The sequence below is a fragment of the Sorex fumeus genome, unplaced genomic scaffold (genome assembly GCF_029834395.1).
Source record: "Sorex fumeus unplaced genomic scaffold, SorFum_2.1 ptg000128l, whole genome shotgun sequence".
In the NCBI taxonomy this organism is placed as follows: domain Eukaryota; kingdom Metazoa; phylum Chordata; class Mammalia; order Eulipotyphla; family Soricidae; genus Sorex; species Sorex fumeus.
Genome location: NW_026606185.1, coordinates 4,802,785 through 5,091,142, shown reverse-complemented (window position 1 = coordinate 5,091,142; position 288,358 = coordinate 4,802,785). Strand labels below are relative to the sequence as shown.

General features: G+C 42.9%; 1 protein-coding gene across 2 annotated transcripts; it reads right to left on the bottom strand.

Annotated features, from left to right (window-relative positions):
• Positions 1 to 62,112: 62,112 nt before the first annotated feature.
• Positions 62,113 to 267,079, bottom strand: SYNDIG1 (synapse differentiation inducing 1). 2 transcript variants are annotated; one of them, XM_056138169.1, is made up of 5 exons: positions 266,976 to 267,079; positions 230,895 to 230,991; positions 174,777 to 175,334; positions 129,694 to 129,831; positions 62,113 to 62,510 (listed from the first exon to the last, which is right to left on the bottom strand). In XM_056138169.1, exons 3-5 carry the CDS (start codon positions 175,254 to 175,256, stop codon positions 62,352 to 62,354), a joined length of 777 nt encoding a protein of 258 aa, XP_055994144.1. In that variant the 5' UTR covers positions 175,257 to 175,334; positions 230,895 to 230,991; positions 266,976 to 267,079; the 3' UTR covers positions 62,113 to 62,351. The 2 variants fall into 2 exon arrangements, with proteins under 2 accessions (XP_055994144.1, XP_055994145.1); XM_056138170.1 differs by lacking the exon at positions 230,895 to 230,991.
• Between the last annotated feature and the right edge of the window lie 21,279 nt (positions 267,080 to 288,358).

The following is a 288,358-nucleotide window of genomic DNA, read 5'->3' as shown; positions in this document are numbered from 1 at the left end:
TGGCATTTTGTTTACAAAGAACTTCCACAAATTTTGTTTTGATTTAGCAAGTAAATCATTCTAAATGTGGTTTTTTTTCCTCATAATCTGAGAAAACTGAGACTTCAAGTAACATTAAGTAAGTAATTAACATTAAGTAAGTAACATTAAGTAACTAAGTAAGTAACATTAAGTAATTCAAACAACACAGTTGTTATCCGGGGAACAAATACAATAAACCAATATTTTTTCCAGAATAATATTTCTACTCATAAAGTATAAAGGCATACCTAAAACATCTGAATATATGGGTTTGTTAGAGATTTTCCAAATACCTGAAGCAATATTAAAATTGGTTAAATATCATTGTTACATCTTTCAACTATCACACAATGATTCAATAGAATTTAAAAAATAAAATATATAAATAAATAAATAAATAAAAAAGAAATCACACCCAGATGACAAAGCCTGGCAAGCTACCTGTGAAATATTCAATATGCCAAACACAGTAACAAGTCTCACAATGGAGATGTTACTGGGCCCGATTGAGCAAATCCATGAACAACGGGAGAACAATGCTACTTCTTCTTTCAAGGCCAGTGATTATACTTACATGATGAATAAAAAATATTAATCCAAATTTCTTTCATCAGAATAAGTAGCCAAATATTAGGACAAGGCATGAATAGTTTCTTGATTGTGGGTTTCTTTACAAAGAGTCAGTGCAAACCCCTTCTCCAGCTCATAGGGTAGGACACAGCAAGGAGGAACTCAACTCCCCAGAAACCTGCCAATACTTGTGGTTCCAGTCGATCCAGGAGTTTACAGCCTCTCCTAAAAGGAAATCTGCCACAACTCGGCGTGTTTTCATTGGTTCCAGAGAAGTCAGAATTAGGCTTCTCTCTGTAAGCAGATAAACTCATATCTATACCTGCCATTATGTCTCTACCTAGCTCTGCCCACCAGAAACTTGGCATCAGCTGTTTCCCTTAGGCCATGGGGGAGCTAAAGATGATAATGTTGTCTTAGTTTCACAACGGTTTGGCTCTACTACAACCAGCCAGTTTAGTACTAGTAGAGCTGTTTCTGGACTTGATTCCTTCAAATAGGCTGGGAGCAGAATTTGCCTTCATGATCCTGGAACACTGGATTGATTCTAATCATCCCAATGAGGAAATTTACCCGCAGGGAATTTTTCTTTTCCTCAGACCCTCTGGGGCTGCCCACTCTCCAATCTGGGTGGGTCAAAGAAGCAGCAAATCCATCAATGAACTGCATTGATTGTGTGTGACTCTGTGTGACTGTCTGTGCATGTATAGTCACTCTTGGGTTTATAGTTAATTTATCTGTGTGTGGGCTCTGAGATATTAAAAATAAGTTAAAATCAGAAGTAAAGATACTCAGGGATAGACCTAGTCTAGCCAGACAATAGGGAAAGCCACATTATTTGAAATGAGAACAGTATATAATGTCACTGTCACTGTCCTCCCATTGTTCATCGATTTGCTCGAGTGGGCCTAGTAACATTGTAAGACTTGTTACTGTGTTTGGCATATCGAATATGTCACAGGTAGCTTGCCAGGCTTTGCAGTGCGGACGGGATACTCTTGGTAACTTGCCGAGCTCTCTGAGAGGGCAGAGGAATCAAATTCCAGTCAGCCATGTAGGCCACTTGTAAGGCAAAAGCCCTACCCACTGTGCTATCGCTCCAGCCCAGTATATAATGTAGCAATCTTAAAATGTGAAATGCTTTATTCATTTACTGTGTCTTTATTGGATTACAAAATTAGACTGGAAGGTTTCTAAATCAATATATGGTTCTATAAGAATTGGATCTCATAACCTAAATTTCCAGTTAAAAGAACTAAATCAAAGTGATCTTTCTTTTATCTTAGTACCTGCATTCTCCTTGGGAGAATTTGCACTTGTAGAACTGCTCATGATATTGCTTGGGTCTCTGTTTTGGTCTGAGTTTATGTTTAGAATGTGGTTATGACTTTCTTTTGATCAGTTTGGGCATTTGTTTGAAAGTTAGTTTGAGTTATGTTTGGAATTTGGTTTTGCTATTTTTAGTTCACTGGCATTTCTTGGTATGTTGTCTTGCTGGAACTGCAAGAGCCAGGACTCCTGAAACTGGTAGTCAAGTGCCTATACTCTCTCTCTCTCAGCTGGAACTGTACCATCAAGATCTGGGAGACAGAGAAAAAGGCTTTAGGTTCAGGTTCATATGTGACTGCATAATAGGCTCTCCTCAGAGGGTTCCATGTCACAATAGTGGGGAGAAAGGGCATAAAGGGCCTCTCTCCTATCCTATATAGTAAAGCCTGAAAGATAAAACATAATGACAGAACTCTTATGGAAAGTCTGAATAAGTTTCTCCCTCTGCATAGATCCTTGTACCTCTTCTGCCAGCCTCTTTTTTATTTTTTTTTGCTTTTTGGGTCACACCCAGCAATGCACATGGATAACTCCTGGCTCTGCACTCAGGAATTACCACTGGCGGTGCTCAGGGGACAATATGGGATGCTGGGAATCGAACCCAGGTTGACCATGTGCAAGGTAAATGCCCTACCCACTGTGTATTGCTTCAGTCCCCTGCCAGCCACTTTAGCAGCCATCAGAACTACGTCTCTGTCCTTTTCACTGTCTGCTACTGAGACATCACAGCTAAATCCCATATGCCTCATATTTAAAAGATTCAAGAGATTTTTCCTCTTTAATCCATTACCTCCAGTAATGTAGTAGACCACATCTTATACACAAAACATTTGCTCTTCTCTCTACTTGATACCTTCTATACAATTTTTTACTTCAAAGCAATGTCTCTCTTGCATAAATACACAAATACAGATGTTTTGCCTCTGTGTCAATAGCAAAATGCTAGTGTTGCTGATAAATCTGTCACGGAATTCTAACCAAGAAGATAGCTCTCAAGGTGTATAAGAGACAAAGCATGTTTACCAGGCTTGCAGAACTCAACCAAGCTATGGCCAAAAGGGTCAAGGCATGACGCAGCTCCACAAAATTTTTATATGTTTCTCTTGGCAGGCAGCAGGGGGTGAGCGGGAGGAGGGGGCATTTTTTAATTAACACATTCCATGCCAGGGACATTCTGTTACAGATCTTAAATATTAATTTAACATTCTTGTGGCTACTCAACTCCTATTCTTATGACCTGGTTTGATCTATTCTGTTCCCATCATAATTTAATTCATTCATACCAGTTCACTTATTAGAATGATTTACTCAGGTGCTACATTCCAAATGTCTTCTTCATTCTCTACTCTTTATACTTTGCAAAAAGAAAAATCAGTTGAAATCTCAATTTTTATAACTTGGCCTGTAGTGGATGGTACTGATGACTAGGAGTCATAGCTGAATTTTCTGATGATGGGCAGTATAAACTTTTGTGCTGTTAATTATGCATAACTCTTCTACCAGGAATACTAACCCAATGCAGAGAGGTCCAAGAAGTGGGGGAAACCATCAAGACTATGACATAAACTAGCCCTGTAGGCCGGTTTGATTAGTCTCACACTTCTTAGTGTGTTCACAAGGTTTCCTCCAGTATGCCTGACTGATTGCATAGTGGCAACATTCCTTATTTAAGAAGATGTAGGCACCTTCCTGCTGTGCAGTTAATAGGCCCAAGACCCAGCAATCAGTTTGCTACTGAGGCTGTGGCCAAGGAGTCAGTTTTGTTCTGTATGAAGTTAATAGCATCCTGGATGTCTGTTAAGTCTTCATCTACCTGGAGGTTGGCTGGTTCAGAGAGACCCAACTGAGTCCTTGGGCAGCAGTCCACATTGGCACTCAGAGCTGTCAATAATAGTTTCTGTTTAGGGTTCCTTTGTGTTTTCCTGCAGCTTGGGTTTATGAGCACATTCTCATAATCCCAAGTCAGGATCAAAAGGTCAGAGATCAGGATTGTGTATGCTTGAAAAGGCAGATTGGCAATTGCAATTGTCAGAGGATCCTGGTATGACAGATTCAATGGACCTTCAGGCTCAGGTGATAGACCAACCTGGGCTGCTCAAGGAAATAATCAGCCCCAGTCAGCAGTCACATTAGTTCCCTGGCTGGGTTCCACTATACAGGCACGTTCTCAATCACATGGTGTTTTGTGAGGGCACTGTCTAACATAAAACAACTATTAACTCTTAACCAAGTATTCACTCGCTAATAAAGGTCAGCTAAGTTCCAACACCCAAACGTCCTGTTTTACTTCACTCCAAGTCTTGACAGTTTCCACCACAGCTCCACAGTTGGAATCTGCAATCCTCTGTGCAGTTGTGCAGGCTAAGTGAGCCACAGAGCAGGATTCAGAGACCCCTGAAGGTCTTTGTAGATCTTGCATCTAAATTTTTAGGTGCATTGACTAGTCAGTTTCCAGAACATGGCCAAAAAGGAGCTATCATCTTAGCCAGATGTGGAGCATCCTACATTGGGGCGGCCTACATTTTGCACTGGGGCTCCTGCCGCTTCTTAACAAGCACTTGGTGCATCCCAGAGCAGAGCATTAGACCTGCAATTTTAAGAATAGTGGGGATGACAAGAACCACAGGGCTAGGTTTCTTCTAGATGTGCTGGAGAACTTCTTTCTTCTACTCGTTAATCTAGATATGATCCCCGGGGTTGGAAAATCTGTATCGGTTGGAGACCATTCAGCACTTGTCTTTGGACTCTGCTCCTAGAATATATAAACTGTAGGATGGTACATTTCAGAGTTCCCTAGGACATTTCTATTTCCATGGTTAGGGGCTCCCTGAAGAAGGTGGGGAATTCTTGGACCCATGGGGTAAATAAGTCTATATTAATTGTGTTTTCCTGCCCATCTCTGCATCTTTCTACTCAAAAAAAAATGGGGGTCAGCTCACTGACACAACCTGTGGGCAGAAAACTGTATCTCTTGAAAGATAGAGAGAACAAGGTGGCACCGTGACAGGCTCAGTGAGGAACTTAGCCTCACCAGGTCTAAGTTTTGGTTCCCTAAACTTGCATTGCAGTTTTCTGAAATAAAGTGGTAAAGTCAGCAGAAAAACTAATCAGACATGACACCAGCTAGAACATCTAATCTTATCAGACCAGGAAAGACCCCACCATGCCCGCCATGTAACCTCAGCCCCCACCCAATCAGAAGTTACCAAGACATGGAAAGTCCCCTAGACAGTAGCCAACAGAAAGCCCCCACTGTGTAACTGCTGTGTAATGCTTCTATTAAAACCCCATATTTCTGTGAATGCGGCCCCTCCTAGAGGATGTCGCTGTGTTGTAGCCAGACAGCAACTCTAGTTTGGGCTAGCCGAGCTAGTCAATAAAGCTCCTTTTGTGCTTGCATCAGAGTCAGCTCTTTGGTGGTCTTTCAGGAAACTGAGTCTCAGGCTAACACTCTAAGGTACAGGTGAGTAAATCACTGGGCTGTAGAAGGAAGCAGAATGATGACAGTATAGGAATTGGGTCTTCCAGGACAAATAGTAATTATTTCCCAGCACAGCCCATTGCACAGGTCAATCGCTCCTAGTTTTTAATCAGGAACAATGGAGTGTTCCAAGTCGAGGGGCATTTCACCAACATTCCAGCCTCCCAGAACTTCTCTATATGTTTCTGGACTTCACAATGACACAATGAGTTGGATAGTGTCATTGCCTCACAGGGCTAGCTCCTGAGATCAATTACTAAAAAAGCATGGTTTCTTGCCATGCAGCGTTCTTTACCTCTACCCGAGCTTCAGGAAATTTGATCCTGAATTTCCTGGGTTTTTTTTTTCTTCACCCTTCTAGGCATGTTGGAGCAATAGCACAGCAAGTAGGGCGTTTGCCTTGCACACGGCCGACCTGGTTGACCCAGGTTCAATTCCTCTGCCCCTCTCTGAGAGCCTGGCAAGCTACCGAGAGTATCTAACCTGCATGGAAAAGCCTAGCAAGCTACCCATGATGTATTCAATATTCCAAACACAGTAACAAGTGTTACAATGGAGAAGTTACTGGGCCCGCTTGAGCAAATCTATGAACAGCAGGAGGACAGTGGCAGTGACAGTGACCCTCCTAAGCATCAAAGATCATGGGCACAGTGACAGCCATTATGAGGGAATCCCAGGGTCATTTCACATTAGGAGAGAACAGTGTGATTTTCATTAGTGTGGAAATTTATATGCACTGCAACTTATTCAGGAGCTCTCACCAAACGAAGTTACAGGGAAGTGAGCTCAGAGACATTTAGGCTCAGCCTAAAGCTACAGATGCAGGATTCTGTATATTTATTGTCATGTTTATATAAAATGACTGGCAACATGTAGTGGAAATAAACAGGTCCTGCAATTATTTAGTAAATAACCAGAACAGGTAAAAAAAACATGCTTCAGTAAAATGCCTTTTTATGGAATTCAGGTTCTGCTAGTCCTATCTTTTTCCATTAACAGATGAATCCTGAATTTTCCTTTTATGTTCTGAACTAATATCTTCAGTTAACTTACACAGATTAGTCTTTAGGTCTTCTAAGGACCATACTGACTGAAGAATTTTCTACAGAAATTACCAAGGATGCCACTAATTTTCTTCAAAATACCTGAGGACTTCAGATACACTGCAAAGTCAGGAAAACCTTCTTGAAGATGTTTTTCCTAAAATGTAAAATCTGCAGTTCTTTGCCATTTTAAACTTTTTTCTTTTATCAAGGATTAAGCGCCACTTGTGGTAAGTGGTATTCATTTTGTATCCTTGCCTCTGTGTGACCTCAGTGCCCAGGTCACTGTCCTGCCAGGCGTTTCCATCCGTTCCCAGGCAGTTCCCTGTGTGGCAGGGCCGACTCGAGTTATTCCCCAGGGCAAGCCCGCAGCACGGAGCCCCTAAACCGGACACTGGCGGGTCCATGTATCACGCGGCCGCCCGCAGGCCACGCCCCGAGCACACGGGTCAGCACACGCGGCCGGCCTGGACACTGCTTGGCCACGTCTCTGCTACCCAGACGGCTGGGCGGTGTGCTCTCTTCAATGAAAGTGCTGCTTAAGAAAGAAAGAAAAGAAAGAAAGAAAGAAAGAAAGAAAGAAAGAAAGAAAGAAAGAAAGAAAGAAAGAAAGAAAGAAAGAAAGAGAGAGAGAGAGAGAGAGAGAGAGAGAGGGAGGGAGGGAGAGAGGGAGGGAGAGAGGGAGGGAGAAAGAAAGAGAGAGAGAGAGAGAGGGAGAGAGGGAGGGAGAGAGGGAGGGAGAGAGGGAGGGAGAGAGAGAAAGAAAGAAAGAAAGAAAGAAAGAAAGAAAGAAAGAAAGAGAGAGAGAGGGAGAGAGGGAGGGAGAGAGGGAGGGAGAGAGGGAGGGAGAAAGAGAAAGAAAGAAAGAAAGAAAGAGAGAGAGAGAGAGAGGAAGGAAGGAAGGAAGGAAGGAAGGAAGGCAGGCAGGCAGGCAGGCAGGCGAGAGGGAGGGAGAAAGAGAAAGAAAGAGAGAGAGAAAGAAAGAAAGAGAGAGAAAGAGGGAGGGAAAGAGGGAGGGAGAAAGAGAGAGAAAAGAAAGAAAGAAAGAAAGAAAGAAGAAAGAAAGAGAGAGAGAGAAAGAGGGAGAGAAAGAGGGAGGGATAGAGGGAGGGGGGAGAAAGAGAAAGAGAGAGAGAAAGAAAGAAAGAGAGAGGACGAGAAACAGAGAAAGAGGGAAGGAGGGAAAGAGGGAAGGAGGAAGAAAGAGAAAGAAAGAAAGAGAGAGAGAGGGAGGGAGAGAGGGAGGGAGAAAGAGAAAGGAAGGAAGGAAGGAAAGAAAGAAAGAAAGAAAGAGGGAGGGAGAGAGGGAGGGAGAAAGAGAAAGAAAGAAAGAGAGAGAAAGAGAGAAAGAGGGAGGGAAAGAGGGAGGGAGAAAGAGAGGAAAGAAAGAAAGAAAGAAGAAAGAAAGAAAGAAAGAAAGAAAGAAAGAAAGAAAGAGAGAGAGAAAGAGGGAGAGAAAGAGGGAGGGATAGAGGGAGGGGGGAGAAAGAGAAAGAAAGAAAGAAAGAAAGAAAGAAAGAAAGAAAGAAAGAGAACGAGAAACAGAAAGAGGGAAGGAGGGAAAGAGGGAGGGAGGAAGAAAGAGAAAGAAAGAAAGAAAGAAAGAAAGAAGAAAGAAAGAGAGAGAGAAAGAGGGAGAGAAAGAGGGAGGGATAGAGGGAGGGGGGAGAAAGAGAAAGAAAGAGGGAGAAGAAAGAAAGAAAGAAAGAAAGAAAGAAAGAAAGAGAGAGAGAACGAGAAACAGAAAGAGGGAAGGAGGGAAAGAGGGAGGGAGGAAGAAAGAGAAAGAAAGAAAGAAAGAAAGAAAGAGGGAGGGTGAGAGGGAGGGAGAAAGAGAAAGAAAGAAAGAGAGAGAAAGAGAGAGAGAAAGAGGGAGAGAAAGAGGGAGGGATAGAGGGAGGGAGAAAGAAAGAAAGAAAGAGGGAGAAAGAAAAAAAAGAAAGAAAGAGAGAAAGAAACAGAGAAAGAGGGAAAGAGGGAAAGAGGGAGGGAGGAAGAAAGAGAAAGAAAGAAAAAGAAAGAAAGAAAGAAAGAAAGAAAGAAAGAAAGAAAGAGGGAGAGAGAGAGAAAGAAAGAAAGAAAGAAAGAAAGAAAGAAAGAAAGAAAGAAAGAAAGAAAGAAAGAAAGAAAGAAAGGACAAAAAACAAAAAAACACTCCAGCTCAACTTATGGGTAGTGGAGGTCGGGAGGCCAAGTAGGAGCTCGGCCTCCGGGATGGGAAGGGCCTCCCTGGGATGCCCAGGGACCTGCTGGGGTCGGCCCTCCCTTCCCTATAATAATCGCGGGGATGTTTCCGCGAGATGGGGATAGATGACTGGAGAAAAGACCCGTGCGGGGAAGAGGCCAGCGAGTCTCAGGCTGGCGCTGCTCGGGCGCCCCCTGGCGGCTGCTCTCCCAGCGCCCTGCCCTGCGTGCCCGCTGACGCCTGGACTTGGCGTCCAGGGCTGGGCTCGGGGCTACCCGGCACCTCTCCCTGACCAAGGGTCAGGCCTCGCGCCAGGGCTCTTCTGCGCTTAGTGTTTCACTGCAGGTAAGGCAGCTGCTGGCCAGCTGGACCGACCCTCTGGACTTGTCCAGCTCATTTGGTGGCCTGGGAGGTCAGGGCTCCGCGGGCGAGGCTCCTCCGTCTTACTCAGCGCCCCCATCTCGGGTCCATCCCCCCAGGGACTCGGCTCAACGCCAAGGGGGCTCGCGGCCCCACTTCCTTCTCCGTCCTAGGCGGGAGCTTCCTTCTGGTCACTGCGCCCTCCTGGTGGACAGGACTGGCTTACACTTGGAGGAGTCCCTGGGGCTGGTCTGCGCGCGGTTTGCCTGGTCGTCTGGGCTTTGCATCTCTGGCTGCGACAGCCTGACCCTGTGCTAGGCCAGTAGGATCCGACCCCGAGAGCCTCCAGTTTACATGGGGGTGGAGGGTGGTAGCGCCCAGTGCTGGGCAGCTGGAGAGGCTCTCCTGGGCCAGAAAATCCCGTGCCCCCAGGGTAGTAGCCTGGGCCCAGCCCACCCACTCAGACCAGTTGGCCGGAAATACTTTGGTCTTTGGGCTGTATCTTCTGTCTATATCGTGGTTCTTCTGCATCCAGAGGCTGGTGCTGGCCTCTCTCTGAATGACCCACTTTATTCCCTCCGCAGGTTGTTTTGGTTTGGTTGGTTTGGTTGTCTTTGGGCTCACCCCTTACCATCTCAAGGCTCTGAACTCAGGAATCAGTCCTGAGGGACCCAGGAGACCATATGCAGTGCCCAGGCTGAACCCAGGTTGGCCATGTGCTCTGCCCACTGTGCCATCTCTCTGGCCCCAAAGTTTTGCTTCGCTTTTAATTTTTTTTTATATCTTTGTGTCTGCTTTTATTTTTAAAAAATTAAATGTGGGGAGTTCCTTTTTTGTTTTCGTTTACATCTGGTTTTGGCTGGGGGACAAAAACAGGCAGCTTAATTAAAATTCCTTAAAACATTTAGGATTATTTAAGTTTTTCATCTACTTCATAGGAACATAATGGGGGTACAAGACGCTTTAAATTTTAAGTTTTTATTATTTTAATTCAATTATTTATTTACCCCTGAGTGACGAGGTACAGAACACCTGGCGGCAAGTAGTGCTGGGGGCGCTGCAGAGATGGGGGAGGCCTGGGGGGCAGGGAAGCTTGAGGGGTCCAAGGTCAGGTAATAAAGGAGAAGTGCTCAAACTTTTATTGCTAAAGAGTTCACTTATTGTGGTTTGTGTTTCTTTAAATCACACTCTGACTCCATCTGCCACCCCAGCCACCCACCGTACCAAAAAAAAAGAGAGACGCTCTTTTGTCTTTATTCATTTTTAGATTAGCTTTTATTGGTAAGTACCTAATTTGATTATTTATTTATGTAGCACTGTTCTCCCGTTGTTCATTAATTTGCTCAACCAGGCACCAGTAATGTCTCCATTGTGAGACTTGTTGTTACTGTGTTTGGCAGATCGAATATGCCACGGGGGGAGCTTGCCAGGCTTTGCCATGCCCCGGAATAGCCTCAGTAGCTTGCCTCGAGAGGAACCGAGGAATCGAACCTGGATCAGCCGCATGCAAGGCAAGCACCCTACCTGCTCGGCTACCGCTCCTGCCCTTACAATTAATAAAAAGCAGATTGTAGAATAGAACATGTTCTCGATATAAAAATAAGTAAAATATTGACTCCACAGGATGCAGTTAAGCATGACTGGGACACAGGCATGCGGGGGTGGGGGGGTGGGCGGAGCAGGGCAGGGATGGGGGCAGGCAGGCAGGCACACTGCAGCCTTAAGGCCTGTAGCTCTTCCAGAGTGAAATGCTTGTCTGGTTTGGCCATGATGGCTGTGAGGAGGCGGAGCAGTACTGTTCGAGTGCGGGCACTGCCGCTGGAAGCGGCCAACGTGAAGGCTCTCTATGGCAGGGCCCTAGCACATAAGGGCCTGCAGAGAGCCTAAACGACCTCCACCACATCCTGCAGCTGGATGCCAGCATCGCCAAAGCCCGGTCGGAGGTCATCGGACTCCTGCAGGTGGCAGCGGTGCCTGCTCCCCCTGGCAAGAACAAGGAGAGACAGAAAGAAGGAGATCCAGAAGGTGAACAAAGAGCCTGAAGAGGAATCCTGGGAGAGTCCTGGGTGGGGAGGGCGGTGGAGAAGAGCCCCAGGCCTTCCGGGACCTTGGAGCCACTCCTGGTCACCACTCCCAGCAACGCCTATGAATTTGGCCAGCTCATGAGTGTCATCGACGCCCGGGGTGACACGGTTGCCTGCACCTGCTTGCTGTCCACCACTGACCACGAGGACCTGCTGGCCCTGCTGAGTAACAAGCTGGAAGGGGACATGTTCCTCCTGCTTATCCATACGCTGCATAAAGACCTCCTTGGCCAAGACCTTTCCCTGATGTATTGACACCTTTTCTCTCTGAGCAAAGTGTAAAGGTTTAGGATGGTATTGATGCTCATCGACAAGGACCAGGAGGATCAAATTGAATGGCTGTTCGAGGTTCTCATGGCCAATTTATTTAGGAAGGATCCTTAAAGTATTGACTTCTTTTTTTAATTTTATTGAATCACCGTGAGATACTTACAGGCTTTAATGTTTAGGTTACAATCACAGAATGATCAAACACCCATCCCTCCACCAGTGCACATTCCCCACCACCAATATCCCTGGTCTACCCCCTCTTTCCCACCCTCCCCTTGCCTCCATGGCAGACAGTATTCCCCATGCTCTCTCTCTATTTTGGGGAATTTTGGTCTGCAATACAGACACTGAGAGGTGATCATGTTTGATCCTTTATCTACTTTCAACACACATCTCCCATCCCAACCTGTTCCTTCAGCCATCATTTTCTTAGTGAACCCTTCTCTATTCCCACACCCAGGGACCCAGTATTGACTTTCAGCACCGCCTGGTCCTAGGGTAAGCCTGCCCATAGGTGCCCGGAAAGGTGACTTCAGGGGTGTGCACTTCCCAGATGGTCCACAGCGGGTGGGAGAGCGGGAAAGCCAAAAAATCTAGAACCAAACCAGCGGGACAGGAAGAGCTGGAGCTTCACGAACCCGAACGGGGATCGGTCTTCGGCACCCCAGGTGTTTCCCTGAGCATCGACAGGTGTGATTCCTGAGCGCAGAGCCAGGACTAACCGCTGGACATTGCCGGCTGTGACCCAAAGGGAAAAGAAAAAAAAAAAAATAGAAAAGCGACAGGGCGGTCATGCAGTATCTCAGTGGACCGCGAGGTGGAGGCGGAGAGCACAGGCGGCCTCTGTGTGAGCGCAAAGCCCGTCCCCTGCTGCTGGGCCCTGGACCAGGATGAGAAGGATCCCGTTATATCCAAAGCGCTCACTCTCCCTCCACTTCCACCACGGTCATCGCACTGAGACAAGCACCCGGGCCCTCGCGTTTCTGCCCACCATCCCACACGCACAAACAGACGTTACAGAAAAGAAGGTTCCATATCCTCTGTGAAAACCCCGACCTCGCATCTTCCCCAGGCGCCCTGAGCATCCTCTCTGGGGACTCAGAACCTCAGTAGGCAATGCTGGGAAACTAGCCAGTCTCCTGCAGAAACAGGAGATAAAATCCTGCTAAATCCTCGCTCCCTTCACTCATAAAAAGTCACAGTATACTGCAGGCCCCAATAGAAGGAATGAATCCTGCCTGGCGGCCGTGTTTGCTGTGGAGGGGCCCCTGCTTTCATATGGCTTCATCTTGTTGGTCCTCCTTCCTTGAGTCATTGGTGTGGTGAGGACAGAGCTCACCACATCTCATCAGTGTGTGCGTGCGCTGGCTTGCCTGCGCTGCTGACATTTGTGCAGCCTGAGACCCCTTCCCATAGTCTCCCACTAAAGGCCTGCCAGACAGTCGACAGTTGAAAGCAGTTCACGGGGGCTTTTTCCTGGGACATCTGCTTTTCTTAGAATTTGAAGGGAACTGCATGGGCAGTTGCAATGGAAAGCTACAGACTGCTTTGGGGATAATCCCCTGGTTATTTTTAGCTATGAAAAACCAAGAGGTTGTAGGACAGTTTTAGGGTGTGGGAAGCAGAACTTGGCTTCTACCCTGTGTTTGTCACTCACCACTGGAGCCCTTCAGAAGACTGTTCAAACCCATGGAAGCATCTGGAGTTTACACAAGTGTTGTTGGCTGTTGGTTGCCACCACACCCGTAGACAGAAAACTATCTTGGGAACAGGGTGCCAGCCAGGCCTGCTGGCAGCAGGGGGTGGAGGGAGTCCAGAGAATTCTGCATTCCAGCCTGGTGCCAGTGCTCACAGGACCTGTCTCCCCAGGGAGCTAAGAACTCTGAAGAGCTCCTTGGTGTCTACTCTTTGATGACAGGCCCCGTTTAAAAGTGTGATGTCCACAGGGGTCAGTAAATGTTATCCCAGGTGCCCATGGGCAGAAAGATCTTTGGTTAGTACTGCCTAGAGGAGGAAGAGAAGTCCTGGCCCCGGAGCCCAGGAAGACACTCCATGAGGAGGAAGTCCTGCTAACAGGCCCTACATTGGCTCCTCCCCTCTGTGACACAGTCTGACACAAACTGGCACTTTACTCACAGGGCTCCATTGTCCTGACACAGCTCCTTACTTGGCTCACTAAGGGAATGCACAGAAGCAAACATGTTTTGCTGCTGGTCAAGAATTCAAGGTTGTGGTCATAAAACCCAAAAGGAGAGTAGAACTACGAAACTCAGAAACTGTGTGAGGACTCACTGCAGAACTCCCTGAAATTTTTCAGAAACACCAAAGAAAATTCAGGGTAGAAGGGCAGGCATAGGCCACATCACTGATGCACATGATGTGGACCCAACTCTGCCCCAATGTGTGCATGGTGCAGGCATGTACACGTATGAATGAGAGAGACAGTGTAAGTGTGTGTGAGAAGAGGTAGGATAGAGGGAAAGAGCGTGAATTGTGTGTGAGAGAGACAGCGTGTGTGTGAGAGAGAGAGGGAAAGGGAGAGAAGGGGGTGGAGAGAGTGAATTGTACATCTTAAAGAAGTGTGTGTGTTTGTGTGAGTGTTTATGGGCCCAAATGTGTGCAGTCTGGGGACAGCTGTCTCCAAGTAGCTGGATAAGTCATCAAACCTAAACTCAGAGGAAGGTAACTACTGGTTGGGGTGTACTGGGAGGTGCTCTATAGCTGAGACATGCAAACGTCAGCATCTCCTGCTCATCCCTGTGGGAAGCCTGAGCAGATGCTTTCTGATCAGGAGGGAGCCAAGGGCACAGAGAGGCTAACTCGGCGGGGGGTGGGGGGGGCAAGGGGCAGCGCTTCTGGAGCTGAGCCTTTGTGGTCCTTCCTCAGCAGAGCAGGCCATGGGAGACAGAAGCTGTTCTACGTATCCTCCTGGTCCAGTTCCTCTGAAGAAAGTCTGGAATCAGCCAGCACCAAGCAGAGCCAGACATCATCCAAGCAGGAGTTTTAGATTGGCCAAGGAGAGTCAACTCCCTGAAGGGCACCGCCTTTAATGTCTAGGTCCCTGTCATGGCCTGGGTGAAAACCCAGAGAGACAGACTCAGTCATCCCTTTGAAAAGGGGAGAGATGAGAACTGAAGAGTGTGGATCTGTACTTACGGATAGTGGATGGAGAGATGGCTCACCCCAAAATGACCAAGTGTGGTGTTGGAAGGGAGCAGGCCCAAGACCTAGTCTAGGAAGGTGTCCTCGGGAACTCGCCCGGCTGTGTGCCATGGTCTGCTCTCCTACAGGTTCCTGGATGTGGTCAGCTTTGGAAAAGCTCAGGGAAGTAGCCATCCGGGGGACCTTTGTTGGGGAACTGTTATCCCAAAGGCATAGGGCACGCTCATCAGGTCCAGGCAGGAGCACAGAGAAACCCCTTGGAGCAGGTGATCTCAGCTCATTTTATTGCCAAATCCACACTTTCTTTTTTTTTAAAGAAAACCTAGACTCCTTTTAATTACATTCTTTATCACTTAGTACTTTTTTAAAATTTTTTATAAAATGGTTCACAATATTTGATGACAGTTGTTATTCAAACACCAATCCCACCACCATTACATCTTCCCACCACCAAATTTGGGATGCTTCCATCCCAAGCCCCGATCCCTGTCCCAAACACAACAAAAATAAAAATACATTTTGTATTGTTTGTTATGGAAAACTGCTGAAAATGCTACAGAAAGGTATCCATAGAGGAGACAGTGTGAAGATTGTTCTAGTTTTGCAGGGGCCATTAAGACATTTTTTAGAATATAACTAACATGCTGATAAAGGTTGAGGGATGTGAGATTTCGCATATATATCTGAAATTATGTAAGTATGTATATGTATATTTCCCTCTATGATTTGTTGCCTACTATTTGAACCCCATCAAATGTGGTGTGGTACTTATGGGGAATGGGTAGGGGGTGCCTTATGATGTATCCGCGAAGGCCCAGGAATATGTTCACTTGTACATGAGGCTCGACCCCAGCAAATACACACATTCTTATAGAGGGTCTTGGCTTACAGGAGGCCCAATCACATAGAGCTTAACACTATCACCTGTTCTTCTCTGCTGTGCTCTCAGTCCAATCCCCTTCAGGCTGTATGTTGGGGTTAGGGTGACTTGCTCAAAGGTACCTGATGGTTTCTGCCTTTCAGGCATACATGACTAAGGGGCTGAGGAGGCTCAAGGCCAGACACAAGATGCAGGCACCCTGTTCTGCTACCTCTGCCCAGCTACTCCCCTTTGTGAGATTTCCCTTCAGGGCCATTTGCAAGGTCGGGTTTGTTCTGCTCTAGGCCCGCCGCCCTGCTGCACAGCCCTTCCTTCTCTTGGCTTCCCCAGTTCCTGCTCTAGAGGCAGACCAGGGCTCTCTGGACAGCCCAGTGGCATCTCTGGTACTGGCTGCCACGCCAGCAGGACTAGCAACATTGAGTAAGAACCCTGAGTCCCAGGAGACCTGCCAAGGGTGCTCCTGGCAAAGCGAGATCTCGCTCCCTGCCCAGAGCCTCTTCCGTGGGACAGGAGAGACAGGGCCTCCTCCCAGAGGCCATGTGGCCTGGCTTATCTGTGGTTTTCATTATCTTTGTTTCTTTCCTCAGTTATGTGGGTTTTGACTCGAAATAAATTTTAATTGTTTGACTTTATAAGTACAGTTTTATTTTGTTTCAGGTTTTGCTTCTAAACCTCACCAGTAGTTGCTGAAGGCTTATTTCTAACACTGTGCTCAGGGCACTCTTGGAAGAGCTAAAGAGACCACATAAGGTGCTGGTGTCAAACCTGGATGGTGCATGCAAGCACCCTGCCCACTAGACTCCCTCCCCTGCCCCAGAAAACTTTATTTTCTATGAATATAGTAGTCTTTTACCAGTGTTTTGCAGCGTTCCCTGAATCCATTTCTGGTGTATTACATGATCCATCTGTTATCCATTATTCTCGCCTATCCTCTGTCTCAAAGTCTTGCGATTCACAGTCTATGTTTTGTTACCAGTCTCTTTACTATTATTTCCTAGATCGGTGGCACACTATTTCATAGGTGTACTGATGAATTTTGGGTGGTTATTTCATGCGAAATACTCATAAAGGTAAACAACCAGGTGTATCCATGTGAGATATACAAGTGAAGCTCTTTGTAGAATGAAACCTGCCATGTTGGTTACAGACACTTGTTCTAACATGGCACCAGACCCAGACGAGGGAAACCCTTGACTAATCCGGAACTTAAATGAAATCTGGAGAAGTGCAGACAGTGGGAAGGGCGACCATGATGGGAGCCATTTCTTCGTCCACTGTCAGAGACTGGGTTTCCCTCCCTGTGTCCAGTCCCCTTGGAAGTTGAGATTGAAAAGGGAGTGCTCCCAGGAGGATTACTCCATAACTTAGAGGCCAGCCGGGTATCCTAGAGGAAAGGGCAGTTCTGATAGAGAAGGGAGCACCAAATAAAGGATGTTTGGAGGATCCTCCCAGGAGGGGAGATGCATGTCGAAAGTGGACTATGGACTGAACATGTTTGCCACTCAATGCCTCTTTTGCAGACCACAACACCCAAAAGGACAGAGAGAACACAGGGGATTGCCCTGCCACAGAGACAGGGGGGGATGGGGGGATGGGGGTGGGGGGATATTATCCATGGTGGTGGAAAATGGGCACTGGCAGAGGGATGGGTATCTGATCATTGTATAATCGAAACCCAAGCACAAAAAATTGTAAATCTACAACTGTACCTCATGGTGTTTCACTAATAAAAAAAAAAAAAGAAAAGGGAGTGCTCAGTGGTGGATCTGCCTTACAGGAGTGAAGTCGGGACTTGGACCCTGGAAGTGCCCCAGGGTGAGTGTGTCCAGGGGCCGTGGGTAGTCATGTTCCTAGCCCCCCCCCACACACACACACACATAGCATAATTGCTTGAACAGTGCCTGAGGGTTTGCCCACATCACCACATATCTGTGCTCATGTCTCTAAGTCACCAACTGAAATCTAATGGAAAACCAGATCAGGTGAGTGGCTCTCAGGGAGGTGGGCCAGAGACCTTCTGTGTGCTGGACGCCTCACTGCTTCCTCAGGAGAGCGGGCACATGGAGCGCCTGTGGAGAGCACCTCTGGAACGATGCCACAGCTGTGGGGGCAAGGAGGCACCACCTGTGGCTCTAAGAGCTGAGTGCAGTCTGCATGCAGGAGGCCAAGGTCCGGATGTGGTGCCACAGGGGTCCTGAGCCCCTGAGCAGAACCTGGAACCCTCCCCAGACCTCAGGTGTTGGAGACATACCAAATAAAGCCAAACGGGGGCGCTATCTGGGTGCTGACAAACATGAGAGTGGGTCTCACCCTGACTGCTGAACGCCCACATGGGTCAGGGGCGGTGCTGGAGGTCTGGAGGTCAGGCCTGGCTCTGAGTGTCCTGGTGGGGAGGTGTCTGTGGACACAGCAAGTCAAAGGAACAGGATTACACATTCAACCCTTGGTGCTAGCCCTGGCCTACAGGTGAGGAGGTGGAGGTATGGTTGAACCCACTGGGCCAGTCTCCACAGGGTCGCGGGCTGGCCACTGCCTGCCGTCCACTGGGGATTAGAGCAGAGCAGGGCCAAGCCCCGCGGAACTGGCCAGTGGGGTTCCCCAGGTGGCCGGAGGTCGACCGAGAGGGTGTCCCTGGCAGGCTGCGGCTCCTGCTGTAGTCCAGCCGTCAGCTGCCCAATGTCCGGTGGGGGCGGGGCTCATGAGCTTTCTCTGAGCCAGATCCCACTGGGCTCTTCCCTCCCCGGAGTCACGGTCAGTGTGACCCTGCGCACACCCCAGCTGCCCCTTGAGCCACGGCCACGATGGAGGCCACTGACCCGGGGCCCTTCTGTGAGAGCTGGCTGACAGCACGGGAGGTGTGGGCAGCGCCGGAATAGGACTGCTCCCGGGAGGGTCGCGGGGGCTCTGGAGCACCGAGTGTGGCCCATGGGCTGCGCTGGTGACTCGCAGTCCCCCCAGTGCCCGCCGCCACTGACCACCCAGGTGCTAGTGGGACTTGGTTGCCCTCAAGGCCACCCCTGGGCCCCTCTCGGACGCCCACACAGGTGCGGCTCCTCTGGACCACGACCCCGGGGGCTGCGAGGGGAACAGAGTGACCAAGTGGGTCCCTAGACTCCACCCCAGCATAGGGCAGTGTCCGGGGGTTCCGGTCAGCCAGATCCCCAGCCCCTTGCAGGTTGGTGCTGCCGTTGAAGGTTTCTAGCTCTCAGGGTTCCTTAGAAAGGGTCAGTGGGCTGAAGGCCGAGCCTCTCCTCCCTGCCCGGGCTGTCCCTTCCCCCTGCCCGGCGTGTCCCTGCCCCTGCCCTCTGTCCGGGCTGTCCCTCTCCCCTGCTGGGCTGTCCCTGTCCCCTGCCTGGGATGGCCCTGTCCCTGCCCCAGCGCCAGAACCGGGATCTTCTCTCAGTCCAGTCATTAGAGGCCCTGGGCCCTGGAGAGAGGGCCTGAGCTGTGCTGGTGGTCAGAGACCCACCCTGCCCCATGACTCACTTCCTGCTCTGCCTGACCTAGGCCCCCACAAGCTACCTGGGTCTCTGCCCGCTAGCAGGAGCGATTCCAGGGCGCTGGCCTCTGGGGGCAGTCTCCATCCAGACCCTGATGGTTTTAGAAAATATCATCATCGTCATCATCATTGTCGTCATCATCACCATCATCATCACTATCATCATCATCATCATCATAATTGTCATCGATCGTCATCATCACCATCACCATCATCATTATTATCACCATCACCATCACCGTCATCATCATCATCGTCATCATCATCATTATCTTCCTCCTCTCTGGAAATTGCTTTTATTTGTTTCTGATTTAAAAGGAACTTATGTTTTCTCCCAAGAAGTGATGGTGTACTAATTTGGGGGGGGGGGGGGGTTACATCTATTTATTTGTATATTTTGCCCTCGTGTCCACTCCATTCATGGCATAGCCTTAGTTACGTTAAGTAATTAAAATATTTTTTTACTTACAAAGTCTTTCATAGTTGAGTTTCAAGAATTGAATGGTGGGCACTAATCCAACCGCCAGCATCGGTCCCTCTACCCGTGTCCCAGGACCCTTCCCAGGACCCTTCCCCACACTGCCCGCCTCCACAGCAGGAACTCTACGTTTGTGTCCAGGGCTCTCCTGCTCTCAGTTTTCTGGTCGGGCGCTTGGGTCTTTAGATGCACCACCTCTGCACCAATGAGAGGCCCTGGGGACCCGCCCTGCCCTATGGCCCACTACCTCCTACTACCCCACCTGCTCCTGTCTATCTCCTTTCCCATACTCAAGGGAAGTACCCCTCCTTTAATCCCTTGCATTGTCCTGTTATTCTATTTACCACAGGGAAGTGAGCTCATCCTGTGTTTGTCATTCTGACTTACTTCACTTAACAGGAAATCTTCCTTTCCATCCAAGTTGCAGTGAATTGCATGGTTTCACTCTATAGTATTCCTTTATGTATATATGCTTCACACTTATTATTCACTCATCTTTTTTTGTGACACTTGGTTGATTCCAAAGCCTAGTTATTTTCATAAGTGTTGCAATGAGTAATGTGTGCCTATGACCTTTAAAATGAATATTTTTTGTGCCATGGTGGTATATATTCAGAAGTGGAATTGCTGATTTGTATGGAAGCTCAATTCTTACTTTTCTGAGAAATCTCCAAACTTTTCTACAGGAGTTGAACCAGGTAGCATTCCCACCAGCAGTAAATGTGAATTGCATTTTCACCACATACCTGCCAATACAGATTTCTGCCAGTGTTTTATTTATTTATTTATTTATTTATTGGTAAGTGACATTTCTACTGCTGTGCAGAAACTCTTTAATTTAATGTAGCCCTATTTGTTCATTTTTGATACTGTTGCCTTTCTCATTGGAATCATATCATTGAAGTCACCTCTGAGGCCCAAGTCTTACAGAGTTCTGTCCATATTTTTTTCTTGTATTTTATGGATTCTGGTCTGATCTGATATCAAGGTCTTTCTTGCACTTTGAATTTACCTTTGTGTAATGTGTGATATATAGATCTACTTTCATTTTTTTAAATCATGTGCTCATCCAGTTTTTCCAATACCATTTGTTGAAGAGGCTGTCTTTAATTCGACTCCTTTGTTAAAAATTAGTTGACCCTAGTCAACAATGATACCTATTGTTGGTCTCTCTGCTGAAACCTCTGGAGTACCCTCTGGAGGGTGGTAGGTAGAGTTTCCGCTCTGTTAAGGCCCTGGAGCTGCACTCAGATGCCCACAGCCACTGCCATGCCAATGGCCTGATTCTACTGGTTCCTGAGTGAGTTGTGCAGAGAGACCAAACTGACAAGTCTCATGTTAATCAGTCTCTAGGCTGAGAAACTCTGGGGTTTTCTTGGACTGGAGGCGAGATCCTCCCCCATTCCCATACCATATACGTGGGTATGGCCCTAGCAGCCACACCTATACCCCACAACTGCAGCCATATAAGCTCATAGTTCAGTTAAACACTGGAGTTGTGGAGAGCGACTGCATGATACCTCAAAACTTTACAATACGAGTAGGAGCACACTAAATTAGATGGGAAAGTAACGTAGAAGCCACCTAAGTTCAATAAGCAAAACCATTAACACACAAGGCTCAACTAACAACAAAAGCCTAGTAAACCCCTCCGACAGGTCTCAATATCCTGATGGTGAGATATAAAAATTTTCACAAATTTTCTTTTACTGAAGTGTTTTTGATAATTGCATCAGTCATTTAGTGGTAGCAAGCAAGATCAAATCATTTATTTTGTGCCTGCTATGCGGTGGTTGGTAAGTGGGGACAATGGTGGAGGTAAGATCACAATGATGATGGGATTGGTGTTGGAATACTGAATGTTTGTAAGAAGTGAACAACTTTGTAAAGCACTGCACTGCACTGTCCTCCCGTGGTTCATCGATTTGCTTGAGCGGGCCCAGTAACATCTCCATTGTGAGACTTGTTGTTACTGTGTTTGGCATATCAGTTATGCCACAGGTAGCTTGCCAGGCTTTGCCGTGCAGGCGAGATACTCTCAGTAGCTTGCCCGTCTCTCCAAGTGGGGCAAAGGAATCAGCCGGGCCGGCCACACGCAAGGCAAGCACCCTACCACTGTGCTATCGCATGGTGTTTAAATAATGGAGGCAGGGGAAGAAAGAGTTGACCATAGGTCGGTAATTTGTTTTTGGTTACTCAGTTCTTATCCACTAGTTAGAGTGTCTGTCCTTATTTCACTATCCTGCTGTTTTGATCGCAATAATTTTGTAGCATAGTCTCAACTAGGTAATGAAATACTTTCATTTGCTTATTTTCGGTATAGCTTTTACTATTTTGGGATGTTTTCTGACATATATTTTGACTATTCCAAATCCTTGGAGAATTTCATATGGATTTGGATGGGGATTGCGTTGTATCTCTATAATAATTTTAGGGAAGTTGGTCATTCATTCTTCCAGTCCATGGGCATGGCATAGTTTTTCATTTCCTAAGGTCTTCTAGCTTCTGCCTTAAGTGACAGAGTTTTCAACTCCTTGTTAAGTTGTTTCCTAGGTACTTGATGATTTGGACTCTGTTCTAAATGGGATAGACCTTTTGGTTCCTTTCTCACCTAGTTCATTATTTGCATATGGAAATTTTGTTTAAAAGAGTGGAATTTTATTTAATTTGCTTTTTGGGGGGGCACACCTGGTGCTGCTCAGAGTTATACTCCTGGCTCTATGCTCAGGGTTCACTCTTCAGGGACTTCAAGGACCATATTTGGTACCAGAGATTGAAACCAGTTAGTTGTGGTCAAGGTGGGCACCTTGTTCTGTAATATTTTCCCAGTGAAGGGCAAGGTGGAGAACAAACTGCTTTTAAATCATTTTAAACTTTTTAAAAAAGTATCTTATTATTTAAAATAAATAAATCTTTGCAGATCTCTTAGAAGAAAAAAGTTATTATTATCATCATCATGATCATGATCATGATGGTGATGATTTTGGTTTTGGGCCACACCCACCTGTGCTCCGGGTTTTATTTCTGGGTCTGCATTCAAGGGCCGGATGAGTGCTGGAAGCTGGATAGGCCCTGCCATTCTTATTTTCATTACTTTTTACAGCTTCCTTCAAGGAACAGTGGGGTAGACAGGCCTCTTTAAGTTTTTAAGTTATAATGAATGAATCACTAACGTCTTGTGTGGAAGAACACACCCAGAGGCTGGCACTGGCAATGCTGGACAAGAGGCGGGGGGGGGAGAATATTTGAAATGGGCTCGAGATGGATTTGCAAAAAAATTTTTTTCTTTAATTTTCTTTGAGTTTACCCTAATAATTACTGAATTAATTCAGTTACTGATTTCTTGTGTTTAAAAAAATATTCTAAGAGCCACCCGGTCCGGAGTGTCCTGTCGTCTTCCTGGAAGCTCCTTCACCGTCCTTGAATACCTGAGCATGGGGTATTCCACGGGTCTCAGGAAGGAAAAACACTTTTTCTCTCTGTAGTCTGGTCCCCTTGTGAAATCACAGGAAGGTAAGCTGTGGCAGGCAGTGCCTAGAAATGACCAGCAGGCGGCAGCAGAGGACAGTAAATCAGGAACCTGGGTCAGCAGAAACCAATTTCGCATTTATGTTCTCACTTCTGCGCTATTTCTCAAAATCGCCTTGTTTGCTCCACTAACACTTCAAACGTAGTTTTTTTTAATTTAACTTAAAAATGTGACATTTTATTTAAATATAAATGACATATAACATGGATCATGACAATTTCAATCCCACGCTTTGGCATTCTTTAGCCTTCATCATGTCACGTGCTTTGGCGGTAAGAACACTCAGGATCAATGTTTGAGCAACTTTTCAAACACCAGTCAGTCACTCTTGCTCCTTATCATCACAGTGCTGCAAATTAGATTTCAAAATGATTCACTTCTAAATAGAAAATGTATACCACATTCCCCCCACCTCCTGCTCCCTAAGATCCGTCATCCTAATGCATTTCTCTGAACTCAACTGCATAATATTCTTATATATGAATTGAATTATATGGTATTTGACTGATCTCACCTATTTCGCTGAGAATATACTTTCAATATCCATCTCTGGTATCACAAATGACAGGCTCTATTTCTTCCTTAGGGTTAACAGTATTACATTGTGTAGTGTTTATCTGCTCTTGCTCTATTTTCCCATGTGTGGGAGGTCTTGATTTTGCTGTTGTTCAGAAGAGCAGGGAAATTACAATGTGACTTCTTTAGCTAAAGAGTTAGGCCACCCAAATTCTTGAAGGCATCTCCATTATTGTGCATGAACCAACGTCCATACAGTCCTAAGTTAAAATGCACGAACTGCCTGTTGTGGAAGAAAATAGAATGAAAATACAATTCAAACTTTTAGCTTTTTAAAAATCACTTCGCATATTTCGCGACATAGAACCTTAGAGATGAGCCTTGATCAGGAACCTCCCCAAAGAGCAACTGTCACCCAGTGGAGGAGTTGAGCCTTAAGGTGTTTGAATCTATGTTAACAATGATAAAGGTTTTCCCCAGGCTACAGATGGGAATGAGGACGAAGAGAGGCAGGAATCCCCCCCCACCGCACCCCCCCCCCCAAATAGATAGGACAGCAGACCTCAGGGCAGGCTTGGAGGGCCCTAGACCGTGATCTGATGTGGGATGATCTGGGGACGGGGACTCAGAACATTGGTCAGACACCTGGGAATGAGTCTTGGGGATCCAGGGCTAGTATTGTGGGAATTCTCTGTGAGCCATAGAAAAACTGATGGCATGCTCTGAGAGGTGGAATGATACGGGTTTATTATTCAAGTGGACCCAACAGACACTGTGCTTGAAAGACTGTGCATTGGACAAAGTTGAGAGATACATTTTAGAGTGTCTCTGGTGTATTGTGTGTCGGGAGTGGGGGGGGGGGGAACATTTGCACGCAGATTCTGCAGATTACAGACGTAGAAATTATCAATCGCATTGATGATTTTCCAGGGAAAAGACAGGACTACCTCAGGATATCGGCACTTTCGGAGCACAGTCAGGATAACAGAGACACTGCCACTGTTAGGGACATCCAGAATGTATTCAGGATGACGTCATGTCATGCAGACTCTGCTTCCCTGCTGCTCCTGCCTCTAGTGGATGGCATTGGTCTGACTGAAGTCAGAGGAGGGGACAGCAGGAGCAGGGGGAGGGGAGGGGGGAAGGGGGCAAATGGCGGGAGCAGGGGACAGTGAGAGCAAGGGTCTATTTTCCAGAGTGGCCTCTGCTGAAAGCCAGAGCTCAGAAGGGGCTGAGGATAGGAGCTAGTAGGTATTATTTAGGGTCAAGAAAAGGGCAAAGACTATGTTCCACCCACATTTGCCCCATCCTGAGCTGAGTATTTTCACGAAACTGTTCCAGACCCAGGTCTTCAATACTCGAGGCTAAAGGTGCACCCCCAATACAAGTGTGGTGCATGTACAGGGTCCCACTGAGGCCTGGGGGGGCAGAGAGTTCAGCATTCACACCTGGTACCTCAGGGCACTAGAATTGGTCTCCCCAGGGACTCTAAGGGCTGAGCTCCATCATTGGTCCTATTTCAGTGGGATAACCATAGAGATCAGCAAATGTCATCCTGAGCAACTTGGGGCAGAATGGCTTTTCCTTGGAACTCACTGCATGGAGGAAACACAGACAGACAGACATACACACACACACACACACACACACCACACAGACAGACAGACAGACAGACATACACACACACACACCAAAACACACACACACACACACACACACACACACACACACACACACACACACACGGAGAAGTTTGAATTGCCAGAATTCCCAGTCACTGTCCTGCTCCGAAAGCACCTGCGATCCTCCAGCCCGCCCCATCCTCCCCTGGCACCTCTTGCACTCAGCAGGATCCCATCTTTGGAGCAAGACTGACACTGGTTTCCTGAAAGGGTGTGAATGCCTGGAAGCAGCCCCCAGACTCAAGGAGATTGCTTGGGAGACTCGGGGTACAGACAAGATCCTATCCATCTGTCAGTGACAAAGGGCTGTGATGTGGGGGCACTGGAGAGCTGTCCTTGCTGCCTATCTCTGTGACCTTGGGGACACTCAATCAAGGGCACTTGATAAAGCACTTCATTATTGTTAATTCTACTGCACAGTCTCTTCATAACTACTTAATCTTGGCATTTTGTTCCTCACATAGGCATTTTTAAAAAGGACCGAGGAAGGGAAACACTCATTTTTCCCAGCCTCCCATCCAGAAGAGGATGCTATATTTATTGGACATATTTTCTCCCTTTATTTTACTTTTTCATTCACCATGAGATTACATAGTTATTCATGATTGAGTTTCAGGCATACATTATTTCAACATCATACCCAGTTCCCTCCACCAGTTTCCCCAACTCCCCCATCTGCTGCCCACCCACCCGCCTGTCTCTCTGAGTGGCACTTAAAATCTCTGTCTTTGCATCATGGTTTGCAGCACCGTTGCCAGCAGGGTTCCTACAATAATATCTCACCATCTCTCTGCATTACCTCTCCTCCTGGTCCATCTTCCCTTCACAGTGGTCATTGCTGTCCTCCGGGTGGGTCCTGTATCCTGCCCCCACACGTGACATGCTTCCTGTTGACTGCCAGGTCTTTTGATCTCTGTTTCCAATGTCTTTGGGCATTCATATACCCATTTATGTTTTCTGATATCCTGCAGATAAGAGAGATCTTTGGTGTTGGTCTCTTTCCCTCTGACTAATTTCACTCAGCATGAGGTCCCTCCATGGAGCAGCAAATTGCTTGACTTTATCTTTCCTTATGGTCAAGTAATATTCTTTGATGTAGATGGACCGTAGTTTCTTTATTCATCATCTAACCTTGGACACTTGGGTTGTTTCCAGATCTTGGCTATCATGCATAATACTGCAAAGAATATAGAGATGCAAATGTCTTTTCTCCGTTTTGTGTTTGGACTCTTGAGGTAAATTTTGAGAAGTAGGGTTGCTGAGTCAAATGTAAGCTCAGTTTCTAGGTTTTGGGGGAAATGTCCATATTGTTTTCCAAAAAGACTGGGCCAGTCAGCATTCCCACCAGTGAATGAGAGTGCCCTTCTCCCCGCATCCATGCCAGCACTGGCTGCTCTTGTTCTTTTGGATGTGTGCCAGTTTTGATGGCTTGTGCTATTTCATTGTTATTTTGATTTTTCATCACCCTGATGATTAGCTATGCAGAGTATTTCTTCATGTGCCTTTTAGCCATTAGTATTTCTTCTTTGAAAACATTTTGGTTCATCTCTTCTTATCCTTTTTTGATGGGGTTGTATGTTTTCTTTTACAGTTCAACCAGTGGCCTATATATCCTGGATATCAACCCTTTCTTATATGAGTGTTGGTTAAATAGTTTCTCCCATTCTCTGGGGTGCCTTGGAATTCTGACTATCATTTCATTTGAGGCGGAGAAGCTTTTTAATTTAATGTAGTCCCATTTATCTTTGCTTCCACTTGCTTGATCAGTGGTGTTTCATGCTTGAAAATGACCAGCTTTCATTTCATGGAGAATTTTGCCTACATTTTTCTGTATGTGCCTTCTGGTTTGGAGTCTGATATCAAGGTCTTTCACTTTTTTGCAAGACATTGGAAAGAGGTCTGAGTTCAGTTCTTTGCAAGCAGCTGGCCAGTTTTCCCAGCACCACATGTTGAAGAGGTTTTCCTTGCTCCACTGTGTGATATGATGGGCACTGGGGTGCTGACCTTGCGTGCCTATTTCTACGGTTGATTAGGACACACAATCAAGGCCCAAGGACACTTGAGAAAATACTTCATTAATGTTAAGTCTACATGATAATTTCCTCATTAACCACACACACTCAGTATTATCTTCCTTGTACAAGTGCTTGAGGCACGACAAGTGTTTGAGACAGGACAGGAAAATCTCCCATCTCAGAAAGGACTGGCTTATTGATTCAACAATTTGCAATTTCTTTTGTACATCTACTTGTACACACACACACACACACACACACACACCTATGGCATTCCTAGGTAGAGATGCTAGAACCACATCAGTGACTGATGAATATTTCGGTATTTTTCAAGGCTCATCATTGGTAAGAAGATGGTCCAGGACTGAAGCCAACACTGCCCTTACACCAGGGGACCTGGCTTCACCCTGCTCTACCCAAGGGTGAGTTGGCTGTGCAGGTGTCAATGTGTGTGTGGGTAAGGAGTGAGCAGTCCCAGTTCAGTGGAGAGTTCTTTATGAGAAGCCCAGGTCTGAGGACCTGGAAGTGACCTCACGATACGATGGTGTCTGATTGAACTTGGAAACCTGGTCACCAGGCACCCACATCCTACAAACAGCAGTTCGCTTGGTTCACTTGATGGCAGAGACAAGCTACCAACCATGTTTTGCTGTTTCTCTCGCCTCCCTCCCCCGGCCAGGCTGTGGCCTAAGAAGCCATGAGGGGAGCAGGTGGCTAGAATGAGGATATGGGTGAGGACACAGTGCCAAGCCTCGTGGCACTTTGCACAGAGTGCACCAAAGGTGAGCCAAGGTGGCACAGGTAGGCCAGGCAGTCAGGGCTACAGCCCTGATGCCAGGGCACTTCACATCCCTTCCCCAAGCATGTGAATGTGTTCAGACGCCCATCTGAGCACACATGCGTCTGTGTTTGTATGTGAGTGTTTGTGTGGAAAGGCCTGACCCTGTGCAGGGGGGTGAGTTAAAGTCACAGCCCAGAGTAAGGCTGACTTCTCAGCCTGTGTTTGTCTAAATTCTAAGTGTATCGTGCTCAGCTCTGGAGGATCCCCGTATAGGTGTGCGGGATCTGGGGGGCGTCCAAGGGACCAAGCAGCAATGGTGATCGTGGACAGGGCCCGAGTGCTGAGCTGCTGCCATCTCCTCAGGGCTACACACACTTAGAAGGGAAGCTGGCTGCTGAGGACACCCAACCCCTCTCCAGCCCAAGCACGGGGTCCCCAGCACCAGGGACTCTCCAGAGAGATGTGGGACTGCTTTGACATGGAGAGATACCCCAAACAGGGATTGCATAGGGCCAGGCAGTTGTTTAACAATATACCAGCATGGCCAGTATACACATCATCAACCGAGGGGGAAGCCACGGAAGGGCAGCCAGCCTCAGTGGACCCAGAGGATGAAGCTGGGAAGGCAGGATGGACTGTCAGCATCTGGACAGGAGGGAGGGCCACCCAGAGGTGTCGGGAACTGGTGTTCTGACAGGTCCATCTTCGGTCTCCGCCTTCTGGGCAGTGTGGTGGGGACACATCCTGGGCTGGGCTGCAGGTTCCAGGTGGGCTCCAGCAGAGGGAAGCATGTGGAGAGGACTGACACGCTGTGAGCGTCACCACTCTTCTCCTTCACACCCAGCTTCCTCCCCAGAATCCCAAGGGGCTCCCGAGACCACTGCCCTGGCCGGAGAAGTCAGGAGCGCTCCTGGTCTGGCCTCGGGGGTCGCCTCTGACCAGGGAGAGGAGACTGAGGCAGCACTGCTGGCCAGCCCAGTCCCTCTCCCTCCCTCAGGGCCGCCCTGGAGTGGCTCAGGGGAGTGTTGCCAGCTTGGCCCATTCAGGGTATTCGCGTGGGTGAATGTTCTTTGGGAGTCCTTTAATGTTGTTTGCGTTTGGTTGTTTTTTTTTTATGATGCTTTTATGCTTTAATAAGCTTTCCTTAGTTTTGTTTTATTTGAAAGGTGCGCTCCCTGAGAGAAATGCAGAGCACTGGCAGTGCTTGGAAGCATTTGCCAAATCTACCTGCAGCCTGTCACGGGAATTCTGCTCTTAAGCCGTCCCCATCAGTGCATCCAACCCAGCCCTGCAGCTCCCAACCTTCCACTCCCTGTCGCACTCCCATTCTGAAAACCTCCTACAATTGGGATCATAAAATGTGACTCTGAGTGTCTCACACGTTCATAAGGTTGAACTGATGGATCTGGGGGTTTGGCTGAATTTGAAATAGGCCTTCAGGGAGAACCTGATGCAGCAGTTAGATGTCAGCGTGGAGCCCTTTTCATAATAAGCACATAGTGTTGACAGGACAACTGTGTGGACACAAGCCAGATGAGGGAATCCTGGCTCTCCTCAGGGAGGGTCCATGCAGTACTGACTGCCTGCCAGCAGATGGCAGCAGAGGACAGAGAATGCTGGAAGTCCGAAAGGGCCCATTCGGGATAAATAGACCCATTTCTTCCCCCATTAACCTTGAAAAAGTTATTTCATTCAACAAACAAACGTGATTTTTATTTAAATATAGACTGCATATAACATAATATAACAAGATGCTTCATTCTATAGCACTAGATAAAATCTCCAGGATGTCAAATTATTTACTGTATTTGATTTTTTTGTGTTTTTTGGGGGAGGGGGCAGGGAGTGTTAAAAAACATAAGACCTAGTTTTGGAGCAACTTTTGCATATTAATAAGTTCACTCTTCTGTTATCACAGCGTTATTTATTAGATTTCAAAATTATTCACCTTCAGAGAGAAAGTAACAGCTTCCATCAACTTCCAACAACTTTTTTTTTTCTTTTTGGGTCACACCCGGCGATGCTCAGGGGTTACTCCTGGCTCTGCACTCAGGAATGACTCCTGGCGGTGCCCGGGAGACCATATGGGATGCTGGGAATCGAACCTGGGTCAGCCGCGTGCAAGGCAAATGCCCCACCCGCTGTGCTATCACTCCAGCAGCCCCAACTTCCAACAACTTTTATATAACAAGTTCAGATTCCCTCTACCTCTTACTCCCCAGGATTCATGTTCTGATCCATTTCTCTGAAGTCAGCTTAATAAGATCTTACTTACACATCGAATTATATGGTATTTGGCTTTTTCTGCAGCTTTTTGCTGAGAATGGTGCCTTTCATATCCATCTTTGGTAACCTAGGTGGTAGAATGTGTTTCCTAGGCCTGAATATTATTCTGTTTCGAGTATATTTACATATACAGCTTCTACTTGCACATGCGATGGTAGCCATGGTTTTGTTCTTTTCCACAAAGCTTCTCTAGATACGTCACAATTAACTAACCGTGAGTTTTATCTGTGCCTGGGGATAACACACACATACGATTCATGTACTCTGAGTTGAAAGTTTAAAAATCTATGGATACCCTGATAGTTTGCACCTTTCCCTCTTCTGTATCCTTCTATCCCCCAACACCCTCTGGGACTCTAATTGAGCTGAGCTGGGTTATTTTATTAGCCTGCTTCTCAGAGTTTGGATTTCAGAGTATCTTAAAATTACGGATACTTTGATACTTGGTCATTTGGATCCTGGAGTCAGTGCTGTTCACTTGATCACTTGATCACTTGACATCCCATTACTCATTGATTTGCTCCAGCGGGTGCCAATAATGTCTCCATTCGTCCCTGTCACATGCAGTGTAGCCCAAGACGTCTGCTCGCTCCAGTTACATGAAGAGTCTCAAACTGATCGTTCAGGGTCTTGACAAAGAAGTCTGACCATCTTGTAGGTGGGCAGCCACGCGATCTTTTGACGTCCTATGGAATCCAGTCAGTAATGGCTCTACTCTAACGGCCCTCTCCAAATTGCATTATGTGTCCAGCCCATCTGATTTTCGATGCCTTGGCAAATGAGACAGCATCCCTGATTCTCCATTGTCGGCAGAGGTCAGAACACTGGATTCTTTCTTTCACCAGTGAAGTGTTATACTCCAAGCATAGCTCTTTCAATTTCTTTGGGAGACCTGAATAGTGTTCTCATCCTGTTTTCATACGGCCCAGGTCTCTGAGGCATATGTTAATGCAGGAAGAACAGTGGAATTGAAGAGATCTGCCCAGAGCTGTAGGTTCTTCGTCTTCTTAGCTATTTCTTCGACACTCTTGAAGGCGTTCCAAGCCGCTCTCTTCCTCCTGCGCAACTCAGGTGCCAGGTCATTCGTCATGTTGACTCCTCGACCTAGGTACACATAACTTTTGTATTCAGAGATGTTTGTTCCATTGAGAGCGAATGGAATGCCAGGAACGAGACTGTTTCTCGTAAACATTGTCTTTGTAAGATTCAGCTGGAGTCCGACCTTTCCACACTCATGGTCGAAGTTGGCCAGCATTTGTGCCACTTGGCTAACATTTGGTGTTAGTAGAACAATATCATCAGTGAAGCAGAGGTGGTGTAGTTTCTGACCGTCTATCTTCACTCCCATTCTTTCCCATTCCAGTCGTTGCATGGTGTTCTTGAGGGTGGCACTGAAGAGTTTCAGTGAAATGGTATCATCCTGCTAAATCCCTCTCTTGACTTGGATGATCACTTCCTTGTAGATTGGTGAAATCCTGATTGTGAATTCGTAATACAGCTCACGGAGGATCCTGATGTTTGAGTTTGAATGCCCTGTTTGGCTAGGGCCACTTCAGTCTCAAAGGCCTTCTTTAAATCAATGAACTTTAGATAGAGCGGCATCTTGAACTCCCAAGACACGTCAAGAGCTTGGTTATCGTGTGGATATGGTCGATAGTGCTGAATCCTTTTCAGAACCTGGCTTGCTCACATGGTTGTCCTTCATCTAGTGGTCTGCAAATCCTATTCAGGATGACTCAAGTGAATAGCTTTAGATGACAGACAATAGGAAGATTGGGTAATAGTTAGCAATGTTGTGGATGTCTCCCTTCTTGTACAGTCGTACAGTCCTGCTGGTTTTCCATTGGGATGGAACCTTGCATTCAGACAAGTAGCATGTGGACAGCAAACACAGATTCCCAATGTAGAGCAGCAGGCACTAGGGTCCTGCCCCATCTACTTTCCCCTCAAAACTGTGAAAGGACTTGACTTTGCAGACTTCTACTGTGAAGAGGAGGGGAGTCAAAGGTGCTGTGCTGGGGGGCGGTCCCACATGAGCAGGATCAGGCAGAGGGAGAAACAGGCAATTCAGAGCTCCTGGAATCCACTCCGGCAGGAGGCTGTACAAGGCTGTCCACAGCCGCATGGGCAAGGACCAGCTCCTCCGTCTACACCGTTGATTCCCAGGAGATGCTTAATCCCAGACAGTTCCCGCTTGTGAGCACCTGCCTCCCCGTCCAAGATCCCATCAGTGCTGTTGTCAAGGACAGAACCTGCCAAGGGACTCACAGGATTCCAGGAAGCCCTGTCACCTTCCAGGTCCCCAAAGGACAGCCAAGAACATGAAATTGAGAGCCACATGGAGAGAAGCCTTCTGAGGACCCCAAGGAGGACATATTCCATGTCTTGTTAAAAAATGAGGTGTATGAGCACGTGGGGGGTTCATGACCAGGAAGCTCCCCCCGGTCATCAGTTGGTGTCTGGATGGAGGCTCTGTCCCTGCACTCGGCCCTGAGCCTGGAGGTCACTGACCTAGGAGGCTTAGCTAGGATGTTGCTTCTAGGATGCTTTGCTGCCTTGGGCTGAAATGAGGCCCAGTGAGGACCACCAGGTCCTGAGAGATTAAACAGGATCAAAGCTCTAATGTTTGAGCAACTGTGAGCCTTAGGCTTCCTTTCACTACTGGCAGAAAAAAGCAGAAGAGACCAGGTGTCTGTGCTCCTAACTACCTTCCTGGGTCACTCCTGTGAGTCATGATGCCAAGATTTGCTTTAGGCTGAGTTCAGTGGCTCTCATGAGGTGATTGACGCATCTCGATGGGTCTGATATCAGTGATGAGTTCAACAGAGGGAAAGACCTCTGGGCCCTTTCAAACGCAGCTCATGAGGGCTCAGTTTCTTTCCTGCATCTTTGTGACTCCACACGTGGCCTTTGTGTTCTCTTTGAAGGACCTGATTGGGTGGGGGAGATGACACAGACCTAATGGAGGACTCAGAGACAGGAAGACACACGGACAGAAGGACACAGAGATAGGAGGACACAAACAGGAGGGCACAGACAGGACACCGAGACAGGAAACCGAGACAGGAGGACATTGAGACAGGGATCACCAATGTCCCTCGCCTACGGCCTGTACTGGGTGAGAACTCTATGAATGACAATATCTTTCTAGACAGTGCTTCATGACAGACCCTTAACTTGATGATGGTTTTCTCCTCCCCATCTGCCCCTGGCACTGGTCTACACTGCTGGAAGGGTTGAGCGGGGCCTGACTCCCCCAAGATGGATAGAATCTCTCTCCTGGAGGTGTTTCCAAGAAATGTCTCCATGGTGCAGGTGATTCTTTTCTTCTCCAATCAAGGTTCTCAGAAGGGCCCCATGATTGACAGCGGCCACCAAAGGGGTCCTGACCGGCCTGGCCAGGCAGGGACTGTGCTGTGGTGACCAGGACAGAGACTCCTCAGAAGTGACCAAAATTTGAATGTGCTGCTATTTTGTAGAACCACTGAGTTCAAAATATTGAGCATCAAACATCAAAATATTGAGATTCCAAGGTCTGATTAAAAATAGCCAGGTGTTTTATAATTTCATGACAATATTCAAATGAACAATTGAAATTCTGCCTCATAAAATCTTGTTTGAACCAGTCTCCCTTTCTACAGGTTTTGACAGGTTTTGAGGGGGCTCCTTTTCTGAGTTCCACATGTTTATGGGCCTCAGATAAACACAGATCATTCAGTTTCCATGGACCACGATGCTGTCACACCAGGTTTCATGCATGGCCCAGCGCCACAGTGTCCAGCAGAGAGTCCAGCCCTCTGCTGTCCCAAGGAGCAGTACCTTCCCCCAAGGCCATCCTCTAAGTTTCCTACTGAAGACGCCTGCTCAGCTCCGGTGCTGTTGGGCATTTGCTCTATCCCCACTATGAGATGTGCACACACAGAACGGGTATTTCCATATGGGAACCTGAATTTAGGATCTAAATTCAAGCCATAGGGTTGGATGGTGCAGTGAGGGAGCGCCTGAGTCTGATGATAAGAGTGTTTCTTATTGGGACAGCACCTGTTTCTCTATCACCACAAATGAAGCAAGAGCCAGGGAAGTGTCCACTGTTCTCAGAAGTCCATAGTGCATTTTTAAAGGCATGCATGCTTGCCACACCTGGGCAGATGCCGGCTCATAACTGGGAACCATCAAGAAGAGACCACTGGTGTGAGTTCATTCACTGCAGGCTGTTCTGACTCCATTTGGTGGGGCCCCAGGAGCGCAGCTGCTGCTGCTTGCGAATAACTCCTGGCACTCTGCTGGGGTTTATTTCCAGAGAAGCTCCGGGGATCACACGTGGGGCACTGGCCTGACTAGGCCGCGAAACAGGGTGGCAGTGACTTCCCCTCCTGTGCCAGCTCTCCACACTTCCAGTTAATTCTCCATAGTTTCCATCCTGGCTTTGGTTCCCCAGAAAACAGTCTGAAACATCTTTTATTAGGAGGGGATATGATTTCCAGCCAAAGAGAGGAGAGGGGTAAGGAGGGAATGGGGTGCAGCCACCAGCAGTGGATGGGTATGCCCGGGATCCCCAGAGACCTGCCCGATGCCTCTGTCCTGCCCACTTAGTAGGGTCAGGAGAGGAACACCACCAACCTCTTCTCATGCCTGGGCTCAACCCTTCTCTACCTCTACCCTCCATCCATTGTCATCATGTAGTCTCGAACTTCTAGGGGGTAATAGACATCAGACAACCTGGAGTGCTTCTTGCCAAGTGGCCCCAAGGGGGGTGAGCGTACCTGGGTGAACTAGGAGAGGTGCTGCCACCCCATCTGTACTCCCAGAAACAGGGGCCAGAGGACTAGTGCAGGGTATCTGGTGCTTGCCCTGTGTCAGGAGCCCAGGGTCTTCTCATGTGCTCCTTATGGTTCCCTGAGCACAGAGATAGGAGTAAGCCCCGAGGGAGGAGAAGGGCACTGGGCAGCCACGCCACCCTGGCCTTCTGCTCAGGTGCTGTCCATAGATGGATTTCAGAAGGGTCTAACATGGGACCATTATGCACAAGCCTTTATAAAGACAATGATGATGACCAGTTGGGAAGTACTCACAACACAGGATGAAGAAAAGGTGATTAAAAGATGATTTTTGGATGATATGGAGAAGACCAGCATGATAGAAATCCAGCTAACGTGACCGTGATGGGAATATGTCAGTCCCCGGACAGTAGCCCTGCTCTGGGGGAGTCTGCGGGCCCCCAGAGTGAGTCATGGTGGTTTCCAGCATGTCTAAGAGGTACACAGGGGTACGTGTCAACCCGTGCGCAGGAAAGTGGCAGTGGATCTGATTCCTGATTTGGTCAACTGAGGAGCCAGTGGCAACTCAGAAGCAGGAGGCCAGGAAAGAAGGGCCTGGACCAGCATCTCCTGGGCCCTGCCATCCTGAGGTGATGGGAAGCCCTTGTGGAGGTTCTCATTTTAACTTGGTTTCCAAAGCACAGCTGAGGTCCAGGCTTAGAATGAGTCTTCAATGAACTCACACCTCCAGTAACTGATTGATCACATTCGACCTGCAAGTTTCCTGCTGAGAAATTGGGCAGTCTACGTCTGACCACTTGAGAGGAAGCTGGTTGCATCGTATCCTTTAACCCCAGCTAATTAAGGATTCCCCCCTCCCCACAAAGAGTCATAGCACACTCACTCTTTTGTGGTCACGGGACAATCATCCCTGACCAGGAAGTTCAATGTTAACAACATGCCTGTTTAGCTTCCATCTTTCCTCTGAATGTCCCTTTTTCTCTTGGTAGGTTGATGTGACACAAAGTTCGAGGTAAATTCCTATATTCCACTTCAGTTTTGCATATGTGCTTGGGTGTGCCGCTTTTTTAAAGTGCCCTAAAGTCCTTGGGTTCACATCTACTCAGAGCTTGCTTCAGTGCAGGTTCATGTGGCCAAGTCACTTGTTTCTTCCATGGTGAAAGCTCTCTCTCTCATGTGCGGTGCTCTTAAGTAGTGCTCTGCAAGCTCAGGACCTCATTGATAGTTCTCAGCTCAGTGATTTAATTTTGTGCTGCTCATGAGGGATCACTTGGGTCTCTTGGTGGGCTTGGGCCCCCAGAGCTGCACCCTGAGATGCCTGCAGGACCCTGTGTCATGGCAGATCAAAGCATGTTTGGCTCATGCCAAGCAGTTGCCCTAACCACTGTAAATCTCCTGGTCTTGTATGAAAATGTTCTTAAGTCAAAATGCAATAAGCAGATGCCACTGATTCATAGGCAAGAAAAAAAAACAGACCATTCCTAGAGTCCCAGACCCCCACATAGTCTACCTTCCCAGAGTCCCAGACCCCCACATAGTCTACCAGGTTTTGCCAAACAGTGCACAACACTGAAAGCCACGGTGACAGGTGGACAGTCTGAGAGACAGCAGAGGAAGTGAGTCCTGGGAAGGGTTCATGATGCACTCTGGGTTCTCAGGCCACGTCCTTGAGACGCTATTCTAGCATCTTGCCTGCTAGTGTCAAAGCAGAAATCTTTTCTATCTTCCTGAGCAGGCAAATGGGCAGCATGAGACCCTTTCACATCCCAGGCTTTCGAAAACCTGTGGCTTAGCACCCTGACCCAGCCAGACCTGTGCGTTCCCCCGTTCTCTACTAAGATTCTCAGGGGTGGCACACAGCACGTGCAGTGGCATGGAGAGTTGGCTGTCTGGAGCAAGAGCCCGCAAGGTAGCCTGCACATCAACACTCTTCCTCTTTGGGACCTGGCAATGGGAAGCCCCAGGGGCATGTCCCCAGCCCGCTGCTGGGGGCTTGGTCAGGCTCCCCTGCCCAGCTGCATGGCCTGGAGTGCTGCTGAGGGTGATAGGCCCAGTTGGTACTGCCCAGGGCCCCCAGGCCCATCCAGCAGCCCAGAGGGAACAGCCAGTTCCTCAGCTGATAAAGTCTAAGACAGCACTCTTGAGCCAGAAACAGAAACCAAGCCAGGAGATGCTGCCTGATACCGTGGCCATCTGTGCCCTGCTGGCCCCAGAGCCTGTCCACCCGAGGTGGGCAGCACGAGTAGGCAACAGGGCCATTCTGTGCCTGTGCCTGTGCCTGTGTCTGTGACCCATGGTGTGTTTGCGCGGGCTTTCCTTAGCATCTCCTTCCCCACACCCCATGCCCCCATGCAGGAAGTTGTTGTAAGCCATGAATTTGGCTGCTCCAGTGACTAGATCGGAGTGACCCTCTTTTCTCTTGACTTGGGATCCATTCTGCATAAAACACTCTGAGCCCTCCCTCAGCCCTTCTCCTGCCACCCACGACTTGTACTTACCCAGCTGAGAGGCTGCTTCTTTGGACACAGTCGTTAAATAAATGATTGTTTTGTGGCGAAGCTGTTCTCACTTGAGCAGATCAGCAGCAACAAGTGGGCAGCAAAATCCTCGCTGCGTGTGGGACATGAGAGAGGGAGGTGGTGTGGACAGTCAGGGCATGGGGGGGTGGGCGGTGGCAGGACGGAGAGGCCAGGAGTCAGCTGCCTTTCTAGTGGTCCTCGTTAGGGAGAGTGGAATACATTTAAGAAGACTGGGTAAGCAGGCTTACTGTACGGCTGCTCTGCCTGGTTCCCTGTCTGCCCTCTCTGCCTCCCAGAGGAGTTAGCCAAGCTCCCAACCAGGTGTAACCTGAAACTATAGCACCTCGACTCGATTACATGGTATTCTTCAGTCCCTTCTGCATCTCCTCATCTGCACACTCTAGCACATTCATTGAACAGACATTCCCAAATCCAGAGTCTGCATGGGAAGCATAGAAGATCCCGGTACCTACTGGGCAGGGCTGGCATTTATGTCCCTGCCCTACCCCAACCCACCCCAGAGGGGGCAGAGCCCACGTCGAGGAGATTCTGATAATAATGAACTCGTTCAGACAACTAGCTCTCCTTATCCACTACAGACCTGGATGCACTGCCACAAATCACCAGCTTAGTTTTGATAACTCCTCCTTTAGCTCTGGGGTGACGCAAGAGAAAAGCCTCATTGCATCTGAGAAAGGTGAAGAGGGTCACAGAGAGAGGTGAGCACAGTCTCCCCATCTCTTCTCCTCTTCCTCTCTAGCCCTCACTGCCCTCCACTTGCTCCACTCTCTGATTCAGACCTCACTCGCCACCCAGAGCACCCACAGGCCTGGACCCCATGGGGGGCATCCTTGGAGTGCTTGGGTCGTCTTCACTTCAGGCCCCTCCCAGCAGCCTCCCCTCCTGAGGTGTGCTGAGCTGCTTGTCTGTGAGTTTGGGATCAGGCAGGAGGGGCTAACTGCTCCCTGCTTGGTGCACGGTGGCCACACCCACTGACCTGACAAGGTGGTCCAGGAGACACAGTCACGGGGAGAGGAAAGAAGCCAAGCAGGCAGAAGCTGGCCCAGCTGTGTGTGGAGGGAGATGTCTTTGGTGGAGTCCCCTTCAGAGGTTTGTTGCTCAGACCGTGTTTGACAGAGCTGACCTCTGTGGTGCTGACCAGAGGCATGGGGACCTTTGTCATTGGGCCAGGTGTGGGCTGGGGATAAACTGAGACACTGAAGCCATTAGCCACTAGGTGGGTGGGTCCCTTCCCGACACACCCTCACCCTCTGCCCACCCTCAGGCACTCGGTCCCTTCCCAGCATCTGAGTAGCTGTGGGGGCTGGCAGGGGACTGGCTAGATATTGTCCTCAGGAGCATCTTGGCTGCATGGATTCATCGGGACCCGGAGGCTACCCAATGGCTAGTGAGTCCAGTAGGGCCACCTCCCTGTCTGATTTATCTCTAGCCAAGGTCCTGTGTCTCACTCCATCTTGCCATGGTGTCCAATAAACAAAGGACCTCCCCCTGACCAAGGCTCTATAAAAGTCTGTCTGACTCCAGATCTGACTCACTGCCATCAGGAGCCCCACCATGCACTCAACCAGGACCTTCCTAGAGCTGGAATCCTTTGGGCTTCCAGGGAAGAGATGGAAGCTGCAGAGCAACCTGGATGCAACCTTAGGATCCCTGCAGCCTTTGGGGTCTTTCTAGGGCTTCCTGAGAAAAGGGTTACACCTGTGCTCCTCGAATCCAGCAACTCTGGTTCTACTCTCCACTGGGTCTTCCTCCTGACAGCCCCAGAGGCTGCCCCAGGCAGGGAACTCATGCCCCTGAGCACTGTATTTCCCAGCACCAAGGGACAGGCACAGCTGCACCCTTGGTTGTGTTCTCTGAATAGGCATGTGCAGGTGCCAGCTCCTCCTTGGCAGAGCAGTCACCCACCTACCTCGGGAGACAGTAGCAGGAGGAAGTTCTGGGCTGGCAGCACATGGTGGGAGGAATGTTGGGCTTGGGGGTGGGGTGCCGGAGGTGGGAACAGTGCTGGAGTCGGTTGGAGCAGACTGGCACAGTACTACATGCCCCGGTTGCCTCTTCTGAGCATCTTCTTGGAAAGGGAGGTGATGGTTGTCCTAACCCCGGGCAGAGCAACCTGCACATCCCTGAGAGCAGGTGCAGGAGGATCCTGAAGTGCTCTCAGAGGGGCCCAGCTGGAGGAGGCTCAAGGGAGCTCTCTTTACAGAACCCCCATCCCACTCCTCACAGTGGCCCGCCTGCTTGCTAGGCCGTCTGCTGTGCTGAAGCTGGGGCTACTCCCTCGGCCTGATCCTGGATCAGGGCTAACCATGGGGTGTCTGCAGCACCCCTGCTGGCGTGTTCTCGTCCTCCTCTGCCATGGTACCTCCTTCTGTACTTACCTTCTAGCTTTCCTTTTGTGTCCCAGGTCCTGATTATGTGAAAAACTGGGTATGTCTCTAGCTGCTTTCCAAGAAATGCCCAGACCCTGTGACATGCCTTCTAGGTCCCGAGTAGTTTCCACCAAGTCCCTGCAGAGGCCTGTGACCCCCTGGGCCACTTCTGCATGTCCCTGGGAGCAGAGAAGCCCATATCTTCACAGCACTTTATGGCTTTGGGTTGTGGTGATGTCAAAGGGAATGAGGTATGGGCAGGCGGCTCCACTGAGGTGCTGTGGGAGGGGAGGGCAGTGCTGGGGGCCAGACAGATGGCCAGGTTGCAGGAGGGACAGAAGGATGAGCTCCTTCCTACGAAGAGTTTCTGTGAGGTCCTGGGAAACCAGAGCAGAGGCAGAATCCTCTACTGCACAGCAACCTGGCATGCTGCTGAGCCCAAAAGGCTGACAAGAAATGGTGCAAATCACATCCTGCTTGAATGGTGGGACTCAATGAAATCAAATGCAACTTCATCATCTTCAGTGGAGCTCCCAGAGAGGGTCGCACAGCTGCGGGGCTGAGTGGAGAGCCTGTAAACTTCCAGTTACTCCGCACACATGTGGGCGTCAGGCTGTGTCCACAGCACTTCCTCAAGAGGAAGAACCTCTTTCTCAGGAGACAGAATCACGTGATGTTCCCCAGCTGGGAACCAGCCCCCGTGGGAAGTTGTGGTGCACACACTCCTGTGTGTGAGTGCATGTGTTATTGTGCATCCATCCATGTGTGATGTGTACCTGTGTGTATGCACTGCATGTGTATCTTTATCCCATTATGATGGTTCTCAGGGGTTTACTGGACCACACAGGCAGCGGTCAGCAGCGCATCTACCACCAAATAGGAAACTGGTTCCCAGAGGATCAGAGACTCCCACAACCCCGTATAGCTTGTCTAGCTTCCTGCATGGAAAGTATGTGGGGATTTTGGACTATCCCCCGGGGAAAGGTACTGAGTAGAGGCCTCGCTGGTCAAGGTCTCTATCTCCACCACATGATACAAATATCAGCCTCATCCCGGACATTCAAGGGAGGAGAGAGGCTCAGCAACCATGTGTCACCTGCCTGGACACAGAGAGAGACGGAAGCCAAGCTGGGGTCCTGGGGCTGTTCTGGCTTCTCCGCCTGTCCCTGTGTCCAGCCTTAAGAGAGGGAGGCAGAGGAAGGAGCTGCTATGCTGGGCTCACTGCAGCAATTGGTCATCGAACAGGGTCCAGAGTGGAGCTCAGTGTGGTGTCCAGATCTTTTTGAAAAGGTCCCCACTCAGGGGAATTCTGCCCCACAGTTGCTGCTGACTTACTTTTCAAAGGTTACTGAGGTCCATGGCTTTTTGGATGCTGGGATTTCCAGAGGTCAAGCCTCATGTAGGCTGGGTCCTGAGCCCACCTGCAGCTGTTGTCAGGGAAAGGGGTTGGGGCAGTGGGAGCGTGCCAGATGCTGCTAGGGGCACCCGTGACAGCTGGGCCAGGGCTCTGTAATTAATGACACAGTTCCCGCTGTTCTCGGTCTCTCCTAATGAGAGCGACACCTGGTCGGCTGTCTCCCTGTGGCCTTGTCAGGCGTATCTTCCACTAGACCAGGTGGGGCTGTTAGACCTCCTCATGCAGATAATGCTGGGTTCCAGATGGCCAGACATTATCCACAAGGCAAGCCTTCTCTTGATTCTGACCATTCTCCTCGCTTCCTGCCGGCTTAGCTGGGGACCCACAGTGGCCCTTATTTGTGGGAAATGCAGATGCCACGGAGTCACAATAGACCCCACTGCAGAGTGGCAGAGCATAGCTGCACACAGACCTGCTACATCCTCTTCCTGGAATGCCAGGGCCTGTGGCAGCTGGTACCTCCTGTCCGGAGGAAGAAGAAACGGGCTGAATATCATAAGCACTAGTCAAACCTCAGTCCCTCTGGAACCGTGAGTCTGAGCCCTCAGTGTTGAGGCTCCAGGTGGATCTGGAGCAGAGGGAGCATGCGGGCGAAGGTGCTTGCCTGCTCCTGACTGACAGTGTTGCTTCCCTGGCATCACAAACGGACATAGTGCCCCTCCCCCCTAAGCCCCAATGGCTTCTTTCTAGTGCCAAATAGCCCATATAGAGCAGCTCTGCCCAGGAGATGCCTGTGGGGAGGGGCCGCCTGCGAGCTGGAGATGCGGGTCTCCGAAGCCAGAAGCCTCTTATGCAGAGGGTCCTCATTTGTGAGTGATTGTGTTAGAAGGGACAGTGAGCAGAAATAGGACTGTGGCTGGGAGCTGGCAAGAGCTGATGGTCCTCAGTGTGCCTTCGTGACATTCCCATCACAGATGACACGTTAGGTTCAGAGACACGCCTGAAGCAGGCCTTAGCCTCTCACTGTCTTAAAACTTTCATCCAGGGTTGATTAGTGGCCTCATGTCATCATTGGAGCATTTTAGTGTCACTTCCCTGGATTGGCATCCCCAGCCATTCCTGCTTGAACCCTCAAGAGCCATTTTGTCACCTGCCTTTCTGGCCTCCTGACCTGCCTGCATCTCTCTGTTACTCTATCACCCACAAAGACCGGGCTCTCCTCTTGCCGTTCACCCACCTCAGAACTGAGCCCGGACTCCTGGGGCAGAGACACTGGTTCAGCAACTCTCCCTGTGAAGCCACCAATTGACTGGAAGGATGGCAGAAGGGGGAACCTGTTGGCAAATGCTCTGAGAGAGAAGAGGCAGGATCCCCTTGGGCTGGAGCAATGGCCAGAGGAGCGGGACCTTGAGGCTTGCAGGAGGTGGAGTGTGGGCCATTGTCCCCGAATGGGCACTTGTCTCCCGGCTCTCTCCCAGGCAACAGCTCCCATGTTGCTGTCAATCAGTTCAGCGTCTGCCCACCCAAAAGGATTTCCTCTCACACTCAAGCCAGCGCTGCAGAGGGGGGCCCGGGGCTTCCCTTTGACACTGCAGGGCAGCAGCATTTACGGTGGTGAAGAGCCTCGGCAGCCCAGGAGCAGAGGGTACCTGCAGACTTGGCTCTGTAGCTGGCTACAGGAAAAACTGGGCTTGGGGGCCGGAGAGCGTGGAAAGCTCAAGCTGGGGGGCAAGGGTGTGAAAGGTGCGCTCGGGACCTGGGAAGGTGGGCAGACTCAGGCCACCCACCGGCTCGAGCATCTTTCCTCTTCCACCTTCCCCAGGGCCTTGTGTTCTGCAGGAGTTGGGGTTTATTTCCCAAGGCGTAGCGTTTGCTCCTTTCAGCTGAAAAATGTCTTTTTCTCTCTGAAAGAAAGATAAGTGATTTCTCCACGGTGCTGTCAAGATCTGGGTCTCTTGCTCTCAAGGGCTGTTAAACTGAGTTTAATCCCCATTCAGAAGGGGATTCCTTTCACTTGGAAGCCAGGCAAGACCAAGAAAGCAAAGGGAACCCCTGAGCAGAGGTATTCAGCTCTATGCAAGTTGTGGTTCCTCAACCACTGGACCGTATGTGAACTACACCCTTTCTGTGGTGGGTCTGTGAAAGAGGGGCTTCTGCGACATGAAAGCCCGTGTGCTCTCTTGAGTGAGGCAGACGTTGCAGCATGCCATGGGAGCCGAGCAGAGTTGCTCAGCCTGATTCACTGTCTCCACCAATGTGAGACTCTGGGGACTGGATCTGGGCAGCAGCTGCTGGCCGATAGGGCTCCCTCTCCCTGCAGACCCTGCAGAGCAGGAGGCCGTAGGGTCCCTTAATGATGTTGGGAACTGACTGGATCCAAGAGCCCGGGGTAGGCTGGGCACTGCCTGCAGTGAGTCTGAAAGTGGGTCAAAGAGGAGTCCTAGTAGGGTCAGTGCTGAGGTGGGGCAGAGGCACACCACAGAGGCAGCTAATAAGCTGCAGTGTGGGCCACTGGGATGGACATCCAGGATGCGTGGCTGGTCCTTCCCTGCTCAGGATCTGTAGGTGTTCTTGGGAAATTGGGAACTTCACAATTGTGAGTTTCAACTTCCTGGAATCGCTTCCCCCACTTACAGGACAGGGTCTGTCTCCTGTACTGTGCTGGGTGGAAACAGCCCTCCTCTGAACACTGTTGACCGGTTGTCCCAGGGCACGGAGGGCCCAGGAGCAGCAGCCCAGGCCTTGCTCCAGGCTGCAGGGACCCATATCTCCCCTGCAGGCAGGCCTGGGGGTTCTGCCAGCCTCCGCGACAGGCTGGTGAGCACTTCTGCTACTCTTCTGAGGTCACCTGCTTTTGTGCTCCTCCCAGGCCAAGCACCACAGGGCTTGGCTGTCCGACTGTCCCTCCCTACCCTCACGGTATGCATGGGCACTTCCCGCTTGCATCCTGGCAGGGTCTGTGACCCGGTCCAACTAAGGGTGTTAGGTTCCCAGAAGTCCCACTGCTGGGAGCAGATCCCTGACAGTTGTCTGAGGTTCATGGCCTCTGTCACACTGAAGCTGATCTCGATGCAGTGGACATCCTGGGGCCACACTCAGACTGCACCTTGCTCCCCTGGACACTGTTCAGTTTTGGCAAGCCCAGAAAGGTCCACTCCAGAGCTCCCCTTGGGAGGCACCCACTTCTGTACAGCCCCCATGTGTCCCTCCTAATCCTGCCCTGAATTATCTTTTGTTTTTGTGAAGAATTACAAGGAGTTCTGAATGAGTCCTCACCCACTTTCTGAGTCTTTTCAATTTGCTACATGTTGGGATTTTATGACCAAAACCTTGAATTCTTGGCAAACAGCAAACCATGTTTGCTTCAAATGCATTTCTGTAATGGAGTTAGGAGCTGTATCTAGAGTATGGGGGTGGTGGGGAGGCTTCCAGGTTTCGTCTGGTTGCATCACAAAGAGAGGTCAGTGAGGGTCCTCAGAGTGCATCACAGGGAATAGGGGTCAGTTGTGGCATCTTGTAGCAGTGCTTCCCCTTCACAGAGATCTCTGCATGGCTAATCAAGTATGGTATTGATCTTCCTCTTCCTCTAAATTATGGTCACACACAGTTACACAGACAGAGTCAACTTACAACCCTTGGTGGGCAGTGTGCAACTAAGACCTTGAGTGTGAGGACACAGCTGACTTCAGTCTGGACCTTCTTCATTCTGATGATGACCTTGGAGAGTGTCTGAATCTCTCACCCTACGCACTTTGTTCGTGGGTTTGCTATTTAGAACATCTTCTAAACTTTCAATAGCGTGTGTATGAATGTATGATAGAGAGAGGAGAGAGGAGAGAGAGAGAGAGAGAGAGACAGAGACAGAGACAGAGACAGAGATGGATTTGGATAATAGGGTAATCCCTGGAGGGTATGGTACTGCCAGCAGGTCAACCTATACCTGTGAGGTGAGTGCATCAGCAGTCTGATGGTGCCTGCATGCTTTGTGATACCCCAAAATTGCTGCTGTGCCTTTGGCTGGACCCCAACAACTTGGGGCCAAGTTTACCAAAAAATGAAATGGCCAAAAGTTAATTATGTGGGAGCCACATACTTAACCACAAACCACCTCTGACTCAGTTATGTAAACTTATTTATTGGCCTTATTTCAGAGACCCATAAATCTCAAAAGAGATCAAAAGCCAATTAGGACCAGCAGCACAGCACACTTCAGGCAAGCAGGCATGCCCTGCAGGGAATAGGCCAATAGTTTATTTCTCTTGAAAAGATGGAAATAAGGGCCATGATCCAGAGACACACAAAAGAATCTCTGAACCGAGCAGCTCGCTGCACAGATGCCTCTAGACTTTAAGCCAGGCAACTTCATGGGGTGCCTCAGGCAGGGGCAGATGTTGTCCCTCCACCTTCCCCTTAAGAACCTCGGGCGACCTCCAACTTCCAAAACCCAATATGATGTAAGGTACGCGGGTTCAGTGATGACAAACTCCAAACCTCAAGGGATACTGGATGGGCCGCTCCCTGTCATCCCCTGGCCCCATGGGACCCTGGAGGTCATGCCCACAAACTACCTCTGGCTGCTACTTAAGCTCCTTAACAGTCATGATCCAGAGACACACAAAGGAATCTCCAAACCAAGCAGCTCACTGCAGAGATTTCTCCAGACCCTAATCATTTAAAATGTTTAAACTCCAGGAGTGTGAGGCCTCTGTCATGACTGCATGAACTTTCATGCTATTCATTTCAAGCAGTACAAAAGAGAGTATGGGGGAGATACTCTATGTCTGCCATACAGGCAAGGAGAGAGGTGGGATGGGGGCATGGATACTGGGGACCTTGGTGAGGGAGATGTGCACTGGTTGGGGGTTAGATGATCGATCATTGTCTGAAACTCAAACAGGAAAGCTTTGTAATAACTGTATTTTATAGTGATTAAAAAAGGAAGATAATAGAATAAAATTAACATTCTGAGTAAAAAAAGGAATGTGGAGTTCATGCCCAATTCAATCAGCTTAATTAATGGCTGAATAAATAGCAATAGTCCTACATTAAAAAAATTATGTCAATCCCTTCAAAGGTGACATTGAGTATAATGAGTATATATCCCTGTCCCTGTCCCTGTTAAAAAAGCCTATAAAAGGAGCATAACGCACAGTCTATGGTGTTAATGAGGAAACTTTTCTTTAGACTTAACACTGATGAATTGCTTTGCCAAGTTCACATGGGTCTTGATTGAGTGACCCCAATAGTAGTGGAACTGGATCTTCACACTTGCATTTGTCTCCTCAAATGCTTATGCTCCAGCTGTGTCATGTTTGTTCTCCTATACAGGTCAAACACACACTTAAATGAACGTTCCACTGAAGACCCTGACACAGCACCATTCAGACACACCTGCGATTTCTCTGCATCCAGGGAAATTCCTCTCCCAGTCTGCTAGTTTCTTAGACACCTCCTGCAGAAGTTTGGAATTAACAAAAAATACGTATTCCCTGGTGGCTACAGCCTTCCTTGTGTTTAGACTGTATCACAATCATTGCACAGGGGTCCTGTGCTGTGAATTAGTGTCACAGTGGACTCAGGGCTCCTGGGTTTGTCATCTGCTTATGCAGCCTTGTTAAACTCTCTCATGGCAGGCAGGATTGACTTGACATACTTCTCTTTATAACACAAGTCCCAAAGCATGCGGTGTTCCTTCCCAGAGACTGTGGAATAAAAGCATTGTGAATTCTGATGAGTTTCTTAGGTGTCCTCTTCCTCTCTCACCCCCTTCTTACTTAGCTGTGGTCACTGGATCTCCTTTATTTTATAATCATTTGTCATTATTTTTATGTTACACTGATTTTACAGCTGAGGGACCACTGCTTCACACTGAGTTGATTCTCAAGGTCAGTGCTGCATTGTAGGGAGCAACAACTTAATGCCTGATACACTCAGTACCCCACAGCTGTGGGATGGAAGACAGGGTCTGCACGTGAAAGGGTGTGTCCGACATGCTTAGCCACATCTGGGACCTCTTCTCTGCTTTGCTCCTTTAACTTCCCTCCTGGCCTATACCTAGGAGCAGAATGAGCTCTCCCTGGGTCAGAAAAGTATAAATATGGCCCCCAGGGGTTGGTAGCCCCTCTGCCCGACCCCTCATCAGCATTGTGTGTTTCAAAGAGCGTAGTGTCCTGCAGTATCAAGGTCTACTGAGGGTCAGTGGAAGCCCCAAATCAGGGTGGAGGGCAGGTCTCACAGACTGATTCTGCCCAGATACCACAGTAGATACCACTGGTGCAGTAGGGGATATCTAGGGACATCTGTTATTCAGTTGGAGAATGTAACCTGGATGGCATGGACTGCTCGATTCATGCATTGGGACGCAGAAACACCATGTCCCCACTGTCAGCAGTTCTGGGATAAAACTTCTATGTTTACTGGATGAGGGAATTCCTGAAGAGGATGATCAGGACAGAGGGTGCTGGGTGGGCATACCTGAGGGATATGGTGAAGGCTGGCATGGGATGTCCATGCTCTGGAACTTCCCACTCACCATGCCTGCAACCCTCTAGATGACAGTCCTGTGCTTCTGACAAGCTCAGGCACAGCCGTGACTCATAACTATTTGGAGAATGTGTGCTCAACATGGGGATCTATCAATGGATACCTGGGGAATGTGGCCGAGGAGCAGGAACACCAAAATGACATGTGCTTGATCCACACATATACCAGGGTGGTTTCTAATGGGGGTGGGAACAGGCCTGCCAGAGACCTCTCACACTGCTGACTGGTGTCATGGGAATACCAACTGTGGTTCTCCAGAAGCTTAAGTTTCTTCCTCAGAGCCATGTGCCTGTGGTGCCCTGTGTCTGGGTGGGCAAGAGAAGAGTTGTAACAGGAGAAGGGTGGGGAAGTGTAGAGTATCCTCAGGGGACCAAAGGGGTAGATGGTATTTCCCTCAAATATGTTTTGGGGTTGCAGATGTCCCAAAGCCGAGATGCATCAATGAGATGAAGGATATAGAAAAATGTTCTGGATTGAACGAGAGTCACAGGGTTAGCTCAGAGTGTGGTGCCCAGAGAAGACTCCAGTAGGCCCTTACCTGGTTCCCACTCTCCGGGGTATTAGGGAAGACCCAAAGACTTTTCCACCTGCTTCCTCCTGAACAGCTAAGGGCAGGGAGGACATGGGAAGAAATAAATAGAAATAAACAAAATGCACTACAAAGAGGAAGAAAGGCTTCCACAGTACCACTGCTGTGACTCACACACACAGACACACACAGACCTCACTGTGGTAAAGTGCAAGTAACAATGTGCTCTGTCATCACTACACAACAACCAAGAGAAGATGGAGCAGGTGAGGAGCTGTTAAAGAATATGACCTTCCCTGTGGGAGAAAGGCCTGCCAGGCCCCCAGCTGGGACTCCCAGGTGGAGCCCAGGACAGGTTTGTGGCATCCGGTGCAGACTCAGGATGTCAGGCATGCAAAGCCAGTGCCCCAGTGCCAGCAACACTGGGGTATTTAAAATACAGTTGATAGATCAGTGGAATCATGATTGTACTGAGCTTCTCAAGCCAGACTAGGCAGTCACAAAGGCTAGTCACAGCCCTCAGAGCCCATCAGGCAGATAGTCCCACCAGTTGCATCAAAGCTGTGCTCAGGATGTGCCAAGGGATGGTGGGTGGTGAGCACCAGGTGATGCCTGTGGGTGTTGGGAGTTCTTCAAGGACACACCAGGCATAACGTGGGGGCCACAAGCACTATCAGCCATCAAAACTCAGTGGTGTTATGTGCCATAGCACCTCTAAATTTTTGGTGCCTCTAAGCCATAGCCACCTCTAAATTTTTTTATGGGGGCCAAAGAGATAGGCAGTGGGAACAGGGCTTGCCTTCCACGCAGTTGGGTTCAATCTTCAGCATCCCAGGTGAACATCTAAGGCTGCCATGACTGATCCCTGAGCACAAAATCAGATGTCAGCCTCAAGCATTACTGGATGTGGTCCCCAAACCAAACAATTAAAAAGTCATATACAATATTTTTCACTTGTTGTGTGTAGAGGGCTTCAGTATTCCTGCTGCAACTTGAGACCAGTCAGTGGGTAAACTGGAGATATGGGGGTCAGCCTTTCCTGTTCAGAACATGGAAGGTCATGCATGGCATCCCAGACACCCCCGGTTTATGTCAGGCTTAAAATCCAGGAGGTTAAAAAAGGTATTTTCATGGAGATTCAAAAGACATTGTTGCCTGTGTGTGTTTTCTCCATGCAGGCAGTCCCAACAGAGGTGGTTCTGCCCCAAGCCATGGACAAGAGTGGGTCGGGTAAGAGATTCAGAGATTCTCTCAGGTCTCATCATTACTATGAAGAGGGTCCAGAACTGAGGCCAGCGGTGTCCTCACACCAGAGCTCTGGCTGCTCCCTGCTCTCCCCAGGGCCCTGAGTTCACTACATGAACAGAACTTGTGGGAAGAGGGAGAGCAGTACGAGCCCAGAGAGGCCGTGCAGAGAGAAAGCCCTGTTGCCAGGGCCACAGCTGACCTGTCCTCTCTGTGATGTACTCGATGACATCACTGACCTTTCTTTGTGATGCAACCAGACAGGCTGCCAGCCTCCACACCACGCCCCCATACTCATTACTTGGTTCATTGCGGAAATGCATAGGAAGCAAACATGTTTTGCTGTTTACCAAGAAATTGTGGTTGTAAAACCCCAAAGTGTAGGACACTGAAAAGATTCAGAAAATGGGTGAGGACTCATTGGAGAACTCCCTGGAATTCTTCACGAAGACAGCCGGTAGTTCAGGTCAGCAGGAACTGGCCCGGGCAGCCCCAGCACTGATGCCCATAATCAGTCTTCATAACCTCCCTGAGTGTGATGGCGCAGAAGCTGTGTGTGTGGAAGAGTGTGCACACCTGTGTGTGAATGTGTTTATCTGAGAGAGTAAATTTGAGTGTGTACTTGAGATGGTATGTGTGTATGCATGTGTATTTGTGTATGTATGTGTCTGTATGTGTGTGCAGGTGTGTGTCTGTACGCTTGTATGCATGTGTGTGTGTGTGTGTGTGTGTGTTGTGAGATCATCTTGAGGGCAGCCTGCTATAAGCAGGTGAGTCATCAAATCTAGCCCCCAAGGCAAGGTCACTGCTCACTGAGTTGGTACTAGGAGGTACTCTTTGGCCAAGACTTTTCTAGACTTGATTGTTTCAATCTCATTCCTACGGGAGGTCCGTGTAGATGCAGGTCTACCAGCAGGGAGGAACTCAGAGGGAGGGGGAAGCAGCGCTTTTGGAGCTGAGCCTTTGTGGTTCTCCCTCAGCAGAGCAGGCCACAGGTGAGAAAGAAGCTGTTCTACATATCCTCTGGGTTCAGTTCCTCTGAAGAAAGTCTGGAATCAGCCAGCACCAAGAGGAGCCAAATATCGTCTAAGCAGAAAGTTGAGATTAGCCAAGGAGAGTCAACTCCCCAAACGGCACTGCCTTCAATGCTATGGCCTGAGACATATGGCAGAGAACGAGACTCAGAGCACCAGAAGAAAAAGGGTAAGAACCAAGGGGTGTGTGTATATGCACAAGTAAAAGGGGAATGGGAAAAGGCCCACCTAGAGGTGTCCTAGGGGCTGGTGTGGGAAAGGAGAGTCACAAGCCGGAGAGCCCATTCTGGGAAGGCCTCCACAGGAAACCACTGTGAGGTGGGCCCATGGTCTCCCCTTCCTGCTGGGCTCCATGGAGAATCCATGGAAGCAGCCATCTGGGTGACCTTTTCTCTTATTGATGCTTTGGCTCCAGCTCTGAAAGCAAACTTGGCTCCGTCTCAAAGGACAGAGATGTCAGCGACCTCTCCAGTACCAGCTGTAGGACCACCAGCTGTGGCAACATTGGGCGAGTTCCCAAAGAACCTATCATGGTCACAACTGTCTCTGTCTGAAGACCCTCCCACCAATGTGTATCTTACCTCGGTATATTTTATGATTTCTATTCTTTGCTTTTACTTTATCTGTTATATTTGCAATTAAATAAATTTTGATTGCTTTACTTTGTGAATGCTATTTTATTTTTGTTTTTGTTTATGAGCCTTACTTACCTGGCACTGCTCAATACTTCCTCCTGACTCTCGCTCAGGGATCTTTCCTTTCAGGGCTGATGAGACCACATGGGATGCAGGGGAACAAACCCGGTTTGACTGCATACAAGGCAATCTCCCTGCCTGCCCACTGTGCTCTCTCTCTGGCCTCAGCAAAGGTTTTTCTCAATGAATACAATGAAGCGTTCTGAAAACGCTGTGCAAAATTCACTGAATCCCCTTCTAGTGTGTTTTCTATACCATCTGCTATCCTCAGTTCTTACCTACCCTCTTTCTCAAGGCCCTACAAACCTCCAGCCGTATTTTGTTACTAGTCTCTTTACCTAGTTTCTGTATTTTCTACAACGGGAATACCATTGGTACCTTGGGGTTTCTCCCACTATTTTTAAGATGAACCTATGATTTTGAGGTATGATTTCATGTAAAATACCCATTGAAAGAGAAAACCCATGTGTTTCCATGTGCGATGTTAAATGAAGCTCTTTAGAAAAGAAACACGGTGTGCTGGGTGGAGACTGTTCTAGCATAGCACCAGGTCCAGTAGACGGACACCAGTGGCCCCTCACAGCCCAGATCAAACCTGAGAGGAGGTGACAGCTGGAAGGCTGACCATGTCAAGGCATTTGCCACAGTCCGGAGCCAGAGAATGGGTTCCCCTCTGTGTGTTCGAGCCCTTTGGAAAGACGTGTAGAGGGGCAGAGGCAGGCAGGAAGCACTCAGTAGTGGACCCGCCTTGCAGGAATGGGGCCAGTATTGTCATCCTGAATGCACCCAAGGGTGAGTTTGGTCCAGGGATGTGGGTGGCCATGGTCACCCACATGGGATGTTGGCACCCCACAGTGTGGGATCAGTGGACAGTACCTAAGGTGCACATCACTACAAAGCCTGTGAGCACTGTGACCTGCAGTACCACAGTGCAGGGAAAGAGAAGGGAAATAAACTAAATAGCCAACTGAAATTTAGTGAAGCACCAACATCAGAGGGGCCTTTAGGGGAGGGGGGAACTCACCCAGTCCCCTCCGGGGTCTCGCTGCCTCAGGCAGACACACAGGAGTTCTCTGGGGAGCATCTGTCTCCTCATAGGCAGGCTGGAGTCTGGGGGCCCACCCTGTGATCATGGGAGGGGGAGCAGGCCCTGCAAGATGCCTCTCCAGGAGCCAAGTTGGACAGAGCCATCCCTCCTCTCTCCCTGGCTGACATAGGTGTTACCGGCCCGTGGCCTCTCCGTGGCGTTGAGAGCCAGTTCTTACTCTGTGCAAAGGCCCTGCTCTCCTATGCATCACGGGACCCGAGCACACAGGACTGACCCACCAGCAAAGTCTGGAGCGACCCCAAAGAACTCTGGGTGTCGACTGCTCCCTCTCCTCTCAATAAAATAAAAAGGGGTCTGTGCCCCAATGTTGCTGGCAGGGCTGCAGGGAGAGGTGTGAACAGACTCTCAGTCTCGGGAGCCTTGAGTGTTGGCACCGCAGACGTCTCCAGATGCAGGCGGAGCCCTCTGATGCTCTCCAAGACCCCTGCTCTCGACAGCCCCACCAGCAACTGCCAGCGGTCCACTCTGGCTCCCCTACCTGGGAGACACCTGCAGCAGGTCCTTCCCTCAGAGGCACCCCTGGGGTGTGGCGAGCTGGCTCCTAGGGCTGACCACTGGCCGGGACCACCTCGACACCAGCATCCTCTGGCACAGGGCTGGGTCACCACAAGTGGCCTAAAAAGAATAAGATGGATTTGGTGGCTCTTGAGTGTCTGCACCTGCTCACAAGAAAAAACAGGATGGTTCGGGGTCGGGAGGTCAATGCCACCTCGAGGTGCAGCAGCCGGTCAGCTGGAGACCTTCCCTCGGGACAAGGCCAAGCATCCAGGGGCCAGAGTGCCCTGACTGATGACACAAGTTGTGGCACCCAGAGAAATGGCCGAGGTCAGGGCAAACCCAGACATGCAGAATGGAACAGAGGGAACTGATCCGTGAGCTCAGGGCACCTAGGCCCAACCATGCAGTAAGTCTGAGAGTTGGTCACAGCAGGAGCCCGAGTTTCCTCCTCAGAGGTAGGGATGAGGTGGGTAGAGGGGCACTAGAGAGATGCTTCACAAACTGCAGTGTGGGCTGCTGGGTACTTATCACTGGTCAGCACCCTCAGTGCCATCCTTTACCTCCATTCCCTTCTCTCGTCTGTAGTAACTTCCCATCTGTGTTCCGGCAAGCCTAAAACTCCCATCCAAGCCAAGGAATTCTCAGAAACCCCATGGCTAGGACCAGATCCCCGAGGGCTCTCAGATCTCAAGAGGCGTCTGCCCAGCAGGATCCGCGATGGCTGGGCAGTAGGCAGCGAGGGAGGTGCTGGATGCTCTATCCAGCCTGGCTCCTTCTCCATCCCAGACGCCGGCACCCCGATCCCCCACAGGGCTCAGAGAACCACCAGAGCTCAGCACAAAGAGACTGGCTGGCCCCCCACGTGTGGAGTGGGTTGTAGTGCACAGACCCTCGTGCTATCCTTGTGCCTGTCCAACACCTCAGGGCCGTGTCCTTGGCAAAGTGGATAGAGTGATTGGGATGAAGGAAGTGAAAAGGAGGATCAGAAAGATAGAACTGGGCTTAGGGCACTTTGCCTACATGCAGCCCCCCTCCCCCACCCTGGTTGAGTCCCCAGCACTGTGCAGAGTCCTAGAGCACTACCAAGAGTGACTCCTGACACAGGACCAGGAATTGCCCTCATGTCAGGGTAGGCCCAAATGCTAAACAGTAAAGGCAGAGGAATGTGTGGGAGTTCAGTGTGACACACACCATGTGTTTACTGTCCTCTGAAAGGAGTGTAGGCCCATACATGGACAGAGGGAAGATGGTGAGGACAGAGAGAGGGAGCTATGCTCAAACTCAGGAGAAACTTGCCTCATGCCCTGGTGCCTTGAGCTGGGTCTTCTGACCTCTGGCTGTGCGAAGCAAAGGTCTGTATTTCCATGCCCAGCTGCAGAGCATGGCGGCTATGTCAAGGCCCCTCTTGGGAACACACTGGCTTTCCTTGGCCTCTCCAGACTTTTCCTTGGCCTTTCCTGGGCTGGATGACGTCAGGGATGTTTCCATACTTTGATGTGTCTGCCCTCTGTGTTTCTTTATGTGATCCTGTGAGAGGCCCCCAAGGACTTCTAAAGCTACCTGGCTGGTACCAGGCCGCTGAGGAGAGGCAGTGAGGGGACAGCATCTTCCTCAGGGGTCACAGAGGCAACTCTGCTGTATCTTGTCGGGGAGCAGCTCCTCATCCTGTGGGGGTCCCACCCTTGAGGTTTGGTCTCCCCTCATCATGCAAGAGTGTTGAGATCAGTGCTCACATTCAGGGCTGAATAGCTTCCAGGGCATAGCCCCAGGGCATGTCTGAGACCCACCAGGCCCACACTGGGCCCAGGAGCATGACATGTGGGCTGCACTTCTTCCTGCCTCGGCCCCCTCCCCGTCCAGCCATGTAGAATTAGGGATCTGAGTTTTCCTGGCTTCCCATCAGATCAGATTGAAAATACTAAGGGGAGAGGGGGCAAAAATCTCAATCCAGGGCCCGCAGGAGTTCCCTTGCTTCTCCTGGATTACACGCCCAGTTAACACCCCGGAAAAACAGAAAGCTGCTCATGGCATAGTCCTATACATCTCTCTAGCAGGTGTGTATAAAGGAGGATCCTAAGCCTTCTTAGGTCAGGAGGTGTGACCCTCAGATCTCACTGCTCTTTGACCTTTCGCTCTCCATGCCCTTCCCATCAGTGTGCAGGACTTCCTAGGCATCTGAGAGCCCATGTCAGTGACAGGAGACATGCGTGCAAAGCTGAGAGACTAGTGCACCCTCAATGCCTCCTGTTAACCTCAATGTCATAGCTACCTCATCCTTGAGCTTAGGATGACACTAAACCTGTGACAGAAATTGGAGGATCGAAGCTGCTTCCTCATCCCCCACTTTCAAGCCTACAGGTGGCCTTGCTGGCCATGAGCGAGGAGCATTTCTTTCCCTCCACGCCAGCCCAGGCAGGTACTGAGAGGTGGATGACAAAACTCTCTTTTTTACCAGCCCTCTCTGAGAGGTGAGACTGTCATACAGGTTCACTCAGATCTGGATTGTCTCCTTGGTTTTCATGGAATTGGCAAGTGGAAAAGACATTATACGGCACAAGCATTAGTGGAACCTGGACCCCATGTTGGTCAGCAAAAGAGGTTTAGCGAACCACAAAAAACTGAAGGTGCTGCTGGGAAGACTGGGCTCTGAGTGTTCTGGAAGGTCACAGTGCTGGACTCAGGGAGAAGTTTCCATTGCCCGACTTGCCTGCCCATCTGCATCACTCTGCTCTGGAGACAGTCAGTCTGTGGCTCCATGCCCCAGCTCACCTCCATGGGCACCTCTGGTGCTCATGGCCCCACCTTCCACATGTGCACTAGGCTAGGTGTTTTCCCAGACCTGTTATCTTCCCGTATTTGTAACCTGAAGTAACTTTGCAGCTTGTGTGCACTGTAGACACTAAACAAATGCCTCTCGAACTGTCTTGTGTTAAGGACCAGATTGAGACCTTCCAACGGGACTTGGAATGACATTGTGGAACCCAGTTGTCAATTGCAACAACCCTATAGAGAATGACACTAAGGCCCCTAATTTCTCTTCATTCTCCTGTGAACCATGTACCATCTTACTACTTCCCTTCTCCACTGAAAGGGAGCAAAAGAATCATTTCCTTGCCAGTTCTAGATGAGGAGCCCTGATCTCTTGAATGTGAGTTGGAGGGGTGTGGGTTTGAAACGTGGGCCCAGTGGCCATGTAACTGGCAGAGTGGGAACAATGATGAGACCAGCTTAGTCTGACAACTGCCTGGCCTTCTGCTTCAGAACAGCCAGGGAAAGGAGTTCAGAAGGCAGTGAGGACACCAGGCTCCTGCCCACGGGTCTATCCACCCACGTTCCACACCAGGGGATTTCTTCAGTGACTGAACCAGGTGGAGGACGTTTTCTCTCCAACACACATTCATTGTGAGAGCTGTAACTATGGCTCTATCACCCTGAAACTAAAATCGATGCTGATAGTAGGTTTTGAAAAACAAGAAAGTATTTTCCAGGAAACTCGGAGGGGGGCTCCCCATCCCCCAATCCCCACTCCATTTTCTTTTAGGGTTTTGAATTAAGTTGCTCTATTGAGAAGATTCCAAGTTTCCTGGCTGTTTGCATTGGTGGGTCCTGATTCAGTCTTCACAATATTTGTGCTGAGCCTGACAACATGCCAGTAAAGAAGGATTCTCAACACCTTGTTGTGTGGAGCTGTTTCGGGGGCTATCCTATGTGGCAACAAATTTTGAGCAGCGCGTTTGGGCTCTACCCACTGTACAGGCAGCTGTGATCTTCCAAATTGTCTCCAAGTCTGATAGACACCCTGTGATGGAAGGGGTGGAAAGAGAATCTGTCCTGGGTTTTTCATGTTTCCCTTCCCTCCATGCCTATGGCTGTTCTTCTAGGGCACTGTCTCCCTACTTCCTGGCTGACTGACTGACTTGTCCACCAACGTACTTGCTTCCTGGGGTTTGGCTTGTAGTACCAGGCAAGAGAAGTTCTGTCTCCCATGGGAGGAGGAACCTCCATCTGCCAAGTGCCCTGCTGCTCCCTGTCCTGTTCCACAAACTTCCGGGCAGGATTTTCCTACTCCCCTGCCCTGTGGTGTCTGGTCCTGGCTGGTCCTCTCAGCCGAGCCCTTGGATTCTCCGTCCCTTTATCACTGGGCCTGGCTTCCTTAGAGGCCCACAGAGGTCCCTCAGGATGGCTCGAGCCTACCGTGGTTTGAGGCCAGGACCCTTGTGATACACGTTTCAGATGGAAGCCACATACTGTTCTTAAAGGCCCACAGAATGGCAGGTGGGAACTGGTCCTGACCCTCAGAGAGCTAGGTTTAGGGATGGGAGGAAGCATTGGGAGCTGCTTCCGGGTCAGCCCCTGCCTTTATTTCCATCAGGGACTGAAGCTAAGGGTGAGGGTGGTCTGACCTGATTTCTAGTTTAGACACCGTCACTGTGCAGGGGCCAACCCTACCAATGGCAAAAGAAGCTCTTAAGAGGATAAATCGAATGTCTGTTTCTGGTGCTGAGTCAGAGATGTCACGGTTTTATATCAGCCCTTCCCTAACTCAGCCCTCAGCAACAACTAATTTTAGCAGAACCTTCATGCTTACTAGGAACATTTCATATACTGAGTCAAATGGAGACTTTAGGAATGGTGTTGGAACCATATACAGTGAATGAAGACAAGAGGTGATTTAGAAGAACACTCATAACCCTTATCCTATCACCCCCTGCTTTATCAGTTTGAATCTGAGGAAGGATCCCTTGGTGTAGACAACAGCCTCAGCTTACTGTTAAGTGCTTGAATCACAGGCTGAATCCAGTGATGTGAGGCCAGAGAGACTGGCAGACACATGCTGCTGGACCCTGTGGGTGCTGGGGTGGTGTCAGCATTCCCATTGCTCTCTTCATAGGGGCAGTGCTTTATGGCCTAAGTCCATCAACATCATCATCATCATCATCATCATCATCATCATCATCATCATCACCATTGACTCCCTCAAGCCCCATCTCTGCTCCAGAGGGTCATTCCCCAGCAGAGGACAGCCCCTGCCATGGACAGCCCCACTGTGTCTTTAACAGCTCTAGACCAGGTCTTTGACACCACAGAGTCCTGAGCCCTCTGGTGCGACCCTGTTACCTGCCCTGTCATGGGCCCAGGGTCCGGACCTTCACTGTAACTTAGCATGTCTGGACCCTTGTTTCAGCACCTCAGTAGTTCCTTCCGGTTTGACCCAGCGACAGGGCCTGACACAGACATTACTGGATTCATGTGTTCCTCTTGCAGAAGCCACAGTCCACAGCCCCACAGCCCTGGGGCTCAGTGTCTGCCTCTGCTCTGCAGAAATGGACAGAATCTTTAGTGAGAACCTTGGACAAGTGAGGATCATGGCCACAGAAAGTCTTTAAAGAGGTTTTTGGGGGGACTTCACCCTTACAGCCTTCTGCTACTTAAGCCCTACCAGATGTCTATAATGTCACCAACTACAGGACTTTGAGACAAATGTGACATCCAGATGGGAGATGGACAATCGGCTCATCTTCCCAGAGGGAAGCATTAGCTCGGGATCTGAATCTACTCTTGCAGTGTTTTTTGGCAAATTGGGGCAATAGACACGAACATTCTGGCAACTGATGCATAGGGACTTGGAGGAAAGATGCAGAACACTGAGCTTCCTTGGAAAGACCTCTGTTCAGGACCAGTCCCAGGATGCTTGAGAAATCAGGCTGGCCACTGCCTAGGCCATCAGGCTCTGTGGACAGTCGTGTCTGTGTGGGGTGGCAGCTGTCAGCAGTGGCTGTGCCGGCCTCAGGCAGTCAGGGAGGCCAGTGTCACTGGTGGTGTGTGCAAGCACCACTCTAGCAGTGGGCCAGGCTGCACCTTGCCATCTGGACACAAAACATATGTCACAAGTCGTAGATGATGCCTGGGAAGACACTGACACTTGCTGTAGTCAGAGCTTTCCTCAGGAACCGTCATAGCTCCCAGTCGGCCATGGAACACCAGGTCCACAGGGATGCCAGGAAGCACGTGACAGCAGTTCACCTCATGAAACTGGTGAGGGGGAGACACTTGGCTAGTGAAGCCAGGTCAGCTCCACCCCGCAGGGACTGAGAGATGCCGAGTGTGAAGGATGTGGAAGAGAGATACCATGTAAGGTGACAAGATGCGTGTGAGAAATCCTGTCCAGGGGTCATCTTCCTTGGCGTCACCTCTGTCTCCCACCTTCTCCCCATGTGTCTCCCTAACAGACCGTCCCACTACCATACACCCCCCTTCGGGTCCTGCCCTCTGACTATGTGACCTAAGCCCAGGGGTAGCTTTTCTCCCTTCAGACAGCCCCAGCCGAGACAGCCTGATGTGAGGAGTTTTAGGGAGGGGAGGTGGAGGCAGGGAGAGCACCCAGAGGGCTGGGTGCAAAGAGAAGGCCCAGGTTTGATCTCCAGCTTTCCATAGTTCCCTGAGCAGTGCTGGGGGCCAAAACAAAAGAAAATGAAGCAACCATGCAAGTGGCCAGGGATTAGGACTGATCTGATGGTCTGTGAATGTGGTTTATGCTGGAGCACATTATGGGGAAGTTACTGACTGATTGTAGGAAATGCATCTTAGGACTAAAAGTTGTTGGTGGGAACGAAGGCTTAACCCTTGGTGAGGGGCAAGGAGCAGAGTCCCCCAGAAGGGCCTTGGGGCCAGGTAGGCCAAGATCTTCTTCCTGTTCTCTTTCACAGATGACTTTTCTGTGCCCAGGGTGAGGCCCCTTGTCTCACCTTCCCACCAGGGTTCTTGGGGCTCAGGAGACTGTGTGGGCCTCGAGCTGGCTCAAGACCTGACAGAATTGCACCTTATCCATGGGACCTATGATGACAACTAGGACACATGGCGTCCGACTGCATTTAGAGGAATGCTATGCTACCCACCGGTCACCAATAGAGTCACCAGTCACCAGATATGATGCCTGACACACCCTTCTACTGAAGTCAAGCTGGTCACAGGATCAGCCTCACCACATTCACTGCTTCATTCACTGCAATGGATGTGGTGTCTCTGAGATACACACACGCACACACATACACACCCTGCAGAAGCACATGGTACCATGTGCTGGTCCTGGAGGAGACCTTGGTAATCTCTACTTGGGCAGAAGATTACACTGAGAACAGTCATTTCAGAAAGAAGAGGAGGGAGGAGATACCAGCTGCTCCAGAAGGCTGGGCCGAGCTTTGTGACCACGCTGATTGAGTATGGGTGGGTAAGCACAAGCCAACTCTATCTTCAACCACGTGTGACCCAGATCTCTGTGCCCCTGGGATTTACATGCGCCCCTTTTGTACAGTGTCTGGAAGCCCTGAGAAACTTGGGTGAAAGGCAGAAAGGCACAAACAAGTGTTGGGGAGACCCTAAATTCTTAGGCTGTGGGGTCTGACACCACATGGAGCATAATTGAATGTGGGGGCCATGAAAGATTTTTAAAATAAAATTAATGATTTGTTATTATATGTTTGTCCTGGATCCTTATTTTATATGCTCAGTTATGATCTAATGACTTTTTTGGTGAAAAGAGGGCCTCTTGAATGTAATATGTTTCTAAAGCCCCAGGTCAGGGACAGAGAAAGTCCACAGAGGGCAGGAGGCTTGTCTTGCATGTGACTGACCTGATTTTAATCATTGCCACTGTATGTGGTCCCCTACCCCACCAGGAGTGATCCTTGAGCACCACAGGGGTGATCCCCAAACAAACAAAAAGAAAAGCACTGGGTTAGACTTCAGGGTTCTGGAAGAAATGGCAAATTTTTGGTGCCACACTCTAGGGCCTGGTTTTGCCCACTCATTCACCAGCTATCCTGAGAGTCGACCTCATCTATCACCTGCTCCTGACAGGAGCTGGGAGGCTGTGCTCACCTGCCCAGGGTTCACACAGCTACAAGTCCACAGCTGTGTCCCAAGCCAGGCAGGGGGTATTAGTGGCCTCTCTGCTTTCCAGATTACTCTAACTCTGAGAGAGAGTGTATCAGGGCTTCTCGCCGTCTGCTGAGCATGTGCTAGCAGGACACAGGACCCTTCTCATGAAGCCAGTGCTGCTAGTTTTCAGAACATGAGCTGAGCATGTTGGTGAGGGGAGGAGTGGGACTGGGAGGCAAGTAGGAAAGCAGAGAGAGGGCAGAGGATGAGGAGCTGAAGACAGAGTCCTTATTGCAGGACAGGATCTGAATTCCCACTATGCCTGGCACTACCACATAGACCCCCCAAGCCACCAACACTCAAGTTTCTGGAATGGAGAGCCCAGCAGCAAGGTGAAAACACAGTTCCCAAATAGTGGGCTCTGCATCTGTTGGCAGGGAGGGCTCAGACTTCCATCCCTGGTACTGTAAGTGTGGTTATGTAGAAGGGTCAGCTGTACTTCCTATAAGGGGTCCCAACTCTCCTCAGAGGGGAGGTCCAGTGACTGCAAGAATCAAGATTAATCAGCAAGAAATGTCTTAAGCAAAAAAAAATTTTTTTAAAGCTCAAAGATCATTTTTGCTAAATAAAAACTCATCAAACAGCAGTGAGGTGGTATTAAAATGTCTCTGATTATGTATTTATCAGCATTCATCTGATAACCGAAGCAGCATGAAGCAAGAGTTGCACTTCAGAAAAGGACAGGAAAACAGCTCTTCGGAGCTGCCGGAGGAGGCTCCTCCTCTTCTTCGTAGGATCGCCAGCAGCACTTCCAGAGGCCCAGGGTGATGGCCAGCTCTGAAGCATCTGCTGGATCTTCAAGCTGCTCTGACCCTAGAGCTCTTTCGGAAAGCATCTGAAGCAAATCTGGAGGCCCTTCTTCAAGGTATGGTAAAGGAGCTGTGGCCTGCCCCCAGCCCAGCTTCTGAGGGCCCAGGACTGCATATTGCTGCTGTGTTGGCCACTCAGCCAGACACGTCAAGGAGTACACCCAGAGTACTTCGGCTGGAACAGCACTTGGGAATGACGCTCTGCTTGGGGACATGTCCTGAGCACTTCTGACTCCGCATCTTCAGGGCTGGATCCATCTGTAGCCCCCAGGAAGGTGGAGTCCCAGAAGCAGCATCCATCTCTCTTGCTCAGGATCATTTTCTTCCTGCAGGGGGGGCATGTGGACTGGGGGATGCCAGAGTCCTGCAGGGTCACAGACAGCAGAATGGCTTGTCCTCTAACCTCTGCGTATGGCACTGGACTCTAAATAAATGCCATCCCCACCACCAGCAGTTGGCCGTTGGTGTATTGCTAACTTGATGGCCTTTCCCCAGGTGTAGGCCGAGGGGAGAGTGCACTGTTGTCCACTGGGCAGAGCCCATCCAAAACAACCTCAGGAATCAGGATCTTTGGAGCTTCCCTTTGGAACAGTGAGCAGTGCCCATGTGTCTCGTGCTTACACAGTGCTGGGAAAAGAAAATGAAAGAGCGAACTCAGAAGGAGTCCACCGGGAGGAACCTCCAGGCTTCCTGGTGCCATCTGCAGCACCTCCTAGTGTGTCCCAGCTGGAGGAAGTTTAGAGGTGGTTGTTCTTGGAGAGGTAGGCGATGAGGGCCACGGCCACGCCCACATAGATGCCGGTCCCGATGGTGATGGAGAGCACTGCCAGGAAGAGGGCCCTCCGGGAGCTGGTGCTGGCCTGGTGGAAGTCCCCCTTGGCCACCGCTTTGTTTGTCTGGCAGGGTTGGGAAGAGGAGGTGAGAAGAGAGAGGAAGTCAAGGTGAGAAAGTGGGATCAATTGATAAGAACCTTCCCAGCCCTGGAGGTGACTCATTTTGGAGAGAGGTGAGCCAACTAGGGCTCTGGGCAGCTGTGACGTCAGAGCTCCCAAAGGCTGAGAAAGGGACCAGACCTCAATATCGCCCTCTTTCTCCCCCACTGCAATGCAAAGCCTGACTCCCACTGCTGAGCTCTGGGGCATCTATAAGCCAAAGGATAAATGTTTTACCTCTGGAGTTATCCAGTTTTTTTTTTCCAGAATAATGGTCTATTTCATTATCACCAAGTAAATTATCATGCTTGCTTCTAATGCATGTCCACAGTTTTCTGACTTCATCTACATTATAAGATAGGGGTGTGGGAAGGAAAAGATCATTCTCTTTCCTGGAGAGAAAACACTGGCACAAAATCATTAGAGCTACTTAAGATCTTACCCTTTGATGGGTGGCCATTGGCAGATGTTCCTGCCTCCCTTCCATGCCATCTCTGGAGCTGGTCAAATTTGCTCATCGGTAAACTAATTTGATATAAGCCCCAAATATCTCTTTAATTTTGTTTGTTGGACCACACAGGGTCCAACAAACTCACTCGTTCTGTGTTCAGAAATTATTTCAGGCAGTCTCAGGGTTATCATGTGTTGCCAGGCATCAAACTGGGGTTAGTTTGCCCACAGCAAGGCAAGTGCTTTATCCACTGTGCTATCTCTCCAGACTCTATTCTTATTAACTCAATTGCTTAAGGATAAATTTTCTCAATGATATTTGTGATACTTGTGTCTTAAAATAATGAGAAACGTGTAAGATTCAGTTAGCTATATCTGACATTGTACTTTTGTGTCCAACCTCAGACCCCATCCCTAACCCTTTCTTCACTGTTTCTCTCTCTGTGTGTCTCTGTCTGTCTCTCTCGTTCTCTGTCTGTCTGTCTGTCTGTCTGTCTGTCTCTCTCTCTCTCTCTCTAAGACAGATTAGAAATGAGACCCTGGTGTTTGCCCATTTCCCTTGCATTCAGTAATGCTTGTGGTCCTTTGGTGAGATTTCAGGGGACTCTGTGCTGTATTTCTGTTGTGTGTATGTGTATAGGTAAACTGAGAAGGTTTTTGCTCTCCTGGGAAAATAAGGGGCATGTAAGTATGATGCAGCCCTCCTCCTTTTCACCCGGGAATGTGAATAGGATCCAGAACTCTGAGTATTGGGCAAAGTGTGTTAGGCTTCATCAGTGAATTTCTCCTTTTCCTCCTCCCAGAGAAGCTTACCATGCTCTTTCTAGCATCCATAATTTGGTTCAAGTTTATCTTTAACCTTAATTTTGTGTTTTACCTCTCATTGTCACAGTTCCCCAGGTCAGTCTTGGTTACTTGTAGGCCAAAAACTCTCTGGTAATTCTGGATTTTGTATTTGTAGTGAATTACCTGCTTTGCTATTTCCCCTTATAGCCTTTTTATATTTTACAATAGATCAATGTTCTTTGCTTAAGCACAAAAAGACCGTTAATTCTATGCTCTTGATATTTAATTGACTCCGAAATGTATCTACTCCTGGGCATTGGTCATAATTGCTTGACTCAGGCATCAGTTGCTGTAGTTCCTAACACCTCAAAAGGGAGGTCCCACCATGGGATTGGGATAGACCTGGGGCAAGTGGCGAAGCTATGCTGGCATCGAAATGGGACAGTCTAGAAAGCATAAATGCATGGACTTGATGCAAGCTGTTGTGCATCAAGACAGGACTCCCATGGGGAAGGATAAGATGAACTGGCCTAAAGATTGATGCTGGGATTTACAGTGAATGCCTTACTTGCTTTCAGAGCCCAGAGAACCAAGTGTTGAGATCTTTGTCTCTTACTGTGTTTATCCAAACTACTGCAAGTATTGATAAGAAGTAAATTTAATTGTTTAACACATAGAACTAGAAGGAAAAACAAAAAGCAATGTAGATGTCCTTGGGAGACCAAATGTTTCCTTTAATTAACCTCTTCAAGAAAATTGCTTCTATAAATGAACAATCACACCTATTCCCTTAACTCAAGCCCCCTCAGATGTTCTATAACTGGCAGCTCTGCATTAAATGGGTCATAGACCACCAGGCTGTGGTCTATCTCTCTGCTAGAGAGCCATGGGGGTGGGAAAGCAGCTTGATCATTGAAATCGGAGAGTGCCCATACATTATTTTTGAACACACATTCAAAGAGGACAGATCTCTCCAGAAAAGCAGGGAAGTGGTGGAGACTCTTTGGCATCTCTTAAAACACTATCAGAAGCATTTTGCACCTGGAGTGGTGGAAGGAGGGAGAGATCCTTGCACCTTGGGTTGCTGCTAGCTAGGTGGAAGGCTTCTTGTTACCACACACCCCCCTCCCTGATCCAGAAATCTGTGTTGGGGATGGAGGGATTGAGTGTGATTCAACTCTAGGCATCAGGAAATGAAGTGAGTAGGCGCTCACTTTGCTGATGGGGGGGGGGGGGGGGACAATGCATGATGTTAATGAAGGCTAACTCCAAGCCAGTAGGGGAGATTCTGGTCATAGTAAAGACAGAGTCTGCTTCTGGCCTAATGTTTTTATTCGCTGTTGAGCCCATTTCAAACCATCAGTTTCTCACCAGGTCCCATTGCCATGTGTAAGTTTCAAAATTTTTATATTTTGTTTTTATATTTAATGTTTATTTTTATATTTGATTTTCTATATTTCATAGGTGATAATGGGAACTGGCATCTCAGTCACTTAAACTAAACTACAGTAATACCTCCAGAATGGATGATGGATGATTGTACTTAATCCTCAGATGATAAATTTCCTTCTTCACCTGGCAAAATATGGTGATGGGAACAGGTCTGAGAAATGACTTGGTCCTTCTTGTGGCCTCCTCTTTTGTCTTTAACTTCTGGAAATTGATGGTCAGTTTTTGTGTCTTGTTCTGTAATTTTTTTTTTTTTGGCTTGGTAGAGAACCAGGAGTTCACTAAGGACAACTTTAAATGAAGCAGAGCTAAGGGAATACAAAATGGGAAATGTCCTAGGACAATGGTAATTGTGTCTTAATGAGCTGAGTTTCATTTTATCTAGCAGTGTTCTCACATGCTCTAATTCCTTCCGCATGGATCATGTAACTGCCCTTCTTGAGGTCGTGAACATTAAAATGGGACTTTGCTCTTCTCCCTGTCACTGCACATAATTATTTCAATCCACACAGAACTCTTCTGCAAGAGAGGAGGTGGGGAGATGGAGACGAAGGTAGAATAGCCCCTAAACACTCCTCGATCAGGAGTCCAGGACTCTGCCAAGACCTCTGCATCTTGGCATTGACCATTGGTATCAGAATCTACACATATGAGTGATGCTACATAGAACCTGTGGGCTGGAGCAATAGCACAACAGTAGGGCGTTTGCCTTGCATGCAGCCAACATGGCCGACCCAAGTTCGATTCCTCCGCCCCTCTCGGAGAGCCCGGCAAGCTACCGAGAGTATCTCGCCCACACGGCAGAGCCTGGCAAGCTCCCTGTGACGTATTCGATATGCCAAACACAGTAACAACAAAGTCTCCAATGGAGACGTTACTGGACTCACTCGAGCAAATTGACGAACAACGGGGGGGCCTTTACCTTTTACATAGAACCTGTATTCTTTGGGCCACCTAAAACAGCCTGAGGGAAGGCCACTCATCTTTTGAGTACCTGGCTGGCCTGAGGCCTGGCTCCTTCTAGTGGCAGAAACTCACCCGCATTCTGGGAATGACTAGAAGAGTGAATATGTCAATATTAGTTCTTTTTGTCCTCCTCGGGGTCACTGAGGTGCCTGCCCCTGGCTACTCTGGGAGCCAACAGTTCTTTTTTTTTTCTTTTTGTGTCACACCTGGCAATGCATAGGGGTTACTCCTGGCTCATACACTCAGGAATTACTCCTGGCGGTGCTCAGAGAACCATATGGGGTGCTGGGAATGGAACCCGGGTCGGCCGAGTGCAAGGCAAAAGCCCTACCCGCTGTACTATCACTCCAGCTCCAACAGTTCATTTTCTGCTGCTGTCAACTATCCACCACCTGCACTTCCCAGAAGCTCTGCGAGGCTATGGCACCACAGCCACACTGCACACCAGACACCGTAGGCTAAAGGAAGTTGGCCCACACACACACACACACACACACACACACACACACACACACACACACTTCATTTCAGAGACACGCGTTATTACACCGTGTAATTCAACAGAAGAGCATCCTGACCCATAATAACAAGGGAAATTCTATCGTCTATGTAAAAGATGTCATTTTGACCAATAATTAAGCTTAAGCTTAAGAATGCTGACATTCCCAGAAGTATTAACTTAGCAACAAGTCATCTTTATGATGCTATTTATAAAAAGAAAATGTTGGTACCTACAGATTCCATACCAAAGCTCCAGGCTCTTCCCAAGTTTTCTGGCCCTGCAGGAAAGCAGAGGTACATCCCTGATCAGGGCTCATGTGTTTGTGAAATTCTGGTGCTAAGGACTGTACTTTGAGTAGGGTGGCCGTTTTGTGAAGAGGTGTCTGATCTCACTGAATTCTCCAGAAACCCTGCATCCAGCTGTACCAATGCTTACTAAGAGGGGAAGAAAGGGAGAGATGCAAAGGAATGGAGTCAACTTTATATCTCTTAGAGGGACAGGAGGCCATGGAACTTGAGGGTTGAGTTTTTCTTTTCAATCAGAAGAAGCAGATATCAGTTCTTGAATGTAGCACAAGGGGCATAAATACCCAGATGTCCCACCCCAGGCTGGACTGTGTATCTGTTTAGCATCAATCGCCACAAAGGTTTGGTGGTGCTCAGACCTGGTAAACCCCTGAATGACTCAGTAGCTTTTGATATTTCCTCTATCTGAGCATCCCTGGAGCAGGTAAGTTGGGAGCTCTGAAACTGTGTTTTCACAGCCCCACTCCAACTTATACAAGAGAAACTGTCTTGCCCACTTCCACCTGACATGTTGCTCTGGGGTCTATGCTAGCCTTTGCCAATCTCAGGGTCATTGTAGGAAACTGGGACCTTTGCCACCTCATACTCTATCTGTTACTCTCTGGTTGCCAAAATACTTGCCATTAGAGCCCCTGCTATTAGAGCAGGGAGCAAGCTCTGTCCCCACATGTCCTGCTGACATATCTGGGTGAGGCAGTGAAGGAAGCCAGAACCATAGAGGCAGATGTGGCAGTCTGCAAGTGTTAGACAGTGAGTGGGGTTCATGCCCAGAGCCTCAGAAATCTGTGGTAAGCACTCATAAAACTTTCAGAACAATGCAAAAAGAAATCCTTCTATTCCAGCAGACAAAATATATAAGGCCATGCAAGTTCTCATGTTTACTGAAATAATCAACCTTAGTCCAGCAAACAGGATCTCAAATCAACATTATCTAAAAAGGTAATGGAAATTAAAGCATTGCTAGAAGATAAATTCAAGCAATTCAAACAATATCAGCTTCAGAAAATGAAAGAAGCCAAACACATGGAACCAAGGGAACTAAAGAACATAATAGCAGGTCACAGCTGCAGAATTTGGAAATCTAACAACTGTTATTGTTATTGTAGAATTGAAGGACAAGATACAAGGCTTCAACAGCAATGAAGAGGCAAAAGACAAGACACAAAATAATGGAAGAGAATGGAAGAAATGTAATGGCTAACAGTAATATGAATAATCTCTGAATTATAGGAATACTGGAAGGAGAGAAGAAAGAAAAAGGTAAGGTTATTGATGGGAGAGATTATAACTAAGTCAATAATCTCAGGAAAGAAGTTTCTCTGCAGATTCTAGAGTCCCAAAGAGAACCAAATAAGAGAGACAGAGGAAGATCAACACTAAGATATCATCAACAAAAGAGTAAGAGAGGAAGAAGATGAAGAGAAATAGAAAGAGAATGAAAGAGAGAAGGCAGTAAAAGAGAAAGAGAAAGAGTTAGAGGAAGAGAAATATAGAGTACTTAAAACATTAGAAGAGAAAACCTCATATATTCAGGTAAATTGGGATGAGACCTGCTCCCTGTTGGGAGGGAGACTTGATCACTGCCCTTGTCAACAGACCTCATCAGATGGTCTAAGGGCTAGACACGAATCCCAGCTACACTTCTCCTGACACCTGAACCAGCTAGGAGCTGACCTTCCACTTGCTGAGGGCTCCTGACTACGAGCCTGACTATGGCTGTCAGTGGGCAGCAAGAGGACCTGGCAGTCATTTGTCTCCTGATGACTGTGGAAATCTCCCCAGCTCGGTGGCCCAGAACAGTAATGAGCACTTAGATCTTTCCCACTTTCTGAGGGTTGGGACTTTGGGATTCCTTGGCTGTCACTAGAGTTTCAGGGTCGTGGGCTATGGACACCCTAACATTCTCATGCTGCTGGGCGCTTAGGCAGAGCAGTGAGTGCACCCATCTGCTGACTCTACACGGGCTCAAAGGCAAATGCCTCCTGTTCATGGGGCCTGTGGACAGAACCTTATGGATCGTTCCTCATGGCCTGGCCAGCCTCCAGCCCACCCAGAAAGATGAGTTCTCCTAAAGAAAATGTTCGAGATCCCTCTCCACCAGATGCCCAATCGTATGTAAATGGAGACATGTATCCAGAAGCTACAAGGAAACAAGTGGCTATTGGGTAAATGAGCTCCTCCAAGTGCAACCACAGTGTGTACATGCACATGCACAGGCTCAACACACCATAGATTGGAGTGTCCCCAGGCAGAGCTCAGTTCAATCAGGAGAGACCATCATGGCAATGAGAGAGTCGAACTCCTCAGAGGAGGCCAAGAGGTGGTCTTTCTCTGGGTAACATTGCATGGAAGGCAGCTTGTATACCAGGAGCTTTCCCTCCATGCAGTGCAGTCACCTCAAAGTCAAGAAGGTTACTAATGTTAAACAAAAGTGAAGGTGACAGAATGGCACCAGTCAACCTCTCTGACTGGCCTGCAAATGACATTCCCTACCCTGGCCCTGAGTCCTGCAAAAAAGTGCCCTGTTCCTGCCCTGGGCTGGAACTTTCCCACAGCCTGAGCTTCCTCTCTTGACTTCCTGCCAACATGTCAGGGCTAAAACTGTTTTTTTTTTTTTTTTTTTTTTTTGTATTCAGAAAGATTTTTTTGTTGAGAAAACTGAGTGAGTGGACTGGCTCTAGCCTGAGTAGTATCACATGTACTTTCTGTGGCCAGTGTTGCATGAAGAAAGCATGTGATGGGGCCTGAGTAAAAGTCAGCACAGGTAGTGAGTGCCTAGTGTCACAGCCTGGAAACACCCACAGGAACAGCAGGCCCCAGGTAGCACCAAGATTGGACTAACAAGGCTACCTCGGGAAACGGCCTTCACGCCACAGCTGACTGTGTCAGCTAACCCAGCTCCCAGGGACTGTCCAACACAGGGTCCACAGCTCAAGACCCCGAAACTCTAGTCCAATGTCTAACACACACCCCTGGCTTTTAGGGCAGAACTCAACACTGGTCCTCTTCAATCACATGCAGAAAACCTGATTTGAAATCACAGTGCAGGTAAAATGTGAGGGTAGGGAATGTCCCTCCCTTGAATGAAGCAAAATTGAAAGGTAGAAAATGAAAACCAGGCCATCAGAGGATGCACAGCCCGGGCATGTGGCTCTGACAAGGCAGTCACCACAAGGCTGACTCACCGCAGGAGAGCAGAGGTGCCCCAAGTCAGCCCCTCAGGTTTGTGTCAGTGAGTAAGTCCTGTTCACCCAGAAAAGCTCAGATAGGAAGATACTCCCACACAGTCCCATTCTCACTTTCTCAAGCTCAGGACTTCCTGAAGGATCAGTTGTCGGAGCAAGTGAAATCCATACATATGTGTCAGAACTGTACCAATCCACTGTCAGGCCCCAGCGCTGGGACGGTTGAGGGGATGGTTCTGTCACAGACTTCCTCCTCCTTCCTGGAGACAGCATCTCGGCTGTTCTCACTGAAGTGTTTTCCCTTCCTGCTCTCACCTAAGGGTGTGGCTTGTGCAGAGAGTTAGTTCTCAATGCGCTGCAGTCTCTGTCTTTCCTCCTTCCGTTCTACCTCAGTGCATCCTCAACAGGTAGAAATTTCACACAAACCACCCTCCAGGATGCACAGTCCAGGAGTCACACATGGCTGGGAGCAGTATTTGGCAACTGTGAAAACAAAAGTTAGAGTTGCCTGGAATTGGAATTTGGAAGGCCCAGGTCCCTGAAAAGAGACAAAGGATCCAAGAACAAAGGATCCATCCTCATCAAGGATGAGGCTGAGAAAGGATGCAGAAATACTGATGTTACATGCTGTGTCCCGGGTCCACTCTCAGGGTCAGGGGAGGTGTCTGTGGTCATTGTGGGCCAAGGATACAGGGGTTCTTCTAATGGTGTCCTTTGTAGAGAGAACATGGGAAGATGATCACTTCCCACCTGGAGAGTACAAAGCAGAGACCTCACTGCCAGTTAGGCGGAGAGACCTGGACATTCTCTAGGGGCTAGTCTAGGCTGCCAAGAGGCTCATCTTTTGTCTAAGGGAAAACAATCAAGGCCCAAGAGACTTTCACAGTAAGTGTTGACAGATAACAAATGGCTTGTCTCTAGTAAACTGGAATTGATGATGCGGAAAGTGTGAATGTGTGTTTGTGTGTGTGTGTGTATTTTGTGTTTGTGTGTGGTCTTCAAAGGGTCCAGTGAAATTCCCAGATGAGAAAGAAAACTGCACACACTAAGCACAGAGGGAAAAAGATCTTTATAACAAAATGACTTAGGTAAGACGGACTGGAACCCCCATCTCTCCTGACTCACCCCAACTGGCATGCAGAAAGACCAATGTCACATGCTGTGTCCCTGGTCCACTCTCAGGGTCAGGGGAGGTGTCTGTGGTCATTGTGGGCCACATCATGGTTAGAAAACTGAGAAGTTGAAGGATGACCACAGTCTTTCTTCCTGCATGAAGACATGTCCACTGTCCATAAAGGAACAGTGCTATGTGTCAGCCCCAAGATGGTTCAAATGGAAAAGGTGGATAAGACAATGTAAAAACCCTAAATTCTCACACACTCATGACTAAAATATAAATTCATATTACCACTGGGAAACATGTCAGTATTTCTCACAATTGAACATAAAGATTGACTGCAAAACAATCTCATTTCTAGTGAATACTCCACTGACATTATGCATTCACCAAAACACATCAAGTCCTTGCGTGGAAGACTATGTCAATCACAATAGTCCCCAAAAGGAAATGAGACAAATATGTAACATAATAAGAAGGGATCAATAATAAAAGTGGTCAATAGCAATAATTAAATAAATCATGAATATGAATGAATGAAATACTGAAGAAAAAAGCCTCATTAAGTTGACATAAGAACAAAAAGAAAGCTCATTCAGTTTATATTAAGGGAATTCATGCTATGGGTACTGAAGTCAGGTAAGTGGATATTTTGGGGGATAAATTGGTAGAAAGATTATAACATACAGTTTTATACTCTAAGATAATCTTATCAATGATTATACCATAAATTAAATAAATAGGGAAGAGCTGTCCATAAAAAATAGATACTAATTATATGTAATTATAGAATTAGAAAATCTTGAAACCAAATGAGACAAGAAAAGTGGGAGCAAGAAAATACTGGTTTCCTCTCTATAGGCAGATGCAAAGGGAATTGGTCAGATTTTGATGCCGTGACCTCTGTTCTGCCTGTCTTTGTTTTCAGAGTTCATCCCCATTCCAATCTTCTCTCTCAGGTTCTAGCTCCAGGATAGCTTTGGTCACTCCCTATTGAAGTATAGGCTGGAGTGGCTTTTGAGGTCTCCTTCCCAGCCTGGCACTTCCTATGCACTACTGTCTGTTTTTCTCTGCACCCAGGATCCTGCATGTTGTAGTGCCTGGATGGAACTTGGGACACATTCATGCATGAATGACTGAAGACTGAGGCAACTCAGTGGCCATCAGCTTTTCCTCCTACTGTTCAGAGCATGACAGACTTATCCAGAGACCTTCCTGCTGGGGTATAAAGGCATCATTTTGACCATAATTATGGTCATGGATTGAGTTAGTGTTCCCTTAAGGATAGGGTCAGGGGTCACCTACTGACTGGTTGGTTAAACAACTGAAGGATTGGATGCACCAAAGATGAAACCAGGACTTTGCATGAAACATGTGCTCAGCCTCTAACCTACACCCCTGGCACACAGTGATCGCTGTTCTCACAGAGAATCTACAAGGGCATAAGGATGACAGAGAGTGGCATATCCACAGAAGGAAAGATTTACAACCAGGGATCCTTGTTCTGACTGGGAAAACCTGTGTATTCTAAGCTCAACCACACCTTGGAAGGTCTTAGAAATATAGGCCTGGGTGGGATGTGCTGCTGGGCGGGTTAAGGGGAGCATCCACCAGGCTGCATTTCCCCATGTGTGCTACTACAGCTCTGAGTTACACTTGACTACTTCATGTAATACAATTAAATTCTGTCTACAGTAAGTTCCAGGCTCCCATCAGCCACATTGCGAGTATCCACAGACACAGGGTTTGTTGTTGGAGGAATGGAAACCCCTAAGGTGGAAAGAGTTGGAAATATGGAAAGAGGAAACATGTCAGGCTGTGTGATGCTACCTAACCAGGCAAACACTCCCCAAGGTTGTGAAGATTTACGTGTGCATGTACCATTATTCCCCACCTGCTTTACAGTCCAACTGTAGGAGGGTGGCATCACAGAATGAATGCAACATCCACACCAGGAAGAAAAATGGGATGACTCCAGGAAAGAGAAAGGAGCTTGAAAATCGTAGAAACTGAGGTAGATTCAGGGACTTCTACATGGCCTTAGAAGCTCACCCACATCCCAGGGGTCTAGCTGCCTCCCTCACACTGGAGTCCTTCACAGGGAGACCTGCTGATCCCACCCCTGCAAGGCCTCTGGACCCTGCAAGGCTGAGTTCCATGCCTCTCCTCATGACCACCTCCTCTTTCCCAGGACATCTGGAGATGCCCCAAAGGACCAGGATCTGGCCTTTCTCAGGGGTTCCAAGAGCCTTGGACAGTCATTTCTCTGAGGTCTGGACTGTGTTTTTGCAAGTGTTTTGGCAAAGGCTTCATTTCCTTTGGCTGAAAAGTACCACCCACTATTTGAGGTTCAGAAAAAAATAATGATTTTCTCTAAGATACATCCTGCCACTTTGTTTTCCTTACAGTTCCTATTTTTAGGGCCAGATCCTGGTAGAGTCAAATGTTTCCACACACCACATCACCCACCGGCACACCAGCCCGGAGCAAGGAAAGCAGGGGGGGCTCACAGGAAGTGCCCGTGCTGGGTGCTAGCCTCTGAGGTCTGTGACTAGTGCCCAAAGACGGCTACTGGAACAAAATCTCTGGAAATTTATAGCACCTTGGTACTTTGTGGCTCATTTTTCCTCTAGTACCAATATTTGGCTGTCTGGATTACATTTCTTAGCATTATTGCAAAGGTTATTCCCATGATTTATTACTGTCTACCATTTGTGACTCACTGATGAGGTGCCCAGAGCTGCTCCAAAGAGGCAGACTCAACGTCACACTCTGGTGAGGAGAACCAGGCTGACTCAGACCAGAAACCGTGAGGCAGAGACGTCCCCCAGATGCTCTCATGCTCCAAACCCACTTAGCACGCAGATCTCACTTCTCACAGAGAGTTTGCTTCAGGAGCGTGTTTATGATTTCCCCTTTGAAAGCAGGTCCTGCTATGAAACTACAAAAAAAAAAGACAAATCTTTTGTGTTTACTTGAGTCTAAATGATAGAGAGGAGATAGTTTTTTAAACCCATATGATTTGTCAATCCTGAACTTGCATGGGCCCTGGCCCTGTGGATTGGACTCTTCCTTGGTTTGCATTACAACACTAGGACATGTGGTTTTCTACAGATATGGCAGATGGCAGAAGGTCCCTATTAGATGTCATTTCCCTGAAGCACAGCCTTGATGGCACAATAGCAAACAAATGTCGAGGTGCTGGACCCAAAGACAGCAGTTCTCCCAATTTTCCATGTCAGAGGAGTGGCTGCCAACTGTCCAGGAATCACAGCTGCCAGCAGCCCTGGCAGACTTTCTCAGCATCTTCACTTAGTTACAGGTTCCTTTTCCAGTTATTTACAGGTTGGCTCCAGAGAGAAGCTTCTCTTGGTTTCCAACTTGTTCTTAGTTGGTTTATCTATACAAGGAAGGTCAAACAGTTGGAACCAGTTAAGGGAGAGTATAAGGAATGTCCACGGAGTCCAAGAAAATGGAAGTCCATGATGCATGCAATGGTAGCTTCTGCTGAGGGAACTTCCTTGTGTCTCCCTTGCCCAGGTGGCCCAGTAGCCAGCAGTCTTAGCCCCCAAGGGCCTCTCGCATCTTACTTTCCAGAGCCTATACCCACCCACAGAGCTATTCTCTTTTCATGGGTGGTCTGGATGGAGGGAATAATAGGAATAATTAGGGAATAATTATGATCATGAAATCATCAAAATTGTATTATTAAATCAAAATAACACCACAAAAAGGGGAAAAAACGACACTCTTCCCACCTCGCAAATTTGAGCAGCTGTAAATGGCCCTCCAATTCCAAAGGGGCTTTCCCACCTTCTATTCTTTTTATTTATACATAAATTAAAGTTGTAAATTTGTAAAATAAACTGCAAGTATGCATGTATATGTGCATACACATATGAAAAACCTTATATATGCTATCGCCATGTATTTTATGTATGCCAGACTTGGGGGATTGTTCACTTATCTTTTAGAGCTGGACATTTGACAGGAGATACACAATGGTTTCAAACCACCTGATTCTTGTGCTGCTTATGCTGCTCTAACAGGCACACAGAAGCCTGGACACTGCTGCACTGACTGATGGACAAAGGTAGAAGAGCGATAGTCAGACACACATGGTCTTCTGTGGCCTAAGGATGGAATAAGTCAAGAATCTGGAAGGACAAAGCACAGGGTGGACAAACTGCTTTTAGTGCTGTGGGCAAACTTGCATCTTTCAGTTTAGGAGTGTGCAGTTACCTGGAAGGTAGGTTGGATATTCTGCTGACACTCATGCTACTTTGGGTTGCTTTGCTTTCTTTCTGTAAGATTTCTCTTTTCTTTTTGTGTAATATTCCATCCACAGGAAACTCAGAGACTTGTCTGCAAGCCTTCAGATGCAACCAAGTCTGGTCTGGAAACTGGCATCCCACAGTGCCAGTAAAGGTCTGGGAGTAGAATTTGCTTTTCCCAGTGATATCCTGACCATTTCTTTCTGTATGTCGCCCCCCTTCTCATTTGTTGAGTGACTGTGACCCTGAGGCCTAATTGCAAGGGAGAGCTGCATTGGGTGACCCTTCTAGGCTGAGGGATTTCAAGCTACCTCTGTTATCAATGAGCATACCAGAGATGAGTGCCCTGGGAGAGGAAGTATCATCTATCTCCTGAATCACAGTAAAGTTGACTTTTTCTAGCATAATCTTTCCTGTTTTGTAGAAAGCCTTTCTCTTTGCTATTATTGTCTGTGTTCACTCACAGGGGCAATACTTTCAATACATTCCAATGTGTTTCCTGTAAGATTGCCAACTAGTTCTGCTGGGATGAGGCTTTCCAGTGGAGGCTGAGGCAATTCCCTATCAGGTAACAATCTGTGGTCCAGGCTTCTGATTTAGATTCTTTAGAAGGAAACTATGGTGTTTGACCCAAAAATGTCCTGTGCACAGATGATACTGCCCCAGAAAAAGGGCTGGAAACTACTCCCCAGGGCTCAATAAAACCATGGGTTAAGCTCTGTCTGTTCTAGACCAGACTCAACGCCAAAACCTGAGAGCTGTTCTGCTCATGGGTGCAGGCACTGAGTTTAGACAAGGCATTAGTCCCACTGAGAAGTTAAACTAGTGTAGAACTTAATTAACATAAAATAAAAACATGCTTTACAAGGACAATTATAGTTTTATAAGCTAGAAATCATAGGTTTACAGTCAGAGGAAAAATCACCTACATCCTTAGTGAATTAAAAATAAAAATTATAAATAGCATAAAGAATTATTACTTTTAGGTTTCAGTAATTTACAAAACTTTATTTTTGGTCTTCATAGATTTTAAAGCAATTAATTAAAATAAATTCAGTTATTAAAAAGAGATATAAAATCATCATGAGAGAATGGCAGCATATTTTAAATATTAAAAACACCAAGACTGGAAAATATACAATGGGAATTTTTACAACGTAAAAGTATAAAGTATTTGCAATTAAAAATTTTATAAGTTTAAACATTGATTATATGCAACTGAAAAGTGAATTCATATGTTCAAAGATAGGTATAAGGGAACAACTAGGATGTGCAGAGAAAGATCCAGAGATGGAAATATAAGAAAGTGACATATAAATACATAGGAAGTAAAGGTTTACCAACAAAATAAACAAACAAAAACAAAAACCTGGGAATCCCAGAAGGAGAGAATGAGAAGTGGATGGGTTATTTGTAGTATTCAAGGTGGTGACATCTGGGAATTGTAAGCTGAAGATAGATCTGAAAGTCAAAAAGAAGAAGTTCACCAAGACCTCAGTAGAATGAGTAAAACTGAGGCACATAAAGACACAGTATGGTGGAACTACAGCACAGGGAATGGATAGACTAACAAAAAGTTTGGCCTTCAAACACCCAATTTTGTGTTTTCCACCCAGGGCCATCTCATTGAAGCCAACAGATTCAATGATCTGATAAATTTATCATCCTGGTCTGGATACATATGTAGGATAATATCCTTTACTTGGAGAACCAAAGGTGATAAAGCAGGCAGGCAGACAGATGGGGAAATAGCTTCCCATGGCAAAGAGTTCTTGAGAGTGATAAAATCAACAAGCCCTGAAGTGACCAGGAAAACCAACTTGTAGATTCAGGAACTCAGACCTGATAAGATCTTTACCTGGAGTCTCTGCAGACTCAGAGAAAGCTGGACACCCCTCAGAGAAACTCCAGATGAAAGGAAGGCTAAGAAAGGAATTTCAATGAAGATCATCAACTACTCCCAACTCTAGGCAACTGCCCTAGCAATAGAAGAGACTAACGAGGTAGAAAGCCCTACATGGGGACGCTTGGGAAAAAAACTATAAAAGCCAACTTGAACCAAGGAAGGTATGTATGTGCTGTCTGAGCACATACGTCACCTGCACACATGTACATTGTGAGTCCATGTATATGATATCTGCAAGCGCATTTTAGCTTGTATGTCCCCTCTTGAGGTGCATATTTTCATACTTCAATGCAAAGGTGTGACCTAGGGCTCTCTGTCCACTCTTAAGAATGGAGAAGTCTGTTTTTTCTTTATCTCTTGAGCTTGAGCATGGTTCCTTCTCTTTCTCTCTGTCTCTGTCTCTATCTATGCTTCTGTCTCTGTCTCTCTCTGTCTCTCTGTCTTGTCTCTGTCTCTCTCTCTCTCTCACATACACACACACATTCTCCCTCCTTCCTCAAAACTTTCAAATAAAACCTGTTTTTACTTCACTGCCCCCAAAGGCCTTGGATAGTTGTAGGACCGACTTTCCTTCTCTGAAGGAGCAAGGCTGACAGCAGACTTTAACAGTCCTATATTTCTCCAGCTGTTCCCAGTGTGGCAGAGGCCAATAGAGGAGATTGGTGGATTTTCTACTCCACGATGCTGCCTCTCTCCTCTCCACTCTCACATAAGTCAAGCTTGGATGCCCACCAGTATCAGTAACCTGCAGCACAGAGTTCTAGGTCTATTTTGGATCACTCCTGCTTGAATAATGGTCCCTGTACCACACCATCAATATTACCAGTTTTCTTTAGTACCTCTTTAATTAAGTGTCTCTCAAGATACTGAGTTCTAATCCACAGCTCTAAATTTACACTTGCTTTGATTTTACTCGGGAGAGACCCACAGTCCCCCTTCCCTTCTTAGAATTCACTATTGAGAGACTGCCTTCTGCTCACTTTTTAAAAAATCTTCAATAGAATATAGTGTCTTGCAATAGAATATAGTGTCTTGCACATGAATGATATTTTAAAAATCCCTTTAATGAATGTAGAGTTTGAAGGCATGCAAGTTCTTATTTTGCAGCTGTATTCCAAACATTTGAGTGAATCATTATCTTTTTTCAACATGAAACCAAACACTACAGTGACTTGTGAATCTGGTGCTGATGTACTCTGCATACACTGGTGTCTGCCAGCTGCTAGCCTCACAGTGTTGACTATTGAGCCTGAGTCTGGCTCTGCTGGCAGGAACTCCATTCTGCGTGCACATTCAGCTCCCTCTTATGATGGCTGGTCTAGAAGAGTTGGATCCCAGCTTCCTAAAATCATTTTTGCATCTGCTGCCAGTCAGTTGCCTGTGCTGTCTTTATGTGAGCATTACTCCTGGGTGTCTGGTTCTTCCCTGGGAGCCTGGTTGACTACAAAGTCTGCTGGTTAGCATGTTTACTGCCCAACTACATGTTCTCAGGGGCCCAATATGTTTGCCTTAATCATTCCTGACCCAAAGTAGTCACTGACAGATGTTGACAATATGGGAAGGAAAATTAGGCTTTAGGACTTAGTTTCAAGCCAGATGGAATCAATGTGAGGGGGTACGGTAGGTACCACTGACAAGGTGATCCAGGGAATTTTCTATCAAACAGCTATGAGCCTCTTCTTAAAAAGAAAATGTCTGCTTCAAAGATAAGGCTTTGATCTCTGCTGAATATTCTTTTATGTCCCAGAGTCATGTCTGCAATCCAAACCACTAGGGACTGAGATTTGTGGTGGACCAAGTGTTACCACAAAGTCTGCGTGTTGGTCCCCAGGGAAGGCTCAGTGACAAAGCACATGCTGGGCACGTGTGAGGCTTCCAGTGGGACTCCATGTACTAAGTTTCCTGGGATATTAATCTTTGGGGTCTCCCAGCACCACAGCACCATGAGTGTATCTGGCATGATGCAATCAAGTGTTTTGAGCACGTAACATCCAGCCATCAGAACATCAGAAAGGAAGGGTATGCAAAAGGAAATGTGGGGAAAAGTTATTACACCTTAAAATACATCAGTGTTAGGGTATTTGGAGATGAAACTCTATCCAGCTAAGCTCTCACTCAAAATAGACGGAACATTAAACTATTTTCTAGATAAATAGCAACTCAGGAACTTCATAGATTCAAAACCAAACCTAAAACAAGGACTAAAGGGGCTACTATAAGACAAGACAAACCCTACAACCACAACACACCCGCACAGAATCATGACACAAAACCCCATAACCATACTCTCTCTCAATGTCAATGGTCTCAATTCACCATTTAAGAGACACAGAGTGGCAAAATGGATACAGAGACCGAACCCAACATTCTGCTGCCTACAAGAAACTCATATCAACACTCAGAGCAAACACAGACTCAAAGTCAAAGGATGGAAAACAATCCTGCAAGCAAACAGCTGCTGTACAAAAGCTGGGGTGGCCATACTAGTATCCTACAACATTAATTTCACCTTGAAAAAGACTAGAAGGGACAGTGAAGGCCATTTTCTATTCATCAAGGGATACGGACAACAGGAAGAAATCACACTCTTAAATATATACGCACCTAATGAGGGAACAGCTAAATATTTAAAACAACTGCTAAGAGATTTTAAGGAGGACATTGCAAGCAACACAATAGTACTTGGAGACTTCAACATTGCCTACCACCTCTGGACAGATCAACAAGAACAAAACCCAGCAAAGAATCATTGGCTTTGAAAGAAGAAATAGAAGAGAGAGGGCTTATAGACCTATACAGGGCTTTACAGAAAGAATACACATTCTTCTCCAGTGCACACGGAACATTTTCCAAAATAGACCATGTGCTAGGACACAAAACATACCTCAACAGAATCAGGAAGATAGAAATAGTATCAGCCATCTTTTCAGACCATGATGCACTGAGGATAGAAGTGAATCACACAGAGACACGGAGAACCAAATCAAACACCAGGAAATTAAACAACTCGATGCTGAACAATGAGTGGGTCAGGAATGAAGTCAAGGATGAAATCAAAAGATACTTGGAAACAAATGAGAATGAAGACACGAGCTACCAGAACCTATGGGATGCAGCGAAAGCTGTATTAAAGGGAAAATTTATAGCTCTGCAAGAATATCTTAGGTTTGTAGAAATGGTGCACATAAACAACTTGACCTCACAGCTCAAGTCCTTAGAAAAGGATCAACAGAAAGAGCCTAAATCAGGCAGAAGGAAAGAGATCATAAAACTTAGAGTAGAAATCAATGACATGGAAACCAACGAAATAATCCGAAAGATCAATAAAACCAAGAGCTGGTTCTTTGAGAAAATAAACAAGATAGATAAACCACTCGCAACACTCACAAAGAAACAGAGAGAGAGAACCCTAATAAACCGAATCAGAAATGAGAAGGGGGATATCACAAGAGAAACCAAAGAAATCCAAAAGATCATCAGAGACTACTTTGAAAGTCTGTATGCCATGAAACAAGAGAAACTAGAAGAAATGGACAAATTCCTGGACTCCTATAATCTCCCAAAGCTGAATCAAGAAGACCTGGAGTATCTGAATAGACCTATTAACATCAACGAAATAGAAACTGCAATCAAAAGTCTTCCCAAAAACAAAAGCCCGGGCCCAGATGGATTCACTAGCAAATTTTTCCAAACATTTAAAGAGGACCTGCTGCCAGCCCTTCTCAAGCCCTTTCAGGAAATTGAAAAAACGGAAACTCTCCCAAACAGTGTCTATGAAGCCCATATCTCTCTAATACCAAAAGGAAACAAAGATACGACGAGAAAAGAAAACTACAGGACGATATCCCTGATGAACATTGATGCGAAGATTCTCAACAAAATACTAGCAAAGAGAATTCAACTACTCATCAAGAAGATCACACACCATGACCAAGTAGGATTCATCCCAGGGATGCAAGGATGGTTCAACATTCGGAAATCAATCAACATAATCCATCATATCAATAAAAGAAAAGATAAAAATCATATGATCATATCAATAGATGCAGAGAAAGCATTTGACAAGATCCAGCACCCAGTTATGATGAAAACCCTAGCCAAAATGGGGATAGAGGGGACTTGTCTCAATATAGTTAAAGCGATCTACCACAAGCCTACAGCAAGCATTGTCCTCAATGGAGAGAAACTGAGAGCCTTCCCTCTAAGATCAGGGACGAGACAAGGATGTCCACTCTCTCCACTGCTATTCAATATAGTACTGGAAGTACTTGCAATAGCGATTAGACAAGAAAAAGATATTAGGGTTATCCAGGTAGGAAAGGAAGAACTCAAGCTCTCACTATTCGCAGATGATACTATACTTAGAAAACCCTAAAACCTCTATCAAGGAACTTCTAGAAACAATAGGCTTGTATAGTAAAGTGGCAGGCTATAAAATCAATACCCAAAAGTCCATGGCTTTCCTATATGCAAATAGTGAAAGAGAAGAAAGAGACATGAAGAAAACAATTCCATTCACAATTGTGCCCCAGAAAATCAAGTACCTAGGAATCACCTTAACTAAGGAAGTAAAGGACCTTTACAAAGAAAACTACAAAACTCTACTTCAGGAAATAAAAGAGGATACAAGGAAATGGAAAAATATCCCCTGTTCATGGATAGGGAGAATTAACATTGTCAAAATGGCAATACTTCCCAAAGCACTGTATAAATTCAACACAATCCCTATTAGGATACCCATGACATTCTTTAAAGAATTGGAACAAACAACTCCTGAAATTTATATGGAACAATAAGCCCCCACGAATAGCTAAAGCAATTCTTGGGAAAAAGAAAATGGGAGGAATCAACCTCCCTAACTTCAAACTCTACTACAAGGCAGTAATAATTAAAACAGCATGGTACCGGAACAAAGGTAGAGCTTTATACCAATGGAACAGGGTTGAAGATATTGACGTCCCCCCCCCAAGCATACGAGCATCTAATCTTCGATAAGGGGGCAAGAAAAGTGAAGTGGAGCAGGGAAAGCCTCTATAACAAATTATGCTGGCAAAACTGGACGGCTACCTGCAAAAAGTGGGCTCAGATCTCTGCCTAACTCCATGTACAAAAGTAAGATCTAAGCGGATTAAAGACTTCAACATCAGACTGGAATCTATAAGATACATAGAGGAAAATGTTGGCAAAACCCTTCATGACATAGAAGCAAATGGTGTCTTCAAAGATGTCACACCGCTGGCCAAGCAAGTGAAAACAGAGATAGACAAATGGGACTATCTTAAACTAAGAAGCTTTTGCACCTCAAAAGAAACAGTGACCAAAATACAAAGACAGTCTACAGAATGGGAAAGGATATTCACCAACTACACATATTATAAGGGGTTAATTTCAAGGATATACAAAGTACTGGTTCAACTTCACAAAAAGAAAACATTCAACCCCACCAAAAATGGGGAGATGAAATGAATAGAAACTTTGACAAAGAAGAAATACGAATGGCTAAAAGACACATGAGAAAATGTCCCACATCATTAATCATCAGGGAGATGCAGATCAAAACCATAATGAGATATCACTTCACACCACAAAGACTGGCCCATATCCACAAGAACAATAGCAAACAGTGCTGGTGCGGATGTGGTGAGAAAGGGACACTCCTTCACTGTTGGTGGGAATGCCGACTGGTTCAGCCATTTTGGAAAACAGTATGGATGATTCTCAAAAAACTAGAAATTGAGCTCCCATTTGACCCAGCAATACCACTCCTGGGAATATATTCCAGAGAGGCAAAAAAAGTATAGTCGAAGTGACATCTGCAATTGTCTGTTTGTTGCAGCACTCTTTACAATAGCCAGAATCTGGAAAAAACCTGAGTGCCCGAGAACAGATGACTGGTTAAAGAAACTTTGGTACATTTACACAATGGAGTACTATGTAGCTGTTAGAAAAGACGAAGTCATGAAATTTACATACAAATGGTACTACATGGAAAGTATCATGTTAAGTGAAATGACTCAGAAAGAAAGGGATAGACATAGAAAGATTGCATTCATCTGGGGAACATAAAGTAACAAAATAGGAAACTAACACCCAAGAATGGCAGAGATTAGTACCAGGAATTTTACTCAATGACCTGGAGGCCAACCACATACGTTAGGGGAAAAGGGAGCTCAGAAAGAGAAGGGAGCACCAAATAAAGGGTGTTGGGAGGATCCTCCCAGGATGGGAGAAGCATGCTGAAAGTACACTATTGACCAAACATGATTGCCACTCAATGCCTCTTTTGCAAACCACAGCACTAAAAAGGAGAGAGAGGGAAATGCCCTGCCACAGAGGCAGGGTGGGATGGGGGCTGGGGGGTGGGAGGGATACTGGGATCCGTGGTGGTGGGAAATGCGCACTGGTGGAGGGATGGGTGTTTGATCAATGTATAATTGAAACCCAAGCACAAAAATGTGTAAGTCTGCAACTGTACCTCATGATGTCTCACTATTAAAAAATAAATAAATTAATTAAAAAAAGACAGATGAATACCTATGTTTATTTATTGCAGTGATATTTACAAGAGTCAAGATTTATAAATAATCCAGGTGTTTGAAGTGGATGAGAAGATGTTATAAAAATATATATGTACTAATTAAGAGACACAGAGTAGCAAAATGGATTCAGAGACAGAACCCAACATTCTGCTGCCTACAAGAAACTAATCTCAATAGCCAGAGCAAACATAGACTCAAGGTCAAAGGATGGAAAACAATCCTGCAAGCAAACAGTTCCCTCAAAAAAGCTGGGGTGGCCATACTAGTATTCGACAGCATTAATGTCGCGTTGAAAAAGATTAGAAGGGACAGGGAAGGCTATTTTCTCTTCATCAAGGGACACGTACAACAGGAAGAAATCACACTCTAAATGTATACTCACCTAATGAGGGAACAGCTAGATACTTAAAACAATTGCTTACAGATTTTAAGGAGGACAATGCTAGCAACATAATAGTAGTTGGAGACTTCAACATCGCCTTATCACCTCTGGATAGATCAACAAGAACAAAACTCAGCAAGGAAACACTGAATTTGAAGGAAGAAATCGAAGAGAGAGGGCTACCAGACCTATACAGGTCTTTACACCTCAAAAAGAAAGAATACACATTCTTCTCCAGAGCACAGGGAACATTTTCCAAAATAGACCATGTCCTAGGCCACAAAACATACCTAAATAGAATCAGGAAGATAGAAATAGTATCAACAATCTTTTCAGACCAGGATGCACGGAGAATAGAAGTGAGTCACACACGGAGAACCAAATTGAACATCTGGAAATTAAACGACTCAATGTTTAACAATGAGTGGATCAGGAAGGAAGTCAAGGACAAAATCAAAAGATACTTGGAAACAAATGAGAATGAAGACACGAGCTACCAAAACTTATGGGATGCAGTGAAAGCCGTTTTAGGGGGAAAATTTATAACTCTGCAAGCATATCTTAGGTTTGTAGAAATGGTGCACATAAACAACTTGACCTCACAGCTCAAGTCCTTAGAAAAGGATCAACAGAAAGAGCCTAAATCAGGCAGAAGGAAAGAGATCATAAAACTTAGAGCAGAAATCAACGACATGGAAACTAAAGAAACAATACAAAAGATCAATGAAACCAAGAGCTGGTTCTTTGAGAAAATAAATAAGATAGATAAACCACTAGCAACACTCACAAAGAAACAGAGATAGAACCCTAATAAATCGAATCAGAAATAAGAATGGGGATATCACAACAGAAACCAAAGAAATTCAAAAGATCTTCAGAGACTACTTGAAAGTCTGTATGCCACGAAACAAGAGAACCTAGAAGAAATGGATAAATTCCTGGATTCCTATCATCTCCCAAAGCTGAATCAAGAAGATATGAAGTACCTGAATGACCTAATCACATCAAGGAAATTGAAACTGTAATCAAAAGTCTTCCCAAAAACAAAAGCCCAGGTCCAAATGGGCTAGTGAATTTTTCCAAACATTTGAAGATGACATATTGCCAGTTCTTCTCAAGCTTTTCCAGGAAATTGAAAAAACAGAAACTCTCCCAAACAGTTTCTATGAAGCTCATATCTCTCTAATACCAATAAGAAACAAAGATACCACAAGAAAAGAAAACTACAGGCCGATATCCCTGATGAACACGGATTCGAAGATTCTCAACAAAATACTAGCCAATAGAATTCAACAACTCATCAAAAAGATCATACAAGATGACCAAGTGGGATTCATCCCAGGGAGGCAAGGATGGTTCAACATTAGGAAATCAATCAACATAATCCATCATATCAATAAAAGAAAAGATAAAAATCATACGATCATATCAATAGATGCAGAGAAAGCATTTGACAAGATCCAGCACCGTTTATGATGAAAACCCTAGCCAAAATGGGGATAGAGGGGACTTGTCTCAATATAGTTAAAGCCATCTACCACAAAATTACAGCAAGCATCATCCTCAATGGAGAAAAACTGGGAGCCTTCCTCCTAAGATCAGGGACGAGACAGGGATGCCCACTCTCTCCACTACTGTTCAATATAGTATTGGAAGTATTTGCAATAGCAATTAGTCAAGAAAAAGATATTAAGGGCATCCAGGTAGGGAAGGAAGAAATCAAGCTCTCACTATTCGCAGATGATATGATACTATAATTAGAGAACCCTAAAACCTCTACCAAGAAACTCCTAGAAACAATAGACTTGTATAATAAAGTGGAAGGCTATAAAATCAATACCCCAAAATCCAAGGCTTTCCCATATGCAAATAGTGAAAGAGAATAAAGTGACATGAAGAACACAATCCCATTTACAATTGTGCCCCAGAAAAATCAAGTACCTAGGAATCAGCTTAACCAAGGAAGTAAAGGACCTGTACAAAGAAAACTACAAAACACTACTTCAGGAAATGAAAGAGGACACGAAGAAATGAAAAAATATCCCCTGCTCATGGATGGGGAGAATTAACATTGTCAAAATGGCAATACTTCCCAAAACACTGTACAAATTCAATGCGATCCCTATAAGGATACCCATGACATTCTTCAAAGAAATGGAGCAAACACTCCTGAAATTTATATGGAACAATAAGCCCCCACGAATAACTAAAGCAATTCTTGGTAAAAAGAAAATAGGAGGAATCAAACTCCCTAACTTTAAACTCTACTACAAAGCACTAATAATTAAAACAGCGTAGTACAGAAATAAAGCAGAGCTGTAGACCAATGGAACAGAGTTGAATATACTGACATCTCCCCGAAAGCATATGATTATCTAATCTTCGATAAGGGGGCAAGGAAAGTGAAGTGGAGCAGGGAAAGCCTCTTTAAATTGTGCTGGCAAAACTGGATGGCTACATGCAAAAAAGTGGGCTCAGATCTCTGTCTAACGCCATTTACAAAAGTAAGATCAAAATGGATTAATGACCTCAACATCAGACCGGAATTCATAAAGTTCATTGAAGACAAAGTTGGAAAAACCCTTCATGATATTGAAGCTAATGGTATCTTCAAAGATGTCACACCACTGGTCAAGCAAGTGAAAACAGAGATAGACAAATGGGACTATCTTAAACTAAGAAGCTTCTGCACCTCAAAAGAAACAGTGACCAAAATACAAAGACAGTCTACAGAATGGGAAAGGATATTCGCCAAATACACGTCCGACAAGCGGTTGATATCAAGGATATACAAGGTACTTGTTGAAATCCACTTAATCACTTAATCACTTAACTTACCGTTAGTCATCGATTTGCTCGAGCGGGCGCCAGTGACATCTCCATTTGTCCCTGTCTCGTGCTAGTGTAGCCCAATGGCATCTGTTCGCTCCGGGAACATGAAGTGCCTCAAACTGATCGTTCATGATCTTGACGAAGATGTCTGACCATCTGGAAGGTGGGCGGCCACGCGGTCTTTTGACATCCCGTGGAATCCAGTCGGTAACAGCTCTAGTCCAGCGGTCGTCTTTAAATCTCATTACGTGACCAGCCCATCTGATTTTCGACACCTTGGCAAATGAGACAGCGTCCCTGATTCTTGATCGTCGACGGATGTCAGAACTCCGGATTCTTTCTCTCGTTTGAGTGAAACGTGATATTCCAAGCATAGCTCTTTCTATTCTTCTTTGGGAGACCTGAATAGCGTTCTCATCTTGTTTGCGTAGGGCCCAGGTCTCTGAGGCATATGTTAATGCAGGAAGAACAGTGGAATCAAAGAGATGCACCCAGAGTCAGAGGTTCTTCGTCCTCTTAGCTATTTCTTCGACGTTCTTGAAGGCGTTCCAAGCTGCTCTCTTCCTCCTTCGCAGCTCGGGTGCCAGGTCATTTGTCATGTTGACCTCTCGACCTAGGTACACATAGCTGTTGCATTCGGAGATGGTGGTTCCGTTGAGAGCGAATGGGGTATCAGGAACGAGGTTGTTTCTCATAAACATTGTCTTCGTAAGATTCAGCTGTAGTCCTACCTTTCCACACTCACGGTCAAAGTCGGCCAGCATTTGTGCCGCTTGGCTGATGTTTGGTGTTATTAAAACAATGCCATCAGCAAAGCGGAGGTGGTGTAGTTGCCGACCATCTATCTTCACTCCCATTCCTTCCCATTCCAGTCGTCACATGATGTTCTCGAGGGTGGCACTGAAGAGTTTCGGTGAAATGGTATCACCCTGCCGCACCCCTCTCTTGACATCAACGATCACTTCTTTGTAGAATGGTGAGATCCTGGTAGTGAATCCGCAATACATCTCACGGAGGATCTTGATGTATTGGGCTTGAATGCCCTGATTGGCTAGGGCTTCAATGACCGCTTCCGTCTCAACAGAATCAAAGGCCTTCTTTAAATCAATGAACGTTAAACAGAAGGGCATCTTGAACTCCCGAGAAACCTCAATGAGCTTGGTTATTGTGTGGATATGGTTGATGGTGCTGAATCCTTTGCGGAACCCTGCTTGCTCGCATGGTCGTCCTTCATCCAGTGTTCTGCCAATCCCATTTAGGATGACTCGAGTGAACAACTTGTAGATGACAGACAATAGGCAGATCGGGCGATAGTTGCCAATGTCATGGATGTGTCCCTTCTTGAACAGTAGTACGGTCCTGCTGGTTTTCCATTGGGAAGGAACCTTGCATTCAGACAGGTAGCGAGTGAAGAGCCGAGCCAGTGTATTGATGAGTACTGACGGCAGGTTCTTCAGGTGTTCAGGTCTGACCTTGTCTGGGCCGGGTGCTGTTTGTTTCTTTACCGACGAAATGGCGTGTCAGATTTCGGAAGGGAGAACATTGGGAACAAAATATCCATCCTGTGGAATTTGGTATGTTGGCAAGTGGACATGGCTATCAAAGAGATTTGAGTAGAAGTCATGAATAATCTTCTCCATTGCTGTTCTGGAGGATGTGATGGATCCATCAGGACATCGGAGGACAGTTATCTTGGTCTTATAGTTGGCGAAGGACAGGCGGGCATTACGAATACTTTTCTCGGCTTCTGCCGCATCTACCAGTACTTCTGCTCTTCTCTCTTTGAGGTCTTCCTTGATCGCATCTCTGCACTGCTTTGCGAGCTCGGAGGTTAGCTTGCGGTTGCCTGAGGCATGCGCCAAACCACGCTGGCGAATTAGCTCAAGAGTTTTCGAAGATAGGCGAATTTTTGTGGCTATCTCTCTCTTGGCGTTCCTCGCACTTTCATGGAGGTGCTGAACCAGTCGATCGTATTCCTCGTCAATGTTGTCAATAATGGCATCTTCCCATGTTGCTGCAATAGTACCAAAGAGTTCCCAGTTGGTGGTCATTCTGGGAGTTCTCTTTTTGAACTTTGCAGCCCTTTCTCCCCGCTCTGTGAAGTAGAATTTTGCACGAAGGAGACGGTGGTCCGATCCCATTAGAAATTTTGGGACAACAGCGACATCAGTCAGGCAAAACCGTCAATTGAATATGATGTGGTCTATTTCGTTGTGGAATCGTCCACCGGGAGACTCCCATGTCCATCGTTTAGATTCTGCCTTCTGGAACTGTGAGTTACCATGAATGGTCTTGGTCGACATGATGAACTCAGACAGTCTCTCACCCTGTTCGTTCCATTCTAGGCCATGGGTCCCGATGTGAAGTTCTTCAGCTGATCTTCTCGGTCCTATCTTGGCATTAAAATCACCCACAATGATCTTGTAGAAGGTGTGGTCTTCTTTATAGAACTTCTCTAGCTCCATGTAGAACTTCTCGATTTCTCTTTCATCATAATGAGATGTTGGTGCGTAGACAATGAAGATAGAAACTGCGGGCAGTGAGTCACATCTATTCAAATGTAAACGTCCGATTCGGGTTGTTAGGCATTCGAATGTATCAATGCTCTTGGCCAAGTTTGTGTTGACAAGGACACCGACGCCTCCAACACCTCTTTTATCGCATGTTCCGAGGAACAATTCTTCTCCAGTGTCGAAAATGGCATGGTGAGATTCATGCCTTCTTGTCTCGGTCAGACCAATGATGTCATACTTGATCATTCGCGCTTGTACCATCAGGTCCTCGATGGATGCATCTGATGCTAGCGTACGTGCATTGAAAGTATAGATGATCATTTTTGTCTTCCTTCGTTGTGGCAGCCTACGTTGGCCTTGAGATTTTTTCGGCCTCTTCTTTCTCATCCTTCTCAGTGCTCCCATGTCGGTGAAGCCTTCAGGGTCAGGTGAATGAGACCAGTTGTAGTTACTGGTTTTGGCATATCGAATACACAACGGATAGCTTGCCAGGCTCTTCCGTGCGGGCAGAATACTCTCGGTAGCTTGCCAGTCTTTCCGAGAGGGATAGAGGCTTTTGGGGCGACCTCTAATCACCCTTGTAGGCGTTACCATATTTGAACCCTATCAAATATGGTACGACAATTCCGGAAGATGGGTATATAGTGTCTTATGATGTGTCGTGCGGCCGCGAAAGCGTACTGGAGTGTGGCGACGGCTGGGTAGTGGAAGTAGTGTTGAGAGTGGAAGTCTGCCAGTGGGGTATTTATCTGGGTAGGGTGGGTCTCCTGTGCGCAATTCGATCCCTGGGTGGTTGATGGAAGCAGACAGGGCAGGGTAGGGTGGGGCTCCTGATTAGAATCCCTTTGTCACCTGTGGTGGTGGGAGCAAGCAGAGAAGCTCTGTCCCTGGGTCCGCCAAGCCTGGAGTCCAAGGTCTCAGAGAGTTCCGCTTATCTTGTTCTGTGGGTCTTCAGTTGTGCGTGGGTCTTGGCCGGAGCTGCCACGCGGGTCTGGAAAGCGTCCTGGAGTGTGGCGACGGCTGGGTAGTGGAAGTAGTGTTGAACTCCACAAGAAGAAAACACCCAGCCCCATCAAAAAATGGGGTGAGGAAATGCACAGAAGCTTTCGCAAAGAAGAAATCTGAATGGCTAAAAGGCACATGAGAAAATGCTCTACATCATTAATCATCAGGGAGATGCAGATCAAAACAACAATGAGATATCATTTTACAACACATAGACTGGCCCACATCTAAAAGAACAAAAGCAACTGGTGCTGGCGCAGATGTGGCGAGAAAGGGACCTTCCTTCACTGCTGGTGGGAATGCTGACTGGTCCAACCCTTTTGGAAAATAGTATGGACGATTCTCAAAAAGCTAGAAATTGAGCTCCCATTTGACCCAGCAATACCACTCCTGGGAATATATCCCAGAGAGGCAAAAAATTATTGTCGAAGTGACATCTGCACTTGTTTGTTCATTGCAGCACTCTTTACAATAGCCAGAATCTGGAAAAACCTGAGTGCCAGAGGACAGATAACTGGTTAAAGAAACTTTGGTACATTTACACAATTGAGTACTATGTAGCTGTCAGAAAAGATGAAGTCATGAAATTTACATACGAGTGGTACTACATGGAAAGTATCATGTTAAGCGAAATGAGTCAGAAAGAGTGGGATAGACACAGAAAGATTGCATTCATCTGGGGAACATAAAGTAACATAATGGGAGACTAACACCCAGGAGTGGCCGAGACTAGTACCAGGAATTTTGCTCCATGACTTGGAGGCCAGCCACACATGCTAGGGAAAAAGAAAGCTTATACAGAGATGGGAGCACCAAATAAAGGGTGTTGGGAGGATCCTCCCAGGATGGGAGAAGCATGCTGAAAGTAGACTATAGACCAAACATGATTGCCACTCAATGCCTCTTTTGCAAACCACAGAACCCATAAGGAGAGAGAGAGAACAAAAGGGAATGCCCTGCCCCAAAGGCAGGGTGGGATGGGGGTGGGATGGGGGGTTGGAGGGATGCTGGGACCTGTGGTGGTGGAGGATGGGCGCTGGTGGAGGGATGGGTACTTGATCATTGTAAAACTGAAACCCAAGCACAAAAATTTGTAAGTCTATAACTGTACCTCGTGGTGTTTCACTAATAAAAAATAATAAAAATTAAAATTAAAAATATATATGTATATATATACAGATACACACACATATATATGCAATGGACTATGACTCAGATATAAGAAAAATAAGTCTTACCCTTTGCTGTAACATGGCTAGAACTGGAGAGGGTCATGCTAATCTATGTAAATCAGAAAAATCAGAAGGAGAGACAACTACCCAATGTGGGATAAAAAGAAACAGAAAGAGAAGAGAAAAAAATTTAAAAAGTAAATACTTCTGCATCTGCAGAACTGAGATTAGGAGAGGAACGATTGAGGGATGGTGAAGAGACAGAGCGACTTGAGTAGTGGCCACATTATGGCAACCTGCATTTTGAGAGGACATGAAATTATATGCTTAAATAAAAAAGGGTAATGCAAATCAAGATAGCCTCAATAAAAACAAAAAAAAATCTTAGAATTGTGAATAGCTGAGCTAGATTGCCAGCACATTGGACAGGGCATAGACGTTGCTCCTGATGGATGAGGGTTCCATCCCTGCCATCAGAAATGGTCTCTCAGTCATTTTAGGAGTTGTTCCTGAGCACAGAACCAGGACTAGACACAGAGAACCACTGGACATTCCCCATCCCCCTCCCCCACCAAATAAAGAACTGTGGATGGTCATTGAGGTGAATGTAATCAAGATCAAACAGCTGGTAATAACTTTGCTTGATACCCACGAATAAAGACTGTTAATGTAGTTCTCAAGCTCTAGGCAAAAGTCTTTTTTTTTTATCAAATGGAGAGGAGAGAAATGGAGAGGAGAGAAATCATCTTCTTAAATATCACCGGGGAGGAAGAAACATTCTTGGAAGAAACATGCATGTTTGAATACTTCAGATGATCTGCCATGCAGTGTAAAGGCGACCAGCAGCTGGGACCAGACTTACTTGCATGTCCTTGAGCTCTCCTGCTGTGTTCAGCTGCTACAGGCCAGTGACAAGTCACAGGGCACTTGTTCAGTGCCTCTGCAGAAGTGAGGAGTCCACCTGTGCTGTTTGCTGAAGTGCTCACTACAGCTTAAGTTGACCTGTGCACCACAGACATTCTTCACCTTGCTATAATATGGATGACATATTCTCTGGGCCTCATATCTTCCATCCAGTTTCTGAACAAAACACATTTCTATTTAAAAAAAATCTCACAGAAGGTCCACTGGATAACCATTATTCATTTAGTGACCTTAAGAAAGGATTTTTCTTAAGATGGAAAAATGTAAAAAAAGGTAAAATATGAAAAAGGTCAAATCATTTATATATGACACTGTAAAGAAAGTTGGTAAGAACTCCAAATGCTTTAAAACGAAATGTTACAGCCATATGGTGGGATATCGGGTGGCCACAAATAATCAGGCTGACTGAATACTGCAAATAAACCATCCCACAAAATGGGTCACAAAAGCAAATGTTAATATGTAATCTACATTATGTATAGAACAATACAGAGAAAAAAACTAAAATGACCAGCTAAACTCCTAAATGTAGATAATGTTGAACTTTTCTGTTGTTTTTTTAAATAGCTGTATCTATCTATCTATCTATCTATCTATCTATCTATCTGTCAATCTATAGTTAAGGGCATTCACAATCTCAGTGGCTGTAAACAAAAGCCAAATGTTACTTCAAGTATTATTTTCCCCTAGATTATATCCGGCTGAGGATTCTATTCCTCTCAAAGTGCAGCTGAGCGATGGTAGCATCTGGTCACTGAGGTAAGGAACAGGTGATGCTGTACTTCCCCAGGCATTGCAGCTGCTGGGAGCCTCTCAGAGTCCGTTTCTGGATTGTATACAGGGGCTACGACACTCTGTCCTCTCTGGTACCGACCGCAGGAGCTGCTTGGCTAAGGGCTGAGAAATGTCACCACAGCTTGTTGCTGGAGGGTCACTTAACTGGGTCATGATTCTTACTTTCATTAGGGGTTGTGAATCCCCAGCTGGACAGCTGACACCTTGTCCTGGTTCTGATCACACTTAGACCACCACCAACCACCACAAGATGAGCTTTCCCTGCCATTCTGCTCAATCTTCCCAATGTCTACATTTCCAATTGGGACCCATGACGCTCTATATGACCATCGAGTGTGTAAGCTCCTCAGTTTTGTGGGGATGATGACCCCCTCACACCAACCCTGATTCTTGTTCAGCCCCAGAACCAGGAGACCAGAGACAGCACAGGACAGCCTGGTCACCTCTTGGCATACCTCTGCGCTGCCCCAGATAGAGTTCATGTATAATCCAGTGCTCTGTGTACTCAGAAAGAGGAACAGTCACACCCCAAGGTGTGGGTCAGTGGGAGCGTCTCATGGTTGAGCCTTTTGGTCTGCTTTCACATTTAATGTACCATTTATTTTTATTTTATTTTATTTTATTTTAATTAGTGAAACAGCATGAGGTTCAGTTGTAGACTTATAAACTTTTGTGCTTGGGTTTTAGTTATACAATGATCGAGTACCCATACTTCCACCAGTGCCTATTCTCCACCACCAATGATCCCAGTAGCCCTCCCACCCCCCATCCAATTCCCCCCACACCAGCACACCTCTGTGGCAGGGCATTCTCTTTTGCTCTCTCTTTTCTTTAGGGCGTTGTGGTTTTTAATAGAGGCATTGAGTGGCCATTGTGTTCGGACTATAGTCTACTTTCAGCACACATCTCGCATTCCAAGCGAATCCTCCAAACATCCTTTACTTGGTGTTCGCTTCTCTATCTGAAATGTGCTGCCGGATTCCAAGCCGTGGAGCAGACCTCCTGGTACTTATCTCAACTATCCTTGGGTGTTCGTCTCCCATTCTGTTACCTTATATTTCCCAGATGAGTGCGGTCTTTCTATGTCCGTCCCCGTCTTTCTGGCTCAATTTACTTAGCATGATACTTTCCAGTAGAACCATGTGTATGTAAATTTCATGACTTCATCTTTTATCTTAACAATTGCACTTCCTTTTCTCTGTTTTCAGTGTGTTTGTTTTGGTAAGCAATCATATCCACAGATATTCATCTAGTGGCACGTTTACAAAACATACCCCTTCTATTTTTACCTTCCACCATATTGCTGTTCCTAATTCATTTGCACGCTTGTCAGTTATTGGTTCTTCTTTAAAAAGAAAAAATCCCATTCTACGTCTGATGCAGAAACACAAGACTGACGAATACTTAAATCCTACACCCTGAGAAGTCCTGTTCTCACATGGGCTCTCTTGCAGTCTTCTGGACTGTCTCACCTTTGGAAAACTGATTCCATTTCAGATCTCATTCTTCACAAGGTGGATAGGGAGGTAAGTATTCTTGCATATGGTGTTGTCATGGGAACATTAAATCTTTGACAAACTGACAAATCACATCATTTCAGCAAAGTGAGGTCAGATTTTGCCTTCCAAAAGCACAAAGTTTTACAGCTCTCAGAAGCCCCACTTCTGGTGAGATGGACTAGTTTGAGCTTCCCAAAGCTCATCTCCATCTCTATGGTTAGTCCTTCAAACAGGCAAACTGTGATCCCTCCTCAGCAAAGTCTGCCAGTCTTCTAAGACCTCCCATGTAGCAGGGTTCAATGTTGACTCCAGTTTCTGGGAGACAGTCTCACTCCTTTGCTCCTTTTTCTCTCTTTCCCTCTTATCATTAACAGGCATGGCTTAGGGATAGGTGACATTTGTTGCTTGATTACATTGATGGCCATTGTTCTGCAGGTGATGGATGAATAGTATCTGTTTTCCTTAGATGACCTAATTGCCTTTCTCTTGTAAAATCTGGTTAGGTGGGGGAATGTGCTATATTGAAGGAATACTTCCTGAAGCTTGGAAAACTGGGTGTTTGTCCCACTGGGTCTTTAGCTGTCTGGGGCCCTGGTCAGAGCATGTAACCCCTCAGGGCCTTAGCAGTCTCTAAGATGTTTCCCTGATCTTCCTGGGTTTTATCTAGGATATACCAACTACAGAGTCTAATGGGTATCTAGAGGTGGAGTTTCCTGGGGGTGGAGAGAGAGAGAACATGATGGACAAAGAGCTTCACTGTGTGGTTCCTCATCCCCATTCTGAGCCTGTGCCTCCTGGTGAGACCTACACCCCTTTGGCGGGGGATCGCTGGGCGTTTCCTGCTAGGGGAGCATCTGTTCTGCTTTTTGCTTATGTGTTCTGTTTCTAGAACATCTGCCGTCTCCTTTTCTTTCTTTGAAATTTAGGAATGTAATGACTTGGTATGATCTACATTTAGGAATATCAGCATTCCAGAGGCAGGCCAGGGAATTTGGGGATAGCAAGAGATTTCATGAAGAGGATCTGATGGTCAGACGGGGACTCTGAGGACATAACTCTCAAAATGAGAGTTCTGTGATTGCAAGCATTCATTTTCCATCTTGCTGGAGCTTACTGAAGGGCAGAGGCTGTCAGAGATGTGGGAAGGTGGGGGAGGGGGTGGGAGGAGCCAGGAAGGAAAGAGATGCTATGTGAAAAAGTGACCTTAAGTTAGCAGCACATGCCTACTACCAGTATGTACTCTGATTTGCTCTTCATTCACTGGTCTGTTCACCTTGTATTTGTCACCTATGTCATGTTTAGTAGATCTCACTGGTGCTCTGCCCAGACCCCCTTTTCAGAGACCCTGCCCTTTCTCCAGCTGCAGGGAGAGAGACTGCTGATGGATCATGGGACATTGCCCTCAGCTACAGGCAGCTGCCTTCTCCAGGGTACCCACACCAGAAAAGTCTGACCAACATATGACTCATAGAGGAAATTGCTCTCTGTCTCTCTATTTCTCTCTGTGTCTCTGTCTCTCTTTCTCTCGACTCTCTTGCTTTATTTGGCCACACCTGTCAGTACTCAGTGGTGTCTAGACCTCTGTGCTTGGGGGGCACTCCCAGCAGTGTCCAAGGGAACATGCAATGCCAAAGGTTGAACTATGGCATCCTGCATGCAAAGCATGTGCTCAGCCCACTGAGAATTTTTTTTTTTTTGTCTTAGAAAGGTAATTGTAAAGTTTTCTGTAGAATTGGCAGAGGCTTCCAAGGTCACTTGATATCTCCTGCTACATTCCTGGGCAAGAACTGACAGGGTCTCGGAAAGTTTCTCCCTAATGCTAGCTTAACATTGCTTTCAACATATGATAGTGAAGTCATTATTCCCCCCCCCCCACAAAAATAAAGCCATCTGCTTGCATTCCAGTCTACTGCTTTGATGAACCACCCTCAAAACCACTTTTATTCCAGATATAGGTCATTTGCTATTGGTGTGTATTTTTCTGTCTTTTTTGTTAGTTTATTATTGTTATGATTAGCAAATCACATTTAATAATTTAAAAGTTGCTATTGAATCTTTTTAAATCCTTTCAAATATGTTTTATCATCTGTGCATATTTTCAGTGTTAATTTATTCTCTGATTTTCATCATTCCCTTATTTTATTAGTCTGATTTATTCTTATTTTTTTAGATTCTTAAGGTAGAAACTTAGGTTTGAAATTTAAATCTTCTAATATATCCATCTTAATGCAAAAAAAAATTCCCTCAAGTATGACTTTAAATAAATATCCATTTTATTATGTTTACTTTCATTTCAAAAACTTTTTACTTGGGGGGACTGGGGACTGCAGCAGAGGTGCTCAGGTCCTACTCCTGGTTCTACGTTCAGGGATCACTCCTGATGGTGCTGGGGGATCCATGTGGTGCTGGGGACCAATGGCATGGGCCAGGCCTCTCCTGCTGTGCTCTCTCCCTAACCCTGAGAATGTGACTCATGAGTACTGAGAACTATGCATTTAAATCCAAAATATTTGAGAAATTCCAAATATCTTTATGTCGTTGATTTATATTTTAATTCCTATAATAGTGTTCTAAAATGTACACTATATGTTTTTATTCTTTAAAAATCTATTAGTACTCTTTGGTGACCCAGAACATACTTTTTCTGTGTATGTACCAGGTCTTCTTGAGAACATATTCTGCAATTATTGATTGAAGTGCCTATATGCTTTTTTAAAAACGTTTATTTTATATCTGTGCCCTGACAGCAGTCCAAAGGCAAGAGAATATGGGAATTGGTCTGCAAAACTGAGCTCAGCACAGGCTGGAGTGTTGGCTAGGGATGATGGATGGTTGAGAAGAACAAGATGAGGGTGGAGCACTGCAGATGGGAGCACTAAGACAGTGGAGGAAGCTGATACTGGTGCAGGCCATATGGCATGTTAGTTAATCATATAAAGCCCTATCGTGAACAGTATTATAAGTCATGGTGTCTAAATTTAAAAAAAATAACATTTAAAAATTAAAAAAGAAAACACCACTACTTTAAACATTATCGATCAGGCCAAGTGGATTCACAGTATTGTTTTGGTAGTCTTAATCTTTGCTGACTTTCTGTCTGCTTGATCTATTAAGGGCTGGTAGAAAAGTTCTCAAGACTACAATTATACATGTGTCTATTTCTCCTTGTAATTCTATCAATTGTCTCATATTTTTACTCTGTAATTAGGTGTCTGCATATTTAGAATAGCAGATTTTACTAATTATGCAATGCACATTCCTATCTCTGATACTATTTCTTGTTTTGAAGCTGGCTTTTTATGAAACTAATAAAGATACTCCCTCACTTTTATTTTGATTTGTTTTAGCATGCACTGCCTTTATTTTTACTCTATGTAGATCTTCACATTTTAAACAGTTTTATTAAATGTAGAAAGTATTTTGTTTACATATAGATGGCATAGATTTGAATCTTACGTTTTTAAATCAGTGAACATTTCTGTTTTTTATTGATGACAGTAGGTGACTTACAAATAAATTATTATTGATGTAATTGGATTAATATATACTATCTTGGCATATTTTTGCATTTGGTTTTATTCTTTAGCCTTCTTTGGTTTTTTTGGACTTTTTTTTTTTTTGCTTTTTGGGTCACACCCAGCGATGCTCAGGGGTTACTCCTGGCTCATGTACTCAGGAATTACTCCTGGCGGTGCTTGGGGGACCATATGGGATGCTGGGAATCGAACCTGTGTCAGCCATCTTGGCTGCGTGCAAGGCAAACGCCCTACCCGCTGTGCTATCACTCCAACCCCTTTTTTGGACATTTTATATGACTTCATTTGAGCTCTTTCAGCGAATCATTGATGTTTTTTGACATGTAAAAAATCTTTATTGAGTACTGTGATTTGCATGGGATTAATGATGGTTTCATGCATACTTCATGCAGCCATAACCAAAGTGTCCCTTTCCTCCACCAAGGTTCTGAAGGTTCATTCCTTTTAACTCCTCACGCCCCACCCCATAAACTCAGTTTAAAATTTTTAATTTAATGTGCAAACTGTAATTTACAAAGTTAGTGATAGTTTAGTCTTAGGCACACAATATTTCAACGACAGTACCACTATCAGTGTTCTCGTGTTCTGTGCACCACTTACTTCCATTCCCATCCCCTCCCTATTCTGTGACAGGCACAATGTTGGGTGATTGTAGCTTAGGTCTTTAGATTTCCTGTCTTCAGTGTTGTTGAGTTTGAGCTTTGAATATGTAGCTGTGCCATGATCACACATCACTGCTATACCCAAGCCCCCTGACCACTTTTCCCCCATAACTTGCCTTTCTCATCTTCTTCCTTTCCATCTTGAATTCTTTCCTTCTCTGTTCTTCTTCCTATACTCTAGGGGAAAGGGTAATCTAGGCATCCCCTCTTTACTAATTTATATTTTCTTGTCTAGTTGTTTTATGTACAACAAACAAGTGAGCTCATCCTGTGTTTGTTCTTTTTTTCTGACTTACTTCATTCAATCTGGTATCTTCCAGTTCCAACTAGGTTGCAGCAAATTGCATTTGTACTTCTTTATAAAAGTACATATATCAGTGGTTGTGCCAGGGTTTTACAGTTACACTTTTAATTAAAACAAGTCTACATTTAAATAATACCACACTGTCACACTTGTAACACAAGAACCTCATGAGAGAACATTTCAAATATTCCAAATGTCTCTTCTTAATATGATATTCATGTGAATTCTCATTTTTGCATATGCCATGCTTCCCCAACAAAGTATATTATTATTCTTTAAACATCAATGTTTTAGATCATTAAAAAAATAAACCAAAGATTACACTTGTTTTCTTTTCCCTTTTTTGCTGCTCTTCTTACAAAATATGGATTCAATTTTTCTATGTTGCTTTTCTGCTCCATTAAGCAATAGTTATTCTCTATTTCAGATATCTTGGCAATTTCATTACTTGCAGTTGTTTGTTTGAAGTAGTTTTTATTTATCCTTTATTTTTATTTGCCTGTTATATCTTTGCTGGATATATAATTCTCAATTTTCAGGGCTTTGTTTCTTTCAATACTTCGAAGATTATAGTCAATTGCATCTCAGTTACATAGTTTCTGATGAGAAACTGCATCCTTGATTCCTCTCTTGGTAAGCTTCATTTTTTTTTAGTTTAAATGCCTTTCTGATTAATTTGATATCTATTTTTAAAAATACTAGTTTGGTTTCTATAACAATATTAGAAAATTCTTGTTTATTGATTATTCAACTATTTCTTCCTTTTTTAGCATCTCAATGAGATGCTTTTGCTTTTAAGTCTTTTTAATTGAATCACTGTGAAAGACCCTTACAAAGCTGCTCATGATTAGGTTTCAGTTATGAAGTATTCCAATGTCCATCCCTCCACCAGTGTACATTTCCAACCACCAGTACCAGTGCCCAGTTTCCCTCCATTCAACCCTCACTTCCAACTAGTCTGCTCTCTCTCTCTATTTAGGCATCTCTCTCCTTTTAGGCATTGTGGTTTGCAATACAGATACTGAAAGGTTGTCATGTATATCCCTTTGCCTACTTTTGACACTCATTCTTATCCAGCAAGATCATCTCCAACTATTATTATCATACTGGCCCCTTCTCTATCTTACCTATCACCCACCTCACACACTCATGTGGTAATGTGGTAGATTTCAACCACTGACCAGTCCTCCTAGCTCCTGTTTTCCCTGGCCTTGGGTATTAGACTTCTACTGTATATATTATTTGTATATACCACAAATGAATGCAGTCATTCTATATATGTCCCTCTCTTCCTGACTCATTTCACTAAGCATGATACTCTCCAGGTCTATCCATTTATAGGCAGTTTTCCTGACTTTATTTTGCCTAATAGCTGTGTAGTATTTCTTTGTGTAGATATGCCAGGCTGTTTTCACTTGGAGCACCCCAGAGGTGGGTGGGTGAGAGCCCTTCACGCCCCAAGAGACCCAGCCCTGGCAGCCAACCTCCAGTTTCCAATTGCTGCCCTGCTCCAGGTCACTTTCCACATGCTCAGGCAGAGCCTCATGTATGAGTGAAGTCCCACAGAACCGAGATAATGCAGAACTTTGTGACTTTGGACTCTGGGCTCATCAGGACCCAAGAGCAGAGATCCTCTGCCCACTTCCCCCAGTCTCTGGAGACCCAGGGGTCACAACCCATACGCCACCTCCTGCTGGCGCAAGATAATCTCCTCATCAGTCACCCTCCAGAACTCACACCTGCTTCTCCCGGAAGGGAGCATAAAATGACCATACCACTGGTCTTGGGGCACCCCAGAGGGGTTGAGGTGAGGGCCCTCCCTGCCCCAATGGACCCAGCCCCGGCAGCTGATCTCCACTATCCAACCACTGCCACGCTCCAAGCTGCTTTCCACATATTCGGGCCAAGCCTCACATGAGTGAACATAAACCTGGACACACATAAGACACTCCCTACCCATTTTCCATAATTACCACACCATATTTTCATGGGGTTCAGACAGTAGGCAACAAATCATAGAGAAAATATATATATATATATATGTATGTATATATACCTCTTGGAGAGCCTGGCAAGCTACCGAGAGTATGCCGTCTGCACAGCAGAGCCTGGCAAGCTATCCGTGGCATATTTGATGTGCCAAAAACAGTAACAATAATGGGTCTTATTCCCCTGACCCTGAAAGAACCTCCAATACAACAGGATTGGGAAAGACAAGTAAAAAGACGCTGCTAAAATCTTAGGGCTGGGACAAATGGAGATGTTACTGGTGCTCGCTCAAGTAAATCAATGAACAATGGGATGACACTAATACAGTGATAAAGAAGATATGCCGTCATTTCTTTTTTCATTCATCTGTTCTTGGGCACTCAGCTTGTTTTCAGATTCTGACTATTGTGAATAGTGCTGCAGTGAGCATAAGAGTGCAGATGGTGTTTCTGCTGTGTGTTTTTGCCACCCTCCCTCCCCCCAGGATTATTTCTAGAAGTGGCATTACTGGGTCAAATGGGAGCAGAATTCCTATTTTTTTTTTGAGGAATATCCATATTGTTTTCCAAAAATGCTGGACCAGTCAGCATTCCCACTAACAATGAATCAGAGTCCCTTTCTCCCCGCATCAGCACCAGCACTGGTTGCTCTTGTTCTTTTGGATGTATGCCAGTCTTTGTGGCATAAGATGATATCTGGTTGATTTGATTTTCAATGATATGCTATACCATTTCACATTACCACAGTACTTGGTTGTATTGCTCTTCTGTTTTGTTCTTTTTTCTTTGTTTTTCAGATTGAGTAATTTATTTTGATCCATCAGGTCCATGAGTTTTTTCCTCATCTAACAACAAGAATATTCACTTTATGAGTTTTTCCCTCTGATATTTCTTTAAAATAGTTTTTTTAAAAAATTTTTCTGTTGACATTACCCATAAAAGCTTACACATTGTCATTATTTTTTCCTAGTCGTTAATATATTGATCCCAATTTTTTCAAGTTCCATCTGATAATTCCAACATACAAGTCATAGTCAAGTTTAATTCCAAGAATTGCTTTTACTCTGAAGTCTTTCCTTGAATTTGAAATATTTTATAAAGGACATCTTGTATAGAGTCCTAGATGGTTAGGTAAGTAGACCTTTAGAATGACAATTCATGCCACTTGCTAGGAGTTGTGCATATTCCTTGGTTATCGAAAGCGTTAGGAACCACACCTTTACATCCCATCACCATTTTTTAAAAAATCTTCCACACCTGTTTCACTTTGGAGCTTCCCTATGTACTGCTCCTCAAATACAGAATTTGCTTTCAGTTCTCCTAATATTCACAAGTATTATAGTGGAGGCTTATTCACAATTTGGTAGAATTTTGAAGAAGATGTTTTCTGATTTTAAGATCACATCTCATTCTTTGGGGGAATAGTATGATAAGGTTCACTCCACAAAAAGTACAAAATCACAAAACTTCTTCAGAACAGTTTTCTTCTATCAAAGTTTGCCAAAACAAGTCTTAGACATTTATCAAAAAAATGTAAAAACACTATTTCAAAATATTTGCATCCATACAGTCACAGTAGAATTATTATTTTCATGTCCAAACATGAAAAAAAAAACCTATACGTTCACCAATATATTCTTGAATAAAGAGATCAGTGGAATACTCTTCTGCCGCTTAAAAAAGATGTAATTATGTCCTTTAGAACAAAGTGAGTGGATCTTGAGGTAATTATGTGAATTAAAGTAAATGAAAAAGTAAATGATGGTTACAGGATGACTTCATTTGTATGTGAAATATACATTACTAAAAAAAAGCCAACAACTTAAAAAGATAATAAGAATAACTCCAAGACTTTAAAAACTATGACAGTTACCAAATGGAAAGGAATGTGGGGGTTGGGTGGACAGGAGGAATGAGAAAAGAGACCAATTTTGTGGTAGCGTGGATTTTGCTGGAGGGTGTGGTGACAAATAGTCTCAAAGGTGTGAAGATGGACCCTTGAAATGCCACAATATTGTATGCCATTGATAAAATTAAAATATTAAAAATTATGTACTGTTTAAGTATATGATTAACTCCTAAAGTTTATGATAGATGTCACCCTGAAAATAGTTAATAGTTAACAATTCATCTACCACAAAAATTCCCAGCAACAAGGACCCACCTCTAAATCCCATGTTATCCCCCCACCCCCACTACCTCAATGTCACTACACAAATTGGTAAAATCCATTCATTTGATCCTTTCCTATTTGTCCAACAACTTGTTATGCTGCCAGAAAAGCTCCTACAAAAGGTGCTCTGTATTACTGCTTGGGGCCTCAATTTCAGATGATTACTTAGTTGTGGGTCTGCCTTGACATTAAATAATTAAGTCTCCTTGCTTTCTCACTTGAAGATGGTTTCGGTGAGACTAATCAAATGAACTCTGCTACAACACTATAAAATACACAACAGTGATAGTCTTCAAGGGTAAAAATAAAAGCATGCTAGAGGCACTCCTGCATCAGAGATGAATGTAGAGTATGTAACACAGTACCCGCAGACATATCAGCTGAGACTTAGGACCAATGGTCAAAGAGTTCCTTGAAAACACAAATAAGCAGGATACTGATTTAGAAATGCAGTATTTAAGCAAATCTGAGATGATACATTTTGTACAGGATCACTAAATAATCAGTGTGCCAATTTGATGTTAAACATGTGCCAAGTCAAGCTCAAATCTCCAAAATGCAATGTGCTTATTATGTGGTGTACTACTTAAATGCTGAGTGTAAACATCATGGGTTTTCCTGTTATTTTGCTTTTAGAATAATGAGTGAGATGCAAGCTAAAGATGTGAGGTAGTCTTCTTTTGTTGAAACAGAATCTAGTCTTTTCCTATAAAAGCAGATAATATCAGACTCTATTTGTGTCCAATAGGTGAACAAGCGATAGCACAGCGGTAGGGCGTTTGCCTTGCACGCAGCCAACATGGCTGACCCGAGTTCGATTCCTCTGCCCCTCTCGGAGAGTCCGGCAAGCTACCGAGAGTATCTTGCCCGCACGGCATAGCCTGGCAAGCCACCCGTGATGTATTCGATATGCCAAACACAGTAACAACAAAAATCTCCAATGGAGATGTTACTGGGCCCGCTCGAGTAAATTTAAAAAATAATTCAAAATATTCAACACTGTCCTTTAGCCTTACCAACCAAATGCTGTTCGCTTTGTGTCTGGAGTCACAAAGTTCTCTGTCCCTCTCCTTCATTAGGTGACGTGTTTACCATTATTATTATGCAAGGCAGTGGGCTTTTGATAAGAAAAATATGCTTGAACAAAAAATGTTCTTTATATCTTTTTTTTACTGAAATAATATTATGACATATTTGATATATTCTCTTTGAATACAGTATTTAAAGTTATTCTGTGAACTTAATAATACAAGCTCTCTCTGCCCTAAGAGAAGCCCGGGTTCTCTTTTAAGCATATAACTCTCCATTCTCTCCCACTTTCTCTTTCTCCTTTCCTTCAAAACCTCCAAATAAAATCTGTTTTACTTCATTGCTCGTCTCATCTACTCCTGTGAGGCAAGACAAGTACCCAGTAATCCTGGGTCCCGGGTGGCAGAAGCAGATGGGGAGAAAGTGATCGTCTTTCTCCTCCCTGCTACACATAAGTCACTAGTGGGGGCCCCAACGTCAGAAGCAAGTGTTACTCAATAAAAACACTGTCACTGAAAAGCCAGGGAAAACCGCACAGTCTGTGGGAGTTGGTAGTAAACTACCTGACATTGCCTGAAATAGAAGACTTTTCCTACTTTCTTTTCTTCCTTTTATGAAAAAAAAATTTTAATTTATTTTATTATAGTTTTGAGTCACCAAGAGATAGAGTTACAAAGTTGATCCCAAACTTTCCCTCCTTTCTTGTGGAAAATTGACCATGGAGCCCTAGGGTTTGTGCGTCTTATTAACATTTTGAATGTACTTTTAAATATCAGAACCTCAGTCTTCTTATTGCAAAACTTTGTAACATTCTTTAGTTCATGCTAGGTCTGAACATTGGAGCTTAGTTTTATCCATTTGCTCCCTCAATGCACCTATTAACAAGAAAGCACTGAATTTTGTGAGTTTAAACAAATGGTTGCATTGTAAGCTGCAAAGATTTGACTTGAAATTCATGTGCTGAAAGCAAGTTTGATGAGGAAGCAACCAAGTCAGGGAAAGAGAGTTTGAAGTATACCAACTCTACAACAGGGTCAGCCACTAACAGGAGTCAGGCCACATTTCTCACTAGAATTCTTTGATAGATACTGGCTGACTTAGATTAACCAGTTCATTGGGTTTTATTTAGGTCTTTTCTTTTTCCATCTTTTGTCTCTTTTCCTGTGCATTTTATCCTAGTTCTTAGAATTTCAATGCACGAGTAAGGAGCATTGAATAACAATCTTCTGCCACAATGAAAGAAGGAACCTAAAGTACTATTATTGCCTCTCCCTAATTCCAGAATCTCCCCTTCTTGATGTGTGCTTTGAAATTTCTGGGCTTTAAGTTCTAAACCTCTATTTCCTCCCTCAAATTTCTGAAGGTTTTGTTGAAATACATCTTAGTAACATGAAATTATGCATAAGGGTTGGCCCAGGCTGAGGTCGACACACAAAACAGTGGGTCACAAAGCACAGGGGCAAGAATGACAAATATTCTGCTTGCTGTAGGAGATGACCTATTATTCTTACAGTTTTGAACTATGATAAAGATACTGTGGTCAGTAAGGGCTATAGTATTTTGTATAACACTATGTGTATCTGATATAAAAATATTAAAAGTAGACATTATGATGGGAAAGTTTCTTAAATCTTGTCTATGTACACATATATGCCAACACATGCTATTATTTATGTCATATAAATTCTAGTTCCTTGAGCTTTGTCCATGAGTAAGAACACACACGGAGCAGATGGAAAGGAAGGAAATGCAAAGGAACTTGAATTAGCTTTAGGAAAAACAAAATCTTCCCTTCCTTGTTTTTTTGTTGTCTTTTGTGCCACTCCCAACTTTGCTCAGTGCTGACTCCTGGCCTTGTGCTCACAGATCACTCTTGGTGAGCTCAGTGGTAGTCGTGTGTGGGGGGGGCAATACAGGGAGCTGGGAATTGAACTCGATTAACCACGTGCAAGTCAAGTGTCTTACAAGCTGTACTATCTCTCTGGCCCTCTTCCTTTCTTTCATTGTGAGAATCCTTGATATTAATGCCACCCTATTTTTTTTTTTGCATTGTCACTGTCAATGTCCTCCCCTTATTCATCGATTTGCTCAAGCATTCTAGAAAACAATAATTTCTATAATAAAAGTGCCTCTTTGGGGAATTAGGAAAAAACAGTACTGGACTTCACTCTTGTTTTACTCCCCAGTCTACTTCCAGAAAATAACTTGTATTGAGTTCTTCCTTTGAGTCAGGTCCAAAGAGGCAAACCTCTATCTTACCACCTCCGAAGTGTTGGGTAATAAAACGAGACATTATTACATCTCTACAATCATTTGATGCCTCTAGTATCCTTAACAGCAGCACAGTTCACAGAAGAAACTGAACTCAGAGCAGGGAATACCCAAGATGCCTGTTTAGTAGAGGAAGTACCATCCAGACTACTGTCCTGGAGGGTATTTACAGTCTCTTTGGCCCAGCGTGGACCTTTCCTACCTACCCTGATCAAGGATCTGTGTGACCTAACAAAGGTCAAGGTTGGTTGAAGGTTCTAATAAGTGAGACTCCCAGGCTTAACACGATCTACTTTCTTAGCCTCCAAATAAAGTCCTATGGTACACACTTAAAACTGGTGAAAAGGGACAAAACAAAATAAAACAAAACTGAGGGTCATTGCCTCTCTACCCACTTTCATATTCTTTCTGTAGACCTAAATTGGAGGACATTTCAAACAAAAGCCACCACCCTTCCCCAGGCCCCAGCCCACTGTCTAGGGTATGACTTGCATTTTCCAGCATCCTAATGCCCAAGATATGCATATCTTTGTATAACAGAGTCTAACTTCTGCATCTTTGTAAAGAGCCAAAATGAGGTAACTTGTTACCCTGAGTATCATTTGATGATTTCCCTTGTTACTTCCATTAAGGAAATACTACTTCTGAAAGGTAACTTGGTCATTCTGTTGCTATAGGGGACTGTTGTTCAGGGGAAAAAAGCACAGTGGAGAAGGAAGAAGTGATAGGAAAAATGCACAAGACTATTTCAGAAAGAAGAAAAGGTCAGGGTGGCTATTTTTGATATGTAAAATATTCCATTAGCATTATCATTTGGAGGAATTAGCATTATGCATGGTGAGAAGGAACATTTTAATACAGAACACCATCCCCACACCTCCCCAGCTTCAAGATAAGAGCAGAATACAAAGAAGAAATAATAATGAAACTTTTGGGGTAATAAAGTCTAATGAAGCCTTTTTATCCTCAGGGGCTTTTTGGCTATGAGAGTAACAGGTGAACAGGAACATCACTTTTGTGGGCAGAAATGACCCTGGCCAAAGAAGGGATGGGTCCCTGGGACCACAGACCTTCCTGTTCTTACTGGACACAGGGCCAGCTGTCTGGTGTGGCCCGGGACCATCACTCTGTAAAAAAGTGACCACCGCTCTGTAGAAACGCCTCTTCCTTTCCGCAACTCTCACTTGGGCAGTAGGCCAGTGACACCGAGAGCCCTGGAGACCAGCCCACCTCAGAGAGAAAAAACACAAGATTGCTGTCCTGTTCTAGACCAGAGCCAGATTCTCTGGGTTCCTGACAGGGAAAGGATCTTCTTTTCCCGGGTTTGGAAGGAAGGAGGGGTTGTTTGGTCCCTTGCAAACATCCAGCACTCTCCCCTAGGTCACTGAGAACCAACTGTTAATGGGCATGCCGCTACGCCTCTTCTCAGGAGTCTGGCCACAGGGACCCACCCAGTATCTGTAGTGAATTCATCAGGGTAAGGAGAGGGTAAGGAGACATAGCTCAGAAAGGCTGTATGCTGGCAGAGCATAGAGCACAGCCTCTTCTTCATGCAGGCAAGGCCTTGATGGAGTGTGCAGCCATGATTTCAGATGTTTTTGCGTCCTGTCAAGTCTCTCTCTCACTGAATACAGGCAATGAGGACAGGAAGCACAGAAGGAAGTGGTCTCTAGATGTCAGTCAGGGTTATTAGTGAGGCTGCTGAGTCAAGAGATGGGAGTCAAGATGAGTCAAGAGATGAGTCAAGAGATGGGAGCAAGACAATGAGAAACCTCTGGGGGCAGCTGGAGGGGGAGGCTACTTCCCAGGACAGCACTGCTGACAGTGAGTCCATGGGCTACAAAGCATGCTTCCAGCATGGGAGGGGGAGGGAGAGGAGTGTATTTCAGGAATCTCTTATCTAAACTTCAGGACTTTCAGAAAATGGTGTCTGGGCCAGAGTGATAGTACCGTGTGGAGGGCATTTGCCTTGCACATGGCCAGCTGGGTTTAATCCCCAGCATCCCATATAGCCTCTTAAGCATCATCAGGAGTAATCCATGAATGCAGACCAGGAGTAACCCCTGAGCACTGTAGGATAGCACTGGTTTGTGGTTTCTCCCTGGACGCAGAAAGCTTAGGTATATTGGTTTACACCCATCACAGTGCTCCCGAGACACTCCCATTCCTCTATCTTATCTGTAACCTCTTCTTTGTGCTCTGCTTCCCCAACGAGTCAATAAACTTTAGCACCTACTCTAACTCTGTTGACCTGTAGGGCCAGATCCTTCTAGGACACTGGATTTGTATTTTCAAGTAAAATATTGAAATATTGGCTTTTCTCTTCTCCTTATGTCCTTTGCATTGTTACTTTAGAGCAATGTTTTTTTTTTGTATAGACACAGGAAAACAGTTAATCCTATGCTTTTGTAATTTGGGAGTTGACTCTGAATAATACTCACTCCTGGAAAACTATTGTCTAGATTAATGGCTCAGTTGCCCTTAGTTCTTTTCAAGCCAAATGCAAGGTCCAGACGAGGTCCCACAAGCTGTGAGCTACCCTGGCACCGAAATGGGCAAGACCAAGTGCCATAATACTTCACTCGATAACTTGATCACTTGAGATCCCATTACTCATCGATTTGCTTAAGCAGGCTCCAGTAACATGTCCATTCATCACTGTCACATGCTAGTGTAGCCCAATGGCGTCTGCTTGCTCCAGGAACACAAAGAGCCTCAAACCATTCAGGGTCTTGATAAAGAAGTCTGACCATCTCATAGGTGGGTGGCCACGCCACTCGATCTTTTGACATCCCATGGAATCCTATTAGTAACAGCTCTAGTCCAGCAGTCATCTCCAAATTGCATTACATGTAGAGTCCAGCTGATTTTCAATGCCTTGGCAAATGAGACAGTGTCCCTGATTCTCAATCATAGATGGAGGTCAGAACACCGGATTCTTTCTCTCACTTGAGTGAAGCATGATACTTCAAGCATAGCTCTTTCGATTCCTCTTTGGGAGACCTGAATAGCGTTCTCATCCTGTTTTCATAGGGCCCAGGTCACTGCGGCATATGTTAATGCAGGAAGAATGGTGGAGTCGAAGAAATGTGCCTAAAGCTGGAGGTTCTTTGTACACTTAGCTATTTCTTTGACACTCTTGAAGGCATTCCAAGCCGCAATCTTACTCCTATGCAACTCAGGTGGAAGGTCATTCTTCATCTTGAATTCTTGACCTAGGTACACATAACTGCTGCAGTCAGAGATGTTCGTTCCATTGAGAGTGAATGGCACATCAGGAACAAGTCTGTTTCTCATAAACAGGGTCTTCGTGAGATTCAGCTGCAGTCTGACCTTTCCACAATCATGATGTATGTCATGGAGGCCCCAGGATAACTCAAGCACCTGCTCCTCCTGAGAGCCCTGAAAATCTTCTTATATAGATCATGGTACTTCTAAAGGGCGCAATACAGTGATGTCATCAAAAGGAGTTACAGAAAGAACATTGAGGTGGCAAAACACATTGTTTCTTTACATCAGCAAGCCAGTAATCTTGGCCTCCAGAAAGAAGAAACAAAACCAAGACTGAAACCTTTCACAAGCTACAAGCACTTGGATTTGCATCCCAAAGACCAGTCATCTAGAGCTTGGAATCTACATCCCAAAGACAAGTATCTGAGCTTTGTATCCCAAAGATTGGCTTGCCTAGAGCCTAGAGTCTACATCCCAAATATCAGGCCTGACTAGTACCTGAGATCTGCATATCCAAGACCACCTAGGTTTCTGTGAGAAAAGGGAAGCTGCCTCTTACAATATACTGAAATTATTTATTGAAGGCAGTTGAAGGGGAGTAATGTTCAGTCTCATCCAAGCTAGTCAGGACAACTGGAAAGCTGCTTCTAGGACAGATTCTCATTTAGCAGATCAATCCACCCTAGAACAGAATTCCCTGGGTGTGTTTTTCTTCTCCTTGTCCAACAAACATATAAGCACACATAAGATAATCATTTTGTATGGATACAGTAAGAAATACCTTAAGCTTATAGAATTGCTCTCCTAGGGCCATCTCAATCTCAGACTACAGTGCCCATGCCAGAGAGTCTTTCCTATTCCTAGCAGGGTCTTAGTCTCTTACTTTTGGTGGCTACTTTTGGATCATGACAGCATTTGCCTATGATCAAACTCTTAACCTATAGTTAAGAATCATGGCACCTTGGCCTGGCCCATCTCAATGCCAGGGTAGCACATAACTTACTGGCTTGCCCTGGTTCCATCCAATCCACGTCGGGACCCTGCTTTTGGGGCGCTAGGAAGTGAGGGCAACTGAGGCTTAAGTTGAGAAAGCAGATGCTCGGGGGTGAATAATATTCAATGCCAATTAATTCATAAGTTACAAAGCATAATATTAATTGTCTTCCTGTATCTATACATAAAGGACATTGCATTAAAGCAAACTATTCAAAAGACAAAAGGAGAGGAGAAAGGCAATATTAACTTACAGTACAAGTTCAGTGTCCTAGAAGGATGAGACCTTACAAATTGGTTGGGAAGAGAGCACAAAGAAGTAGCTACAGACAAACATAGTAATGGTAATGACTCAGGAGCACTTTGATGGGTGCAACCTAATAGACCTAAGTTCCCTGTACTCCAACAGTGGTAAGATGGAGAGAAGAACCACTTGGCCAAGATCCTTAGGGTCATGGATTCAGAGAACATGGTTCTGTCTCCTGATGTACTAAACTACTGCAAGAAAAGAGAATCCACTTGGCCCATGCGACCCCTGACACCAACCCTGGCATCTCTCTTACACCTCTTAGATCACTGGTGTGCGTGATTTTCAGAAAAAAAAAAGCAGAAATGTCAACAACAACTGAGAAGGCACAACTATTGGATCTTCTCAATCGACCCCATCCTGGTTCTGGAAGCCTGGAGGATGGGAAGCAGAGACATGCTGCCGGTGTCTTGTTTTGACTGACACCTGAACTCTGACACCTACAGAGGGTAACTGCTCACCGTGGGAAGACATGGCAGGGGATACTGTAAGGGTGTTGTGTACCAGTCATGTGAACTTTGCCCGAAATGAGGAAAAAACTCCAGAGTTCTAAGACAGAAATAGAAGGAAGCACGGGAAGCCATGAGCCCCGGAAGGGCAGGATGAATCAAGACATAAGAGACTGTGGCACATGGAAGATTATGAACCAAGATTCCTGTCTCAAACCATGCACAAAAACCAATCAAAATGGATTAAATACCTTGATAATAGATCTGAATCCATAAATTACAATGAAGAAAACATAGGCAGAAACCTTCATGACATTGAATCTAGAAGCATCTTCAATGATGCATACCACTGGCTAAACAAATAAAAGGAAGATAAATAAATGGGATTAGATCAAATTAAGAAGTGAATCTAGAGAGATAGCATAGTGGGTAAGGTGCTTGCGTTGCACAATGCAGGATAGGTTTCGATCCCTGGCACCACATAGGGTTCCACAAGCCCTTTCAGGAGTGATTCCTGAGCAAAGAGCTAGAAATAAGCCATATGCACTGCAGGGGGTGGTAAAAAAAAGACATTTTTTTCAAAACCTCTGCACTGAAAAAGAAATGATGACCATAATAAAAAGATAGACTGGGAGGAAACATTTGCCCAATACTCAGCTGACAAAGGATAAAATATTCAAGATATATAATGCACTTATAAAATTTAACAACAAAAAGAAACCTGGGCTATTAAATAGAAAAATGTTAAATATTAAAAAGAGATGAACATAAAGTTCCTCCAAGAAGGTATACAAATGATTAATAGCTATATGAAAAATGCTCTGCATTACTCATCATCTAAGGAAATTAAACTAAAACGACTATGTGATATTTTCTCACATCTAGTAATACTTGCACACATCAATAAGAACAAAATGTAACCAGTGTTGGCATGGTGTGGGAGAAAAAGGCCCCTCAGAAGCTTCTATGGAAATGTCAACAGGTTCAACTTTTTTGAAAAACCATATGGATGCTTCTCAAAAACTAAGAACAATGATTCTATACAATCCAACAGTTCCACTTCTTGGCATCTTAGAAAAAACATTTTTGCTTCTATGTTTATTGCAGCACTATTTGTGATAGCTAGGATCTGGAAACAGAGTGTCCAAAAATGAGTGTCCAAGAATAGATGACTGTATAAAAAAACTAGCATGTAGATATATGTAAGTATATATCATATATGCATATATAAACATACTCACAATGAAGTGCTAAACTATACTATGAAATTACACAGATTGACACTTTGTGGATGAAATTAGAGGTATCATGTTGAGTGGGTTGGCCAAAAGGAGAGGAAATTATACAGAATGATCTCTCAATTGCAGGATATGAAGAAATATTCCAAGGGTATAATACATGGCCTATGACAACAGAATCCAAAAAGTGAAACTAAGTTTTGAAGGGTGGAGGGAACACCAAAACAATGATAGAGGGAAGCAGAAACTCTGGTAGGTAACGTGGTGTTGGAACATGGTATGAAACTGCATCATGAGCTGTATTGTAAATCATGGTGCCTGGAATAAGGTTTTTCTTTTAAGAGAGATGGTGGCACTCAACAGGTGAGAAGGAGGTTCCGCTGGATGAACGAGGTCATCAGAATGCCTGGCAGACCTTCACCTTTCTGGTGGCAGGAGGTCCACTAGAAGCAGGCAGAACTTTGGTCAGAATAGCTCTTGTAAATTTACAAAATAAAACCAAGGATCACAGTAGGCACCAAATATATTCAAATAGATTTTGAAAAGCACTTTATTGTTTAAAATTTGTTAAGTTTTGTGGTGTTAGGGTAGGACTCAAGACTTGATACATATGAATCATGCACTTTATTGCTGAGACACATCCCTGAAAAACTCACAATTGTGGCCAAATCAATGTAGGCACAAGTTTCTTAAAGAAACCAAATAATAAACTACTGGAAGTTGCTCTTTCAGTATGATGAACTTAAAAGGGCTTTTGGGTCTTTTAAACGATGGACCTCTGAAGATGCCTGACTCTACTGTGATGAAGTCACAATGGTGTCGTTGGTTGTTGACATTCATAGTTGTCAAAAAGGTGAGGTAGAATCTGGTGAAAATCAACATGTGGAGAGTAAACAAAGCACCTTTTCTAAACTCATTTAAGCTCCGGGTTCCCAGAGGAAGCAGAGGCATGCATGTCAGTGTTCTTGGGGCTCTCAGGGCCCCCATCAAACAACATCTCCACAGTGGGAGGTGTGGCCTCGCTATTGGAATAAGAACATGGTTCTGGAAAGGTGCTCAGGGCTGCAGACAGGAACCAGAAAAGGCAGAAACCTTGGGTGAATGAGTATCTTATATTTGACTAAAATAGATCAGTCAGGACTCTATTGAAACATAAAACTAACGTAAAGGTACCAGAGGTATTTATTTGAATGTAGTAATGCTGGATTAAAATAATTACCTCACCATTTTTGAACTTTCCCCACCTATGCTCCAAACTCTTAAGGTAATTTCTACCCACTGTGCACCTCTGCTTGAGGAAAGAGCTCACATCTCACAGTGGTGGGCTCCATTAGCTTCAGAGAATCAATGTCCCAAGTAGTCTGTACATTTAAATAGGTGAGGCAGGACCTCTTCTTGACAGCAATTAGTCAACTAGCACCTTAATAACATCATTTCTTATTTGTAACCTGCTGTCCTCCAAGAAGGTTCTGAAGGAAGATACGTGAATGGTCCCTCCTCATAACCTCACTCTAGTTCTGGTTCCTAAGGCCTAACTGAATGCACTGCTTTGATCACGGTGAAATGTGGAATTAGAAACTCAATTAGAAACGCTGAGTTTTCCCAGGTTATCTTCTCTCAACCAATCAGAGTGGAGGATTTGGGGAGAGGCTCTTGTGCGCCTTTATTTTCAGGGCTTGTCTCTTGCCTCCAATCTACTGCCCGTGTATTCATCGGCCACATGAGCTCCAGCTCTTAATTCATGATCTGTGACGATGATAAACTATCATTCTAAGTCTATTCTGAGAGCAGAGGGAAAGAGATTTAGAAACATATCTAAGATGGACTCCACTTTAAGTCTCCCTCCCTTGCTTTTGAATTCTGTTATGTTGCTGACAAATAAAATCAATTATTTTGCAGGGTAATGCAAACTTTTGCCTGCTGTCAAAGTTGTCGGTGAGTTTTATGGTCAGAGATGCTCCATGTCAAGCTGTGTCTGTGCACACTCTTCTCACCTGCTCAAGGTAGGGCCACAGGAGGCTCGTGTCAGAGGATCAGCTACAATATTCCCAATCAGACCAGGGGCAGTGATTAGGGTATACTTGCCTTCTGTCCTGGCACTAAAAGACTGAATCCTGTTTTATTTAATTATGTAATTTTTTACAGTGGTAGAAGAAAGTATACAACATTTATGTTGCATACATAAATGTATGCAACAATTTTTATGTATACATTATAGTGTAGTTATTTATATGTACATGATTGTACAATAGATTTCTAGAACCTTTTAATCTTATATGAATGAAACTTCATACCCATTGGACACTCCAATCTCCCTGTGCCTCCAGTCCCTGAATCCTATTTTAAATCAGGCACCATACCCACTCCACTCCTTTAGCTGAAGTTGGGCCCTGGTCCTAGCTAACAGGACAGCAGATAAGGGTCAGGAGGCCAGGTCATTCTCTAGTAAAACACACTACATGACTTGGTGAACTTCCTGCTCCTAACATGGGAAGGGGAAAAGAAAATTGATTCTGGAAGAATCAATCATTTTCTTGAAGGGTCTTATATCAAGAACAGAGACGAATAGGATCTATCTACAATTAGCCAACCATGTGCTTAATGCATTCAATGAATAAATGCCAAGTTCATATTTCTTTTGCCTTTGCTGTTGAGGCCCTAACAGCTCAGTGGACTAGTATCAAGTTGGCATGCTGCTCAGAACTCTCTGCAATGTGTGACTACAGCATATGGGCTTTGTATATTCCTGGTATTACATTTTGGAACTCCTGAGTTACAAGTTAACTCCTTCTCCAATGTTCATCCCTGATGCTGTGTTCTGGGTCAAGAAATCATTCCCACATGGGCAGCACTGGATGGAAATGAGAGAAAGTTGGAGTATCACTGCCACAAGGGGCTAGGCTACAGGGGACAGGAAGAAGGGACAGCACCTGGGAGGGATTTTGGTAAAACAAATGGACATAACAAATTTTCCTGGGGAAGGAGGAGTGTGACCTGATCCAGACCCAGCAAGCAGTGACAGGGTTGTGGGGAAACAAGGCCGTGAAAGCAGAAGCTGGAGTCCAGGTGTGGTGGGCCCCGGAGAGAGAGAGTGCTAGGCTGGTCTGCATGTCAGGAGACATCAGTGAAGTCTGAGTGCTGGGGATTAGCAAGGGTTACCTACTTCAGGAATATTTGCTTGGGTCCTTCAGAGAAAACTAAAAGGATACAAATTGGCTGAAATTTGGGACATGAGCTAGAATGATCATTGAACAGTTCAGAAAGAAGGTCATGAAGACTTGTTGTTGAGTCAAGGAACTAGAAGGAGGTATGAGAATGGTAAGAGCCATGTAGAGGGAGATTTTAGGATTCACAGCTGAGAGAACCTGGTAGGCTGAGGGTCAGGGAGGTTTGAACATCAGTCACAAGAATCCATCAGGACAGCAGACATCCCTGTGGTAATGGTGAACAGAGGCCATTTCCCACAGCTCTCGGAGCAGAATTAATCAGGGAGGCAAATGTGCTCAAAGTGACTCCTTTCTCCCTGTGGCAAGTCATCTCTTCACCAGGCAGGGGAGCAAGGGTTTAGTTAAGCACACTCACAGGCACTCCAGTGTCTGATGGGAAGAACAGGACAGGTCTCTGGCTTCCTTCTAACTAGAGCATGTCAGCTGACCTTTGGGTAAATTTTATTTTGGCTTTTTGGGTGAGCTGGAGCAATAGCACAGTGGGTAAGGTGTTTGCCTTGCAAGCGGCCAACATGGCCGACCGGAGTTCGATTCCTCCACCCCTCTCGGAGGGCCCGGCAAACTACCGAGAGTATCTCGCCCACCCAGCAAAGCCTGGCAAACTACCCGTGATGTATTCAATATGCCAAACACAGTAACAACTGTCACAATGGAGATGTTACTGGACCCACTCGAGCAAATCGATGAACAGTGTCTGACAGGAAAAACAGGACAGTGACAGTGACAGTTTGCTTTTTGGGTCACACCCGGCAATGTACAGGGGTTACTCCTGGCTCATGAACTCAGGAATTACTCCTGGTGGTGCTCAGGGAACCATATGGGATGCTGGGAATCCAACCTGGGTCGGCTGTGTGCAACTCCTTTTCTTGACTCACTACTCATCTATAACAAACCATGCCATATCAGGATTACTATGCATCAACTGTGCCCAGGATTCCAGGAATGAACATGCTTGTTGTTGGTGTTCTCTGTGCCTATTACGCATCCTGGCACAACCTGGATGCCCCTGAAATTCTCTTGATGACCAAGAAGAGCCCATCTGAGGTTAAGCCTGGAAGTGTGGGGCACCTTAGACCTGGAATGCAGACATTTGACCCTAAAGGGCTCAATGTAGCAAGTGGCTGGGGTGATGTTACAATAGGGATTGCTGAAAAACTGTGGGACTCAGGCTTTTTTTACAGTCAGGGTTTTTTTTTCTTTTTAGTTTGTTCTCTCTTTTTTGGGGGGGCAGGGGGTATGACACCTTGTGATGGTGCTCAGAGCTTACTCCTGGGGCCACTCAGTGGATAATATAAGGTCCCAGAGAGAAAAGCCAATTTAAACTGCATGAAAGACCTTGATCTTGGAATAAAAACTATAAAGGACATCGGGGAAAATGTAGGCAGAACACTCCAAGACTTAGGCTTCAAAGTTGACTTCAATGACCTAATACCACTGGCAAAGGTAACACAATAAAAATAAACAAATGGAATAACAAACATTTAAAAAGCTTCTGCATGGAAAAATAAACATGGGCTAAAACTAAAAGACAGCCAACTGAATAGAAAAAAATGCATCACACAAGCTGAGATATGAATGATAAAGTGACTGAAAACCATGAAGCTTTCTGAAGCACTGCAACATTTCTCAATGGGAAGGACCACAGGCCCTGAAGGGCCCTGGAGGAGCTAATGTTTATTGAACTTGACTAGTCCCTGGGTAGAGCCATTCCTAAGGAGGCCTCTGCTCTCTTCCCACATCTAAGCCACCTGGAGTCATGTAATTCTAGAACTTACTGTTTTAACATCTGTATCTGAGTTGATTTTGAGGTGACCAGTCCTGCAGCTCTCACTGCAAATACAAAGCAGAACACAAGGGGTTCGCCAAAGCCTGCTCTCAAGGGTCCTTGAATGCAGCCACAATTTCCAGCACCTGTAGATGTGGACCCATGCAAAGACATTCTGCATGCGTGTTTCAAAAACCCCATGCTACTTTACATATGACCAGGGCAGAATCACTGCAAAGAGTGCCATGTCTTAAAGGAGGTAAAAGGAGAAAGAAATACAAGGATTAGACAACAGATGCTCTCCAGGTCAGCATGGCACTCATTCTGCTCATGGGGAATTTTTAGTTCTACATTCATCATCTGTTATGTTCTATGTCTGAGATTACTGTAATTATAAAAGTTTCAGAAAAATCCTAAAGTAGATCAAGGAAGCTAAAAGGAAGTGTCACCAAGAAATGCTTCAGTGGTGAAGTCAGGCACCATGTTCCCCATTTCTCACTGTATTTTTTTTTTATGGTGGAAGTGAACCTGGCAACATTATAGACACCTTTAAAATATCTACATCTACAGCTACCTGATAGATGATGGATCTAGCAGAGGATTTATGTCAGGAAGAAGGATATTGTTACCTTGTGCCGATCTCAAATGGAAATGCCAGAGAAATATCAAAAATGGCCCTAGATTTCCATGAAAACTAATAATGTGTTCAGCAACCCATGACTCATCATGACCACTCTTAAATATGTACGTCTGGTTTGCATCAATATATCCGTAGGTTGTGACATACAAAATTAGGATCCTCCAACTAAATTGGTGCTCTAAATAGCAAGCCAGATCTGGATCCCTGCCCGATACCTAGTGCGGGAGGGAATGGGCAAAAGAAGACTACCCTAAGACAGCCACATCCCCAAAGCAAAGAGCCCAGAGATGAGAGTGATGCCATGTGACTGTGCAGGAAGACATCCTGTTGCGGCTCCCAGAGATGTTTGAGGCGACCCTTTGTCACTTGCCAGTGTCCTGCTTGAATGTGTTTCTTAGAAAGGTTCAATGAAGGTTGAACTCAGCATTAGTAAGCACGACTCAGTGGTGGCCAGAGGAGAAGGTCAGTGAGGGAAACAAAGAGCTCCTGGGACCAAAATTCCTGTTTAATTTTCAGTTTGCAGAGGGCCTTGATCTTAAGAGGGAGGAAAAAGAAACATGAACAATCCCACGTTTGGGGACTCTAGACACATCATCTAAACACAGAATGATTGCCCATTTGAAACTGCCATCTTAGGTAAGTCAGGGACAGATGGGAGATTGCAAAATTTAATAAGTGGCCTATTTTAACCTTCAATTCTGAATGTGCAGTCATTGTTGGGCTCTGCTCTTGAAGTATTGTTACGTGGGTTTCAATGATAGAGACAAATGATTCCAAAATCAAGACACTGATTACTGAGACAATTCATCAGCTAAAAGTGAAAAAATTAATCTGCCCAGGATACTCTGGGGAACAAAGAAGACATGATATATTTGTTCTTCTACCTAACAAAAACAAGTTAAAATAAGTAACTTAACTATGGGATAGATTCCAGAGGTGGGAAAATAGATCAAAAATTGGATTTGTCTTGTCTGCACCAGATCATTAATATTCATATGGAATTGTTTAAAACTAGCAGTTGCAAAACAGCTCTCAGAAGCTACAATCAGCATATTAAATAGACATATGGAGATGTAGATAGGGAGTAGAGAGGGAAAGAGGAGGAGGGATAAAAGGAGGGAAGAGAAAAAGGAGGGAGAATAGAGAGTGGGGATCTCTCTATATCCCTTAGATAGCTACTAATATGCCACTGCATTTTGTTTCAATTAAGAATCTATCCATGAAAAATACTGGGCCCATTCTTCTAGGAATGCTTTTAAATTCTTTTATCCATAGTCAGTGTTATTACTGTGCCTGGTGGATGCTTGGGCCCCCACTATTTCCTTCCCATATCTATAATTTATAAGTAACCCACGCAGAGAAGCTGAAGTGGGCTTATTCCTGTCTTTCTTGCCCATTCTAACTCTGGTATATTCTCATTCCTCTCCAGCACTCCAGACCTCCTGGAGCTGGGATATCTTTTGCCAGACCTTTCTCCCCCAACTCCAGAAATGATCTGAGTCTTTTGTAGTTACCTTAAAGAACTATCTCAGTCTCCATCTCCCTATTCCCTTAGAAAACTTATCTCTCTGGTGAAAAAATAAGTTGGATGTCTTGCTAATTATGAATGCGCTAGTGTCTGCAGATGCATTCATTGAGTGGTATTTAATTCAATACTGTCAATCAAGAGACATTTATAACAAGCTTGAGGATAAATAAGGGAGATGAAAAAAAAAGAAAAAAGAAAACACTAGCCAGCTTTCAGTGCATGGAAGACACAGTGCTTGATTTCATGTAAGGTATCTCTCTCCTAAGTGCACGGCCTTGAGATAAAAAGAATAGCAAACGTTTAGGAAGACTAACATTCTTGCCTCAAGGTTTCATTAACAGCACAAGAAACACTGCTCTGTTTTGGTGAGATAATTGTTTAGAAAGACAGGTGACAGCTTCTGAAAATCCAAAGCATTTTGTTACAAATGCCTATCATGAATGGCATACATCACAGTGGCTCAAAATACAAAAACTGACCCAAACCCCCAAAAAACAAAGAACAAACAAACAATGTCTGATGCCAGGGATGTTTCATAATTGCGAGAACTTGCAAGTGTGGGAGAAACTCGATTTGATCTCCACCACTGGCAGATGTGGGTCTAGTGCCTCCTGAGCACCCTAAACAGAGTATTGCACGGTAACAAAAGGCAAGGACAATGAGTAGCAGACAATAAAAAATATTCAGGGAAGTGTCAAAGTGAGAGCAGGGAGACACAACACACAGCAATTAGTGTTCCCATATACTGTCCTGATCAGTCACAGACTATAAAATAGCTCTGCTTTCTATGTTCAAGGGAATCACAAAGTTTGAAAATATTGACAGGTAATTGACAATTATATAATGAACTTCTGCAGATCTGAGAAAGAGGAAACAATGACATTGTTGAGCTGATCAATTTAAAAAGAGCTTATTATAACCTAGTGAATGGTTTTTACCATTATTTTCACTACAAAGTTGGAACTATCAATCAGACTTTTATACCTTATGAAAACAACTGCAGGAATTAAAGTAATAAAAACACATTTTCAAACAACATGAGGCAATTTAGAACCTGCAGTTCCACAGCAGAGATTCTAAAGAATGTTCTTTTGACAAAAGTAAATTATTCAAGTTGGTTATAGATTCAGTAAAGAATTAGAAACAAAGTAAGTGGTTTGTGTGTTTATATAAATGAATACTATAGAAAACAAGAACACTTGTCTTTTTTAAGGCTTCTGTCTGCCATATATTCATCTATTGACGCATCCATGTACCTTTCTATTTATATTCCTCAAGAATAAAAGAGATAGTTTATAACTTTTAATAACTTAAAATATTAATAACACTATTTATGAGAAAATAACAAAATTATAGAAAAATACAACTTGTCAAAATTCAATATACAGTGTTCAAAGTATCAGAGAAACTTAAACTTCAATTTAAAAATTCTATAGTGAAAAAATCTCTTGGTCAGATATCTTCACAAAAATCACAAATCACAAATCATCCTGTTATTCGTCGATTGCCTCGAGCAGGCCCCAGTAATGTCTCCTTCATCCTAGCCCTGAGATTATATGCAAGGCTCTTTAGGAGAATGAGACCCATCATGGTTACTGGTATTTGGCATATTGGGTACGCCACGGGGAGTTTGCCAGACTCTGCCGATATCTTCACCAGTGAGAATTACCAAAGATTTAGCAAGTACATAATTTCAGTTTATACAAACTTTCAGAAAGTAGAAAAAATGGAAGTATTCATAACTAGTGTTCTGCTACCAAACTTGAAAAGGAAATTGCCAGAAAAATTAATAGTGTCTATGAGCCTAGACATGAAATTTCCAAGCAAAACAGAAATGTACAAATTTGGCAAAGTCTAACATATACAACTAATTATGATTTTTATGTGAATTCAAGGTTTAACACTTTCGAATCAGGGTCCCAGGAATAAACTCTATTTTGGTGGGAGGGGTGTGGCTTTTTGGGTCCTACCTGGTGATTCTCAGGGGATTCTCCTCGCTTTACACTCAGGAATTATTCCTGGCAGTACTCAGAAACCATATAGGTAGTTGGGGATTGAACCTGGGTTGGCTGTGTGCAAGGCAAATGCCCTAACTGCTGTACTATTGCTCTGGCCCTCCAAGGACTTAATTCTTCAGGTTGACCACATGCTTGTCATGTGGACTGTGTTCAGTTTTTGGACCTACATGGTCCACTTGACAATGGCTGGGAGCAACCCCCAAAGCAAAACACTGGGAGCAGCACTCAGCATTACCGGATGTTGTAGCTTCCAAACAAAACATACAATGGAATATAATTTTCCATATTTCAGATTAAAGAAAGCGCTCATTTTTTCTTTTGCACAGAAATAATCTAATAAATTCAACATCTATTCATGACTTACAAATGAGTCATGGAAAACATCCTACTTAATAATGAAATGTTAAAAAATTTTCCTTAGAGAACTAACAAATGATAAGATTGTCAGTTATATTCATCATAGTCTTGTAAATGCCTAAGTATAGGGAAAGAAACAAAGTCTTATAAAAGCAAACTAAGGCAGGGAAAGTGACACAGCTGTGCAAGGAGGTGAACTCTATGGAAGCTATAGCTGTGGTCACTGGGTGCCAACTGGGGCTGTGTCCAGAGCTTGGGGCCGCACTTGGCAGTGGTCTCTCCACAGAGGGTATCAGCTACCAAACTTGTATTGGTCACGTGCAAGGCAAATGCCCTACTCCTCCCTCTATCCTTTCAACCCCTACATCCTCTTCTGGAAAGCTATTCCTCAAGAGAGGTTCACAGTGTAGGGGTGGAGATTATGATGCAATGCCATCCTCCAAGCATTCTTGTGATGACATAACATTGTATGTTCTATATGGCTCAGATATAATTCCAACCTAGTTTTCCTTTACTCTCGTCATCCGTGCTATTGCTGACTTCAATATGTTATCTGCCTCTTGTCACTAGAACATCTCTACTGTGGGCTGGAGAGAGAGAATTGCAGATAAGAAGCTCATCTTGAATGCAGCTGATGTAAGTTTGATCCCTGTCACCGCATGTGATCCCTGAGCACCACTTACACCAAAGCATACAGCTAAGTGAGTGTCCTAAAAACTGCCAGGTGTGGCAGAAACAAAGAAAAAAAAAAAAGAATACTCATTCTGGGAAGATGGAGATTCTTGTTTGGTTCATTTTTCAGGACACTCTTATGGATACACTGGACTTTTGTTCTAGGTTTTCATAATAAAACGAGTTTCCTTTTCTCCTCTTAACTCCCTTTGCTGATGCTATTCATAAAATTCAAAATTTATACTTAATGCCCTATTCTCATTTAATTATTGCTATCTTATTGTAGCTAATAAAGGAAAGAGGCATTTTATGAGAAGAAATAAAATCAGAGCATGACAAATACTGGGATGTGAATGACTTCTGCAGAAGCTGAAGTCCTCAGCCCTCAAGCCGCCAGTCTGTCCAGATCAGAACCTCTAGGATTCCTGTTTCTATCTCAATCCCTCACCTGCCCCATGGGAACAAGTAAGGTTGTAAAGTGCAGGCACCCTGTTAAGAATGAGCTTCTTTTCCTGGGCTGCACATCAAGCAGAGAGTTTGGGGGACAAAGTATTTTGTTTGTGACAAGATTAAAGTCAAAACATATTACAGAGGATTTGATTTTAAGGGTTAGAAACAATGATATCGTATATCTATCCATATATGGTCTCTTCCTGGTTTCCATTACCTAATCCCTTGAAACAAAAATCTTATCCATAAGATGAAGATGATAATTTTTTATCTATTAGACTCATAGCCAAGATTCAATAAGTTAGAGTGGACTTGTCCACTCACAGCTGTTACCCCACATATTATAGGTTCTTTACTACCCTCAGTTTCATTCAGAAGACTCAGTGTCTACAGGTAGCCACTAAAATTGCATGCAGCAGTTGCCTCTCTATATAGTGGTCTGCAAAATCTGTTTCCTTGGGAACTGGACCACACAACTAACAGCACTGGAGTAGGTTGAAGTTGTGGGCACGGGCTGTACTCATTCTCCTGCACTGACCTCACAGCAAATTTTCATTGCTGCTCAGGTCCAAATATCCTTCCCCTGAAACATCTCTGAGACAGGCCATTTGGTGAATTCCAATGAAGTAATAGATAGCTATGGTCTTAGGATACTTCCTACTTTGCTAAACCATGGTCCACAAAGTGTCCCATCATCTATTTTCCCTGACATTATGTATACCTCATGGGGTTTTAGTTAACAGCCTGACTGTTGCTGCAAATTCAGAGGGAGGGCAATTATTAGGTCCCGCCCACCAAGGCTCTGGTTGGGCAATTCTGTACCCCGCCCACTAAGACTCTGATTGGATAGGTCTGTGTGTGACTGCGTGTCATTTGCCCTAACCTGACCTGCATGCTGCTAATCACTAACCTCCCGAACATCTCAAGTGTCCAGTGGTTGGTAAACATGGTAAAGGGGCTGGCAGGCACTTTACTTATCTTTTCAAACTCTTACTATTCTTCATCAACACTCTTTTCTACCATCGGGTATGTTCACCCCCCAAAAATATCCTTTTTCCTTCTTTTTAAAATTTTGTTTTATTATTTGGGTAATGGGCTGGAGCGATAGCACAGCGGTAGGGCGTTTGCCTTGCATGCAGTCAACATGGCCGACCCGAGTTCGATTTCTCCGCCCCTCTCGGAGAGCCCAGCAAGCTACTGAGAGTATCTCACCTGCACGGCAGAGCCTGGCAAGCTCCCCATGATGTATTCGATATGCCAAACACAGTAACAACAACAAAAAAAGTCTCCAATGGAGACGTTACTGGGCCTGCTCGAGCAAATCGATGATCAACAGGAGGGTCTTTACCTTTACCTTTTTATTTGGATAATGGGCTGGAGCCATATCACAGCGGTAGGGCGTTTGCCTTGCCATGGCCGGCCTGGTCAGCCAGGTTCGATTCCTCCACCCCTCTTGGAGAGCCCAGCAAGCTACCGAGAGTATCTCACCCACACAGCAAAGCCTGGTAAGCTACCCGTATTCGATATGCCAAACACAGTAACAACAAGTCTCAAAATGGAGACATTACTGGGCCCGCTCGAGCAAATCGATAAACAATGGAAGGACAGTGCTATTTGGGTCACACCAGAGGTTCTCAGGACTTACTCCTGCCTCTGTGCTCAGGGATCACTGCTGGTGGGGCTTGGGGAACCATGTGGAGCACAGAGGATGGAACCCAGGTTGTCAGCATGCAAGGCAACCACCTTCTCCTTTCTACTGTCTCTCCAGCCCCTAGTCCTCCTTCATTGGACTATAAATTCCAAAAACTATAAAAAGGATTCTGTGACTCCCTCAGATATCTCCTCAGCTAGGGCCCCACATGTGTGATGACAATTAGACAGTCAATAGAGTGTGGTCAACATCTGCTGCTTCTAGAGACCTGGTGAATATCTTTCACGTTAACCACACTTTCCTAACCCATTGAGCTCCATGCCAGAGTTAACAGTATGTTAGTGACTGTGAAACTAAGGCCAGGAGAAGCTGCTTGCTGGCCTGCCTTGCAAGAAAAAGACTGAATAAAAATAGATGAAGAAACCTTTTAACAACATAACATGAGGCTGACTCCTAAGGATAGTAGAAACACAGGACAGGAAGATTGCTCCATAGCTGAAATCCTGTCTCATGAGCAAAGGGGAGAAGGCAGCTGGAATAGAGAAGGGATCACCAAGAAAATAATGGCTTAAGGAACCAGTCGGGATGGGAGATGTGTACTGAAAGTAGATAAAGGATCAAACATGATAACCTCTCAGTGTCTGTATTGAAAACCATAATGCCCAAAAGTAGAGAAAGAGTATGGGGAATATTGTCTGCCATGGAGGCAGGGGGAGGGTGGGAAAGGGGTTTTATACTGGGGATGTTGGTGGTGGGGAATGTGCACTGGTGGAGGGACGGGTGTTTGATCATTGTGTGATTGTAATCCAAACATGAAAGCTTGTAACTATCTCACAGTGATTCAATAAAATTAAAAAAACAAACAAACAAACAAAACAGTTTAAATGTAGAGATCCTGTGAACTCCCTCCTCACTATGCCCAATATAATCTAATGAGCGAGAGATTTGTTTTCCCAGAATGGCTTGTCTTATTTCCTTGGCCTCACTGAGGAGTAATTTTGACAATGGACAGACACAATCTAATTGTCAGTGATGATGCTGAGATCTGGTCTGTGATAAAAGAAACCCTGAAAGGCACACTTAGATGCCAGATTTCATTGTTAAGAGCATTTGGAACTTGGAGTTTGTATTAAGACCATGTTATTTACTCTCATCTGACACCATCATTCCAGACTCCAACATCCTGGGCCTGAAAGTGTTGGCAGGAATCAGGAGAGACTAAGGGGCCCCTGGAGTGGGTATGGAACTTCCAACTGGCCTTAGCCAGGAAAGCACTGACTTAATTCAATGTAGTGGCTCCAAAGTGTCTGTTCTACTATGTAGTACACAAACTTCTCAGCAGCTTCCTGCTCTCCTGCAGTGTTGTGCAGAGTCTGTGTCTGGTGTCTAGTTAGCTCTAGTGACACAGACCTAACACCCACTGGACTCAGGCTCCAGGACTGCCTGCTTGCCAGAAGCTGGTCACTCCCAGCTCTGCAACAAAGCCAAGAACCACCCCTGTTTCAAGGGGATTTACCATACAAAGGGAACTTACCCCCAGGAATATCTCAATCAACATGGGCAACTATTCTTTGCTGTGATTCAACTGAAGAAAACCCTTGCTCATAACACAGGGAAAAGGTAGGGAGAGTGGAGTTTTTCAAAAGACAAAGCAATCCTGACCCTTTTCCAAAGTGTTTGCTCAGCGCCTATAAGAAAAGGAATCAAAAGCCTCTGAGAAACCACACTTCATATTCATTGTTGAGCAAATCATCACAATCCTCTTTATCAACAAAGGCAGGAGTCGTCAGCCCTAAGTCTAAAAGGCTGTTTCTCTGTGAAGAATAAAATTAGTTTCTGACAAAACGAATCAAAATGCCAGTCTCTGAAAACATGACCTTGATTTTTATTATAATTACTGTCAGCCTGACAGATGTTGTGCACAGCTTGCCCTGTTCCAGAGACAGAAGTTTCACCCCAGGTTGTGTGGAGCAGTTGAGACAAAGGGAATCTTATCGCATCCTGTGTGCCCCCCTCCCATTTACTCAGGGGTCTTTGACCAGCATGACCCTCGCACCCTACTAGCAAGATCACATCATTGTCTACTTTTGTCTATTTAAAGAGGCAACATCTATTCCCATGAGATCCAAAGTAAAAAAAAACAATACCATAGCTGTCAATCAAAATTTATCCCTGATGCCCACAGTAGTCCTTCTGCTGTTGGAAGTAAGGTTTGGTCTTAGGAGGCTGGGATGGTCCTTTCTCCTTGCCCTGGAGATGGGCAGAACTAAGACCAGGAGCAGAGGATTGCTCTGACACAGCCAGGCCAGCAGGAAAGCAGGCATTGTTCAGGAGCTGTGAGGCGATGCATTTCCACCCTTTGTCCTCCTGATCATCATTTCCTAACAGTGGAACTATACTGCCTATTGTACTATGCAAGCCAGGGCTTGGGTGCAGTTCAAGAAGGGAAGGCCTTTTCTCAGCTGCCGGGGGCCTCCTCAGACCCATTCTGCATGCCAAATGGGTCTGTGTCCATCTTTTCTACAGATCTTGCTATATATCTTATGCCCAGTCTTTCTCCTTGGGACCCAGGTACTTGGCTGGAAAGTTTCCTCTCTGACCAATGAGCCTTAATTTCCCTGATGTTTGTCTGAGCACAAATTTACAGAAGAGAAGAAGCCTCTAGGCCAAAGCTAGACAAGAAGCAATTGCTCAGTCAGTGGCACACAAAGCTCAGCCCTCAGCTCTCCTGGAGAGGAACCTCTGGGCCCCCTCCTAAGAAGCACCTGCCCTCTGATTGTCCCCTTGTTCGCCCATTCCTGGTACCAGGAATGGGTTTGGGTGGGAATAAAGAGCATACAGGGACAATCTCCCACCGAAGAACATAAGTACAGATGTGGACGAGGGGCTGCTGTTGATCTCTACCAGGAAAAGAAAAACATGCCCTTCCACAACAGCAAGAGGCAGAGCAGCACTAAAGACCAAGACCCCTACGTAATGGGCACCACATTCAGGTATAGTTGGGGAATGGTTGGACCTGGTGACACTAAGACCACAGACTTTAATAGGCAAGTGTAAAGGTCATCCTTTGATTACAAAGAAAGGAAAAGGAGGAAATGTGGACTGTTTTCAAGAAATACTATTTTGCCAGAAAAACACTTTTGAAAATCTGGGTTCTAGCACATTGTCTGGGGCTGGAGCGATAGCACAGCGGGTAGGGCGTTCGCCTTACAAGCGGCCAACTTGGCCGACCCGAGTTCGATTCCTCCACCCCTCTCGGAGACCCTGGCAAGCTACCGAGAGTATTCGATATGCCAGACACAGTAAATCGACGAGCACATTGTCTGCTGCCTGTATCACAGTCTATTATGTGTACTTTCTCACTCTCTCTGACTCTTCTTGCATTTCTCTAAATAAATCTATTTTACAATAAAAAATCAAATAAAATAAATTATGGGTACCATGAAGGCATGACTAACAGATGCTATGCACTGAAAAGAGATGGGCCTGCTGCCCCAGCAAGACACACTGCTTGACTCTTCAACCACCAGATCAGTGCCAGGCATAGGTAGAGAAAGGTTGAGTACCCTGGGTTGATGGCCTTGGTTCTAACTGTAGGTCTATATGTTGGGGTTCATGACAGGTACTAGTCTGCAGTTATAAGAAGGCTGCCCAAAGCTGCTCTAGCTGACCTTTCATTTGGAATAAAAGACAGAATCTGCTAGAATCTTGTTTATTTGTCTGAGACTCAACCTTCACCCCCGTCACCACACACACTCCTGCACCCCTGGCCTCTTTCTCACAGAAAACTCAACATTCTCACTGGCACTGGCAGAGTTGGGAAGTGCTGCTGGCAGGCCCCAAGTGCCCACTGGGACACTAACTTTCCAAGCACCCACCTTTTCCTGTGGAGACACCGGCTTCTACCCAGGTGGTTTCTTTCCAGAGGTTTCTTTTGGGGGAGGGGTGGGAGATGGGGAGGGTAATCAGGGATCAAACCCAGGTCTCCTGAATGCAAGGAATGTGCTTTCCTGCTGAGCCACATTCCCTGCCTGGGTGTCCCCCAGAGAGATCTTACCTCGTGGGACAGGTAGAAGGCTGCGATACCCAGTGGCCAGAAGCAGCAGAGCATGGAGAACACACTGAGGCCCAGGTGATCCTTTGGGGGCATCATTAGGAAGTTGTCCTCACTCTCCGTGTCACTGGAGTAGTCGCTCTGTGGAAGAGGGGACAAGAGAGAGTCAGCAGAAGCATTCAAGGCTCCAGACACAAGGGATACATGGGTAGCAAAACAAACTCGTCTGGGGAGGTTGCCGCTGTTGCTAGTGCCTGTGAGGGAACTGAAAATCTGGATGAGGGCAAAGCACCAGGGTTCTTGGCCATTTTATCCTACTCAGGTGTGTCTTTCAAAGGCAGTGGGAATAAAGTGTTCAACACTGGAGTATAGGTTGAGTCCACAGAGAAAGAATCAGAAGTTTTTTGAGACATGTGAACCAGCTCTGGAATCCACAATAGAGGATAAGGTTCAGGATAGTTTAGAGGACAAGGCAGGACCAAGTTCAGGGAGTGGCAACAGCATCCCTCAAGCTCAATTCTCCTAGATGCTTACCTGGGAAAGGTCTGCTGGTGGCCTGCCTGAAGCCTGAACCTTGGGGCTACATCCCAGGAACTGATTTTCTAAGAAAATGTCTTTGACATTTCATTTTTTTTCTAAGTTCAAAATTATTCTGTTTATTTTTTTGTTCTTACACTTTGTTTTTATGTAATTTCTTTTCCATAAGTAAAAAATACATTTTCAATACCCCATTTATAAATATGCTTCCTTGAGGGACTATTTAATCTTCAATTTAAAACAAATTGCCTTACCATAAAAGTATAATTTTTTTAGACTTACAAGTTGTTGTGCTTGGGTTTCAGTTATACAATGATCGAGTACCCATCCCACCACTAGTGCCCATTCTCCACCTCCACCAATCCCAGTATTCCTCCCCCCATCCCCCATCTCACCCTGCCTCTGTGACAGGGCACTCCCTTTTGTTTTCTATCTCTCCTTTTGGGTCTGTACACCAGAAAATCAACTACCTAGGAATTAGTTTAACTAAGGAAGTAAAGGACCTGTACAAAGAAAACTACAAAATGCTGCTTCTGGAAATAAAAGAGGACACGAGGAAATGGAGAATTATCCCCTGTTCATGGATCGGGAGAATTAATATTGTCAAAATGGCGATACTTCTCAAAGCACTGTACAAATTCAATGCCATCCCTATTAGAATATCCATGACATTCTTCAAAGAAATGGAGCAAACACTCCTGAAATTTATATGGAACAATAAACCCCCACAAATAGCTAAAGCAATTCTTGGGAAAAAGAAAATGGAAGGAATTAACCTCCCGAACCTCAAACTCTACTACAAAGTAATAATAATTAAAACAGCATCATACTGGAATAAAAGCAGAGCTGCAGAGCTATGGAACAGGGTTGAATATACTGACATCTCCCCTCAAACAGATGATCATCTAATCTTTGATAAATGAGCAAGAAATGTGAAGTGAATTAAGGAAAGCCTTTTTAACAAATGGTGCTGGCAAAACTGGATGACTACATGCAAAAACTGGGCTTAGAACTCTGTCTAACACCATGTACAAAAGTAAGATCAAAATGGATCAAAGACCTCAACATCAGACCGGAGTCCATAAGGTACATTGAAGACAAAGTTGGCAAAACCCTCTATGACATTCAAGCTAATGGTATCTTCAAAGATGTCATGCCACTGGCCAAGCAAGTGAAAACAGAGATAGACAAATGGGACAATCTTAAATTAAGAAGCTTCTGCACCTCAATAGAAAGACTGACCAAAATACAAAGACATTTGTATTTTGGGAAAAAATGGGAAAGGATATTTATTCTCCAAATGACATTTCTTACATTGGGGGACATTGGCTAGCACAGGCCTTCACAAAACCTCCTTGCAGTTTGGTGCAGGACCTGGGACATGATTCTAGGATTGATAAAAAGCTGACACTTCTGATGCCAACTCTCACTCTGCAAGAGATGGACGTGCTGGTCAAATGCTATGCAGAGGCCATGTTGTGCTTGAGAGGCTGCCAGTGGCCACCTGACTCTCTCTGCTTATGGTGCCTGTGCACAGATGGCCATGCCTGCTAGTTGGACCTCAGACTGCTGTTTCTCACTCTCCATTGAAACGGGCACTCAGGATGACTCACCCCAAAAGCAGGGTGCTTATTTTATGGAGAGATGAAGTCATATTTTACTCCAGCATTTGTTTCCTGAAAAGAAATGGGGCATTTCTTCTCACCAGAGCCATTTGCTTGGGCATCCTTTGCCTGCTGTTCGAGGCTATTGACTATGTGGGGTCTGATGTCATCTGCAGAAACTCAGGTCGTGCAGCAGTGCCCAGAGGACCAGAGGAAGTAAATGCTCAGTGGACATTAGTATCAGTATCATGCCTGTTGCCCTTGGATGCCGCTGAAGCAGGATCATGCTCAGCAGCACCCAGTGGGCTTCTTCCAGTGATCTGGACACAGAGACATATGAGTCCAGAGGTGACCATAGTGTCCACTTCTATTTTGGTTAAGAAAAATGCCCATGAGACTGCCAGTCACAGCTGCAGCTGCAGTGCTGGAGTAGAGTGATGGAAACTTCCTGAGAAACTGCTTTTTTTCTTGCTGAAACAGAGGAAACAGGCAAAGAACTAATTTGGCTCACATGTCACAGAAAGGGAGTTTCTCCAAAGGACAAAAGCAGGGGGCACCTGTTCAACCATACTCTCTCTCTCTCTCTCTCTCTCTCTCTCTCTCTCTCACACACACACACACACACACACACACATTCACATACACACACTTACATGCACTCACACATATACTCAAACTCACATACACATACACTCACACACTCACATACATATACACATACTACTTGAAGGACAGGATCTTGGAAATATTTTATCTCAGAGATGGTCAGCTTTCACATCTTTCCTGCCATGTTGTCTAAGCATACAGTACCTGGGGTGAGATCTCTGAATCTGGACTGAAGAACATCTCCTCCCCCCAAAATTTCTATTTTTCCTATTCTGTGGCACAGTGCCCAATACAAATAATTAAAATAAAAACATGAGGTGGGGCAATGGTCTCAGTGACAGTCCCAGAGTAAACCGTGTCCAGTGTCCCATGAGAGAGGTGTGGATCTCAGAAGAAGCAATTCCTGCTTCTAGCTCGTTGCTCAGATCTGTGTTCAGGGACTTCAGGCTGACAGTCCAATAGTCATGGTATGTGTGTGTGTGGGGGGGGGGGGGGCAGGAGGGTGGTGGAACAGCCTCATAAGCTACAACTCTATCTAGCACATGTGTTTGTTTCTCTTTCTTCCTTTTCTTTTGTGGAATTTTGCTTTCTCATGATGTATTATATACCCGAGTTGGCTGGATCATCATGATTCTAAAACTAGGTGCTGTTACTATTTTTACTGTTATTTCCATTTCACAGAGAACAAGATTGGGCTGAGTGACCAAGTCTCACAACCACACAGTCAGGAGTTACTCCTTCCAGAGCAAGCCCCCTTTGCTTCAATTGCTTCCTGTCCAGAGATGAAGGGACCTTCCCTCTTTCTGCTTGGGGACTCTGGTGACTTTGTTCTAGGATTGGTGAGTGGTGACAACGATGGTTGAGAATTTCCTGATTGAGCAGCGATTGCTTGTGAAGGAGTGGCCCACACTTGCAGCACAGGCAACCAGCCTTGGAATCTGCTTTGATCTATACTACAAGCTTTATGGAGCCAAGAAAAAATTATATTTCAGGGCACTCCCCCAAATCTTCACAGATTTTTATTTAGAATCTTAAGAAAATCACATTCTCTAAATTGTCAAGTTGTGGCTACATGGCTCTAAAATAATTAGTTGATTTTGACTAAAATAGATTTCAAAAATTCAGGCAAATTACAGGGCAGGCAAAAATAGTTCAACTCCTTTTATGTTCTCTCCTCCCTCCAAGAGTGCATGCACTGTGGCGAGAGCACGCAAGCACCAGGGCAGCCAGAGCAGGATGGAGCTGAGCTGAACTGGGGTGGCTGGGGGGAGGCGGGGAGCTACCTGGACAGCCAGATGGAAAGGGAAAACACACACAGCCCTGTACCAAGATGCAGAGCAGCTGTTTTTAAAATTTATCTTTATGGGTCACTTCACGGGGACATTTGCAAGGCACAGGGTGAATTCCAGAAGAGTTTACCATTCTTGTGGAGATCCTTCCTCTTAAGCCAAACTTTTGGGGAAGCAAATACTTGGAAGGTCAAAAGCTAGAAGCTGCCTGTCCTTGGAGGATGCTGCAGGCTCTGGAGTTTGCCCCCAAGCGTTCTGCTCTCTGTCCCCACCTCTGCTCAGAGGTGGAAGCTCCCCAGAGGACCTCTCCTTGGGATTTTCTTCCTTGGGGGTAGTCTGAGAAAATGATCCCAATGTTCCATTATTTTTCACATACTGTGTTTCATGTTCACTCAGCTCTGTGACCAAGAAGAGACCTCAGGGGTGACTCTGGGCTCTGCCTTGTTTCTTGATCTTGGTCACAGCCACATGCAGCTGTGGCCTCCTGTGGTCTCATCCTGCTTCATTATGCCCCCACTCATCTCTGCAGGCTACTACTGCTAGAGGAGTGAGGAGGTGTCAACCTGAGAGCAAGAAAACACTGCAGTGGCCTGCTTCGGGCCCCTGGGATGTAGGGACTACTACAGGGGTTCCTGCTCAGGAGTAGATGGGTGGGCAGTGGAGATGTTCACAATGGGTACTGCTTGCAGCACTGTTTGCTTAGGATTTAAAAAACTTTTTATTGAATCACTGTGAGGTAAAGCTGTTCATGATTAAGTTTCAGTCATTCAGTCAGTGTTCCAACACTCATTCCTCCACCAGAGTACACTTGCCAGCATACCAGTGTCCGCACTTTCCTTTTCCCCTCCTCACCCCACCCCACTTCAGCCCCCAGTCTGCCGCCTGCTCCTATAGCAGGCACTTCTCTCTCTCTCTCTCTCTCTCTCTCTCTCTCTCTCTCTCTCTCTCTCTCTCTCTCTCTCCCTCTCTCCTCTCTCTCTTTCTCTCTCTCTCTCCTCTCTCCTCTCTCTGTCTCCTTTTGGGCATTGTGTTTTGCAATACAGATCCTGAGAGGTTGTCCTGTTTATCCCTTCACCTACATTTAACACTCCATTCTTGTCCTGTGTGATTATCCAACTATTATTGTCATGCTGGCCCCTTCTCTATCTTACCTACCCTCCTTTCCACACACACTTGTGTTGGATTCCAGCCATTGATCAGTCCTCCTAGCCCCTGTTTTCCCTGACCACGGATATCAGTCTTCTACTATATATTTTTATATAACACAAATAAATGTAGTCATTCTGGATCTGTCCCTCTCCTCTTGACTCATTTCATTCAGCATACCACTATGAACATGCCCAGTTTTGTCTGTGTTTGCTTTAAAAAAATTTTAAAAAAATTTTCTAACAGATGGGGCTGGAGCGATAGTACAGCAGGTAGGGCATTTGTCTTGCACACAGCTGACCTGGGTTTGATTCCCAGCATCCCATATGGTCCCCTTAGCACTGCCAGGAGTAGTTACTGAGTGCAGAGCCAGGAGTAATAGTAATCCCTGAGCATTCCCAGGTGTGACCCAAAGAGCAAAAAAAAAAAGAATCTTAGAGTTTTATATAGTCACGTGGATGATTGTATTTATTTACTGCCTTAGAAAGATCTTTATCATAACTAAAAAAAAAAAACTAAAGTGTAAAGTGTAGTGATAGAGGGAGAGAAGAAAAGTGCCTATTATAGAGACAGGTGGGGGAATGGGTGGTAGGGAAACTGGGGATATTGATGGTGAGAAATTTACACTGCTTAAGGGATGGATGGGTGTTGGAACATTATAAGACTGAAACCCAATCGTGAACAACGTTGAAACTGTATCTCACTGTGATCTGGGATTCAATATAAAAATAAAGTATATATATATGTAAAGGTAAGGTAAAGGCCCTCCCGTTGATCGTCGATTTGCTCGAGCGGGCCCAGTAACGTCTCCATTGGAGACTTTGTTGTTACTGTGTTTGGCATATGGAATACTCTCGGTAGCTTGCCGGGCTCTCCGAGAGGGGCGGAGGAATCGAACTCGGGTCGGCCATGTTGGCCGCTTGTAAGGCAAACGCCCTACCACTGTGCTATGGCTCCAGCCCATATATATATGTTTCATATTATAAAACATAGGTATGTTTTAGGGCTGGAGCAATAGCACAGCGGTAGGGCGTTCGCCTTACAAGCAGCCAACATGGCCGACCCAAGTTCGATTCCTCTGCCCCTCTCGGAGAGCCCGGCAAGCTACCGAGAGTATCTTGCCCACACGACAGAGCCTGGCAAGCTATCCGTGACGTATTTGATATGCCAAACACAGTAACAACAAGTCTCATGATGGAGACGTTACTGGGCCCACTCAAGCAAATCGATGAACAACGGGAGGGACCGTGTGTGTCATAGATATGTTTCATATTCTCTTTCTCTAGCATACACATACACACACACACATATATGAGTGTGTGTGAATGTGTGTGTAATTTCTTCAAGAATATCAGATTTTAGATGTTTCTTGACAGTGGCCATATTGGTTACATGTTTCCTTTTTGCATGTCTGGATCTTAGTATTTTCTACAATAAGCAAGACTAAGGTGGCAATGAGAATGATGAAGGTGCAAATATGTTAACAGGAGTGAGTGTCTATCATTCCTCATGCAGGAACCCTGTGAGATACAGTCTTTCTGACATGGCATAAAGAACTCAGGTAATGTGGTCTTCTTTCATAGTGAGCAGTTGCTTGGACAGGGTCAAAACCATCCCAGCACCCTACAGGGCCCAAAAAGGTCAGACCAGCCATGACTCCCTTGGCCTACTCTGACTCAGAGTCAGAACCAGACTGAGTGGACTAGTCATGTGTGTGTGTGGACATGTTCTATGTGGAGATGGCAGCGATGGACATAGGAAGATATTTCCACTTGTTACTTAAAATTAAATACGACTCACAATCATTCCCTTAGTACATGCCAAGAAAACCTCAGGAGTAGAGATGGCTAGTCTCTACTTACCACATGAATAGGATGGATGTTGAGCATTTCTGTTCTCTCGAAAAATTCTACTGGGCAAAGTTTTTCTTATCCCATTTGACCCCCATTAACACCAATTCACTTTTTTGCCTCTGACAGTGAGGTTTCTACCATTCTTCCCCACTTAGCATGCTCCTGAGGAGATGCAGACAAAACATGTGTTCAGTCACGTGGGCACAAGGATCAGATGGGCTCAGGCAACATATGCGCATCTTTTTTTTTCAGCATAGGTCCATTTATTCTCACATCTGCCATTGGGTTGGGCCCCAGTGGATCCTGTAAGAGATTTCCTGTGGGAAGTCTGGCCATGGAAGATCTTCATCAATCAGTTGATTCATTTCTGCATGAGGCTTTTCCTTATATCTTGAGGCCCATTGCTCCTATTCTTTACCCCAATGTTATCACATAACAGTCATAGATGTCTTCTGAGGTCCCACTCTGAAGTATTCATACATTTCTTATAGATACAAAGATGGATAGAGATACAGGATTCAATAACACAAATCCTGAAGAACTATATGTAAGAATCTCCAAGACATATTGTCCTATATTAGTAACAAACTCAGGTGTATAATGTTCCTCTTACAAGGTGGCAATCTTCATGTAACTAGAGACTAAATCCTGCAGAAGTACAGTGTAAGATAAGGCATAATTTCTTTTGAAACATAAAAGCAAAGCCTCTTTGGGTCTTTTTTGAAGAGCTTGCTAGTGAAGCATGTACTTACATCAGGGGACAGAGAACAGGGGCAAGTGTACTTAAAAGAGATTTGCTGTTGCCCTCAAAGTGGTGGGGAATGTGGAATCCCTTGGGGAGCCCATGCAGGAGAGGAGCCTGGACAGGGGTGAAAGAAAGAGGATCAGGTAAATTGATGATGAACCTGGAGGATGGCTGGGGATGAGGAAATGTGGTCAGGATCCAAACAGAAAAGACTGAGACAATTGTTTTTTCTTATTATTTGGGTGGATCACTTGACTTTCCATTAATCATTGATTTGCTCAAGCGGGTGCTAGTAATGTATCCATTTGTCCCTGTTGCATGCTAGTGTAGCCCAATGGTGTCTGTTCATTCTAAAAACATGAAGAGCCTCAAACCGATCATTCAGCGTCTTGACGAGGAAGTCTGACCATCTCGTCGGTGGGTGGCCATGTGGTCTTTTGAAGTCCTGTGGAATCCAGTCAGTAATGGATCTAGTCCAGTGGTCATCTCCAAATCTCATTATGCGTCCAGCCCATCTGATTTTCGACACCTTGGCAAAATCAGAGACAGCATCCCTGATTCTTGACCATCAACGAAGGTCGGAACTCCGGATTCTTTCTCTCATTTGAGTGAAACGTGATACTCCAAGAATAGCTCTTTTGATTCCTCTTTGGGAGACCCAAATAGCGTTCTCATCCTGTTTGCATAGGGCCCAGGTCTCTGAGCCGTATGCTAACGCAGGAAGAACAGTGGAATCGAAGACATGTGCCCAGAGCCTGAGGTTCTTTTTGCTCTTAGCTATTTCTTCGACGCTTTTGAAGGTGTTCCAAGCTGCTCTCTTCCTCCTGCGCAACTCAGGTAGCAGGTCATTCGTCTTGTTGACTTCTCAACCTAGGTACACATAGGTGTTGCATTTGGAGATGGTTGTTCTGTTGAGAGCAAATGGAATGTCAGGAACGAGACTGTTTCTCATAAACATTGTCTTCGTGAGATTCAGCTGGAGTCTGACCTTTTGACACTCACGGTCGAGATCGGTCAGCATTTGTGCCGCCTGGCTAATGTTTGGTGTTATTAGAACGATGTCATCAGCAAAACGGAGATGGTGTAGTTGATGAACGTCTATCTTCACTCCCATTCCTTCCCATTCCAATTGTCACATGTTCTTGAGGGTTGTACTGAAAAGTTTCAGTGAAATGGTATCACCCTACCACACTCCTCTCTTGACATCGATGATCACTTCTTTGTAGAATGGTGAGATCATGGTAGTGAATCCGTAATACAGCTCATGGAGGATCCTGATGTATTGAGTTTGAATGCCCTGATTGGCTAGAGATTCAATGACTGCTTCCATCTCAATAGAATCAAAGGCCTTCTTTAAATCAATGAACATTAGAGTGGCATCTTGAACTCCCGAGAAACCTCAATGAGCTTGGTTATCCTGTGAATATGGTCAATCGTGCTGAATCCTTTTCAGAAACTGGCTTGCTCGCATGGCTGTCCTTCATCTAGTGTTCTGCTAATCCTTTTCAGGATGACTCGAATGAACAGCTTGTAGATGACAGACAATAGGCAGATCAGGCGATAGTTGCCAATGTCGTGGATGTCTCCCTTATACAGTAGTATAGTCCTGCTGGTTTTCCATTGGGACGGAACCTTGCATTCTGACAAGTAGCATGTGAAGAGCCGAGCCAGCGTATTGATGAGTACTGATGGCAGGTTTTTCAGGTGTTCAGATCTGACCTTGTCTGGGCCAGGTGTTGTTTGTTTCATTACTGAAGAAATGGCGTGTGGAATTTCGGAAGGGAGAATGTTGGGAATGACATATCCATCCTGCAGAATTTGGTATGTGGGCAGGTGGACGTGGCTATCAAAGATATATGAGTAGAAGTCATGAATAATCTTCTCCATTGCCCTTCTGGAAGATGTGATAGATCCATCAGGATGTCAGAGGGCAGTCATCTTGGTCTTGTAGTTGGCGAAGGAAAGGCGGGAGTTACAAATGCTTTTCCCGGCTTCTGCTGCATCTACCAGCACTGCTGCTCTTCTCTCCTTAAGGTCTTCCTTTATCGCATCTCTGCACTGCTTTGCGAGCTTGGACGTTCATTTGTGGTTGCCTGAGGCATGTGCCAAACCACATTGGTGAATAAGCTCAAGAGTTTTAGAAGACAGGGTTTTTTTTGTTTTTGATTTTTTTTTTTGTGGCTATCTCTCTCTTGGCATTCCTCTCACAATCATGAAGGTGCTGAACCAGTCAATTGGATTCCTCATCAATGTTGTCAATGACGGCATCTTCCCATGTTTCAGCAATAGTGCCAAAGAGCTCCCAGTTGGTCATTCTGGGAGTTCTCTTCTCAAACTTTGCAGCCCTTTCTCCCCACTGTGTGAAGTAGAATTTTGCATGAATGAGATGGAGGTCCGATCCCATTTGGAATTTTAGGACAACTGCAACATAGGTCAGGCAAAACCCTCGATTTAATATGATGTAGTCAATTTCAATTTGGAACTGTCCATCAGGAAACTCCCATGTCCAACGTTTAGATTCGGCCTTCTGGAACTGTGAGTTACCATGGATGGTCTTGGTCGACATGATAAACTCAGACAGTCTCTCACCCTGTTTGTTCCATTCTAGGCCATGGGCCCCGATGTGGAGTCCTTTGGCTGATCTTCTCAGTCCTATCTTGGCATTAAAGTCACAAACAATGGTCTTGTAGAAGGTGTGGTCTTCTTTATAGAACTTCTCCAGCTCCATATAGAACTTCTCAATTTCTCCTTCATCATAATTGGATGTTAGTGCGTAGACAATGAAGATAGAAACTGGCGGCAGTGAGCCACATCTATTCAAGTATAATCATCCAATTTGGGTTGTTAGGTATTTGAATGAATCAATTCTCATTGCCAATTTCATATTGACAAGGACACTGATGCCTCCAATGCCTCTTTTATCACATGCTCCAAGGAACAGTGTCAAAAACAGTGTGATGTGATTGATGCCTTCTTATCTCGGTCAGACCAATGATGTCATACTTGATCTTTTACGCTTGTACCATCAGGCCCTTGACGGATGCATCTGATGCCAGCATACATACATTGAAAGTTCAGACAATCATTTTTGTCTTACTTTGTTTTGGCAGCCTAGTTCGGCCTTGAAATTTTATCAGCCTCTCCTTCCTCATCCTTCTCAACAGTGCTGTATTGGTGACTCCTTCAGGGTCAGGGGAATGAGACCCATTGTAATTACTGGTTTTCGTGTATCAAGTTCACAACAAATAGCTTGCCAGGCGGAAGATGAGTATTAAGTGTGTTATAATGTGTCGTGTGGCCGATACTGGGTGGATACTATCCTAGAAATAATTGCAAGCTCAAGTAATTCCAAGAAAAATAATTTGCTCTTGGCAAGTGTCAAGGAATTCCAGAGTTCATAGTGTGAACTCAGTAGTTCAGAACACAGTACACAGCAGCTAGAAAACTTGACTTTGTCCTGTGTCCCCACCTCTAACCCCAAGCCTCTGTTTAAGTATTCAATTCATGGTGAATGGACTTTATAAATTGGTTTCTTCCCATCTGCACACAGAGGGCCTAAATCAGAAAAGCAGATTGCTTCTTAAAGTGTTCAACGACCACAGCCTGCAAACTAGCACTCTGATTGTTACAGGAAAGTAAAATCTGGTGCATGATGATAAAATGTCAAATGTTTTTTATTCTCAAAATTCCTAGAACTTGGTAACTCACAGCTATTTTTGTTTCTTTATTAGTACTCACCACTAATCAAAGTATTTATGCAATGGAAAACTGGAATAGTCTTATATGTCGTATTATCTGCAACATATTTTATTGTACGCCTGTTGCAATTCATAAATCTGTTGTGTTTCTGAAAATGGGTAAAGTGCCCTCTTGGTCATTGATGGTGGGTCTGACCTAACCAGTTGTTTTGAGAAACACTGAAACCATACCAGTGCAGGTGGCAGAATCATTTGTCATTTTCACAGAGTACTGGGGTACATGACAAACCATAGTGCATACTGTGGATCTTTATGTATGCAACCTTTAGAACATGTCTAAACACACAGTTCTGCCTCTTCCTCTTTTGTATGTTGTGTTTCCAGAAGATAAATCTGTACAAAATAAATGACTCTTAGTTTAAATTTTTAAAAGCTTATAAATGAAGGAATGGAGGAGCTAATTCACCACTCAGCAGAAAATATTTTCTTTTCTTCTTTTTGTCTTCTGGGGTATCAGGTTCAATATTCCCTAAATGATTTAATATTTTTTAAAAAAGTAAGTTTCTGTAGAAGGCGCTGAACTCCTCAAAAGCATAAAATACGAGCTCTGTTTGACTATGAGGGAAATAAAAGTTAACTCAGAAAGAAATAAAATATGACACATATTGCATTTTCCAGAATAAAAAATTCCAGATCTCCTTATTATAATTGGAGATATGTCCATATAAAAAGGCACACACATCTATGTATTAGTCACTCATCGTGGTCTTACACTTCTTCTGATTATGTGGTTTAGAACCAGAATATCATAAATATCTAAAGGATATTACTTGCAAATAGAATTTTATCTGTTAAACCAGTGTCAAGTGTGCAAAAATGGGAGCTTAGAACCTAAAAGGATGTAGTTTGTGGTTACATTTGAGCATACATTTTATATAAATAAAATAGCTCGCACAGCGGGTAGGGCTCTTGCCTTGCACATGGCCGACACGGTCAACCAGAGTTCGATTCTTCCGCTCCTCTGGGAGAGCCCAACAAGATACCAAGAGTATCTCACCAGCACAGCAAAGCCTAGCAAACTACCCATGATGTACTCAATATTCCAAACACAGTAACACGTCTCACAATGTTACTGGGCTCGCTCAAGCAAATCAATGAACAACGGGAGGACAGTGACAGTGAAAATAGCTCATATTTTATGCTTTAGAGTTCAGTGCCTTCTACAGAAACTTCCTTTTTTTAAAAAAAATATGAAATCATTTAGGGAATATTGAACCTAATAACCCAGGAGACAAAAAGAAGAAAAAAAATGTTTTCTGCTGAGTGGTGAATTAGCTCCTCCATTCCTTCATTTACAAGCTTTAAAAAAATTAATACATATATTTGATTTGATACTTTTTCTACAATTTACTGTGGCGCAAGCTTCAGTTCCCATTTTATTTCCTACCAAGTTTCATGAAGACTATATCCATTTATTTGATTGGTCTGAGATTCTAATTCTGTTAAAAGGATTACTCTTCTGGACAGACATCAGGTTCTGGAAGGAAACTCTTCAGGAGTTCAGTGCCAGCCGCTTTATGCTCTTTCTTCAGACAGCAACTGGGGAAGGGGCTAGCCTGAGGCAGCAGATTCAGTGTTGGCCCTGCAGCTTTCCAGAAGATAGGCATTTGTTCACACAGAGCTGCTGTCAAGAGCAAAACTTGAACTACTGGTGGTTTCTTATTCTAGTCAAAGTGCAAGTTTACCTCTTGTCTGAGAAATGTCTTTTGGCCATGGATGGTTGTGATCTAGGGAGTCTGAAATGCTCTGTAAGCAGAGGCCAAACAGGCAAGATTCATTAATATTCTCCTCTAAATACAGCTCCTGGTTTGTCTTTGTCTGGGTAGGGGCAGTGCCATGATTTAACATACTCGGGAGCTGCTGGCTTGTCTCTTGCACCAACTGGAATGTTTTTACAAGCAGGCTATGAGGATGGTAGTCCAGTAGTTGAGTTAGGATAACAGGCTCCTTGCCCAGTGCCTTCCTGTGTCCATGCTCTGAGCAGCTCTGAGTAAAAGGTTTTCTTGGGATCTCTGTTTTGTTCCCACAAGAAGCAGATCTTAAGGGAAGGACTGGGTTACAATTATTTCCTGGTGAGGTTAAATAGAAAATGCTGGCAGAGAAGAAAATCTTAGCTGGTAACTCTCAATGACATTAATGTTACCAAGTATTGTCCCTCTGTGAGCACTGGGGACCGGGTCCTACTGGGCCCTCGCAGGTGTCAGAGCACTGCATTCCAAGAGTCGGCTCCTCGAGGTAGTCATTAGAGGGTGAGGGCTTCTCTTGAGGGGATAGGGTCTCCTACACTTTGCAGGATAGACTTCATGTCCCCAGAGAAAGTTGTCAGGTGAGGAGAAGCCAGAGCCAGGGCTTCTCCTGCAAGGCTGGAAGTACCTGCTGCAAAGCACTTGTGGAAAGTGAGTAGAAATTTCAGTCAGAGCAATAAATAAAACAAAGCCCATGCTTGCCAAACAAGACAGGACACTCACAAGGAATGTGTACATCCAGAAGGATAAACCCCATTCACTGTCAAACAAATAAACCCAGTAAGAACAAACGTACATCATATGTTCTTAAAGACAGAGTTGTGCAAAGCTTTCTAAAATGATTGGGCAGAGCAATTACTTAGTTGTGTGTCATTTTTATGTCATTTGTTCATTCTCATTTGTTATTGTTTTTAATGTGTGGATAAAACTGAGTTATACACTAGACGTTGGATTTTTCAAAGAAATAGAGAGCCTCATTGGAAGACTCCATCTCAATCCAGGGTCTGAGAGAATCACATGAGCACATGCATAGGTCACAATGGAGCACTGTGCACATACAAGGTAGCACCCAGAAAGAGAAGGGTGGGAAGTCCACATAGAGGAAGACCCACAGCCAGAGCCCTCTGAGCACTTGAGAAACAGGGTCATCTCACATCAGTTAAGTGACAGGACATAAAAAGGAACACACACGGCCTTTTATGACAACACAGAGGAGAAGGTGGGTCACAGCTAAGATGTCCCCAAGTGCTTGATGACCCAGTTTCCCTATGCACATCTCTTTCAGCAATCTTGAATCTTGCCTCTAGAAACTTATCCTGAAAGTTCACCTCCAAATTATATATATATGTGTGTGTGTGTGTGTGTGTACTAATGGTATTAATCACATTAGTACATGTAATGAGAAATATCAGAAATGAACAAAAAATCATTAACAGGGAAGTGATTACATAAGCTGTGAGTTATCTGTGCAATAAGTGTGATACCACTTAAGAAGGGGGATTATGAAGATGACCCACTACACTAGGAGGGCCCAGGCTCCCTAGGAATTCTTCCAAAACTATAGTCACTTGAAGTCGCCCAACAAGAAGCATAAGATGGACAACTGTTTAGGGTTTTGCTATAAAAGAACTGACCTGTACTCTGCAAAATGTCAAGGTCATGAAAAACAAAGAAAGTCAAGTTTTTCCGAGTATGGAAGACTGAAGGTTGTCACAAGAAAATGCAATGTGAGACCCTGAAAAGAATCCTGAATCTGTTATTTTTAATTTTTGACTTTTGGACCACATTCAGTGATGCTCAGAGCTTACTCCTGGCTTTGTGCTCAGGGAATTACCCCTGGAAGTACTCAGGGGACGATACACAGTATGAAAAATTGAGCCCGGGTCAACTGTATGCAAGGCAAGCACCTTATTTTACCTGCTGTATTGTCTCTTTTGATACATGTTTTGTTATTTTTTATTTTGCTATAATATAATGAGCAATATTAAAATAACTGAGAAGAAAATTGTGAAGGGACTAAAATTAGAGAAAGTGAGGGGCAAGCACATGAGAATTCTTTGAACTTCTTTGTCCAACTTTTCTGCATGTTTGAAATTATTTCAAAAATAAAAAAGTCAAAAAATCCTTACACATGTGCCATTTTAAGAGGAAAAATTATACTTTAAATTGAATTTTTTGTTTTGGGATTAAGAGTTGCCTGCATATTTTTTTCCTATTTCAATCAGGCTTTAATGAAAACACTGTAAGAATTGCTAGAAGATTGAAAAAATATTGAATTTACTTTTATCATGATGTATGAATAATTCATTTTATAGTGCAATCTGGAATTTTATCAAATTGATTCTTTTCACGTTTCCACGGAGAAGTAACTGTGTAAGTCTGATATGACACAACTGCACACAGGAGGACAGCATAGAAGACATCTCACAGAGCTGAAAAACCCATAGCAACTTCAGAATAAAGCATGGTCACTGTCAGAAGAACTGTGCCAGGGCCATGAGTGCCTACTTTCGGGGTGACACACAGGATTCCTGGGGTAATCTGGCAGAAAATGGCTCCTTGGTGCTCCCGAGAATATTAACCCAAAAGATGCAGGACCTCAGGGGCTTAGAGTAGAAAAATGGGTTAAACCTGGCTGACTAGTTGAGGAACCATGGACAGGGAACTGTAGAAGTCTGGGAGTGGGTGGTACATTCAAGTAACAAAGGCAAGTTGCAGTGCTTGTTATTTATCTAGCCACACTGCTATGCACCTCCTCCAAAATAGTCTCTGAGCTCCATACAAGTGCTAGGAACTGTTTTTGAATACATTAGGGAGGGATTACTAGGACAATTGCAGAGGAGAAAAGTACCTGCCAGAGGCAGGCTGGGGGTGTGGGTGGGTGGGAAGGAAACTGGGAACAATTATGGAGGGTAGTGAATACTGGTAAAGGGACTGCAATGGAACATTGTGTTCCTGAAACTTAAACACAAATACTGATGAAATGGCGTGTCGGATTTTGAAAGGGAGAACATTAGGAACGACATATCCATCCTGTGGAATTTGGTATGTCGGCAAGTGGACATGGCTATCGAAGAGATTTGAGTAGAAGTCATGGATAATCTTCTCCATTGCAGTTCTGGAGGATGTGATAAATCCATCAGGATGTCGAAGGGCAGTCATCTTGTTCTTGTAGTTGGTGAAGGACAGGCAGGCATTACGAATACTTTTCCCGGCTTCTGCCGCATCTACCAGCACTTCTGCTCTTCTCTCTTTGAGGTCTTCCTTGATCGCATCTCTGCACTGCTTTGCAAGCTCGGACATTCCCTTGCGGTTGCCTGAGGCATGCGCCAAAACACGTTGGCGAATGAGCTCAAGAGTTTTCAAAGACAGGCATTTTTTTTTTTGTGGCTATCTCTCTCTTGGCGTTCCTCGCACAATCATGGAGGTGCTGAACCAGTCGATCATATTCCTCGTCAATGTTGTCAACAATGGCATCTTCCCATGTTGCCGCAATAGTGCCAAAGAGCTCCCAGTTGGTCAATCTGGGAGTTCTCTTTTTGAACTTTGCAGCCCTTTCTCCCCGCTCTGTGAAGTAGAATTTTGCACGAAGGAGACGGTGGTCCGCTCCCACCGGAATTTTGGGACAACAGTGACATCGGTCAGGCAAAATTGTCGATTGAATATAATTGGTCTATTTCGTTGTGGAATCGTCCACTGGGAGACTCCCATGTCCAACGTTTAGATTTGGCCTTCTGGAACTGTGAGTTACCACGGATGGTCTTGGTCGACATGATGAACTCAGACAGTCTCTCACCCTGTTCGTTCCATTCTAGGCCATGGGTTCCAATGTGAAGTTCTTCAGCTGATCTTCTCGTTCCTATCTTGGCACTAAAATCACCCACAATGACCTTGTAGAAGGTGTGGTCTTCTTTATAGAACTTCTCCAGCTCCATCATAATTAGATGTTGGTGCATAGACAAAGCCATTTCGTCAGTAAAGAAATGAACAGCACCCGGCCCAGACAAGGTCAGACCTGAACACCTGAAGAACCTGCCATCAGTACTCATCAATACACTGACTCGGCTCTTCACATGCTACCTGTCTGAATGCAAGTTTCTGTCCCAATGGAAAACCAGCAGGACTGTTCTACTGTTCAAGAAGGGAGATATCCATGACATTGGCAACTATCGCCTGATCTGCCTATTGTCTGTCATCTACAAGTTGTTCACTCGAGTCATCCTAAATAGTATTCGCAGAACACTAGATGAAGGACAACGATGTGAGCAAGCTGGGTTCCGCAAAGGATTCAGCACCATCAACCATATCCACATGATTACCAAGCTCATTGAGGTTTCTTGGGAGTTCAAAATGCCGCTCTGTCTAACATTCACTGATTTAAAGAAGGCCTTGGATTCGGTTGAGACAGAAGCGGTCATTGAAGCCCTAGCCAATCAGGGCATTCAAACTCAATACATCAAGATCCTCCATGAGCTGTGTTACGGATTCACTACCAGGATCTCACCATTCTATAGGATCTCTTGACATCGATGTCAAGAGAGGTGTTCGGCAGGGTGATATCATTTCACAGAAACTCTTCAGTGCCACCCTCGAGAACATCATGCGATGACTTGAATGGGAAGGAATGGGAGTGAAGATAGATGGACGGCAACTACACCACCTCCACTTTGTTGATGACATTGTTTTAATAACACCAAACATTAGCCAAGCGGCACAAATGCTGGTCGACTCCAACTGTGAGTGTGGAAAGGTCGGACTACAGCTGAATCTTACGAAGACAATGTTTATGAGAAAGAGCCTCATTCCTGACGCCTCATTCCCTCTCAACGGAACGACCATCTCCAAATGCAACAGCTATGTGTACCTAGGTCGAGAAGTCAACATGACAAATGACCTGGCACCCGAGCTGTGCAGGAGGAAGAGAACGACTTGGAACGCCTTCAAGAGCGTCTAAGACATAGCTAAGAGGACAAAGAACCTCCGACTCCGGGCACATCTCTTTGATTCCACTGTTCTTCCTGCATTAACATATCCCTCAGAGACCTGGGATCTACACAAACAGGATGAGAACGCTATCCGGGTCTCCCAAAGAGGAATTGAAAGAGCTATACTTGGAATATCATGTTTCACTCAAATGAGAGAAAGAATCCGGAGTTCTGACCTCCCTCGAAGATCAAAAATCAGGGACGCTGTCTCATTTGCCAAGGTGTCAAAAATCAGATGGGCTGGTCACGTAATGAGATTTAAAGATGACCACTGGACTAGAGCTGTTACCGACTGGATTCCATGGGATGTCAAAAGACCACGTGACCGCCCACCTAACAGATAGTCATACTTCTTCATCAAGATCATGAACGGTCGGTTTGAAGCTCTTCCTGTTCCTAGAGCGAACAGATGCCATTGGGCTTTACTAGCACGCGACAGGGACAAATGGAGACATTACTGGCACCGGCTCAAACAAATCAATGATTAACGGGAAGTCAAGTGATCAAGTGATCAAGTGAAACACAAATATCTTTGTAATTCATGGTGATTCAATATAAACAAACTAATAAAAAATCAAAAAAAGAGATTAGACCATCCCCAGGTGAAACAAATCCTGAAACATGATCAATAGAACTAGGAACTGAGAGGACTAAGGTGACACAGGGAAAGAACTGTGGGGTAACTCTGGAAGGATCTTAAACACTGGTGGAGGGATTGGTGCAGTAGGACTGCTACTATAGAAATAACCTCTTTATTATTACTATAAACTAGGATACTTCATTTTTTAAAAAAAAATTTGCTTTTGTCCTTTTGAATGGGTGCCAGTCTCTGTGGTGTGAGATGATATCTCATTGTTGTTTTGATTTGCATCTCCCTGATGGCTAGCAATGTGGAGCATTTTCTCATGTGCCTTTTGGCCATCTGTATTTCTTTTTTGAGAAAACTTCTGTTCACTTCTCCCCATTTTTTTGATGGGGTTGGGGTTTTTTCTTGTACAATTCTACTAGTGTCTTGTATATCCTGTATATTAATAGTTATTTAATATTAATTAATATTAATCGCTTATCAGATGGATATTAATCCCTTATCAGATGGGTATTGGGTAAATATTCTTTCCCATTCTGTGCGCTCTTTCTCTATTTTGGTCACTGTTTCCTTTGAAGTGCAGAAGCTTCTTATTTTGATGTAGTCCCATTTGCTTATGTTTGCTTCCAGGCATGAATGTGGGGAAAAAGGGACACTCTTTCACCGTTGGTAGGAATGCCCACCAGCCAGCCTTTCTGATAAAAATATGGACAGTCCTTCAAAAACTAGAAATTGAGCTTCCATATGACCCCACAATACCACTTCTTGGAATGTATCCTGAGGATGCAAAAAGTCACAGTAGAAATGACATCTGTACCTATATCTTCATTGCAGCACTGTTCACAATAGCCCAAATCTGGAAATAACCCAAATGCCCTAGAACAGATGACTGGTAAAGAAACTTTGGTACATCTACACAATGGAATACTGTGCAGCTGTCAGGAGAGATGAAGTCATTAACTTTGCTTATAAATGGATAGACACGAAGAGTATCATGCTAAGTTAAATGAGTCAGAAAGAGCGACATAGAAGGACTGCACTCATTTGTGGAGTATAAAACAACATAACATGAGGTTGACACCTAAGAATAGTAGATACATGGGGCAGGTAGACTGCTCCATAGCTGGAAGTCTGCCTCAGGAGCAAAGGGGAGAAGGCAGATGAAATAGAAAAAGAACCACTAAGAAAACGATGACTGGAGGAATCGGTCAAATTGGGAGATGTGTGCAGAAAGTAGATAATGGACCAAACATGATGACCTCTCATTGTCTGTATTGCAAACCATAATGCCCAAAGTATAGAGAGAGTATGGTGAATATTGCCTGCCATGGAGGCAGGGGGAGGGTGGGGAAGGACAGGTATACTGGGGAAATTGGTGGTGGGGAATGTGCACTGTGATCATTGTGTGATTGTAACCCAAACATGAAAGCTTGTAACTATCTCACAGTGATCCAATAAAATTTTAAAAACACTTGCTTCCATAGACTGTAAAATTATAGTAAACTTCTGGTTATGTATCAATTAACTGGTTGGAGTGTTCTAGGTCAGTATTTCTTAGCCAGGAGCCATATCCCTCTATTCCCCTGTGTTGTTTCAGGTTATTCCAAGAGACCACAAATGAAAATAGTGTAAACAAGGGAGGATACAATATGAGACTAGGGGACCAACCAGTAGAAGAGAAAGTGTCACAGGAAGGAAACAAGATGGAAAGGAGGCCAAGTTGGTAAAGGTTGAAGAACAGTGTTCTGGAAAACCAAATATCATCCAACTCAAAAGTAATTAATTTTTCTCCTTTCCAGTATTCTGAAATATTCTGCTTTCTTGAAAGAAAATCTTATATTTAAGTTTAATTTTAGTTTTAAGACTACTGAAAAATTATGAAAATGTGTTAAAGATGATATTATACAATCCATATACATATAGATGTATAAATATATAAAATTATTTTAGGTCATGTGGAAATAATGTGTGTGTATATATATATCCTTTCACACACATATACTCTGAGATTATATAGATATGTATTTTCTATGCTTGAAACAATTTTAGAGTCACATAAAAGTTTCAAAAATAGAACAGAGTTCCTGTAGCAATTACAAAGATAGAAAGAGAGTTCCCACAGAGCTTCTTACATAAGCACAGCACAATGACGAAATGATTGAAATCAGGGCATTGGCACCAACACAAGACTAAGACTGATCACAGGACTGAGTTGGGTTTCATACTTTGGTCATGCTTTCATATTGGCTTGCTAACTTGTTTACGGTGTCTAGACCTATGGTTCATGAGCAAATTATGGAGCCACTCCCACAATTAAGAATAAAAGAAAGTTCCATCATCTACCAAAACCTCCTTTATGCTTTTTATGCTATGCCCCACCAATCTCTATTAAGCACTGTTATTGTTGTGAAACTAGAACTCTAAAATAATGTCATAAGGATGGAATCAGTGTGTGACCTTTTGAAGTTGATCTTTTCCACTCAGAAGAATTCTGTGAGATTCATCTGGGATATAAACTTATTTGACCATTGCTCCTTTTGGGAAAAATCCATAATCACACAGCACTCCGCTGGAAACCTACCTTCTTAAAGTGAAGTAATAAAACGTCCCTTCTGGTTGCAACCAGAGGCCACTACTGTCCAGCCCCTAGTGATCAGATCACCCACTTAGGGAAAGATTAATACCTTATTCCTTTTCATTTCTGAGCAATAATCCATGATGGGCAAGTGATACCTTGTGTTTTCCTACCACCAGTAAAGGACATTTGTTTCCAGTTCTTTAAAATGAAAAATAAATGCAGTAACATATCTGTACAAGTTTCTGTTGAAAGTAAGTTTTCAATGCTTTAAATATCCAGGGGTGAACTTTCTAGGCTGTAGAGGGGGTTGGCACTTTTTTAATAACAAACAATTTCAGAGTGTCTATGCTGTTTTGCATTTCCACCAGCAACAAACGAGAAGTACTCTTCAGCCTCTTCAGCCAAGATCACCTCAGTTTCTTAGATTCAAGCCATGTTAAGTGTGTACTGGCATTTCACCATGGTCTCAACTTGAATTTTCTTGATGGCTCATGATGCTGAACAGCTTTTCTGTGTGTTGATTTGCATTTGTATATCTTATTTGGTGAAGTGTCTGTTCAAATCATTTCTCCCTTATTAGAGTTAGAATGTTTGATTTCATACTTTGGAGTTCAGTAAGGGTGTTTCATAATACATGGCATGGAATTTTTTAAATACTAACTTTTGTTGGAGATATGATTTGAAAATATATTTCTCCCAATCCATAGTTTGTCTTTTATTATCTTAATAGAGTTTGGCAAAGTACAATTTTTAAATGTTGATAAAGTCAAGTTTATCTATATTTTCTTTATGAATTGTGCTTCAAACATCATGTCTCAAAACCCTTCATCAAACCCCATGAGTATTTCCTCTACAAGTTTTATAGTTGTACACTTTATATTTAAATCTAAATGTAAATTTTATTGGCCCACTTTTTTTTCAAAGTAATGCTGCTACACATTTTTCAGTAAATTAACACATTTGAATACATTTGCCTCAATATAAACTCTATAATATGAAATATAACTTGAAATATATATATCATAGTTTTTAAATGGTAGTTTAAAGGGATTAATGTATAAATGGTGCAGAGACACCTGCCTTATCTCCTGTACCAAATGCATTCAGATAGATAAACATACATAACAGTTAAAAGAATTATACAGCAAATACTTATGCAGAAATCACTTAGTTCTACTTTTAGCTATTTTACTGTAATGCCCAATCTGTTCATTCTTTTATCCATCTATTACTTCATCTCCTTTTTTATGTCTTTCAAAATAAGTTGCAGACTGGTACATTCTCTCTGAAAACTTCAGAATGCATGTATTCTTGGTGGTGCTCAGGAAACCAGATGGAATGCTGGGGATTGAACCCAGTTCAGCTGCGTGCAAGGTAACCACCTTACCCACTATACTATTGCTCTGGCCCCTATATTATAAGTTGTAAATGTGATTTTGATATGCAGTCAAGATAGAAGATCAGTGAGATTGATGATATAACTATTTATGCCTAAAATGCGACTATCAATACTGACTCTTTAATAAAACAAAAATATATAAAAACAAAAAAAGACATTAAATACTCCAGTAAAAACTCTTAAAAACAATTAATAATATATAACAATACAGGCCACACAATCAATAGACAAAAATTGGTCAACTTCTATATCAGGTAACAAACTAGAAGAGAAAATAATAAAACAATAAATTTATTTTAATTTAACATTAAAATAGTACCCTCAAAAATCAAATATAGAAATTAGCTTATAAAAATATGTCAAAAAGCTATTAATTGAAAACAGTATAATTTTTGAAAGATATTAGCATATAATAAGAAATGGAAAATGATTACATGTTTAAAAAATGAACATTTTTTTTGGCAATACTACCGAAAGCATTGTATAAATTCAATGCAATCCCTATGAGGATATCCATGACATTCTTCAAAGAAATGGAGCAAACCCTCCTGAAATTTATATGGAACAATAAGCCCCCACGAATAGCTAAAGCAATTCTTGGGAAAAAGAAAATGGGAGGAATCAACCTCCCTAACTTCAAACTGTACTACAAAGCAGTAATAATTAAAACAGCATGGTACTGGAACAAAGGTAGAACTGCAGACCAATGGAACAGGGTTGAATACACTGACATCTCCCCGCAATCATATGATCATCTAATCTTTGATAAAGGTGCAAGAAATGTGAAGTGAAGTAAGGAAAACCTCTTTAACAAATTGCGCTGGCATCACTGGATGGCTACATGCAATAAAATGGGCTCAGAACTCTGCCTAACACCATGTACAAAAGTAAGATCAAAATGGATTAAAGACCTCAACATCAGACAAGAAACCATAAGGTACATTGAAGACAAAGTTGGCAAAACCCTCCATGACATTGAAGCTAATGGTATCTTCAAAGATGCCATGCCACTGGCCGAGCAAGTGAAAACAGAGATAGATAAATGGGACTATCTTAAACTAAGACGCTTCTTCATCTCAAAAGAAACAATGACCAAAATACAAAGACAGTCTACAGAATGGGAAAGGATATTCGCCGAATACACATCTGACAAGGGGTTGATGTCAAGGATATACAAAATACTGGATGAACTCCACAAGAAGAAAACATGCAACCCCATCCAAAAATGGGGCAATGAAATGAACAGAAACTTTCTCAAAGAAGAAATCCGAATGGCAAAAAAAGCACATGAGAAAATGCTCTACATCATTAACCATCAGGAGATGCAGATCAAAACCACAATGAGATACCATCTCACACCTCAGAGACTGGCCCACATTCAAAAGAACAAAAGCAACTGACACTGGAGCAGATGTGGCGAGAAAGGGACACTCCTTCACTGTTGGTGGGAATGTCGACTGGTTCAGCCCTTCTGGAAAACAGTATGGACAATTCTCAAAAAATTAGAATTTGAGCTCCCATTTGACCCAGCAATACCACTCCTAGGAATATATCCCAGAGAGGCAAAAATGTATAGTCAAAATGACATCTGCACTTGTTCATTGCAGGACTCTTTATAATAGCCAGAAACTGGAAGAAACCTGAATGCTCAAGAACAGATGACTGGTTAAAGAAACTTTGGTACATCTACACAATGGATTACTATGTAGCTGTTAGAAAAGATGAAGTCATGAAATTTACATACAAGTGGTACAACATGGAAAGTATCATGCTAAGCGAATGGAGTCAGAAAGAGAGGGATAGACATAGAAAGATTGCATTCATCTGGGGGATATAAAGTATCAAAATATGACATTAATACCCAAGAATAGCTGAGATCAGCACCAGGAGGATTACTCCATAGATTAGAGACCATCCGGGCATTCTAGGGGAAAGGCCAGCGCAGATAGAGAAGGGAGCACCAAATAAAGGGTGTTTGGAGGATCCTCCCAGGAGGGGAGATGCATGTTGAAAGTAGACTATGGACTGAACATGTTTGTTACTCAATGCCTTTTTTGCAGACCACAACACCCAAAAGGAGAGAGAGAACAAAAGGGATTGCCCTGCCACAGAGGCAGGGTGGGATGGGAGGGATGGGGGTAGGAGGGATATTATCCATGGTGGTGGAAAATGGGCACTGGTGGAGGGATGGGTATTTCATCATTGTATAATCGAAACCCAAGCACAAAAAATTGTAAATCTACAACTGACAAAAAATGAACATTTTCAAATGACCAAAGCAGTACACAAATTAAATGCAATTACCATCAACATTTCTGACTTATAATAAATGGAATAAACTTTATTAAAATCTGTATGAAATTATAAAATTCTCCAAATAGCTGAATTCACTGTGAGAAAAAAGAAAATGAATTCAGGACTTTAAATTATACAATGAAGCTATAATATTGTACTAGAATAAAGACAGACTCTCCAACCAATGAAAGAAAAAAGAGAGCCAGAGATAAATGCTCAGATTTATGTAAATTTAATTAATTTGTGACAAAGAAGCTCCGTACATAAGAGAAGCAAGTAAAGCCTCAACAAATAGTGCTGGGAAAGCTGGATAACTAAATGAAAAAAAAAAAGAAATTAGATTTTTATATTATCCCACACACAAAATTAACACAAAGTGGATTTAATAAATTTAAAACCTGAGATAAGATTAGAATACATAAAATTCGTCAAGGAAAATACAGGTATAACTCTCTAGTTTATGAATGTCAGAAGTATTTTGAATGAGTTTTATCCATTGGCAAAAAGAAAAAAAAATGGGACTAAATTAATTAAAAAGGTTTTACAAGGAAAAGAAGCTTGAGCTAAAATTAAAACATGCCTACTAAATTGGTAAAAATTTCAATACAATACTTCTGTTAAGGGCTAAAATTAGGCCCTGTCTTCTTTCCCCCCCAGTCTGTACCTCCCCACCCCACACACCAGGTACCGATAGGGGGCATGGCCTCTGTAGATGTGGGTGTGGCCTAATTTGGGGCAGCAGGTAGTTTTACTCATACCCAGCAATTTCGTGTAAGATCTCAGTTTCCGTACCTCTACACGAACATTAAGAAACAATGCAAATCCCCACCACGAGGGGTAGAGGACAAAGAGTCCAGAAGCCTCAGTAGGTGCTACTCACCTAAGGGACCTCTCTGAGAAAGAATTCAGATATGAAGTAATGAAGACTTTCAATGAACTCAGTGAAACAGTGAGACCCATATCCAGTAAATTAAAGGAGGACATGAAAAAAACAATCAAGAAATTAAGGGAAGAAATGAGGGCAGAAATTGGAAAGCTACACACAGAAATGTCATGAATCAAAGATTCCATAGATAAAATAAAAACTCAGTCTGTGCCCTCAAAAGTAGAATGATCACAGCTGAAGACAGAATCAGTGAGCTGGAAGATCAGCTGTATCAAGCCAACAGGCAACAACAAACAATGGCAAGAGACCTCCAAATAGCTCTAGAGCGAATCAGAGTCCTAGGGGATGATTTTAAGAGGAACAGCATTAGTATCATTGGAGTACCAGAAGGTCAGGGAAACAATCCTAATGAAAAAGCCAAAAGTTAAATAAATCATTCTTGAAAAGTTCCCAGAGCTGGACAATGCAGCCATTCAGATTCAAGGAGCCTGAAGGGTGCCAGCTAAAAGAGACCCTAACAAAAATAATCCAAGACATATTATAGTTAGAATGAAAGACATATCATAGTTAGAATGATGTATGCCACGGATAAAGACACAATATTGCAAGCAGCAAGGTCAAAGAAAGAAATTACATACAAAGGAGCACCCCTTAGATTCACAGCAGACCTATCAGAGGAAAACCTCCAACCCCGAAAGCAATGGTGGAATAGAGTGAAAAAATTCACTGAAATGAACACTTCACCAAGAATACTCTATCCGGCTAAACTCTCACTCAAACTCGAAGGAATGATACACTATTTTACGGATAAGCAGCAGCTCAGGGAACTTCATAGACTCAAAACCAAACCTAAAAGAAGGGCTAAAGGGACAAGACAAACTCTATAAGCACAACAGACCCTTACAGAAAGATGACACAAAACCCCAGAACAATAATCTTTCTCAATGTCAATGGTCCAAATTCACCAATTAAGAGACACAGAGTGACAAAATGGATTCAGAGACAGAACCCAACATTCTGTTGCCTACAAGAAACTAATCTTAATAGTCAAAGCAAACAGACTCAAAGTTAAAGGATGGAAAACAATCTTGCAAACAGCTCCCCCCAAAAAGTTGGGGTGGCCGTAATCTGACAATATAAATTTCAGGTTGAAAAAGATTAAAAGAGACAGCGAAGGGATTTTCTGTTTATCAAGGGATACGTACAACAGGAAGAAATCACACTCTTAAATGTATACGCACCTAATGAGGGAACAGCGAAATATTTAAAACAACTGCTAACAGATTTTAAGAAGGACATTGCTATCAACATAATAGTAGCCAGAGACTTCAATGTTGCCTTATCACCTCTGGATAGATCAACAAGAACAAAACTCAGGAAGGAAAAATTAGCTTTGAAGGAAGAAATAGAAGAGAGAGGGCTAATAGACCTATCCAGGGCTTTACACACCAAAAAGAAAGAATATACATACTTCTCCAGTGCACAAGGAAAATTTTCCAAAATAGACCATGTGCTAGGACACAAAACATACCTCAATAGAATCAGGAATATAGAAATAGTATCAACAATATTTTCAGACCACTATGGACTGAAGATAGAAGTGAATCACACACAGGCACGTAGAACCAAATAAAACACCTGGAAGTTAAATACCTCAGTGTTGAAAAATAAGTGGGTCAGGAAGGATGTCAAGAACAAAAATCAAAAGATACCTGGAATCAAATGAGAATGAAGACATGAGCTACCAGAACCTATGGGATGCAGCTAAAACCATGTTAAGGAAAAAATTTATAGCTCTGCAAGTATTTCTCAGGAAGGACGAAAGGACCCACAAAAACAACTTGACTTCACAGCTCAAGGTCTTAGAAAAGGACCAACAAAAGGAGCCCGAATCAGGCAGAAGGAAAGAGATCATAAAACTTAGAGCAGGAATTAGTGACATGAAAACCCAAAAACAATCTGAAAGATCAATGAAACCTAAGCTAATTCTTCAAGAAAATAAACGAGATAGATAAACCTCTAGCAAGAATCACAAAGAGGAGAGAGAACCCTAATAAACCGAATCAGAAATGAGAAGGGGGATATCACAACAGAAACCAAAGAAATTCAAGAGATCATCAGATACTACTTTGAAAGTCTGCATGCCACAAAACAAGAGAAACTAGAAGAAACGGATAAATTCCTGGATTCCTATAATCTCCCAAGGCTGAACCAAGAAGACCTAGAGTACCGGAATAGTCCTATTAACATCAAGTAAATTGGAACTGTAATCAAAATTCTTCCTCAAAACAGAAACTCAGGTCCAGATGGATTTACTAGCAAATTTTTCCAAATATTTAAAGAGGACCTATTGCCAGTTTTTCTCAAGATTTTCCAAAAATTGAAGAAACAGAAACACTCCCAAACATTTTCTATGAAGCCCATATCTTTCTGATACCAAAAGGAAACAAAGACACCAGAGAAAAGAAAACTACAGGCCCATATCCCTGATGAACATGAATGTGAATATTGTCAACAAAATACTAGCAAATAGAATTAAACAGCTCAACAAAAAGATCACACAGCATGACAAAGTGGGATTCATCCTGGGGATGCAAGGATGGTTTAATATTCGGAAATCAATCAACATAATCCATCATATCAACAAAAGAAAAGACAAAAACCATATGATCATATAAATAGAAGCAGAGAAAGCATTTAACAAGATCCAGCACCCGTTTATGATGAAAACCCTCGTCAAAATGGGAATACAGGGAACTTTCCTCAATATAGTCGAAGCCATCTACCACAAGCCTACAGCAAGCATCATCCTCAATGGGGAAAAACTGAGAACCCTCCCCCTAAGATCAGGGACGAGACAAGGAAGCCTACTCTGTCCACTGCTGTTCGATATAGTACTGGAAGTAGTTTCAATAGCAGTTAGGCAATAAAAATATATTAAGCACGTTCAGGGAGGAAAGGAAGAAATCAAGCTCTCAGTATTCGCAGGTGATATGATACTATTCTTAGAGAATTCTAAAATCTCTACCAAGAAATTCCTAGAAACAATAGACATGTACAGTAAAGTTGCCGGCTATAAAATAAATACCCAAAAGTTCATGGCTTTCTTATATGCAAATAATGAGAGACAATAAAGTGACATGAAAAAAATAATTCCATTCACAACTGTGCCCCAGAAAAATCAAGTACCTAGGAATCAGCTTAACTAAGGAAATAAAAGAACTTTACAAAGAAAACTAAAAAATGATACTTCAGGAAAGAAAAGAGGACACGAGAAAATGGAAAGATATCCCCTGCTCATGAATTGGGAAAATTAACATTGTCAAAATGGTAATACTCCCCAAAGCATTATACAAATTCAATGCGATCCATATAACATGACATTCTTCAAAGAAATGGAGCAAACGTTCTTGAAATTCATTTGGAACAATAAGACCCCACGAATAGCTAAAGCAATCCTTGGGGCAAAGAAAATGGGAGAAATCAACCTCCCTAACTTCAAACTCTACCACAAAGCAGTAATAACTAAAACAGCATGGTACAGGAACAAGCTGCAGACCAATGGAACAGGGTTGAATATACTGACAACTCCCCCAAACATATGGCCATCTAATCTTTGATAAGGGAGCAAGAAATGTAAAGTGAAGCAACGAAAACTTCTTTAACAAATTGTGCTGGCAAAACTGGACAGCTACATGCATAAAAACTGGGCTCACATCTCTGCCTAACACCATGTACAAAAGTAAGATCAAAATGGATTAAACACCTCAACATCAGACCAGAATTCATAAGGTACATTGAGGACAAAGTTGCTAAACCCTCCATGACATTGAAGCTAATGGTATCTTTAAAGATGTCACACCACTGGCCAAGCAAGTGAAAAGAGATAGACAAATGGGACTATCTTAAACTAAGAAGTTTCTTCACCTCAAAAGAAACAGTGACCAAAATACAAAGACAGTCTACTGAATGGGAAAGGATATTCACCCAATACCCACTCAACAGTGGGATGATATATGGATAAACAAAGTACTGGCTGAACTCCACAAGAAGAAAACATCTGATCCCATCAAAAAATGGGGCGACGAAATGAATAGAAACTTTCTCAAAGAAGGAATCCTAATGGCAAAAAGGCACATTTGAAAATGTTGTACATCATTAATAATCAGGGAGATGCAGATCAAAACAACAATGAGATATCATTTTACGCCACAGAGACTGGCTTACATCCAAAAGAACAAGAGCAACCAGTGTTGGCATGAATGTGGCGAGAAAGGGACCCTCCTTCACTGCTGGTGGTAATGCTGACTGGTTCAGCCCTTTTAGAAATCAGTATGGATGATTCTCAAAAAATTAGAAATTGAGCTCTCATTTGATCCAGTAATACCACTCCTGGGAATATATTCTGGAGAGCCAAAAAACAGTACAGTCGAAATGACATCTGCACTCTGTTCATTTCTGTACTGTTCACAATAGCCAAAAATCTAGAAAAAACCCAAGTGTCCGAGAACAGATGACTGGTTAAAGAAACTTTGGTACATCTACACAATGGAGTACTATATAGCTGTTAGAAAAGATGAAATCATGAAATTTACATCCAAGTGTTAATACTATCACCAACTGCCCCCAGTGCCGTGTCATCTCATCAATGGCCAAGACCCAGGGACTATAAAACCCAGCTCCCGGAAGAGAACAACACATAGTCTCTTGCCCCCGTGCCTGGCTGTCCTCACTGGAGCCCCTTGGAGGGGGGCAGGTTGGGTTTCCCTCCTTGCCCTGAGGAGGGCCCTGGCAGCTGAAGACCCCCGGAACCAGCCACAGCCATGCTTAAGACCACTCTGCACACATTCGAACGAGCCTCACGCATGAAGGAACCAGCAGAGGAACCCAGGTGTGTAGAGCCTGTGGCTGAGATCTCCAAGCCTGCTCGGATCGGGACTGGGCCTCCTCCAGCCAGATCCTCCATCTTCCAGTAGCTAGATATTACACCCACCAACTGCTCCCAGCGCCGTGTTATCCCTTCAATGGCCAAGACCCAGGGACTATAAAACCCAGATCCTAGAAGCGTGTGGCCGCATTCATGGCCATGCAACCTCTTATTGTCTAGTCCTCACTCTTGGAGAACCCGACAGGCTACCAAGTGTATCCTGCCAGCACTGCAGAGTCTGGCAAACTTCCTGTGGTATATTCAATATTCCAAAATCCAGTAACTGATGGGTCTCATTCCCCTGACCCTGAAGGAACCTCCAACGTGGCACTTGCTAAAACCTCAGGGCTAGGATGAATGGAGACTTTACTGGTTCCTGCTCAAGGAAATAGATGAACAACAGGATGACAGTGATACAGTGATACAGTTCCTACATGGAAAGTATCATGTTAAGTGAAATGAGTCAGAAAGTGAGGGGCAGACATAGAAAGATTACATTCATCTGGGGATCATAAAGTAACAAAATAGGAGGCTAACACCCAAGAATAGCTGAGATAAGTACCAAGAGGTTCACTCCATGGCTTGGAGGCCAGCCGCACATGCTAGGGGAAAAGGCAGCTCAGATAGTGAAGGGAGCACCAAGTAAAGGGTATTGGGAGGGTCCTCCCAAGATGGGAGATGCATGTTGAAAGTAGACTATGGACCAAACATGATTGCCACTCATTGCCTCTTTTGCAGGCCACAACACCCAAAAGGAGAGAGAGATCAAAAGAGGCAGGGTGGGATGGAGGGATGGGGGGAGGGGTAGGAGGGATACTGGGATCATTGGTGGTGGAGAATGGGCAATAGTGGAGGGGTGGGTACTCAATCATTGTATAACTGAAATCCAAGACCAAAAATTTGTAAGTCTACAACTGTACCTCATGATGTTTCACTAATAAAAATTTTAAAATGAATAAAAAGACATTAGTTATATGTAAAAAAACAAAATATATTTATACATAAAAATAAAATAAAATACAGACTGAGGAAAAAATAAAGGCTAAAATTAAGAAATAAATATAAATTATTGATAAACTTCAATTAAAAATTCAAAACTATTAACCATATCACAAAATGGGGAGAAAAGGTGAACAGACATTTCCCCAACAAGGACATGTAGTAAGCAGATGAAAAATTGTTCATCATGACTACTGGATAAATAAAAATAAAAACAATGAGATATCATCTCAGGCTAATAAGTTGGCTTATATCAAAAATATTGGTAATGAGTAGTGTTGGTAGGAATGTAGTGAAAAGAAAACTTCTTTCACTGTTGGTGGGAATGTCAATTGGTTCAACCTCTATGGAAAAAAGCATGAAGATTCTCCAAAGATTAAGAATAGAGTTCCCCAAAAGATGCACCTTTATTAAAAAAAAGAATAGAGTTCCCATATGACTCAGTGGTATCACTTATTGACATCCAACCCCCTAACTGAAAAAGCATTAATTGAAAGAGATATATGCACATCTATATCTATGGCTGTAATGAATACAATAGTCGGATATGTAAGCAACTAAAACATCGAATAACAGATACATGAATAAAAATTTATACATAATGGTATGTTATGTAAGTTATAAGAGAAGATAAAATTAAGCAGTCTAATGCACCTTGGGTGGAAAAGGAAGATATAATGTGAAGCAAATCATGCTGGAAGGAAAAAGTCAAATATCAATTGATCTCACTCATTTGTGGTAAACAAAGGAAAAGGACAAGAGAATAGAAGAAATAAAACCTTGACCCTGGATTATAGAACTGATAATGACAAGTAAGGGAAACACGGTAGGAGGAGTGACGAGCTGGACTGCATGTAACAAAAGAATATTGGTGGAGAGCCTCAGGGATTTCGGTGGTGGTGAAGTCAGGTAATAGTGTGCATCCAAACCATATGCATTAACACAAACATAAGTATGTGGTCTAAACTAGAATAATTAAAACCTTTAGAAAAAATATTGACCCAGACATTTTATGTAATGCATACATTACTTTATTAAAAAGGGAACTCCAGATGGGACAGGGCTACTAGTCCAACCTGAGGAGTGAACGAAGTCCCAGAAAAAGGGTACTGTCTGCCCCCTCCCCTCCTTTTGGGTCTTTTCTCTCTACTGGACAAAGAGTAAGTGCTATGGAAATAAAATGACCTTGGATTTCTTCTTATATAAGATACCAGAGCTCATTGTGCTTATTGTATCCTTCATGCTATTATCTTATTTCCGATTTTCAGCACATTTTGTTATGCTTTTCAAAAAAAAATACTGTCAGCTCTTGTGTCTCAACATGGAGTCAAATAATGCTTGGGAGAACTGTTTAACTTGTGTTGCTAACCTGTGTCTCTCAGAGGGAAAGATGCACCAAGGTACGGGGGTGCTGTGCAGAGAGCTGGCTGTGCCAGAGGCTAACTGTGAACCCCATCTCTTCTTCAATTTGACCTCGAAGACTAAAGCAATTTACTGAAAAAGTCAAGGTCACAAAAGATATTCTCATCAGAAGACTGATGGAGCGTGGGTGCTCATATAATTTAGCTTCTTTTCTCTTTAACAGTAACAACAAGAAACGAAACAACTTCTGAAATTGACCTTGAATTCTCCTCTTGTGGATTCATTCATTTATCAATAACCTTAATCAGCACAAATGCCTACTCTGTGGGTCTCTGAGTTCAATGCCAGAGACATATTCAGAAGTTGCTGTCTTGGCTCCTCACTCTGGAGGCTAGAAAAAGTGGGCCGCAGGCCACCAGGACATAACTCACATGTTGGTCCCCTCTCCAACATAAAACCTGATTTCTTGACTCCTCTCTTGATCTTTCTTCCTGCACTTATTGGTTGGTTTTCCCAGGAGCATTCTATTTATAAATCACTTGCTCATGGTTCTCACACAAGGAATGTGTGAGGATCAGCATAAGTTGACTGTATCAAACAGGACAGAAAATTAAAAAGTAAGTCCATGCCAAGTGCTTGATTTTTCTATTTTCCCAAGAAACTTTGAAGTCCCATTCAACCTATCAAATGGAAGCTTATTCAGGTGTCACTCAGTCTGCAGCATTAAAAGTTCTGAATGGTTTTCTGGAAAGATATCTTCTGAGATTTTACAGTAAGTTTTGTATACCCTTCATTTTGTCCAGGCCCCACCCAATAGCAAATCTCCCACAAATGCCACGTAATGTATGCTGTCATTATTGAATCTGTATTTCACAGTATGGATCTTTATGAGTAATGTCTTATACAAGGTTATAAGATTCCAAGTAATGTATTTTGTTCAAAATATATTTCTCTTAACTCTAAAGACACAAATCCATTTTTTAAAAATTACACAGTCTTTTACTATATTCTATGGTTCACTGAAACTTTCCAAATCTGAGGTGACTATTTGTCTTCCAACATACGTCACTATTACAGGTTAGATTACTTTCTTGCTCACAAATAGAGAGGTATGAAGTACAATATGAAAACTGCTTCAATTAATACCTCTATACTCTATAAGAGCAAGTACCTCGTTCATCTCATAGATTTCTTTCTTGAATTGACAAAGGTTATTTTTTTCTTGCCATGGTTAATACTTTTTGAGCGACATGTTCATGGCACACAATGCAATTTTCATTATGGAAAAAGAAAACATCTTTTCTTAATTTTTGGTCTTAGAATTTTCAGCCTGTTTTAATATTCAGCTAGTCCATTAGCATTATTACTCTTACTACCTCTAGTGAACGGAATTGCAACCTTCATAAAAAGTGAGACAAGAATTACTCGGTTCACCTTCAATAGTAGAGGTTCTAACTTTTTCTTTTCTTATTTCCTTCAAATGACTTAAAGCACTAGTCATGTACACATTGTACTACTCAATACCAGTGTGTTTATTATTCATCCTAAAGGACAGTTTACTTCCTACTTCTAATGATTTGAACAGGTACAATGGATCAAACGAACAAAACATCATTTGTTAAAGAAATCTGACTTTAGAATCCCAACATCTGAGAAACAAAAGATATACAATATTTTTTTTCTCTCACTATAGTTTCTTTCTGCATAAGAGTTCATGACATGCTTCATACCACCTGTTTTGGTTTTTATTCTGTTTCAGATTTTTATTCAGCTAGTAGAAAACATTATGAAACTGAAAGTTTGTGAATTAAGAAAAAATGAAAAATAGTGGCTAAGACTAAAGTTGAATTTATCTTAGTTTGTATCATGTATTCCTCCATTGTTCTCTGGAAGCATGCTTAAAAATTGAGCTGTAATGTAATGAGGACTCATCTCATAACCTGGTTCATTTTGTTGCTTATTTTGAATTCAAATAATGTGTTTCTTCTAAAAAGATTTTCATTTAATGTTTATCATATAAGAAGTGTGTCTGATCTACTATGAAGATTTAAGTTTAATGCTTTATTACATTGCTATAAAACAGTAGATAAAAAGTAGATAACAATAGATAAGGAGATAAAATGTCAGTCATAACATCCAATGATGTTATGAACAAGTATTTTTTATCACATGTATGAAGTTACTGAACTATTGAAGAGAAATCTTTCAGAAAATTATATTAACAGGTATAAGTGTTATTTGACATAAGTGGCCCTCCAGCTAAGCTTGGTTGAATAATTGGTTTAGAATAAGTAATTTCTGCTATTTATTAAAAACTGAATATGGAAGATATTTTTTCCAAGCTATGGGCTTCTATTCATTATTATTCAATTCAGATTAACCCATTTAGAAATCATTTGGTTCATAGTAACATGCAAATGTATAAAATATGATTTGATTATAATAATTATAGTGCTACAATGATAAAAATTTTCAATCCCCTGACAATATTCCTTCTTTAAGATATAGATATAACAAATAGTTTTGACTAACAACTCAGAAATGACAATAAAATGTTTTATCAGCATAATTACAAAATTAAAAAGGCTTTCTTTTTTAGCATACAATTTTGTTTGACACCCTCACTCCTTTATGATAAAGTGTTTCACAAGGAAAATAATGATACCCTCATATTATTATGACATATATACCTTAAAGTCCTTCTTCATAAGATAGTTGTAATTATACACAGCAGTGCTCTTATGGAATATATGAGAAAAGATAATCCTAAACGAGAATTTAAAGATATTGTTTATTATTTTTTATAGACATGAATTGTGTTGCACATTTAAAAGATTTATACTTAATACAAAATTAAAATAATAAATGGCATACTACTCTTCCAGTCATGCTATTATTTCTCAAAATATTTTCAATTTTTCTTTATAAACTCTAAGTACTTAAAGTAACCTCGATAGTGACAAATGTTAGTTTCACAAAAATAAATTAATCTTCAGATGAGCCTATTATCATGTAGTGTTTAATAATAAGGTATGAACTGCACACAACTTGGAAAATGCAGAATTAAATGTGACTTAGGCATGCCTCATTTTATTCTCAGATAATGTGTTTGTTTTTGTCAATTGAGTGTTTTAAGTTACCCTGCATTATACTATTCTGTATCATATTCTGGTAATTCTCAAAGTATCTGAAATTTTCTCATTGTGATGACAATCTGTGACCTTTGATGTAACTATTGTAATCTTTCTGTGACACCAATGGTGCTCATATGAAACTCTAAACCTAACAAATCAATGATGCATGCATTCTGACTGCTCTGTTGGCTAGCCCTTCCCAGAACCTTCTCCCTTCCTTCTGTTCTAATCAGGCCATTGGTCTCAAACATTCAAAGAGTTAAAGAGTTATAAAATAGTTATAACTCTATTGTTATAACAAGTTATATCAATCAAAGCTAGAAATGCTTAAGTTGAAGCCAAGTAGACCAAAAACTAGACTTCCTGTACCAAGTTGTTACTTATTAGAACCATTGTTAATACAAAGGAAAAAATCTTGACAGAAATTTAGAGTGCTACTTCAGAGAATTCAATAGTAAGAAATAAAAACAATCTTTTGATGATTGGGGAAAAGTATAATGGTCTAAACTTATCACTTTAACTACAATGTTCTCTTAAATCAACACAAGGCCCTAACTTTCTTCAATTTTATGGAGGCTTAGAGAGAAACAAAAGCTTCAGAATCAAAAAAAGGAAGCTACCAAATCATAGTTCAGAGTTTATCTACATCTCCCACTGAGATGTGTGTTTTATCTCTCTGTTTTATGTTTCATTTATTTTACCTTAGGGCTCATTTGTCCACAACTCCCTCTGATGTGTATATTTTCTTTCTTTTACCCTATGGCTTTTTTGGCCAATATCTGCCTGAGATGTTTACTCTCGTTTGACAAGGCACATTTCCTGGGGAAAAGGCACACACATTCCTACTTGGGATGCATACTTAGCTTTTATTCAAATCTGGAGAAGCCATGATCTCTCATGAGCATGAATCTTTATAAACCTCTCTCCTTCCTTCCCTTTATTTCCTGGATAAACTTGTTTTGCTTCATACAGAAAAAGGTTGGTTCATAAGGTTTTAAGAAAAAAGTTATCTTCATAGCATTATACAGCAAGCTTCCGCAGCAATTTCCGATGTGGGAACAAAAGCAAGTCATCAGAAAATCTGGATAAAAATCACTGATGAAAGTGGCTAAACTGAACAACAGATTTTCAATATAGACAACAAAGGTCTATATTGGAAGAAGATGCCATCTAGGATTTTAATAGCTAGAGAGGAGAAGCGTGTGTGTGTGTGTGTGTGTGTGTGTGTGTGTGTGTGTGTGTGTGTGTTTTGCGGGGGGGGGGAGAGGAAGAAGATGAGAAAGAGAAGTAGTGGGGGAGTAAGGGTGAGGGGACTCAGGTACTTTGGTAATGTGGAGGAGTGGAATAGCTCTACATCCAAATCACAGAATCAATTCCACAGAAAATAGGAGATCCAAACTACAACAACCAAACTTTAAAATGTGCCTTTTAAGTTGACAGGCTGTGGGAATGGGAGGGATCCTGGGAACTGTGGTAGAGAGAAATTGACATTTGTGGTGGGATTGGTGCAAGAATATTTTATGTCTAAAACTCAACTATCAATAGTTTATTAAATAATTAAATCAGTAGTTTGTTAAATCATATTAAATTAAAGTTCTTAAGAAAAGTTTCAAAGAAAAAATAGTCTGATAGAGGGTAACGTAACTGATGATGCTAAATTGAAACCAATACTCATTTACTATTATGAAAATCCTAGGATCTTTCAGAATTATGCTAAATCTACTCTGTGCTCTAAAAATGGAACACAAAGCCTCAAAGACCACATCTGTTTACAACATGTTTTGCTGAATATTTCAAACCAACAGAGATTTATTGCTCAAAAAAAGGATTTCTTTTAAAATATGACTTCTCATTGACAATGTGCCTGGTCATCCAAGAATCTGATGAAGATATGCAAAAGAGATTTATGTTGGTATCATGCTTAGTAGCACAACATCAATTCTGTATTCCATGCATAAAAGTAGCTCTGATTTTAAGACATTTAAGAACTGGGCTTATAAAGGGGGTGGAGGAGGTGTTGGTGGTGGAAAGAGAACCCCAACACAGTAGCGGAGGAAAAGGGGAACTCCTAAGGACAGTGTAGTGTTGGAACAATGGGTGCATGCAATTCTAATCTTAAAAGTATTGTTAATACCGTCAAGTCACAGTGCTTCAGAAACAAACATTATATACATTTTATATTGTTATATAATTGTCATATGTATTGATTCCTCAGATATATTTGGGAAAACTAAATTGAAAATCTTTCTAGATGTCACTAAGAACAGTTATTAGGGATGAGAGATAATACAGCAGGGAAGGTGCTTGCTTTGCATTAGGCTTACCCAGGTTCAAACTTTGGAACTTTACTTGGTCCTGAGTCTTGCCAGGAGAAATAATGCTTGAACATAGAGCCAGGAAAAAGCCCTGAACACTGCCAATATGACCAAAAACTAAATAAACAGAAAGAAAAAACACGATTCCTAAGAGGAAGTTGAAATACCAGTATCTGTAGGATATTGTAAGTTACTGATTCCAACCTAAATGGATGACTCTTAGGGCTACATTTGTGTCTTCAATGAAGGAAAGACTTGCAAACATGGAAGCAGTAAGAGGAGAAGTAGAACTTGAAGATGTGACTAAACTGCAACAATACCCTGATAAAACTTGAATGGATGAGGATTTGTCTCTCAAGGAGAGCAAAGAGAGTGCTTTCTTGAGATGGGATCTACTATTGGTAAAAGATGCTGTGAATATATGGAAATAATACCAACAGATTCAGGATGTCACATAAATTTAGGCAGTGGCAAGGTTTGAAAGGACGAGTTCCAATTTTGAAGTTCTACTATGAGATACAAGGGCCAGTAGGATTGCCCCATAGCTGGAAGCCTGCCTCAGGAGCAAAGTAGAGAAGGCAGATGGAACAGAGAAGGAATCTTTAGAAAATGATGGCTGGAGGAATCAGTCGGGATGGGAGATGTGTGCTTAAAGTAAATAATGAACAGAACATGATGACCTCTCATTGTCTGTATTACAAACCATAATGCCTAAAAGTAGAGAGAGAGTATGGGGAATATTGTCTGCCATGGAGGCAGGGGGAGGGTTGGAAAGGGGGGTTATAATGAGGAGATTGGTGGTGGGGAATGTGCACTGGTGGAGGGATGAGTGTTTGATCATTGTGTGATTGTAACCTAAACATGAAAGCTTATAACTTTCTCACGGTGATTCAATAAAATTTAAAAAAAAAAAGAAGTTCTACTATGGGTGAAAGAGCTGTCGCGTAGTAACACATGCTTCAGAAAAAAATCTTTTTTGATAGAGTCAACCAATGCAGCAAAATTTTTTGTATATGAAATTGCCAAAGTCACCTCAATGGACCCAATCAGTCAGCAGTTATCAACATCAAGGCAAGACCCTTTATCATCAACTTTAAGATTACAACTGTTAAGAATCAGATGGTGGTTGCACTTCTTAGGAACAAACTTTAAAATATTATCTGTATTGAGATAATGCAAATTTGTAGTATTGTATAATAAAATATTTTAAAACTGCATAGTTTTTTTAGAAATGTTATTATATATCACCTAATTGCCTATGTTATAAACATAACATTTATATGTACTAGGAAACAAAAAAAAATCATGTGACTGGCTTTATTGTGAAGTTTAAATTTTGGAGGACCCAGAATCAAAACTGCATTATCTCCAAAGTGAACCTATATATGGAGAAAAACAGATTCCACTCTGTGAATGATCCACACAGAAATTGAAAAGAAACTGGAATATCTAAATATAGTTCTTAAATTACAAACTGTTCTGAGGAAAGAAAAGTAGTAATTTCATTTTCAGGGTTATAAGTAAATGCAAGTCATTATTTAAAGGCAATTTATTCTATTAAAATTCTTAACCTAACCCAAAGTCAGCCATGGGTATTTGAACACATTCTTTGTCTGCCGCTACTGCCTGAAGGAACATACTTGTGTAGCACTTCTGATAATGTCCTGGAAGACTTTGACCTAGCAGAGCCTCCCCCAAGAAGCAGTTGGACATGTCAGAACAGCCTTCTCAGGGCTCTTGAGGTTGACCAACGACCAATATGGTGAACGGTGTTGACTCACCAAGCACTGCTGAATTTTGGGTAAGAATATTAGGAGTATTTGATGCTCTTGCCCCAGGCTATTTATTCTCCACCACTTGGCTCCTGAAGCATTTGTACTAGGGTGGGGTTAGTCATGGAAAACAGCTGCTTTATTTTCTAAGAAAATTAATGGATTACTAGGCACAGAGGGAAGAAAATTCATTCTCAGCTCTGACTGGGAACACTTTGCTGTCTTCCAACTTAAGCCTACAGTCATGGTTGGGCCAAGTGGAATAAACAATGGATAAGACAGGAATTTAATAGGAAGCTGTTGGAAATGGGAGAATTCCAGAGGGGCTTGGTAAACTTTTCTAAACTTCTACTGTCAGGGCAGCTATACAAACACATATATAACATATAAAGTCATATGAGGAAAAGAGAAACTATTAAACAATGAACAGAACAAAGACAAAGACAGAACAAAGAAACATGCCTAAACACACACACATCTAAGCACACACGTACATACATACACGTGCACATACACATGCACACACACAATTAAAATTGTCCATTGTGACTGTCCTCCTGTTGTTCATCGATTTGCTCAAGCGGGCCCAGCAACATCTCCATTTTGAGACTTGTTGTTACTGTGTTTGGCATATTGAATACATCACGGGAAACTTGCCAGGCTTTGCCCTGCGGGCGAGATACTCTCGGTAGCTTGCCAGGCTCTCCGAGATGGGCAGAGGAATCGAACCCAGCTCTGCCGGGCTGACTGCGTGCAAGGCAAACGCCCTACCACTGTGCTATCACACAATTAAAATCGTAGACGTAAATCCAACCACCTAAAAATAACATCAATGCAATGAACTAAGTATGCCAATCAAAGGACAAGAGACTGTATGCCAATTAAAAATATAAATGCAAGACCGGAGAGATAGCTTGCCATTCATGTGGCCAACATTGGTTCAATTCCCAGAACCAGACACGATCTGGTAAGCCCTGACAGTAGAGATCCCTGAGCACAGAACCAGGAGTAACCCCTCAGCCCTGCTCGTTGTGGCCCCCCAAGCCCAAAACAAATAACAAAAGAAATCCAACTACATGTTTTTTATGCTTTCCCTTTAAAAATAAAAAAAAATCTTACTCAAAAAACATGGAGAAAGTTATGTTTCTCTTCAGATCGCATGTAATACAAACAATATTAATAAATTGACCACTATATCAGCAAATTATACCAATTCTAATATTCATTTTGGAACTAATTATGTTCCAAAATACATGAAACAAGCATAAAATTTACAGTAAGAGTAGGCAAACAAAAAACAAAAGAAAGAAAAGATATGAAGAGCATGATAAGTCAACTTACTCTAAAAAATATCATAAGCATTTTTACACAATGATAAAATATACACTTTTCAAGTGGACATGGCAAATTTCCCAGAACACATTATACTTTAAGACTATTCTGAATCTCAATAAATTTAAAGAGATTTTATATAAACTACGTACTTCAACCGCATAAAATTAAATTAGGAACAAATAAGGGGAAAAAGGAAATTCTCCAATAAAAAGCACATAAATAATCCATTAGTAAAATAAAAATCACAGGGTATATTAGAAAATATTTTAATTAAATAGAAAATTAAAAAATCAACATCTATAGAAGACAGTTAAGTGTTTGAAAACAGTATAGCATTAAACATAAAAAAAGGAAAAAACTCATTAAAAACACATAAAAAAAGAAAAGAAAGAAAAAAGTATCCTCAACTTTCCCACTTACTCTCCCACTTAAAACAAATAGATAAAAAAAAGTACAAGAATAACCTAAAGGAAGCAGGGAAAGGACATCATAGTGCAATAGAAACAAGTAAAACAGAAAATTGAAAAGGCAAGAGAAAAATCAGTGAAATCAGACGTCAAATTTCTGTAAAGATAAACAAAACTTAGCTAAACTAAGGAAGAAGGAGAAAAGCTCAATTGCCACAGATGAAAGAGAAAACAAAACATTAACCAGCAAATCAGACAGAAGGCAAAATGGAGAGATTTATAGAATGCAATAGAGTCTTAGAACAAAGTCAATTAAGAAATTGGATCAGATCAGTAATAAAGAATTCTTCCCACAAAGAAAAACCCAAACTGGTTTCGCTGGTGACTTCTAACAAATGTTTTAAGAGAAATACTAATACAATGATGAGTTGTTCAGAAAATAGAGAACAATTTCAACTCATTCTGAGCTGCCAATGTGACTTTGATGTCAATGTCAGAAAAACCAAACACACACAAAAATGGCAGATTAGTATTTCTCATGGACATTTAAAAATCCCTGTGAAATTGCATATCAAATCAGCAATTTTTTCTCTATTTTCTCTTTTTTATTTTTTATTGAACCACCATAAGCAACACTTACAAAGCTTTCATGTTTGAGTTTCAGTCATACAATGATGGAACACCCAGCCCTTTACCAGTGTACATTTTCCACCAGCAATATCCCCAGTATTCCTCCCCCCACTCTCAGTATCCCACCCCTCTCCCTTTCTCTATGGAAGACAGTTTCCCTCCTACTCTCTCTCTACTTGTGGGCGTTATTGTTTGCAATACAGATACTGAGAGGCCATTATGTTTGGTCCTTTATTTACTTTCAGCTCACATCTCCCTTCCTGAGGGATCCCTCCAACCATCATTGACTTAGTGATCCCTTCTCTATCCCAGTTTCCCTCTCCTCAGCTCATAAGTCAGGCTTCCAACCACGGAGCAATCTTCCTCGCCCTATTTCTACTGTCCTTGGGTGTTAGTCTCACAATACCCAGATTCTGGAAACAACCCAAGTGCCCAAGAACAGACAACTGGTTAAAGAAACTTTGGTACATCTATAAAATGGAATACTATGCAGCTATTAGGAAAGATGAAGTTATAAAATTTGCTTATAAGTGGAGGGTCATGGAGAGTATCGTGCTAAGTGAAGTGAGTCAAAAAGAGGGATAGACATAGAATGACTATGCTTATATGTAGAATATAAAATATCAAATCAGCAATTCTTAGAGTATACTCTTGCGAGTACACCCCAAATAGGATTTATCCTCAAATACAAGTATGATTTAATAGTTGAAAATCAGAAAATGTGACATATCATATTTATAAAATGAGTATCACCCCCATCCCCAATCCCTAGAAGGCCCATATAAGTGTTAGCATGTCTGGAAAACTTTCTGACAAGATTCAGGTTTGTAATCATAGGTTTTGGACAGCCTAACAGAGTTTTAGGAAGATGAAAACGTGGCTTGTGACCTCCCTAGTTTTAACTGTGAAGTCTGAAACAGCAGTTCACTACACCATTTTCTCTTTTTTCTACCATAGGAACAGTGCCACTGGGAGACAGTCTGAGGTGAGCACTTCTGAGATCCTAAAGCTGCAAACAAAGCTATCAGTGGCAGAGCTGAAAGGGTGGCTGCAAGGCCAAGTTCTGCCTCATGCAGAGGGCACAGCAGGAAGACCTGTTGTTCATGCTGCCATGAGAATGAGGGCAGGTACCTGTGGAGGCTTGGCAGATGCCTTTCCCCCACCCCACCCCCTTTTTCCTCAGGATGAAACATTTCATCCTTCCTGGTTACTATTTCTAAGAGATGATATTCTATGTGTTCTGGGTTCCTAAAAGTTTTTAACTGTCACAGATACATGATGATGATGATGATGATGATTATGATGTGCTTTTCAATATTTGATAAGGGCTGTAAAAGCCAGAGGCTGTTAGCTTCTCCAGCTTTGAACTCCAAGCACTTGAGTTCATAGTTTCAAACTCTCATTTAACATCTTGATGTTTCATACCCTGTGCCTGAAATCTCAGCATTTGTAAGAAAACAACTGACTTTCTGCTGTGACAACAGCTATAGCTATCAGCTGAAAACAAGTGAAACAGTGTTCAAAATCCAGGCAGGCGGTTCAGGGCTGCCAATCATCACCCAAGCAAAGTATGCCCAAGTCATCTCAGAAGTAAGTCAGCCTGTCCATATTGACTTAATACACCATTCTATGAACCTGTGAACCCTCCACTATGAGGATGGACTCTGCAGACCCTTAATTCTAACCAGCTTCTTACTCTCTGCATTTTGTGTGCGGCAAATCATAATCTCTGTGAAGATTTGCAAAACCAGCCACTGAACCCATTCCCATGAGCACTATGGCACGGGAGGCAAATAGAAAACTTGTAAAACTGTATGTAAAGAGACAAACCTCCCTGGACTAGGGATTTCTGAACTATAAATGCTGGGGATGGACTTCTCTTGGGGAAGGGATAAATGACAGTGGGAAGTGACCTGCTGGCAATGCTTAAGTCCACTAGTAGCCCTGCTTCATACCCTACATGATTTCTTGCCAGAGTCCCTGTCAAAGGCCACAGTCAGCCTTGGTCATCTAAACTTTCTCCATTCCTGCCATCTCCCATAAATAGTCAAAGTTTAAGGAACACCATAAAGGCTTTCTGTCCCTTTGCATTTGTAGGCGTGCATCAAAGCCCTACTTTCTGCCAGGCACACATGGATCCTATAGTGTTTCCACTGCCCATCCCTGCAGACCTGTGATAACATGCTATCTGACCTCCAGCTCCTGGAATTCCTCCTCCTCCTCCACGTCATAGGAGAGTGTGTGGATCTTGATGTCATCTGAGGAGAGGTCGATGAACTTTCCATCGGGGTACTCCAGGCTCTCTTTGGTGGGTGACCGTTCCTCAATAAAGGTGGTCTCACAGCACTCATTGGCCACCCCATCTCCCCAGGAGTGCAGTACACCATCTGAGTAGAGGAGGATGTTGGGGCGATAGTGGGATTCCACGGACTGTTGCAAGGTATTGGGGTCCAGCAGTTGTTGCACTGGCTCATTCCTGTTGCTGTCCAGAGTGGCTGGAGCTGCACTGGTCACCCCCCGCCTGCTCTGGTACTGAGGTGCTGGGTAAACAGACACCAGGCCATCTCTGCTTTCAGCCATGAACTTTCTGGTGTTAATTAAGCCATTCCTCTTGCCTGCATCGCTGATCTTGCTGTGTGTCAGCATGGTCTTCTGTTCAATGATGCCCTCCATGGTGCTCTTCTCCCTGGCCGGTGCCAGGTGGGTGGGCTGGACTTGAAGGTTAGACTTGCCTCACAGGACCCATTTCTCCTGAGGGAGAGGAAGCACAGATAAGAAAAGAAAAGCACACTTGAAAAGTGTTAATCTTGTGGTCTGAAAGATCCTACCTTAGGTTGAGGACTTCTTTTCCACACCACCAGCCCAGTTTTCCTTCCTATCACCATATATGGTCCCACACACCACTAGAAGTGAGTGCAGAGCCAGGAGTGTGCCCTGAACACCACAGAGTGTGCTCCACATCCCCCGAGACAAAACAAAAATTGTTCATCCCCAAGACTTTTATTTCAGATAAACCCTTATTTTCAGTCTGACACACATAGTAGCTGGGAAGTCAACTGATATCCTTCTCCTAAATATTCTGCCAATTAGCACAGTGGTAGGGCGTTTGCCTTGCACGCAGTCGACATGGCCGACCCGAGTTTGATTCCTCCGCCCCTCTCGGAGAGCCCGGCAAGCTACGGAGAGTATCTCGCCCGCACGGCAGAGCCTGGCAAGCTCCCCGTGATGTATTCAATATGCCAGACACAGTAACAACAAAGTCTCCAATGGCGACGTTACTGGGCCCGCTCTTGAGCAAATCGATGATCAATGGGAGGGCCTTTACTTTACTTTAAAAAATATTGTCCCTATCAGGACAGCCAGCCGAAAAAATAACTGAAGTTAACCCAACCTCATCAGCATAGAAAGAGTCCATAGAAAAAATAAGGTGGCAAGTCTGGAATGGAAATTAACTTGTCCCAGGTTCATGTTATTTTTTTTTCATTTGAGCACACACCTAAGGAAAAAAGGCTTTAAAATAACATTCCCCCCAATATATTTTGAAATAAATGACAGGAAGACTCACACCATTAATACTGTATCAGAGCATATTCTCTAGCTGAGAAAATGCATGTGCAGTCTAAAACATAATAAAGTCCCTATTATTCTCACAAACTAGCACCTATCTACCTGCCATGCTTCCAGATGGTCCCAGGAATAGGATTGGAATCTTCCAACTTAATGATGACCAAGTTAAAGTTATACACTGGGGATGCAATTATAGATGATTCCAAACTTTTCTTCCTAAGTAATGATCTTTTCTAGGATTATAAGTGTTAAAAAAAGAAAAAGGAAGAAACTTAAGTTTAAGAATTTTGGAGATAGGAACTGAAGAGATTATACAGTGGTTAGAGCACTTGCCTTGCATGTGGCAAACCCAGGTTTCATTCCTGCCACCTCATATGGTCCCCTAAGCAACTGCCAAGAATAGCCAAGAGTAATTCCTGAGCATGAGTCAGAACTGTCACTGTCACTGTCCTCCCGTTGTTCATCAATTTTCTTGAGTGGGCCCAGTAACATCTCCAAGTGTGAGATTACATCCTGAAAATTACCAGGTGTGGCCCAAACACTCCTCCACACCACCAAAAAAAAGAATTATGGAGATAACTAATAAATTTTCTCAGATTCCCCTCCTTTTCACACTGACAAAAGTAGGACAGAGAAAGAATATCATTGTGACTAGCTGGATAATTTGAAAGAATTTCAATACAATTAACAAGAAGCTAGTCAAACTACCATCTATGAACTGAATAATAGTGTATATATTTTTTGATGCTTTTGTTTTGGGACCAGACCTGGAAATACTCAGGCTTACTCCTAGCTCTTAAGTTAGGAATTACTCCTCCACCTTGCACGTTCTCAGATCATATGGATGCCAGGGATTGAACCTGGGTCAGCTATGCACAAGGCAAGAATCCTCCTCACTGTACTATTGCCCTGGCCCCAGTAGTATATATGGTTAAAGTGATCACCATCCATTTGAAGAGAAGCCAAAACACACACAGTCACCTCTACTAAGGTGGTGCTTAGCTCTGGAGGCACATTCATACTCATAATCAAAACCACTAATTAAAACAGTAGAATTAGATCTTCTGAGCACCTGCCATATTCAAGGCACAGTATGCATATGAGCATCAGCCCCATTGATGATTTTCTATCTTAGCACGCTATGCTTACTGCTGAATTTTTGGCCCAAACTCTTGACTTCTGTAATCCTTTAACGGAAATTTCTGGTTACTCTCAACATCGAGCGATGTACACAGTTCATGATTGGTTGGGTGAGTTACCCAGACTGGATATTTTATAGCTCAGTTCCATTTTGAGGACTTAACAGCTTCTGCACAGATTTGGTCTCTTTTGGTGGTACCTGTTCAAGTTCTCCTCCACGGAGTTGCTTGTGCTTGCCCAGTCTGAGTAACATCTCCCTTTTCTGTTTTCTCATCCGCCGTGCTATTTTTTTCCCACAGCACCTTCATCATCCTTCTCTGCCACCCTTAAAGTCACTACTTGGCAACAGCCTCTCAGTCCTTGTCCGGAGGTGTTTGGTTGAAGACCCAGAGGAACCTTTTTCTTTTCTAGCACCTTGGATATAGCAAGTAAGTACTCAGTGAATGTCTTTTGAAAGAAAAGTGTATATTGTTACAATAATCCCAATTCAGTGATAATCTTCTGCAGATGTATAAGCCCCACATATGCCTCCGATATCCCAACATCTTAAACCAGGCACAGCTCAGCTCTACTATCACTGTAGTTTTCACCCTGAGTGGCTGCTAAAACCCGCAGATCAGTGTCACCTGGATATTGTTAGAAAGGAAGAATACCAACTGGATCAACTAAGTCTATCTGCGATTCTTATAGCCCCAAACCCCCAACCCCAGCCGCAGAGCTTGGAGGCCATGAGGGGCACCATGGCATGTGGTACCAAAGATCAAACTCAGGGCCTTAAGTGTGCTAAGTTTGTGCTCTTCCCAGCCCTCAATCTTTATTTTACATGATTACAAGTAATTATACATTGAAACTTAAGGGCACAGGTATGCAAGCCCAGTGAAATCTTGATTTATACAAGATAGCTTGGCTATACAAAGGATATTTTATTTGTTTATTGGTTTTTGGGTCACACCCAGCGATGTTCAGGGGTTACTCTTGGCTCTGCACTCAGGAATCACTCCTGGTGGTGCTCAGGGGACCACATGGGATGCCAGGGATTGAACCCGGGTCGGCTACATGCAAAACACATGCCCTACCTGCTGTACTATGGCTCTGGCCCCCCACCCATTTATATTTTTAAAGAAGTATTCAAATAAAAATATCAAGCAATTTATGTACCTAAAAAGCACTACTTTCCATTAAAGCAAATTTTTCAATATGGAACATCATAAATTATGATTATGTTTAAGTAAAAGGGGCTGAAAATACTAGTATTTTATTCTTGTAAATATCTGTGAACAAAGACTATTTGCCATGTACTTTGTGTTTAATTCTGTAAAACCTGTGTGTGTATTTTCAGAGGTAAAATGGGAAAAGCAAGTCAGTGCTGTGAGCAGCTGGGGTTATTGCCCTGACTTATTACTGAGGTTTTCTAAAATCTTACCCAGTGCTTCAGCACTTTTCTTTTAATGCTCTGATAAAAACATTATTGCTTATATTACACAAGAACCACAACTTTATTTTGAATTTTTTCCTCTGCCTATGATTTTCCGAGCCAGCAATACAAAGAAGCAAACCTCTCATTTATTTCTGATTCTCTTCCATGTCTAGAATATTGTATGATGCTGAAAAGTTGTTTTTTAGTGCTCTAGAGATAGTACAACAAGTAAGGCAACTGACTTGTGTGTGGTCTGCAGTTGATCTTAGTTAAATCTCTGGCACTGCATATGGACCTTGGTCCTTGTCAGGAGTAAACCCTGAGCACAACCATTCTGTGGTCCCAAAACACCAACAGTGGTCCCAAAACAACAACAAATTTTAATAAAAAATAAAGAAAAAGGAAAAGAAAAAGAAAAAAGAAGAAAAGTTCTTTGGAGTCTGCACCTGTAGCTGAGCTCCCAATTTCATCCTTTGAGTAAGGCCTTTAACTTGGAGCCAGGTTTTTTTGTTGTTGTATGTTTGTCTGTTTGCTTTGTATTTTCATTTTATAAAGTCTGGCATGAAAAGTTGGTTAAAATACATCACTAGTGAGCCAGGCCATGTCTGTTGTTTATGGACTGTTGGCTCAGAGAAGAGGATAAAGTGAGAGGACCCTCAACATCCCTGCATCTGAGCCCTAGTTATCTTACCTGATGAGTTATTCACATAGAGTTTGGGGGGATTATTAGTTAGATAAGAGGACTAACAATACATATACACACATGCATGACAAAGTATATGAACCTGTTCAAATTCTTATGTTACATATAATATTGTTTTTTGTTTTGACTTTTGATTTTGGGTTATAGCTGGTGGCCAGATCTGGGTAATATCAGGGCTCACTCTTGGATCCACATTCAGGGATCACTCCTGGTGAGGGACTCAGGAGACCTTAAGTGTTTCTAGGGATCAAAATGGGATTGGCTGCATGCGAGAAAGCATCCTACCTGTTATACTATCTATCCACTCCTGAAGCTCATTCTGTTTTACTTTGAGACCATTATGACATAGAGTTCAATAATATGTGAAGAAAATCTGTACTCAGTCCCAGTTTTAAAATGAACTGTATGCATAATCTTGAGAAAATTGCTTAAGAAAAGGGAATTATAAAGCTACTGAGCAAAGTAAGTATTCAGATACCTTTTAGCTCTATAATTTGTATTTCATGGTGCACAAGTTTTAGGGTTTGGGGAATTAGATACATTTTGTCACAAGGTAGAGAAGACTCTCACACTGGTCATAATAGGTAATGTTTCAGCTCAATAAAATAATAATCTATTCAACTGCTATTATTTCAAGTCATTGTAGTTGGTGCTAATTGGTATACAAATATTACTCTCTAATATGAAAACAGGAATAAATAAAATAGAAGGCAATTTTAAAAGTCTGCATAAGCAGCTAGACATTGAACATACCAAAAACTTATACAACATACAACTGAAATCAAGTATTTAAAAATGGTATATTTCTGGGTGTTTATGTTTCAAGTATACCATAAAATTATACAACATACAACTAAAATAAAATATTTCAAGAAAAGAGAAATCAAGAAAAGAGAAATTATGAGAGAACAACATAAATTAAAATTGCATGAAATGAGAAAAATGTAATTTGCAAGTAGAAAAAAGAATAGGACTCAGGAAGTAATTTTAATTAAAAAAAAGTAAGTAATTTCAGAAGCCATGGTTGAACTAGAAAGGGCATGTCACTGTTCTGCCCTCCTGTTGTTCATGGATTTGCTCGAGTGGGCCCAGTAACATCTCCATTGTGAGACTTGTTGTTACTGTGTTTGGCATATCAAATATGTCACGGGCAGCTTGCCAGGCTTTGCCGTGCAGGCGAGGTACTCTTGGTAGCTTGCCGGGCTCTCCAAGAGGGGCAGATGAATCGAACCCTGGTTGGCCGGGTTGGCTGTGAGCAAGGCAAACAACCTACACATTGTGCTATTGCTCAAGCCCTAGAGAGAGCATGAATGAATAAAAACAGGATTCATATCTTAAAGAAATACAATATGAAAAATAGCAAAAAAATTAAATTATAAAAGCATGAGGAATTTAAGTTATATGAAATTCTAGATCAGAGAAAAACTCTTTATTTGTGAAATAAATCAAAGTACTGAGTCAGGGTGAGAAGAAAGGGCAGAAAGAGCAAGAGAGATGGGTCAGTGGCAGAAGAGAAGATACACCTATATTAAAGCATTGGCTAAAACTAATTAGTCTGTAATACCAAAGGTATTACCACCCAGATCCTCCAAATTCCAGTAGGCGGGGGTCACACCCACCAACTGGCCCCCTGGCGCCGTGTAATCCCATCAGCAGCCAAGACTCAGAGACTATAAAAAACCAGCTCCCGGAACCGTGTGGCCACAAATGCGGCCGCGCGACATCTTATTATGACATCTCATTCCTACTTTGACAAACTGGCAGGTTACCGAATGTCGCCTGCCCACACAGCAGAGTCTGTCAAACTCCCCGTGGCGTACCCAATATGCCAAATACCAGTAACAATGATGGGTCTCATTCTCCTAATGAGTCTTGAATATAATCTCAGGGCTAGGATGAAGGAGACGTTACTGGGGCCTGCTCGAGGCAATCAACGAATAACAGGATGATTTGTGATTGTGATTCGTGACCAAAGGTGTGCAATTTCTTAGTATGCTTTACAAAGCCTAAACTGTTTTTTAAAACGAAGTGATAAGGAGGTATGGTGCTGGGTCAATCTATACCTGTGAGGCAAATGCATCAGCAGCCTGATGGCACTGTCAGGCTTTCAGATACACCAAAATTGCTTCTGTGCCTTTGGTTAGACCCCAAAAACTTGGGGCAAAGTTTACCAAGAAAGTAAACGGCCAAAAGTTAGGTATGTGGGAAACACCCCCACAAACCAACTCTGGCTCAGCTATATAATTAGAGGCAAGGCCTCTCTGGTTCCTGATCGAACTGCTTAACAGCCATGATCCCAGAGGCTCAGAAACGAATCTCGGAACCCAAAAGCTTTTGGCAGAAATGCATCCTGTTCCTGCAGTAGGTTACTGGGGCTGGGCCACTCCAGGTGGGAATAGATTTTGTGCCTGGCCTGTTCCCCTTGGTGGCCTGGTGACTGTCATCCTCCAGAAAAAAAAGGACAGTCAGATTTGGGCCTGCAGTGACGAGACATGCGGGGCTTCACCATATGGGGGTGGAACCGGCCCTTTCCTCCCCATCCCAGCAAGACCTGGAGTCGCCGCCTACAAACAGCCTGTCCAGCTCCTGATCAAGCTGATTAATGGCCATGATCCCAGAGACTCAGAAACAAATCTCGAAACCCAGAGGCTTTTGGCAGAAGTGCATCTGGACCACATACACGGCCATGGCTCCAGAGGCAAAAAGACTTAATCCAGAGCCTTGCAGCTTGTGGCAGAAAAGTAAATGGACCATGCATTAAACTACGGCGCCATGCCTCCCCAGGAGGGAAAGGGTGTTGCTCCCTTCCACCTTTTTCCCCCGTGGCAGCAAGGTAGCCGCCTCCTCAGAGCTTATTGGAAAGCCAGGTATGAGCCGGTAGTAACAGGGTAACTGCAGTCTCATGGGAAGGGGGGCAGTACCGGCTCGTCCTTCACGCCCTACCAAGATCACGAGTTGCCCCCCATGAGCATCTCTCCCGCACGGCCATGGCTCCAGAGGCAACAGGACAATCCAGATCCCAGCAGCTTGTGGCAGAAAAGTGAATGGACTATGCGTTAAACTACGGCGCCATGCCTCCCTGGGAGAGAAAGGGTGTTGCTCCCTTCTGCCTTTTCTCACCCCTGGCAGCAAGGTGGCCACCTCCTCAGAGTTCACTGGAAAGCCAGGTATGAGCTGGCAGTGACAGGGCAACTGCAGTCTCATAGGAAGAGGAGCGGTACTGGCTCGTCCTTCACGCCCTATCAAGGTCAAAAGTTGCCCCCCACGAGCAGCTCTCCGGCACAGCCATAACACCAGACGCAGAGAAATCAATCTCTAAATTATCTGGCTCTTTGCAGAAGTCCAAAATTGCGTGGCCACAATAGCAGCCATGCAACATTATATGATTCTCATAACCAGGTATAGAAAACAAAGTATTTAACAATGCCTTTTCAGCAATTTTGATTGTTGGGGGGAAATTCTAAACAATAATGGTGCATCTTTTTTTGAAATGATGAATGTAATCAATGTAGAGAAGAGTTAAGCAGAAATCATCTGCCTCACAGGCATTGGGTGGGGTGGGGGGGTATATTGGGGTTCTTGGTGGTGAAATGTGAGTACTGGTGAAGGGAAAGGTGTTTGATCATTGTATGACCGAGACTTAAATCTGAAAGCTTAGTAACTTTTCCAACAGTGATTCAATAAATAAATATAAGACAAAAATAAATAAATAAATAAATAAATAAATAAAACTATGAAAAAAAAAAAGTAAGGTGGAGTTCATGCCCAATTCAATCAGCTAATCAGTGGCTGAATAAATAGCAGTACTTGAGCAGTACTCATAAATTAAAAAAAACTAAGTGATAAATGTAGAATAAAGTTGAAGGGCTTCAAAATGCATGTAAGCAGAAAATAAATGATAAACAAGCAAATACAAAAGCTATGATTTAAGGAAAATTTTCTGCAATTTTTGAAAGGGCACAATAAACTAACTTAGGATGGCCAGTCACAGTATAAGATAAATCAACTAACACTCAAGAAAAAATAAACAAGAAGAAAGACATTTCAGTTAACCAAGAAAAATACATCACTGAAAAATACATCGCTGAATTCAGATGGTCATCAGACTTGTCAACAAAAGTGTTTTATTACAGAAAGCAAATCCAGTGAAGTACTAAAGAAATGTGAGATAATGAGACATAGAGCCAGGAAGTTTAAATTAAACTGACCCTTAATCCTCCTAGGATGGGAGAAGCATGCTGAAAGTAGACTATAGACTGAACATGATTGCCACTCAATGCCCCTTTTGCAAACCACAGCACCCAAACGGAGAGAGAGAACAAAAGGGAATGCCCTGCCACAGAAGCAGGGTTGGATGGGGGGGGGGGGGGGGAGTGAGGGGTGGGAGGGATACTGCGATCCGTGTTGGTGAAAAATGGGCACTGGTGGAGCGATGGGTACTTGATCATTGTATAATTGAAACCCAAGCACACAAATTTTTAAGTCTACAACTGTACCTCATGGTGTTTCACTAATAAAAATATTTTAAAAATCTGTATGTAAGCAGGTATTAAAGAGCTAGAAAAAAAGTGTCCTTCTGTGGAATATAAATGAATAGAAGCTGAAAGTGAAAGAAGAGAGATACTCTACAAGAACACATAGTTGTCAATGGCATGGCTACTAGCAGGAAAGAATGAAGAGATTAGAAACTAAAAACCTCAATACAAATAGATGCCGCCACCATGAAATCTGCTTCCCAAGAAAAACAAGCCTTACTTTAATCAAATGTTGTATGTATCAATTATAGGAAATTCAGAAGACAAAGGAGCACATAAAATTGTATCATGGGTCAGTGCAACCAGTAAAATGCAGAATGTGAAATGCCTATTCCATGAAATGCAGAATGTATCCCCACCAAAATAGCCCAGAAAATTTAAGAACCAATAAACACAGCAGAGATGGAGAATAAGGATACTTAGAAAAAAATACCAAATAATTTTATATGTAAATGCTACTTGGATCTAATACAAACAAATGACCTGAGATTTTATATGTATATATGCAAATAAGCACATTATTTGCATATGTGCACAAATATTTATAAATTCTTATATGTGTAAATATATTCATATAATCACAAATAAAATGTTGGCGAAATAAGAGCATTACCTGGATGGCTGACACAGGAGCTCTACAACTGTAGTTTTTTGAAATTATATATTTCATTTCATTTCATCATCCTGTTATTCGTCGATTGCCTCGAGCAGGCCCCAGTAACGTCTCTTTCATCCTAGCCCTGAGATTATATTCAAGGCTGTTTAGGAGAATGAGACCCATCATTGTTACTGGTATTTGGCATATTTGGTACGCTACGGGGAGTTTGCCAGACTCTGCCCTGTGGGCAGGCTACATTCCATAGCCTGCAATTTTGTCCAAAGTAGGAATGAGACAATAAGATGTCATAAAAAGATGTCCTAATAAGATGTCGCGCGGCCGCAAATGCGGCCTCGCGGTTCTGGGAACTGGATTTTATAGTCTCTGAGTCTTGGCAGTTGATTGGATTACGCAGCGACAGGGGGCCAGGTGGTGGGTATGACCCCTGCCTACTGGAATTTGGAGGATCTGGGTGGAGGATGCTCAAATCCAATCCGAGTAGGCTTGGAGGTCTCGGCCCCGGAACCCACGTGGATTTGTCCCTCTGCCAGTACCTTCATGAAGGTACTGGCAGAAGTTATATATAATGGGTATTAAAAAAGACTCATGCTAAAGTATTTTTTTCCTTGAGTCTTATTTTAAAAGAGTCATACTAAAGCATTTATAGATAAAAATTACATGAAGTATGGAATTCATTTTAAAAAATCTAAATAGGAGAGAGTGGTGAGGAGGGTAAAGTGAATGCTGGATTAGTCATGTTCTTTCCATTAAACAAAGGCAAAGAGATAGGATATGTCTGGGGAAGTTCTAGCAGAAGTGAGCCAAAGAGGAAAATCTTGAGGGGTCTTGGATCTTATCTGGTGGGTTTTGAATACCAAAGAATAGATTCTTTATTTTGGCAGAGTAAAAGAAATTCTTGAGTTAAATATGGTAGGTGTAGAGATAGGTTAGGCAGATGGAAAAGCACTAGGCTTTTCAACACAAGGCTCTAACACTCAGCATAATGCTCTTCTACTCATACTACTCTTCTACTGCTCAGCTGGCTTCTAGAGTGAAAAGGATCTGTAGGAAGCTTTAGAGTGTCATGATTCAAAAGAACTCCTGGGTTTTGCATATTTCATCCTCTGACAGATGGACCATAAGGAGGCAATTGGGGTACCCGCATTGAGGAGCTGGAGGATTCCACACCAGCACCTCCTATGCTGTTGCCACACCAGACAACAGAGTTCATCCTGAGGGAGGGAACAGGGATCCACAACCATCCAGGAAAATGCTGTGGACTTCACATGATTTAACTGAAAGAGGTCCAGGCTAAATGGAGATGAGCAACACTCACAGGTTGGTCTCCTCATTTAGGTATCTCAGACACATCCATTCTTCTAAGTCTATTAGAGTTTCCCAATATGGGGAAGATTGTTTAGTTATGATCATCAGAGAAAAGATACTTCGGAATGGCAGGTGGGGTCTCTAACACATGGGAGTTACAAGGTCTGAGTTTGTCTCCAAAGATCCAGGGATTTGATACTCACTGCACAGTCACTTAGAAGTGGGCACTACTTAGCCATCTTCCTTGAGTGAAACAACTGTAATGTACCTTGCCTGTGGGTCTCTAAATGTGAACTGCAGCTTATTCATCTGGGATGCTTCCCTGGGGCAACATTAGGGAGACAGTACAAATGGTCCGGAATCCCATTGCTCCTCAGGTCAAGGATATAAAGCTGTTTATGAACAATGCATGGAAAAATGCCTACAACATGAGGAACTACCAAGGAAGAAAAAGTCAGCATAAGTTTCCCTTCATAAATCAAAAAAAGAACCATTTAAAAACACCTCCTAGATCAGTCATATCAAAGGGTAACATGTTGCTATTGGTGGACACATCTTAAAACACCTAAAACAAACTGGCTGGACAGTCCATTTACCCTGCAAATCATAAGCTGCCTTATTAAACAGATAGGTGCATGTGGCTACAAAGGTGTGGCCCTTTAGCCCCCAAGAGAACACTTACTCACTATTGATAAATTAGAAATCTGGTTCCATAGACCAATCTCAAAAGGTGTGATGATTTAAGCCTCCCTCCTGAAAGAGGAATCTATCCAAAGGAAAGGTTAAAAGTCAGACCTGGATTCACCTCAAATCTTCATCCAGAAAAATGAATGCTCACTGTAGTGGTCATATACCTTATGGTATCTTTTAAATTATATAGGGTCTTAGATCACAATAGCCAATAGTCTAAGGGAAAACAGAAGAGTCCAGTCAGGAATTGGAGGAGGTGGGACCTGACCGCAGGAGAACCAGACTCCAATATTTACATTATCTTCACACAGAGGGAGCTGACTTCTAAACATCACCTGAAAATTTGGGGAAACACCTTAGAATATGGATCAGCATCATCATCTCATACATCTCAAAGGCATACGGTATTTCAGGAAGACCTCAATTCTCTTTTGTTTCAATAAGTAATAGCAATCATCTTTAGCAACAAACATCAACATTACTAAGATCTAATTCACACATCAGAAAAGGCACCTAACTTTTCAAGTGTATAATTCTGTGTGTTGCTGTCTATTACAAAGTTCATGAAACCCTTACCACTTAAAGCCAGAATATTTTCTTTGCCTCAAGCCCTTTAAGAAGTCACTCACCCTTCCATAGCCCCATATAGCCACTAATATACCTTCTGTCACTAACGATTTGATTATTCTAAATATTTTGTATATTGGACTCACAAAAACACTTCTGTGACTGATTTATTTCACTTAACAAAACACACACACTGCATTCTATATGAATTTAATCCCTTTTTATGGCTGAATAATAGTCTATGGTGAGCCTGGTGCTGGTTAGTAAAATTGTGCAGTTTTTTTCTGTAGATATATAATGGGAACAAAAAAGCTTGTAAAGCAAAACAAAACTTCCTCATACTGCATTCAGAGGGAGGGCAGGGCACTTCGGTGTGACATGAAGCAGTGCCATGTTGACCACAGTGATAGGACTCTCAGATGCAGACGAACCAGGAAAGCCCCTGGCATACAGCTCACTCCCCTCGATGATGGAAGGAGGATTGCAGGCTGACCCTAATCTTCACTGGGAAAGATGAAATTCAGATGCTGCAGTGTAGCATATGCTTCGGCAAATCTGCATTTCATATTAGACTAAGGCAGTCCATGCTGTAACCAAAGCCCTGACCTTCTTTGTTAAAAACAGGAATTGAGTAATTTTATGTTCTATCTGCCGCTAGTTCCTACAACATACACACTGTTAATTATTCACAGCAAGTTCCTCCAGGAATGATATATTTTGATTATGGCAGAGTTAAACATAGACTTTTCCCATAGAAACTGGTATTATACTTTATAAGTTTTCCTTCCTTCCTTCCTTCCTTCCTTCCTTCCTTCCTTCCTTCCTTCCTTCCTCCCTCCCTCCCTCTTTCTTTCTTTCATTTATTCTTTCTTTCTTTCCTTGGAACTTGAATGTTTAAAGGGTGATTTCCTCTAAGAAAATAGCTAGAAAAAATCAAATGGAAGTTTTTTTTGGAGATAGTCCTATAATTCCTTTTAAACAGAGGCATGAATAATGAAGTAGCAATGTATAAAAATACTAAAAAATTCTTTGTTTTTCTTTCTTTTGTGACCTAGTGAGCAATTTAAACAATCTGTATCTCTACTGTTCTATATTCCACCTACCCAATCACACCCAAACCCAAACTCATATTTCTTCCAAAGTTTTAAACATTTATATTGCTGGGTTTAGAATTCATTTATGTGTAGGGTATAAGGAATGTTTCCAAGCAGTTCCTAATACCCAAACGTTTGTGACTGATCAAGGACCTAACAAAGATTTTGCACAGTTAAATTTATAGATTTTTTTTTAGGAATGTCCATATTGTCTCAATAAAGACTGGGCCAGTCAACATTCCCACCTGCAGTGAATGAGATTCTCTTTCTCCCAGCATCTAGGCCAGCACTGGTTGCTCTTTGTCTCTTTGATATGTGCCACTCACGGTGGTGTGAGATGATATCTCATTGTTTTGATTTATACCTCTTGATGATTGGTAATGTAGAAAATCATTTTATGTGCCTTTTGGCCATTTGTATTTCTTTGACGAAGTTTCTTTTCATCATTTTTTATGAGGTTGAATGTTTCTGTCTTGTAAAGTTTTACCAGTGCTTTATGTAACTCTGATACTAACCCCTTATCAGATGATTATTGTGTAAATAATTTCTCTCATTCCATAGGATGTCTTTTGTATCCTGCTCCAGCTTTTCTGAAAAACAATATAGATATTTCTAAAAAATCTAGGAATTGAACTTTCATTTGACCCAGCAAACCCATGTTCCCTTTCTCCAACAAAAAAGTGAAGAAAAGACATTTGCACCCCTATGTTCCTTGCAACACTCTCCATAGCAGCCAAAAATCTGGAAATAACCCAAGTGTTCAAGGACAAGTGACTGGATAAAGAAACCATGGCACAAATAAACCATTAAATATTACTAGCCTATGGGAAATGACAAAGTCATGAAATTTGCTGATACATGGAGGGACCTGGAGTGTAGCAGGCTGAGTAAAGTTAATCAGAGATATCAATAAACTTTATGAATCCCCAGAGATAATGAAAACAAAGAACATGAGAAATGGTATTCAGTAGGAAACATGTGACTTGAGTGGGTTGGGGCTTGGGCAGGGAAGGGGCAATGTCTATGGTGGAGGGAAGTGTTCAACCAACAGGAGAAGGTGGTGCTTAAAGGTGATAAAGTGTTAGGTATTAAACCCTACCAGCAACAATGCTGTAAAGCACAGTGCAAAACCTTATTTAAAAAAAATTAAAACGCCTCTCATAGATGCAGGCTGGTGGGTTGGAGGCAAATGGGAAGGAGGTACTGATGGACAGAAGTGGACACTGGTGAAGGAATCAGTGTGGGAACATTATATCCTGAAAACCAACTGTGAATAACTGTAATTTCACAGTGACCGAATAAAAAAATATAGAGCAGTAAAAAAATCACATTTATCCTATGAACCAAGCTCTCGAGCAGTCTCTCCAAGTAGAAACAGAATACTGACAAGGAAAGTTAAACCAATTAGCAGCTTTGATTAGTCAGAGACACGTGGGAGATGCAACTGGCACGGACTTGCCTAGCACTTAATCCCTTCACACAGAGCTCAGTTAGGCAGAGAATTAGGAGACTACGAGGTGCTGGGCTTTCCCTAAACCTCAACACTCTTAGGTGCCTTTTGTGCTAACAGCATCTCCCTCCTGCTAAGAAAATAATATATGTGTTTCTATCAATACCCACATGTTGGGGGAAAAAAAGAACTGTTCTCAACTGCTCATTAAAATAATTAAAAACTGCCTTTAGCATAAACAGAAAAGTGTGATTTGGCAGTGGAGATAGTTAATGAAGCACTAAGAATCAGATCAGTTATTGTTATTTAACATTTAAATGGCACATTACAATTGCAAAATGCTGCATCATCGAATTTATCACTCTTGCTGGCCTGGGACTTTTTGCTCATAAAAAAAATCCAAATCTCAGCTAGCAGGCAAAGCTTTGTCATAGCACCTCTGGGAAAAAGTGCAGGAGTTCTAAGTCTGATTCATTATGGTAAAAGAAGTGCAAAAAAGTGGTGTGATACTGGAAATAAGAAAACCTGCATATCAGAGTAATTACTTGCTAGGAAAGTTGTACTAACTTCCTTTAGCTTTGTCAGTATTGTAGTTTTAAGGAAGATTTGATGAGCGGAACCTACAACCATACCTCCAACAATCACCTTTGCCGTAATGATCACTTCCATATTTTGTCAACAATACCATCTCACAGGCATTACCACTACACCTCCACCACTGTGATCACTGGTACCATCATCTCCATCACCACTACCACCACCTTTACCACCACAACCTACACCACCACTATCAATAATGTCCACCAACTTCACAACTGTATCACATTCATACTAACTACCACAACTCCTATCTCCCTCCCCAACCATAGTCACTGCTCACCACCATTATCATCACCATCACTAATTCAACCACCATGAGTTCTCAAGTGAGAGACTAAATTTAAAAAATCCAGGGGCTGGAGAAATACAGCAGGTAAATAGCTTGCCTTGTATGTGACCGACCTGAATTCAATCCCTGGCATACCAAAAGGTCCCTGGAGCCCCACCAGGTGTGATCCCTGGGCAAAAATTCAGGAGTGATCCCTGAGCACAGAGACTAATTCCTGTGGTGAGAGAGAGAGAGAGACAGAGATAGAGACAGAGACAGAGAGAGAAAATTCCAGACCATCACCTGTGTTTGTATAGATCACAGCTGAAAATATTTTTATATTTTAATTGGTTTAAAAATTAACCTATTTGAAAGAGGACATGAGGAAATGGAAAGACATCCCCTGCTCATGGGTCGGAAGACTTAACATTGTCAAAATGGCAATACTACCGAAAGCACTGTACAAATTCAGTGCAATCCCTATAAGGATACCCATGACATTCTTCAAAGAAATGGAGAAAACACTCCTGAAATTTATATGGAATAATAAACCCCCACGAATAGCTAAAGCAATTCTTGGGAAAAAGAAAATGGGAGGAATCAACCTCCCGAACTTCAAACTTTACTACAAAGTGGTAATAATCAAAACAGCATGGTACTGGAACAAAGGCAGAACTGCAGACCAATGGAACAGAGTTGAATTCACTGACATCACTCCCCAATCATATGATCATCTAATCTTTGATAAAGGTGCAAGAAATGTGAAGTGGAGTAAGGAAAGCCTCTTTAACAAATTGTGCTGGCATCACTGGACGGCTACATGCAAAAAAATGGGCTCAGAATTCTGCCTAACACCATGTACAAAGGTAAGATCAAAATGGATTAAAGACCTCAACATCAGACCAGAAACCATAAGATACATTGAAGACAAAGTTGGCAAAACCCTCCATGACATTGAGGCTAATGGTATGTTCAAAGATGACACGCCACTGGCTGAGCAAGTGAAAACAGAGATAGATAAATGGGACTATCTTAAACTAAGAAGCTTCTGTACCTCCAAAGAAACAGTGACCAAAATACAAAGACAGTCTACAGAATGGGAAAGGATATTCGTCGAATACACATCTGACAAGGGGTTGATATCCAGGATATACAAAATACTGGTAGAACTCCACAAGAAGAAAACATCCAACCCCATCAAAAAATGGGGCAATGAAATGAACAGAAACTTTCTCAAAGAAGAAATCCGAATGGCAAAAAAGCACATGAGAAAATGCTCTACATCATTAATCATCAGGGAGATGCAGATCAAAACCACAATGAGATATCATCTCACACCTCAGAGACTGGCCCACATTCAAAAGAACAAAAGCAACTGTTGCTGGCGCGGATGTGGCGAGAAAGGGACACTCCTTCACTGTTGGTGGGAATGTCCACTGGTTCAGCCCTTCTGGAAAACAGTATGGACGTTCCTCAAAAAATTAGAAATTGAGCTCCCATTTGACCCAGCGATACCACTCCTGGGAATATATCCCAGAGAGGCAAAAACGTGTAGCCGAAGGGACATCTGCACTTGTTTGTTCATTGCAGCACTCTTTACAGTAGCCAGAAACTGGAAGAGACCTGAGTGCCCAAGAACAGATGACTGGTTAAAGAAACTTTGGTACATCTACACAATGGAGTACTATGTGGCTCTTAGAAGAGATGAAATCACGAACTTTACATACAAGTGATACAATATGGAAAGTATCATGCTAAGCGAAATGAGTCAGAAAGAGAGGGATAGACATAGAAAGATAGCATTCATCTGGGGGATATAAAATAATAAAATATGAGATTAATACCCACAACACCAGGAGAATTACTCCATAACTTAACTTAGAGGCCAGCTGGGTATTCTAGGGGAAAGGACAATTCAGATGGAGAGGGGAACGCCAAGTGGAGGGTGTTTGGAGGATCCTCCCAGGAGGGGAGATGCAGGTTGAAAGTAGACTGGACTGAACATGTTCGCCACTCAATGCCTCTTTGGCTGATCACAGCGCCCAGGAGGAGAGAGAGAACAGGGGGGAATGCCCTGCCACAGTGGCAGGGGGGGATGGGGGGATGGGAGGATGGGGGGGAGGGATATTATCCTGGTGGTGGAAAATGGGCACTGGTGGAGGGATGGGTATTTGATCGTGGTATGACCGAGATCCAAGCACAAAATTTGTAAATCTACAACTGTACCTCATGTTGTTTCACTAATAAAAAAGAAAAAATAAATAAATAAAAAAATAAAAAAAAAAGAAAGCAAAAAAAAAAAATTAACCTATTTGGGGCCCAGAGCAATAGTATAGTGGGTGGATCATTGGTCTTGCACACAGCTGACCCAGGATTGATCCTTAGCTCCCCAGATAGTCCCTGAGCACTGTCAGGAGCAATTCCTGAGTGCACAAAGCCAGAAGTAACCCCTGCACAGCAAGGTGTGGTCCCAAAACCTAAAATTGGTAATTTTAAAAACATATTTTATAAATACATATGAAAACTATAATAAATTAAAATGTCAGAGCCCATAAATGATCTTTTTATACTCCACCCATATCCACTCATTCATATAAACCTATAGCTGGGTCTTTTACACTATAATTTCCTTTGTTTTTGGGGTCACACAGGTGAAACTCAGAGCTTACTCCTACTCTGCACTCAGAGAGTCACCAATGGCAGGGCCTGAGGGACCATATGGGCTGCTGGGAACAGAACCCAGGTCAGCCTACCTGCTGTTTATCTCTTTCAAGACTTATACTACAATACTACAGATAGCCTAAAACATTTATTTCCTGGTACTTCACAGAAAAAACTAAGAGGTAACAGATCACAGAAAAATCTAACAGTAACACATCGCCTTACCATATTACCACCATCACCACCACAAACACCACTCACAATTAGCACTGTTACTGTTACTAATACCACCACACTCATTGGTACAAACAATTGCCATTATTACCATCACCTTCAGTACCAATAACACCCCCAGAGCTTGCTACAGTTTGGAGCTATGGAAATGACCCTTGTGGTCAAAGATTTCAATGACAAGACTGTTAATGTGAACATGGACTATTAATGTCAACATAGACTGTTAATGTGAACATAGAAGAAGGAGCTCTTCTTGCCGACCCACTGTCTCTAAAATTATCATGGGCGTCTGGATGGTGCTATGGAGACTAAAAATTTCTAATCTAAACCTGTACACACAAGCACGCACACACACATACACACATGCACACGCTGATATTTCATATTCTTAGTGTTCTAAACAGTTGGTTTGTTTTAGGATGAGAATGCAGATTTGTTCTGGGAGAACGCATTAAAATTATGTCTGAGGGCAGAGAGGCAGAAAGGGTTAAATATTACCATGCATCCCTTGTGTCAGCTGACTCCAGTTCAATCCCTGGCAACACATGGTCTCTAGCATATCTCAGGGTGGAGCCTGTAGGCACCCAAAGGTGGCCTGCGTAATCCGCACCACCTCGCCTACCCTCCTAGCCTGGAAGCACAGTTCCTCACACCCTCCTGAACTGCCTGCTCTGTTGGTTAAACATCTTCTTGTGGGGTTCGGGCCTCCTGAGCACTGCTTGAGAGAACAGAGAAATAAAACCTCAAAAACTGTTCATAATGTTATTTGGAACATGAGTTTGGTAATAAACAAAGCAGAAACAAATAATCTGATGAGACACAAAACCACTATCAAATTAGATAACAATGACTACAGACATTAACATTACTAGATAAAACTTAGAGCATAAACATGGTTTTATTTTTTTTAATTTAGTGCTTCAAACTTTAAAAACTAAAGAAAATACATTTGTACAATTAAAACTTCCATGGACAGATATTCATACTGACTAAGTTGATCAGATGTTCTGAGGAATTCCATCACTACAGGTTAAGACCTCAGATTAGAATGCAATTTGAAGAAAAATCTACAAAGATTGCTGCTGCCCCATAAAAAAAGATTTACTGAAAAGGAAAGAATTGCACTGGGGTAGAATGCCAGCAACAAGCATGAAAATAAATGATGTAAGCTCAGTGGAGAGGAAAGCCGGGGAAATGAGACTAAACCCTTCTTCTCAGGTTTGATAGAGTCGTATCGAATTTAACATGAATTGAATACCTTGGATTTGTTGAGATAACACTTGGTAGTCTACACCATTGGAGTTTCTTATTCAGTGAGACAAGATCCAAACATTTTTTTAAGAAATTCACAGGTGATACCCTCTGCTGCTAACAGAGGCACTATAAATACTGTGAGAATCATTGCTTTGTAAGTTCTGACAGAGTAAAGACAGGGAACAAAAATAAATAAAATAAAGATGTTCACAGAAAGTTTAAAGTCTAAGGAAATTAAACCCAGAGGAATTCTAAAACTTTCACTGCAGGAAGGAGAAAATAATGTTGGCTAAGTGTCAGAACATAGAGCACTCACTATCAGGCCAAAAATAGGTTTGTATATTCAAACAAAAATCCCCTAAATTTCAAGGTTTATTATCACACACACACACACACACACACACACACACACACAAAACACTTAAATAATGTCAATAAGGCAATAAGTGTGATTCTATTGTTATTAAGCACTCAGGTTCTGTCCTCTGGTAGTTAAGACTGAAAGCAGAGAACCAGAAAAGGCATGGCCAAATTCAGCAGAAACGTTATTCAAGGTAAGGTGGGGAATTGCATGGATGCTAAGCATGGGGTATCCAGAAGTAAGAAGCCTAGGCAACTGGAAAATCTTCTCTTTTATAGTCTCTTTACTGTGGGGATTCTGCATTGGGCTTAAGACATATAAGATGGGGCTGGAGTTATAGTACAGCAGTTTGGGAGGTTGTCTTGTACCTGGTTGACCTAGGTTTGATCTCTGGCATGCCATAAGGTCCCTCAAGCACTGCCAGGAATAATTTCTGAGTATAGAGTCAGAAGTGGGCTGGAGAGATATCACAGCGGATAGGGCGATTGCCTTGCATGCAGCCAACATGGCTGACCCCAGTTCAATTCCTCCACCCCTCTTGGAGAGCCCCGCAAGTTACCAAGAATATTTTGCCCGCACTGCAAAGCCTGGCAAGCTACCCGTGACGTATTCTATATGCCAAACACAGTAACAAGTGTCAACATGGAGACGTTACTGGGCCCGCTCGAGTAAATCGATGAACAATGGGAGGACAATGACAGTGACAGAGTCAGGAGTAAACCCTGAACATCACAGGGAGTGACCCAATAAAGTCAAAACCATAGAAGATGGAAAGATAAAGAGGTTGGGGGAAATCTGGACATTTGAAAGGATTAACTTCTATACATCCTGGGCACATCCTCAGGAATTTTTCTCTTTAGGGCCATTCTAATCTCACTCACTTATTTCCTTCCTAGTCATATGTAGTTATATATATCACTATGATCCTTATAATAATTCTGTTAAAATAACTGATAGCACAGCGGGTAGGGCGTTCGCCTTACAAGCGGCCAACATGGCCGACCCGAGTTCGATTCCTCCGCCCCTCTCGGAGAGCCCGGCAAGCTGCCGAGAGTATTCGATATGCCAGACACAGTAACAACAAAGTCTCCAATGGAGACGTTACTGGGCCCACTTGAGCAAATCGACGATCAACCAAAAAAAATAATTTATAAATATATATAAATTATTCATAAATATGTAAATAATTATAAAATTGTGTTAATTAGTTTTAACTGAGACAATGGTGAAAGGAAGCAGAAATTTTGGTGCTGGGTGTGGAGTTGGACTATTGTATGCCTGAAACCCTATTATAAACAATATTGTAAGCCATATTATCTATAATTTTTAAAATAATAATTAAAATATTCAGCTTTAGATTCTGACTAAATATGCACAGGATAAGTTTCAAGGATAACCATTGCTCTGTAAGTTCTGACAGAGTAAAGAGATAAGCATACATGTCATAAAATTATAATCTAGATTTAAAATAACCAGGCATAAGATTTACCTAAAACATAAGGACATGGAAGCATTATAAGAACTAAAAGAAAGTAAATTATAAGCAAAAGTATAAGAAACCTGCCACAATTTGTTAAATTTCAAACAGGCAGACATTAAGAGGAAGACATTATTGCAACACAAGTTTTTATACAAACTTGGTAAAAATAATATTATCTAGAAAGGGGTGTGGGGATACATTCCCTTGACTGCAGTGAGTTTCCCAACAATTTTTCTCCTTTAAAGTCAGCTCCAAGACAGAAGTTGACCTTGGGACAGTTTTCACACTCACAATTGGTCCTTCAGCAAGAACCATAAAAAACTTGGAAATAATAGAATTTTTTTTTTCATTTGCCTCAAGCAGGCACCAGTAACGTCTCCTTCATCCTAGCCCTGAGATTTTAAAAAGTGCCATATTCAAGGCTCTTTCAGGGTTAGGAGAATGAGACCCATTATAGTTACTGGTATTTGGCATATTGGGTACGCCATGGGGAGTTTGCCAGACTCTGCCATGTGGGCAAGTTACATTCAGTAGCCTGCCAGGCTGTCCAAAGTAAGAACAAGATAATAAGATGTCACGTGGCCACGAATGCAGCCGTGTGCTTCCAGGAGCTGAATTTTATAGTCTCTGGGTCTTGGCCTGTTGATGGAATTACCTGGCGCCTAGGGCAGTTGGTGGGTGTGACCCCTGCCTACTGGAAGATGGAGGATTTTACTTACTAGACCTGGGGACTACACAAAATTCCTGGGAGACAGTGAGATCATGAGCAAAGTCATGATCAATGTAACATCAGAGAACTTCACGATTTCAGTGGTTTAGTTTTTATAGGCAGATTAAGGGCTGGAGCGATAGCACAGTAGGTAGGGTGTTTGCCTTGCACGCGGCCGACCCGGGCGAACCGGGTTAGATTCCTCTGTCCCTCTCGGAGAGCTCAGCAAGCTACTGGGAGTATACTCACCCACACGGCAATGCCTGACAAGCTACTCGTGATGTATTCAATATGCCAAACACAGTAACAAGTGTCACAATGGAGAAATTACTGGGCCCTCTTGAGCAAATCGATGAACAAAGGGAGGACAGTGCTACAGTGCTACAGCAGATTAAAAACATAAGTGTTAACAAATAGGTGGGAAGAGAGACAAAAGGAAAAGCAAAACTGAAATTGACATGAATCTCTTTCAATGCATTAGGTATCTTAATCAAATGGATCTACAGACCAGAAGAGCAGGAAGGGCAACAGAGACCTACAGTCCCAGGGCTCTTAATAGTCAATGGACCTAGAACTAGCCTTGAAGGGAAGACAAGTGGAACCTTGTGGAACCTTAAGTCAGACTTTTTCATAACACACACACACATACACGCACATACACACACACACATGCACATATACAGAAGGAGAGAGAGAGAGAGAGAGAGAGAGAGAGAGAGAGATCAACTATCGGGTTTTACACCAATCATAGTTAAAACAGAAAAAAACAAATAAAATTTTGTTTGGGGAGAAGAAATGAACAGAAACTTCCTCAAAAAAGAAATAAAAATTGTCAAAAGGCACAAAATAAATGCTCTGCATCACTAACCATCAGAAAGATGCAAATTAAAACAACAATGAGATATCTCACATGACAGAGACTGGCTCACATCAAAAAGAACCAGTGCTGGTGCAGATGCGGAGAGAAAGGAACACTCATGCATTATTTGGAAAACAATATGGTCGTTTCTCAAAAAACTATGAATTGAGCTTCCATATTACCCAGCAATACCAATTTTTGGAATATACCATGAGGGCTCCAAAATGCACTGGAAAAATGTCATCTGCACTTCTATGTTCATAGCGGCACTACTCACAATAGCCAGAATCTGGAAACACCTTAGTGCCCAAGAGCAGATGACTGGTTAAAAAAACTACTGTCTATCTACACAATGGAATACTGTGCAGCCATCAGGGGAAAAGAAGTCATGAAATTTGCTTATAAATGGACATGGAGAGTATCATACTGAATGACATGTTTCAGAAGGAGAGGAAAAGACGATTTCACTCATTTGTGGGATATAAAAAAAGAAAAATTAACAGTTTGATACTAATATCCAAGGAGCGATAGCACAGCGGGTAGGGCGTCTGCCTTGCACGCAGCCAACATGGCCAACCCGAGTTCGATTCCTCCGCCCCTCTCGGAGAGCCCGGCAAGCTACCGAGAGTATTCGATATGCCAGACACAGTAACAACAAAGTCTCCAATGGAGACGTTACTGGGCCCGCTCGAGCAAATCGATGATCAACGGGAGGGCCTTTACTTACTTACTTACTTAGTAGAAACAAGGGCCAGGAGCAGTAATCCACTTTTGTAAACTTGTCACAAGTAGAGGGGATTAATTAGGATAGACAATGGGAATTGGAAATGATCACTTTAGATTGGACAAGAATTGCATGCTAAGAGTAGGTAAAGTGATATACACAGTAATCTGTTAATTCCTATATTGCAAACCATAATGCCCAGAAAGAGAGAGTGAAAGAGATACAGAAAGAAGAAAAGTGCCTGTCTTCGAGGCAAACTGGAGCAGAGGATGGGTGATAGGAGGCAGGGGGTGATGGGAGGGGAAACTGTGGACACTGGTGGTGGGAAATGAACACTGGTGAAGGGATGGGTATTGGAATATTGAATGACCGTAACCCAAACATGCAAAAATTTGTAACTGTGTATCTCATGGTAATTCAGTAATAAATAATCACTTAATCACTTAATCCCCGTTATTCATCGATTTACTCGAGCAGGTGCCAGTAACATCTCCATTCATCCCGGTTGCGTGCTAGCGTAGCCCAATGGTATCTGTTCGTTCTAGGAACATGCAGAGCCTCAAACCGATCATTCAAGGTCTTGATGAAGAAGTCTGACCATCTTGTAGGTGGGCGTCCACGTGATCTATTGATGTCCTGTGGAATCCAATCAATAATGGCTCTAGTTCAGCAGTTGTCTGTAAACCTCATTCCGTGTCCAGCCCATCTGATTTTTGATGTCTTGGCAAATGAGACAGCATCCCTGATTCTTGAGCGTTGACGAAGATCAGAACTCTGGATTCTATATCTCATTTGAGTGAATCGTGATATTCCAAGCATAGCTCTTTCGATTCCTCTTTGAGAGACCCAAATAGCGTTCTCATCCTGTTTTTGTAGGGTCCAGGTCTCTGAGGCATATGTTAATGCAGGAAGAACAGTGGAATCAAAGAGATGTGCTCGTAGCTGGAGGTTCTTTTTCCTTTTAGTTATTTCTTCAACGTTTTTGAAGGCATGCCAAGCCGCTCTCTTCCTCTTGCGCAACTCAGGTGCCAGGTCATTCATCATGTTGATTTCTCGACCTAGGTATATATAACTGTTGCATTCAGAGATGGTGGTTCCGTTGAGAGCGAATGGAGAGTCAGGAACAAGGCTGTTTCTCATAAATATTGTCTTCGTAAGATTCAGCTGTAGTCTGACCTTTCCACATTCACGGTCAAAGTCATTCAGCATTTGTGCCGCTTGGCTGATATTTGGTGTTATTAGAATGATGTCATCAGCAAAGCAGAGGTGGTGTAGTTGCCGACCATTTATCTTCACTCCCATGTTTTCCCATTCCAGTTGTCGCATGAGGTTCTCGAGGGTGGCACTGAAGAGTTTTTGTGAAATGGTATCACCCTGCCAAACTCCTCTCTTGATATGGATGATTATTTCTTTGTAGAATGGTGAGATCTTGGTAGTGAATCCGCAATAGAGCTCACGAAGGATCCTGATGTATTGAGTTTGTACGCCCTGATTGGCTAGGGCTTCCATGTCTGCTTCCATCTCAACAGAATCAAAGACCTTCTTTAAATCAATGAAAGTTAGACAGAGCGGCATCTTGAACTCCCGAGAAACCTCAATGAGCTTAGCAATCATGTGGATATGGTCCATGGTACTGAATCCTTTTCGGAATCCGGCTTGTTCATATGGTTGTCCTTCATCTAGTGTTCTGCTAATCCTATTCAGGATGACTCGAGTGAACAGTTTGTAGACGACAGACAATAGGCAGATTGGGCGATAGTTCACAATGTCGTGGATGTCTCCCTTCTTGTATAGTAGTACAGTCCTGCTGGTTTTCCATTGGGATGGAACCTTGCATTCAGACAGGTAGCGTGTGAAGAGCCAAGCCAATGTACTGATGAGTACTGATGGTAAGTTCTTCAGGTGTTCAGGTCTGATCTTGTCTGGGCCAGGTGCTCTTTGTTTCTTTACCGACGAGATGGCATGTTGGATTTCAGAAGGGAGAACATTGGGAACGACATATCCATCATGTGGTATGTGGTATGTGGGCAATTGGACGTGGCTATTAAAGAGATCTGAGTAGAAGTCATGAATAATCTTCTCCATTGCCCTTCTGGAAGATGTGATAGATCCATCATGATGTAGGAGGGCAGTCATTTTGGTTTTGTAGTTGGTGAAGGACAGTCGGGCATTACGAATGTTTTTCCCAGCTTCTGCCGCATCTACCAGTACTGCTGCTCTCCTGTTTTTGAAGTCATCCTTAATGGCTTCTCTGCACTGTTTTGCCAGTTCGGATGTTCGCTTGTGGTTGCCTGAGGCATGTGCCAAGCCACGTTGGCGAATAAGTTCAAGAGTGTTAGAAGAAAGGCGGTTTTTTGTGGTTATCTCTCTCTTGGCATTCCTCGCACAATCATGGAGGTGCTGAATCATTCGATCGTATTCCTCATCGATGTCAATGATGGCATCTTCCCATGTTGCCGCAACAGAGCCAAAGAGCTCCCAGTTGGTGGTCGTTCTGGGAGTCCTCTTTTTAAACCTTGCATTCTTTTCTCCTCGTTCTGTGAGGTAGAATTTTGCACGAAGAAGACAGTGGTCTGATCCCGTTTGGAATTTGGGGACAACATCAACATTGGTTAGGCAAAACCGCCGATTGAATATGATGTGGTCTATTTCATTGTGGAATCGTCCATTGGGAGACTCCCATGTCCAACGTTTAGATTCAGCCTTTTGGAACTGTGAGTTACCATGGAAGGTTTTGGTTGACATGATGAACTCAGACAGTCTGTCATTCTGTTCGTTCCATTCTAGGCCATGGGTCTTGATGTGGAGTTCATCGACTGATCTTCTTGGTCCTATCTTGGCATTAAAATCACCGACAATGATCTTGTAGAAGGTGTGATCTTCTTTATAGAACTTCTCCAGCTCCATGTAGAACTTCTCAGTTTCTCTTTCACCATAACTGGATGTTGGTGCATAGACAACAAAGATAGAAACTGCCGGTAGTGAGCCACATCTATTCAAGTGTAATCGTCCGATTCGGGTTGTTAGGCATTCGAATGAATCAATGCTCGTGGCTAAGTTTGTGTTGACAAGGATACCGACACCACCGACGCCTCTTTTATCACATGTTCCAAGGAACAGTTCTTCTCCAGTCTCAAAAACGGCATGATGTGATTGATGTCTTCTCGTTTCGGTCAGACCAATGATGTCGTACTTGATCTTTCGTGCTTTTATCATAAGGTCTTCAATGGATGCAGGAGATGCCAGCGTACGAGCATTAAAAGTACAGACAATCGTTTTTGTTTTTCTTCGTTTTGGCAGCCTATTTCTGCCTTGGTATTTTATCAGCCTTTCCTTCCATATCCTTCTCGACTCTGCCATATTCAGGGTTAGGGGAATGAGATCCATTTATTACTGGATTTGGCATATCAATTTGGTCTATTTAGCATAGACCACGGATAGCTTGCCAGGCTCTGCCATGCGGGTGGAATATTTAAAGGTACCTTGAAAACTTAGAGAAAATTAAATAGTCACACGGCCGTAATAATATATAATATAATAATAATAATAATAATGTAATAAATAAATACATAAATAAATTTTAAAAACCAAAATTTAAAATCCTTCTAAAAACCATTAAATAACTTGGATATCCTAAAAATAGAAAAGAAAAGGTCCAATTATCAATACCTAAGTATATATTCATTCATATCATAGTACAGAAACAAAGTTATAGATTAATAGAATAAAGTACATCCCCACCATCAGAACAAGATACTTCAAAATGTCCAATAACATTAAGAACATAAAGAGCCAAAAATAAAAAAGGCATGAAATTTTTTTTTAAATTTAAGCAAATTTAACATGAAAATTTAAGCATAGATTCTTCTTGGTATATATCTTTATTCTGCTTCTCCTTGTCTTTTATTTCTTCCCTCTTCCCATCTCTCTCCACACAACAAAAATGATAAAATATCAGGCCATGAAGTATAAGAAAAATTCAAATAATTAATATCCAGGAGCGATAGCACTGAGGTAGGGTATTTGCCTTGTACACAGCCAGCCCAGCCGAACTGGGTTTGATTCCTCCACCCCTCTTGGAGACCCCGGCAAGCTACCGAGAATATCTCACCCACACGGCAAAGCGTGGCAAGCTACCCATGACGTATTCAATATGCCAAACACAGTAACAACAAGTCTCACAACGGAGACATTACTGGGCCCGCTCGAGCAAATTGATGAACAATGGGGAGGACAGTGACAATATCTATAGATTATATTCTCAAACTACAACATAGTCTATATAATTAATAAAAACACAATTACTTGGACAAGAATAAAAGAGAAATGATTTCTTCATGACCGCTGGACCAAAGACAAATCAGAATAAAATACAAAGCTTTTAAGAACTGAATCATATTGAAAAGCAATATAGAAAACAAATTACTTATCAAAAACTAGGGATGCAAGTTAAACAATGCACACCCTTAAATGATTATACGTTAAGAGAAAAAGCTAAAATGTAATGAGTGGCATTCAGCCGAAGAGAAGGACAACACGGAGGGTGGGATCCAAAGATCCCGAAGGAAAAAAAAAAAAAACCAGCACGGCCACAGCCCCAAAAGCACAAGGACTTAATGCAGAACCCAGCAGCTTGGAGCAGAAAAGTGAAAGGACTATGCGTTAATCCAGGCCATCATGTCTGCCCGGAGGGGAAAGGGTGTTGGTCCCTTCCGCCCTCCTCCCTCTGGAAAGAAAGATGGTGGCCACATGGGAGCCTTGTGGACAGCAGGTATGAGCCGGGGGAGTGGGGGCGACTAAAACCTCATGGGAAGGGGGGCGTTTCGGTCCACCCTTCACCCCCTACCGAGGCCAACAGTTGCCCCCCCACTAGCGGCTCTCCAGCACGGCCACGACTCCGGAGCACAGAAACCAATTTCTTAACTATCTGACTTTCAGTAGAAACACTTCCAGGGTCAATAAGTAAAATAGCAGAAATCCAAAACCAACATTTAATTCTTGAACCCAGCTGTAGAAAGCAAATCACTTCACAATGCTTTTTCAGCATGTCTGATTTGGGGGGGGGGGGTTAACTCTAAATAATAGTGGTGAATCTTTTATTGAAACAATGAATCTAATCAAAGCAGATAGAGTGTTAACTAGAATTCATCTGCCCCACAGGGACTGGGAAGGGTGGGGGGTGGGGTTTTATTGGGGTTCTTCATGGTAAAAAATAAGTATTGGTAAAGGGAAATGTGTTTGATATTTGCATGACTGAGACCTAAACCTGAAAGCTTTGTAACCTTTCCCACGGTGATTCAATAAAGAAAGAAATAAAAAAAAATGTAATGAGTTAAGATACAAATGAATAAATTGCTAAAAAATAATAGTAATGAGAAAAATATGTGTTAGGTGGTAATAAAGACAAGAACAGAAAACAGTGGAAACCAGTGAAACATAAAACAAAGATATAACCTGAAGACTCATCAAAGTCAAAATTTTATTTGTATAAGAACACTCTCATGAAACTGATTAAAGACAGAGACAGTGAAAGTGTCCACTGAGTCATACTTCTGATCCTAGATAGAGAACTGAGCAGATATTTATTTTCAATCCCCTCTCTTGAAGATCTCATAAAGTTAGTAAAAGAATAAGAGGTCATAATGGCAAAGGAAATAGCACAATGTCCTGAGCACAGGTGTTGCCTCAAAGAGGCTTGGCTTTGATCTCTGGCACTTTATGGTCCCCAGAAAACTACTGGAAATTACTCCGAAGCACGAATCCTGGAGTAGCTTTTGAGCACTGCCATATCTGATCCATTAAAAAAAAAATCAAGGAACTGAAGAGATACTACAGCAGGTAGAGTACTTGCCTTGCCTCTAGGAGTGATCCCTGAGCAAAAGTCATTTGTAAGCCCTGAGCACAATTGCTTGTGGCCCAGAAAACAAATAAACAAACAAACAAAAACAAAGTAAATGAAATCTAGCTGTGCTAAGGACTTACTTCTTGCTCTGCACCCAGAGATATCTCCTGGATTTGCTCAGGGGGCCATGCACAGTGCTGGTGGATCAAACCCAGTTGGCTGTGTGCAAGGCCTTACCACTGAAATATCTCTCCAGCCCCCAAATAAAATATCACACTAGAAAAAAAAATAGTAACAAACACTTAAAAGAAATAATTTCAAAAAGCCATAGTAGGGCCAGAGAGATAGTACAGTGGCTATGGTGTGTCCCTTGCTCAAGGCTGATCCCAATTAGAGCTACCCAGCATCACACATGGTCCCCCAAGCAACAACGGGAATGATCTCTGAATGCAGAACCAGAGTAAATCCTGGGCACTGTTGGGTGTAGCCTAAACATCACCCCCCCAAAAAAATTATTAGCAGAGAGGGGGCTCAACAATTTGTTAGAAGAACAAAAAAAGTTTACAATGATCAAGGAAGCACCACGTTGAATTTCTCGGGACACAGCTGATGAATTGATACGGAATGCTGACTGGTTCGTCCCTTTTGGAAAACAGTATGGATGGTTCTGAATTCAAATTAGAACTTATGACAGAAAGACCATGGGGGTTATCCTTACAAATTTCAGAAAAGAAAAAACCTTGAAATGATGTAGTTAATGGATCAATCACTTATGTGTGAGGAAAAACAAAAAAGTAAATAAAGCAATCTCTTCAGTAAGTATTCTCATCACAAAGAAAATTTTATCTCATACATATCTTCTCTAATAAGTAATACACAAACTTATTCCAGAAGCAAATTACAGTGAAAACTGGAAGTGGGTAATCAGGGAGAAAAGAAACAGTGAATAACTCCTGAAATGAATAAAAAGAAATTCCCCTATAGCAGCTGTCCAGAAACAAAATGTCCAATTTATAATAAACATACATGGGTTCCTTTAGGCTGTTATCATTACAGGAAAGAGAATAAACAAATGACTAGAAGATATTGTGATGCTAGAAAGAAGCAGAGGTTTCTCCTCTCAATATCAAAAAGAAGTCATTTAAAAACTACAAAAGAGAATATCCCAACCAGAAAAACTACAAGAATTACATGGCTTTAGATACGAGGCAAAATAAAATGTCTCTCTGTTTTGAGCAGCATGAATTCTTAATTACAGACACCATTTAATGTAGACACTTTAACATATTTCTATTCTTCTGGGATAGGGGTCAATCACATGGAAACCTGTATGGAGAGAGTATTATTTTATAATTACATCTGGGATTCCTAGTTAACAAACAATCTTTATAGAATCATGAGAATAATGACTTAATGATTTAACATTTGGAATCTACATGAGTGGAAAACAGATTTTTCAGATTACCAAGACTAAGTCACTATCTATTAGTATCATTATCATCATCAGTCAAAACAGGTAGGCAGACAGAGGAGTAACACCTGACAATGCATTCTTAGAAAGTAATAAAATAAAAAGTAATAAGAATAAATTTGAAGAAGTAACTCTATCACTAGTCCTAAAGTAGCAGAAAATATTTATGGTTCAATCCATTTTGTGGACACAATAATTAAGACCTGATAAGTTTCTAACTGGTACCAGCACCAGCCCAGAGAAGGCTGACAGCCGTCTAAAGAGAAGTTCCAGCAGGGCCTAACGTGACATGAATGTGGTCAAACTCTTGTCCTTGACAACGTCACTGCAATAGATTCATGTGCATAGAATTTCCCACATGGAAGGAAACCTCTAAAGCTAACTCTGCAAAGGGAAGCAGAACAATTGAGTGCAGCGGAGGACTTGGAGTACATGGCGGGGTCTCACCTGCATTTTCACCTGAGATGTGTAGTCTTCATCTCACCCCTTAGGAGAATCCCCTGTTGTCTTTGAATGTATAATTATTTGTCTTTATTCTTCCTCATAATTAATCACTAAAATTTCTTTATATTTGTGTATTCCTGAAATTCTTTTCTGTAAGGGAAGGTGATGGACCTGGCAAACCTGAATAATATTTAGAACTGTATTCTATTTCCTCCAAAAAGAAATTCTTAGATTCAGCCTCGATTCCTTGGCTCGCTGAGAAATCAGGTGGCAGGGATCATCTACCACATAAGACAGAGTGGCCTCCAGGTATGCTTTGATGACAGAACATGGGGCTGGTGAGATGTAAGATTGGTACTGTGCAGGTGCTCAATGCAGACTCTCATCAGTCCTACATTTTCCAGGCACCTCCCTGGGAGACCAAGGGTAAGGTAAAGGTAAAGGCCCTCCCGTTGTTCATCAATTTGCTGAGCGGGTCCAGTAACTGATGAGCGGGTCCAGTAACGTCTCCATTGGAGACTTTGTTGTTACTGTGTTTGGCATATCGAATACGTCACGGGGAGCTTGCCAGGCTCTGCTGTGTGGGCGAGATACTCTCGGTAGCTTGCCGGGCTCGTCGAGAGGGGCAGAGGAATCGAACTCGGGTCGCCATGTTGGCTGCGTGCAAGGCAAACGCCCTACCGCTATCGCTCCAGCGATATCCACAGCAATATCCACAGGGTATCTGAAAACATAATCTTTGAAGTGTCTACCTCTGTCTTCACTTCACAAAAGCTATTTGCAGCAATCATTATTTTGGCTCAGAATAATGGGCATTGAGCCATGAGATAGTAAAGTAGTTAGGGTTTAGGATTAGCATGTGCTCAACCTGGACTTGATTTTAAATTTTTTTTTAACTGAATCACCATGAGATACAGTTAGAAAGCTTTCACTATTGATTTTTAGTCATACAATGATTGAATACCCATCCCTCCAGCAGTGTGCATTTTCCACCACCAACATTTCCAGTATCCCTCCCACTACCCCCTGTGAATTTGATTAGAGGCATTAATATACCCAGTGTAGTCCAGGAAGACCCTTAGAACCACAGGTATGATACTGGAGGCCACAAGTACCTCTGGAGAGGTCCCATTAATTGCTGTAAACAGGGGATGAAGCAGCATCACATCCTTGGAATCTTTACCCCTGCTTGGACCACTGAGAATCATCAAGAACTTCTGAGCACAGCTTGGGAGACTCGTTCCCCTTTCACCGAAAATAGAATCAAAGAGCATTTCTTATATTCCACATAAAGTGCTAATTTTTTTATAAGAATTGTCCTGTTTGGAATCCTTTAAAGTTTCTATGGGGCCAACATTAAAATAATGCACAAAACAGAAAGAGACACAACTAGAAAGACACAACTAGAGAAGGAAATTTCAGATCAAGATCCCAGATAAAAATCAATGTAAAGAAGCTGGAGTGATAGCACAACGGGTAGGGCATTTACCTACCACGCGGCCGACCTGGGATCGATTCCCAGCATCCCATATGGTCCCCTGAGCACCGCCAGGAATAATTCCTGAGGGCAGAGCAGGAGTGAGCCCCTGTGCATCGCCAGGTGTGACCCAAAACGCAAAAAATATATAAATCAATGTTAAAATGCTTAACAAAATCCTAGCTAAGTGAACAATAGTTGGAAAAGTGATAATAAACTAAAATAGATAGAAAAAAATCCAAGCTAACTGAATCCAAAAGCATATCAAAAATATCATACACCATAATTAAGTAACATTCATCCCAGGCATGCAAGAATGGTTTAACATATGCAAATCAATGAATGCAATCACAGTACATGAATTAAAGAAAATATAAAAATTATATTATCATACCAATTGTTGCAATGAAAGCCTCAGAAATTATCCAACATCCATTCATTATAAGAATCCCTTAACTAAATAGGGATGGTAGGAACCTTCATCAAGATATTAATAACAATCAAAAACAAAACCACAGCTGGTACTATTCTTAATGGTGAAAAACTGAAAGTATTCCCTCTAAGGTTAGGTACAAGACAAGGATATCCTCTGTCACCACTTTTATATGATACAGTATTAGAAGTTCTAGCAACAGTAATCAGGCAAGATAAAGAAATCAAAGTGAAACAACTTGGAAAGGAGGAAGACACTATCACTCTTTGCAGATGACATGATAATATACATTCAAGATTCTACAGAGTTCATCAACGGGCTCCTAAAAACAACAAACCAACACAGTAAACTAGTGTGCTACAAAGTGAACACACAAAAATCTCTCACATTATTACATACAAATAATTAATTAGAAGAGAAAGCAATGAAAAATCTACCCCTTTCAAAATAGTTTCAAAACATCAATTACTTAGAAAGTAACAAAAGTCGCCGGAGATATATACCTTGAAAACTATAACTTGCTAAGAAAGAGATAGATAGGAAATAAAAAATATATTCCATGTTCATGGATCGCAAGAATAAATGTTGTCAAAATGATCATCCTACATAGATTATTATGTAGTTTTCACACAGTTCCATCCAAATTCAGAAAACATTCTTCAAAGACTTGTATCAACCAATAATAAAATTTATCTGGAATCATAGAACACTTCAAATAGCCAAAGTCATTCTGAGAAACAAGAAATGCTGAGGTATCTTATTGCTTAATTTGTAAGTGGACTATAAAGCCATAGTAATCAAAACAGTATAGTAATGAAAAGAAAAGAGAAAGACTCTGGTCAATGGATCAGAATCAAGTGCCCAAAGACAAATCTCCAGATATACGATCAACTAATTTTGACAAGGGATGCAGGTTCATTAAGTGGAGGATGGACAGTCTCTTTAAAAAATGGTACTGGGAACATGATAACCTCAAAGTACCTTTATTGTAAACCATGATGCCCAAAAGGAGAGAGAGAAAGAGAGAGAAAAAGAAAAGAACCTGCCATAGAGGCGGGTATGGGGGTGGCGGGATGGAAACCAAGGACATTGGTGGTGGGAAATATACACTGGTGGAAGGATGGCTGCTAGAACATTGTATGACTGAAACCCAACCATGAACATCTTTGCAACTGTGCATCTCATGGAAATTCAATAAAATTAATTAATTAATTAATTTAAAATTTAAAATTTTAAAAATGTTGTTGGAAAAACTGGATAGTTAATAAAACTGGATAGAAAGATGAACCTGACCATATCTCATACCACACATAAAAGTCAATTCAAAGTGAATCAAAAACCTTGGGACCAGAACAGACTCCATATAGTACACTGAGGAAAACTGGCAGAACACTCCAAGATTTGGACTTCTGTAGGATAACATTGCCACAGGGGAGCTTTGGTTTATTTATTTATCACAGTGCTCTCTAGTCACTCCCATTCCTCTGTTTGTTTATCTGTAAACTCTTCTCTGTGCTCTCCTCCCCAGCCAGTTAATCACCTTTTCTCCGAATCAGATTCTGTTAGCTTGTAAGATCAGATCCTTGTAAGGACACTGAATCTGTATTGTAAGTTATGTCTTCTGCATAGTTTATCTTAAAGCAATATTCTTTCTGTATAGACACAGGAAGACAATTAATATTATGCTTTGTAACTTCCAATATTTTGGAAGTTTGTAACTTGGGAGTTGATTGACTTCGAATAATATTTACTCCTGGGTATCTGCTTTCTTGACTCAGTTGTCTTTAGTTCCTAGCACTACAAAAGCAGTGTCCCGACGAGGGACTGAATGGACCCAGGGCAAGTTGTGAGCTACCCTGGCATCGAAATGAGCCAGGCCAAAGAGTCACGATACTCAACTATAAGTTGAGGGCATGATCATGGACAAATGCTTTCATGATCCAAAAGTAAGTAACAATGAGACTAGTACCCTGCTGGGGCTTAGGAAGACTAGCCTGGCCTAAGGACTGCAGAATATATGATGAGATGTTCTCAGGAAGAACTAAACTGTAAATTTATATCTCTTACTGTGTTCATACAGAATGACATTGCTAGAAATATTGGAAGCAAATTTACTACAACTATCTAAGTAGATTACTATCTGAGGAAAGAACATACCCTTGTTGGGATCCCACCCTTGAGCAGATCTCTTAGTAATCTGGAGTAATCTCTTTAGATGAGATTTTATCCTTGAGTTAATCTCATGAGGAGTGGTCTTACCTCTCTTTGCTGATTTGTTAATGTTCAACCCACCTTTGTGTCACCGCCTTACATGATTGCTACATAAACTAAGACTGTAAGCTCAAAGGGGGCGAGAAGGCTCAGGCTGAGGAGGAGACTGAGGTTCAGACTGAGGCTCAGGCTCAGGCTCAGGCTCAGGCTGAGAGATGGGCTTGGGCTCAGGCTCGGGAGCTTGGGCTCCAGAGGGCAGAGTCAGAGGTAAGAGTAAAGACTGGAATAAACTACAATTGATACCGACCAGCCTGGCCCTAGTTTGTTTCTTCACCTATCTCGCCCCTACGACCTACCCAGGGTGGGGGAAGCGATGTGAGAGTACAAAACACAGGCAGAGGGAGAGATAGAGCACTGCTGGCCCTTTTGAAAACACACAGACTTCAAAGGTGTTTTCAATGATACAATTCCACTGGCAAAATAAACAATTTTTTTTAAAAAAATGGACAACATCAGAGCTGGAGCGATAGCACTGCGGGTAGGGCATTTGCCTTGCACACAGCTGTCCTGGGTTTGATTCCCAGCATCCCATACTGTCCCCTGAGCACCGCCAGGAGTAATTCCTGAGTCCAGAACCAGGAGTAACCCCTGTGCATCATCGGGTGTGGCGCAAAAATAAAAAAATGGACTACATCAAATGAAAGACTTTTTTCACAGCAAAAGAAACATGATCTAAAACTGAAAGACACCCCGTTGAATGGAAGAAAGAATTTCACTCACAAAACGTGGTTTAATATCCAAGAAAAATAAAGAACTCAAAGATGAACAAAAAATTTTAAAAAGATAAAAAACAAACCTTTTGTTCCTGTTCAAAGAAAGCCAACCAATAAATACATGAAAAACTGGAAATTCAAATTAAGAGGACAATGAGCTATTATCTCACACCAGTGAGAATGGCACATATGAAAAAAAGGAACAATCTGTGTTTGAAGGAGTATGAAGAAAAAATCTCATCCACTGCTGGTGGGAATGTTGTCTGGTTCAACTCCTGTGGAAAATAGTATGGAGATTTCTCAGAAATGGAGCCCTATGACCCAACAATTCCACTTCATGGTTATCTGCCCCCAGGCCACAAAAATAATCATTCAAAGACCATATACACATCATTTTTCATTCCATCACTTAACACTATGCTGAGATATGGAATCAACCTAGGTGTCTAACAAGTGAGTGGATAGTGAAGGTGCTGGATATATACATATATATATATGTGTGTGTGTGTGTATTATATATATATACATAACAGAATACTATACAGTTGCAAAGAAAGATGAGATCATGTGATTTGTTGCAACGTCAAAGGAACTGGGGGGTATCATGTTGAATAAAGTAAGCAAAAAGAAAGACAGATATTGTATAAACTCAATTTAGAATAAAAGATCAAGGTAACGCAAAGGGGGAATACCTAGATCTTAAGGACCCTGGATCCTGGATCGCAAGACTGAGGATAAGGAAGGAGAAACTGAAGAAGGAAATGTAAGAAGGGGCAGGCAGAAGGTAACATGAGCAGGGGCAGTGACCTTGGACACACTGCTAGTGAATAGGTGTTATTTATGTATCTGAACCTTATAACCAACAAGACAAAAGCATGAGAGCAAATCTACAATAATCAAACTTAAAAAGCTGCCTATCAAAAAGGCAGGTTGGTGAATGGGAGGGAAACTAGTGACACTCTTGGATGAAAAGTGACACTGATGATGGGACAATTATTGGAAAACAGTACATATAACACTCAATTATAAAAACCTTTTTAAAATTTATTTATTTTTATTTGGGCTGAACCTATAATAGCACAACAGGTAAGGCATCTGCCTTGCACGTGGCTGACCCAGGTTTGACTCCTCTGTACCTCTCAGAGAGCCTGGCAAGCTACTTAGAGTATCCCGCCCACATGACAGAGTCCGTCAAGGTTCCCTTGGCATGTTTGATATGCCAAAAACAGTAACAACAAATCTCACAATGGAGACAATGGGAGGACAGTGCTACAGTGCTACAGTGCTATATTTATTTATTTATTTATTTATTTATTTATTTATTCTCCAGAGTAAGAACTAGATAATAAGATGACGTGAGGCCACGCGCTTCCAGGAGCTAGATTTTATAGTCTCTGGGTCTTGGCCATTGATGGGATTACATGGCGCCGGGGGCAAATCTACAATAAGCAAACTTAAAAAGCTTACTCTGGAGAACCTGGCAGGCTACCAAAAGTATCCTGCCCGCACAGCAGAGTCTGGCAAACTCTTCGTGGCATATTCAATATGCCAAAATCCAGTCACAATGATAGGTCTCATTCTCCTGACCCTGAAAGAACCTTGAATTTGGCATTTTCTAAAATCTCAGGGCTAGGATGAAGGAGACATTACTGGTGCCTGCTCAAAGAAATTGATGAACAGCAGGATGACAGTGATACAGTGATACAGTGATACAGTGAATTCTTTATTTATTTATTTATTTTTAATGAATCACTGTGAGGTACAGTTACAGACTTACAAACTTTTGTGCTTACGTTTCAGTCATACAATGATTGAGTATCCATCCCTCAACCAGTGCCCATTCTCCACCACCAATATTCCCAGTATCCCACCCGCCACCACTCCCCACCCTGCTTCTGTGACAGGTGCATTCCCTTTTACTCACTCTCTGCCTTTGGGTATTGTAGTTTTGCAATACAGGCATTAAGAGGCATCGTGTTCAGTCTATAGTCTACCTCAGCACAAAAATCACAGTACCTAAACTTAAAAAATTATAATTACTATTTAATTGTAAAAATACCTTATTGAGATCAGTATTATTGTTTCACAGATGTGTAAGAGGGGCACAAAAATTAAGAAAATTGCTCACCATGTTCACCAATTACCAAAGTCTGTTATAAAGCCAGATTTTATATTCAGGAAGTCTTATTTTAACATCTGACTCAGCCACACTCAGTCACTTTAGCATAAAAACAGCATAACAATTTTCATTAGGAAAATAGGAAGTACCTGCAGCCTATCTGTCATGCTTGAGGAGACAGGAAAGGGACACTTTATGGTATTCCTTTAAAAATAAAATAGTAACCAATGGAAGGACTCAGAATTGCACAATCCTGAATGAGAGAGGCAATAGCAGAAATGAACTACATTTTAACCTTAAGTGAGCTAATTCCTACTCTTTCAAGGCAGGTTGATCCATTGAGCAGAATCGAAAATTAAAAGGAAAAAGAAGCAGAAACTGCCAAAAGAGAAAAGTAAATAGAAATTTTGTCTGGAAAGCAGGGTAGAATATGCAATGCAATTCTCTGAATCAAAGGTAGAGACTTGAAATTTTCATTACTAATATGTGTGTCATACTACCTATATTTTAACAGCATGTTATATCCAGAGATAAAACAACATTTTAAATCACCAAAGAAGAGAAATGAGAACCTGTGTACATGACTGGAAGGAATGTAAACAGATGCAGTTCCTATAGAAAAACATTTGGTAACCTTAATACTTAAACATAGGAATACCATAAAATTCAGTAATTCCACTTTTTTATATATTCCCAAATTAACTCAAACTAGGGTCTCATAGAGATATGTGTACACCAATGTATACACTATATGAACTATAAATGCATTGTAGCACTGTAGCACTGTCCTTCCGTTGTTCATCAATTTGCTTGAGCGGGTCCAGTAACATTGTGAGACTTGTTGTTACTGTGTTTGGCATATTGAATACATCATGGGTAGCTTGCCAGGCTTTGCCATGTAAGCGAGATACTCTCGGTAGCTTGCTGGGCTCTCCGAGAGGGGCAGAGGAATCAAACTCGGGTCAGTCGCGTGCAAGGCAAACGTCCTACCCGCTGTGCTATCGCCCCAGCCCGAACTCCAATATGATATGACGATACGACTATCCTGTTATTCGTCGATTGCCTCGAGCAGGCCCCAGTAATGTCTCCTTCGTCCTAGCCCTGAGATTTTTTTAAAAACTGCCATATTCAAGGCTCTTTCAGAGTTAGGAGAATGAGACCCATCATTGTTACTGGTGTTTGGCATATTGGGTACGCCACAGGGAGTTTGCCAGACTCTGCTGTGTGGGCAGGTTACATTCGGTAGCCTGCCAGTTTGAGTTTTCCTCCCTGCCCTGACCAGGGCTCCGGCAGCCGAAGACCTCCAGAACCAGCCACCACCATGCTGAGACCACTCTCCGCACACATGAAGGTACTGGCAGAGGAACAAAGGCACGCGGGTCCTGGGGCTGAGATCTCCAAGCCTACTCGGATCAGGGCTGAGCATCCTACACCCAGATCCTCCAAATTCCAGTAGGCGGGGGTCACACCCACCAACTGGCCCCCTGGCACCGAATAATCCCATCAACGGCCAAGACTCAGAGACTATAAAACCTGAACTCCAAATGAAAGCAAAGTAATTGCTTATGAACATAAGAATGAATAACAAAATCTGATTCATTCATGCAATGGAATATTATTCAGTCTTCAAAAGGTAAAGGTCCTTCCGTTGATCATCGATTTGCTCGAGCGGGCCCAGTAACGTCTCCATTGGAGACTTTGTTGTTACTGTGTCTGGCATATCGAATACTCTCGGTAGCTTGCCGGGCTCTCTGAAAAGGAAAAAAAAAATCTGGCAAATGTCATAACATATTGAATCTTGAAGACATTATGCTAAGTAAAATAACCCAGATACAAGGAACAGACGCCGTTTGATTTTACTTACATGAGATACCTCAAAGAGTAAAATTCAGAGAGATAGAAAGTAGAGTGTAGTTACCAGGTGGGGTAAGGAAGAAGGGAGCTAGTAATCATCGTTCCAGATGGGTAAAATTTTCTGGAATAATGAATAGCTGTGGAGACTTACACTTACAGAAAGGTGTGAATATGGGCTAGCAGAATCCATGTCCAACTCACCCACACCAACAGCCCAGCTAAAGAGGTCCTGACCCTCTGTATCCAGCCACACTTGGCCAGGTAGATCTGTCTCCTGGCGGACAAGTCCAAGACGAAATTTAGGACAAATTCTCCTTCCTTCAGCCTGCACCGCCGGAACCTCCATACCTGACTTCCGCCATATTAACAGACCCAGTGCCACATATCCTCACAGCTCGGCTTACAGCTATATTAACATTTAGATTTCAAGCAATGATACATAACTTCAGGGACAGGCAACAGCTTAGGGAATCTATAGCTTTGAAACCAATCTTGCAAGAAACATTAAATAAGCTTCTTTAAAGGGCAAGATAGAGTCCTCAGCACTTGGCACTTCTGGCACTTTTGATTGCCCTCTACTGAGCAAGGTTTGCTTACTCATATCTTACTAAGGGATTTTATACATTTGGAATAATGAATTAACATTATATTTATATTGAATATTATAGATCTTATCAGGTGGGGTTTTTTTACATCCACAAAGATTTTCATTATAATACCTTACTACTTATTAATGTAGATAATTAGGCAGTGTCTAAAATATAATATTTTCAACTTAAAGTCAATATTCCCTTTCTTAGAATAAAACACACGTTTATAATTCTATAGGCCTATTTAGATTCTTCCTTAATTTTTTAACCCTCTTCACTACTACTAATTTTAAATTTGTACCAGTTACATCTGTTTTATGTAAATATTAAAATGTATTAGAACAGAAGTATTGATAATATTAATTTTAAGAAGATACACCTGAGGAAAAAGATAAATTTTGGAAAAATAAAAATGATTTTTACTTTTTCAATTTATAATTGATTTACTATTTTGTGAAATTCTAGGAGTTTAGCTGTATTCATCTATGTACGTGTCACTACCATCACACTTGAAATAAAAAGAGAACTATCCTAAATGTAAGATATCACTGTCACTGTCCCTGTCCTCCCATTGTTCATTGATTTGCTCGAGCGGGACCAGTAATGTCTCCATTGTGTCACTTGTTATTGTGTTTGGCATATCAGAATACGTCATGGTTAGCTTGCCAGGCTTTGCTGTGCGGGTGAGATACTCTCGGTAGCTTGCCGGACTCTCCGAGAGGGGCGGAGGAATCGAACTCAGGTCGGCCATGTTGGCCATGTGCAAAGCAAACGCCCTACCCACTGTGCTATTGCTCCAGCCTAATATAAGATATATTAAAAAGAAAAATACTAAGGAAATAACAAATGGTCAAAATGATCATAACTCATTATTTTGTCTCTAGAACTGAGCTTACATTGGGGGTGGGAGGAGTGAGGAAATACTGGTGGAGGGAAGTGGGCTCTCTGGTGTGGGTTTTTTGGTGTTAGAATGATGTATCTATGGATCCATGAAAAGTATCAGCAATAGCATTGAAAATCCTAGTACCTAAATTAAAATCCGTTAAAACTTTTAAACTGTGTGAATATACTTAATGTCATTGAACTGTGCACTTAAAAGTCATGAAATTGTAAATTTTATGTTAAATATATTTTATTATAAGAAAGAAGTTATTTTTCTCAAAGACTTTGTGCAAGTCTCAGATATGAAACCTTTTAATTTAGAGGCATTTAGTATAGACCAGTTTTTTTATGACTTTCAAAAAAATGCATTAACTATATGACAGTGATTCTTAATCTATATATCTGGGGGCCATCACAAGTCCATAGACTAGGCATTGAAAACAATCAACGCTGGCATGGATGCTGGGAGAAAGGGACTTTCATTCACTGTTATTGAGAATATTGACTGGTTCAGCCTTTCCGGTAAACAATATGGAAATTCCTAAAAAATCTAAGACTTAAGTACCCAGCACCCTACTTCTTTGACTATAGCTGAAGGTGCCAAAAACAAAATAAAGAAAAGACGTTTGCATCCTATGTCCCTTGAAGCACTATCCACAATAGCCAATGTTTGTAAACAACCCATGTGTCCAAGAATAGATGACTGGATAAAGAAACAATAGTACACATACACAATGGAATATTACTTGGCCCTAAGAAAAGATAAAGTCATGAAATTTGCTACAGAGTATCAAATTCACAGAAAGAGAGAGAGAGAGAGAGAGAGAGAGAGAGAGAGAGAGGGAGAAAATGATTTCTCTCTTATGAGGGATATAAAAAAACATAATGGTAAAATAATTACCACCCAAAGACAATGAAAATAAAGAACATGAGAACTGGTATTCAGTAGGAAACATGCCATATGGCTATGATGGAGAAAGTGTTCAGCCTGGAGGAGGTGGTGGTGCTAAAAGGTGGTAAAAGACGTATGTGAAACTCTCTCAGCAACAGGACTATAAATCACATTATGAAATAAATATTAAAAAGAATGTGCCTCTTGTATAAGCAGGGTTGGGAGTCAGCGGGGTTGGGAGTGGGCATTGGTGAAGGGATGTGGACATGTGAAGTGATCAGTGTTGAAACATTATATGTCTGAAACCCAATCACAAACAATTTTTTAACTTTACAGTGACTAAATTAATAATAAAATAAAAATATAAAAATTTAATCATGAGAGACTGGAGCGATAGCACAGCGGGTAGGGCATTTGCCTTGCACGCAGCCAACATGGCTGACACAGGTTCTATTCCCAGCACCCCGTATGGTCCCCTGAGCAACGCCAGGAGCAATTCCTGAGTGCATGAGCCAGGAGTAACCCCTGAGCATCGCCGGGTGTGACCCAAAAAGCAAAAAAAAAAAAAAAAAAAAATTTAATCATGACAAAGAAGGAAAGAAAACGACTGCCTTCAAACTATTCATCCATGTTATAATCTCCCAATTTATTTCTGTTTACTTTATTGTAAATTACAAAGTTTATATACTCTATAATTATATAATATCTGAATTATATATTTAAACTATAAGATTTCATTATTATTGTTGCTTTGCACAGTTCCTACTGGTTTACATTTATCTTTATATGTAGGTATACTCAGTGAAAAACCTTACATATTGTCAATTATCAGGAACCACTGATGATGAGAGGTTTCACTAGATTATTGTTTTAGATGAAAAGAAGAAAGTTTCCTTTCTTTCTACATACTTCAGAATACATCAAAGTACATATTATACTGTAACCTAACGATGCACAAAGTTCCTGATGAAGTAAGCCAGACCATCTTGTATATCTTTACATTCCATTCCCATACATTCCACCTCCTCTTTCTCAATATATCTAAATTTAGTCAGGCTTACACAGTAACCTGTTAGGTATTTTTTTAACCTCATCTAAGCATAGCAAGGCACAGTTCATCTGTAACAAAGAACCACTGCATTGTGACATGCTGACCCCAGCCCACCTCACTTAGTTCCTAGCTGTTTGCAGGTATGACACAGCCTTGCTTGCAGGGCCGCATCTTTGGAACTTCCTCAAGACTCTGGTCAAGCTCTGACAGACCAGTCCTCCTGAACCTCAATTCTACTGTTCCATTTCTGGTTTTCTGAGGAATGTTCATATCATTTTTCAAAACGGTTGGACCAGTCACATACCCACCAACAATGAATGAGACTCTCTTTCTCTTCTATCCATGGCAGCACAGGTTGTTCTTTCTGGTGTGCAACAGTGTCCTTTAATTTTTTTTTAATAATTGAGATACTGTGGTTTGCAAAACTGCTAATAATGACTTCTCATGCACATGATTCCAGCACCATATCCATCACAGATGTACTTAAAACAGGTACCTTTTAATTCAGCTCTGGATCAGTTCTCCCATTTGCTGCCTTACAAACTTTTTTTCTACTTGTTGTGTATCTTTAGGTTCTAGAGATGAGAGAGATCACAAACTATTTTCTGTCATCTCTGGTCTGATCTACATTACCTCCCCCAGATGTCTTCTTTTTATTTATTTGTTTATTTATTTATTTATTTATTTATCTTTTTGGGTCACACCCAGAGATGCACAGGGGTTACTCCAGACTCATGCACTCAGGAAGTACTCCTGGCAGTGCTCGGGGGGACCATACGGCATGCTTGGAATCGAACCTGCATCGGACACATGCAAAGCAGATGCCCTACCTGCTGTGCTATTGCTACAGCCCCACTACTATCTTAATAAATTGTATAATCTAAGGCCAAGGTGTTGTAATAGTTCAGCACAGATGATTTAGTTGTTTCATCTCTGCATTGCAGAGTAAGATTATACTTTTTTTGTTCTTCTCCTCTGGCTTATGCACTTAACAGAGGTGTGCATAAGTAATATTTTCAAAGTAATATTTTTTTTTTGTTTTTTTGTGGGGCCGAAGTAATAGCATAGCGGGTAAGGCATTTGCCTTGCATGCGGCTGACCCTGGTTCAATATCTCCACCCCTCTCGGAGAGCCCGGCAAGCTACCGAGAGTATTCCGCCCTCAGGGCAAAGCCTGGCAAGCTCCCTGTGACATATTAGATATGCCAAAAACAGTAACAAGTCTCACAATGGAGATGCTACTGGTGCCCACTCTAGCAAATTGATGAACAATGGTAGAACAGTGCTACAGTGAACCTTTACTCAGAAAATCCTCTAGCATGAGTAAATTACTAAATGAGCTTCACTAGCAGTAATTACAACCTAAGTTTAATGTAGATGTGATATGACTAGGGAAAGAGAGAGAAGAGATATAGTGAAAACATGAATGAGACAGACACAGTATAAGTGAGTGGAGAAAGGGGAAGGAATTAGAAGGAAGGCAAGAGAAATATATAACGTACTAAGCAGACGCAGAGTTTTATGAGTAATATAAACTGTTCAATGGGTAGGGCATTCGCCTTACACGCGGCCAACATGGCCGACCCGAGTTCGATTCCTCCGCCCCTCTTGGAGAGCCCGGCAAGCTACCGAGAGTATTCGATATGCCAGACACAGTAACAACAAAGTCTCCAATGGAGACGTTACTGGGCCCGCTCGAGCAAATATAATAAATTAATATAAATTAAATTTATTTATATAGCAAAGTGGGTAGGGTGTTTGCCTTGAATGCGACCGACGCGGGTTCAATTCCTCTGTCCCTCTCGGAGAGCCTGGCAGCTACTGAGAGTATCCCGCCCTCACGGCAAAGCCTGGAAAGCTACCCATGACGTATCCGATATGCCAAAAACAGTAACAACAAGTCTCACAACACAATGTGTTGTGAGACTTTACTGGTGCCCACTTGAGCAAAACGATGAACAATGGGCAGACAGTGCTACAATGCAGTGCTACAGATGAATATAAATTATTAAAGGTTCAGAGAAGTCACAGGCTCCCTCTCTGTCAATCAATCATAAAGCTACACACTGGGCTGGTTCCTGCTAGGACCCATTTTCTGGGAAAGGGAAAAAACAAAACTGTAGCAACGTTTCTTATATTCCCAAGTTCAAGAAATGAATTGGAAGTGAGAAAATGGTTAGTTCATTATCCGTATAAGTATCTACAAAAAGACTTAAGGTGCTACAGAAATTACAAGTCACGCAAGTCACTTTCTCTTGTTTATGCAAATGATATTTTTACCAAACCTAAGATTTCCTGAAAGAAGGAAAAATATGAAATTTTAAAAGATGGTTATTTATTTATATTTTTAAATAATTGAATGTTATTGCATATAGGAAAACATTAAAGATTAAATATTAAAGATTCATAAACAAATGCATGATCTCACTGGTTGCATCCTTCGTACACCTTCTAATTAATTAATATAATAAACTCTCGGACTAATTCTAGGACCTTCACTTTAAACACAGGCAGATTTTAGCCTGAGGAACACATGTGAAAAAACATTAGCTGAAATTAATTTATCAGAATTCCGACTTTGAGAAAATGAGTCTCATTTCAACTAAGCATTCTAAGATGTTAATGATGCTAATAGATCAAATTTAATCCTCTGGCCATTTACTCTTTAGTTATTCTCTTTCAGTCAGTGATGGCTTTCATTAACTTAATGAAGGCCAAATAACACAAATTGGAACAAAGAACAAGTTTCAGGGAATCCTAAGGGTGAATCTTGGTATAAGCCAGGGTATGTTTGGACTGCTAAACGTAAAAGGGAGAAGCTAATCCTCATTCCAGGTCAGCAGACAGTTTTCTTAATAGTAACTGGCTTTTTTAAAAAGATAAAAATTTTTAACATTTTGTGGTCTGTGCTATTTATGAGTAAAAACACAGAGCTAACAGATTTGCTCAAGCCAGGCATATGGAAATGAGTCATTTGACAACTCTGCAGCTCTTACAAATCAGAGCTCAGCAGGAAACCAGAGGCTGAGGCATAAGCAAGCCAACCCACAGCTACTACTTCTGCAGGAGCTAGAGAAGACTTCTTTTTGGAGCAAGGAATTTCTATTTGACAAAAACATTTCACTGTTAGTTAAACCCTCAGAAGAAAGAAAGTGGGAAACAAGCCCTGCTATTTATTTTTACTTCCAAGGGGACGTGGAAAATAATCATAAACCAAATTTCTGCACAAGAAACCAACTACAGTAGCAAAAATATCTTCAGTCTTTGGTTTTGAGCTAGTACCACTTTCTTACCATTGTAAGTTTCATACCCTCTTAGAACCTTGCCTACTAAACTATTCAACTGCTAAACTGTGTTTCTTCACAGCATCACATCCAAACCTGTTTCTTTCCCAATAATTCCTCGTAATTATTTAGCACAATTCACCATCCCTTAAGAATCTCCATCCTCCTAACAAGACTGCTCTTCAGAGATTTCATGTAGTTCTCTCATTTTGCTGTAATGGCTAAACCACAACCTATCTACTTTATTACTGATGTACTCCTATTGGTCTTTAGCTGGTGGATTTTGATACAGAAAAAAACACAAAGTCAGACACACATACACACACACACACACACACACACTCACACTGCACCATATAACTACAGATTACAAATACCAACACAGGAATGAGAATTATGATTCAAGAGACAAAATGTGAGATTTAGTAGAGAATACATTCCCCCACTCAAATTTTGTTCCTATTTTAGATCTGCTAAAACGCAGCACTGGTTTTAGATCTACTTGCCAGATCTTCAAATTATTTTCTATGAGAAATATGCTTTAACAATTGAGGCAGACAACACAACGTGAAATTTTCCTGCAGCAAAGCATCAAAGTCTGTTTTAAAATATAGCATAAATTCCTTCAAAGGGATATCTGAGTTCATAATAAGGCAAGAGAAATCTGCAGGGACAATAATTAGAGAAAGAAATAAATACTTACAGAGCTGCTACTGATGCATCCTTGGGAACAGAGTACAGTGTTGATAAACAAGACCTGAGTTTTAATGTTCATCATTGAGAGAAAACAGGCTCTGAGTGTCCTCAAGGAAGAAACAGAAGCTGAGACCCCTATTTAAAGATGGGAAATTCAAAGAATAACATGTCCATTAAAGTTAAGAGTGAAAATCTGGTTTAACTGCTGCTGATCTTTGGAGACAGGTAGAGAAAGAGCTTTATGAGCAATGAGTCTGCAGGTTGGAAGATGGCATTCACATCCTAGTGATCCATCTTTTCTGCTCAGTCATAAGAAGCAATTTTTATAGGAAAAAAGAATAAGGAAATACATTTTTTGCAAAGGTGGGTTGCATGCAGTCTGATAGATGCCAGCATGATCAATCAATATTCTCATGGGCTGGTTACCTGAGCTACACTTAAGTGTACCTGAAAATTTATACTGAGATTTCTGACTAGCACTTAGTTGTTTTTTTTTTTTGTTTTTTTTTTTTTGCTTTTTGGGTCACACCCGGCGATGCTCAGGGGTTACTCCTGGCTCATGCACTCAGGAATTGCCCCTGGCGGTGCTCAGGGGACCATATGGGGTGCTGGGAATTGAACCTGTGTCGGTCATGTTGGCTGCGTGCAAGGCAAACGCCCTACCCGCTGTGCTATTGCTCCAGCCCAGCACTTAGTTTTTAATCTTAATTATATTTCTGATTAAGAAGCACATTCTCAACATTTTCAACTATTTTGCCGGGAGAGCTTGCTAATTTTAATTTTGAATTTAAATTTTAATTTATATTGGCCAGTTTCAGAAATACTGTCTGGAATCACCATGCCAGTCAGTGAGAGAGAAAACAGAAGCTTGGTCATAGATATAAGAGAGCGATCCTATTGGAAATTCAGTATCATGTGAAACTGAGCTTTGAATTTTAGAATTTGTATTGTAATAAATTTCTAAACTAAGAAACTATCATAGAAATTGGCCTAAAGTAGTTTATTCTTAGGGGACGACATCTTCAGCCATAATTTTCACTAGAAGTCTAGTCAGAGGGAAATATTTTAAGAAAATGAAATCTTCCAAGAAAAAAATCCACCACAATACTAAGTCAGTAAATAGAGAAGCTTTCCCAGTAACTTAAAATAATAAAGAAATAATATAAGTGATCAAATAAGTCTCTTAAAGACATTTAAGTTCTATGAGAAGGAATTTTTAAATTCAAATAAGGAAAGTATATTACCAAAATTTATAAGGTATGTTGGAACTTCCTGACATAAAAAACAGTACCGAGGGGCTGGAGCAATAGCACAGCGGGTAGGGTGTTTGCCTTGCACGCAGCCAACCCAGGTTCCCAGGTTCGATTCTCAGCATCCCATATGGTCCCCCGAGCACCGCCAGGAGCAATTCCTAAGTGCATGAGCTAGGAGTAACCCCTGTGCATCGCCAGGTGTGACCCAAAAAGAAAAAAAAAAACAGTACCGAATTTGAATATGATGGTTGAGTTCATGTACAAACTGAATATGTCTTATATGGAACCAATGACATAACTAAAATTCAACATAAGACAGAAAACATGAAAGACATGAGAAGGTAGGAAGATGAAATGAAGAATGCCTTCAATCAATAAAATTCCTTAAAAAAACAATTAATAAAATTTCCCATAAAGTCAAGAAATTTTAGAATGAAAGTATCAAAAATGGGGAATCAACAATGTCTAAAGAGATTTGAAAGTTGGAGGGATACTATGGGGATGAAAGTACTTGCCTGGCATGTAGCTAAGTCCTATTAAATTACTGGAATTCCATATGGTCCCTTGAGCACCACCAAGAGTGGCATCTAAACACAGATCCAAAAACTCACCTCAAATACCATTGAGTATGTATGGATGCACCAACCTCCTCCCACTAAACAATATTTTTGAGAATTTATCCAAGCAGAGAAATATGTGAATTTGTAGATTCAGAAATAGACAATGCAATTATTCCACAACTTCATTTGTATACTAAAGCAACATAAAAGCATTATTTTAATCAGAAAAATATATTACAGGAAAAAGTTAAGCCAAGTATATATTTTCAACGATAGCATGAACAGTAGAATTTGTACAATAAAGAATGCATTTTAAAAGTTAAGAGTGATATCCAAGCACACAAATAAAATTATCCTTATTTATCCAACCTATTTAGTTGAGAGAGAAGATGAATATGTGTTTAAAGAGAAATATAGCAAAATATTTCATAATGACAGAAAATTGAATGGGGCATTCAATGGGGCTGTAGAGATAGTACAGTGTGTAGGGCACATGTCTTGCACATAGTTGACCTGGGTTCAATTTCTGGCGCATCGTAAGTTCTCTGAATGCCTAGCAGGAGTTATCCCTAAGCACAGAGCAAGGAGAGCCCTGAGCACCACCATATGTGTATGTACACTGAATTCCTGGAATTATTAGGATACAATATGTGCACTAGGGTTATTGCAAAAATTATTGAACTCAAGAAGATAGTGTAAACTAATATTTCAGAGATATAGCACAGCGGGTAGGGCATTTGCCTTGCACGCAGTCAACATGGCCGACCCGAGTTCAATTCCTCCACCCCTCTCGGAGAGCCCGGCAAGCTATCGAGAGTATTTGATATGCCAGACACAGTAACAACAAAGTCTCCAATGGAGACGTTACTGGGCCCGCTCGAGCAAATCGATGATCAACGGGAGGGCCTTTTACTGATATTTAGGGTTATTGAATCATTTGTTCTTCCCTCAGGAATTAAATAGAAAAATAAGTATTAATGTCAAAGAAATTTGGGCACTCCTGGTAGATGCTGAAATTTTCTGCCAGTTTACACTGCAGAATAGAATATGGAATCCAACCTCAAGGACTGGCTTCCTTCAAGTGCTTTCAGGTAGGGGAAGGAGAGAGAAAAGACTACTCTAGAGAGAAGTCTTGACCATCGTGAACTGAAGTAGAGCATGAATGTGCCAACCCTTACATTAGCTGTAATTCTGAACACAGCACACTTCATCTCCCACAATCCATGTGCAGGACTTACACTGACTATCATTGTGAGCATGATACTTTAAGAAATGAAGCAAGCACCAACAGGCTACCCTTCCTTTCTGCTCATACCACACTCCAACTTCCTGTGCTGCCTGCAATCACTTCCCACAAAAGTATACCTGAACCCAAATTTCTGCCTCAGAAGTCTCTAGACCAGTTCCTCCTTTATCCTTTATACCCACCAAATTGAAGGAGGAAACATACTACAGGCTGCCTATCTTCAGCCCAATTTCATTCTTTTGCTCACTTGTATCTGCCCTTCATATGTAATTTAGGATCAATAAGGTGCAATCATTGTCAAGTCTGGAACTAGTATGGTCTCTGAGACACATGATGACTTGACTTTGAAGATCTGGGAAAAGCCACTGGCCTGGAAGTCATGGGAAGAGACTAAACAAGCGGCAGTGAGACCAACAGGCCCTTTTTGCCAGGTGAGGACAATCTCTGGGCTATACCTAAAGGGATATTTCCTCTCTAGTAATCAGGTCATTTTGGATCTTCCAGATAAGGAACATTTTTGATATTTGCTAATGTTCTACCCAGTTAATGTTAAATATTCTCAAGTTTAGGATTTGAGGTCATATTTTCCCAATTTCCAAAGGATAATGTAACATTTTTTCAGAATACTGGATACCTTTAACACTGGTGGTATCAGGAAAATGTTGTTTCGTTCCCATGACATTGGGGGAAGGGAGCATTTTTATCTCCTAAACTTGATTTCTTAACAACTTGAATGTGTTATCTCACTTATATCTTCCTTCTCTGAATTTGTGGGAGTGCTTCTGCTTGGGCAAATGGCATGTTTTAAATAAAGGCTTAACCATCCCTTATCCAATGTGCCATTGATCTTAAAACTTGCTCAAAATAGGGATTCCGGATTGGTGGGCCCTTTCCTGGTAGCACTGGACAATTCACATGGTTCCAGGTACAGCTTTGTTAGCTTAGTTAACTATTTAACCAAAAAATAGAAAATCATACTTTCTGTCAAGGTTGTTTATGAATAGAACCTGGTGAGGCTGAAAGAAAGTATTTTGGAAAGACCAAGGCATCTTGATGATGAAGATAGTTATGTCAGACCCCAAGCCTTAGGGTCAATATTTAAGATTCCATTACAGCCCTGCTAATATGGGACTTACACTGTGATTCTGGTATAAAAAAGCACCTCCGTCTAACAAGTCAATTTAAAACCTGCCTCTGATTGTGTACTAAACCATAGGTTTTTCAGAATATGGAGAATTAGACAACACTCACTTAAGAAATATTGAATATGAATGATTTAATAACATTTAACTCTCTTCAGACTTTTAAAAATGTGTTTCCTGGGACCAGAGAGGCACTGCAAGGGGTAAGCTGACCATGACATGAAATCCTGGAATTTCATATGGTTTCCCAGAACTCCCAGGAGTGATCTCTGAGTACAGATCAAGCAGAAGCCTGAGAACCAGTGGGTGTGGCACAACTCCCTCCCAATCCCCCAAACAAAAGAAAACTTTCTAGTTCTAAAGGTATGCTCTAACCCCTTACCTTGCACTTAAATTTCTAATTCTAGAATTCACAAGCTATACTGCACTCTGATGCCTAAGACATAGTCTCCTAAGGAGAATGCTGAGAAGTTTCTCCAGTCAGCAGAAATACTCTAACCAGGTTAGTGAAGTGAATTATGAAACAAACATGGGCTAAGAAACCTGAGAGCCTATTAAATTCAAATTTTAAAAATAATGCAATATTAGTACAAGCAATGTCAAGGTATTAAGAAAGAGATGAGGATGCCTGAAATTCACTAATTTTTAGTCACAAGGTTGAGTGACTATCAGATCTAGGAGAAGGATATGTAGAAACTCAGTTTGATTACAGGGCCATGTCATGGCCCTCCACTTCATGTAAAAAACTATGGTCTTAATATGAGCCCACAAGAAATTTTTCACAGATCATCATGACTAACCTCTCAAAAACCTGTGACTCATTGACAACTTCCTTTTTTTTTCTTTTAATTTTCCCTCCCACCCCCCATCCCCCCATCCCACAGCAACTTCCTTCTTTTGGAGGTAATATCCCCCATGACTCCCTGAGTATACCTTCTCCTGCTGTTCAGGCTCCCCTATCCAGGTATTCCCACTCACTCATTGCAGATCATCCTCCTCTGCTCAGTGTTGAACTTAAATTACTTATTAATAATCTTATAGCCTCTGGTGCCAATAATCAAGTTCCAGTGATCAACAAATCCAACAGAATCTTAATTTTTCAAAAATTTCAAATTGAACATGCACCAAATTCTGTTGATTCTCCAAACCCTGTAAATCCCTGACTGTGAACTGTCCTCCTCCAATTCCTATCAACCTGTGCAGCTCCAGAGAGACTGTCTTAGCCATCACCTACTCCTATGCAGCAAAATGTAATCTTAACAATCCTGCTGATTCTTCAGTCTATTTCAGTCAAAAATATTGTCAGCTGCCACTCAGGCTACTCCAACACTGTTCCCTCCCACTGCTATTTCCAATGTAACAATTACAATTTGAGCCAGAAATTCCATTGCTCTTCAGACATTCCAGTGTAAATTCCTCCAGTGACATTATACCTGGGGTACAGACCAAAGTCTTTTCCATAACCCATGAGTACTAACATAAGACAGTCCCTGCTTAATAATTTCAATTTCTTGATCCATCTTCCCCACAAACCACAGCAAAGAAAACTTTCTGTTCTCTAATCACTTTTTAAAACTAAAAGCTAATTTTCATGAAGTACAGATTTCCCACTTAGATCTTGATTCACTCAAAAAAATCTGAAATCTCTGAAATTTAAGTACTTTTCTGCTCCAAAGCATTAAAAGTTAAACTCAGGAACTCAGCTCTCAAGTATCCCACTGGGTCCACAGATATTCAACCAGACTAACCAATTCATGGGGAGTTTTAGGATAAACCCATCTGGTTTGCATGAGCTTCTTCATTTTGATCCACTCTCATCCTATTTTATTTCGATGTATTCACTTAAATATCTTTGTCATGCATGTGGGTTTTTATGTGCACCTTTATTTAATCACTAGATGACATATACCAAAAATTATGTTGCACAGGGACAGATCATCAGAGATATTCCAAGAATGTCTGGATAACATAAAACTACTCTTAATTGTATCCTGCTTTGTAAGAAACAAGGCTTAAATAAAATTGCTTAAATAATTCATTTAATAAATATAGATACCTGCCCTAACCTATGTGCTATTCTGCCTTTCTCAGGGCTGGAGGAATGTTGGGGAATCAGCCAGAAGTCTCTGTTTGTGTGAAGCTTTTGCTTCACTTAAATATGGAAGGTAGATAGTGAGTTTCATGAGATATTTTTGTAGGTAAGAGTGATGGACTAGGTGGAAAGGTAAGGGAGATGGAAGGCATGGTGCAGAAGGCAGTCCCAGTGGCATTTCAGGGAGATTCTGTTCATTACAGTACAGCGTTGCTTCAATGAGAACTTTCTATCTTGTCTCAGTAACAGAAATAGATGAGCTTCTTATGGTCTATTTTTACACTTGGACACTATGAGTCATGTTTCTGACTGTGTTTCCCTCTTTTCAGTGCTGCTGATGCACTTACAGCCAGTTCTGGACATTAAATGTGTATATATTATAGATAGATAGATAGATAGATAGATAGATAGATAGATAGATAGATAGATCAGGATACTGGTCTCTCCTGAAACTTTCCCCTTAACCTGCAAGCATCACATGTATTTAGTTTGTTAGCCAATCTTTCTGTAGTGCTGAGTTTTTTCAAAATGCTGGGTGATAAACACCATGGATAAGCAATCTGTTTTTATTCAGGTAGATTTCCATCCTAAGCAACCATTATTCAGGAGATAGAAGGGAACTTGCTGCACAGACCTCAAGAAGAAGGAGCTGAGAAAAAAGGAAGAGGATCCTATATTCTTAGAAGCATCCACTGAAGATAGCAGAGCTCCCAAAACCTTTACCATGAATCTGGGACAAAAAACCACTCACACATTGAGGATAAATGATCCCCTAATTTTGGAAAGCAAGGGGATCATATGGATAATACTATGACTTTGAAAGGAACACTGCACATAATTTTGTCAATGTTCACATCCAAAAAAACTTAACAAGTCTCATTTTAAAGTCACAAAATACAAGTAAACACAAAGACATAACTCTCTTGAAGGTCCTTTCCAAGTACAAAAGAAGTGTATATCTGAAGACAATTTATAAATAATAGTTTCTGATGTTTTCCCTTATTTCAGAGACCTCTGCAATTTATTATCTTTAGTGACAGAGGACACTCTCAGGGGCTTCATAACTTCTTTACCAGAGGTCACATTTCAATTTACTGTGATGGAAAAACAATTGATTTGGAAAAGAAAATCAGATTGTTCCTTAGAAGTTTTAAATAAGACATCTTAGAAATAATGCTTGCTCTTAAGAGTGACTAAAATTGTAGTTGGAGACAAATGAATGATTGTTTTGAAAGTTGTGTTCTTTCCGATTAGATTGTATAGAAGATTTCATTTGTAAGGAACTGGAGAGAGTCTATCAAAGCCTGGAATGTGATTCACACTAAAAGGCTTAAACATAGTATGAATCAGAGTGGCAGCAGCAGTGCTCCAGCAAAGCCACTTAGTAGAGGGCACTGCTTCCCAGTCAGACATGGCGAATGCTCCACTCATCTTGGGCAGAATTCACTTAGAAAGAGGTGCATACTCCCCACTGGCCTTCCAGTTCAATAGAGCTATGATTCTTGTGTCCCTGCTGCTGATGCTTGGAATTTTCCTGTTAACAGGACCGATTGGAGTTTAAATAGTTAGGGAGATGGCTCCAGAAAACATTGGACAGGTGGAGGTAAATGAGGTGGGAAGTAGAGAGAACCCATAAGAAAGTGTGGTCTATTAAGCCTGTGTCTGCTGCAGGCAGCTGAAGCCAAGAAGACAATGTAGAATAAAAACTCAGAATTATTTAAATTGAGGAACTAGGGAACTACAGCACTTCTATACCAACTCACTGTCCATTACTGGAGCTGCTTTTGGAGTCTCCACTATTTGGTCATGGTAGCTTGTCCCCATAGGAGCTGAGTTGTCTTCCATTGTTGGCAAGGACTCCTAGGCAGAAAGTCATCATTGTTATCTGTGAGAAATTTGGGGCTTGCAGAAGTGAGTGTATTGAAGATACACTCTCTTAGACATAAACATCTGCATGAGAGACACCATGAGTAGAATCCTTGAACAGTTTATATTAATACACAGATAATGTCAGGTGTGCCCTAGCCACTCTGTCACATGTTACTATCATTTATTTTCAGAGTGGAAACTGAGGTTCAAATAAAAGTTATCAGTCACTAATGAACAGACAGCTCAAAAGTGGAAAAGTTGGAGTCTGAACCAGCCAAGCCAGCCTCGGAGCTCCTGTCTCCAATCTGCTCTATTGAGAATCTCATTAAGAATGTAGTGAAAATGGACAGATACTATTTGTGCATAGCATAATTTATGAACGGAAATAAACATAAAGACTAAGAAATGGAATCCATCAATCACAGTGGTGAGAAAATTCGTCATTAGCTGCTGCTTCAACAGTGATCCTGTCATCTTGACCTAAGAAACACTAAGGCTGAGTGATTAAAGCAACAGGCATTTATTTATTTTCTCATAGTTCCGAAGGTGAGAAGAAGGGGTTTTCCTGACTTGTTTTCTGGGCTTCTTGCTTGCAGCAGGCTTCCTTCTGTGTTCCGGCAAGACCTTTGCTTGGGCCCTTGCAAGCCCATGGAAATTCTCTCTCTCTCTCTCTCTCTCTCTCTCTCTCTCTCTCTCTCTCTCTCTCTTCCTCTTTCTTAATGCCTCTAATCATGATGATGGTCCTATCCTCATAATCTCATTCAACCCTAATTGCTTTCTAAAGAATCTATCTCCAAATAGCTAGCACTACACTAGAGATTAGAAAGATATGTGAAGTTGGGGAAGGGGAGACACCAACACTCAACCTAAGCACAGTGAAAGCACAATTTTCAAGATCGTTAATATAATATATATATAATTATATATTTCAAAGCTGATCTAGAGACTGAATGGAGACACAGTACAGCAGATAAGGTACTTGCCTTGCATATGACCGACAAGGGTTCTGTCCCTGACACCCTATATGGACCCCGAGGTCCCACCAAGAATGAGCCCTGATTGCAGAACCAAGAGTAAGCTTTTAACACTGCCAGATGTGACTCCAAAAACATAAAAATAGAAATTGAATGGTCAAAGCCAAGCTGATAGTGCTAGTATAAAGTATGATACAGAATTTGTAATATACATAAACAAAATGTACAAACACATTATCCAGAGAGATTTCTGTTTCTTTTTCTAATAGATTCAAATTACTGAGGATGCTTGCTAGCTTAAGGAAACCTTTATTTATTTAATTTTTCTTGACATTCATATGGCAAACTTGTTAAGCCACCTGCTTCCGTTTTCAATTTGCATCACTAATTAGAAAACATGACCTTGGCCTCTGGGGATCCTGAGCATAGGGCTTTACTGTCAGATTCAGACCTTAAATGAAATTTGTTTTGTTTTGTGGGAAATGAATCTCCCACTGCGCAGGCTTCTGGGCAGAAATCCCACATTATGTCTCATGCTCCTCCCAGGGCAGAGCTGGTGTTCTGAGAGCCGTGGCTGATATGATCAGCATTTTAAAAGCTATGGTTTAACTAAGTGCACTGGAAGCCAGACAGAAGTCATGTCTAAAGCACAGTGCCCAAGCATTCAATGCAGACAGAACCTATGATACTTTTTGTTTTCTAAATAATGGGAAGTTGCATAGCATGAGAGTCCATATAGAGGCAAAAAGAAGAAAATGTTCCTCTTTCATTGACAACTAGAAACATTACACTCTCAAAGCTGACAGTGGAATACACAAATATCCCTCATGTTATTTGGAAATTCATGGTAAAAGCATCAAAACCAGAACTTGAGAGAAAGGAGTTCAATCCCGTTGCTTTCAGCATTATGAAGCTTTCCTGCCTGCCTTCCTGCCTGCCTGCTTTCTTCTCTTCCTCCTTTCTTCCTTCCCTCCTCTGGCATATCTTCCAAGTACAAGTATCCCAGTGGCATTAATATCTCCCAGTTATATTTATATATTTTTAAGAAAAATGTTAGGGCTCCTTCTAGGCATCTTTTTTCTTGTAGGGGCAATCCCAGAGGCTCCAAGGGCCCTTAGGCAACTCTTAACAATATTCTTTCTGGTGGTGTTCAGGGCAAGCCCTGTAGTGCTGGGTCAAGAGTTACAGCTATCACTCAGATGTACTGGCAGACTTCCTGCTGGGGAATGGGAGACTAGCTCCTCTTTTTTCAGTTTTCTTCTTGATACCTTTGACTATTTCACTTTCTACCTGACTAGTAAAGGGGATGAGAGTAGAGACCTGTGGATGATCCTGATGCTTCTAAATACAGCTCTTTGTATTAAAAACTTGCCTTTTTCTGAATCTGGAGAGATAGCACAGCAGGCAAGGTGCTCGCCTTACAGGATGATTGTAGGATAACACTGTTCTGCCCTTCCTGCATAGCCTCAGGAATAGTTGATAGTTTATTGATAGTTTATTAGACTGAGGTAAAGAGAAAAACACCTTAAGGAGATATTTTGCCTGGGGCAGGCAGGAAGGGCTTTGTGGGCCCTCAGGAATTCCTTTCTTATGTTGATTTGGTCACCTGACTGGGTGGAGTGAAAGCCCAGACTGCAAGGGAGTTGGAGAGAGAAGGGAGCTGGAGAGAGAGAGAGCAGGGCTGCAAGATGGACCACAGAGAGTCTAGCAAGGGGAATGTGTGCTTGAGAGAAACTAGGCCCTCTGTAACATAAATTTCTTCTATGGGATAAACTTCCTTGTAATAAACTGCTACTAAGATCAACTGGCCTGGCCCTTGTCTCTTCCTTCGTCTGCCCTTGGCCAACAGCCGTCCGGATCCAGGCCACACACAGCGGCTCTAAGGCACTGAACGAGGGTGGTGAGATAGAGCTGTCCAGAGTGCCCAGGAACACACAATCTTCTGCGTGTTTAGTTTTTTACAGATGATGACCTGAGTTCAATCCCCACTACTCCAGAGTCTCCAGGGTTTGGGGCCAAAACTAAAGAGTCATTAAAATTAATAGCACACTTTCAAGGTATATGATCCCCTCTCTGTTGGCTGATAATCAGGAATCAGGTTTACCTATATTAATATCAACCATTCATAAAGAGTTTCATCTTGTTCTACAGAAATTTTTGGTGACAGAAATGGGCACTCCTTACTTTAGCAAGAATGCTTTTTTGTTTTGTTTTGGTTGCTTGTGGGCCACAACAGCTTTACTCAGGGGTTACTATAGGCTTTGAACTCAGAGATCACTCAGTGTGCTTGGGAGACCAAATGGGGATGGGGTGCTGGGGATGAAACCCAGTCAGCAGTGTTTCAGCCTTACAGAAACGGCTTCTTTGACTTGTTTTCTCTCATACCAATAACGAACTTGCCTGCACAAGGCATGAAGAGTTGCTATATATGCATGTAAGATCTCTGCAAGTCTGTAGATTTGAACTTGTACTACCATCTGCTCTATTTCACTTCTCTTTTGTGTGTGTGTTAATTAATTAGTCAATTTCTTTTTCTTTATTTAATTTAATGAATCACTGTGTGATACAGTTACTGACTTACAAACTTGCGTGATTATGTTTCAGTCATACAATGATGGAGCACCCATCCCTCCACCAGTGCCCATTCTCCACCACCAATGTTCTCAGTATCCCTCCCACCACCCCCACCCCTTTCCCCCTGTATCTGTGGCAGGCACATTCCCTCTTACTCTCTCTCTCCTTCTGGGTGTTATAGTTTGCAATACAGGTACTAAGCGCCCATCATGTTTGGTTCATAGTCTACTTTCAGCATGCATCTACCTGGGATGTTATTTCATTATATTCTAAGAATATTTGTCCTATGCTACAGCATTGTAGATCTCAGTTCACACTGGCAGTTCTTATGTGTTCATAACCAAATGGCCTGATGCCATATACTGCAACTTTTCTGGAGTGGTGGAGGTGGGCATTGGTGACCTTAAAATTCTCCCCTTCACACCCTCCTGAATTGAACCTTGTCCTACTAAGTAAGAGAATAAAAGAGCTCCTAACCACCCACACCAGGAACTAAATCTGGGACTTCCATCCAGACCCATGCATCCCATTTCAATTCATAGTATGCACTGTAGCACTGTATTCCCGTTGTTCATCAATTTGCTCAAGAGGGACCAGTAACATCTCCATTGTGAGACTTGTTACTTACTGTGTTTGGCATATCGAATATGTCACAGGTACCTTGCCAGACTTTGCCATGCGAGCGAGATACTCTCGGTAGCTTGCCAGGCTCTCAGAAAGGGGTGGAGGAATCGAACCGGGTGGGCCGCCCTGCAAGGCAAACACCGTAAACACTGTTCTATTGCTCCAGCCCATTCATAGTATATGATCTCTAAATTTTAGCTAGGGCTTCTAGCTAAGCTCATTTTTTCAGCCCCTGCTGCTGATTTTCCTCACCAGCTCATCATTATTATTGCTAACAGTAAAGACATCAAGTGTTACTTCAAAGTCCCTCTATCAGGTTATAGAGACAATACAGAGGTTAAGGCACTCCCCTTCATGTGGTCAATGCTAGCTCAATCCCCAGCACCACCTATGGTCCTCCAAGCACAACCCGGAGTGATACATGAGTATAGAGGCAGAAATAAGGCTTGAACACCACTGGGTGTGGTCCAAAAACATTTATCAAAAAGCCCATGTATCTGTTTAACTTTAGTAAGAGCCCCTAAAGTCCCAAAGAAAGTGACTTTTACAAGTCTATCCCTCTGAGGATTGTACCTTGTCATGTGTGTGCAGCCTGGCACTCAAAGGGAACATCACCTGTCCTTGCAAACTCAGGCACTCAGACTGTTACAATTATTCTGAAATCTAGGAGACCCACATACACAATTAAAAACAATGACACTGAATAAAAGAAGAAGTTTGCTTGATTTACAGGACTGGGTGTCAACGACTTCGAGTATTTCATTCTATGCTTAAATATATATCACAATATTCTATGAAATATATGTCACAAATATGAGTGTCAAAGAATGAAACTCCTAAAAATTATGTGCTTATATAAAATAAGCTAATAACGAGATATGAAAAATTTACATTGTATTTGAACTTTAATTTGTAATTGTAATGATAATTTTATTTGAAGAAATATATTCTGCATGAAGCCCACAAAAACCTGGATCAAGTTTTTAAAGAAATTAAAAGAGACTGGGTGGAGGTAGTGAAAGAAAGAAAAGGATTAAAAAGAATCAGAAACTAATAAAAATATATTACTGAATAAAATATTTTTTAATTACTAAAATACAAGTTTTTTCCTTCACCTCTACTGGGAGTATTTTGATATAGCACACAAGGAAAAGCTATCACATGTGAAAAAACTTACTGCACATTTACTACAGAAAGGAGTAAAAATTACCATTCCCCAGTGCTGTAACATATACTTTTTCATTATTATCCAGGATCTCTTCACCAACTCAGCAAGAATGTGTATTAAAGACATTAAAGGGGCTGGAGTGATAGCATAGTGGGCAGGGTGTTTGCCTTGCACGTGGCCAACCTAGGTTTGATTCCCAGATTCACAGCATCCCATATGGTCCCCTGAGCACCACCAGGAGTAATTCCTGAGTGCATGAGCCAGAATGACCTCTGTGCATCGCTGGGTGTCACCCAAAAAGCAAAATAAATAAATAAAGACATTGAAAGACAGTCCCAACAAACCTAATCAGAAACATACCATCTACATCCAAGTTTGGTAGATGCCCAGGCTCATGCCATGATTTAAAATAGCACTTTTTCAGAGCCACCCCTTCATCTCTGTCTTTCATGATTCTCAGTAGCCTAACCAGATCTCATAACCAACCAGCACCCTGTCTCCCTCACAGCCATATCCCGCCTGGATTGGCACAGATGTCCCCACATGTAGCTGTTTCCCTTTGCATATGCCACATTCAGTCCTCCCAGGGAAAGAAAGACTACTTTAGATATATTAGTCATATCCTCTCCCTCCTTGGCTGGCAGCCTGGAAGGGTTCCCTGATGGACTCAGAATAAAGAGCCAAACCTCTCAGGCTACCGTTAGCTCTGGGTTTAGTTCTGCCTCACCCCGCTGCCCCAGGCCCACCTCCTGTCTTCATATCCTGTCCACTTGCTGGTCCTCCAACAGCGACTGCTGCACAAGGGCATAACTCCACCTGCTTCGCAAACACTGGCTTGAGTTCTGTCTAGTCCCCCACCCCACCAGGGCATTTGCATTTGTGCCAGAGCCTTTGCACACAAGCTGATCAGCTTGGGTCATATTTGTCATTAGTCTCTTAGCTCTAAAACTGCACTTTTTAAATGGGCTGTTCTTGGCTAACACATATATTCTTCCACTCTCCTCATATATTTGTTGATATATCTATGCTGTAGGAAATGTGTACCTCATGACAGTTGGAACTACAGCTAACCCATTGGGCTGGCCTGGCATACTCCCAGACTCTTCTTGGCAAATAATACTCAACTATTTCTCAAGAGAAAAATACTAAGCATTTATTGTAAGCTCCAACTTATACTCCTCTAGAGGCTGTTTCAAAGATTTGCTCCCACCTGAGCATGTGATTGAAGCCTGAGCACTCACAGTTTTTCATTCAGACACAGTCGTACACAGGCATAAAGGAACTGGCAGAGTGACAAGAGAAGAACAGGCACACCAGGTCATGCAGCCATTACAAGGTCTGACTTAACTGGTATAGTTTAGGAGTGTTGTCCAAGCTCCAGTGGATATTCCTTGTTTAATGACTCAGCTTGAGTGATTAAGGTCAGCACACCACCAGTACTGAGTGTGAACTTAGTCTCTTACTAGTAGAGGCATCCAAGAAAATAGCATCCTAATAAAAATAGTTCCTTATGTGAGACTCTGAGAAGAAATGATCTAAAAATATTGAGGTACTTATTCTAAATGGTAGCTTATCATTTCTAATGAACACTTGATATTGGAGGGGAAATTCAATTAAAATAGATCCACTTAAATTAGTAACTAAATTTTACAATAGTGGTGAATGTTTTTGTGAGTTTCATACCAGAAAAAGAAAAACCCAAACTACAAAAGTGAGTTACTTTAACCTTTAATGGGATCTAGATTATAATTATGAAATTATGTTAATTCTCAGAGCAAAGAATGATGGAGTATTGTTTCCATTTTCTAATCTAGTTAATTCTTTTCAAAAAACTGACCTTAAGAACAATGAAAAAGTAATGATATTTGCAAAAATACTTAAAATTTCTTTCCCTAATTTTTATGGAGACATCTCAATAGCCTGATAACCTTGGTTTGCACAATGCAGGACCTGTGTAGTAGATTTCTCTTTTATTATTAATGGGTGAGTATGGTGGGACTATTCTATGTTCCAGGCCCAAATGAAGCCATTCCCCGAAAGCAATACCTGCGATGCCTGCCACTGAGCAGGTTTTCTCTGTTCAGAGAATCTAACTGGTCACTGGCAGTTTTGGCCACAGGGTAAGAAGAGGGACTGGATGCTAAGAGGGGGACATGGAGAAACAAGCTAAACAGGGTTCAGGGAATCTTTAGCTCCAGAAAATAAAGACAGTATAATATTTCATGACTCTCCCCACAATTTATTACACTCTCTCGGCTCAATAGTGTGGAATGGGGATTATACAAAACCTGACTCGGTCCAACTCTGCAGAAAATAGAAGGCATTTTCTGTCCTTTAGTCTGCAGTTGGGGTGACTGGGAGGTTTTGCTTTTTATTTCTCTGTGGAACTTTATGGTTTACCAAAGTCTCCCAAGCAGGATGAAAATACACGTGTTTCAGCAGCCATGCTTGGGACAAAGCACAGAGAAGTATCCAGAGCTTACCATCCCAGCCTCCCTGCCCGCCTCCTTCACACTAGATGGGGGCTGCTTTCTGAATTCAAAACTGCTGTCTGGCAGAGCCCCAGCCTGCCCACTGGAATACCTAGCAGGGGCCGGCAAATAAGACTGAAAGGGGCTGGTAGAGAAGGCTCCACTCTACCCGACATCCAGAAGCTCAATATTTGGGGCACAACCAGTCCACAGCCACAGTCAGAGGGAGCTGGGCTGGATCACATGGACCCTCATTTCCTGGGGATCCCAAGCAGACCTGAGTTTCGTCCCTGCCAGGTATGCAGATAGACAGAAGAAATAACATCCTACACCAGGTCCATAGTGTGGTATCCATTTAGACTTACTTTTATTTCCTTCATTCTCCTGCAACATCTTTGATTCTTATATCTTCATCTTCTGGGATTTTCTTTCAAAATCTACTAGCACTGAAATAAAGTAACAACTTCCTGAGGGGGAATTCTAGCATCTAGTTTTTTGCTGTGCTCCCAGAAAGCACAAGGCATGTGCTTGGTACTCAATGGCTTGTGACTCAGAATATAAAAAATGAAGTTCTTTGACATAACCACACTCCAAATATTCCTTAAGTGTTCCAAGCACTGTTGAAGTCATGCCATTAGCTAGCATAACAAAGTTTCCTATTTCATCGTTTAATCTCTTTTGTTGGGATGGGGCAGCACCTGACAGTGCTTATGGCTTACTCCTACTCTGTGCTCAGAGATCAGTTCTGTAGGACTCAGGGGACCATATGCTTCGCCAGGGATAGAACCTGGGTTGGCTGTATGCAAACTAAGCAACTTAATTCCTGAATATTAATGTCAGGGACCCACATGAATCCAGATAAAAGGTGTCACTACAGACATGTGGAGTGTCCCCGCAAGTTTCAGGAGTCCATGGCTGGGTCCGCCTTGCTGAACGTAACCCACTCGTGTAGCCGCACACCTTTTGCTTCCCCTGCACATCGTTCTGCACCGGCCAGTCATTGTAAGAATCAGAAGCTAGTAATGTCCAGGCAGGAACATCTGAGTCCTTCCATTTAAATCCACCACACCAGTCAGTCAAACTGCCAACTTGTCAGGTGTAGGTTTACATTGTTCTGACATAATTTGTTCTGCACAGACTCCAGGCTATTGGAAAATAGTTTGTGTCCACTTACATAGATCTCAAGTCACCCAGGACATACTTTACGGGGCTTTATTCAGCATTTCACTAGTCTCCGGATGTACAGCAGAAGAATTCACAAAGCTGATTGCAACTGATCTCACATTAACTCTGGCAAATTGGTTGGAATCTTAAGAACTAAATCTGCAGAGCCTTTTCAGTGAGTCCATCTGACTTTTCTGAAACATTTTCTGTAATCTCGGCTGCACTTTTGGTTCTACCAGCCTCTCCAAGCACCATACCTCAATGGCTAACCCTCAAATACTATCACATATGGGTCCATGGTGCTTAGAACTGAGCCAGCCTAAAAAATGTTGGGTCAAACCACCTTACATTCTCCTTTAGATCTCTTCCAACTCAGAACCTCCAAGTTTCCAGAATGCTGGGCACAATTTGCTGGCTTGTCCTCCAGCAAGGCCCTTCTGAGCCTTCAACACAGTTGACAGCTGAATTCTCAACATCACCTTAACAACAGCAGCTTCCTATCATCCAGGCCTGTTTCCCCAGAGCTGACTACGTTACCTCAACTAGCAACAGTTGTCAGGTGCTGGCCTCTGCTGTGCCTGAGAATGCTGAGAGGTGTAATTCTCTTTTCTCAAGACAACACCTTGGAGGGATAATGGGGATCCTTTTTATTCACAAGAAACAGACATGGAGAAGTTGAGTAACTTCCTCCGTGCTAAATGATAAGACAGGCCTCAGACTTGTGCAGACTACAAAGAAACAGCATCACATAGACCCCCACAACATTTTACCACTCCCCTCAGCCCCAGCCAACCCTTGCCCAAGCTACTGTAACTTAGTTCCTCCTCCTCTAAGTACTTCTTCCCTCCCCTTAAAGTAAATTTCATCCTTGCAGGCTCATAGGCAAAACAAAACTGTTATTTTAAGTGAACTGTTATTTTAAGTGAAATAGCTTCTATAAATATAACCAAGAAGCCAAAATGATATTCTTTACATATTCTTTACTTTGGGAATTATGACTTGGTTGTTCTTCACTCAGGCCTGGAAACAATGTCATTCCCAAAGGACCAAAGTTCTAAGTTCTCCACTGTGTGCTACTAACTGCAGTCTCTAGGGTTAGGGAAAAAAAAGAATAAAGGTCTAACAGTTTAGAACTGAGCCTTGCTGGCACCTGTGTTCCCAGGCTCCTCTGCTCTGATCTGTGGGCCCAGGTGTTCTGGGCCCTTCCCCAAGAGCTATGTTCATATACCACCAGTCAGAATGCACTGTGGAAAGAGCTTCTTGAGAAGGTTTTTAAACATCCCCTGAGGCTAAGCCCTCCAGAGCCACTCTCCTTTCAATACCCACAGCTGCATAGGCTGCATGAACACAGGAGTTGTCCCTGGATCACAGTCCACCAGATGCCACAAGAGCCAGTGCATGCAGCCATGACATGTACAGTTACAGACTCTGCTAGTGAGGCCGTCTTCACCAAAGCAGGCAAGGCCACCTTCTAAGGAAGGGGGTGCTGAAATGATCCAGGGGGACAGTATTAGCCTCTGATGTAACTGAGAGGCACTTCTTTTCTGTTCCCTTGAATTAGATATTTAAAGAAGCATTGCACGTTTGTGTTCGGTTTTGTTTGCTAGAAAGGAAGCAGAAGACCAAATAAGTTGAGAAACTCTGGCAGGTTCCCTAAAGAGGGAGGCCTTCTGGTGCCTCAGAACTTCTCTGGGCTCGGAAATGTTGGGTCAAAACGTCTTCCCTGGGGTTCACTGGTAAGGTGTGTTGGTGTATGGTCCTGTGTGGGTGTTTGTATGTACCCATGTGTGTCTGTTTGTGCCAGCATCTGTATGTGCTGGTCTTTATGTGTATATGCGTTATCTTTGCATGTGAATATGTGTATGTCCCATAGCAGTCTGTATGTATCTATGTTCATGTGAATGTGTATAAATGGGTGAACCTAAATCTGGATCAGTACATATGTGAGAACATCCCATGTGAATAGGTCAGAGCATGTTTGTGTCTGTCTGTGTGTGCACATGAAGGAACGGCGATGAGAACTAATTTCCAAATACTGTCACCAAAGCAGCTGGATGAGTTGCTCCGGGTCAGGGTACTAGGAGGAACGTTGATCTCCGCTGGCAGCTTTGCCTTGCCTGCGCAACCAGTGAAAGGGCTGAGTCACAGTGAGAAATGAAACAAAGACAGAAAAGGCTTTTCACATATTGCAGGGGGAGATCCTGACCAAGGAACCACACCCCACTTTTAGCATGGCAATGAGTCTTGATCTTTTATCTGTGCCCTGGCTCAGGACTGGTGTTTAGAGCAGGATCAGGTCCAGAAATGATATTTCTAACTGAGAAGAGATCTCTTCCATTTTTAACTCTGATTCTGCAAAATGCTCACACCTTGGTCCCACTTAGCTCATCGATATGACACCCTTGACTTGGCTATTGCATGTAGAGCTTTTAGCAAAGGCTGACAAGTGGGGACCCAACTTTCCTAATAAGAAATCAATGGCATGTACAGGAAAGGCTTCTTATGTCACAGAAGACTGTGAGCTCTGTAAGTCCCAGAATAGAAGAAGTCCTTTCCAGCTGACCCCAGCAAATTCTGACCTGGGAAAAGCAGATGATCTCTCATCACCTCACCCTAACATTTGTCTGTCTGTTCTGCCTTAAGCTCAGTGCATCCAAGTCAGTGCGAGCTCTAATTAGGCCACAAACGTATACCAAGCACTGATAAGGAAAAAGGATTATACACAAGGCACAATTTCAAACACCTTGTATATATGAAGGAAAAGAAATGGTTGCTTGGCACAGGTCTGAATGTAGCAACATGCATGCTGTTAAAGAATTCTAGGTGAATCTTATATATCTTAAATAAGATATATATATATAATAATACATATATATAGGCAGAGCGACAGCACAGCAGGTAGATCATTTGCCTTGCACACGGCCAACCTGGGTTTGATTCCTTCATCCCTCTCAGAGAGCCTGGCAAGCTACTGATAGTATCCTGCCCACATGACAGAGCCTGGCAAGCTATCCATGTTGTATTCGATATGCCAAAAACAGTAACAACAAGTCTCACAATGGTGACGTTACTGGTGCCCACTTGAGCAAATTGATGAACAATGGGAGGACAATGTAGTGCTACAAGTCTTTATATATAAACAAATATATATGTAAATGATATAAATGAATATATTATAAATTTATTATATGTTTATATATGTATATATGAATTAATATATACATACAAAAATATATTATATATTTATATATAAATGCATATTTATGCAACAATATTGTGCATAAATATATACTTGTATATATTTATGCAACAAAATTTCTCATCATATATTTCCAGTCATGCATATCAGTTATAACTTACTGTGTAGCAGCTACTCTAAGAGTGAGAGGGTAAAGTGAGAGGGTAAAAAAGCAACTGTTTTTTTCTGCTCACAACTACCTGGGTTTGCAGTGATTTTGAACTGGCCTGTATGATTCTTGGCGTATCTCTCCTGAGGTTCCTCATCAACCTGTAAGCACTGAGGCTCCATGGGAGCTAAAATCCATGCCCCACTGACATGAGTAATGATTAAGGAGAACTTTAGGCTGGAGTACACACCAGCCCAGCCAGGGTTTCTTCAAAGTTGATAGATGAGGTTCAAAAGAGGGTATTCAAGTGTATAAGGCTCTGGGAGGCTGAGCTCAGAGTCAGCGCTTTGTCATTCTCACTCTTTATGTGGGGGGTGCCAGACATGAAACCATTCCGATTCCAGGGAGTAGAGATGGGCTCCTCTTGATGGAAGGTGTGAGAATACCACAGTCCAGAAGGCCTCTGGGAAAAGCTGAAGGAGCCATTACCATTTAGTTTGCAAAATAATCTACCTCACCTCAAACACTCTAGAAGTATAAAGGGCAAGGAGATCAGCATGAGTATAATTATCCTACACAGATACACTAAGATATATACATAGATGCATATGTGTGCATATTTTTTAATGTATGCCCATATTTATTTAGCCTCACTGCATGTCAGTAAGTGTACAACAATCTTTGCAAAATGTTACCTCATCCTCATCTCAACTGAGAAGTAGAGAACCCAGAGCAAAGAGATTCCAGGATGGAAGATGGCCAGAGGTCCCCGGTAGGCCTGGCTCCCCCAACTTCTTAGAGTATTCACCCCAATAAATTTACAGGTTTAATAATATAACAACAGCATCTTTGCCTTTGAATGGTTAAAGAAAGGAAAGCTACAAACTTGCTTTTACTACATATTACATAAGACACCCTGTAGGCATATTATATGTCTTGGAACCAATCCCAGGTTATGTAAGTTTACTTAAGGTGACTAAGCCATATATGAACGTTGTCAGCAAGTACATGCTTTCAATGTCAGCTAACGAACTAATTCCCTTACTTGGCCCAGACTAGGGACAAGAATTGTAGTCCTCCTCTTTATGTTCCAAACACCCCATGTCTCCTATCCATACACTCTCTTATCATCTTGGTCCTGGATGTCAAAGTCTGTCCTGAGGATTAGCAGCACTACTGGAATCAGATATTATTAAAGATGCAGGATTTCTGACTCTCACAAGACAGACTGGACCAGAATGTTCTCTACAAACAGCCAGGTGTTATATGTTAGCATTAAAGTATAAGGAGCACTGCTTCAACAGCTGTTTCGGTAAGCAAAATGGATTCATTGGCTCTTTCAATATTATTGACCCAACACAATTTGCATTATTGTCCTTATTTGTGTCTAAACTACTTTTCCAATATTCCAAGGTGAATATACCATGCAGCCAAGTCGGAGAACCACCTAAACTCGGACCATTCAGAGTGAGGCGGCAGCAGCTCCCCCTATGCTTGGGAGGAGGGACCCTGACCTTGGCCCAATTCATCAGAACCTGCAACTTACAAACCATGATGCGATACAGAGGCTCGATCCTGCTCATTCTAGCAGAGCAGTTCAGTGGAATTCACCTTTCTTCTAGCTATCTGCCTGCCATTCCTTCAACACACAAACCACAATTTCAGAGTCACAGACAGTGCACTGAATATTGTTTTGAGTTCAGAAATATATATAGCCTTTCCATCCCTCACCTTCCTACACGTTCCATGACACTTCTCTCTGAGAAGTGGTTGAGCTTCACTGCCTGGGTGCAGATGCGGACAGGACATCAGCTTTATTTACCTTCACCTGGAGTCTAGGAAAGCTATATCCTCAAAGGGTTTCTTTCCTATGACTAAGTGTGGCCACAAAACTGGCTGTTAGCTGAAAGTTCAGAACAAATGACTTCTGAGCAACACCATCCACCTACACTTGCCTAGATCTCAGGGCTGTGATCTCAAGAGTGTGATCTGGGGCTAGAGGCAAAAATTTGGGGAGGTCATGGCCACCACTGTAGTCCTGCCTGCATAGCTACTGAGTCAGCGTCCAGTTTCCAGGCCTACATTCTAACATGTGGACCCTTTATCTTCTGTCACGTGTTGCCATGTCATTTCTAACTTATGTATTTACATGATGATCTTTCTATCTTAGGCATAAAAAAGAAAGAAATTTAAAATTAAGGAAAAAAGCTAAGTCCAAATCACAGTCACTGATATCTGTATAAATCTGGAAAAGTTATTAGATAAACTAAGAATATGAAACTTCCCATTTTTCTTCACCTCTCCCTTCTCTCTCTTCAGTGATTAATACTGGAGAATGAGTAAACGGAAAAGAAAACTATAAAATGTAGAATTCAAATATATAACAAATGCACCCATATAATAACCAACCTGGGGCTTTTAATCTATGCTGTTTCTTCCTGCACCACACTCTAAAATATACTTTTGAGAAATAATTTGAGATGCTAGCAATTTATATTGATAGTGGAGCGATAGCACAACGGGTAGGGCGTTCGCCTTACAAGCGGCCAACATGGCCGACCCGAGTTCGATTCCTCCGCCCCTCTCGGAGAGCCCGGCAAGCTACCGAGAGTATTCGATACGCCAGACACAGTAACAACAAAGTCTCCAATGGAGACGTTACTGGGCCCGCTCGAGCAAAATCGACGATCAACGGGAGGGCCTTTACCTTTACCTTACCTTAGTGAAAAATATCTAAGGAGATATGGAACAGTCGATATATTAAAATATGAACCTAGATACAGTTTTAATGAAAAAAAGTCCCACTTTTTACTTATTTGTGTTCTAAAGACCTATTATAAATAGAACATATTTTTCAATATTTGTAAAAAGATATCTTCCAAAGATGGACTCAGCAATATTTCCCACTCACAAATATTCCACACTGTAGTCTTTATAGCCCTCTCACTGAGAGAAGGGGCATCTGTGGCCCTCTCCTGGTACCTAGATAGGCACATGTGATCTCAATAGAGGCTGTGATAGATGCCACCTTCTGTGACTACCGAGGCTATGTGAGAAAAGTTCATGCTATTTGTATCTTTTACTACAAGAATCACACTGAAGCCCCAAGCATCCACTTAAAATATTTAGTACCCCGAAGTCACCAGAAGCCTCATGTTGCCAACTGAGGAAGTCCAGTGTCACCAAGGTAAAAGTCCACCTGGAGAATTCCTGAAGCTTCACAGAAGTACCAGCTAGCCCACAGATGCTCTGGTCTCCTGATCTTTCTGTACAAATCACTCTCATCTCACCTGAATGAAAAAAAACTGTTAGGTCCAGGTGACCCCTCCCAAACCCCAATATGCAGCAATGCACGCTGCATTGAGCAATGCATGCTAAGTTTGGTGTCAGTCTTACTTCAACAACAGTGAGTCACAGTGTCGTGAATTAAGTTTACCTTCTACAGTTCTCACCTAATTCCTGTGAAGAGCAAATGCCATTGGTGTGGACTGGGTTCTGAAAGCACCAGAACATAACACCCTACCATCCCCTGGTCTTGCTGACCTCTCTGTCCCTCCCCATCACCCTTTGCCTGGGAGATCCCTTCTACCTACTTCTTTGGTCTAACACTTCAGTATTTGGAGCCTCTGTTGAGATCACCAGGGCATCCCAGTTCCTCATTCTGACTGAGGTCTTTTTCCCATGTTCCAATTGTCTCCAGTTCCTTTCCTCAGGCAGTCAAGGTTGAAAGCAGAGGACCTTTTGGGGTGAGAGTGATAGTCAGTGGATAGATATTTGCCTTGCATATGGCAGACCTGGGTTCGATTCCTGGCATTCCATATGGTCCCTCAAGCACCATCAGTTATAATTTATGAGTGCAGATCCATAATGACCCCTGAATCAGAAACCCAAAGATGACAAGGCTAAATTCAGGAGAAACTTTGAGAAAAAGGAAAGGGAGGGTAGGAAAACTAAGTATACGGTATTCTTGAGTAGGAAGCCCAGGGAAGATGGAAATAATTTTTTTTATTTTGTTTTACTAGGGTTATGGGTGAGCCTCTGCTTAAGGCAAGCAAGATGGTAAAGGGGCTGGGGAAGAGTTTGAAAGAATTGGCTTCTGTATATCCTGGGTACATATTCTGGGCTAATTCTCAGGACTTTTCCCCCTGATGCCATTTGCTTCCTTCCAGTCTTACCCTGCCTACCTCTTTCCCTCTCTCCCTCTCTATATATCAGTATGGCCCTTGCTCCCTCCCCTCACCACCACCCAGTTTTCCAACTTGAACTGACATATAGCAAAAAACTCCACCAGACAGGGCCTCAAAGGGCATAGTGAAGGTTGTCAGCCTTTTAATCTCATCTCTAATGTCTAACTTGAGATAAAGCAGATGGTAGCTATTGAGATATGTTGAATGAATTATTTATAAAGCGTATCTACCAAATTGGGATTTAAAGTCAAAGCTGCCAGCCCTGGTAAGAGCGTGCCATGCTCAAGAGAGGGTGGGGGCTTCCTCAGCCTGGGGTCCTGAGCAGAAGCGCAGAGAAAAATGTCTAAGAGCCAGAAGACTGGACCAGCGGAAGTTGAGAAAGGGCAAAAATCAACTGACATGGACAATGTGCTAGGCTACAGGAAGAGGCTACAGGGAATGCAAACCAGAAAGATCAAATTAAAGCCTTTCAAAATCCGTTTGATGCTCTTCAGTTCAATCCAAATGCTAATAATTGATCAAGTAGAAAATTCAAAGAGTTTATGAACAAAAAATGAAAATTCCATTGGGTATTTTATCTGTCTTCCTGACACACATTTATTTTCTCCCTCTGTGTAAGAACTCCAAATTTATTGTTAAAGGCTCAAAGTATAAATCATGCATCCTCACACGATATGTGCAAAACACATACTTTGTACACATACATTTTATTCAACATCTAAGAGACTCCAGATTTCCCATTTCCCTTCAGAACTTATAAAAACATATAGGAGGGCTAAAGAGATAGGCCAGCTTGTATGGTGCCTGCCTTGCATGCAGTCACATGAGTTTAATCCCCAGCATCCCATATGGTCCTCTGAGCACTGCCAGATGTAAGTCTTGAGCATCACTGGAAGTAATCTAAAAACAAAACTAAAACAAAACAAAACAAATCACGTACACAAAGGACCATATTAGCCATCTATTTCTATAGATTTCCATAGGATAGTTCCATAGATTTTTTTACTTAACATGCTTTAAAAGAACTTTCATAAAATGTTTGTTTTCATAAATTCAAAGAGTGGGTAAATTTGTATAAGATAAAAAATGTAAAAGCTCCTATTTTTCATCTACTCCTCCTAGGTATATGCCATTTACAACTTGGAAATATTGACTTGCAAAATATTTTTTGGTTTTTGTTTGTTTTGGGATCACACACAGCAGTATTCAGGGTTACTCCTGGATGTGCACTCAGGAATTACTCCTGGCAGTACACGGGGGATCATATGTGATGTCAGGGATTGAAGCGCAAGTCAGCAACATGCAAGATAAAAGCCCTACCCACTATACTATCATTCTGGCCCCTTGCAGAATCTTTTAAATAAAATGTAGTCTCTACTACCCACAGAATAAAAGATATGTACAAAGCTTTGACAAAGTTTTCTTGACTGTCCTCACAGTACACCCAAGCTCAGTCCTGATCAATGTCAGGTTTTATTATAATAAGAATTTCATTATTTTAAGTCCTTCATTTTTTTCAAACATTTCATAACTTTAAATCTGAATGCAGGTATTTTGCATCTCTATTTAATGTGTCTTAGAACTGCTTTTGAACAAGGTCCTGTAAGGGGCCAAGGAGGTAACAGAAATATCTCAGTGAACCGTTCACAATTAAAAAAGGCTGACTCAATACTCCCCGCCACAGAAAAGTCAGATATATCTGTCTGAGAAGCCCTCACTGCTCTGAGCATCACTATCACTGAATCTGTGTATTTGGGAAATGAAACGTATCTTCTCTAACTTAACTCTGTATTCTCCGGATGAAGAGCAAAGATAAGCATTTTTGCAAACAGCTCACACATTAGTCACTTCCATTTCTTCTCCATGGCTCATGCTCAGGGTTGTTTTCTTATTATCTCTTCGAAAAATTAACCATTTGTAATACTTGTTGAAAAGGTATATTTCCAATTTATTTTAGGCTTTTTGATTTTGCCTAAAGATTTCACTACTCATGCATAACACATTTTGTTCATATCTATCAACAGTCTTCTCATTTGGACATACTGGTAAGATACTCAACTGCAGACTGGATTTCTTTATGCTTCATTTTGTCTTTATTTGTTATTGTTCCCTTATATATGCAGTCAAAAATTTCAAGATGTGAAATGAAATTAATTTTATATCCCAAATGCCAATTTCCTAAATTTCAGTGTCTTATCTCTTTCCACACCATTTGGGTATGGCCCACAAATCAAAACCAAACCATACAAAACCAAATAAGGTAAAGGTAAAGGCCCTCCCGTTGATCGTCGATTTGCTCGAGCGGGCCCAGTAACGTCTCCATTGGAGACTTTGTTGTTACTGTGTTTGGCATATTGAATACTCTCGGTAGCTTGCCGGGCTCTCCGAGAGGGGCGGAGGAATCGAACTCGGGTCGGCCATGTTGGCCGCTTGTAAGGCGAACGCCCTACCACTGTGCTATCACTCCAGCAGGCTGGAGTGATAGCACAAAACCAAATAAAGCAAAACAAAATACCAACCCCCCTAAGTAGCTAATTTTGTTTTGATTTGATTTGGTTTGGAGGGCTACACTCAGGTGCTATTCCTATTTCTGTGCTCAGGAGAAACCCCTGGCATATTATTGCCAAAAAGATCTCCAGAGCTTTTTTCAATATTTTTTGCACTGAGTATCTTTTCTTTCTTTCATATCATGTCTCTCTCTCTCTCTCTCTCTCTCTCTCTCTCTCTCTCTCTCTCTCTCTTCCCGTCTCCCACTCCCAGTCCATCTCTCTTTCCTCCATGCACAAGGCAGGTGGATATCTTCCCATGTTATTGATGAGAAAGCATTAGGTAGAATGACTGCATCTAAATGTGAAGCTTTTGGATCATCTGACACTTCGAAGACCTGTGAGCAAGGCAAATGAATTAACTACTGTATTTTATCTCTGGCTCCCTAATTTTTCAAGTTATCATTTTCTCATTTCATCATGTTGTTGACTGCCCAGAAGTTGGATTTATGCATCACATGTTTATTCTATTTTTAATTGTGTACATGTGTGTATATGTATTTATAGATAATATGTATCACATTTTCTTTATCCATTCAGTCACGTATGCACACTTAATGTGCTTCCATAAACTGATAAACTATCTACTTAAATAATGCTGCAATGAATATTGGGGAGCATATGCCTTTTCTTTCTGATTTAATTTGGGGACTATTACCAGTGGTGATCAGGGTGTACTACTGACTCTGTGGTCAGGGATCACTACTGGTGGGGCTCAGGGGACCACATGAAGTGCTGGGGATCATGCCTGCATCAGCAGCATGAAAGACAAGCACACTACCTGCCATACTATCTCTCTGGCTCACAATTCTTTGCTGTTGTTTTGGCTGTTTTTTGTTTGGGGGTCACACTGGGTTACTCAGGTCTTACTCCTGGTTCTGCATTAGGAGATCACTCCTGGTGGTGCCAGTATCTAACCTAGGTCAGCTGTGAGCAAGGCAAATGAATTAACTACTGTATTTTATCTCTGGCTCCCTAATTTTTCAAGTTATCATTTTCTCATTTCATCATGTTGTTGACTGCCCAGAAATTGGATTTCTGCATCACATGTTTATTCTATTTTTAATTGTCTGAGAAAAATACTTTTCATAGTGGTTGCACCAATTAAGTTCCTACAAACAATGCACAAGGGACCCACTTCTCCATTTTTTTTGACACTTATTCTTTCCTTCTTGGTTTCAGCCCATCTAACAGGATTCAAGTGGTATGTCACTGTAAGATGAATCTGCATTGACCACAACACCCAAACGGAGAGAGAGAACACAGGGGATTGCCCTGCCACAGAGACAGGGGGGGATGGGGGGATGGGGGTGGGAGGGATATTATCCATGGTGGTGAAAAATGGGCACTGGTGGAGGGATGGGTATCTGATCATTGTATAATTGAAACCCAAGCACAAAAAATTGTAAATCTACAACTGTAAAAAAATAAATAAATAAAATAAAGGGAAAAAAATAAAAAATAAAAAAAAAAAAAGAAAAGCTAAGCTGGGCTCCAGCATAAGTTGGGTAATGGACCTAGGGTGTTATATTATTTAACAATACCTGACATATGCTCCAGCATATTTGTTTGTGCAAAGAATGTTTTGATCTCCTTTGCCTATATCCAAAGTGCTGCTGAACTCAGACACATAAGAGAGATTCTTCAAACCTCACATTTAAGGCCAAGCTAAGAAGCTTCTGAAAGTTTGATCATCTACTCCAGTTCTCTGAGGAAAGAATGGAAAATTGCCATACATCCATTACTTAGGAACATGTATTTTACTCTTTCTTTGGAGGACTCTTGTTTTAGAGAAGTGATCTCTAAACTTGTTAAGATAATCATCTACCTCTTTTGAGTAACAATCAAGTTTCTTCTTGTTCCTCTATAGTTCTAATATTACAGTTCTATTTGATCATCCAGATTAAGTAGGGCACTAGCATTGCTCAACTATTTTAGTCCAAGAAATGGTCACGGTCACGGTCCTCCCGTTGTTCATTGATTTGTTCGAGTGGGCCCAGTAACATTGTGAGACTTGTTACTGTTTTTCTCATATAGAATACATCACGGGGCGCTTGCTGGCGAGATAGGTGGCTTGCTGGGCTGTCCGAGAGGGGTGGAGGAATCGAACTCGGGTAGGCCATGTTGGCTGGGTGCAAGGCAAATGCCAAAACAATGGTTAATTAACAATTGTCAAAATTCCCTTTGAGGCAAATTATTCCCTCCTTCCCTCCCTCCCTCCTTCCCACCCTTCCTTCCTTCCTTCCTTCCTTCCTTCCTTCCTTCCTTCCTTCCTCCATGACTCACATTCTGTGGTGCTTGGGGACTACTCCAGGTTGTGTGCTTGGGGGTCCACTCATGCCAGGGAACATGTATACCTGGGTCTCTTGCATACAAAACCTGCACTCAACCTTGTGCACTGCCTTTCTGACCTCAGTCCTTGTTGCTTTCTTTGTAACCCTAAATATGTTGCTTCTAAGAAGTCCTACTTTTAGTCTTTTCCACTCTGAGAGCTAATCATCTTCATTGAAAACAGAGATCTTATCATAGTGGCATCATTTTCTACCTTTTTACTAAGCCTGCTCAGAACAATCACTAGAGGACTTGTTAAGTGATTGCATACTTCATTTAAAATATGTATTAATTGTACTGTATTAGCATTTTTAAAAATTTAAAGCAAAGTTACACAAATGAACCTATGAAAAGAATAAAACATATTCTTACCAAGGTTCATTTGTTTATTTTTGCTCCATTTGGACTTTCTCAATATTTTAGAGTAAGTTACATTCTTCTTGGTAATTTGCCGCTAGTACATCTTTCCCAAGAAAAATAGCACATTTATATGTAACAATTTTGGAGTTATCTTCAGTAAATTTAACATTACTTATAATGTGAAAGTATGGATGATATAACTTTATCATCCATGCTTCAAGTTTGTCAGTTGACCCAATAATGCCCTTGTGAATTTGTTTGTCTTCCATCATAAATCAGTCTGAGGTTAAATATTGCATTTGATTTTCATGTTCTTGTAAGTTCATTTAACATTAAATATTACTAAAGCTTTCCTTTGTCTTTTATGTCATTGGCATTTATGAAAATAAAGTACTTCCCTACCTTTTAAAAATTAAAAAAAAAGATGAATCTGCATTTCCCCAATTATTATTGACGATGATTATCTTTTTGGTACTTAGCAGTCTTCTGAAAAAATGGTTTATTCGACTCCACTGACCATTTTAACATAGGTTTTATTGTTATTACTGAATTCCTGGAAGAACAGCTCAGAGTCTCCTGCCCCCAAGCCTGGCTGTCCTCACCGGGCCCCTTGGAGGGGGGTGGTTTGAGTTTCCCTCCGCGCCCTGAGCAGAGCCCCTGCGACCGAAGACCTCCAGAACCAGCCACAGCCATGCTGAGACAACTCTCCACACGTCCGGACAAGCCTCATGCATGAAGGAACCTGCCCAGGAACCCAGGTATGTGGATCCGGCGGCTGAGATCTCCAAGCCTACTCAGATCGGGATTGAGCATCCTCCATCCAGATCCCCATGTTCCAGTAGGCAGGCGTCACACCCACCAACTGCCCCCGGTGCCAGGTAATCCCATCAACAACCAAGCCCAGAGACTATAAAACCCAGCTCCTAGAAGCGTGTGGTTGCAAGTTCTTACTTTGGACAAACCGGCAGGCTATCAACTGTATAATGCCCACACGGCAGAGTCTGGCAAACTCCCCGTGACGAACTCAATATGGCAAATACCAGTAACAATGATGGGTCTCATTCTCCTAACCCCAAAAGAGCATTTCTCAGGGCTAGAAAGGAGACGTTACTGGTGCCTGCTCGAGGCAATCGACAAACAACAGGATGATCGTGATCATGATCGACTGATTTGTAAAAGATATTTATGCATTTTGGATATTAATCTCCTATTAGAGATTAGGTCTGAAAATACTTGCTCCCATTTGATAGGTTGCAATCTTTTTGTTGATAATTTCCTTTGTTCTAAAGAAATTTTTGAATTTCCTGTAGCCACATTTATTTTTGCCTTTGTTGCCATTAAACGTTTTGTTTTTGTTTTGTTTGATAGACACACTTGGCAGGGTTCAAGGCCTACTTACTCCTGGCTCTTCCCTCAGGGATCATTCCTGCAGGTGTTCAAGGCACCATCTGGGTTGTCCAGTAAGCTAGATGGAAGGCAAATGTCTTCCCACTGTGCTCCTGCCCCATTGCATTATCTTTTGGTCAAATCTAAAAACAGTCATTATTGACCCATGTTAAAGAATTTTCATCCTGTAACTTTTTCTTGGCATTTTTGTTTTCAGGTATTAAAACATTTAAGTCTTCAATCTATTTTGAAATAACAGTGTAAGGTACCAGCCCATTTTTGCTAGCACCATTGATGTATTATTTGTGTATTTATTTTTAATTTTTTTAGCTCAGTGTGTTACAAGTGATGCTAGGGACTAAGCCCAGAATTCCTGCATGCAAGGTTCTTGCCCTCTGAGTCATCTCCTTGGTCCCCTGCACCATATATATTGAAGATCCGCCACCAATGCTATTGATTATTCTTTGTTCCTTGGTCAATTAACCTTTTATGGAGGTTTATTTCTTGATTTTATATTTTTTCCTTGATTTTTAAAAAATTTCCTTAATGTAATTCACCATTCTGTTTGGCTATAATGTTTTTACATTGACTTGAAATCAGAAAGTATGGTTTCCAGCTTTTCTCTTCCATCTAAGGATACAAAGTGGAATACCATAATAAGAATATGTGAAACCATATAATTCACTGCAGCTTAAATAGACCTGAAGAGTATATTGTTATTTGAAGTAAATCAGTGAAAGGACAAATATTACAAGTTCTCACAAGACAGGGAATAGAAATTATCAAATAATAGAAAACCATTGACTCTAAGTGATAGAAATGATAGGTAAAGGTAAAGGTAAAGGCCCTCCCGTTGATCATCGATTTGCTCGAGCGGGCCCAGTAACGTCTCCATTGGAGACTTTGTTGTTACTGTGTCTGGCATATCGAATACTCTCGTACTCTCGGGGCTGGAGCGATAGCACAGCGGTAGGGCGTTCGCCTTACAAGCGGCCAACATGGCCGACCCGATAGAAATGATAACGCTATGGAAAAGGTGGAGTGGGATGGGGCACATTGAGAAAGTGAATTGTGGATAACTTAAGGGTATTGGTCAAGGGTCTTGGACATTTTGGTGGAATAGAGGTGAGGTTATTATATACATCAAAACCATAGTAGTTAATGCTAATGTATGCATGTGATCCAAACTTTAATAAGTAAATTAAAAGAAGAAAAAAGATTGCTTTGGCTACTTGAGGTCTTTTGTGACATCATACGAATTTTAGGTTTCTGTAAAAAAAAATTTCAATTAGAGTTTTGACAGGAATTATACTAAGTCTGTATATTACTTTGGGTAGTACAAATACTTTAATAATATTAATCCTTATAATCTATGAGCACAAAATAGCTTTCAATTTATTTTTATTTTTAATATCTGTCATTATTATGATTTTCACTGTATGGATCTTTAGTTTAATTTAATCCTAGGTACTTTGTTCTTTGTGATGCAATTATAAATTAAAATGTTTCTTAATGTCTCTCTTTTTAATGTCCGAGAGTTCTTTTTCTTTTGGTAGTTCATTTTTGGTGTATAGAAACACAACATTTTTGTATATAGATTTGTTTCCAGACACTTCATTAAATTTATGCATTAGTTCAAACAGTTTTTTGGTGGAGTCTACAATTTTCTACAGATAAAAAAATCATATATAAACAGTGACAGTTCATTTCTATTTGGAAGTCTTTTATTTTTAGTCTTGTCGAATTGCTCTGATAAGTTCTTCCCATCTTTTGTTGAATAAAAGTGATGAATGTGGAGCTGAACAATATGACAACGGGTAGGGCACTTGCCTTGCACTTGGACAATCAGGTTTTGATCCTGGTGTCCCATATGGTCTCTGGTGTACTGCCAGGAGTGATTCAAGGAGCAGCCTTGAGCACTGCTGGGTGCGGGGCCTCAAAACAAAAATAAGCAAACGATGTTGAAGTGGACATCCTTGTCTTATTCTTGATCTTAGAGGAAGTAAATTTTCAGAGTTTTGACAGGAATTTAGAGTTTTTGCTTTTGCTTTTAAGGATGATTTTAGCTGCACACCGTCACATGAAGTAGTTTACCATGTTGAGGTATGTTCCCTTCATAACCACTTTGCTGGCAATTTGTACCTTTTTTGTTTGGGGTCACACCTGGCTTAATTCTGGGATTACTCCTGGTTCTGTGCTCAAGGATCACTCTTGGAGGTACACAGGCAACAAGCAACCCTATGTGTTGCTGGAGATCAAAAGGGACTGACTGTGTGCAAGCCACATGCCTTAACCCCTGATTTCTCTCTAGTCTGAGGGGACATTGAAATGCTTTTTGTTCATCTATTGCAGTGTGATACCTTCATTTTATGGTATCATTCTGCCCTCCCGTTGTTCATCAATTTTCTCTAGCGGGCCCAGTAACGTCTCCATTGTGAGACTTCTTGTTACTGTGTTTGGCATATTGAATACTCTTGGTAGCTTGCCAGGCTCTCCAGGAGGGGCGGAGGAATCAAACCCGGCTCGGCCGGGCTGGCTTCACGCAAGGCAAATGCCCTACACTGTGCTATCAATTCTCAAATACAGAAACATCCTTATCTCCTCAGAATAAATAATACTTTTGCTGGTATATGACTCTACAAGTATATTATTGAATATAGTTAGCTAAATTTTAAGATTTTTTACATTTATGCTAAGTGAGATATTGACCTATTTTTTTTCTTGAGATGTCTTCCTCTGAACGTGGCAATGGAAGAATATTGAATTTTTAAAAGTTGCCTCCTCTTATGTTTCATTCTGGTAGCACTGTAGCACTGTCCTCCCGTTGTTCATCAATTTGCTCGAGGGATTTGGTAGAAGAAGTGAACCCATGTCATCCTGGGATTTTATTTGATAAGTTCTAGAACATTTTTAGATCTTGGTAAAAAGAATGACACAATGTTTCTACCCAGTGTTCTTATCCAGAAGTATGTTATTTTCCCCTTATCCTCCACTTATTTATGTTCTTTATTCCAAGAATATATTTACATACTTTAGTTTGTACAGATGCTAGATGATTCTTGCCAAAGTCATCACTAAATAGCACATTTTCTGGTGTTTTTGCTAATTTCAGACTGGGATGGCAGTGGAAAGTTGTGGTGGTGGTGGTGGTAGTGGTGGTGGTGGTGGTGGTGGTGGTGGTGTCAGTACAACCATACAGAATCAGGAACTTGAACTTCGTGCCAGGAAGAGGAGATGACTGAACTGAGCCATGACAAGATTATCAAAAGGAAGTCAAGCTAAGATGGAGAGAAGCCTGGGAATATACAGTATGTATGCATGTAGTGTGTGAGGTCAGGTGTGGACCTAGATAAATAAGGTGTGTGGGGGGAAAGGATGTGGTGATTAAACAAGACAATCATTAATAGCTCAGATTATTCCAGTTAGTCTTACTAAGTCAATGGAGATGAGAATCCAGTGAAGAGCTTTGAAGAAGGACCACTGAGAATTATGGTCTTTTATAAAGTTTGTTCTCTTACAGTCCCGGAGATTACAGGTGAAAAGTACCTAGAAGCAGAAAATGAGATGGAGAAGTTTCTACTGTGGACATGTGAATTACTTCCTGTCATTATTAGAGATGGGAATTTGGAAAGGGACTCGCAATATTTGTTCTGGGGAGGTGCCAGAGAAAGAATTCTCCGAGGGGGTACTCAATGGAGATGCCAGGGGGCATGTGGCTATATAAGGCTGAATCTCAGGGTAAGCTTAAGGATAGGAAAAATACATCGCAACCCTAGAGTCAGATGCATAAAAGTCACTGATAGTTCAATTAATATATGGAGACTAAAATAAGCAAAGGGCTTCTTCTGGAGAGCACTAGTGAATTCTGACAGTCATGGTTAGATGATTTCAAGAGAGAGGAAAGTGGGAGAAGGGAAGAAGAATTCAGAGACAGAAGTGTACAGCCAAGACTGCTCCTAAGATACTTTCTGGAAGAGGTTAACACATAAGTATTTTGGAGCCCCAAGCAATAACTGAGTCCAACCTGGTTTTAATCTCTAAGAAAGGCATGATATGGTCTTAAGGAGAAATGGAAGCAAATGTAAAGCAGAGTTCAACTCATTAAGAATAAATATTTGAAACATACAGAGTTCTGAATACAAATTCCAGAAAGACCATAGATTCTGGGCAGTTACTAAGGAGATCTCGGAGAGCCCGGCAAGCTACCGAGAGTATTCGATATGCCAGACACAGTAACAACAAAGTCTCCAATGGAGACGTTACTGGGCCCGCTCGAGCAAATCGACGATCAATGGGAGGGACTTTACCTTTACCTTTACTAAGGAGATGTGACCTTCCCGTTTTCTGAGACAGCCTCATGCCAAGAGACAGAAGAGCACTGCTAGACCTGCAAGATCTTGGGATCATTCTATTTCATACTTAGTTCATTTTTATATTCTTTATGATGACTTCTGTGATTTTAGCAGGAATGAATTTTCCTCTCTTTTTTCTGAATGTGGCACAGATTTCTGTTTCTACTTGAATTTTGCAATTTCTAGATCGCCTGGCTGTAACTTGGCTATTGTCTATGAATCTCAAGTAACTTTACTTACTTGGTGTGGGAACTTTCTGCCAAAGAAACTACTGAAAATCACATGTGGAGTAATGACCTAACTATATTTTGTTCTACATGGGCTTTACTGCAGATGGAATCGCATGCATTTGTGTGTCTGTGTATTGCACAGGATGTATAATTTTCCTTAGCAGTTTGCCAGGTATGAGCACTGCCAAGACAGCATGATTAAGTGAGAAAAAATAAAAACTTAGAGACAAAGTTTTTATTTGACACCTCTTGATGTCTCCACTCCTGTGTCTCTTGATAGTTCCATGAGTGCAGGCAAACACACACACACACACACACACACACACACACACACACACACACACTCAAGTGGGCATATAAGCATGCAAGAACAGAAATACATACACAAGCACATATTCAAGCATGCATCAAGAAGGCAATCATATTCATACTATCACAGCACACTTGCAAGCACACATGAACGATACACTGGGAAGGTGGTGCCATCTCCCACCCCAGTCAAAGTGGCACTGCCTTACCTACGGGCCTATGGGAGCATTCCAAGCATCCACCCGAGTTTGGGGTACCCGCTAGGAGCAGAAATCACACACTCATTCTACAGAATAAGTGTGAAGCCATTGGCCCTGCTAAGGGCAGAAACCCACACTGTGGGAAGGCCAATGATAGAGCCTCTTGGCCCCTCCAGTTGCCTGCAGGAACACCAGGTCCTGCAGAAACACATCAGCCCAGCAACTTCCACTCAGGAAACAATTTCTTTGTTCTTTTCCTCCAGATCCTCCTTCTCTCAAGTTATACCACCTGGATGGAGAACTTAGAAAATAAGCTGAACATGGTCCCTTCTAGTAGGCAACATTTCTCTAGCCTAGGAGAGGTGAACCCTATATAAAATATAACCTGCAATTCTAAACTGGAAGGTACAAAAACTTTCCCAGTAGGTAAGTTCAACCTTCAAACAGGAATCACTGGGCTGCCCCTGATCCTCACACCTGTGGGGCTGGCTGTCACTGTCCTACGCACAAAACTAATGACAGACAGTACCAGCCAAGTTTGAGATGATCATAGTAGATGGCCAATGAGATGTAACCTTTGTTGATGGTTTTCATGGTCAAGGAGGCAAAATGGTGAGACAACAGGTAGCCTAGTTCAAAAGTTCAACTTTCCTAAATGAAATTCTGATATCCGGGACATCTGAATGAGTGAAAACATCCTGCCTTTGAAAAAGAGGGTGCACTTGAGGTTGGACAAAGATGAAGTGGAGAGAGACACTGTCCATAACCTCAGTAACATTCTGCTGTGAATCAGTCACCAAACTGATCTGTGTTCCACGGTCCGTTGGCCTGTGAGGCACAACACAGAGAAACAACTGCAATTTCAGGTACAAATTTTTGTGACTCCAGGGTTTAAAGTCCATGTTCCTTTTTTCTCTTTTTTTGGAAAGGTACTTGGTAAATTTTCCTTTGTTAAAAAACTTTTTTATTGAACCACTGTGAGATAGGCCCTTACAAATTTGTTCATGATTGTATTTCAGTCATACAGTATTCCAACACCTACCTATCCCTCCACCAGTTACATTTCCCAAGACTTGGTAAATTTTCTATTTAATATTTATAACAGGAAAGGAAACTGCATGGTTTTGTAACATTTTGAGTGAACAACTACATTTTTCCTCTGATCTAGAATAGACTCTGATGTTTCAAAGAACATCCAAAGTTCCTATTCACAGCTAATACACCTACACCATGAACATTACAATTAGCAATTATACCAGTTAAAATTATGCAAGAGGACCTGATAAGTATGGTGAAAGGGGTTGATGGGCAGATGTGTTTGGGTGCTCCTTATAGTCAGGAGCTTTAGCAGGACGCTATTGATGTCTACACATTTATGAACAAGTACAGAGGCAACTGGACATGATTCCAAGAAGAGCTTTGATGGTCTACATGCGAACAAAGTGAGGATAATGAAAAGTTGGCCCCATATGTAAAGGTGAGGCTCTTCTATCCCCTACTTTTAAAAATCACAGTAAGACTGCTAAGCAGAGAATGAATTCAGAAGTGACCTTCCTCTTGCTTAAAATTTACTTTTAAGACACATTTATTCTTTTGAAAAAAAGAGAATTTTTATTATCCTTACAAGAATACTGTGTCCCTTGGTTTAACATACAAACTATAAAATCTTATGAATATTAATTAATCATTGCATGGTTCTTTGTTGCAGACATGCTTGCCCGGAAGGGAAAGGAAGGGATTGGAAGGGATCGGAATCGGAAGGGATCGGAAAGGGAAAGGAAGGGATTGGAAGAGGAAAATGAAAATAGACTCTATTTAGGCAAGAAACACTGCACAGTGGACAGGATTTCAAAGCAAGGTTGAGAGTGCTTGAACTGCCCAGTGAGGGTCCTTGCCATGGTAAGCACTTTGCATGGAGGGTGTCAAGGGATGAGTAAAAGTTAAAGTCCATGAACGTCAGGGTTACTCAGACAGACTAGACCATGCTCATGCAACATCTCGTTCCCAGGCACACATGTGAACCTCAGCTTTCCCGGCTTACTCACAGAATCCAGCACACATTTTAACAGTCTAAGCATAAGGTCCTTCTAATGCAAAAAACCTACTTCAGACTTAGAGAGACTCAGATTTCAGTTCTTACTATTAGCCAACATATGCATATGCTTTTACTTAAAGGCAATTTCGGAACTGCAAATAACAAAATAATTGTTATAATAATTGTAGAAATCTTTGGTAGGATAAGCTGGACATCCTTGTGCTTCTCTCTAATGATAAATAAAGCCTGATACAGCACCCCACTTCAGTGTAATTAGGGGCCCCCAGCCCTGTCCCATGAATTACTCATTAGGCATCTGAAAGAAACACTTTAAATACCTAAACCGGCTAAGAACCTGTGCCTCCAGCCTGTGAGGATCAAGATCCTTAAACTGAGTTAAAGGTCTTTACTGTAGACTGGACAAAAGGTGAATTTTGTGACATTTTCTTTCTTCATTTTCTGATCTCTTATATTTCAAGTGGCATCCTTCTCCCTTTCAAAAGTGCTTTAAAATAGAGTTTCTTTCCTTAGAACTGGGTCTGATAATAGCAGGGGTACACGAGAAGGGGCATAGGATAAAGGCCACCAGAGATAGTGGAGGAGGAGTGTTGACACTCTGGTGGCGGGTGAGGTGTAATGAATTTAATTGCAATATTATTAGTATAGGAAACCAAGGTGTAGGGGCTGAAGAAATGGTATCAAGGGGAAGGGATTTGCCTTCAGTGCAGCTTACCCAGGTTCTACGCCCAGCACTACATATGGTCACCTGGCACCCCAGCAGGAGTGATCCTTGAGTACGGAGCCAGGAGTAGCCCTGAGTACAACAGGTTGTGGCTCAAGAACAAACAAAAAATCAGGGAGCAGCAAGTGTTTTCAAAAGTAGTTTATAGCTGAAGTAACAACTAAAACAACAACAACGACAAAAACCGTGTGTTTCTAATGGTCTAAATTATTTATTTACTTTTGTTTTGGACCCTGGGTCTCTATAGGAGAAAGAAAAGTTTAAGGAAGGAACAGATGGCAGCACATTTGAAAGTGGCTTACCAATGCGGTCAGAAAATACATAACAAACAAAATTGTTTTGAGGAGCCATACTTTAAAAAAAATACTAGGTTAAACTAATCAAGCCCTTTATTAAAGGAAACATTTTCAATTAATAAATACCTATGTCCTTTCTCACTTGGAGTCACACTCTGTAACTGCCACTATCACATTCTGAGGACTTAAATTTTTTAAATGACTGTGAGTTTAAGATGACATAAATATGGACTGGAAAGGAAAAACTGGAAACTAAATGTATTTTCACACTGAAAACCAATTTGCTGCATGAGTACAAAATTTCCATTCCTTTGAAAAATGTTTATTACATTCTTAGATAAATTATTCTTATGAAATCAAATGTGCAAAATTGACCTCTAGGTTAATCTAAAGTACTTTTGGACACAATTTGTATTTTCATCATTTCTATATAAGTGTTTTGTTTCTTAGCTATGTTATTCTTAGTTTTATCAGAAAACAAGAGCCATTTAACTCAGATCCCAATACTTATGTGTTGCTATTGTTTTAATAATTTATTTAACTGTATTTTTTTTTGCAATTTAGTGAATCATTTAACATCAAATGATTTAAGAGGACTTTAATTTTGTTTCCAAACGAAGTTTATAACAAATAATCACTTAGTAGAAATGACACTTTGGGATTTATTAATAATCTTTCTTAAAATGTCTTATTCTAGAGAACATGTCCCCTATAACTTTTAATGAGGTATCTGCCTAAAATTAGTAGTGTTAAAGAGATATTTGAAAATCCTTTCCTATATCTTTAATGCCTCTTTCACCTTCCGCACATTTTTTAAATAAAAACATTTTTGATGCACATCCCTACTTGAGAATCAGACTGTAATAATTGTGCACATTATTTTTCTCTGTTTCTTGCCAACAAGAAGTTGTCAGATACACGTCTATGTGTCCAGACCGCCATAGAAACACAAGGTTGACCCAAAGGGACACTCAGTTAAGATTCTTACTTATTCTCAATAAGGAGGGTTTTTTCATCTAAAATACTGGAACAACTAGCAGCACTGTTTTTAAACTTTTCCAGTGTTTTGTAGCTACACCTGGGTGGTCAGTGGTCAGGAGACTACACAGTGCTCAGACTGGAATCTGGGCAAGCATGGGAAGCCTACAATATCTCCCACCCTTGTGCTGTGTGTACAGAGTACTGGGAAGTACAAGTAAAGAGAATTATGAAAAAATTCAGTGATATTTTCCTCTGGGAATTCAACCAACAAGCAACAGAGCCCAGAGTTTGAGACCTAAGACTTCCCACAAGAACTCTAGCAAGTACTGTGGGGCAAGGCAGCCACATATTGGAAACAATAGAGACTGCATAGTTCCTGATTTTATTTTGCTTTTCCAATTTTTTTGCTTTGGGCCATACCCCGCACTCTGTGGTGCTCAGGGCTTCTCATGGCTTTGTACTCAGTTATTACTCCTGGCAGGGTGCAAGGGACCTTACTAGGTGCTGAGAATTAAACATGCTAGGGAAGGGCACCGCCTACGCTCCTATCTCTCTAGCCCCTGCAGACTCCTTTCATTAGACCCAGAACATTACCTGACACTAAAAAAATAACAAATAAGACAGCTAGTAGGGACCAGGAAGTATTAGTATATCTATCTATCTATCTATCTATCTATCTCTATATATACATCATCCTGTGTTGTTTCCCTAAACAAAACAAAACAAAACAAAAAAATGGCTATTGAATTGTAATGGATAGTCTGTTTTAGACTTTGATAGTAATTGCAGCTCTTTTTAAAAACACATCATTTATGTGTTTTTAGCAGGAATAATCTGAAATGTCTAAGCACAGTGCATAGACAATTTTAAAAACTAGACAATTTTAAAAACTGTCTATTTAATCACTTACTATTACCTTCATTTTTGTAATGCTGGTTACCTGTGCAGATATCCAGTTCACGTACTTTTAAAGTTCAGAATATTTTTGCTTTTATTTTCTTCTTTGAATACGTTGGCACAGTGCCTACAGAATAGTATTACTGTGTCAAAAGCCATAGCACTGAGCTGTCAGTGCATTTGGGCAAAATAGCCCACTGAACAAACTTCCCATTGAGAAAGCTATTATCTACTCAAACCACAGTACTCTGCTGATGCTGACAAATGAACATACTGTACTTCAAGTCTCACCACACTTTTATCCACTCATCCAATGAATTTTACTGATAATAGAAAGTTCAAGTTCTAGGTAAAGTACTGTAACCAGTCCATGCTAGCCATATGAAAGTCTGATGCGCATGGATATTGCAGAAGCTTAGGTGAAGAGATCTGAGGAACACTGGTGTTATGGAAAGGCAAGTGCAGAACTGCTATAACACTGCTATAAAACTATAAAACTGCTCACTTACAGGATGATTCTTCCTATTACAAAAGGTTAACTAAGGATGCCTTTAAATACTGCATCTTATAAAGGGTTTCAAAAGTCTGATTAAATCTTTTAGAACGTCATTGACAATTTTTAGAAACAGCTTTTATATTACATAAAGGAAGTCAAAAAGATATGTTGGGTGGGAGGAAGCGTGTGGTGGTTTGGAGATCACCCTACCATGATCCCCCAGGCCTTCCCCGGTCTATTCTTTCTGGTCAACAAAACCCAGGCTGGGGTGAAACAGACTCAGCAGCGGCTCTCCTGAGGGCATGTGAGAAGTGACCAGTCTGATGACCAAACACTTCCTAATTGATAGATAAAATATTCAGTACTCTCCATGAGCCTCAAAATAGCACCGACTAGTGTCTCTGATAGAAGACTTACGTAAGAAAATATCATTTTACTTTTTTTAACAGCAGTAATAACTCCCATGACACTATAACTTAAAGTTAATGAGAAAGATGAATCCAGTCCAGCAGAGCACTTTTAATTTTTCAATGTTAAACGTGGAAGGGGAGAATGGCTTATGATATGTGAACTGACCTTTAAAAGTTTTCATCAAATAAAAGTTTATCATACTTCATCTGGCCCCTTGTTTCTTTCCAAGCCTATCAGTTTGTATAAATGGAATTCACTATTTTCCATTGTCTCTTTTCTCAGAATGTCTCACAATGTCTCTTTTCTCTTTCCCCCATTCTCTCCCCACTTCATGCTGCAAGGGACATTAAGCTTTTCTTTTCTATCACCCAAATGGAATTGGGAAGGTACCTTGACTTTTATTTGAATATCACCGTTGTTCCTAATGAACAAGTCAGTCAAATGACTGCCTTATAGTGATGAGTAGGTGAGGCGGAAACAAGATGTCATCTCCGGAGATACATGAGGACACACAAGGCCAAAGAGAGCTTGGGATGGATTTTCAGACCCTTCTTCGTAGGAGGCCTGGCAGCTTTGAGGAAGGGCAGTCAAGGGGCGTGAGTGTGGTGACCGTTCAGGCATGCAGGAGTTTCGGCGCATGCCCCTCTATTTCTGTGTACAACTTCACAGCATTGTCCATTAAAAATCAAACCAAACCAACTCCAACCAATCTCCAAGGTCTCTTCGGATTTAACACGGCCCCTAGACCAGTTTTCCAGATTCTGCAGCAGGTGGGGGCGGGACGGGAGAGTGCAGAGACGCGACCACCCAGCAGCTGAGAACATGGGGGCTTCTCTCCCACAGCACACAGGCCCAGCACCTGTGGCCAGGCTGTCCCAGACAACGTTCCATGGAACAGTGGGATACGCAACCTGCCAGAACTCATCCGAAAATGCTGCCCCCGCTGCTGCGCCCCGACCTAGCCGGGAAAAGTCAGACTGCGGCCCGCCCTGGGGCAGCTCCTCTCCAGCCGGGCCGCCTCGAAGACAGCGGGGCTTCTTACCCCTGGTGCAAGCCCAGTCCCCGCACAGCGCTGGGCAGTCGCCCAGCCAGCAAGGAGAAGTTGGCTCAGCCCGGGGACTGGCGCTGCCCGGTGCCGCAGGTCCGCGCCTCTCCCGGGCTCACCCCCATGCGCGGCGCGGGGAGCGGGACCCACAGGGACACAAGCCTGGTTCCGATTAGGAGACTGAGCTCCCCACCCGCCCCCAAGTCAGCAGAGCTCAGTCAAGTGTGCAGTGCATGGAACAGGCGGCAGTGTCCAGGGAAGGAGCAGACAGTGAGTTTGGACCGGGAGGCTGGCGGCGCCAGAGCCTCCGACACAGCAGAGGGATGCGCTCACTGGCCGTCCTGGCGCGGGGCGCCCAAGCGTTCCAGGGACCCACAGGGAAACTGAGGATCCCAGGGCGCAGCCACTCCTAGACTGCCCGCAGCACCCGGCGGTCCCGCCGATCAGCTGCCCACACCCGGCCGCGGGCGCCCGATCCCCGGGTGGGTCGTAGTCTTGAAGTGAAGGGGCAGCGACCCAGACACCGAGCCCCCAGAAAAGTGCCCAACTCCGCCGCGCTCCGTGCCTGCGTCGCGGCTGCCGGGGGGGCGCACGAAACCTGGGCTGCACCTCGAGGCCCCGTAGCGCGCCGTGCGCCCCTCTCCGTGCCAGGCTTGCGGGAAGCCGGCCGCAGGGGAGTCCCCGAACCCCGCGGCGGTCCCCCGCGGTCCCCGAGGGTCCTGTCCCCCCGCCCCGGCCCCGCCGGGCTTTCACTGGGCGTCTCCGGGGGTCCCGGGGACCCGGGCGCGCTCCCGCCGATCTGCCCGCGCGCAGGGTGCCCCCTCCGCTAGCCGCCCGCGCCCCACTCACCTCCGGGACAAGGTGACCGCGGGCGCCAGAGCCCGGCGCTGGGGGCGCGGAGACTCCCGGGCGCGCCCGAGGTGGCGGCCGCGCGGTCCGGGGGCGGGCGGGGGGCGCGGCGCGAGCGCGGGCGGCGCGGATGGACGGCGGCCAACTTCGCCCTGGCCTCGGGCATCCGCCGAGGCTGAGTGTTCCCCGAGCCCGCGAGGACGCACTGGGGGCGGCCCGGGGACCGGGCCGGGGGCGCGGCTGGCGGGAGCGAGGCTCCCCTCGGTCCTAGAGGCCTCCCGGGCCCGGCGCGGTCCGAGGTCCGAGAGATGCACGCCTGGCCGGGCACCCCTCCGGTCCTCACCTGCTGGCCGCAGGAGCAGCCCCGCCAGGGCCCCGGCTCCGGGACCCTGGCCCAGGCTGCGCGGTACCACTGGAGCGGGGAGGAAACTCTGGGCTCGGAGGGTCCGGGTCCGGGTGGCGGCGGGGGAGGAGTCCTCTGGAAGAGGGGGCGGCGGGAGCCGGCGTGCCGGAGGCCAGCTCCGGGATTAGCCTGCTTTTCGAAGGGGGGGGGGGGGAGGGGTGCTGTTTTAAATTTAGATCTTCTGGAGGAAGAAATGTAAAGGAAAGGCTAAGTATGCCAGAGAGTCAAAGGTAATGTAGAAAAATAGAAATTAATTGCAGTCCACCTCTCCCCTCCACCCCCCCGCCGCCACAGACCAGGTCGCCCGACCATTCCCACCCAGGCTGCAGCCCTGGTGGTCAGAGCAGATTAGGACCCCAAAACCCACCTCTAGGTGAAACCCTCTCTCCCGCCGGGAGATCGAGCCTGTCCCTGGAAAAGGCCGCTGTCCTCCAAGGGATCTCTCCAAAGGGCAGGAGTTGGAAGTAGCAGAATAGCAGCTCTCTGTCCCTGTTCCTTTTGCAGGTGTGACATGTGCTTTGCAGGGACTTGGATTCTGTAGAACATCAGCAGCTCAAAATTAACACTATGTTAGAAAGCCAGAGCACACTGTAAGGAGTCAAAGCCGGGACCAGCAGGTGAGGAAACCAGTACTACACGGGCTTCTTCCTCCACCAGGTTTCCATTTTCAGTTCCACCTCTGTGGCATGGCAAAAAAGCATGACCAGAGTTTTTACCTCTGGCTCCCTGGGAGGCACGGCTATAGCGTGGAACTCTCAGAAAAGGACATTGGACATTATTTCTGTCCAGAAGAGCTTCCCAGATGGGAGGGAAATGCCAGTTTGTCTGAGGAAGGTCGCTTACTAATCGCAGCTCCTGTCCAGAATGAATAACTCTCTCATCTGAAGCACTGAGTTCAGCAGATCTCACTAGAATTATTTGAGGTGGAGCTTCTTCATTTCCCTTTATGAGGTGCAGATGTTAATGTTTGTTTGATTTTTTTTTAAGGCTCAATGAGATTTGGTTTCTAAGGAGTTAGTAGGCATAGCTCAAAACTCAGTTCACTGCCTCTAAATCAGCACACTTGACTTCTCTAGACTTGGGATTAGCCCTGGCAGTTTTCATTTTGTCAGGAGACACCAGGCTGTGTTGAAGCTATGACTTACCCTTGTTTCTAGAACACTGCTTTGTTTATTTCTGTTTGGGGGGGGCACACCTGGGGGGGTACTTAGGGCTTACTCCTGACTCTGCTCAGGAATCACTCCTGGCGGGGCTCATGGTACCATAAGCAGTGCAGGAGACAAAACACAAGTTGGCCATATGTGAAGCAAACCATACTCCATTCTCTCTCTCTCTCCCTCTCTCTCCTCTTTCTCTCTCTCTCTCTCCTCTTTCTCTCTCTCTCCTCTCTCCTCTCCTTTCCTCTCCTCTCCTCTCTTTCTCATTCTGTTTCTTCTTAATTGAATTTTTTTTAAAGATACCAGGCTGGGAGGGCTGGAGCTATAACACAGCGAGTATGGCATTTGCCTTACACGAGTCTGACCAGGTTTGATTCCTCCATACCCCTCAGAGAGAGCCCAGCAAGCTACCGAGAGTATCTCACCCACAAGACACAGCCTGGCAAGCTCCCCGTGACATATTTGATATGCCAAAAACAGTAACAACAAGTCTCACAATGGAGACATTACTGGGGCCCACTCGAGCAAATCAATGAACAATGGGAGGATGGTGCTACAGTGCTACCAGGCTGGGAGGCATTTTATTAGCTGAAACATTAAACACTCCTGTTTGACTGGAGTGTCTTATCCAATCATGAGGGGTGCAGAAGTTAATTATGAAATTATTGTAAAAACTATTGTTAAAATAATGAACTCAAACCAGAAATAGGCCCTTTCTTTCTCTATTGAATGCTGTAGATTGTCATCCTCCATGTCTTTGGTACTTTAAAACTTTATAAGCCTGGACTTGGGAATTTTATTTCCTAGCTCATATTCAGGTGCTATGTTGAACAGTATATAGTTTGTAGATGATAAGAAGAGGCAAGCCTGACTTTTCTACAAGCCTCCAAGTCTTGGTTTTTATAATATTCCTTACTCAGTTTAGCATTTAAATATTTTCAGTTTCTTCTGTTGTGGAATGAACATCTAAATGATTTTATTGGTGTACAAACTTAGATCACTGAATGTTACACTCACACAACTTATTAAAACAAACAAAATTTTCCAAAAACCAAAACTGTTTGATAATGGGGTAAACAAACAAACAAACAAACAAACAAAAACCCCAACCTGATGTCTTTGAAGAGAGTAGTTTAAAAGATAAGAAAGAACTTATATGGTAGAGGGGATTGTTATCATTGTTATTTCTCAATGCACCCACTTGGCTTCAATACTCAAATTTTTTCTATCATTTTTGTTTCTGTCTCTCACCTGCATGTGCACATTTGTTAATGTTTCTACATTCTGAAAGGGCCTTACACTTCACTGCAAAACAAGCAAACAAGCTTTCCAAGAATTGCAAATGAAGAGAGGGTTATTGCCAGCTTCCAGCAGATGTGGCATCTCAGGGAAGGAATCTGGGCACACTAAGTGTTTCTCTTTATAGTGGATCCCAGTTGTTGCCTGGAATGTTACTGTGACAGTTACGCTGTGATGTGGCATTGAAGTAAGAAAGTGCATGAGGTATTTTCACCTATTGGATAGAGATAGAAATTGTCCAGTCTCTTGAAAATTGGGAAAGCGCCTCAATGGTGCTTATCTCTCTGAAGAGATTACAGCACCTTCAGAGCTTAGAGGGGTCAGTGAGGCCACTTCATGTGTGTGAATAACTGTCAATCTCACACCCAGAAGCTGTCAAGCTTCTAGGGAGCTTTCAGTAGAAGTTGTTAGATGCCTAGAGATAAGTGACTAGATGAGAGGAAACACAGATTTATGAGTTTTTCAACCAGGAAATATTCCTCCATACCTCTTGAACTCAAAAGCTTTAAAGTAAGGGAGCAGATTTAAAAATGTTCATTTGGTGCTATACTAGTGTCTGAAGGTCTGAGAGCAATCATTCAGGAACTTTCTTTGAAACAAATAAGCAAATGTTTAACCTAAAATATTAATATGAATTTAGTATCAAACTCATATTAAATATGAAGGATGGTAGATAATTTTGAAGTGATGGGATGAATATGGCACTGTTCTCTCATTGTTCATTGATTTGCTCAAGCGGGCACCAGTGAAGTCTCCATTGTGAGACTCGTTACTGTTTTTGGCCTATCGAGTACACCATGGAGAGCTTGCCAGGCTCTGCCTTGTAGGAGGGATACTCTCGATAACTAGCCGGGCTCTCTGAGAGGGATGGAGGAATTGAACCCAGGTCAACCAAGTGCAAGGCAAACACTCTACACTCTGTGCTATCACTCCAGCCTGGGATGAATATAATTTATAAAATATTCTTCCACCTCATGGCTTATTGAATTTTTCATTTTAATTGATTTCATGAATTAATTAAAAACTTTTGGTATCAGAGAAATAGTGCAGTGGACAGGATGTTCACCTTACACATAGCTGACTTGGATTCAATCCCCCTGAGCACCACATATGGTCCACGAAGCACTTCCAGAAATGAGACCCTTAGGGCCAGAATTAAGTTCTAAGCACCTCCAGGGTCAGCCTCAAAGTCAAATGAGACAGAAAAACTGCAGTATCTTACTGAAATAGGAATTTGCTGATTTTGAAGGACAGAAGAGAAGCATTCATATGTCAGTATAGATATGAGGGTCAGATTCCAATGAAAATGAATGATATTAGAAATAAAGGGAGAGTCAAAACCTATATGATTTTGAAGCAATGTTGGCATGAAAGTTTATGACTAGAAACAAATGCAACAAAAGGTCAGAACCTTAGAGTTGGAAGAGTCCTTGGCAATTGCCTCATCCTGCCCTATTCGTGAAACAGCTCCTAGGAGGCTGACAGTCAAGCCCTTTTCTAGTCACTGACCTCTGAATCAGAAGTCAAGATTTTGTATTTTTTTAATTAATTTTGGAAAGAATCAAGGAAGCTAGAAAGTGAATATTCGTCAAGCAGGGCCCTTATTGCCACTGTTTAAATTTGTTATTACTATGAAACAAAATCCCCACTCTCCTACCCGCCCAGATCAGTGATTCAAATGACAACTACTTATTTGTTCACAATTCTAAAGGTGATCCAATGCTATGGACAGCTTCTACTTCACATGGTGTTGTCCAGATTCACTCATGCACGTATTGTCTCCTCGGAACCATAAACTTCCGCCCCTGCCTTGCCGTTATGTTACCTGGGGCCATACTGATTCATAAGCTCCTCTTTCTCCAGTAAAAATGGTGACTATGGGGTTCCTGACCACAACAGGCCTCATTCCAGAGTACTTTCAGGTTGACATCAAATTTGCTAATGTTTCCAAGACAAAGAGCAGCTTCTGGAGGTGAAGAAGTAGTCATACCTTTTGAGGATGGAACACTGGAGAAGTGTGGAGTGCAGCTTGGGAGAGATCTGAGGTTGGTTGTGCAGTTCATCTCATCTGGGAATAGACAGGGCATTTCTGCACTCAACCTCTATGAACCCTCACTGGAGTTTCCAGGGGCCAGTAGGAGTGATTTATAGAGCGAAGCATTTGGGTGTCTGGACTGAGTAGCTCTCTGCTCAGCACAGAGCTATTGTGTGTAAGGGGAGAACTTAGATTTGGCCTGTCTGTGACTTTCCAAGTGGGAGTCAGCCAGCTGTCTACTATCGGATGAGGGGCACAGACTCTAGAGCAAGGAAAACCTTGAAGTTAGTATTTGCAACTTCCTCCTACTCTTTGCCCTCACTTGATGTGGCTCAGGTTTTTGCTCCCTCACATCATATGAGACAAGAATGTATTCAACATGCCCAGTGTACCTTCTAGGTCAAAGATGGCTAGTTATTCTTCTTAGAGACAGTTGGCAGGACTGCAGGGTTTGCTGGGTACTTTTCCCAAGGAAGTGGGGACATATGGTAACTCTAGATTCTTAGTAATAAACTGACACTTGTCTTGGAATACCTTCATAGTAGTACAGAAAATGTACAGAAGACTGGTGATAATTCCTTAATTCAAATCATTTCTTGTTTAAGGGGCTATAAACTGCCATATTATTTCAGAATCACCATTCACCCAGATACCTGTGGCTGAATCCATCTGCTTCCACTGCTACTAATGCCATCCAACTGTGTATTTCTTCAGCACTGCTCTCACTCTTAGAATAATCTTAATTTCTCTTGAAGTATGAGAATAGGTTTCCTGTACCACTTAGTTCCAGACCTTTAATGCTAAGCCTGGAGAGAGACCTGAGTCTGTTAAGATGATGGGACATCCCAAAGAGGTTGCAGAAGGAATCCATCAGAGTCAGGTGGGTGAGGCCAAATTCTGATCATCACTTTTCACTTACAGAATATCAGCTGTTTGGCACTCAACCAAATCCTCAGAATCTTGAAATAGTAGTCCTTAGATTGTGCATAAAGACATTCACTATATAGAGCACCTTTGTGGCATCTCTGGGAGGAAGCACAATGCGGAGACGTGACTCTGAGGATGTGGTTAGCTTGCTGAAGAAGAAACGCTTCATTTCTCCCTTTATTCCTCAGACCTGACAAAAATCAACACAATAGTTTTCTTGCTGTCTTTAGGCCTATGCTCTATTGGAATATTTTCCTCAGTTGTGCTTAAGGTTTCCTTCTCTTGAGTTGGATACATTGCCCTGAACTGTGTCTCTTACCCTGAAATTAGAAGCAAAATGCAGCATAGTTTTTCTCAGTCCCAGTGACAATGAGTGAAGGATCTCTGGGATTATCAAGAGAAAGAGAGGGGTATCCAGGTTAGAGAACCACTTCCTGTGGAAAACAGTTACTTGCTATCAACTGACACCATCTGATGACTGAATAAAAGTTTCCCAGAATCATCACCCATTGAAGGGAAAAAGGAAAAAAAGCACGTCCAGAAGAAGCTCCATCCTGGATGGACCCATGGGATAATATCAGCACCAGACAGTTTTGAATGGGAACTGTCTGTCAAACAGGCTCCTGCTGGCACAGATAAAGTGTCTTTTTTTGTTTGTTTTTTGGGTAGCTAGAGCAATGTTTGGGGAAAGGATTTCATTTCAGGAGACTGAACTTGGAGATCTTGTCTGCAAAGCACATACTGAGTCCATCGAGCTATCTGGTCCCATGGAGAGAGTGAGGACCCTGTCTTCACTAAGATCCTGAGATATTCTGCTGTGTGACTTACCATGTAAAATTATTGTATAGCTCAAGTCTGCCTTAAAGATCTGCATTTCTCTCCAGGATGTTAGGTGCTAAACTGCTCTTTCTAAAAAACTAAAACTAAATAAATAAATAAACTGCTCTTTAAATCTGATGCTGTTGCTGGGTTGGGCCACAGGTAGGTCACCTTTCTGTAAGTCACATCAAATAAGCAGAGGGTCAGTTTGGTTATGCTGCCCAGCAGGAATAGGTTTATAATTTTCTCAGCAAATATTTACCCACACCACAATGGATTCATAGATCTGGGGGAGTAATCAAATTTAGGTAGCCACGCTGCTCCATGCAAATATCCCGGGTACTTTCCTCTGCTTTCCTGCTTGCCTGTCTCCTTGAGATTCCCTATCCTTGACTTGACAGTTCAATTTTCTCCTGAGGCTGACATTTGACCTGGGCACAAAATGGGTCCCACAATCACTTAGACATTTCCTCGCATGTTAACCTGTTCACACCAGAGTCTCTGACCCCTAATTTCCGTCTCGAGGTGCTCTGTGCTTCCTGCCACCTGTTTCACTTCAGATGACTTGGCAGATGATTTCTAGTTGAATTCTAGTTGCTAATCTGACAGTCCCATATCTATTATTATGACAGAATTTGGTATCATTCTTATCAATTTTTTAGAAAACATATTGCCAGAAGCTGGATATTTTGATTGTCTCCAGGAAAGTTAATAATAATAATCACTTAACTTCCCGTTAGTCATCGATTTGCTCGAGCGGGTGCCAGTAACGTCTCCATTTGTCCCTGTCGCGTGCTAGTGTAGCCCAATGGCATCTGTTCGCTACAGGAACATGAAGGGCCTCAAACCGATCATTCATGATCTTGACGAAGAAGTCTGACCATCTGGTAGGTGGGCGGCCACGCGGTCTTTTGACATCCCGTGGAATCCAGTCAGTAACAGCTCTAGTCCAATGGTCGTCTTTAAATCTCATTACGTGACCAGCCCATCTGATTTTCGACACCTTGGCAAATGAGACAGCGTCCCTGATCCTTGATCGTTGACGGATGTTAGAACTCCGGATTCTTTCTCTCATTTGAGTGAAATGTGATATTCCAAGCATAGCTCTTTCTATTCTTCTTTGTGAGACCTGAATAGCGTTCTCATCTTGTTTGCGTAGGGCCCAGGTCTCTGAGGCATATGTTAATGCAGGAAGAACAGTGGAATTAAAGAGATGTGCCTGGAGCCGGAGGTTCTTCATCCTCTTAGCTATTTCTTCGATGTTCTTGAAGGCGTTCCAAGCCGCTCTCTTCCTCCTGCGCAGCTCGGGTGCCAGGTCATTTGTCATGTTGACCTCTCGACCTAGGTACACATAGCTGTTGCATTTGGAGATGGTCGTTCCATTGAGAGCGAATGGGGCGTCAGGAACAAGGCTGTTTCTCATAAACATTGTCTTCGTAAGATTCAGCTGTAGTCCTACCTTTCCACACTCACGGTCAAAGTCGGCCAGCATTTGTGCCGCTTGGCTGATGTTTGGTGTTATTAAAACAATGTCATCAGCAAAGCGGAGGTGGTGTAGTTGCCGACCATCTATCTTCACTCCCATTTCTTCCCATTCCAGTCATCGCATGATGTTCTCGAGGGTGGCACTGAAGAGTTTCGGTGAAATGGTATCACCCTGCTGCACCCCTCTCTTGACATCAACGATCACTTCTTTGTAGAATGGTGAGATCCTGGTAGTGAATCCGCAATACAGCTCACGGAGGATCCTGATGTATTGGGCTTGAATGCCCTGTTTGGCTAGGGCTTCCATGACCGCTTCCGTCTCAACAGAATCAAAGGCCTTCTTTAAATCAATGAACGTTAAACAGAGCGGCGTCTTGAACTCCCGAGAAACCTCAATGAGCTTGGTTATCGTGTGGATATGGTCGATGGTGCTGAATCCTTTGCGGAACCCAGCTTGCTCGCATGGTTGTCCTTCATCTAGTGTTCTGCCAATTCTATTTAGGATGACTCGAGTGAACAACTTGTAGATGACAGACAATAGGCAGATCGGGCAATAGTTGCCAATGTCATGGATGTCTCCCTTCTTGAACAGTAGTACAGTCCTGCTGGTTTTCCATTGGGACGGAACCTTGCTTTCAGACAGGTAGCGAGTGAAGAGCCGAGCCAGTGTATTGATGAGTACTGACGGCAGGTTCTTCAGGTGTTCAGGTCTGACCTTGTCTGGGCCGGGTGCTGTTAGAAACGTTAGAAAGAGAAAAATTGTTAGGAAAAAGATTAGCTTTTATAGATTTTTATGAACTTTGCTATGGGATTGTACTGCAAAGCCAGAATTTGCAAGATGTGCTCAAAATACCTAGTGTCAAAATGTATTTAGCTCTCCATTTTGGGTCATGAGTGAAGTAAAGGCAATGTGTCTCTTTTGGTAAAATGAAAGAACACAATGTTTTCCTTGCTAAACAAAAGACTACATGAACTATTATAACTATAACCTAATAGAAAATTAAGAAATTGGGATTCATGAAAATATTTCTGGCACAGAAGTAAGCATTTAAGCATTCTTTGTTAGCATTCTTTCTGGCATTTTCCTAAGGGCCTACGAACTTGTTTTTGACTCAAAATATTTTTGTTGCTTGTGCTGTTTTATATCTGAAATAAAATAGTTCTATTGCAAAAAAAAGCCAATCACTTCTATAATTTGCAGGATGTGAAACTAAAGGAGAAAACCACAAAGGTAAGCAATTTCTTTTTTTGTGATTCTCTGTTTATCACTAGTAATTCAAAAAAAGAATGCCACTAAGACAAAGGAATTGACTCAGGCAAATGCCAGAACTGAGCTTTGGAGCCTCTTCCTCTTCAGCCAGCCCACCTCGTGCTCATTGGGAGGCCCTCAGGTGCATCATCAGGATGCACAGCAAGGGATGTGGACTTACTGCAGCTTCATAATCAGTTGATTCTTCAAAGGGTGCTTTAAATATGGCACAGAAGCGCTATGAGGGTCTCCTTCACTGCAGAGACTGTTTGGTCATGCTTAATCTAGTATTTTGGGGTGCACAACAAATACACCCTGTCAGGCAGTGCAGAAAAAAAAGAACTGCTTCTGGTTACATGAACATTTGACAATGCAGGATTTACCAAGGGGGTCTCACCATGTGAGGTCTGGCTTGTCCAAGGTACTTAAATATTATCCCTCACAGTCATGAAAGAACAACGAAAGTAAAATGATTTAACAAATCATACAAGGTGGTAATGTCCTCAAGTTCTAGACAGATTCAGAAGGTCAAGTGACTGGTTCTTTACTAGCAGGTGTGTGTGTCAGTTGGTTGGTTCAGAAACTAGACAGGTGTCTGCTACCAGGCAGATGTGAAACAGTGGTGAGGGAGAAGCTCAGGGGCTGGATGTAAAAGTGAGGGATTACCTTACTTGGAAGGACAGGAGACACTAGTAGTCTGTAGATGTAGGAAAACACAAGTGTTCAGGAGAGGCAAAGACGAAGGACCGTGTGTAAAGGTTGTGCCCCATAAGGGGAGCAGGATGTAGTGACCGGAAAAGGTGATTCTCTTGGGCATTGCATTGCTCTTGCAAATGTTTAAATTGAAGATTACTAGAACACCGAAGTAAGTTGTATAATGTCAGTGAGGCAAGGGTGCTAGACAATGACCAAATCACTAATGACCGTATAGGGAATTAGAAATGATGAATTGCATTCTGGGGTCATAGACAACCTCCATAAAACAATGGAATAGAATCTGTATATGTAAGTTATGGACAAGTCTTCTTCAGAGAGCAAAGAACGATATTCAGTTTTGAAGATTCTTTAGGGTTTAAATCATCACATCATTATCTCATACTTTTAGGAAAGTGCTTTTCTTACAGAAACATCTGTGGGTAAATACATTGATAACTTCATTCAGAGCACACCTGGGGTTCTCATGACTTCGGGGCTCTTGGAAAACAGACTGATGAGGGGGCAGCTGATGAGGCTGGTGGCTACAGGACCACCATCCTATCTGCAGGCAAGCTTGCCTCCAAAACCCCAAACCCAGATCAAAGCTTTATCGTTATTTCAAGAAAAGACTTTCCTTTGTTATTTCTATTTGAGGAACTGTTCCCCATGTGAAGCACTGTTCTCTCTCCACTTACAACACTTCCTGTACTGGGAACTCTATCACATGTAGAAATGAAGATGGGGACCTGGGGAAGGGAGGTTTTATTTTGGAGATCTTATGAGGATTATTTCTATCAACGGTTGCTCTGAACACTGTGCCTGGAAACATCTAAAAAACGTTAAAGAGCTCCTGAGTGATGATACTGTGAGTCAGCACTTCACTTGTGTATAGCTCAGCCAGATTCAATCCCCAAAATCATGTATCGTGCCCTGAGTGCCAAGAGTAATCTCTTATTGTATTTAAGAATAAACCATGAGCAAAGTCAAGTGTGGGTACAAAACAAAACAAAACAAAGGCATTAAAGAGTGCAGATAATTTGAATATTCTGGTTCACTTGATCACTTGATCACTTGATATCTTGTTACTCGTTGATTTGCTTGAGCAGGCGCCAGTAACATCTCCATTCGTCCCTGTCACATGCTAGTGTAACCCAATGGCGTCTGCTCACTCCAGGAACATGAAAAGCCTCAAACCGTTTGTTCAGGGTCTTCATGAAGAAGTCTGACAATCTCATAGGTGGGGGGGCCACACGATCTTTTGAAGTCCCGTGGAATCCAGTCAGTAACGATTCTAGTCCAGCAGTCATTTCCAAATCACATTACGTGTCCAGCTCATCTGATTTTCGACCCCTTGGCAAATGAGACAGTGTCCCTCATTCTTCATTGTTGACGGAGGTCAGAACACTGGATTCTTTCACTGGAGTGAAGCATGATACTCCAAGCATAGCCCTTTCGATTCCTCTTTGGGAGACCCACATAGCATTCTCATCCTGTTTTCATGGGGCCCAGGTCTTTGAGGCATATGTTAATGCAGGAAGAACAGTGGAGTCTAAGAGATGTGCCCAAAACCAGAGGTTCTTCGTCCTCTTAGCTATTTCTTCTATGCTCTTGAAGGTATTCCATGTCACTCTCTTCCTCCTGCTCAACTAAGGTTGCAGATCAGGTATCAGGTCATTCATCATGTTGAGTTCTCAACCTAGGTACACATAGCTGCTGCATTTGGAGATGTTCATTCCATTGAGAGTGAATGGAATGTCAGGAATGAGATCGTTTCTCATGAACATTGTCTTCGTGAGATTCAGCTGCAGTCTGACCTTTCCACACTCTCAGTCGAATCCAGCCAGCATTTGTGCCACTTGTCTAATGTTTGGTGTTATTAGAACAATGTCATGAGCGAAGCAGAAGTGGTATTGTTGCTGACTGTCTTTCTTCACTTCCATTCCTTCCCATTCCAGTTGTCACATGATGTTTTTGAGAGTGGCACTGAAGAGTTTCTGTGAAATGGTATCACCCTGCCGAATCCCTCTCTTGACATCGATGATCACTTCCTTTTAGAATGGTGAGATCCTGATAGTGAATCTGTAATACAGCTCAAGGAGGATCTTGATGTATTGAGTTTGAATGCCTGTTTGGCTAGGGCTTTGATTACCGCTTCAGTCTCAACAGAATAAAAGGCCTTCTTTAAATCAATGAACATTAGACAGAGCAGCATCTTGAACTCCTGAGAAACTTCAATGAGCTTGGTTGCCATGTGGATATTATCAGTCGTGCTGAATCCTTTTCGGAACCAGGATTGCTCTCATGGTTGTCCTTCATCTAGTGTTCCGCCAATCCTATTCTGGATGACTCGAGTGAACAGCTTGTAGGCGATGGACAACAGTCAGATCAGGCAATAGCTGCCAATGTCGTGGATGTCTCCCTTCTTGTACAGTAGAGCAGTCCTGCTCATTTTCCACTGGGACAGTACCTTGCATTCAGACAGGTAGTGTGTGAAGAGCTGAGCCAATGTATTGATGAGTACTGACAGCAGATTCTTCAGGTGTTCAGGTCTGACCTTGTCTGGGCCAGGTGCTGTTCACTTCTTTACGGTCAAAATGAGGTGTCAGAATTTGGAAGGGAGAACTTTTGGGAACCACATATTCATCCTGCGGAATTTGGTATGTGGGCAGGTGGACGTGGCTATCAAAGAAATCCGAGTAGAAGTCATTGAAAATATTATCCATTGCCCTTCTGGAAGATGTGATAGATCCAGCAGGACATTGGAGGGCAGTCATCTTGGTCTTGTAGTTGGCAAAGGACAGGCGGGCGTTGCTAATGCTTTTCACTGCTTTTGCCGCATCTACCAGCACTACTGCTCTTCTCTCTTTGAGGTCTTCCTTTATTGCTTCTCTGCAGTGCTTTGCGAGCTCGGACATCTTGGTATTCCTCACACAATCATGGAGGTGCTGAACCAGTAGATTGTATTCTTTGTCTATGTCGTCTATGATGGCATCTTCCTATGATGCCACACTAGTGCCAAAGAGCTCTCAGTAGGTGGTCATTTTGGGAGTTCTCTTCTTAAACTTTGCAGCCCTTTTCCCCCGCACCGTGAAGTAGAATTTTGCATGAAGGAGATGGTGGTCTGATCCTGTTTAAAATGTTGGGGGCAACAGGGGCTTCAGTGAGGCTAAACTGTCGATTGAATATGATGTGGTCAATTTTGTTGTAGAACTGTCCACTGGAAGACTACTACGCCCAATGTTTAGATTTGACCTTCAGGAATTTCTGATTCATTGTTGCTATCACTGTCCTCCCATTGTTCAACGATTTGCTCGGGTGGGCCCAGTAATGTCTCCATTATGAGACTTTGTTATTACTGTGTTTGGCATATTGAATATGCCATGGGTAGCTTGCCAGGCCTTGCCGTGCAGGCAGGATACTCTCAGTAGCTTGCCGGGCTCTCCAAGAGGGGTGGAGGAATCGAACTCGGGTTGGCCATGTTGGCTGCATGTAAGGCAAACACCCTACCCACTGTACTGTTACTCCAGCCCTCATTGCTGCTAATTTCCTAAAATTTGTAAAGATGGCAGATTTTTTTCTCCTACATAAATACTCTTGATAATTCAAAACTGCATTATTTCTAATTCCTTTTTGCTAAAGGTTTTGCTGCTGTGGGCCTTTTGTAGCAATGACTGGATGTTTCAAATTCTTAATGATTAGAAATGTAGTAGGCCGGAGATAGTCATCAGAGACAGCGAAATTAGACAACTGCCACCCACCTAATTTCTCTGCATCAAACAGCCTTATTGTGTAATGCTGTTTGATTACTTGAGTTACTGACATGTAGGTCAGTATAGAGTTTGTGAAATAGAAATGACCTTCCCCACCTACGCCCAATATAAGGTATGTACATTTATCTGCATATCTGCATGGTTTTGGGTTTAGCAATTAGAGTGACATGATATGGAGCCAGCATCTAGCATAGGGATATAATCTGGTGATGGAAGGCTGCAGGATTGGATCCCAGGGCTTCCCTTTGTATGACTGCAGGACTTTTCAGGCTGTGAGGGTCCAGGTCCAGGTCTGTAGTATATGCACCTGAGTTAGTGCTTAGAGTGATGTGATGTGGGGCCAGTGCTGGCATAAGGCAGGGTCCAGTGGCACAAGGCTGCAGTATCTGGTCCCAGGGCCCACTCTGGTTATCTCTGCTGTGATACACTCTGGCTCACTTCACTACAGCTCACTTCCCTTCTGAGAGTTCAAGAAAAAAACAAACTGAAAAAGCCAGACTTGCTCTGTGTCCTCAAATGTCACTGGGTGACAGAGTAGACCCAGTTGTAAGCTTAAAGGATAGGAGATTTAAAGCAGCACTACTAACCATACTTTCAAGCTTGTGAAGAAAAGGATCTCCCTGTCTTTCCTTTATTCTACCCCAGGATAGACTTTAGAGCTCTGAGTTTTGTCTGTCTTGTGAATAGTTTTAGCCAAAATCAAAATAGAAGCAGAAGTATAAAATTTCTTCAGTTGCATATATCAATAGTACTTTCTACCATACATTTATTTCAGAAGCAAGCTCTGATGGAGATCCCCTTTTGGCTTTTTATTCTGCATAAGGGAGAACAGGATGGACCATTGAAGAGAACTTGGAGGCTGGCAACCTGGAGCAGTGTGTAGTTGACTTTGTGTACTTTTTTGTTTGTTTTGTACTGTCAAGAGTAAAGGAGCCAAGACCACAAATACTAGACAACAGAACATAACATTAGAATGCGAGAATTTATTGTTTATGGTGAACGAGAAGATTAAGTGACACTCAAGGAGGTGGAAACCTAAAATATCAAAGGTGCCCCCACTTGTGGAGCCCCTAGCATGTTTCACTTAGCAGAGACTGATTCATATATGTTATATGTTTCTTCATCCCTGGGGAGCCTCCTCTTCCACCAGTTTTGTTGACCCCATTTGTGGAGGTGGCAATAAAAATTATGTTTAACTCTGAAACTCCAATTTTATCCCTAATTCCATGTGGATTTTTTCTTTCCTGTTTACTGATATTTCTCTCTCTGCCCTTGTTTTGGGACAGAGCATTTTTGTATCATTGAACGTTTCCAGGGGAAACCAATGCCTTCTGAGAACTTTGTTCCACTTTTGTCTCTTCATTTGCCATTCCTTTAAAAAAAAATCCATCAGTTTTTAAAAAGGGAAAGAATGGTATAAGAGAAGAAAAGCAAAAGAAGAATAAAGACGAGAAGAAGATGAAGAAGATAAAGGAAAAGAATAACTGGAGCAAGGAGAGGAATGAGGAGTGCCTGGAAGGCTTGGCTCATGGAGAGGAAACTTGAGATTGTAAGAGGGAACAAACATTAAAGTCTTCTTTGGTTCAGATGCAGGAAGTTGTGACTTGATTCAATTCTCATTTTTGTATCTGGAGAAGGAAATACTAAGTTAAAAGTTACACCTCACCTAAGGGTATCAGGAGGATAGATGAGATTGCTTTTCCACATACATTGTATGTGATGGAAGTAACTGGAAAAAATATGTATGAGTAGATAACTTAGAAACTGAAAAAAGATAGTATGAATAGTTTATTCAGGATGCTTTGGAAATCTTTTAATGACACTCTGTTGACTCTGAATAAATTCTACTTTATTTGCTGAGTACTTTAAGCCCCTCTAAGCAATAGTGAATGTCACTTTTCCATCAAGTATGCATATATCACAATTGAAGAGTCATTCCAGTTAATATTTAGTTATTCTTTCCCATCTCTGAGTGTGTCTGTTTCTACTAACTGCTCAAAGTGGCCTAAACTGACAGATCATTGTGATGGTTGCAGTCATTGTTCACAAGAAGGAGAGAGCCAAAGCTAAAGGCAGTTAAGCAATGTCCTGAATTCAGTCCACTGGAAAGGACTGTAAATCTGGAACATTCTGAAGTCTTGTTCTTATGTAGAAGTTACAAACAGTTTCTACTACCAGCACAGGTTTGCCCCCTTCTTGTCTTTAAGTACTTCTGTTTTCAAAGTCAAACAATTTAGAGACATTCCAGGAATGTTTCTTGTGGTAGCACTGTGGCACTGTCCTCCCATTGTTCATCAATTTGCTCGAACGGGCACCAGTAACGTCTCCATTGTGAGACTTCTTGTTATCGTTTTCGGCATATTGAATATGCCACGGGGAGCTTGTCAGGCTCTACCCAGCAGGCAGAATACTCTCAGTAGTTTTCCGAGTTCTCCAAGAGGGATGGAGGAATCGAACCCAGGTTGGCCACATGCAAGACAAATGCCCTACCTACTGTTCTATCACTCCAGCTATTTCTTGTGGAAAATTTTTTTAATTTATAAAATTTACTCTAGGTGAGACCTTGTGTTACCCTGTACAACAGATCTTAGGCTTGGCTAGTATACCTTTCCTTGATGTCTCTGTTACCTGCCATTCTGTTATGTTCTTATTTCTTGTATCTATCTCAACCCTGTTGTGTCGAAGGTCCTTTATCCCTGTGGAGGCACTGTGGTCATCTGCTCAGCCAGCAAGTTTGAACTTGCTTGTACAGTTGCTGTATTAAAATTCTCTTGAATTGAAATACTCAAATTCTGTATGCTTTTTTTCTTCTTCAAAATTCTTATTCACTATTGCTGTATGCTTTGAGAAGGAATCCTATTCTTCTTATATCTCACAGGGAGCAAGCCTATGCTTGGCATGGCACCAGATCTGTGGGATTATTAAACTAATGGAAGATGCCCAGTACCCTGGACTCTGGTCCTTTCCCACTTAACACCATCCTATTTTATCCAGCCCATAGAACCCTCCAAAGTTTGCTACATTCCCTTCTCCTAATTCTGGCACAGGCAGTTCCTTCAGAGGCCAGAGGCCACTAGAACTGCATACTTTAAGTTCAGAAATCTGGAAGTGCCCGTGGGCAATCTCCTCCCTGGGTACCAACAGGCAGTGTCATCCTGATAGGTATCTGAACTCCAGAAGCCTTGCTTTGAGACAGACATGCTCAGCAGCTTTTCCTGCTCCCCAGAGTCTCCTCCCCTGTTTCCTCCTCTTTAGGAATACCTCTAGAATTAGTTCTAGATTCTTGTGGATTTTCACTTGCTCCAAGTTACAGAGTTTCTTTGGGTGACCTTATTGGTGAACACTTTGTTCAACAGTTTCTATGCTTGCATTTGTCAGTTGGACAATAACTAACCACCAGTTCTAACTTCCTAAGATTTCGGATCAGATTCATAAAAGGAGGCTGTTTTTTTTTTTTTTTTTTTTTTAATTTATTTATTTTTTTATTTTTAGTGAAACACCATGAGGTACAGTTGTAGATTTACAATTTTTTGTGCTTGGGTATCGATTATACAATGATCAAATACCTATCCCTCCACCAGTGCCCATTTTCCACCACCATGGATAATATTCCTCCCACCCCCATCCCTCCCATCTCACCCTGTCTCTGTGGCAGGGCAATCCCTTGTGTTCTCTCTCTCCTTTTGAGTGTTGTGGTCTGCAAAAGAGGCTTTGAGTGGCAAACATGTTCAGTCCATAGTCTACTTTCAACACGCATCTCCCCTCCTAGGAGGATCCTCCAAACACTCTTTATTTGGTGCTCCCTTCTCTATCTGAGCTGCCCTTTCCCCTAGAATGCCTGGCTGGCCTCTGAGCTATGGAGTAATCCTCCTGGTGTTGATCTCAGCTATTCTTGGGTATTAATCTCATATTTTGTTTCTTTATATTCCCCAGATGAATGCAATCTTTCTATGTCTATCCCTCTATTTCTGACTCATTTCGCTTAGCATGATACTTTCCATATTGTACCACTTGTATGTAAATTTCATGACTTCATCTTTTCTAACAGCTACATAGTACTCCATTGTGTAGATGTACCAAAGTTTCTTTAACCAGTCATCTGTTCTTGGGCATTCAGGTTTCTTCCAATTTCTGGCTATTGTAAAGAGTGCTGCAATGAACAAACAAGTGCAGATGTCACTTCGACTATACATTTTTGCCTCTCTGGGATATATTCCCAGGAGTGCTATTGCTGGGTCAAATGGGAGCACAATTTCTAATTTTTTGAGAATCGTCCATACTGTTTTCCAGAAAGGCTGAACCAGTCGACATTCCCACCAACAGTGAAGGAGTGTCCCTGTCTCGCCACATCTGCGCCAGCATCGGTTGCCTATGTTCTTTTGGATGTGGGCCAGTCTCTGAGGTGTGAGATTGTATCTCATTGTGGTTTTGATCTGCATCTCCCGGATAATTAATGATGTAGAACATTTTCTCATTTACTTTTTTGCCATTTGGATTTCTTCTTTGAGAAAGATTCTGTTCATTTCATTGCCCCATTTTTTGATGGGGTTGGATGTTTTCTTCTTGTGGAGTTCAACCAGTATTTTGTATATCCTTGATATCAACCCCTTGTCAGATGTGTGTTCAGCGAATATCCTTTCCCATTCTGTAGACTGTCTTTGTATTTTGGTCACTGTTTCTCTTGAGGTGCAGAAGCTTCTTAGTTTAAGATAGTCCCATTTATCTATCTCTGTTTTCACTTGCTTGGCCAGTGGCGTGGTATCTTTGAAGATACCATTAGCTTCAATGTCATGGAGGGTTTTGCCAACTTTGTCTTCAATGTACCTTATGGTTTCTGGTCTGATGTTGAGGTCTTTAATCCATTTTGATCTTACTTTTGTACATGGTGTTAGGCAGAGTTCTGAGCCCACTTTTTTGCATGTAGCCATCCAGTGATGTCAGCACAATTTGTTAAAGAGACTTTCCTTACTCCACTTCACATTACTTGCACCTTTATCAAAGATTAGATGATTAAATGATTGAGGAGAGAAGTCAGTGTATTCAACCCTGTTCCATTGTTCTGCATGCAGTTCTGCCTTTGTTCCAGTACCATGCTGTTTTAATTATCACTGCCTTGTAGTAGAGTTTGAAGTTAGGGAGTTTGATTCCTCCCATTTTCTTTTTCCCAAGAATTGCTTTAGCTATTCGTGGGGGCTTATTGTTCCATATAAATTTCAGGAGTGTTTGCTCCATTTCTTTGAAGAATGTCATGGGTATCCTTATAGGGATTGCATTGAATTTATACAATGCTTTCGGTAGTGTTCCCATTTTGACAATGTTAAATCTCCCGACCCATGAGCAGGGGTATCTTTCCAATTCCTCATGTCCTCTTTTATTTCCTGAAGTAGCGTTTTGTAGATTTCTTTCTACAGGTCCTTCACTTCCTTAGTTAAGCTGATTCCTAGGTACTTGATTTTCTGGGGAACAATTGTGAACAGGATCATTTTTTTCATGTAGCTTTCTTCTCTCTCACTGTTTGCGTATAGGAAATCCATGGACTTTTGGGTATTGATTTTATAGCCTGCAACTTTACTATAAGAGTCTATTGTTTCTAGGAGTTTTTTGGTGGAGGTTATTGGGTTCTCTAAGTAGAGTATCATATCATCTGCGAATAGTGAGAGCTTGATTTCTTACTTTGCTACCTGAATGCCCTTAATATCTTTTTCTTGCCCAATCGCTATTGCAAGTACTTCCAGTACTATATTGAACAGCAGTGGAGATAGTGGGCATCCTTGTCTCGTTCCTGATCTTAGAGGGAAGCTCTCAGTTTTTCCCCATTGAGGATGATGCTTGCTGTAGGCTTGTGGTAGATGGCTTTAATTATGTTGAGGAAAGTCCCCTCTATACCCATTTTGGCTAGAGTTTTCATCATAAAGGGGTGCTGGATCTTGTCAAATGCTTTCTCTGCATCTATTGATATGATCATATGCTTTTTATCTTTTCTTTTGTTGATATGATAGATTATGTTGATTGATTTCCGAATGTTAAACCATCCTTGCATCCCTGGGATGAATCCTACTTGGTCATGTTGTATGATCTTTTTGATGAGTAGTTGGATTCTATTTGCTAGTAGTTTGTTGAGGATCTTTGCAACTGTGTTCATCAGGGATATCGGCCTGTAATTCTCTTTCTTTGTGTTATCTCTGTCTGCTTTTGGTATCAGTGTGATATTTGCTTCGTAGAAACTGTTTGGAAGTGTTTTTGATATTTCAATTTCGTGGAAAAGTTTAAAAAGGATTGGGAGTAATTAAAGATTTGGAAGAATTCACTAGTGAATCCATCTGGGCCAGGACTTTTGTGCTTCGGGAGACTTTTTATTACCATTTCAATTTCCTTGATGGTGGTAGGTCTGTTCAGGTATTCTAGATCTTCTTGGTTCAGCCTTGGGAGTCTGTAGGAGTCTAGGAATTTATCCATTTCCTTGAGATTTTGATGTTCCGTGGCATAAAGCTTCTCAAAGTACTCCCTGAGGATCCTTTGAATTTCTGTAGTTTCTGTTGTAATGACCCCCTTTTCATTTCTGATTCGGTTTATTAGGGTTTTCTCTCTCCCTTTCTTTGTGAGTTTTGCTAAAGGCTTATCAATCTTGTTAATTTTCTCGAAGAACCAGTTCTTGGTTTCATTGATCTTTCAGATTGTTTTTTGGGTTTCCATCTCGTTAATCTCAGCTCTGAGTTTTATTATTTCCTTCCTCCTGTTAGGGTTGTGCTCAAAAGGAGGCTGTTTTAAGGCTCTGTCATGGCATCCTGATCAGGAAGGAGATCTCAGGATTAAAGGGTGTTCTGCCACTTAAATAACTGTGTGCATCTGTGGTGTGTGTGTGTGTGTGTGTGTGTGTGTGTGAGAGAGAGAGAGAGAGAGAGAGAGAGACAGAGAGAGGGAAGGAGGAGAGGGAGAGAGAACAGAGCTTGAAAGAAAAAAGAAAGATGCAAGGAGAGTAGGTAGACCTTGGGTAAACTACTTAACTTCTCTGGTTAACAGGTTTTAATGTAAAATGAGGTGACAATAGCATTCCTTTATTGTTTTGATAGGAGTTCCAGATCGACTGGAACTAGCATTCAATATATCTTGACTCTTACTGTGCATTCAAGACTGCCCTGTATGTTTTTTTTCTGTTAAGTTAATAACCTTGATGGTAATGGTAGGGTTTCTAGGAGAATTCTGTCCAAATCATGTATCTAGTTGCCCTCTCCCTTTCTTGGGGCTGAGAAATTATGGAGAATCACATGAAAAGAGAACACTGCTCTTGGAATTCGACAAATGAACACTGTGGGGAGCCAGGATCCTGAATGAGGACAACCTACTCAACTCCAGGAGCCCACAACCAACACCTGAGTTTTGGAGCAAACACAAGCTTCTGACACTCCCCCTCCCCCATTGCTAAGGTCAGAAGAAGATGGCTCTGACTCTGTTAGTGAAAGAGAAGATATTCATCTCTGCAGTCAATCCTACAAACAAAAGTGAAGTAATTTACTCTTCTCTTTGGCTTGCACAACAAGCAATG

Coding starts and splice junctions, on each gene's coding strand:
- SYNDIG1 (XM_056138169.1), bottom strand. CDS start 175,256: ATGGAGGGCATCATTGAACAGAAGACCATGCTGACACACAGCAAGATC. Junction 129,832..174,776: donor AGGAATTCCAGGAGCTGGAG/GTCAGATAGCAT, acceptor CCTCTTCCACAG/AGCGACTACTCCAGTGACAC. Junction 62,511..129,693: donor CCTTCTACCTGTCCCACGAG/GTAAGATCTCTC, acceptor CAACCCTGCCAG/ACAAACAAAGCGGTGGCCAA.